General features: G+C 41.0%; 2 protein-coding genes across 16 annotated transcripts; one reads left to right on the top strand and one right to left on the bottom strand.

The window, feature by feature from the left end:
• Positions 1-10,703: 10,703 nt before the first annotated feature.
• NR1D2 (nuclear receptor subfamily 1 group D member 2) lies at positions 10,704-34,628 on the top strand. Of its 2 annotated transcripts, XM_056483681.1 has the most exons (8): positions 10,704-11,032; positions 14,384-14,644; positions 16,565-16,653; positions 17,578-17,722; positions 19,305-19,921; positions 23,127-23,312; positions 26,980-27,190; positions 31,572-34,628. In XM_056483681.1, the coding sequence occupies exons 1-8, from the start codon at positions 11,017-11,019 to the stop codon at positions 31,766-31,768; spliced, it is 1,722 nt and encodes a 573-aa protein (XP_056339656.1). In that variant the 5' UTR covers positions 10,704-11,016; the 3' UTR covers positions 31,769-34,628. The 2 variants fall into 2 exon arrangements, with proteins under 2 accessions (XP_056339656.1, XP_056339655.1); XM_056483680.1 differs by lacking the exon at positions 10,704-11,032 and having other exon boundaries at positions 14,158-14,644.
• A 30,272-nt stretch (positions 34,629-64,900) lies between these two features.
• On the bottom strand, positions 64,901-218,218 carry THRB (thyroid hormone receptor beta). 14 transcript variants are annotated; one of them, XM_056484669.1, is made up of 11 exons: positions 217,992-218,217; positions 202,339-202,481; positions 188,466-188,495; positions 171,330-171,438; positions 113,211-113,275; positions 83,634-83,734; positions 79,850-79,997; positions 78,691-78,896; positions 75,787-75,933; positions 71,535-71,793; positions 64,901-70,118 (listed from the first exon to the last, which is right to left on the bottom strand). In XM_056484669.1, the coding sequence occupies exons 5-11, from the start codon at positions 113,215-113,217 to the stop codon at positions 69,877-69,879; spliced, it is 1,110 nt and encodes a 369-aa protein (XP_056340644.1). In that variant the 5' UTR covers positions 113,218-113,275; positions 171,330-171,438; positions 188,466-188,495; positions 202,339-202,481; positions 217,992-218,217; the 3' UTR covers positions 64,901-69,876. The 14 variants fall into 14 exon arrangements, with proteins under 14 accessions (XP_056340644.1, XP_056340643.1, XP_056340641.1 ...); XM_056484668.1 differs by lacking the exon at positions 217,992-218,217 and adding an exon at positions 217,756-217,904; XM_056484666.1 differs by lacking the exon at positions 202,339-202,481.
• Between the last annotated feature and the right edge of the window lie 17,282 nt (positions 218,219-235,500).

Below are 235,500 nucleotides of genomic sequence, written 5' to 3'. Positions count from 1 at the left end.
AGTTCTCGACTGGTGCTGTGGAATAAATGTCCTGTGTCCTCAAGCCCTCCATGTCCCAGGCCTTGTCACCAGGCTGTGTGTCAATAGAGCAGCAGGCAGAAACCAAGACCCTGTTAACTCTGCACTGTGTTCACGAGTGTAGCTGAGTTGTCATCCCCTGAGAGCTCATCCACCAAGCAGAGGAAGTAGCTCATTAGTCCAGTGTTCACTCATTCATTTATTCATACAGTTTTCTTGCAGCATTGTTTTTCTGTGACTAACAAGCAATTATTTGAACCCTTTCCTTGTATGAGAATCACAGCACTTCAACTCATCTGCTGTTATGATCCACCTGCCTCTCTCACGGGTTTCATGATTAGTCAGGTAAGTTTAGATAGCAAGTTATGCAACCTTTATAAATTATGTGTTTTGAGCTTTGTGTTTTCAGTTCTTTCAGAGCAGTATATAAAAATAATGTTTCATAAGTTGCTTTGTTTGCAATTATTTGGAAAGCAGTTTTGCCAAGGCACAGTTAAACAAAGTCCTAATGAATCTTTTGAGCAAAACAGAAAGTTTTGTATTATTTTCACTTTGCAAGTTACTGCTACAGGTGTTGTTGGAGAACATCTGCTTTAGATCTTTTTTACAGAAAAAGACACAGTAAGATTCAGCTACGTAGGAAAAGTCAGTGTGCAAGTAAAAGGACCTTTCTTGAGGTTTGGGGTTTTTTAATAGAATTCTAGAAAATGCTTGATTCAATTGGTTCTGGTGAATCTGTAGGATCGAGTCCCCAGTCTTAATCTAAGTAGTTTTATTAACTGAAAGATGCCTGGTAGTCCTTTCTTAAGAGGCAGAGAGTAAACTCATCTGAGCTAATAGTAAGGTACTAAGTTTTTCATTTTAGACCAATGATTTGTGTTGGGAAGGTGATTGCTATCCATTTGAAACAGCAGTTTTAAAGCAAAAGTTATACCATATCGATGGGAAACACAAAATAAGTTCATTACTCCAAGTTACACTGAAAACCCAACTCTTAGATTTAGGATTTATGTTGCCAAGAAGGAAAACAGAAGTTAAAACACTGTGAAAAACTGAATCAACTGTTCTGACTCCTGAGGCTAAATGAAAACCTCCAGTACAGTTATTACTTTCATTGGCTAGTTTAATAAAAAACACGAGAACCATAAAACTATGTAAAGCATATGCCATACATGAGTTCTATTTTCTCCAGTGATGGGCCCATCTGTTTAGATCTGAAAACTTCAAAATGGCTCTCTAGCAAACAATCTCACCTCCTAGTAGGTGCTATTCTGACAACATTCTGAAATTTTAACCTATTTTAAGAAAAAAAATAATTTAAAATAAGAAAAGTTTTGAGCATGAATAATTCTGTTAGCCAAATTATGGCAGTGTTAATGTGAACCATGGATATGAAACTTGATGGTTTTTACAGTTTCTGCAAATTGTCCTGAAATCACAATTGCATTACAGCTTGAGCATTGAATTGTATGGTTCTTTCATAGGAAGTTTGTAATAGCAGTAAAGGCTGAAGCAATTTTGTCCTGTGCAGGGAGTCAGACAGAGAACCAGGGAAGTGACTGCCTTCCAACTTCCCCCACTTTGGCCCACCCTGAAGTGGTAACCCTGGACCAGCTCTTTCAGCACCCACCAGCCAACCCAAGCTGACCCATCTCGTTTCTCCTGGGTTTATTTACAGCCCTGTGCAACAGGCTACTGCTTGCTGCTGACTTGGTTCTTTTTGTTGTTGTTGTTATTCAGTAGGAGTGAGATTGCCAAAGTTGTAGTTGTTTGGTTTGTAAAAGGTGTGCTGCTCAGCTTCTTGTGCCAGTTCTGCTGTCACAAGAGCTGATTCTGTCTGTCTGTCAGGCACAGCAGGGAGGAGCAGAGGTGGGAGAGCAGTGGGTCTGAGCTGGCCAGCTCTGAGGTGGGAGACTTCCTAATTCCAAGATAGACACAGTGTAATGTGTCCTGCTGGGATCTGTGACCCAGCACTGAATTAAAACTTGGCATTGCCTCAAAGGGAAATAAAACAAGAGAAAAATGTGAATGGCCATGCAGGGCCAGCCCCAAAGGTCTAATGGGCACAGTGCCTGCTTTTGACAAGGACCAGCAATGGGCATTTGGAGAAAGGCTGGTGAGTGTGGAGCAAGCCCAGCCCCACATGTAGCATCTCCAGTTCTCTGAAGAGCAGGGTAAGGATTTCCTCACACTTGTGGTTGCCCTTGTGCCAGCAGCCACCCAGGACAGCTGCAAGCTGTGACATCCAGCACTGGCTGGGAACTCCCACAGGGCTTCTGGCTCAGCAGGTGCATGGGCTGGATCCGTATGCAGGATGGCATCTGAAGGCAGATAAAGAGAAAATTACTGCCTTGACTCATAAGTGCCTCCTGTAATTTGAAATGGGAAGTGGAAATACAACCTGTTTTGATGGTCTGCTCCTGGAAGCTCACTGAACCAGAGACTTTCCAGATGACTCAGAGCAAGATGGTTGTTTGCTGAGAACTGCTGTATCAAGGATTTGGCAGGATTATATAACAAGCAGTTGTCCTTCACCCCGATAATGTCTTCTCTGCAAGACTGATACTTACAATTCACCAGTGTTGAGGAACAGCAATAAAACAAAATGGCAAGTGCCTGGAGGCATCTTCAGGATGCAGTTGAGCTCCTGCCTGGAACAGGTCTATTATTTGCTTCTAGACATTGCACTTCAGTTCAGGAAACCACGATAAAATTTCACTGCTAGTTTCATGATGCCACCCATTCCTTTGCAGTGGTACTGTTTAGGTTGTGTTTGCCAGTGTACCTTGCTCTGTTTAGCAGGAGCACTACAACTAGTTGTGGAGAATGTACCTCTTTCTTTGCTAAGGCTCAGAGAGTGAAACCTTTGGGAACTAGAGCAAGGCTGGCTTATTTTGTGTACTTGAATTTTGCTGTGTCTCTTTAAGAGCCGCTCCTGGGAAAGATTGCACTGGATTGAGCTTTGGTGAAAATCGTCAGTGTTTGTGGAAGAAGGTTAAGAAGATCCTTTCTAGGATGCATTCTCCCAATTCAGGGAAAAGAACCAACAAACACCCCCACACAAGAAAACTCCGCAAAAGAAACAAACAAAACAAACAAAAAAGAAAACCCAGAAGAAACAGGAATGGTCCTTTTTGTCAGTGTCTGATATCAACTTTTGAAGAAGATAATTGATTGTGTCAGGGAATTCCAAGAGTATTTTCAGTCCTTGGAACTGTGTTTGAAACTAATTAACTTTGTTCTAGCCAAAACCAGCACAAGACCCAAGCTGGGAATTGCGTTTATTTGCTGATGTTCATGTAACAAGAGATGAAGTGACCATGATGATTTTATTAAAACTGCAAGCGCCTCACCGGGAGGTTTTGTTGGTTTGCCTGTGAGCACTAGAAGGAATGAGAGAATTGGCTTCCTTCCCTCTTATTTGTAATGGTTCAGAGCAGAAAGTTCTTGCTCTGACTTAATGCAGAGAGCCAGTTTTGCTGCATGTGGAGCTGGTAGCTGAATCTGACTAAATGCACGTCTGCCTTTATTGACAAGGCTGATAATATCCAGCTCTGTTTCCATCCCATCAAATACGAATGGTCCCTTAATAGGAATATTGTTGTGTCAGGAGTAATCTGGGCAAGTCGCTGAGGCATAACACAGCCAGACCCAAGATTCAGGACAGCCAGAGAGGTCAGCATTTCCACTGCTTGTACAAGTGCCAGAACTGCAAGTGCAGATTAGTTTGGATACACAGCAATGTTTGTACCCAGAGATATCCCACCAACATATTTCTAAGGCCCTACAAATATAATTTGGATCTCATGCTGGTGCCTTGGAGTTACACCCTTCTGCTTTCAATAGAGTTATTCCAGATTTATCTGGAATCTGAGTTATTTTAAGAAGTGTTGTGTACTTGCAAATGCCTCAGGTTTGTTTCTAGTAAGCTTTCACTCTTGCTACCAATGCCTTGCAAAGGGTTTTATGAGAGAAACTCCATTTGTTTTAACAGTTAAGTTTTTATAGCTGGAAGCAATTTTCTTTAGTGTAACATTTCAGGATTCCTTTATGGCTAGCGATATTTCATTGAATACCTGAAGATTGAGACCTACTGCATGACTTTATCATGTATAAAGCTTATTATCTGAGATAATTTGGTGCATAGCAGGCTTATTTATTTAAAAGGTCACACAATCATATTTCACCCCTGGTAATGGCATTTTTATCCATTTAATAGGTTTATCCTAAAGCATATTTATTCCTAATGCATTTTATTCAGAAGCCAGTTAATAACTTTAACTCTTTAGGCTCTTAGCAGAATACAGAAGCCAGCTTTTCAGAACAAGAGTTTGGCCAGCTGGGCCTAATCCAGTAGCACACAAGGTCCAATACAGAGTTCCATGCATCATCTCTTGATTCAACTCAGCACCTCGAAGGTGTAAGTCATCTTTTGGGCCTCCAAGTTAGCCAGGGTGAGACAACAGTCAGGGGAAAAAACACTGTGCTGTGTAGAGCCTGGAGCTGTCTTGGCCCTTGAGCTGCCAGCTATCCTTTGGGTAGTTACAGGTGGTAAGTAAGTCTCAGGGCCAAAATGTGTTTTGGTGTATTTCCCAGAGAATTTTTTCAGATTTGACTATAGTTGCCTTTGTTTTGTCAGGATGTAAAAGGCAGTTCTCACTCTCTGGGCCGATGCACAGGGATCAATGGCACCTGTAATGAAAGCTGTTCATTTTCTACAAACTTGTGCTATTTAAGGCCCAGACGCAAATTGTATTTGCCTCTGTTGGTGACTGAGCAGTGTTCTCTGGAATTTTCCTCGTAAAATACACCAGTAATCACAGTAAGCTTGTGCTGCTGCAGAGGAGAGAAGAAAGGCTGATACATAAAACCTTACAGGAGCTGGGGCTATAATTTCTGTCTGTGTGTCCCCTTCATACAACCTCCAGAATTTCCCCAAAACAAGCAGAAGATATCATTTGAGTCTCTGCTCTGCCCTGGATGAGCTTTATGTTTGTGTTACACTACATCTCTCCAAGAATGAACATAACTTGCAAAGAGAAAATTCAAACTGGGTTTATGGTTTGGTGGCCTGGAGGTTTCAGAAGGGGAATGGTGGAGCTGAGCTATGAGAAGACTTCTGAAGCAATAGTTTTGATCTGGTGACAACAGTGACACCACATCAGGGATGTCCTGGCTAGCACCATGTCACACAGTGCCAACGTGATTGCTGCCAGCCTGCAGCTCAGCTAACTTCCTAGAGAGCACTGGTGCTTTGAAATAAGGTGCTCTTCAGGACACTGTGATATAAAAGAGTTGGAAAAAGGCAGAGGAAAATACAAAAATCCAGACTTAGAAGGGTACATATTACAAAAGACACCAGAGTGGGAAATGCAGTTTCCCCTGGAGAGGCTTGGGTGGTGGGGAGAAGGGACTGGCAGCTGTCAGAGCACAAGGCAGCAGTCATGTGCTGACTGTGCCTTCAATACAATGCTGCTGATGCCTTCTCTGGGACAGCACAATGTGTCAGAAATCACCTGAAATCGTGTGAGTCTTTTTCAGGGAAGGCAAAGCGTAGCTCCTTGTACATCCTTTGCACTATCCATTCTGCTTCTCTCCCAAAAATCACATTTGGCCCAATCAAGCAGTATATATTCTCATCTTTGTCCCATCAGCTGATGCTTTTATTTCTGGATAAATAGATGATATACTGGCAGATTAAGGAATTGATAGCTCAAAAAGGAAAAGGTGGACAGTGATACTACTGCCATATAAGATAGACTTAATTAACATAGAATTAATGCTTTGTCTTTCTAGACTAAAAGCCCAAGTCATCTTCCATGGGGCAGATGAGGCTAGTGGTAATGCATCACTATTGCATGAGGTTATTTCCCATCAATTTGACCAGCCCAGGCAATCAGTTGTATTACCAAAGTATGTGAAGAAAAAGCATGCTTGCAATAATGCTGGGTAAGAGAAAAAAGTGGCAGGGTTATGTGCTTCAGGCTATAAACTGACTGCTGAGGACTTTAATCAGGAAGAGAGTTACCCTATGGGCAAGTTGGTATATGACTGTCTATTATGAGCTTTTATATCTTCCTCTAAGGCTCTGATACCGAGAGACAGGATGTGAGTGCAAGGGGATGGTTTGTGAGCCACATCCTCTGCTTGGTTATACTTAGCTCTGTGACTGCACCACTCCCAGTACCTAAGCTAGCTGCATTTGTGTCATGTAGGCATGCCCTTAATGGGCAGCTTTAAATTATTCTATATTTAGCATTTGCTTCTTCCTAAAGCATTCTGCACACATTCAGCCTATGAAGGGATGTGATGATAAGCTGAAGACCTCTGGGACCTCCTTATCAGGATTTCTCTTTGACAGAGAGAAAAAAGTGCACCAACTGAAAGAGTCAGAGATATATATGTTAAATAGGAATGGAGAAAAAGTAGGGCAGGGGGTCAGAAAACATTCTGTAGGGCTTGACCCAAGCTGACTCTGATCAATAGAAAAATTTCCACTGGCTTCCAGAGGCTAAGATTAGTTAGATGAGTTATGGCTATTTATATCATTTACTGTACGAAAGAAAGTCACAGTTACAGCTATCTTTATAAAGACTTTTAGAGGGCAGTATTTAAGGTAGTAACTGTAGATAGCAAGTGAATCTTTGCTTCAAAGAAACTGGAAATGCAGGCATGGCTTTGGTATCAGTTACCTCACCTAAGTGTACTTGTATGAACTAGTTCCATCTGTGGTTGTGGAGCACAAATTATTCAGGACAGACACATTACTGAGGGTTTCAGGGGGATCTTATCACACCGATTGACCAGAGAGAAAAAGAGTGACAAAGAATTTTATATGGGGGAAAATAACTTATTATGTTTAAACCATTGCATGCTGTAAACAACCAGGGAAGAGAACTTGGGCTTACTGTAGATCTGTGCAAATGTCAGCACTGTTCTGAGCATCAGTCAAAAAGACAAATAAGAGGTTAGGAATTTTTTCCTGAGGTAATAAAGAAATAAAGAAATAGAAAACTTCAGGAGCTGTTGCGGCATGAAAAAATGCTGCTCCTTGGCACTCTTCACGTAAACAGTTTTTTTTTCTCTTTGCAAAGTTTATGTTTTGGGATCAAACTATTATTATTGTAAATGTGCCAGGCACTGAAGAAATCCAACTCGTCCGAAAGCACAAATGCCTGCTGATGGAAACTCACGGCGTTCCTGGCTGATGTGTGGATGTTTACTAGGATTAGGAGGGCCTCTCCACGGGGACAGAAAGGTGCAGGCATTCAGTTCCAACCTGAGGAACCACCAGCATTTTAGGCCTGAGGACAAAGAGTCATCAGCCTCTACATTCCTCTGCTGAGGTAGCCAAAGTGCATCCTGTCCCACCATCCAGCTATCAGCTGCACTTAACATTTAAGTCAGCATTAGTTGGTGCAACAACATTGTGCCATCTCCCACCCAGAGGTAGCACAGAAGGGAATCACTCTGCAACCTCTGGAATTTAAACATGCAGCTTGAGCTGCTCCATGTGTGTGGGCTGGGAGGAAAGAGGGATAAATGTTTGTGTTCCTTTCTAGGGGTGGGAAAGGGTTTGAAGAAGCTTTTTGTCCCACCTTCTGTGCTTTTTCCCTTCTTCTGCCCCTTCGTGCTTCAATGCCTCACTTCAGTGTGTTCCCAGAACCACAAGTCTTCTGCAGACAGCAGCAGTAAACAGAGGCTGAGGGATTCTCAGGACTGACCAAACACACGAATTCCCAGTCACTCTTCCACTGATCATTCAAGTGCCTGCCCAGCCGTCAGGTTGGAGAGGTGCCATGCCACTGTGAATGCCAGCAGTACACCATAATGCCAGGGTTTGTTTTGCCCTTCATGGAAAGCTGGATCACAGTCCCTGTGGGGACCAGGAACATCCACCGAGTATCACATCTTTAAGGGAATGTTATTTGCAGCTCAGCAAGTAACACTAGAGCTTTAGCAGCCAAGCTAGAGTCAAAGACAAGCCCGTCAAGAAGAAGCCCAGGCACCATGACTTGGCCAGCACTCAAAGCCACAAGTTACTATGCCAGGTGTTTGCTTGTGCGGGTTTGGAAGAGGTAGGCAGAAAGAGGCTCCAAGAAAAACTTGACCCTCTTATTACATTGGCAGAGTGGAGTCTTCTTCCAGGTTAGAGGTCAAGATTAAAAACCTTGATGTCCTCTAAGACAGTTTTCTTCTCCAAACATTGAAGTTGCTCTCGTCGTCTACCGTGGCAGTCCACAGCTTTGTGCTAAACAGCAGAACTAGAGCATAGGAACAGACAGGGTCATTTCTGAGACCCCATTTAGAACCTCCAGGACAGGCTCCACACTGTTTGCATCCCGTGGCTACCCACAGCCAGCTCTGCCTTGCTGGACCTTCTCAGGAAACATCTCTTTGGCTGCCCTTGATGTGGACGAGGATCCTGTGTGAGGCTGGGTGGTGGGCCCATTATTTGCTTCTTGCCATACTCTATCCCTAAGAGAAGTGCTTGGCTCTTGCAAACTGTGTATGAGCCACCTCAGGGAAGGAACCAAAAAGGATGTAGTTTGGGAGCACAGAGAGCACTCTAGGTCTGGATGGGTTGTTCTGAGATAGGAAAGAGAAGCAAAATAAATATATGTTCTTGTAGATAGTTGGGGGGTTGCTTTAGGACTGCCAAGTGTAGCACCAGAGGCAAGAGGAGGCTGAAACTGCTATAATGATCCCTGAGAGTCTCAAAAGTAGATGGTAAAAGATATTAGAGGCTGGAATCTCTCTGGGAGTGACAAAATCATGCTGTGGCAGTAAATAGGATAGAACTGAGATTGGGAGCAATAATGTGATGGCCTCTCCCTATGGCATCCTACGAACCTGCGAACATTGCCTTTCCCATTTGTCCCGCCAGGCAGGAGCAGCAGCATTTATCCTTGCCCACAAAGGAAGTGAACAAGCAGTCCTTCCCTCTATTGACCACTCTCAGGAATGGAGTCCATGCACCTGAAAAACCTGGAGCCTCCCTTGAGCACCACAAACGGCCTGCAGGCCAGGTGGACCTTTGGTCTGAGTGCCAGTGCCTCCCTGCTGGCATGTTGAAGCCTTATCCAAAAGCAAGAGCTCTGTAGGGGTTTTTAGCAGTGAACATCTGGGGTTGATGACCCACCAGTTAATAAACATTACTCAAACATATGTTTTGTTAAAATCCAAATACAACACTAGAAATCCCAGAGACACAGAATACACAGACAGAAAGGACTTGCTCTGCTGATATCCAAGCTAGTTTTCTAACAGCACTTGATGTATTCACTACCTTCTCCTTTGAGTCTGTAGGCCAGTTTAATCTGTTGAGGAGTTTGAGAAGCTGTGGTAAGCTAATATCAAATACATCTTATTTGTGCTCTGTCCACAGGGACCAGGTGGAGGAGCAGGACAGAGCCCTGAGCACAGAAAGGGAGGGTGGGCCATCACACCTTGTACCTGACCATGCCCAGGGCAGCCAGGCAGGCAGGCAGGGACTATGCAAGAGCCAGAGAACAGCATGGCAGGCCTTAGGAAATGCAGTTTAATGTTGGTATCAGGAGGAGATCATGGAATACGAGGAGCTTTTTCTATAGGAAATCGGGGCTGGGGAGTGAAGGGTCTGGAGATAGTGGTGGATATTGAGTGTGGACCAAGAAGAAAGCTGTATGCCTCCCAATTGCTGACCACGCAGAGAAAAACGGGAAAACTCACCCTCTTACCTTATTCGAGAAGTAATGAAGCTCACACAAACTGACCTGTTTACCTCATTTGAGAGGAGAGGAATCTCACCCAAATTAGGAGGCAGTAAACTACATTTAGCTACGTTTAGCTCTACTTGTTGACCTCATTTAACTTCACTGCCTTGCTCCCAGTCTGGAGGTCAATATAATCCATGAAGCCTCGCATTTGCCTCTGAAACCCGGGGTCAGGGAGGGACAGAGCTTCATTTTGGGCTCTGTATTCGCTTAATGGAGAGTCTTCCCCAGGTTTCTGGTCCCGTTTTTGTCATGGTGCATTTTCTTCGTGGGTTTCCTTCTGGGAGCGGGAGTCTGGGGACCCCGGTGGGGACACCCCTGCTTTGGGTTCTCGGGGGGTGCATCCCTCCCCCGCTGCGGGAGGTTTATGCTCAGAGATATCACTGCATGGTATAAGGTATGAGAGGCTGGAATCGCTCTGGGAGTGACAAAAATCATGTCCTGACAGAAAACAGGAGGGATGGAGGTTGAGATCAACCGTGTGATGGCCTCTCCCTACGGCTGCAGAGGCAGAGACGATGGCTGCAGCGGTGTGTGTGCGCTGCCGAGAGGGCTCTCTCCCGGATATTCCCTTTCCCGGCCGCGAGAAAACACGCGGCCAGGAGGGCACGGAGCGCTGACAGTCGGAACTGGGAGCTGTCAGATGCTCGTGTCGGGATAGGAGCGAGCCCGTCAGCTGCGGCAGTCACAGCGGTGGCATTTCCTGCCGGCGCCCGGCGGAGCAGCAGCCGACAGCCGCGGCGGGCAGCGCCGGTGCCCCCGGGGGGCTGCCCCGAGCGGAGGGGCGGGGGCCCGGCCCGGTGCGCGGCCCCGCCGCAGTGCCCCGCTCTCCCGCACGCTCCCGCCGCACGTGAGCGGGGCGGCCGGCGCGGAAAGTGTGTCACTGGGTGAGGGGGGCGGCCGGGCCGGGGCGGGGCGGCCGGGCGGGGCGGGCCGGAGGCGGGGCGGGGCGGGCGGCCGTGCCGCACTCGCTCTGCGCGGCTCCCCGAGAGCGCTTTTGTTGTAAAGGGGAGGGCGCCGCGGCGGGGACGCGCACCCGCTGCTCTGACAGGAGACAGCGCGGCCGCCTCCCTCCCTCCCTCCCTGCCTGGCTGCCTCCCGCCGGCTGCATGTAGCGCTGCGGCGGGGACACGGAGCTGGGAAGACAAGGACCGAGCGGAGCCGCGCCGCGCCGACCGGAGCCGAGCCGGCCCCGGCGGAACCCAGCGCGGCGCCGCCCGTGCCCCTGCGGGAGGAGGCCGCCATGGAAGTCAGCGCGGGTAAGCGGGGTCGGCCGCGGCGGGAGGCGGGGGGCGGCCGTGCGGGGGGTCCCGCGGGGCCGGGCGGGCGCGGGGGCGCGGGCGGGGGGCGGCCGGGGCGCGGCGGGGCGGGGGGAGCGCGGCGGGCGGCGGCGCTGCCCGGCCGCGGCCCCGCTGGTGGCCGGGACGGCCCCGCGCCGCCTCACATGGACCCGCCGGGCGAGCCATGTGCGCGCTGTGTTTACGTTCCGCGCGGCGCGCCCGCTCATTGGCCGCGCGGGGCGGTGACGCGCGCATTGCATAATAGCGGCGGGGCGGCGGCGCGGGGCGGCGAGCGGCGCGGACACGTGAGGCGCGCGGGCGGGCGGGCGGCCGCTGTTTTGGTGACCTACATTCGGGGCGGCGGCGGCGGCGGGGGCGCGCCGGGGACACGTGGGGCCGCGCCGCTGCTGCTGCGGCGCCGGGCGGCCCCGCCCCCGCGGCTCCCGCGGCCCCGCCCCCGCCGCGGCGGAGCGCGGGGGGCGGGGGGAGCCCGGCGGCGCGGCGCGGCGCGGGGGAGCGCGCGGGGTCGCGGCGGGACACGCGGTGCGGCCGTGTGCGGCGGCGGCGGCACGCGGCCCGGCGCGGAGCGCGGGGGCGGTGTTGTGTAACGGGGAGGGGGCGGCCCGGGGGCAGCGCGGGGCGGGCCCCGCTCTCCCAGCCCCGGCGCCGCGTGACCGCGGCAGGGAAACGCCGCAGCCCCGGTGCGGCGGAATGGGGTGAGGCGGGAGGGCGGCTGCGGGCACGGCGGCCGCGCTCCCCGCTCCCTTCCCGCTTTGTCAGCCGGGGAGATCGGGGGTGCCGCCGGGAGCCCCCGCTGCCGCAGCGTCCCGGGGGCCGGTTTGATCGCCCCGCCGGCTCCCTGCCCCTGCGGCGGTACCGCTTCCCGGATCTCCGTGTTAATGAAATAGCAGCTCGCTGCCGTGCCCCCCGCCCCCTCCCCAGCGTGAGTCCCGCCTGGCAGAGCCCGAAGGGTCCGTGTCACTCAGCCGGGGGTGCCGCCGCCGCAGCGGCCGTGGCGCGGCTCCGCGTAGCCCAGATGACTCATGTCACCACCCTCCGGCAGGTGGGTTCCCTGAGAAAATCCCTGGCAGTTCCCGGATCCGGGGCTGCCTTCACCGGGCGCCCCGGTACCCCCTTTCTGCCGTGCCAGCAGCCGTGTGCGCGCGTACGTGCTCCGTGTCTGTGCTCTTTGTTCCGAGATGTCACCCTGTGCTCTGTGAGAGAGTCAACTTCTGACTGCTGACCAAACAAAACCAGGGTTCACGGGGAAGTGCAGCTTCTAAAATAACAGAAAAATACGAGGAATCGCGGCTGTGACGCTGGCGAGACTGCCAAGCTCTCTGGGGTGCCAGAGCAGCCCAGCTACCTGGCGCTCCGCCAGCCCTAAGGAGAAGAGGGGTGAAACTCCCCCACAGGCACACGCTTTCCGTGCTCCCTCCTCTGTGACATTGGCCTTACCCTTGAGGGAAAAGAGCATCTCTTTTACGAGCAGGGTTTAAAGATAATGGGGCGCGGTGGCAGCGTGGAGAAACGTGGAGTTGGCTGCAGGGGCTGTGCTGGCGTGTCCCGATCTGCCCCTTGCCGATAAGGATGGCGCCTGCTGAGAAGCCTGGTGCCTCCCTGGGCCAGGTGAACAGTGAGCTTTGACCTGGCACCTGGCAGAGGCGCGTGCGGCGCTGGGGGATGGCACAGGCTTTGTCAAACAGGTGGTGTCTTAGCCCCGCACGGGTGGCTTGTGATGCCTTGTTTCTCAAGCCACGGCTGAACCCGTGACCCCTCCCTTGCCAATCCTCCTTTCTCTGAAAACCTGATCCAGAATGCGTGTTGTGCTGTGTGGAGGATTTCTGGGGAAAAAAAAAAAAAAAAAAAAATCAGTGCGGGTACACCCCCAGTGGCAGGGTGCAGGGACATGGGTGTCTGGGAACGTGAGCAGCAGTCCGTGTGTCCTGCACGTGTCACATGTCCCCTCGGTCTGACTTCTGCTCCTGGGCTGCGTGCTCTTCAGGGAACCCTCCTGCCAAGGGTTTCCTTGGTAGGAAAACATGAAATGCTGAAGAGGAAGTGGGCCAGATTTGCTGCTGCAGAGGTGCTAAGAGGACCGTTATAAAAGTATTGAGAATTTGTAAGGCAGAATTGTTCCCTGCAAGCAGCGGTGTTTCCAGGATTGTATAAGACCACTGCTTTTATCTGTGAGGAGGGTATGGCTGATGTAAGATGCTACAGCCTCTGCCTGCTGTGCCAATTCAGTTGATCAAGGACTCTACAGACACCAGTGCCTTTTTCCTCCAAAGGCAGGCTGTGCATGGCCCTTCTAAAGTTTTGAGTTCTTACTGGTGTGTGGAGTTCCTTGCTGCAATGTCCTGAGTCATCAGTGAAGGGAGTCCACTGAGCAATAGAGGCATAAAATGTAGGACATACTGAGTGTAATTTATTTAAACAGTTTCGTGGCTATGGCTTTTGAAATTCTTGTGTGAAATATCAAATGTTTTTATATTGACCTTTTGAAATGCTGAGTCTTGGAGACAAACTCATAGAAGTGCAAACAATTTCTCTTGCTTACGAGCAAGAAGAAGGAGCCTGTGAAAAGCCAGAACTGCTCCCAGGTCTGCCTGAGGACAAAAAGCTGTTTCATCTGAGGGACTCTCAAGTGTGTCAGATTGCAAGACGCGGCAGGACAGAGGCTGTTTGCAAATAGCAGCCTGGCATTGGAGTTTAGCTGCTGCTAGAAACGCTACAAAGGCTTGCAGTGGGACAAATGGCGTTCAGTAGGCTAACCAGACTGCAGTGCTATTTCCTTGCTTTTCCCCCTTCCCTTCTGCATCGTGAGCACCTCCCAGCCCTTCCTTTCTGTGCCTCTGGCGCGTAGCCTGCATGAAGTCTTTCTCTCTGCCCTATTTCTGTCCCTAACCTAGCTTGTTTGCATTCTGGCTCCGCAGCGCTCTGAGATGCTGTCTTTGCTGTGGCTCCAGATGAGCTGTGCTCAGAGGTGGCCAGGGAAGCCCTCTGCGGGTCACTCCATGCCCGGTCCCTGCCACCCCATCCTTCCAGCTCCATGGCTTGTTGCTCCGTCTTTAGGTTATGCCATTTCATCTCAGCCTGGGCCAGAGGAGGTTGATACGATGGGAGAAGGGGATGGGGCAGACTGGGAGATCAGCCTGAGAAAACGCATGAGGCAAACAAGCTTGAGGGAGAGAGGGAGGGAGGGAGAGGAGTGCTCCCAGGAGCACGTAATGGCTGATCTGGTGGTGCTGGGTCACGGTGTGGCTCACATGGCAGCGGTGCATGTCTGCTGGTTATGTCACTACGTGCTGCCTTTTTTTCTTGCCTTAGGGGGTGTGATAGCTTACATCAGCTCTTCGAGCTCGGCATCTAGCCCAGCCTCATGTCACAGCGAGAGCTCAGACAGCGGTTTCCAGTCGTCCTCTTCGCCCGTGCCATCCCCTCCAAACAGCTCCTCCTCGGACGGCGGATGCAATGGCCGGAGCAGTGAAGGCTCTGACGGGGCGCCCCGGAGCGATCGGCTGGAGGAGACTGTTAAAACAAACCAGCCGAGTGTTGCTGGTTTGACAAAAGGCCATAATGGAGTCACAAGTATGTTTGGTGCCAGTTCCTGAAAACACCGTCTTCCCCTTGCGTATCACAGCCCTGTGTGTTACAGCCAGGTCTCCCTTTGCCTTGTGGTGTAGGTGCATAGCAAAGCCTCCATTTGTAGCTTTTGGCATTGTGTGTGTGGTAATGCATATGGTATTGCCATACAAATGCTAATACAATCGGGGTCCCATTGCTGCCAACTTCAAACAGTCCATAAATACAGTCCAGCTTTACTTCCAATCTTCACTAGTGAAAACTGATCTTAGTAAAATCAAAGTCTTGGTTAAAAAGAAGTGAAGAAGTAAAGGTAATACAATCAGAAGTTGCCTTCGAGAGTATTTATGGAGCTGTCTTGGAAATCTAGTTTCTCTGTTCTTTCATACTCTGTGCCCTGCCCCTTCACCTTCCCTCCCCCCCAGCTGTGAGGAACAAAATAAATTAATTACCCAAGCATAATACTTTTATAGTTGTGGGTGGAACAGTTATCTTTTTGATTCCAAGATATAATTATGTGGATGTGAAAAATAAAATACTTGTAAACTGGAACTAAAGGATCACCTTTTGAAATACATATAACAATCTATCTCCACGTATTTACTTCACACTTATTTTGATAATCAGAAAAGATCAGTGGTAGAGAAGTATATTTGAACAGTTTTGGAAGGGCAGGTTCAAATAAGTACTGGAATGAGTGATTCAGCAAACAGCTGGAATTTAGTCTTTTGGAGGCTCAATTCTTTTACTGGCAGAATTGTTTTATCATTTTGGATTGTTATGAAGCTAGAGTAGGGGTCTAGTAGTTCTACCTCAAGTAGTGTTTTCTTGTTGGTTTGTTGTTGGGGTTTTTTTTTAAGTGTTCCTACCCTAAGCTCTTAGTAAGAATCTTTACTTAAAAATCCTCTAGTAACTGTGTTCTTGATATCAGGGCAGAGGTTCCTAAAATGAAACCTGTTGTAAATTGTTCAGATAGGTAACTTCTTTAGCTCAGTGCTAAATGTTGAAAAAAAGGGAAAAAGTAGTGGTTTGGTTCTTTTTCTTTTTGAAAACCTTAAAAAAATGTTTTAGTTCCTTTTTACAAATGAAACCCAAATGTCAAATAAGTTACTTTTCTGGTAGAATATGTTTCTGTGAGAGTATTTCCAGCTGTCTCTAAGGTAACTTTGTGGTTACTGAACTCACTGGTAAAATTCCCATTGGCTTCAGTGAAACCAATGTTAGACAGCACTTAGGACTTGCAAAAAAATTTATTGACAAGCTGAAATTAAATAGATGGGGGAAAAACTTTAAAAACCCAAACCATGAGCATTTTTACAGGATTGAGAAGGTATTTTCAAGTTGAAGTGTGCAAGCCATTCTGGATATGCACTCAAATGAGTCGTCTCTACATATGTAGGTATGGCTGAGTTACCAGTCCTAAATTGTTACCAAATAGTTACAGTGTATGGCTAATGTTGAATATATTATAGTGTCCTTTAGTATTTCTGGTTTTTAAGAAAAAGCGTTTATTCTCTGTTGGGGAAAGTCTTTCATAGGCTTTCTTGTCCTGATGGAAAAAACAGATTGAGCCTGAACTTTGGTGGCCTAGTTAACTGAATGGTCCTTTTAAAAGTGCTTAAATGTAAGCAGACTTTCTTTTTCTGCTGCTGAGTGCAATGCTACTCTGTTTGAAAGCCCAGTGAATATGTGCTTTCTCCCTGTTTGTTTGAGTGCTTCGTGTTTGTCCTCTTTTCCCCCCACCCTTGCACTGGTACCTTCTGAACTGTTCAGGGCATTTGTACGTTCATGTTGTCTGTTCTGTATTTTTTCATGTGTTGAACTGACCTGACATATTTCGATTTAAGTCCAGGTTTTAAAAGCTGGAAACATACTCCTGCAGTCGTCATTGGTTTCTATATCCTTGACTTTTTTGTTTGATTCTAGAATTTAATGGCATGGTTCTTCTTTGCAAAGTCTGTGGAGATGTCGCTTCAGGATTTCATTATGGTGTTCATGCCTGTGAGGGCTGCAAGGTGAGCTATATTTCTGCTCACCTTTCTGCTGGTGAAATGCTCAAGTTCTCCCCGTAGGGGAAAAGGGGTGATACTGCCAAAAAAAAAAAAAAAAATTCGATATAATTGTCTGTTAAATATGAGAAATTTGAGAAGCTGTAGGGAACAGGCAAACCACTTAGCAATACACAGCATTTTCCAAACTCTGCAGTACTTTCTGTTCCCACCCCTTGTCCAATGCTGCCTGACTTGGAGCGCACAGCAGAGAGCACAAACTGGAAGCTGAGGTGGTAAGGACCATGTCACGCAAGACATGTGCATGTTAATTGCATTAAGAGATAGTGGGTGTGAGTTGTCACCTAGGTTGGGACACAGAGCAAAACAGCTTTGGCAGAGCAATTCTTTACACAGGGAAAGCCAGAACTAGATAGGTATTTTCTTAATCTGTAATATTGCAAATGTTATATCCTGTGAAGGAGCTTTATAGCATAAAGTGTTATGTGAAAAAATCACCTTTGAAGGTCACGTGGTGCAGCAGGATGGTTTTGTTGCCAAACTGCAGAGATGGAAGTCAAAAGATATTATTTTGATTCCCCTCTTTGCACTTGATGTCATAGGTGTTTGAGTTCTTAGGAGCTGTTGGTACAGTGATAGAAGTAATATTGGAGATACTTTGGTCTTGGATGCTGACTATGCAGGAAACAACTGGGCATCTTCTGTAGTTAGAAATCATAACTAGTTCACATTACATACAGATCACACACAAAGGGGAAGTAAGTCATGAAGAGTGCCAAGTTCTTTAAAATCTCCTGGGTCTGATGGCTCTGAAGCAGCTGATGTGATGCAGTAAGGTTAACTGTCTCTGCTCGCAGAGAGATGAGTCTTGGTGGAAGGATTTGACATGTGCTGTAATGATAGTTGTGGGGTTTTTTTGCTTGTTTACAGGGATTTTTCAGAAGAAGCATTCAGCAAAACATCCAGTATAAGAAGTGCTTGAAGAATAACAACTGCTCTATAATGAGAATGAATAGGAACAGATGCCAGCAGTGTCGTTTCAAAAAATGCCTGTCTGTTGGGATGTCAAGAGATGGTACGTTCCTGTACTGAGCAGGGATCCTCTGAGAGGGAATCTGCTGCCCACCTCAAAAACAATTGCTGAGGGTCTTAATGGCAGATGATGCAGCCAAGCCAATTGTCAAGGAGAGGTTCCCAGTCTGAGAGCATTTAGTTCAGCTTGCCTTCTTGCTCCATGAGTGTCCTGGGCAGCTGCAGAGCTGTCCTCCTGCCTGTGGAGCTGGTGCAGTGGGATGTGCTGCAGTGGCCTGCTAGGGGGATGGTTATAACAAGTGTCTCAATTTTGGTTTAATGTTAAGACTTACAGCTGTATCCTACCTGAATATGAAAAAGACTCATATTTTTCTTTTTTTTTTCTTTGTTTTTTCTGTTTTCTTTTGTTACTATTGCTTTTTCAATGAAAGGGAATTATGCCCAACCTGATAGCTTTAGAGTAGTCACCACAGAGTCTAAAGAGTTAGCTTTGGGTGCATAGGATGAGCATGTGTCTTGCTCCTTTTTTTTTTCCCCCTTTTTTCTTTTTGTAGAGGGAGAGGAAAGGCAAGGAGGAAATGGTGATGTTGGTCAGTGTCTCTGACCACCTTGCTGGCTGTCCACTCCTTGTGACATTTTAATAAATAATGCTGAAAGTGTAGTTCATTTCTGCTACAGCTTACTGCCACAGCCAGAACTCCTCCTTCTGTTTCACTTTTTAATTTTCTCTGGGTGTTTATTTCACAAGAAGTAGGAATCTCGGGCTGTTAACAATTTAGTGGGTGGAGTGTTAGAACTTATTTTAAATAATTGTTCTGAGTTCTTGTCGTGCATAGGAGTTATTTCATCCCCTAGGCGCTTGTTTGTGCACAAGGTTGCACCTGCTTTAATGAAAGAGACTTAGTTACATTAATGATGGACTACTGCACGAGCATAATTACATCAGTCGAAACTGGTTATAAGCCCTTGTGCAGCTGTGGTTGGACAGGGTGGGAGAGGCAGTTGTAGATTCCCTAGGACAGGGTCAAAAGTGCTGCAGCCACAATGATGCCCATCCCCTTGCCAGCAGAAAATGTCCTTGTCAAGGCAAAGTAATCAAGAAAGTTTTCCCAAGGTAAGCTTTGTTCAGCATTGATTCTCTTGTTTTGGTAAGTTACGTAATTGGTCCGTGAGGACCTGCCTTGTAGGACTTTCATGCAAAGATGATATGAGCTGTGTTTACATTCAGCTAATTGTCAGCTGATGATGTTGTGCTGATTTAATAGATCCAATCTTAAAGCCTGACACTTTGTCAGTTAACACCACTGTGTGTGTACTGCATAGCCAGGTTTGAGGCAAAAGGGGAAAAGGTATTGCAGGCTGTGCTTTAGAGCTGCCTTCTCCCTGTGTGCAAACAACAGCATACATTTGTGTTCATACCAGTCCTATGCCTATGCTCTTTGGCTTTACTGGCAATACCCCTGCTGTAGCATTGGTGAGAGCAGTTAAAATCTTGCCTTAAGAGGCAGGATTTTTTGTTGGGGTGTGTATTTTATGTGTTCCTGCTAACACTTTCAGGACTGACTTTTTTTCTTTTTTTTTCCCTCCTCCCCTTTCCACCACTGTCCATTTCTCCACCTCGGTAGCTGTTCGATTTGGCCGCATTCCCAAACGTGAAAAGCAGAGGATGTTGATTGAAATGCAGAGTGCCATGAAAACCATGATGAACAGTCAGTTCAGTGGTCACTTGCCCAATGAAGCATTAACAGAACATCAAGACCAAGCACCTCAAGAAGATCTTTCCTCCAAGCCCAAACAAGAGCGGGAAACCATCAAGAGCGCTTCTCCCCCTCCTAGTGCTGACATGGCTAAGGAGGAGGTGATTGGCATGGTCACTAGGGCCCACAAAGACACTTTCCTCTACAACCAAGAACAGTCCCAAAACCCAGCAGAGATGATGCAGCCCCAGAGTGGGGAGAGGGTGTCAAAGAGCACCGAGCAGTACATCTTGAGCAGTGAGCACTGTGTTGGTGGCCTTGGTGGCCCCCAGTACCCTGAAAGGGAGCAGCACCTTGGTGGACAGTACAAGGGGAGAAGCACAGTGCACTACCCCAGCGGGCACGCCGTGTGCTTCACAAACAGCCCCTGCATGAACTTCACCAGTGGGTATGCTCAGAGAATGTGTGAGAGGATCCCAGAGGATGGCTTTTCTCCAAACAAGAATACCACTTACTCTTGCAGCACTGGAGGAAGAATGCATCTGGTATGTTGACATCAGTTGTTTGGTTTGACTTACTTGTTGGTGGGTGTGATCCAGCTGTGTCTCAGTAGTTGGTGAAGCTGCAGGCTGTTGGCACAACTGCAGAAACTTTAAAGGGGGACACAAGTTTGGTAGTGCAAATTGTGATGAAGGACAAAATTAGCTCAAGGTGTGAAGGATTTGAAATCATACAGGTGATGCGGTTTCTTGGCTTGATTTTTAGCTAACTGAAAGTAAAATAATGTCAAAGAGTATTGGTTGAAAAAAAAGTCATGGGTTTTTATGTGTCTTGAATTCAAAATTAAAGTAGGAGTTTATTTTTACTCAGTCCTTTTGAAGATTTCACTTTCAAATAATCTATATAGTCAGATGTACTGTATTTTCTTTAGGGGTATTCGGAGCAAATTTCTGGGGTAAAACCCCAGGCCTAGGATTTTAAGCCAGTCTGCAGGCCTTAGTATGGGTTCTGAAATCTGTTGCAGGGTAGGCAGGATGGTTTTTTTGGTGATGCGGATCTTTTGATTTGTTTTGTTTCGATGAGGTCCACAGGCTACGCATCCTTTTCACAGTAGAACATCTTCAGATCTGAACAGAGGCAGGAGGAAGATGCACAGCTGAACCATTAGAGAGAAGTTCAGGGTCTTTTCTGTAGTACTTATGCAAGTGAGGTTCTGCACACGCTTCTGGGTACCTCAGATGACATTGCTGGAGTATTTTCTCACTGAATTCCTAACAAGGATGCTTCCTGGTTTTTTGCATATGGTTGTTGGTTTGGTTTGGTTGGAGTTTTTTTTTTTTTTTTGCCTTTGCTTAACAGGTCCCTCTCATTTGCCTTGCACCTGCTGTTTCTCTGCCATTCAGGCAAGCAGTTCTGTAAGCCCCTTAAAATAGATTGTCCTTCTCTTTATCACTGGAGCTGCCTGGGATGAGAGAACATAACATCCTCGTTCTCATCCTGCGCTCCTGGTGCGCAGCGCGAGCCCCTGACCTTTCTGAAGTACTTCAGCTGCCGGTGCTTTTCTTCCTCCTACTTTGTGAAGATCTTTCACAGGTTCTTGGAGACCCCCAAAGGTCTCCACAGTGAAGGTGTTTATTTTGATGCTGCATTTCCGTGGGGACTTTTTTGTTGCTGGTTTTTTTTTTTTTTTTAAACCCTTCTTTGTCTACTGCATATATAGACCATGCCATCCCTAGCAGGGTCTGACCTTAATTGCAGACTCCAGGCACTGCATCGTGGCAAATAACAATTCCCAGCCTTTCTTCCTTGCAGGGAAAGTATGTGGTGTCACTGCAGCATTCTTGGCGCTCCTGAGAAGCAGAGGTTAAACCTGTCAGTATGGGTGGGCAGGGAGTGGTGCTGCTCTGCCTTGCAGAGCCCCAACCAGTCAGTTTGACCTGTGCATGGCAGCTGCAGGCAGGAGTTAGTCAGTGATGAGGAGACAAAACCAAATCCAGCAGAGCACTGCAGCTCCCCCTCCCCGCCCCACATCCCTGATACGGGTGAGGGTTTTGCCCAAGAACTCAAAGAGTTCAGGATCTCACCAAAATGAGTCAGCAGCAGTAAGGGCAAGTAGTTAGGCTCTGAACCAGTATGGAGGCAGATGTTCAGGAGTTTGGTGGTTTTTACTCAATACCCCTGTAATCAGAAAAGCAGAACAGGTCATTCCTGAAAAGGTTCCTCTGAAGAGAACTGGTGACTGTACAAGCTGACAGCTTCTTCCATAGGAAGTTCCATAGGAACTGTCAGAGTTCAGGGAGTGCCTGGATGGCACTCTTAGGAATATGGTTTAGTTTTAGGTGGTTCTGCAAGGAGCACAGAGTTGGACTCAATCCTTATGGGGCTCTTCTGATTTGAGATGCTCTGATTCTTGGGCAGAGGTCTGTCAGGAGACCACAGACGCAGTGCACTGGGTGTGGAGGTGGTAGTTTGCCCTTGGGACTGAGTGCCTTTGGGTAAGGCTGTGCTGTTGTACAGTGAGAAGTTAAGGTGATTTTTGTATCCATTGCAGAGCAGGGTACTGAATCAGAGATTTCTTATTTTCAGTGCTGTATTTATAACAATACCTATGTGAACCATTGCAATACCACAGGCAAAGCAGTGGTTGGCATCTGCTGCCCTTCTGGTTGTGTGCCTAGACCTTTCCTTTTGCCAAAATATTATAGTCTTGTAATCTTAGGACTTCCCACGCAAAGAATTGCTAGGCAATTACCATATTTAAGATGCCCTGCAAAAACAGCACAGCTCTGAGGAATTGCTAATCTATTTCACTGTTTTTTCTTTGTTTTGCTGACATTATGTAGGATTACACAGACCATTTAGTACACTTGTGAGGAATACTTAAAAGGAATTTTTGTCCTTGATGATGGCAGGTGAAATGAATACTAAAAGGTTTAAGCTTCATTAAAAGATGTAAATTTTAGAAGCTAGAACTGAAAATATCGCAGAGCTTCTGGTTGGCTCTTGCAGAGGGAATTTATTGGCAGTCAGCCCCAACTGATACATCTGATCTCAATGTAATGGATTCAGCTTTCCGACAAAAATTGCTGTATGTTTGTATAAAAGAAAGAGCACTTTGTCATCTTGTGACTGAGAAATACTGGAATACCAGTTCCTCCTTCAGTGATACAAGTAAAAGCAAACTTGCAGAAGAGGGTTATCCTTGTAATGAAGGTGTAGACGTGTGAGTCAGGAAACCAAGGCTTGCTTTCTTGCTCTGGTATTGACATCTTTGTCACCTTGACTGAAGCACTTCAGTTGCCTGCAAAACAAGAAAGGTGGGAGAATGAATGTCATTGTGACTGTGAGATTGCAACTGATTGATTGTGAAATCACAGTTTACTGTGAAATTACAGGGATAATACAAGTAAAGAGAAATTCAGATGTCAGACCAGATCAGTTGAGGTCAGGGAAGAATAGCATAACCTTGGTTCTGCCAGGTCTTTTGCAGTATACAGTGTTGTAGGTTCTGAAGTTAGTAGGTTTATAAACAGATTGCTAACAATCCCATGGATTTTTTTCTTGTTTGTTTTAAAGCAAGAGAAAGAAATCCAGTTTCTTTGGGAATTGATTGTGGAATACTGTTTTTTTTTTTTTCTGTATCGTTATTGCAAAGTTTTGTTGAATAATAAACGTTTCTTTTAAGTATTTGTCAGCATTTGGAATTGCACCTTTAAAAGTTGTTCTCTGTCTGTGTTTTGCAAACATCAGGTCTGCCCAATGAGTAAGACTCCCCATGTGGACCCAAACAAGTCTGGCCATGAAATCTGGGAAGAGTTTTCCCTGAGTTTTACTCCTGCAGTGAAGGAAGTGGTGGAGTTCGCCAAGCGCATCCCAGGTTTCCGAGATCTCTCCCAGCATGACCAGGTCAATCTTCTGAAGGCTGGAACTTTTGAGGTGAGACCACTGTGTGTGTATTGCAAACCTGACAAGCTGTGCATCAGTCTGACCCTGTAAGAACAGAACCAAATGGAGCTGGGTTACATCAGGTGAAGCCAGCTTGTTCATGGATGCTCTGAGTGTTGTTCTCTGAGGGATTGATGTCCAAGGGATCTGTGACAGGTCAGACCTTGGTGACCTGTCCCTCTTCTTCACCTGGGCATTAATAAATGCATAATTAGGGGTTTCTAGCTTACTCTGGGGAGCTGTACTGCATCTGAAGGGTGGATGGGTTAGAAAGCTGTCTACTGACTTAAAAGTTTTGTCGAGGAATGTGTTTACTGCTCTGCATGTCCTTCCTTGTGCCACTCTGCTTCCTGCAAAAGCCAGAGTATCCAATCCTGACCAGTCACCACTTTGGTGGCAACTTGGGAGTGTCTGACGCTTCCATGTCCAATGCAGTAACAATGGTAACTATTTGTGCTGCTGCAGCTCTGTAGATACTGTGTGCCAGCTGCAGCCTGACTTACTCTAGACTAATCCCACTAGGTCCTCGTGGTTAATTGCATCCACTTGTGGTCATGACGTATATGTGAATTAGTGGTATTAATTTGGAAATGATACCACTGAGCTTGGTGCTGTTTTATAATTAGTGACCTTCACTAGATGACCTTTACATCATGTTTTAGTTGTCCTTCCAGACCCTTGTGTCTACTGGAGACCGTATGCATTTCATGAATATTCAAATGTGAAATTTGAATAGAGAGAGTCAGAGGAGCTGAAGTCCCAAGTATTTGATGTTACTGTGCTTTTCTGGGAAGTGTAGCATTGGTGATGCCTTTGCTCTTGTTTACATGATTTATTCATTCAAAGAGAGATGCTGGATTTTATGTTTACCTGGGATGATGACATTTCTCATGTGATGTGTTGGGTCTTCTGTCTGCATTTATACAGCCCAGTTCTAAAATGGGTAATTGTTGGGTTGGAAGGTACAAGTTATACAGGAAGACTTTTGCCTGGAGTCTATTAGTTTTCTTGTTTCCTTCATTTTACTGTCGTATATTTCTTTTCTGTTGTACTTATTCTTGACCTTTTAATATTCATCTACAACTCCTGTAGTGAAGGGGCTGTATTTTTATTTTTCATTACTTTAACCCTACACAAAAACATTGGTTCCTTCCTCTGCAAAGGAGGAGAAGAGTGAAAAATTTGGCTTAAACTGTCCCTATAATGTCAAGTAAAAACATTTTGTCTTGGCCTTGCTTCACCTGAAGCTTTTCTCAGGCCTCACTCATATGCATTTACAAGCACTGCTGATATGGAGGTTTCTATATCCAGGGGAATTAATAATTATGTATAGCTGCATGCTTGTCACTATTCATTTATTTATAAGAAACATTTATGATTCCTGTTAGTGAGCTACAACTTGTAGTTAAAGGCCTATGTGGCATCTTAGCAAGGGGGGGGGGGAAAAATAGGGCTGCCAAACAGTGGCAAAAAATCCACAACAAGATTAATGAAGCCATTGCGATAGAGGCAAAAGCATCTTGAAAGCCTGGTGCATCCAAGGTCATTTCTGTCTTCTGGGTAACTGAACCAGGATGTTCCAATGTCTGCATGTTGGTGGAAGAACCTGAGTGAAAGTGCTGCCTCAGAGTCTGGTGTGGCTGCTTAGCAGCTCGTGTTCGAGGAGTGCCTGTTCCTCTGAGGATAAGAGGACACATGGAGACAGCGTTGGTGCAGGAGCTGCACAGCTATTTATATTCACACACACATAACCTGAAAAGGTCTCTTAGAACTGGGAGTACTGGGGAGCTCAGCATTTGCAGAGCTTCTTAGGAGAGCCAGCTCAGAAACGGCAGTGAGCCTAAAATAAGGAACTCGACTGCTTTTGAGTGGGCCCTGCTCCACCTCCCCTCCAAATGTAGCTGGTGGTAGAGCTAACAAAGCCCTTGGATCCCTTTGAGTAGTGACTCAGATTTGGCTGCAGCTGGTGGGGAAGTGATCAAGTAACCTCCAAGAGTGGAGGTTTTTATGTGACCTGCTCTGGTCAGGTGATAGGATTGATCAGGTGTGTCCTCAGTGTGTGCAGGTATGAGCCTGGTTTGAAGTGAAATGGGATGAATCAATCCTGTGCTATGCCATAGTGCAAAATGTTCTTCCTTATTTAGAATGGTGGCATTGAAATAGGTGAGGTCTTTGCCAAGGAATAAGTCAGCACAACTTCATGGGCTTCAGTTTTGAATACCAGCATTAATCCTGGTTGCCTGTTATTTAAAGATGTTTTTAAAGCCCAGTTCTATAGGGAGAGTACCATTTTGAACTGAAAGGTTGCTGGATACCTGGTGGGTCTGTGCTAATGCACAAGTTCAGCTTTGTCTGCCTGCCCTTTGCCTGTTTTTGTTGTATTCTGATGGCTTCTGCATCTGTTGTATTCTGATGGGTTTCTGCACTCTGTAGTTAATGTCATCAAAGGACAGATAGCTTAGCTGACACAAGTGAATAGTATGTAGTGCTCTTGTATCCATCAAGGTTGCTGCATGTTGTTTGGCTCATAAAATTTCGGAGCAAGTCGTGTAATGTGCATGAACAGTGTTTGAATTCTCAAACATTTTCATTTGTTTTGAGCACTCGTTCCTTTAAGCTTGTCAAAGGCACTAGTCTTTGCAAACCTGGTTCTCCTCTCACCTGTAGTAAACATTTGAATTAATGCAGTTAATAGGGTAAATGAGAAGAGATAACTGTCACACCAAGAGATGACAACAAGTCTGAAGTTTTAACCAATGCCAGTTAGTTTGTTTTCTTCAAATAAGAAGGTTGTTCTGTGCAACTTAAACCTTGAAAATGTAAGTAAGGTTGTTGAACATGAGCAAATGAAAGTTTACAAGCCATTCCAGAGGGAAACATTTCACAGTACAACTGAGAAACCACAAGAGAAATTTCAGCCCAAAGGGGTAAGTTTAGCACACCTCAACTGCTCCAGCCCAGGTGCTTGTACCAAAGGGGTATTCCCAGCTGCTGCAGACCAGGTGCCATCTCAAGCTGTGCTTCCCCAGCCTTTTAAAACTCTCCATGTGGCTCCTTTCTAGCAGAGCTTGTTAACATTCCTGTGGGTACAGTGATGTGGCATGGTACTTTTCCAAAGAATGCCTGGGGGCCCGATCATCAGGTGGTGTAAATCAGCATTGTTTCCATAGAGCTGCTCCACTTTACCCCGAGTGAGAATCTGGTTCAGTACCTTCATTTTGCTCCTCATGAGTGTGGCCAGGAAAGCATTTCTTTTAATGATCTCTATTTCTTTGAATGCTCTGTATGCCTTTGGCTGTTGTGTGGCTCAAGCAAGTTGTCCTACTCGCATATTTATAAATTACATGATCTGTGTGGCTCAGGCTGTCTGAGGCTTAAATTTTAATTTTCCTGCCTTTCATATGCTTTAGCCCCTCCCCTGCATCCACTCCCTAATTTTGTCATTTGTTTGTTTCTCTCAGGTCATGGGGCCAGAGCTTGCACTGTGTTTTGCAGCTCAGTAGCATGCTGACAGATTGTGTATAGAATGCTTTTAGAATGGTTAAAGAGACACTTTGAATGATGTTAGAAAGTTTAATTTTTTCTTTGGCTTTTCTAGAAATGCACCTACATTTATCTGGTTTTGTTGTTCTTGTTTTCTTCCTTTTTCTTTCACCAGGTTTTAATGGTACGATTTGCATCTTTGTTTGATGCAAAGGAACGTACTGTCACCTTCCTGAGTGGCAAGAAGTACAGTGTGGATGACTTGCATTCAATGGGAGCTGGTGACCTGCTCAACTCAATGTTTGAATTTAGTGAGAAACTAAATGCCCTGCAACTTAGTGATGAGGAGATGAGTTTGTTTACAGCAGTTGTCCTGGTATCTGCTGGTAAGGAGAGAAAGTTAACTTCCACCTTTGCCAAAAATTGAATGTGATTCTCTGTTAAAAGTTTTCTGTAAAATGTATACCCTGTTATTTCATGTTTAAGTGCAGTTGAGTAGGTTTTAAGGTAGTAGCAGCCTGTAACCTACTTTTTAACATACCTAGTCTTTCTAATACTGTCTTTTAAAAAAAGGTGACAATGGGTTTATGTTTTCCTACTGCTTTGTGTGTAAAGCAAAAACAAATAGCTGCCCCATGGCCATTTAGATGCTATTTGTCTGACTCCTCTAAGTTTTACAGGACAGCATCACTGAAATTACTCCTGACTTGCACAGCACAGGTCATTGGATGAGGTGGTATTTTTGCTTCCAAGTATTGTCGTTTAAGTCTCTTGCGTATTTTGCTTAAGTCCAAATCCAACAGTTTGATCTCTGCCTATGTCAGCAAGAAAGCCCAATCATCTGCATCGTGACTTCTTACCACTAAAGGCTGCCAATCCACTGCCATCTTCACCAGCCTCCTATCTTGTTTCAGTCCCTGGATAGACAAAGCACCCTGGCCCAGATTCAAAGAAGGATTAAGCACCTACTTCTGTAGTATTATCTCAAGCCTCAAATTAGGCACATTAGCTCTGCATATAATGCCTGGAATGCAAGATGCAGAATCCCTGCTTGCTGGGTAAGAAGCTCTCTAAAGGTAGGTAGCAGGAATGCTCACAGCACCCACTTAGACAGCGAGCCAGCAGCTGGGGAGCACTGAACTCCTTCAACAAGTGCATCCCTTTCACATGAGCAATTTAGACCCACGTGTCATCAAGGAGGGGCACCCAGGCATGGTGCTGTAGGCACATAAGGCCTCTGTAACAAGGCAGGACAGTTCAGTCTAATAGCTTTATGCATGGCTGAACTGAAATGTCAGAGCACAGGACGGGGCAGCTGTCGCCTCTTCGGTTTGTAAGCCGTGATAATGAGCAGAGGGTGGCACAGAGTTAGCAAGCTTCAAAAGCCAGAACAAATGGCAGAGTGAAGGAAGCATGGCACTATAATCTGAAGGGAGCATGGCATCTGTTAATGAAAATGATCAGGTAGCAGGGGGAAACCTGAGGTTTTAGTTGCCTTTCCACTCTGGAAATTCTTGACAAGAACTGGAGGCAGCCATTAAAATATGGACTGACCACCAGGTCTCTCCCCTTCTTGTGCCCTCTAACTAGGCTTACAGCCATTCTTCTTGCTTGCTCAGCTCCTGGGTCCTAGAATATCTCATTCTCTGTGCCACCTGTTTTCAATCTAAGTGGCTGTATCTGTTCTGTTAAATGTGATTCTAGCACAGTGCCATCTCCCCAGCCTTTAAAGCACTGTGCTGATTGCCAGCTCCCAGCAGGGATCAGCTTAGGGATGGCATGTAATATGTACAGCATGCAGTGTCAGCCATGCAGCAGGACAGAAAATGAAGGTATTTGGTATTCAGGCTTCTTGCAGTTGCTGGGGATTTTTCAGATCATACTTTGGATATTATTGTTGCCTATCTTAGCTACCTCGTGATCTGCTCTGTAGGCTGATCACAGCCTTCCTGGACATCTTCACAAAATTTTAGAGGATTTTATAAAGTACAGCTTTATTAGTCAATATTGGGGCTGTATTCCAGACACAGAGCTAATCCTGACGATCACTGAGTTCAAAAATTTTCAGAGCAACTTTACTCTGTTATATGAGACTGGATTGAAATGCTGCAGTTGTTTGCACAAGTGAGTAAACAAGCAGGCTTCACGCTCAGGCAGGTACTGAGGAACAGAAGTGGCCTCAGCAGAATTCCTGGGGAAGATGCTCACAGTGCAAGGGATTGCCAGGAGGAGAAGGTGCCCCTAGAACTGAAGGATTGTGGGCATGTGTTGATTAAACAGATCTTGAAAGACAAATCCCTGCATACCACTCTTGGAGGAGTACTGTAACCAAAAAAGTAATTTCCTGTAAGGGGAGGTGACACTTCATTAGAGATGAAGAGTTGAAGAACAGGATCAGAGAGAATGACATGGAGATGCAGGCAAAGGAAAAAATGCCGTAAATGTAAGAAGAGCTGAAGTTGGAAGAAAAAGGCCATTATGACTTTTTCATCTCAGAATGAAAGTTATTCAAGAGAAGACTGAAAGGAAGATAATAGTCAAGATTTATATTGGTTACAAAAGCAGAAAGAAGTGTGACTGTTGAATACTAATTAAGGGGTCCACAGTATAAAGTTCCGTGCTGCACTAATTCAAGATCCCATAAAAGACTTTTAGCTGATTAAAACTAAGAAAAAACCAAAACCCACCAATGGAAATTAAGTCTCTAAATACTGCTAGATGAAAGAACACTTGTCAGAAACATCTCCACTTAACACTGGATGCATAACCACTTGCAGGAGGAGTATTTAGAACATGCTGAAGAAGCAGGGGTAGTAGCAAGAACTGTGTGTAACTCTGTGCATCCTCTCGTTCCCATGTCGTATGACAAAGAAATAAAAAGCAGGATCACACTTGGGTGGGGCTGAGGAATTATCTGGGTACCATTCCAGAATTAAAAGAATGCTTTACCTCTGGCATCAGTTAGCTGGATGTGTTGAAGAAGGAGGAGAGGTGGCAAGGTGGATCATGGCCACTGAAGGAGGAGAAAGCAAGGCGGAAGCAAAGCTGAAGGAATGTGGTTTGTGCAGGTCTAGAGACCAGATAATCCCTTAACTAAGGGTCTTGCTTTGTCGTAGAAGAATATAAAGTACACACCCTCTATTACTCTCCCTTACTATCATAATACTAACACAATCATCTGCTGGCCACTGGGAGCAACTGGAAGTAGACTGAGAGGGAAAAAGACTTGGAGTAATTGAAGCGAGGAGGTTACAGTAACTCAGCCAAGGTTTCCAGAAAAGGCTGGGCTGCATTCTTCCACCTTCAGAGGCAAGGCAGTGCTATTCTACTGTACAGAGCTCTTGTGCAACTCTGTTGGGCGTGTTCTGTGCAAATGTCGTTGTACCTGCTCAGAATAGAGCAAAGCTTTTGCAGAGCAGGGGGGTAAACAGGAGAGATCCTTTAATAAATAAAGGCAATGAGATGTCTCCTCTCACATTCTCTTGGACAGCAGCAGCTGTCAAACCTAATGGACAGTTTTCACAGAAGAGTCCAATGTGTGCTAACAAAAGTTGTTTGATAGTAATCAGAGCTCCTAATTGTAGAAGACTCTGGAACAATCTTCCTAAAGGAACAAAACACATGCTGCTTCAAGATGCATACTTAAGTGGATTATGTAATAATTTTTCCTGTGGCAGTAGGGAACTGCACTGAGTAGTCCAGGAGGACTTCCTAGACTGTTCACCTGAGCAATCTGATTGGATTGACACTGACAGCATAAGGAAGGGATTCCCACTCTGGCTGTAGGATCTGACTCAGTGTTACTCCAGAAAGCTGTTGTCATTCCATGTCCCAGTTCTGCAAAGTGCTTAAGTACGTGTACACATCAAAGCACATTTCTGTTTGTGCCAGTCACTTGGCTGTGTATGTGCCCTGCTGAATTTACATAGTGTTTTAAGAAAAGAAGCTACAGCTTGGGGGAAAAAACAGCTACTGTGCATGGTTATGAGGTGAGATGTTTTACTTAAAAATTCATCCTTTCAAGCTGCTTGCTTAGGTTCCATCTAGTGATACCAGGTGTGTTCTTAAATACAGCTCTCTTGAAAAAAATGCTTCAGGCATGGTGGGAGTGCAGTATGTGAGAGCATAATATATGTCTTGGTGTTGACATTCTTCTTTTCCTCAGCTGGGAATTTTTGGGTGATCATGTTTCATTTTGTAAGTGCTTCAGAACACGCTCAGAAATAGTGCCCAGTCACAGGAATGCTTGTACTCCTTTGCCCCTGAGAATCCCATTGTGCAGATAACAATTGTGGCTTGTCCTGAGTGGGTTTTCCTCCTCAAACCTTCAGTTCAAGTTTAGGTTTCTATATCTAGCCTTAAGAAATGTTTGAAATTTTTACTTTCATGTGCCCTGTCTTTCTTCTTGAGTTGGAAGTTGTGATTCAGCAACATATTTAAACATTTGCTTCAATCTGTCCTTCTCTGGAAACGTGGGTTAGGGATCACAGAAATAGTGATTGAATGCTGCCAGTTTGGCATGAACTTAGTACTTTGAAAAGTTAATGCTAGATAACCTTTGAAAGACTTTTGGTGTGTGATTTAAAACTTCTGGCATAAGTGTCTGATTCTTCTTGTGCTTGTTAATTTAGTAAGGGATTCTTACTGCCCTGGTTTTATGTTGCAGGCTACGTCTGTTCAGTCAATTTTTTTTTTTTCCCCCCCTACCCTCCTATTTTTTAATTTCTCTCTCTCCCTCTCTCCCTCTCACCCTGCCCTTTTGTTTAGATCGCTCCGGAATAGAAAATGTCAACTCTGTGGAGGCACTTCAGGAAACACTAATCCGTGCATTAAGGACCTTAATTATGAAAAATCACCCAAATGAAGCCTCTATTTTCACAAAACTTCTTTTGAAATTACCCGACTTGCGTTCCTTAAACAACATGCACTCTGAAGAACTGCTGGCCTTTAAAGTTCACCCATAGGCCTTTAGGTCTCCTTTGTACTTGGACTTGCCTCGTGTTAAACTGTTTTGTGCTGAAATATGTATTTATACAGTTGTACCACTTGTTGGAGAGAGTTCACAGACTGTGAGCAGTTGATAGCTGTCCCATAACCATGCAATAAAGCTTTGGCAGGTGCTTTCAGCTGATGGCGGCGCAGCCTTCGGGATCCTCCGTGGCATCCTGGCCCAGCTGTGCCCAGCTGTGCTGCACTCCTGCAGAAGAGGCTGCCGTGAGCCCCAGTGAATATGGACTCTCCTTTCATGTAGGAAACAGAACCACCACTGCCCTCTCATGTAAACTGAATGCAGAATAGCTGTGTATGTGCTTATGGAGCATGGAATGGGGTGGGAACAATCCTGTGCTAATAGGAAAATGGAAGAGCTGATTTAATTGGTCTTTCACTTATCTAATAGATGTGTGTCCGTGTCTCTTGATAACTCACTCATGGTTTCACTGTTGTTGTTCCATTAAACCCGATGGAATGGTTTCAGCCTGCACCAACTCTTCACTGAGCGTGTGTTCATGCCATGTGTATATAATATAAATAGTTAAGTAGTGAGTGTTTATGGCTATATAAAGTACAGAGTTGTGTGTATATATGTGTATGTATATAAATAGTTCTATACATAAAGTATACATATAATTTCTTCACAATATTTTAAACTGTGAAGGAATTTAAACTTAAAACAGAAGGTGATCTATGGAAAGAACCAAATAGATGCACTTTGCATATTGCTGAACTAATTATCTGAGCATTTTTTAGAAAACATCAAATTTGCATTAATATGCTGTGTTTGTTAATTTAAAAAAAAAAAACAACAACCAAGAGTGGCACTAAAGAGGCAGAGTCAGATTCAACTTCCAAAAGGGTTTTGTAGAGAATCTCAAGCATATATGGTTGGTTGTGGCACTAATGAGATGGATTGTCCATTGCCACTGAGGTTCTTGTGTTCTGATATAGGTTAAATAAGCACTAGATGCTCTTCAAAAACTTCAGCACAGCCAGAAAGAAACTATCAGATGAATAGCAAAGTTTATCAGAAAAAGAAAAAAATGGGAAAAATGTATCCATGGTTGCATTTGGATGTATGTGTGTTCTGTGACTGTTTATTTCTTGCAGTACATCATTTCGCTGCTTTGTTGCTAAATGAGAATTGAAATCAGAAATGTGAGATTCCCCAGTCTTTTCACCGTTTGGGCTTTGTGGTTCCCATGCCTGTTCTCCTGGAGCTCTCCATTGGTGCGTGTGCATGTGAGCGTGTGTGATGTGCAGAGAAGGTGCATTCGATGGTCTGGATTTTTTTTTTTTATTTTTTCCTTAAAAAAACACCACAAAAACCAACCAAACAAATGGGACTTTTTCTTGTTGTTTATGCCAGTAGCAAATTGCAAAGCAGATCCACAAGGCTTAAGATTCTGCTGCTTTTCCATCTAGGAAAAGCAGCTCTCTGTGGGGGTTTTTTCCATTTGTAGCAGGACCTGGCACCAGAAAAGAGAGATGAAAAGAAGTCAAAGCAGTTGTGTTAATTAGTTACGTTTATGTTTTGCTAATGTGGGAAGAAGGTGCTCCATCACCCTGGTTCAGTTACCTTGCCTTAGAGGCAGCCCTCTGGGTCTCTAGTGTTGGCTAAAGCTGCTTTTGGGAGGGAATCTGCTCCTGGTAGTCAGGGCCAGGACCCAGGAAGCCTCCAGCTTGTAGAGCTCCTGCCTGCACCACGGTGGGGAGAGAGGAGCCTCCTGCCCCTGGTGGAGCTGCAGCAGAAGCAGAGCATCAGGATCTGGGATGGGAAGAGGGAGGGCTTGCACCCTGCCACGCTCCCCTGGCCTGTGGGATTCTGCCTCAGAGAGGAGGAAGGGGCTGAGAGCAGACAGGGCAGTGCTTGGAGAGGTGGGGAAAATTCAGCCTTGGCTAAGGAGCAGCAGAGCCCACCCTTTCCCCCTCTGCAGCTGCTGCAGGCAGGGCTGTCCTGCTTCAACCTGCCCTAACCTCTGGGTAATGGCCCCTTCCTGCATCCAGTTCTGCTACCCAAATGTGCTATCGGGGCATATTGTCCTAATTTCTGTTAACAGTCTGCATCCTGCCAGTATTATTTGTTTGAGAGCTTCACTGAATTATGCATCGAGCCATTCAGACTTTAGAGAGGACACAGTCACACGGTTTTTATTACTTAGTTGCTGAAATTACTTCTTTGTAGACCCCATTTCAGACATGGAAAGTACAGTTAGCCCTTGGTTGTTTCGGGAGGGAAGAAGGCTTCTTACAGAGATTGCCACCCTACAGCTGTGTTTTGTTGTGTTTTGTTTTATTTTTTTTTTCTTCTTAAAACTGTATTATTAAGCCTTTAGGAATGTATAACCAGGACTGAGTAATTACTGCTTATTAAATTTTTTTTAGTTAGATTGACCATGTATGCCTATAGATAGATACTCTAACTTGTGCAATTTCATTTGAAATAATCTTCCTGTACATAATGGAAAAACTCACATAACAGAAAAAAAAAAAAAGCCCCAAACAGATTGACTGAACAAAAAGCTGATTAAAGTATGGTTCAGAAGTGACCCATGTATTACAAACCCTAGCTGGACTCTTAGAAGAAAATCTAAACTCATTGTGTTAGCTGTGTATTGTGAGCTCTTCTTTTACTGTGTCACTGGTTATACACTTGTTAAATGCTGAGATAATAGACTTCATGCCAGGCATTTGAGTACTGTAGATTGGGTCATTGCTGAAAGATTAATGTACTGTATGAACTTAAATGAAATTTCTATTATTGATTTTATTCTTGATTTTGTTCTTGTTTTAAAAGATTAAATATGGGCATTATGTCAGCAAGCTAAACTTATGTGTCTGTGTTCTTTGTGGGGAGGACAGCACGCTGGGATGAACAAAGCAGGAGAGATTCTCTTCTGGATGAGAACATCAGCTGCTGAGAGGTCACGGGGCTGAGCTGGGGCACAGCAGCAGGGAGAGCCAGCACCTCCCTGTCTGTGCTACTGCTCTGTCTTCCCAGGTGTTTGGATGGGGTTTTCTGGTGCACTTCATTTGCTATAGTTACAGGGATGTTTTTTGGGGTAGGTTATGAAAATTATTATTTTAAACACTTCATTAATATGGAGATTATAACTTGTAACTGAGAAAAGGATAAAACACCAAAGAATAAAACTGAAAAAAACCCCATTCTGTTTGGTTAAGACAAGTCTTTGGGTTATAAGAGAGGTAGAGAAAAAACAGAACAGGAGGGGCAAAGATCTGTTATTTTTCCAGCTTGGTTTCCTAGTTTAGCATGTGCAGTCTTTTAGGAGATAAGAGAAGCTTCTCCAGGAAATGTATCTAATGTTTTCTTTTTTTTAAAAAAGGCATGCACCAAAAAAAGTTGAACAAAATTATGACTGCCAACATTAGAAAAAATAACAGCACAAAAATGCTTTTTTTTGGGTGGGGGCATGTTTTCTCTGGTGACAGGTTTGCACATGGCTTTCCTTGTTGCCACAAAGTCTGAGCCCCTGTGAATTGTGCCACAAGGCACGGAGGTTCCAGGACCTGGGAGGTCCTTGGGAAGAGCTTTTCCCAACTCTTGCTGAATTGGGCCACAAGTAATTCTTCCCTGTTTGGCTGCAAGAGCCTTACCACAGCAGATGGCAGGGCCAGGAAAGGCATTTCCCAGCAAAAACATGATTCTGCTCCCCTCACTCTCCCAACTCCAGGATGCTCAGGATGGGAGCATGGAGCTCCTGTGCTTGTTCCTGGGAATGTGCTGGGCTCTGGGAGCCAGTGTGCCCATAGCACTGGGCTGTCCTCACTGCACCAGGAAATGTGACTGTCACAAGGAAAACAGAGGTGTGAGTGTTCTGTGTGAAAGTGTAAACTGATGAGGGTGTGGGCAGCCACTGCCTCCTGCTCTGGCTCAGGACCCAGGGGCTGTGCTGGGTGCAGGGAATTGATCCAGCTCTGCCACAGAGTGCTTTGATTACAGAGACAGTTCCTACAAGGAAGCAATTGGCACTTCCCCTTTGATGAACACAGCCAGCAGCTGCAGGAGCCTTCATCACTGAATACCACCTTTCCCCCCCTTTTAATTTACTTTTTTTTATTTCAAGGTGGAGTTTGGAGTGGGGAGGAAGAACACCCAGGTATGAGGAGAGCCTGGAGGCAGCTGACTGAGCTGCAATGGGCAGCTTGAGGAAAGCACTGTGCTTGCTGGGCAGGAAAGTTGGTCAAGGAAACAGACCCATCACCAGCAGGACAGGAGCTGAACAGATGTGTATGGAGGCTGAGAGGCTTCACATTCCTGGTTATTTGGAACAAAAATGCCCATTCACACCAAAAAAAAAAAACTCCTCCGTGCAGACACTGCTCTGCCACACCAGGTTCCTTCACAGAGCAGTTTATACCTGCTGTAAATGCACACCCTAATTGTGAATGCACAGCTTGCACTGCTGTGGGGCTGAGCTGTTCTGGCCTGAATTCCCACAGCAGGGTTTGTTCCCCTGCACTGAGCCCCAGGACTGCCTTTGCCTCTGGCTGGAGGGGGATCCTCAGGGCATTACTTGTGAAGTTACATGCTTAAAACTTGTTGGGGGGGTTCTCTTCTCCAAGAGCCCCTCTATCTGCCCCCTCACCTCTAGTTTAAAAAGATTGTAACTCATTATTCCATGCAACAGCATGGAACACTACTTGTTAGATGGTACAAGGCAGAGGAAAAGGAAAGTGTGGCACAAGCCCATCAGGCCCAGAAGCTGCAGCTGAAAGTGAAGCACAGCTAGAGAGGCATGCTGCTGGATTGCTGCTGTACAGCAGCTCTTCTCCATCCTGTGTGATGCTCCATGCAGGCAGCCCTGGGTTAGCTGCCCTGGTAATGCTGTGTAAAATGAGGCTGATGCTAATGCCCTCTTGTATGCCACTTTGGCAGGTTCAGTCCCCAGCACACAGCTGCAGATTGTCTCTGACCTAGGCTGGACTTTGCTCTTGCATAGTCACAGAATATGGGAGGAGCTCAAGAAGAACCTCAAATATCCTTTGGTCCCCTTCCCTCTGCTCCAGCAGAAGCCTGAGGAAGCAGCCCAGAGCTGTGCACATCCTGATGGCTGACTTCTCTTCTGCACAACACTTTGGGACAGAGAAAACACAGGGGTGAACGGTCAACCTAACATGCAACCTAAACAACCTAAACCTGGTTTCTCAGTGGAGGCAAAAATTATTTAACTCTTTAAAATTGCCTTTCCCCAGTGTCTAAACTAGCACCCCTCAGGCTGGCTTGTGGTGCAATGCTGCATGAAGGATTTTTTCTTTTCACCTTCTTATCCTTGCCCAAGAGGAACCTCTCCAGCCTTGTCTCATGCTGCTTAGCATGTGTGTGGCTTGGCAGCCCTGTTTGCTACTGTGCAGTGTGCCTTTGCCCTCTGTGTGCCATGCACAGGCTCCCCCTTGTTGAGAGCTTGACATGGGGCCAAGCTGACCCCCTGCACACACACCTGCAGGGCAACATCTGCCCTGTTAGTGCCTTTATGAGAGCATGAGCAAAACTGCCAGGTTAATGCATCACAAAATGAATGCTGGCTCTTACACTGCACAAGGAGAATTCAGTCATGTTTTCCATAATTTGTGGAATTCATGGAAAGCTGCCAGGTGGAAAATGTCCTGGGGGGGCAGGGGGTGGTTGGCAGCCATCTGAACACAAGACTGCAGTGTGCCCAGGTGGCCAAGCAGGCCCATGGCATCCTGGCCTGGATCAGCAGTGGTGTGGCCAGCAGGACCAGGGCAGTGACTGTCCCCCTGTGCTTAGCACTGCTGAGGACACACCTCAAACCCTGTGCTCAGTTTTGGGGGGCTGGAGTGGGTCCAGAGAATGGCAATAAAGCTGGTGATAGGTGTGGAGCACAGATCTGATGAGGAGCAGCTGGGGGTGTTCAGCCCAGAGAAAAGGAGGATCCAAAGGGGGACCTTATTGCTCTCTGCAGATACCTGACACAAAGGTGTAGCCAGGTAAGGGTTGGTCCTCCCCCCCAAATAACAAAAATACCCAAGGAAAGGACAAGAAGAAATAGCCTCAAGTTGTTTAGATTGGATATTAGGAAAAAAATATTCTCTAAAAGGAAGAAGTGGTGAAATCATCATTTCTGAAAGTGAAAACATGTAGATGTGGAACAGAGGAACATGTTTCAGTGCTGGACTTGGCAGTTCTGGACTTGATGATCTTGGAGGTCTTTTCCAACACAAATGACTCTTTGATTCTATGATTCTATAATTATTTACAATCATTTGCCCTGTGCCTCACAGTAGTCTGTGCTACAATGCCCACATATCAGGAAGTCCAGGGCTATAATCTGTGGCTGCTTGCTTTTAATACATCTGCACACAGCAAATGCTGTGATAATCCTGGGGACTAAAGAACCTTTTTTCATATAGATGCTTCACCAATGGGGAGGTCCTTCCACTGATTTCTGAGGCAAACTGATGTGCCATTTTTTAACTTCACACATCATTTTCAACTTCACCATAAAAAAAGCCTTTCTTGGTAGCTAAGTCCCTGTAAGTTCCTGCACAGGGTTGTTCTTGCACAGGATCCTCACTTGAGCATAGGTGGGCTGAATTAAAGCACTGCTGTGAATAGCTGGGGGATTGCCTGCCAGCAATACCAGGAATTAACTTACACCTGCAGCCAAAATTCCTTGGCATGAAGGAGCAGGCTGTGGGCTCAGCCTTTGCTGCTTTGTGGGTGTCAGCCTCCCCTGGCTGCCCCAGGCACCACAGCTTCTGATCCACGCTCAGACTGAAATTCTGGCTCTGCAAAACCTCCTAATGCACTGAAGCCAAGGCAAGAGTGGGGGGTTGGAGGAGATGAGGAGATGACAAACATGGGATGGGCCAGGATAATAAGTCTTGGTGACTACATTCACAGCTAATAATTACCTTCAAACCATGGAGAAGGTCCCTGTGTTTGGTCCTTCCCACCCACCAGGTGTCTGCAGGTCTGTAACCAGGTCAGGATCTTTAAAAATAGTTCTGAGCCTGAAAGGCAAAGTGCTTGCAGGCTCTGATGTCCACACTGTGCTTGTCTCTGGTGAGGATTTCCAGTTGTGGCTTGGCCTTCAAACACTCTTAGCACAAACCCAGGATGGCTGCTTTGCCTCTTCACCCATCTTAGCCCCTAAAATGGCCAGAAACAGTTATGACAGAGCTAAGTTTGCCTTAGTGATATGAGTTTCCTTGTTTAGTCCTATCATTTCATTAGAACTAAGAGAAATAAAACTGTAAGATCCTCAGAACAGTGACACAGCTTTGTGTTCTTACGCACATATGTCTGTCTGCAGATGTGCATATGTACCCTTGATGTGGTGTAGTTACTGATCACAGGATCATAGAATGGTTTGGGTGGGAAGGGACATTAAAGGTCAGCTCACTGCATGGATAGAGACACCTTCCACTAAAACAGGTTTCCACAGAGGAGAGATCAGCCTCAGCCTTGTCCTGCTGGGGTGCAGCCATATTTCTGTGCCAGTACTCTCCCAGCACAGCACAGGTGCATTCCTGCATGCTCAGGCTCAGTGCTGCTGAGGCTGGATCAGGGGCAGGATGCTGCCCTCAGTCAGGACTGTGCATCCCTTGGGACAGTGCATCCCTTGGGACTGTGCATCCCTCGGGACAGTGCATCCCTTGGGACAGTGCAACCCTCAGGACTGTGCATCCCTCAGTCAGGTCTGTGCATCCCTTGGGACTGTGCATCCCTCGGGACTGTGCATCCCTCAGGACAGTGCATCCCTCAGGACTGTGCATCCCTCAGTCAGGACTGTGCATCCCCACCTAATGGAGCAGCATCAGTGCCTCAGTGCCCGTCTCTCTGTCCTCTCTCTGTCCTTTGCTCACAGTGTGCTCTTGGACACAGTGTCCCCTTGCTCTGCCCCAGCTTCCCCAGCTGCAGGGCACAGTGCTTGCCCTGTGAGAATACCATGGGCATTCTAAAATGTTAGCTGACTGCTGGGACAGCCTGACAGGAGCCTGTGTCTTTCCCAAAGTGCTGAGGAGCTGCCATGGATTAGCAAGGCACCTTCCTGCCCTGGAACTTGCACAGCTACCAGGGTTGGTTTTGTCTTCTTTGCAGTGTCTTAAAAGATACAAGAAAGAGCAAGACTCCAGTGGCTTGTTAATACAGGAGGACTTTATTGAAATCTAAAAGGAATGCCTTGAAAGAAAATGATGTTTCTTATATTAATAAAGTTTAATAGCAATAAGAAGAGTATTTGAGAAGGATTGCATAATGCTGTTACATTTACCTTAAACCTGGTGTTACAGTTTCCAATGAGCCATATGTGTTCATTCCTCCCTCCAGTATGTTTCCTTCACATTTCCTCTTGATGGAGGTATAACCAAAGCCTCCTCTGTGCAGAGAATAGTTTTAACATGAAGGTGTGTCTTAGTCTCTGTGTTCCAGCTTCAGATGGACAAATGTTTTCAACACAAGCACTTCAGAGAGACCTGAATACACAGAGCCACTGGGGCATGAACTCACAGTTCAAACCACAGCTCATGGTCTCAGTCATTTTCTTGCTACAGAAAACAAACCATTTGTCAGGACCTTTCTTTAGAGAGTGGTGACAAGGTAAGCACTATTCAGCCCCCCAAAAAGGCAGGTTAATAAAATATCACATTCCTCTGTTCCACTCACCTCTCCACCCAGCAGTATCCACCCTGTGTCTCCCCCAGAAACACTGGGATGCAATGGCTGGCTGTGCCACTCCACCTCTGCACAAAGGCCAACAGCTCCCTCAAAGCCCATCTCCATCAATCCCCTTTAAATGCCTCCCAGATTTTGCTCCACTGTCCAGAGTCCAGAGACAAGGCCCCTGAACCCTTCCATTCATGCCACCCTGCTGATGGAAAAGGTGTAAGAATCACAGACCCATAGAGTCATTAAGGTTGGAAAAGGCCTTTCAGGTTATCAGGTTCCACCACTGAACTGCCATTAACCCTGCCTGGTCCACCACTAAACCATGTCCCCAAGTGCTATATCTGCAGTTTTGTGAACACATCTGGGATGCTGACTACCACTTCCCTGGGCTTCCTGTTCCATTGCCAGTAAAGGAATTCTTTCCTAGTATCCAATCTAAACCTCCCCTGGTGCAACTTGTGGCCACTCCCTCTTGTTCTTGGGACAAGAGACTAATTCCCACCTGTCTACAGCTTCCTTTCAGGTGATAAAGTCCCCCCTGAGCCTCTTTGTCTCCAGTGATGCTGCAAGAGGGGCTGTTCCCTCCATAAGTGACTGGACTGGCCAGCTGGGAGCAGTGTTTAACCACAGAGTGAAATTTTTTAAAAGTGTCTGCCAAAGCCCAAAGCCCAAAGCCTTGGCCAAACAAACTGCCTGCTTGGGGTGGAATCAGCCACTGCAGAGGGAAGAAGTGCTGTCCTGCAGGAGAGCCAGCTCCTCCTGCACAACCTGAGCACACAGCAGAACTCTGTCACTCTGTCCCCAGCCCACCAATGCTGCAGACTCTGCCTCTGAGCTCTTGGCTGGAAGGATCAAAACACAAACTTGAAAGAGACAAAAAGAAGCACTTAAAGGAGAGAGTGAAGTGAAAAATCCAGTGGATAAAGGGTTTTCCCTCAATCTAGGAATATACTCAAAAAATTCTCTTCCTTACACATCATTTGCAGCAGCATCCTTTTGGTTAGTCTCATCTAAGTACCTGGACATTAACCTGTGGCTAGACCCTGAGCTGCAGAGTCCTGCCTGGCTGTGCTTCTGCCCCTGCAGGGAGCTGTGTTATTGCTCAGTGTTTCTGGAAGGGGGCACTCTGGCTCCAGGATTGCAGCTCTCTGCTGCTGGTTACTGCTCAGCCCAAAAGGGAAACTGTTAGGAAAAAATAAACAGTTCATATCCAGCTTTGAGACAGAGACATTAGAAAGAGAGGGATAAACTGCTGCTCTAGGGACAAAGATAATATAGAAGTGAATTTATTGAAATGTCAGGGCAAATGGGAATGACATAACCAAATAATCAAAAGGGAGAAAGAAAAGAAAGTATCTGAGATGATAAAAAATTAAAATGGCAAACACAGCACGACAAGGAGCAATTACCCTGGGCTGGAAGCAAAGAAAATGTACAGCACAGAGATGTACAGAGAGTAGTGGTAGAGCACAGCTCTAAATGAAAACAATAAAACAAAAATATAATTAAGAACAATTCAAGCCACCCAGATGCATTTGCAGCTCAGCTTCATGCATCTGGATGCCAAATTCAGTTAATAACTGCTTCCAGCTGCTCAGCAATGCACAGCCATTTCTCACTGCAGCCTCTGCACCAGAGCTGGGCACAGCATCAGCCCCACAAACAGGCACTGGCCCCAGGACACAGCCAGGAGGGAATTAGGGGATGGGAAGAGCCCTAAACGGCTGCTGAGAATAATTGGGATGCAAGGCTGTGTACTGAGCTCCTCTGGGTGGTGGGAATTTGGTGAGGGGAGAGGGGATGTGTTGCAGCATTGGAGCTGGAGCATCAAAGTGATGTCCCTGCAGGGTCTCTGCCTTTGCCCATGGCTCCTGCCCCACATCTCCCCTCTCAGCTACTCTTTCTTCTGCTGAAATAAAGATGAGGGAATGGGCCTTGTGAGCAAGCAGCCCTTTACAGAACAGGACTCAGCACCAGCCTCCGTGCTTCCTCTGGGGCCTGGAAATAATAATAGCAGGTACCTTTAACTTTCCTCCTTTCAGTTATTGATTTTTTAAAAAAATTGTGTATTGGGAGTCACCTTTTCCTGATTTTCTTTTCTTTTTTCTCTTCCCAAACCCAGGAAGCCTCACTTCTCCTTTTTAAACACAGAGATTCCACCTGGCCAGCCACTGAGTGCTCATAGGCACACAGACACACACACAAATACAAACACTCATGTGTGCACATGCACACACAAACACAGTTCAGCTCCTGGGGCTGGATGGGGACCATCAACTGCAGGCATGCAGGCATCTCCTAAGCTTCCCAGGGGATGATGTTTTGTCCTGTAAGACAAAACAGTCCTCATGTAATCAAATAACCTTTAAATCACTTCTGGGAGGCAGGACATGGAGACTGCCAGGAAAACTGAGAACAAAATAAAGACAGAGAAGAGCAAAACATTTTTGTCCCTCTCCATCCCCTTTTTTTAATTACCACCAAGCCTAGTCTGTGATGCTTAAAATGGTCTGTGTTTGTTAATCACAGCTCATTTGGTTGTGTAGGAAGGTATAAATAGAGTTTCATGTATGACTGATGGGAGCTGTGAGCCATCCCCTTGGGTTGTTTGCACTGCTCCCATGAATAGCAGCTCCTAATGTGTTTATATGCCAGGCCCCAGCTCCAGAGGATTCTGCTGGAGTCTGCTGTGGTTGGATTTCAGCTGAGAAAGGAACCCAGCTCTGCTGTGCCTCTTCTCAAGCCCCATCTCCAGCAATACCTCCTGCCCTTGCCAGATGAGGTCACATCAAGGTTTGCCACTTGCCAAAGAGGAGCAGAGCCCCCTGCCCTGACCCTCTAGCACCCCCAGCCATGCTTATCATCTCCTTTCCTGAGACCTTCCTCACCTCTGGCAGGAGTGCAGCCAGCTTCACCTGTCCCACATCCTGCTGTGTCCTGCCTGCCTTTTCTGGCTGCCCTCTTCAGTCCAGGCTGCCTGACCCAGGGCTGCTGGAGCTTCCTTGCTCCCACTGACAATTCCTTGCTTGTTTCTGACCCCCTCCCCTTCCCCTCCACAATGGAAGTGTTCCCTTGCAGCCTCTCCCACCCCACCACCCCATGACACCCTCAAGAACTGGCCACAAAGACAACCTGAGAGCCTGATTTGTGCCTGGGAAGCCCAGCAGCAATCAATTTTATTATGTCTTTTATTAAAGACATGGTGATGAAGGAGGGGAAAAGAATCAAGGGGTGATTTGCCCTAAGACCAGGAAAATTGTTACCAAGCACTGAACAGCACAGGGCTGGGATTCAGCAATGCCACAGACACAGCTGCCAACCATTTGAAGTATTTTGGTTTCTCTACCTATTGACTCAACACCAGGCTACTGTACCAGAGATCTCAACAATTATCTGTTCAGGTGGGAGGGCAGGAACCCAGTTCTGCTCCATTTAACTCCTGCCAAGGGAGCAGCTCTAATGATGGCAGGCTTTTAGAGAAAGGTTGTAAGTGCATTTTCAGGACCAGTCTTGCATTTAAAATCTTCAAACTACATTGATCTTTAGCTGTGGGGAAACCCATTTCATTTTCTTCCTTGTTTACATATAACCCTAGTTCAGCTTTGAGGTGAGCAGTAGGTGCATAGGAAAGCCAGAAACTCTCTGTCCCTGCTCAGCCATTTGCTGCTGGTGGTGAGTGAGCCATGATGATGACATTTCCATCATTTCCATCATCTAAAGATGGAGAAGGAACTGAATAAACCCTGGCTGCTAATTTCTATTTCTCTTTCACTGTCACATCTGAGCCCACTAGAAAAACGTTTGGCTACAACCACTGAAGGACAGACAGGTTATGAATTTACTGACACACAAGGCTGAGAACTTTGCTGGTTGCCACCAAGGGTTTGGAGCTCACAGGTTCTCCACCTGGACTGTGCTGATTCACAGTATCATACCCTAATCCTGTGCCTGACAGAGACTTGACATCAACAGGAAGGATTTTTTCTCCATCATGCCAAAACTATTGTGGACTACCTCAGACATTTCAACGCCCTCAGTGATAAATGTCCAAGTTAAGGAGATGCTCAGCTATTTAGCAACATGTGTATGTGGCAATAAAGTTGTACAAGGCTAAGAATTATGCAGTCAATCAAGCCTAATAGTGATTATGCATCTAATTTTTGTTCAGCCAAAACAACATCAAGGACAAGTTTTTCAAGAGCCCTTGACTATGGCAAAGTGCTAGCTCCTCTTTTTTTTTTTTTTTTTTTTTTGGCTGCCACTCTCATTAATTAACATGATTTCTGCTTCCATTGTGATGAGAAGCACTTCAGAAAGATGCCAAATATAAATATAAAAATTAACAGCAAAGTGAGATCAAACTAGAAGACACTGGTTGAGAGAGACACAGATAAGTTTTCCCACACCATCACTTTCTTGTATTTCTTTATTTAGTTGACCCTTCTCTAGGAAATCATAAATCCCTCAGAGAAGAGGAAGCCTTACAGCTGAGGCTGCTATTGGGCATGAAGATTGCTGAATTATCCCCCAGCCTCCTTCCTTATCTGTGGAGTATGTACAACATTTTGAGGGCTGGGGTAAATTATGAAAAAAAGAAAATACACCTGACAGTTTGGTTTCAAGCCTCTTCAAAGGTAATCTGTTTCTCTGATCTTTCTGAAACAATAGAATTGTGCAGGAATGATATTAAGACATTAATATTCAATGGTTCCAAAGCCTCCAAATCCCTCTTCAGACTCCAAAGGCCTCCTCAGGCTTCCACTTGCATGCCACACATCCCTGAAAACCACTGCATAGCTGCACAGGATCACATGCCTCTTGGCATACCCTGCAGCTCACAGTTTGAACCTTTGGAGCTGTAGTTCATCCATGAAGCCTCCTTTTTTCTAAGCCTTCCTGGCAGCTCTTCTGTGTGGCACCCCTGAGTAATGTAAACAACCCTTATCAAGAAAGAACATATATAAAAAATTTTAATATGTGGCCTAAAGTATTAAAATGGCTTGTTAATCTCCTTTTCCTATTCTCATTCTCTTGCCCCTCAGAAGCTCATATCTTCATCTTTTCAGCCCAGCATCCTTAGAATAGTTGTGTACATTTTTTCAGACCTTATTCATTGCTGCTAAAGAGCATATTTCATGTTTGATCATGAGAATGTAACATGAGATGCAAAAAGTGTGGAGCATGTTGATAATAATTAGCTGTGACTCCATGTAACCTTGAAGTGATGCACTTCCACAATGTGGGCATTCATTGCTTTCTCCCTTTTTTCTCTCCATCCCACATGGAACCCTTTCTGTTGAACAAGCACTAAGTTTGTTTTTTGCCATATTAGAGGAACAGAACCTCTTCTTTAACCTGAGGCCTCTTAACCAGCATTCTTGAGATTTCAGAAAACACCAAGAATCAAAACTTACTGATGAGAGGGAAGGGTAAAATTGATGGGGTACATAAAAACAGAGAGAGAGAATGAAAACAGAATTACAGGCATCTTAACAAACTGGCATTTTAAAAAATAGTTCCTGTGTGTCTCCTTGTCCTTCTTCATTCATTCATGATGCCTCCTTCATATCCCTGGTGTTTTCAGATAATTAATTTTGCTGTCCTTTTGTGGACACCAGTAGAAATCAGAGAATGGCTCTGGGCTGACACACACTCACAATTCCCATCAACACTCAACCTGTCACATTTTTGCCTTCCACCAACTCCCTGTGTTGTGTCTCACACCAGGCATGAAGATGCCAGTCTCTTAAGGAGGCTCATCTTTTCCTGAGGTAAAACCTGTGACCACAGTTTACCCAGGCTCCTGAATGGTTGAATAATAAACCCATTCTTGGACTGAACTGTAGAGTTTATCCTGCCAGCACTCTCAGACATCAATTACTGCAATGAGAAGTACATCCTGCACTGACAACCCATAAGCATTTCTTCCTCACTGTTAATTCATATCCATTAATGCAACAGCCAAAGAAATCACAGCAAAAATATCAGTGGAATTTATGTTAGTTGACCTATGGAAGAAAACACCAAGTGCAGAAGAGCAGGAGAAAGCTTTCTGTTCCACATGGCTCAAGTCCATGTCCTACATGCCAGGAGGATACTGAGAAGGCAGAATTGGAGGGGTTCAAGACACTTCTGTCCACTGCAGACTTTAAAAAGTGAATGGAGAATGAGAACCAGGCTGCTCTCTGTCTGGAAACCAGCAGCTTTTTTACTCCATTGCTTCTGTTTCTCTGTCAGAACAGCACACCTACTTGCAAAATACCTGTGCTTGCCAGAAGGAAAGGTCTTGCCCTCCCTGGAATTCTTTTCATTCTGTTCAAATAATTTTATTAACACCCTATAGACTCAGTCCTCAGGACTTCAGGTAAAAATGTTTCATCATTGCAAGTGTTTCACAATAAGAGCCACGCAAAACCTACCAGTGCTGTGTGTATGCTGCTATTAATTACCCTGTCAGAAAGCCTAGGGAGGCTTGATAAAATGAACTGCATTAAATCCACCATCCAGAGGCATCTGTTCAAACAGGCAAAGCTGACTCAGGCATTGCCAACAGTGCTGTATGCAAAGGGTGACATTCAATGTGACATGCATGGAAGAGATCAGGCTGTCCTACACTGCTCTGAAAGGTGTAAATATGACTCTTATTACTGTTCTATTTCTGTATCATCAGTGCTCTAGGAAGGCACTTATGTTATTTGCTTTTTGCAGACTGTTTAGCTTAAGTCCCATGCCCAAGATCACACAAAGGATCCTGGACTAAGGTGGGAATGTTCTTTGCACCTCCTGAGTTTCAGTTCCATCCTCATCAACCCCTTTCTTGCCTCATTCTCAGTGGTGAGCAGGGTCTATACCCAAATGGCAACCACATAATCCAAGCCAGAACTCAAAACAAGGTGAGAGACAAGTGGGTAAGAGGTGACACAGGCTTTAGCCCTGAGTGTGCCTCCAGAACTGCAGGCAGAGAAGCTGGAGCTCTGGGAACAGGATTCACTTGGGCTAATAAACCCCTATTCAAGGAACCTCCCACTGAAGTACATCCCTAGATTCCCATTCACAAGCCATATATTTGAGACAGAACCAATATCCCTGTCCTCCCCTTTCAGTGCTCATTTTGTGACAAGAAGGAAAGCAGGGCAATGAGCAGTATCAGCTCTGGAAATGCAGAGCTGTGAGGAGAATACAGGATACAGGATGCTGCAATGAACATGTACTAAGGACACAATGTGCTGTAAGACCCAAGTGCTCAGCTGATATTCAAGATCTTTGTGGTCTCTGTATTTTCATAACTCTCTACTACTAAAAAGTACTAGAGAGATCCAAAAAATGGCATGGGAAAAAAATCCCTATTTAATCTAGCAAACCTTGTGAAATCAGGAGGATAAATATGAAGTAATTTCTGAAACCTGTTCACCATATAGTTTGGTAAGCTCCTTAACCTGGGGTTTGGAGTAATTTAGATTAGCTTGAGCCCTGAATATCCAAAGAAAACAACATAAAAACTGTATGAGCTTCTCAGAGCATTTCTGGAGTCCTCAAAGGGACAGCAGCAGGTTTCATCCTACAGCCCCTGCCTGCAGACTGTCATTTTTCTCCCTATTACATCTTGGCTGAGCAACAAGAAATTTTCCAAGATGAGTCAGTAAAATACACACAGCATTTGGAAGCAGGGCAATCAATCTGCTAAGAAGAATGTACCCAACACTTGTGTCATGAATAGTGATGTTGGGCTGACAGGGAGATGCTGATACCATCAGTCCTGGAACAGATACCAACATGGTGATGACGGGAGGCTCATTTTGTCCATCCTGGGTGTTCTCCTGCTGGCTGGATGCACACTGGGCCTCCTGGCTCTGGAAACAAGTTAGACATGCGTGGTGTGATCCCAAAGGCTTGGCTAATTGTCCTGCTGCAGGCTGTAGTGATAAAGGGCAGGTACCCATGGACAGCTGTGCTTACGTCATTGTCACCTATTAGGCATTTTCCCATGTTTCAATCCTCCTTTCTCCACCCTAGTCTCCTCCCAAATAAACAAGAAAACCCTAATTACTTTTTCCTTTTCAATCATAATCTGGCTGGATCTGTATCCAAATGATGTACTTCTGATAATGATATGTAGATATTCTCAACCTTGTTTGTCTCACCTTGAGCCGTGCGTGCAGTTTTGGGCATTGCATCATAAAAAACAGATATTAAGCTATTAGAGAACATACAAAGATGGTGAAGGGCCTGGGGAGTTGGTCTTATGAGGAGTGGCTGAGGCCACTTGGTTGGTTCAGTCTGGAGAAGAAGAGACTGAGGGGAGACCTCATTGTGGTTTTCAGCATCCTTGTGTTGGGAAGCAAGGGGCAGGCACAGATCTCTTCACTCCCTGGTAGCCTCTCGTGTCTGGCCATTGCTCAGTGATTTCTGATGACCTGCTCAGTCACTTCAAAGGCAGGTGAGGGCACAGTCATCTGCCTGCATGTTTAAAAAACACTACATGATTTTCAGGCAGCCCATGATGTCCACACCAGCTGTGTGCCACAAGAAACATGGACCAGTATGGAAAAAATCTGAACAGAATGGGACTGATATCACCCTGGACCTACAGAAGTTCTGACAGGAGACCAGATGTGTTAGGACTCATAGCCAGGCTGTATTTCAGAGCAGGGAGACTTTAGATGATACATGATTCCCCATATCAATGTATTGCTATGTCTGTCACAAAATGTCTGTCTGTATGTCTGTTTGTGCTGCAGAGGTGCACAAAAACACTCACAGCACAATGACCTGACCATTTCATGGAGAAGAACACTCTGAATGATGGAGGTGCAAATGTCCTGCCCTACAGCTGCCATGGTGTGAACAAGCACTCAGCCTTCTAGCCACAAATCACAGCTTGTGTCAAGGGAAAAGTCAGGCTTCCCAAATATCTACACTTCTACTTCCTTTGCCTTTTTTGTAAAAGTGACAGACAAAGAACACGTATTTTTGCAAGTGCATTAGTTTTATAGTAGGATGGATCCAGGGAAGACAACAACTTGTTGGTGCAAGTCCAGAGAAGGGCCACCAAGATGATTATAGGGGTGGAGCACCTCTGCATTGAGCACCATCTAAATCTCTTTTGAAGCTCACTTAAAGAAAAAAAAAAAAGTATTCTTTACTTTATCAGTAAATCAGGGGAATTGCAAAACTAGTCCTGTAGTAGCCCTTTAAAAGTGCAGTACTGCAGTTGCTGGCTCGTGAAAACAATTCTGAAACCTGGTCCAGCCTCTTCTCCTGACCCAGACACCTATCTGGTCTTGACATCTCCTGGTTCAAATCTTTATTACCTACTACTTTCCCATGAAAAAAGAAAACACAAGGAATATTGTTAGCCTCTTTTAAAGCTGAAAACACTGTCATCATGCCCAGTTCAGGAAACAGCACACTCATGGGAATAATGGAGTGTAGGTGCATTTAACTGCCAAGGCCAGAGGCAAATCTGATCAGATCAGCACAGCTAGAAATGTGACAAGCTATCATTAACATCAGGTGATTGCCTGGTTTCACTACTGATTTATTGAACAGAACTTGAAATAAAAATGAAATTAAGAAGAATCCCACCCTCCCTTTGGACTCCATGTGTCCTTTTGCTCTGGTTCAGAGCAGCAGCCAAGCCCTGGAGCTGCAGCACAGCTCCAGCAGCTCCAGGCTCTCAGGGCTGCTCAAGACGTGGGGATTTCACCACGGGCATTCCCAGCCTGATGTGTTCCCTTGATTTCAGCACAGGGCAGCCTGGGAGTTGAAGCCATCCTTGGCTCCCAAAGTGATCTGCCCCAGAGGACCTTTGATTTAAGGGCAATGAGGAAAGCCTGGGGGATGCCAGCCACTCCTGGCCAAGCCACCAGTGGGTCACTAGCTGTCATTAGCTCCAGTCACTCTTCTGTCTGCCCTTCAAAATGTCCCAAGTCTCACAACACTTGCTGATGTCCCAGTTTGCCCTCAAGGTCAGCAGAGTTAAGTCTGGGTTAGGACTAAAATCTGATATCCACAATCCATGTGCAGGCTGTAGTTCTTTCCCCACACTTTTGCCATCCATTTCAAGTACCTTTTTGCTGCACAGTGGTGTGGCAGACTTGCTCTGACACATTCTGGAAGCCCCTGCAGACATCCTTATGCTATTTTTAAAAAAACCACATACTTTACTGCCACAAATGAAAGCTGAAAATGTCCCAGCCAGAGCACTGGAATTTGTGGGAGCAGAATTATTTCTTCACATCCAGTAAACAAGTTTTTACACATCAGATTAATTCCTTGTCCCAGAGCTGGTCCTTGGTGCAAACCCAGCAGAGGCTTTGGCAAGGCTTCCCCACACGGGTGTCTGAACTGGAGTGCTCCAAGGGATTCCATTTAAAGCACAGCAGGGATTTCACTCGGGCTTTCCCTCTGCCTCCTCACATTCAGCTCCTGCCTTTGAAGGCAGCTCCTCTTCCCACAGGCCACTGTGGGAACTGGCCAAGAAATTTGGATCTTCCAGGCAGGAGTGAAAGAACTGGAGAATAATTCAAAATTGCAAAGGAATATGGGAACAGAGATAACATCTGAATGAGGAAACCTTTTCCAGTAGGTAGTACACCATGAAACACATTTGGCAATTCAGGAAGTCTTTTTCTACTTGAACTCTCTTGTATTGCCCTTACCAATCATTCTGTACAGGTTTTAATTAAGAATATATTTTTCACATATAAATACCTCTTCTTCCAAGACTGCATTTAAAGATAGCCTGATGCACTTAATTTTCAGCTTAATTTCACTAAGTAGCTTTCTTTCAATACTTGAGAGATGGCAAGTGCACATTCCACATTGCTGCTGGCTCTCCACTTTCTGGGCCACTTATGTGCATTCACCGTGCTGCAATGATAAAGTACTTTTGACAACACCAGAAAGTGGCTCAGAAGTTTCCCCCATTTAAAACCACAAGGTATGATGGATCATTACACACTCAGGATGATTCAGGCCAACAAGGATCTGAAGAGGCTATGTCTGTGAAGGTGCCAGACAGGAACTCCCAGCTGTGTGCCACAGAGGCAACTTTCAATTAAGATTAAATAAACATTTAACACTCTTGAGATCAGCCAATCTGTCCTTCCAGTTGCTTCATCCTGGAGATATCTTGGGAAAATACTGGAATTATATTCCCTACAGTGCACTTCTCTAGCCTTTCAAGTCAAATTGCCCCCCCAATTTACACAACTCTCCCATTGAATCTGCTGTCTCTTAATGGTCCAAGCCACACACACCCAGAGCATCCTGAGTCCAGTGATCCCTTAAACAGTGATGCCCAGTGGACATATTTTTTGGTAACATACTGTAAAATGGCCTCTCTTCACTCAAAAAAAAAAAATTATCTCTTAGCTCTGGCACAATTTTGTCCGGACAAGAACTTGCTGCACATCCTTATAAATGAAAACAAGCCATTAAAAAAAAAAAAAAGAAAGAAAGAAAAAAGAGTTTTGATCATATTTGGAATCTGTAAACAACTAGAGTATCAGGATCTTTCTAGAAAGACTTGGATGGGCCAACATGTAGGTACCAAATAATCTCTGTTTAAAGACATCCTCCAGAAAGAAACTCAGAAATGTACTACTGATTGAGAATTCCTCCAAACTACTGCAGTTTGGGAATTTTAGCTGCAGGCCACATCTGTTTTTCTAAATAGGTTTTCTAAATCTTTTACTTTGTAACAGCTGTTGATTACATAAATACTAATTGCACCACTGAACAATAGCTGTCTCTATTGTACTGCTCAGTAGATAATGAAAACAGACTGCAGATATAAGAAAGCCCATCTTCAAATTCTTCTGTTCTGCTAGGCATCTCCATCCAAGAGGTCTATCCTTTACTGACATTAATGCACCCTTTTTATGATAATAAGTGAAAATTGCTTCACCATTACTTCAAAAGCAGTAATTATGTTGTAGAAACAATGCCTAATTTCTACTTACATTTGTTTACTTTTGTCTGGAGCCATTTTCATTATGGAAACAGCATTGTCAGACTGCTGGCAGAGCTTGGAAGTAAAATGAGAAGGCTCATTTCTGTTGCTATCAACCTTGGATTTCACATCCAAGTGTTTCACCATCTTCAGCAGCACATTGTGGAAATTCTCCAAGGAAAAAAGGTATAATTTAATGAATAACAACATTTTTAGGGCAGCAAACAAGTTGTGCTGCAACCAGAAGGATAAGTGTACTGTGCAGAATTTTCAAATATAAATACAGGTTAATAAAAGGTACTTACACAGAACATGGGAACACAGAATAAAAGAATGGTTTGGGTTGCAAGGGGCCTTCAAAGATCACCTAGTCCCAGTCTCTGCTGTGGGCAGGGACATATTTCAAACTACAGAAGCCTCTCCTGCACTGAGAATGGAAACAACAATCATTTATGTGTACCCAGTCCTTAGAAAGTTCTGTTTCTTTTTACTTCAGCTCAAAATCACTGGTTTTGTCTGCATAGCTTTTGCAATGGTGTAAATTAATTTATTTTGTTCAACTTATTCTTAATTTACATCAAAAAAGTTGGGATTCACCTTCCTTCTGGCAAGTAAGTTTCTGTGGGAACATATTTCATTAATCCAGCATAAAGATCCCCCTTTGAAATACATGATGATACCATACAGAGTGGCAATCTCTTAGTCTTCAATATGAAAAATTATGAGCAAATCAATTAAAGCCTTTGCTTTAGTTCCTAAAGCCACAGAAAGCCAAACCACCGTTTCAGTTTCTCTTCTTTCCCCCACTCTCCTTTCTGTCCCCCTGTTCATTCTTCCTAGCTCCTCCAAACATCTGCCAGCCTCCTCCTAAGCACAAAAACCCCACAAGCTTGGGGAAAAGTGGGATTCCACTGGATGTAATGGAACAAGTGCCCAACACAGTAATGGTTTTATGACCCTGTATAATTACCTTCATCCTGTCACCTCCCAAACCTTCCACTGCTTTTTACCCCAGCAGCTGGGCATATTCCCCCAAGTAATCAACACTTCTAGCTCAAGTGGCTCTCTACTGTAAGCTGATGGTTCTCTCTATGAGAGAGAGTTTAGTGCAAATAGGTAAGTAAAAGATGAATAAACCTTCTCATCTATTTATGGAGGAAATTCAAAATAAGAAAATACATGCAGGGGTTATTATACAGATGAGAAACTTTTTTCTTTTACTACAGGCAAAATTTATTATCATTATTAAATTAATTATTATTAATACTTTAGCATATGCTGGCCTAAGTTCAGAAAAAAGCTAGAATGCCACAGATATATCCTTATCACATAGCACTGTTAATATATAGATAGATAGCTATAGATAGATATAGATATAGATATAGGTATAGATATAGATATAGATATAGATATAGATATAGATATAGATATAGATATAGATATATGGATGTGGTGAAGAGAGTAACATAGACAACGAAATGTATATTTGCACCTCACTTTTCTGAACTCCTCTATGGAATGTATATCTTTAAATTATCCATTATGGATGCACACAGAACCCTGGATGCTGGTGGCACAGTGCAGTGCAACAAAGGCCAGGAATATCAGTGACAATGCTCTGTGTCCACATTGGCATCACATGAGTTAAAGGAAATCATACAGTCTAAAACTGCTGGAGTTGAAAGTTCTCCACTGACAATTTGATGCACTGGCTGATTGTGTGACCTGGTCCCAGATTTTCATTATTTCAGCTGCAGGTGCAGACCAGCAATCACCACAATGGTCACTTGGTGGAGCCAGATTTCTCTGCAAATGGAAAACGCCCTCCCAGTGGAAAAGCTCTCCAATTCAGGATTTTTAAACAACAGATTGGAGAAAGAAAGATGGGAATCAGAGGACTTAAATGCTTTGAGAAATCAAACTTTTTACAATTTTGCTCTTAGCTACTCTCTCACAGCCTTGCCAGCTGAGGAAACAGTCACTACCATGCATTGAAATAGGACAGAAATGAAGTTGAGGTACATTTGGGAATTTGTATGCAATCATGTAAGATGCAACCAAAAGCTGTCACTTTTTGGTTTTGCATAGTTTAAACAAGTTCAGAATGCTGATGCTAAACTGTTGCTAAACTGATGTTGAACTGATGAAATCCTGCTACTTATGACAGGTTTTTTAAATACACCTGCCATTTTTTCCCTGTTTTTCTCTAAATTTCTCTTAATACAAGTAAGAAAGGACAGAAGGTATTTATAGTATAAGACAGAACATCCTAAGAGGGAAAAATGAGAGGATGCTAAACTGTAAACACCTTCTCTACACTCATATTAGCATGTTTCTTCTATATACCTGACCACATGTATTTTAATTAGAGAAGTGTGATTAAGTAAAAGCTTCTCTGGCTTCTGACTTTGTGTTATATTTATTATAACTTCTGTAACAGAGCTCAGGGAACTTGCATTACTCTCTGCCATCTTGATCTTCAATGATCAGGATTCATAATTTCACAGATCATAAATTCACAGGATGGCCTGGGTTGAATGGGTCCTCCAGGATCCAAACCCTTGTTTTCACTAGACCAGGATGCTCAGAGCCTCATCCAACCTAGCCTTGAACACTTCCAAGGGTGGGGCAGCCACAAGTTCTTTGGGCAAACTGTTCCAGAGTATGTGTCCTCTCTAGTACATTTGTATCTTGCCATTACATAATTTTTCTCTGCACTGAATTGCTCCAAACCAGTGAGATAAGGACAGATGACAGGTGTACTTCTGTGGACTAGTTCTGACTGGCATATAAACAAAGTCTTACCTGTTTTTCCATACCTTTTTCAGACCTGTCAGATCCACACATTGGGAACAGACTATCAGCTGGCTCCAGCCTGCTGTTCTCCTTCAAAATATATTGGAAGAATAAGATAGCTCTGGGTAAGTGACCTTAGCTGGCAGAAAAGGCTGGCTCAGTCTTCACTCTGGGTGTATCTTGCAAGGAAGAGAAGAGAGAAGAGAAGAGAAGAGAAGAGAAGAGAAGAGAAGAGAAGAGAAGAGAAGAGAAGAGAAGAGAAGAGAAGAGAAGAGAAGAGAAGAGAAGAGAAGAGAAGAGAAGAGAAGAGAAGAGAAGAGAAGAGAAGAGAAGAGAAGAGAAGAGAAGAGAAGAGAAGAGAAGAGAAGAGAAGAGGAGAGGAGAGGAGAGGAGAGGAGAGAAGAGGAGAGGAGAGAAGAGGAGAGGAGAGGAGAGGAGAGGAGAGGAGAGGAGAGGAGAGGAGAGGAGAGGAGAGGAGAGGAGAGGAGAGGAGAGGAGAGGAGAGGAGAGGAGAGGAGAGGAGAGGAGAGGAGAGGAGAGGAGAGGAGAGGAGAGGAGAGGAGAGGAGAGGAGAGGAGAGGAGAGGAGAGGAGAGGAGAGGAGAGGAGAGGAGAGGAGAGGAGAGGAGAGGAGAGGAGAGGAGAGGAGAGGAGAGGAGAGGAGAGGAGAGGAGAGGAGAGGAGAGGAGAGGAGAGGAGAGGAGAGGAGAGGAGAGGAGAGGAGAGGAGAGGAGAGGAGAGGAGAGGAGAGGAGAGGAGATGATGGCCATTATTTTCAGATTCTCAAGACACTGGGACACAGTCTAGTTGTAACAGGTGCTATTCTATCCTACAGAAAGGTGAGAAAGAACAAGAACTGCTTGTGTTACAGATTTTATATACAAAGTTCAAGTACACAAGCATATTGGACATTATTAAGTCCTACCTTTGCTTTCCTAGGTGATTAGTTTACTCAATTATTTCTGTGTAAGTCCCACTCTTTCAAGGTGGATGATCACATGGTCATAAAAGCGAATTATATGTCATGAGCAATTTAATTTATTACTATGGGCAGCAACAGAATTAAAAATTACTGTGTTATCTTTACCAAGGAAAGCAAATAGAACAAGTGAAAATTAAACAACACATCACATTTTACAGCAAAGCAGAATTAAGTTAGAGATGAAAATCAGCAAAGATCAAACAGAAAAAATGGGACTATGTGAAAAAAGGAGTGATTTTTCTATGTACAGAAGGACAGCATTGTCTCTCTTAATGCTGGAAGTCTGGGTAGAGGCAAGATGAAAATGGATCATTGGTTCTGCATACCTGGAACAGCTGGAAAGGTGCCCTGTCATGGCACAAGCCGGGTAGGAATCAGTGTTCTCAACCAGCAAGTTGATGTCCTTACTCTCCCATCACGGGTGGCTGGAGCTGGCAGCAGGGCTGGGATCTGTGCCCTGGATAGGAGGAACAGTCCCACAATGGCCATGGAGGCCAGGGAGGCTCCCAGGGCTGCTGTACATGCTGGAGAGGTCTCCTGTTTGTGCTAGGCCTGTCTGGGCTCCCCCACAGCTTGGGTCTGTGTCTTGGTGGCAGCTTCTTGGTTTGTTGAAGGGGGAATTGATGAACAGTATTCCTGTGGGGTCCCACGGAGCTGAACACTCCAGGATCTGGTGCAGGAACTGCAGAGTGTCTGTCTCTTAGGTGCAGTGATGGAATGGGGTCAGGCCATGCAGCATCTCGAGTCTGGGATTCAGGTGGGCTCCTCTGTTGGACTTGATGATCTTGGAGGCCTTTTCCAACCTCAGGACTCTGTGATCCTATGACACTCTCTTTCCCAGCTAACAAGCTACAGGACAATGGGAGATGGCTTTGAGTTCCAGTAGGGGAGGTTTGGATGGGACATTAGGGAAAATTTCTTCACTGAGGAGTGGTCAGGCACTGGAACAAGCTGCCCAGGAAAGCAGTGGAAGCACCATTCTTGTGACCAAAAGACATGTAGATATGGCATTTTGGGATTTGGTTTAATGATGGTCTTGGCAGTGCAGGGTTAAGAGCTGGACTTGATGGTCTTAGAGGTCTTTTGCAACCTAAATGATTGTAAGATCAAAGAGCTGGACACCTAGGAATAGTTGTGTGTCCCAGTCTTCACCTGACTTTGGAAGGTTTCTAAAACCCAGAAAACAGTGAAGTGTGGCAGTCACTCCTTTCCCACCTGTCCTGCTGCTCCTGCTGCTCCTGCTGCTCCTTGCTCTTGACCAAGCTGGCCAAGTGCAAACATTCTTGGCCACAGGAAGGGGATGAAGGTGCTGCTCCCAGTCAGTGCAGTGCCAGATCCTTGCCTCCAGGCTGTGCAAGAGCTTGGTAGGAGCCTTTGTTCCTGCAAACCAGAGCCACAGGCAGCCTGCAGCTGAGCAGCCAGGAGGGGCTGGTGAAGAGCTCAGGGCTGCCCAGCACAAACTCCAGCCCCAGCTTGGCCTGAGGCATGAACAGGGAGGAGGCAGCAAAGATCGAGGCTGTGACAGGTGCCTGAAGTCTATTCCCATGCTTGGACAGTCTGTTTAATATTCAAAAGAAAGTAAATGGGCATTTTCTGGCCTTTTGGGAATGACTTTACCATTCCTTTTCAAGCTTTAGATGCCACTTTAAACTCGGTATTCAGTGGAGCTCCTTAGCTTGTGAAGCCTTAAACACTTTCCCTAGGGTTTTTGCATAGTTATATAATTTTAGATTTCCCCTCCCAAAGTGCAAAATAAGTTTTTTAGCTGGACTACTTCTCCTCTTTTCTTTTTGTTCTTTCTTTAAATGGATCTCACATCCTCCTTTCTGAACATTCATCATTCTTATTGCCCTCAAGTCAATATTTAGCATTTTCCAATCAGTGACTGCTCTTTAAACTGAACATTCAGGATTCCTGTGGTGTAGAAGCTTCCTGTTTTTCACTTTAGGCTCTCTGGTACTTTTTGCTACTGGTTTGGGCAAAGCTCATGTATTTAATCTACAATCTCCCCAGCAAAACTTGTGAAATCAAATGACTGAGGGGAGGAGGCAGGAGGGTAAATTCAAGTCAGTAATTGGTGTAACCTGTCCACCAGTCTGGCAAGCTCCTTGACTGGAGGTTTGCTGTAGTTTAGATTAGCTGGATTTTTCTCCTTTCTTTAACTTTTGCAGTTTTGGCAAAGTATTTTGGGAAAGAAAGTAATTGTAAGGGAAGCATTCAATTGCTCTCCCAAAGCTGATCAGCAATGGCAGAGATGCTTTCTGTCAGCACATGGCATGGATTCCATGTGTCCCCATTCTGCTGCAGGAGAGGGGTCTGTGGAGTTTGGAGCTCATTGCACAGCTTCTGGAATGGTGCACAGAGGCCAGGTGATAAGGAATGAGAGAGGCAGCCTGGCTAGGGAGATAAGCTTTGGAGGATCCTACAGGCTGGGATGTTTCCAAAGCCACTTTTGCTTTGTTCCAGCTGAAGGTGTTAGCTTCTGGGGTTTCACACCCATGCTGCAGTCCCAGGATCAACTGCAATGCTGTATCTGAAAAAGAATACCTGCAGAATCAAGGAAGTTGATGGGAAGAAGAATGCCTCTTTTTTTTTTTTTTTTTTTTTTTTTTTTTAAGTTGGAAAATCAGCTTTCTTTCTAAACCAGTTTGAAATGCAGTCTTCCATACAGCCCAGTGTACATTCACAAGTGAAGATCCAAAGGAAACAACTACCTGTGCTTTCAATGCACTTCTCTGCCCAGTTACAAGGAATATAACTGATGTTTGTGTTGTGAATAGGATATGATTTGCAGGGAGCAAAAACTCCTCCCTCCCTCATGCATGTCCTCACCAGCTGTGTGCTGTAAGAACCATGGAGCAGTTCAAAGAAGACTCTGAGAATCAGACCAAAACCACCCTGGTGCTTACAAAGGCTCTGACAGGAACCCTGGTCCCTCCAGACTGACAGCCAGGGGATATTTCTCAGCAGAGACATTTTAGATGATACATAGCTCCCTGAATCTATTCATCAGCGTGTCTGTCACACAAGCTACCACTTATTGTCTAGCTGCAAAACCAACATTGACAGCATAATGCACCACCTTTTCCATGTGGGAAGAGTCCTGACATTTTCAACAACAAAGGTGCCAACACTCTGCCCTGCTTTACAGCTGGCAGGGCTTGACCAGACACTCAGAGTGCTAGGCTGCTGTCACAAAATCAGGGCTCAGAAAAACCACTTTATTTTGTAGCTTCATTTATGTATGTGCATTGAACCTATGGTTGGAACATGGTGTTTCAAACTGGGTCAGCTAGGAAGTTGGCTTTCCAACCAAATGAGACATTCTGCAAAGCCCAGTTCCTCTGGGGCTTTTCCCCCTTACACAGGCTCTGTGCAGAGTAAAACTGGTGAAAAAACCCAAAGTTCTCTCACTTGTTGTTACACAAGTACATCACTTAATGCTGTTATCTCCACTTTAGGAAAAAAAAAAAAATAGATGTTTTATTCAGAAAGATTCCTACTAAAATGTATTTTGGGGATCACTGACTTACATGCAAGTAGGATTTTTTTTCTATATCCACTTGATTTCTGAACAACTTTAACAGCTTTTATGCCTGAACCCAAACACATCATCATCAGTTAGATCAGCTCCTTAAGTAAAACAAACCTTAAGCTATCCTTTTTCTCTCTGTTTACTTGTGTAGGTTATAGCTGTCATCTGTCAATGGTTACCTCTATTTGCACTTAAAAATCATTAAAATACTGATAGTTCAATGTAGAAGCAGTAGGAAATATTTCTGTATTAGATAAGGCACAGAGATTTACACAGTGATTTATACAGAGAAGAGAAATGGAGGTTTTTTTCAACATCTGTTTTCAAGAAGTGGAATTTCAAAAGCAGCTTCAAGTCTTGGGTCTTATTATTAGTCATCAGTTAGTTTGCATTGTGCAAAAATGATTTCATCCAGTGGGCCTGAAGTGACAGAGTAAAAAAATAAAGGGAAAACTTGGTACAGACCAGTCAGCACCCATTTCAGGAGCATGATGGATACTTAGAGTGAAGGCAACAGATTTATTATACAATGATATCAGGTCAACTTCTAAACTAAGTGCCAAGTGAATTAAAGCTCAGAATATGTTCTTATGGTCAGCACTAGACTCCAAATCTGGTCCAAGAATAATGCAGTCCTGAGCTAACTTACAGCTTGCAAAAGGAAAGAACAGCAAAGTTTTCATAACTGATCCTTAACTCATGCAACAGGAAAAATCTGCACCCTCTCACAAAGAGAATAAGCTTTTGCAGTACTTTGAGTATTTCCAGTCTAGGGGGAGAACTGTCATGGACCCAGAACAACTCTTCTTACAAGCCCTTGGCACCTGACCTCTGACCCAAGGGCAGCAGTGAGTGTGGCATGCTGGAAAGGAAAATGCCCAGGAGTCACTGGGAGCATATGGGTGACACGTAGGAACAAAGGTCAAATGGCCAGTGCAGACAAGTACTCCCTCTTCTTGAGCAACCTCTCTACCTAAAATATACTTTTTGAATAGGAAAAGAACTTCATCTGCAGCAGAGACAAATGTCAACAGCTGAGAGGTGTTCACCTGACTTTGAAGAAGTCAAGCATCTTGGCTCTGAGGAAAGCAAACATCTCCTAAGTTTTTTATGAAGCCCAGAAGAAGGGAAAAAAGTCTTACTTCCTTGATGAAATGAAAATATTAATGGGGTCAATCTCCTGGAGCTGTGGATGGATAAAAATGCAGCACCACAGGATATAAAAATGATTTTGAAACCTGTCTTATTAGTCCAGCTTCTTCTCTTGGACTAGACACCTATCTGGTCTTGACATCTCCTGGTTAAAACTCTTATAAACACCTTATTTTCCACCATAAAGAAAGGAATGGATATTGTGAGGTTTATTTTGAAGTTGAAATACTGTCATCATGCCCAGTTCAGGAAAAAACATGTGTGGTAATAATGGAGTGTAGGTGCATTTAACTGCCAAGGCCAGAGGCAAATCTGATCAGATCAGCACAGCTAGAAATGTGACAAGCTATCATTAACATCAGGTGATTGCCTGGTTTCACTACTGATTTATTGAACAGAACTTGAAATAAAAATGAAATTAAGAAGAATCCCACCCTCCCACCCCAGGTGGACTCCATGTGTCCTCCATGTGTCCTTTCTGCCTGGTTCAGAGCAGCAGCCAAGCCCTGGAGCTGCAGCACAGCTCCAGCAGCTCCAGGCTCTCAGGGCTGCTCAAGGCACATGGGGATTTCACCACAGGCATTCCCAGCCTGATGTGTTCCCTTGATTTCAGCACAGGGCAGCCTGGGAGTTGAAGCCATCCTTGGCTCCCAAAGTGATCTGCCCCAGAGGACTTCTGATTTAAGGGCAATCAGCACCTCCTTTTCAGGACAGGATTTTAGGGATATAGCCTGGAAATGGCTTGGCCCAGTTTGGATTTTTAGCCCTGTGTTGAGTGCAAAGTTGTGCATGTGCAGAATCTGCAGGGAGCTCAGTCCCCTCTCATCTCATTTCTGGATGGATCAGCTTCCTTCCTCCATAACCTCTCAGTTCCCTCTTGGGCTTTGGCAGCAGTACAAACTCCGGTGACAGGATACTTCTGAGGAGAACAAACAAGTGAATGTTGGGATTCTAGAACCAACAGATGCCTGTTTTATCACTACACAGTTCTGATGAAGAACACTCTGCTCCTGAGCTTTGCAACAGGTTTTGGAGGCCACAGACCTGTCCCTGTTGTCACCACCCTTTTCCTCCAGGCAGACCTTTGTGGCCACCACTCCATCTCTGTAGTTCCTGACCTACAGAGTCTGTTCTGGTGCCCTTCATCCCATCCATGGTGTAGCAGGGCTTCCAGGGGAGGCTCATGCCTCTGGGGTACATTCCTTCTCCATACATGCCTCTCTGGAACGCCAGATGGATGTCAGGACCCGCCTTCACAGGCCATTAGTGGGAGCTCTGGAAAGAACTCTCTGCTCTCTCTGGAAGAGAACAGTGTCTAGAACTCAGGTGATCAACACATGACAGACAAAGCAGGCACTGACTGAATGGAAAAGTGCCTAGCTCAATGCTCAGGCAGCCACAAAGATGGGCTTCACCTATAAGAGACCCCGCTGAGCCAGCGCAGAGCCTGCTCAGCTCTTCCATTCCATGGGGGAGTCTCATGGCTAGAGCCAGGATTGTGGGCACAGAGAGCAAGGAGCTCACTTTGGTAAGAGGGAGAGGTCAGCAGTTTTGGTGTGTGCCCTGGCATTCAGGAGGAAAACCAACCTTCCTTCCTTCCTTCCTTCCTTCCTTCCTTCCTTCCTTCCTTCCTTCCTTCCTTCCTTCCTTCCTTCCTTCCTTCCTTCCTTCCTTCCTTCCTTCCTTCCTTCCTTCCTTCCTTCCTTCCTTCCTTCCTTCCTTCCTCCCTTCCTTCCCTTCCTTCCCTTCCTCTCATTTCCATTTTAAAATTTACATCAGGCAGTGAATCTTGCTGCCTCTATGGTTATTCCCCTTTTTGTTCCTATCTCTGGGCAAGGAGATACCAAAGACCTTGCAGCCACATATAACACGTTTTTTTTTTTTTCCTCTTTAAATACAGATTTTGTTTGAATCTTGCAAAACTGCTTTGATTTCTTGTAACTAGAACATTTCTGTTTCAGAGAAACACTGCTTGAAGCTAGCCTCATACCCACTCAAACAGCCTCTTGAAAATTCAAATTCCAATGAAATTCGGAAAATGACTCATTCTGGGTATTGCTTTTGATTCACTGACGTCTTCCTGTACTTTTTTACACTGTATTTTCCAAGTACAACCCACTAAGAACTGTCTTGTTTTCCCTGTAGGTTCCACCCTGGTTCTGCACAGCAGGGTACAGAGCTCAGACCACTTTTCCAAGTTTGTGCCAATTTTTCAAAGCACTACAAGGTCAGGATGACCCAGGAGACATTTTATTTCTTCCTCTGGGGCCTCTGACGTAAAGATCCCACAAACCTTTCAGTATTCCTTGACCTCAGAAGTCTCAAAGCTCTCCCAAATGATATAAAGGAGATACCTCAGGTTTTTTTTCTAATTTTTCTAGGAGACTTCAGGCATATCACTCTGTGTACCAAGGCAGCTTGTGGCAGTACCTGCAGGGTCAGTGCTTCCACCAGGCATAGGCATGAGAGGAGAGGAAGATGCTCTGTGACTCTGTCTGGAAAGGAGTCCTCTCTACGTGGTAAATGGTAATATGATAAACAGAACAGAATGTATTTTGGACATGCCCTTCACTTATTTCAAAGGTGATGAGTTTGCAGACACATTTCATATGCAAGTTTTCATTTTGGAACTACTGATGCTGTGGGGAATACCACACAGCACATGTGACCATGAGTATGACACACATTTGTTTGTTGTTAGACTCCCAAATTCACAGAGAAAATCCTTCAGACGTGGCTCAGTTTTCAAGGACAGAAAACCCTCATGCACTGTCACCAAGTGGGCAAACAAATGGCACTTGTGTTCACCAACAGGCTCAGGGTGCAAGAGGCAGCCCACAACAGGTCAAGAACAAACTCCTGCCTTAGTGCCAGAGCTCCGGGGGAAGAGTTACCATCTCTTATGTCCTCACAAATTCATGTGGCTCTCAGAATCCACAGGTATCACACTACTTTTTGAAAAACAGATTTCACCACTACAAATGAAGCCTGGAAATGCTATACCCAAAGCACTGGCATCTGTGGAAGAAGAACTATTTCTTCACATCCAGTAAACAAGTTTTTACACACCAAATTAATTCCTTGCTCCAGAGCTGGTCCTGGGGGACCAAAGCAGCCCACATTGCTGCTTGCTCAGTGCAAACCCAGCAGAGGCTTTGGCAAGGCTTCCCCACACGGGTGTCTGAACTGGAGTGCTCCAAGGGATTCCATTTAAGGCACAGCAGGGATTTCACTCGGGCTTTCCCTCTGGCTCCTCACATTCAGCTCCTGCCTTTGAAGGCAGCTCCTCTTCCCACAGTGGGAATAAACCCTGGAGCTGCTGCCAGAGCACTCCCAGGGACATGAAGCCCGTTGTGCCAGACAGAGGGAGCTCAGCATCCCTCAGAAGGCTCCCAGCATCTCCTGTGGAAGGGGACCAGGAGCAGGAGCTGGCAGCCAGCCAGGAAATGCCTGTGGAAATCACCCTGAAACAGCAGCCCAAAATAGGTTTGCAGTCTGGGACAGGCCAAGAAATTAGTTTGGATCCAGGCAATAGGCCTGGCTTTTCTTCCAGGCAGGAGTGAAAGAACTGGAGGAGAAATAAGAACTGTAAAGGAAAGTAAGAATAGAGAAATTATCTGAACATGAAGATCTTCTCCAATAAGGAGGAGACAAAAAGATGGGAAACTTATTGCTTCTGTCACATCATCCCTGTTTAGACTGGGAGTGGAGAAGGAAAGAGAAAAAAATTAAAAAATGTAATTGAGTGAGACATAAATCAAGAGTCAGTTCACAGGAGTAAATTAAGGTTGGCTGCTGTGAAGAGTGAGGAAGTGAAAACCTTTGGTTGGCTGCCCAAGGGAAGGGAGGAGAGGAGATAAGATATGAGGTAGGTGATGAAAGGGATGCAGAAGCACAGAAATGTGAACAGGTTAGAGCTGATAAAACATTGTGCTCTAGGTCCTACTTTTCCCTTCCCAGTGGCTTGGAAGTGTGAGACAGAGCTGACAAAAGGGCCTGCAACAAAGAGACAAAGACACCAGGACCACTTTTCAGTTATAAGCTTTTCTTTTTTAGAATTCAAGCTTACACAGTTATCTATGCCCACTATATTCATAATTACATTTTAATATCTGCATACAAAAGCTATGTAAAAATTATTTTCTTCCCCAAATATACAAATTTTCTCTTTAGATAGTTTAAAACATTTGTGATCACAGATTTTTTAATATATTTTAGGCTGAAAAAATATTACCAATCTAGCATAACTCTTAACACTGTTTGCAAAAAAATACATCATCCAAGGTACTTTGTTTTTTTACTGTACGGTGTAATGTTTGTCTTACCCTCAGGGCATGAAACTGATATAAAAAAATAAAACAAATAAGCAAAACCCACAAACCTCATAGACGAAGTAGCAAGTCCTCCCAATCAACTTCATAAAAACAAATAAAAAACCCAAGCCACCCTCCTCTTTTAAAAAATGATGAATGACTAATTTGATGTATTTATGAGCAAACTGAAACTGTAGAGTGCTAAGGAAGTAGGAAAAGAGAAAAAGAAATTACAGTATGTCAGCTAGTTCATGCCCTGATACTATCTTTACCAACATTAAATGTGTAATTAAATAAAGTGTCTTTTAATGTTTTACATTGTGCTCAGTAATTTACATAAATTTAATCCACACCGGGGTGCTGATGTAGATTTACATTTGATTGTCTTGTGCATAAACAAGGTTAGCTTTTAAAGAAGGTAAACTGTGCAATGGACAGTCACAAACAACTTATTACCTGCACAATATTGCTTTTTGAAGGCGACATCAGTCAATGTGGATACACACAAATAATGCATACTCTTTGCGTTTGCTAACATCTATACTAAAACTTTGTGATAAGGCCAAACCTTTTTTTTTTTTGTTTTGTTTTAAATTTTAAAGCAAAAATATACCATAGTAAAAAAAAAAAAACAAAACCAAAAACGTGCTTACACCGTTTTGAGTCTTTAAGTGGAAAATAAATCTCTATCACACTAGAATAAAATTCTCTCTATAAAATTTAAATACAGATCACTTCATTACTATATCAAAAGGAAACGTCTGGCAATCATTTCCAGATGATCACAATAACAAGACACATTAAGAGGTTCTGTTGCCTCTTCCTTTGTGAAAAGATAAATGTTGAACACTTTCAATTGCTCTCACAGTGAGAGGAAAACGTTCCTTGGTTGTGGATTTTGATTCTGTCAATGAAAAAGGTTTAGCCTTAGGAATGCTGGCTACATCTCAAAACCATAAGACTGATTTTTAAAATTTATGATTCATGCAGCAAGAAGTCAATATGACACATACAGATTAGAGTTCCATAGCATAAAAATACATCACTAGCAATGACATGCTCTGCTTGTGATTAACAGCCCTCTCTTGGCAGATTTCTGATATAAATGGTCTTTCTGGACAGTTTTTTCCTCTTTCTGATACCTGCCTCTGAAGAAGCAAGCAGTCTGCTCAAGGATGATTTTGGACCTGGGAGGTTTAACTCTAACGTCTACATTTTGGCAGAATGTAAACAAAAAATCATTAGCACGCACTATATATGTTATAATAAATATCACAACTTAACTGAGAGTACACATGAAATGAGTATCTATATGCACATGTTACTCAGGGCAATACCATGAATGGTGACAATCAGGTTTGACAGGAAAAACCTTTTGTGTAAGACCCACATGTAGACCACAGAGCAAACATGAGAGCCATGTGGCACCAGCAGAACAAGACTCTGGACTGCACCGGAAAGCACAAGTTTGTTATTTCACTCAGAAGGCCAGTTACTACAAAGGGTGCTGACTGTGGCACTAGTGTCTGCCACCGAGGTGGTCAGTCCAGGGGTTCAATCTCACAATGGCTTGAGACCACTGATATTCAGAAATACATCTTTGCAGAGCTAAGGTCAGTTAGTTTTGCTCTCACAATCACATAAATCAGCAGTTGTACTGAGGAAGTAAAGGAAATGACACAAAGTAAGACTGGTAGGACATCAGAGGCCATTAGATGTCAGTACATCAAATCTGTCCAACTATGAGCTTGGCTTTAGTTTTCAGTCTGTCAATTAGTGCCAGACTCCAACTTAACCTGAAAAGCTAAAAAACATGTTGATGTATGTCCTTTCTCCTTAGAGCACTGCCAGAACTGTCTAACTCAGTTGCCCAATTGTAGGCACTTCAGTCATTCTGCAATCACCTAAGGAAGGTGGCCTGATTTTCTGAACCCTGACTAAGCACAGCTCCAAACTGCTTTGGTATTTTGGAACAAGAAGAGATATGATGATGCTTTTCCTGGGTCTCGCCTGCAGCACAGTCAAAAGCTTGAATGCCTACTCAAGCTCACATTAAGCAAACAGGTGAGGTACTTGCACTGGCTTCAGGAGGAATTCCATGCTCAGATTCATGGCAGAACAGGGCTTCAAAAGACACGCACATTTCTCTTTTCTTTGCAAGCCACTGTGGGCATAGGCACTGATGCCTAAGCTTTTCATATATTTGTCATGTATTTGTAACATTTTAGATTTCTGATACATTGCTGTAGTTTCCAGTACTTTTCCTACCCCTTTTCCCCTACATTTTAGACCAATAAGATGACCTTCTAAGACATACTATGCTACATTCCTGAAATATTTTTTAGTTCTGCCTCTTTAACCAAGGACATATTATTTCCTTTTACCATGTATCCTAGACATAATAAATATTGGGCTAGAAACTCAGGAGGGGTTCCAAATGGGCAGAACCAAAAGGGGAGATTACTTAACTAAGTGCTCTTCTAATTGGACACTATTGTTAAATATCCTAATTTGTTAAACTTAGAAAATTGTAGAAGTCCTGTATCACGTGTGCATTTTGCCACATTGCACCTGTCCACAAGACAGTGCTCTACAAGGAATTTAGATAAAGATATTGTTTAGACACACACTTTAACATGGAGCAATCAGAGCCAGCAAAAGAGGTTCTACACGAAATATTTAAGAATTAATCTCCAATTGTGTGTTTTCACTGACACCTGCAAAAAACTCCTAAACAACCAAATGTGCTTCATGTTCTGATAAAAAAACCCCTTAGTGCTCATAGCTCATCAGAGGTGCATATGGTATCAAACAACACAGAGAACAAGACTCCACATCCCTAAGAACATGCTGATAGCACTCCAAATGCTTTATCAATGATGTAGGGAAAGGAGGGTAGAAAGAATTTAACTCCTGACACACATATATCATGTTCCATCTGTAAGTTTTCCTGAGTATCCTGTTTTCTTGAGGGGATAAGCACATAACATATGGGTTCAGATATGGGCCATGAACTTTCAAAGTCAATACATCCACTCTAACACAACTTGCTGGACAAATGGGTCAATAAATAGCAGAGAAAGAAACTAGTACAAATCAATGCACAACATGAAAGAATGTGAGAACAACATGAAAGAAGGTGTGAGGCAGTGCACAAAACATGAACAGAGTCTCTGGTTCCCAGGAAGAACAGAAAGATGTTTTAGATGTGTCACACAAATTCAGAGGATGGTTTAATATCAAGTTTATAAAACCCAGGGACAACATCCCTGAATGGAGATGGTGACAGAGAGGAACCTCTACCTACAATGTCCTCACCACTGGCCTCTGAACATTCCAGGACTGTGAGTACTGGCTTGCAGACTTCGGCAGCAGGACATCTTGTCATTGCCCAGTTTGGTTCCTGCTAGTGCAGTTAGTGGAAATAAATTAACAGAATCAAGAGAGAATTTAGCTTAAGGAAACACATACAGACACACCTGTAGGGAGGGAGAACTCAGGTGATCCACACGTGTGCACACACACACATAGGACAGAGTCAGAGAGAAGATAAAAATATGGATTTATGTTTAAGACATCTGCTGAAGATTTGCAATTATATATATAAAATTATATATATATGTGCATATAAACTTTATATATATATATATATATATCAAACGAAGAATTACTGCCGAGCAACACTATTTGTATTACTGGGATAAAGCTCTACAGTCTTGAGTGTTGTTAATAACACAGTTGGTTTCTGTTCCATCTGAAGGTCACCCCGTATGTTTCATTCTGCTTGTCCTCATTCTATGAGCCATCATGTCCCTGAATAACTCTGAGACACTGCCTGCTATCCTGACAGAGAGCCTTCTCCCTCAGAGTGATGGATTTTCCACACACCTCAGAAAAAACAGACCCCTCCACTATCAGGAAAAGCATCTCAGAGGATCAAATTTCCCTCCTCACTCCAACAAACCTTCCAGTGAAGTTACCTGGAGTCTAAATTTAGTAACTGAAGATCTTAATATCTTATACACATGGAAAAAAAATACTCAATCCCTTCTAACACTCTGCATTATTTTAAGTAGTTGATTTATGGGGCACAGTTAAACTGCATCTGCTGGAAAAAACCTCAGAGAACGATGGGATCATGATGGTGATGATGATGAAGATCCTAGATCACAGTGGTAATTGTTACAATAGAAACAATCACAAAGACCAGAAATTTCATATTATGAATTGGTCAGTTGTACCCTGCAAAAGGAGATAATACAAGACAGAATTGTCAGGATCAAATTAGCAATAGCTGTTTTAACTTGAAGGCCAATTTGTTTTTCTGCCACTTTAATCTCTCTCTCCTGTTTTCCAGGCAGTGATGGGTGTGAGCTGGTGACCACGCAAATGCTGGTGAATGAAATTGGTCTGTTCATATTTTCACTGTTAAGCTGTCAAAGCATTCACATCAAAGGACTGAAGAACAAATTGCAATAGTCACAAGTACCCGCATTAAAGGGATGTTTTCATCCATGTGTATATAACTGCCCCCCAGCAACCCCAAAAGAAAACCCAAACAAAACCCCAGCCCCATCTCAAGAAACAGAAGACCACGAAAGAAGAACAAACAGGTGAGAAGAGCTGGGCAACGGGATGAAATGACAGCCAGTAGTGCGACAGGGGTGTGGAGAGCCACCTCAGTGTCTCTAATCCTCAAACACTTCCAGGAACAAAGGAGGGAACAGTTCTGTGGGGCACTCCACCTTCATGTGCAGGAAGCGGCTGGCATGGCAGGCTCCGATCATTCGCAGGTCTGTCACTTTCATCAGCAGTTTTGGCCAAAAGTGTGCAACATGGTGTTTTCTGTAATTAATGTAGTGTTCAAATGCCAGGAGGAAACCCTCTTGACACTTTTCTATCCTCTCCACACAAACAAGGCCTGGGCGATCTGTAGATACAAAGCATCAGAATTATCATTCTTATTTATTTGCTTTAATAAATGCCTGATCATAAATCATGAAAAATAGGATGATTCTGATGCTAGGAAAGAAAGGAGAGGGACTGGGGACATTTGTGGCTCTGCCACAAACTTCTTTCACTCTGGCCAACTCACTTGTTAGTACTATCACTGTTAAAAGAAGAAGATAATCCTTACTTTCTTCATCCTTTGCCAACTTTGTTCACTTAGAGTGAGCTGTTTGGGAAATATTTCCTTACAGTGACTAGAGCATCAGATCCCTGATTTCAGCTAAGACTTCTATCTACATTTTTCTGTAAAACAACTAACAGACAAAAAAATTCCTTGTCAGATACCTAAATTACAGTTCCTTTCTATCTGTTTTTCTACAATCTGACCAATGGTTTATCATTTGATCCTAGGTGAGCTGTTATAGAGCATCAAGGAACAACAAAGGCCAAAAATCTGGCTGTCTCAACTGGCACCCAGACAGGGACTGGGAAAGCCCCTTTGACAAGTCACTTCTCAGGAGAGACTTCTGGGAAAGGAGATCCTTTTTTAATTGCCTTCTAAAAGTCCTGCTCCTGTATCACTGTGTAGGGACCCAAAAAGAAATCAAAACATTTTGATGGGGAAGATGAAGTGCTATGTTGTGATTAATGTGGAAACCTTTTTATCTCAGATGCAGTTCATGCTTGTAAATCACTGATTGTATATTGTTATTCAGTGCCCAATCTTCAAAGCCATCTTAAAATAAAATCGTGCCAAATCTGCCACTGCCCAAGAATGGAATTTCCTCTTTGGGCTGGCACAATCACTGGAAGCATATTTGAAAACATACTCAAATTTAGAAGGCTAGAAACTCTTTGGAAAACATAGGAAGTTGTCTGTACTGCTTTTGTATCATAACCAGTTGCAAACAGTCCAAGTGCAGGGAAGCAGCACAGCAGTGGTGCTGTTAATTAGGAAAACAATAGGGCAAGTCAAACTAAACATATGAGACTGGTGGAAATGCGTATGAACGCCCAATGCATGACATTACTCAAGGGAAGAGGGAACTTACCATAAGGACCAGTGCTGCTAAATTATCAATTTTTCACTTAAGGCAAACTAGCTCAGAATCAGAACTGATTTCTTCTTGATGATCATCCCTGGCTCAATCCTAAGTTCCAAACTGAGCAAGGTGTGTTACCAAAACCACTTTTATGTCCATCTCTCTGAACACCCTGAATTTTTTTCCTAGTGATCACCAAAATAATTCACTGGGGTTTCGAGGGAAAATTTCTCCCACATTACTCTAGTCAGCACTGTAAGTTCTAGCCTATCTTATTTCTTTTACAAAGGGGCTTGTGACAAAGACCAAAGATTTTCAAAATTGTTTGGATCCCAATATATTTCTGTTCTCACCTGATGACATGAGCAGAACAGCCTGAAGAAGGGCAACCTCGGTGTCATCCAGGTTAAATGAAGAAAGAGACATGCCCAGGTCAAAAATGGCATCAGACACTACGCCAAGACCCCCATTTTTCAGCTGGCCCCTTGTCACTGCCATCTCCCCATTCAGCGTTAAAGTCTCACTCTCGGGGTCATAGCGAACTGCTGCTCGGAGGGACATGATCTCCATACAGCAGCCTTTCAGAAGGATGATCTGGTCTTCACATGGCAGCTGCAGAAATTATAAATGACAAAGAAAAATTCCTGTTTGTCAAACTGAGTAGCTTTTGCAACTACAATAAGTCCACAAGTACAAAGGTGCAGTTCACTCTGCACAAACCCCCAGGATCTGTGTTCCTGCCCTTCAGGAACTGCCTGCAGGTTAACATCCCCTGGTTAGCATCCTCACACACTCTCAAAAAATCTAGCAATAACACAGGAGTTGGCTCCCTCAGCTTACAACTTATCACAGCAGAATAAACTATAACTGGTGCAGGTGCAGACCTCAGCCATCCCAGTTAAATTCACTACCAGCCATACTTACTTCTTACCCAACCAGAGGAAAAGAAAAACATTTGGGAGGGTCTGTAAGAGTGGACTGTATTTTAAATAAAAGGAATTAAATAAATGTTTATATCTAGAGGATATACCTCAATCAGTGGAGAAGTAATTCTCACTGCCCATTTTTAACAACAGAAAATTTATTCATCTATACTTAATCTAGTAAGGCTGTTTTCCCTGAGCTCCCTACATTATTACTGGACAGAAAGTCTTGCTGGTGCATAAGCTGTGATCTTCAGAGCACGTGTCTTTTCCATGCCATTAACAAAGGCAAGCTGTCCAAATTGTTAGATGTAGGTTCTGTATTTACAGAGTATTACCAGGATGCTGACACATGAGCAGAACATGTTCTGTAAAGCATGTCTTTATGTTTTCATAGGTTATTCAACAATAACAAAACCCACAAGACAATTTTGAGGCTGTTCACGTACACGAATAGCAAGGGTCCCACATATGAAAGAGCAACACACTTCTACTTGGCTTGAAAGGATCCAAAAAGCCATTTCTTTTTGATTTATATAAAATCATTGTATTTACCTGTTTTTCAATTCAAAATGAAACCCCCATGAAAGATAGGTTTACATGGCAACGTCTACTTCCAAAGCAAGAGAACTGATTTGGTGTGAAATGATGCAGAGCTACCTAATGCAAGTGGAAAGCAGTTCCCTGTTAGAGAGGAGGTTTAAGCACAAAGCTAGCCATGGTCAGGAAAATGAGTTGAGTCATGCAGTTACTTTTCCAGCAATGCCAGCTTCAGGCGTGAAGTGTTTAATACACAAGAAAATTGACTCATCCTGTTCAGGGCAAATCAGTTTCCCTACAGATGACCCTCAGCTCAGCAGCAGTGGGGGGAAGACTGCACAGGCACAGCAGCAGTCTTGCTACCCAATGACAATTCCACTGTTTGGCAGCAGAGACTGAAGAGAGGAAAGAAGCAGAGTTAAAAAAATTAAAACGAGAATAGATATGTGAGAGGAACCATGAAGAGATACTGGAATAAGCAATGGCAGTGAAAAAAAAAGACACGAAAGAGAAGAAGAGACAAGGGACAAGAAAAGAGAAACGAAAAAAACACCAAGCCTCTAAACAGAAGGAAGAATAGTGGAAAAGAAACAGACAACAGCAGAGAAGACATTTTGTGATACTTCAGATATTTTATTAGTGAGCCATGAAACTAATGAGGATTTCTCTTTCTACTTGATCCTTCTTAAAACTTCTTTATGATAGTGGTGGTCTGACTATACCTATCCTTCACCTGCTTTCCTAATTCTCAAGAATATATGGGGTACCTGTTTCACAGATGCCTCAGGTCTTATCTGCCAGTAGCAGGAGTTACCACAGACGGGAGGCTTGAACATCAGTTTTACTCCTAACGGTGCAGATTTTAATGCTATCTACACTCATTACTTGAGTGGTGCTAACAGAGCATCTTTCAGTTCAGGATCAACAAATGTGACTGAAACTCTGCTGTGGGTTGTCCTTTCCTCTCCTTGTAGGGAGAGAGGAACCTGAGGTGCTCACTTCTGCAGGGCAGATGTGCAATGCAGTACCATGAAACTGAGCTGAGCAACCTCAAAGAGTATTTACACAGCTTCACCCACTGTGGAACCACTGATGCCTTGACATTTAAAACTCACACCAAACTTATGACATTTTCCTCAATCTTCATTTCTTAAGCAGAAAGCAGGACAGGAACAACAGAAGGAATGCTGAGAAGCAAAAGAAGCTTTCCTTATACTTTGATTACTATGGGATTGGATACTTTTTTTCAGGCAGGGGCCAGTGGAGGCACACAAACTAAGCTGGGCACTCACAGTGCTTTGCTGGCTTTTACATATGTCCAAAGACATGAAAAAGAAGGAAAAGTAGCCATGAAAATGTAAGTGGCCATGGATGTTCCCTGTCATGTTTCTCTTTCATAGAGATTTACTACGTTCTCAGACAGCTTCTGGAATTACCAACTGAGTTAATATTTAAATGCTCTGCAGGTCCTATGGAAAAATGGAGTGTTTTTTCTCGTAAAAATCTACAGCCCATGCAGCGCTGCTTCTAAGAAAAGTATATGGCTTAAAAATCAGAATGTAAACAAAGTTACCAGGAGGGTTCCCCTTCAACAATGAGCAAACATTTGTAATTTTCTTCATGCTACAGCAAGTGCTATACGTCAACATGGAGGACAGCTGTCCTACTCCTTTGTGTTCATGAGGAGCTGTCCCTTACCCTGCCATCAGATCTTGCTGTATATGGGCAGGTGTCAGGTTTACACAGTGGCTCAGCTGTAAACAAAGCCTGTCCAGCTGAGCCACATAACATACAGAGGTCATGCTCAATGATGCCTTGACTTCTTCATCCATGCTTCCTGCTGAGCTCTGACACAAGTGGGCCCATGGAAGCCAGGAGGGGTAGGAGATGTCAGATGAGCACTGAAGTCTGTGTGACTGGCAGAGCTTTCTAAATTAAAAAGACTACCTTGGTATGTCACTGCAATTTCCCACCAACAAATGCCAGATCAGAGGAGACAGATTCCTTCAGATGCTAAATGCTGCAGGGGCCTCGTGATCTATGGACGTATTCCTCATATTTTAAAGTCTTCATGCTTGGCTACTATTTCATGCTTCCTTGACTGATGGCGCCAATGCAGAGACTGGCCAGGGTGAGATATTTACACTATGACAACTATTGATATTTACCTCTTCTTGTTCTGTACTTGCCAGAGGACATATATAGCTCTCCCTGACTGACTTTTCTTTAAAAGCTGCTAGCCACAATACAGTAAAATCTAATGGCTGCCTTACCCTTCCTTCCTGGCAGGGTGTTGACCTCAAAGGGTGCAATGGAAGGTGCTCCTGCCGATGGCAGGGGGATTGGAAACGGATGATCTTTAAGGTCCCTTCCAACACGAACCATTCTATGATTCTATGCAAACTATTCAGATTATTAAGACAGATATATTATTTCAGGCTGCAGTTCTGATACCATTTATTAAATTTGAGAAAAAGAAAATATAATCAGCCATTGCATCCGGTCCTTCAATAAAAATGATACTTTTGTACAAATAAGATCAGCGTAAGGCCTCTGTGTTCCTAATGTGCAACCAAGCCTTTGAGTCCATTACCTGTATATTTTACATGTGAGTATATACCTGGAACGACAATCCATTACTTTCACAAACTCTTTCATGCACAACCTCCCCATTCAGTAAAACCAAGCCTAGGGAACCCAATAAGGCAAGTGCCACTCCTAGACCGGGGTGCTTTCCTGAATTTGAATAATTTTTTACTGCATAGACCCAACTCTACAATACTGTACCTGCCAAGGAACCAGAAGATACAAAGGGAACCATGTGCTGGAAGGTTTTATCAAACATATTCACGGTGCTTCTAGACAGTCTATTTTTGTTCTTTGCTTTGTTCAAGGCCATATCTAAAGACATATCTGAGTTCCTAATGAACCACAATGACTTCCAGATTAACAAACTCAGGATTTTAGCAATCACAGGAAAAAGAAAATTCACAGAAATCCAGCTTATTCTAGTCACATAGATTTTGAGTGTCTTTAATTTTTTAGTTTTAGACACATTGAATTTTTAAGTTCCATGCCAGAATATTTTGAGTAGTTTATAACAACAGGCATATAAATGAGGAAAGCAAGAAAGTCTTCTTACCTCACAAAACATAGGCAACTTTTTGGCAAAATCCACCACTCTTGTAATCGCTGGTGTGATAATTTTTGTAAACTGGCTGAAGGCTTCTAAATCCACTTTCCCACCTTCTGGGGCATTAACTATTGGTGCCTGCCCAATATCTTCTGGCTAAGGATATAAACAAAGATATTTAACGGAGTGGTCTGTCTTAGAGCAACTATTTTATACTCCAAAAAGTCCTGCTTTGTGATGGAAGATATGCTAAAATAAAAAGCAACACTATTTGCTTTATAAGTAAAGTCCATTTACATTACAAAATGCGAATTTATTTGTAAGGCATTTGTGAAAGAGGTGACTGCACAGAGAAATGGTGGCTGGTATGCTTCTACCCATTCTTTGTGGACAGCTGGACTGCTGTGTGCAGTTTCTTCCTTGTGTCTGTATCTATGTATTTCATGGGTGCAGCACATGCAGCTTTTGCTTTAAAACACAGGCACGTTTTTCCTAACAGGAGCTGAAAACTCTCAAGTTTCTCTAAAAGCAAAGACAGTTGAGGAGACATGTTACCCCTTAGACAATGCTGCAAGATTTGCAGGATTAGGTTCTTTCACCTATTCAAAGTTTGGAAAGTCCCCCCAGAACAGATTGCCAGGTATCACAGGGCCATTCCAGACAATTGCCAAGGCCAGCCTCCAAAAGGCTAAAACAACTTATCTGCAAAGCTAAAACAACTTATGAGCAAGCACAGAGTGCCCTTGGGATAAAGAATTTTAACTCATCTGGGGAAAATCTTGGTTGAAAATCGCCTGTTGCATGATTTCAGCTCAAGGCTTCTCCAAATGAGAAACAAACCATATTTTGAGGATTTCAATAGGGATATACAATGAAATAGTTTCAAGCAGAATCTGTAATGAGTGTTTTTTTATTCCAACTGCACTTGAACTTGGTTTTTATGCAGCTGGTCAATGTGACCATGTATTTTAAAAACAACCACATCAAAGCTGTTTTGTTTGTTAAGTGTGGCTTTGCAATTACAAAACACTTACCAAAAACCATGCAGAGATTTCATTCTGTTCACATTAAGGTCAAAAACTAGATAAAATCCAGAAGTAGACCTTTAAGACCAATGGTCCCCATGACATTTATATAAGACACTTTAAAAGGGAGGTGCTGAAAGTGCTGTCTGTAACAAAAGCTTGTGTTCAACAACTTTTTAAAAGAAACACATCATAAAAGATCGTTCTACAGCTCTGTAACCAATCTGAATCCAAATCTATCTTTTTACAAGAAAAAACTCAGCAATGTGTTAATAAAGCAAGCACCAATTATAAAGGAACAATGAAAACGACTGGGCTCAATTATCTGATGGTTTCTACTAAAAAATTCAAATAAACTCATTTCTAGGCTCTCTCCCTCCCTGAATCCTGGGTAACTAAATCACATTGTCTGTGTGCTCACGATAAACAACCTTCATCAATTCCAAGCAAGAAGACCAAATGCTAAACCCATGCAAACCATTGTTATGGAGAAAGAGCCCAGCATTTTCTTGGGAAAGGCAAAGCAAGTCAGGAGAGCCAGCAAAACCTAACACACAGGAGGGGAGTCCTTTCCACCTATCTGAAGAGCAGAAGAGGTGAGCACCTCAATGAAGTCCCTGATGTCAAAGAACTAGCCTCAGCCACGTAAGGACAGATCCATAGCTCCTGGGGCAGACTGTCAGCCCCTCCTGCTCTTGCACAGTTCATTCCCACCCCCAACCTCGAGTTTTATCCCAAACCAGCTGATACTTGAAGAACAGCATTCCTGTCTAAGCAACCAAAAGTACTACTGCAGCTGCTTCTTGATCTGCTCACACATTGCTCTGCAACACCCCTGGAAAGGGCTCTCTTGCTTCTTGCCAGTGACGACTGGCTGTGGTTTCCTGACTGTAGAGTACTATGAACACAAGCCATTCATATAGAAATTTAGATGGTGTCACTGGAATTAAAAAAACCCCAACATTGTAAAAGAGATCAGCTGCTTTGAATACATAATTTCTCTTAGCAATTCAACAGTGAGCTGAAATTCCCATGATGAATTATGCAGGAGGAGCCTAGGCTTGCAAAAAGATGAGTGTGCTCTGTCTGATTTGGTATACACTGACTGTTAAAGACCCCTGTGCATTTCTGAAACGCAGTCTCTAATCCCTCTATTGTGCTGTACAAGCATTCTGCACTTATTTCCCTTAAAAACTGATTTAAAAAAAGAACCAAATAATTCTTTTTAAGGTTGAGCATCAAAAATCACCATTTATTTTTTGACCCTTAGTTATAGTATGAAAACCTAAGTTTTTTGTAGGCTACAATCCCAATGGTATAATGTATGCATCATTCTGTTCTCAATGAAATTAATTTTCTTTGCCTGATTTATTTTCATTAATGTATCCACCATTAACCAAAAGAGGCAAAACCCCTGAGTTATTAACAAAAATTACCAGCTTTCATCTAGAACACTATATTGTTTTAACACTTTCAATATATTTTATGATAGTCCCTAATAAAGACAACTACCCTTAGACAGAATATATTTTTAAAATGCAATATGCTTTACAGACTGCTTCTGTTCTCAATCAGAAATGAAACAATTTTTCTACTTTTTCTTACCATAGCAGAATAAAAGTGTGCACACTTGAGTGTACAGCTGAGTGTTACAGTTGAGTAAGCCTTAACATAATAACACATTGTTTATCTTTCGAAATACATGGTCTGATCAAACACTGAGGTTCAGGCACAAAAAATGAAGTAATAACTATGCAAAATCATCCTTTTTTCACAAACATCAGTACACTGGCAAAATAATCTCTTTGGGGTTGCAAGCTAGGAAGGCACTGCAGAAGAAAGAACAGAACCTGGCTCTAAGTGAAGTGTACAAGGCTGCAGCCCTTACCAGAAATTTCCTTTTCTGCTTCCAGTGGCTTCCTTGTGCATTGGTGGCCACATGTGCTTCAGTAACAATTTTGATGAGTTCCCATTCCTCATCTGTTGGCTCTGGTTTGTGCCCAATAGTTTTCTGCAGCTCTTCCCGACGTCTCTTCTCTCGATTTTCTTCTATCAGCTTCCTCTTTGCCAACCTCTTGCTGTCATCCAACACCACTAGCAGGGGAAATAAACATACAAAAATGGCAGGAAGCTCTTATGACTGTCAGAACTTTGGTCTTTTCTGTGCCTGAGGTACCAGTTGGTTACAAACACATTAACTAATCAATAAGGAAATACCTCAGCAAGACCCACAGTTGAGACAGTTCTCTTATTTCTCCCTTCAAACATCATTTTCTCAGAAGAAAATGTCTCCTTTATTCTATTTCATTATCTCCTTTATTCTATTTCTCTCTAGACGGGGGCACTGCTGTGCATTACATTAACAACAAAAATACTAACTTAGACTAATTTTCTGTTGTTTACTGTGCCTCTTTTCCTGTTAGTTCTTCTGCAAAGGATTACACTGACAACAACCATGAAGGCACAAGGGGATTTATATGACTTCTGGGGGTTTACGTGACTTCCTCCCATTTACGGTAATTGAAGTTATTGGTGTAAATCCCTGTGCAACGGCAGGAAAAGAAGACCCCTAAGGGTTAATCTTACAGCCATATTTTCTAGTTCTTTAGAATGAGAGTCGAAATCTTTGCAGCAGATAACTTCTTCAGGGCTAAAAATAAAACAAACAACTGCAGGATGACTCATACAATGACATTCAATTTCACATCCTCCAGAATTTTCTAAACAAGATGTTTTTATCTCAAGCAAAGTGTCCATCCAGATGCATCTCTCCCTCCTCTCCTCCAAAGAGTGAACATTCCTATTGTTACTCAGCTTGGTAAGGCCAGGAGAAGTTGCAGCCTGATGAAGGATAAACAAAAAATTACAGGCCTGTGAAAGTGGCTTAATGCAATGAGTGCAATTCCCTGGTATTATTAAAACCAGAAAAGGGCTGTCAGTTCTACTTTACTTTACTTTAACTAGCTTTATCAATCAACATACTTTAAGCAAACACAGACACTGAAAAAAATAAAATAAAATAAAGAAAACCAGGAAAATATACTTACAATCTGTTGCCATGCCAACAAAGATACATTTTTTGAAGCGACATTCCTGGCACTGATTTCTTGTTACTTTGTCTATCACACATTTTCCTTCATATTTACAGGAATAGGTTGGATGGAGGTTCTTCTGAATGGTTCTTCTAAAAAAACCCTAGGAGCAAGAATTAAATACATTGGAAAGCATTAGCACTGAGCAATTTTTAAAATTTGGGATCTGCTTGGTTTGTTAGGCATGTACCTAAGTATGTAAGATAACACACTTCATTCCCTGAAATTCTCAAAGCTCAAAGTTTTATAGTGTACAGCATTTCTTTTGATTTTCCTCAACAATTAAAAACATATATACATCTTAGATTTGTAAAGGTGCAAGTCATGCTGTCTTGAGGCACAAATACTGTGTACATATCTCCTTGTAGTCTTATGTTTTACTATGTTAATTTTTTTTAATGAAGTATTTTATTTTGAGCCCCTTTTCATACTCTGTAATAATTTTGAAGGATATTAAAAGGCATACACATAGCTTTAATTAAAAAGCAGCTTCTGCAAAAAGTAAGAATGATGGTGTGTTTGTGCTATTCAAAGATTGAGGACAAACAGGTCCACTCCTTTCTTTCCATAAAAGCCAACCAACCAACCAATGAACCAACCAAATCTGGGCAAGTCAAAGATTTTGCAAACACAGTCTACACAGTCTTTGAGTTTAGTTCTATACACAAAGGATCCCTAATTTATAAATTATTTGTATTTCTGAAAAGAAGATTTAATTTGTATTTACCACAGAATTTCAAAAACCCATCACCACCACAGATCTATCTATCTATCTATCTATCTATCTATCTATCTATCTATCTATCTATCTATCTATCTGTCTGTCTATCTATCTACCTACCTACCTACCTATCTACCTATCTTATCAGAACACAGATATACCTGGCAAATTTAAACATATCCTAAGACCATATGAACTAATGTAATCCTACTGAATTTTCTTATTTAAACACCCCATAAAACCTTGCTGTAGGTAATGAAATCAGATAAAATTTATTTCTCATCATTATGGACATAATCCTGGAACTAATTTCAACATGACTTTTCTCACTGACTTTTGCAAAGGCAAGATAAACTTCCCAGGACTACAAGATATGAACACGATAGGCTGTAAAGCAGGAAATTTAGACTTCACTTTAATTTTGAGTTTCACCATTATTTGAGACAGTTTACATTCAGCAGTGCAGCTTGGGATCACCTTGACACTGACACCCTGGTCCTGCTTGACTGAGGCTGCTCAGAATGGCTTTGGTTTCAGTCAAAACAATGGCAAAAATTCTAGTGAGATTTTACCTTATGAATAATCTCTTCAGCTGGGATTTTGTCTAATGAATAGTCTCTTCACTTCAGTAGGTGAAAGGTCTGTTTTTACATCATGTTAACTAACACCCAGTAAAATCTTAGAGCAGTGCACAATTTCTTTTAACATAGAAAGTTGAATTAACATGTACAGATAAGTCTGTATTTCAGCTTGTACTCCTAACTCCTGTGAAGACAACAAAGAGACTTGTCCTCATTAGAGTTTTATCTTACGAGGTTCAGCTTGAGCTAAGAATACAACTCTCTCTTAATTATGTTAAGACCTGAAATATTAATTAAACTGAGTGGCATAAAGCTTGTGTGTGAGCCTTTGCAAGACTGGGACCAGTTGCGCTGAGATAAAATGCAGGAAATCACAGGCAAGATATCCTTATGTGGGGTTTGGAGTAAGTCTCAAACTCTCATCTACTGAACAGCCAGTTTTGGTTCTGCTCTCAACCCTCTGATGAATTCCTAGAGACAGGATCTGCTCCTCCCCTTCCTGAAGACCTAAGATGGCTGTGGACAACCAGGGTCACAGGATTATCAAGAGTTACAGCAAGAAATGGAAAAATAATGAATCTCAGTGAGTGAGCTTCTGTTTTCCAAACCTTTCATGGGATTTAATGTAGCTGTAGCTTTATGATGGCAAGGGTCTCCATCACCTCTGCTGGGACAGCCCATTTCACCTTCTCATTTCTTTGCATTTCTCAGAACAATTTTGTAAAAACCATTCTTTGTTCATCTCTAGATACATGTTATAGAAACTACTCTCTATATCTGTCTAAACACTTCACCACAGAAGTGTTACTCTCATCAATAAAAGAAAGCACATTGTATTGTAGGCAGTAACTCTTCCTAGACTCTTTTACTATGCACCTATATAGCAGTAGATGCAATGGGTAAAGTCTGGAAAAACTTTTCAGTGATGTCAGAACTCAATGTTCTTTGAATTTCTCATAATTTACTCTTTAGAAATCATGTAAGAAGATGCGTTGTTCATGAAAGCACTTGCCAAAGCAAATCTTTGGCTGTCAGCCCTGATTATGCTTGTTACAAAACTAAAGTGACTTTGAGTGGAAGCAATTAGTAAACATCAAATTAATTGAAAATTGATTATATACATTGTACATTGATAAAACATATAACTTTGTTGATATATCATACAACTCCAAGAAATTAATTACTTTTTGCAAATTGTCATCTCAGATCCTTGTGCACATAAGCATTACTTCAAATTGTACATCAGACAGAAGAACTGTATGTGAAGATAAAAGCACATTTGTGTGCTATGTCTCAGTGCTGTTATCATCCTGTATTCAGGATGCAAATGTGTAAGAATCACTTGTGCAGTTCTACAGTTCTTTTTAGATGTAAGTACTTTTTTCACACATTATATGTAAGTATATGTATGAAAACATTATGATTATTACCATGAATCTACTATACACAGGGTATTTAGGTCTCTGTGCATTTCATAAATGTAACTCAGGGCAATGATGTACAACCAAAGGAACTACTTCAACACAAGAGTTACTGCAATGAGGAGCTCTAAAGCCAACCCAAACACAAAAATCTCAGATCCAAATGTTCCAGACTTTGTGGATGAACAGAATGAGACTTCTGTGGCTTAGTCTCATGACACTAGTCCAAGACATGTGTGGTCCCATTTGTTTAGAAAAACAGTATTTTTTTTATTTTCTGCAGGAAAGAATAGCTTTCTTACAGAATCTCAAGCTATTCAGGCAAATTCATGGCAGTGAAATCATGTAAGATGTGCCTGATTCTGTTACTCAATTTTTTTATTTTCTTGCTCAAAGCAATCTCTTTTTAAATTTAATTTTGTGTGTTGTCCTGGAGATGGATTTTAGGGCTGAAAGCACATTTCAATATGCTTAGGTTAAAGAAGTCAAAGCGTTTTTGAAACTATTTTAATTGGGTGTCAATTCTTCCCAAACTGATGGATATTACCATAGTATGAGCATGTGGAAAGGATTTTGATTTTTGCTTCTTCACAGAGATGGTGAGAGGCACTGGAACACAGCTAATCGCAACAGACACTCCATGGCCATAAGCGGAACCTCAGCTATTGCATAAACAGCTTCAGTGGAGTAGCTGGGAACATGTGATGTACTCTGGCTGAGAACATGGCTAAAGAAACATTAAAAAATGGAAATTCAAAAGCTAACTGTTAAACAGCAGCAACAACAATCTAAATTTCTTGTTTTCTTTTCAGAAGCAAACATGGCAAAAATCAACTATACTCCTTATGCATATGAAGAGCAGCAGCATGGCCAGATACGGCTTATCATCAGTACGGGATGTTCTTATTAGCTTCTAATCTGTCTTTATTTGATTTGACAGCACAGTTCAGGAAGTCTGTATAATGGAGGAGCTAGAGAGCTATTTCTGATTCCCACTTTCCCACCGTGCCATTTACCTTGCAACCTTCGCAAGTGATGCAGCGATAATGGTATCCGGTGGCTTTGTCCCCGCATACTACACATAGCTCATCCTTGTCTAAGTAACTGGGTATATACCCTGCAAAGAAAAAGAGGATGTGGCATGTAAACTCCATACAAAATAATATGATACATTTGATATAAAAATATTGTATTAAAATCCACCACAGATCTTGTTTACCAGTGCCATACTTATGAACTCCCTGAATTTCCTGAATAAAAGTTTGTACTATGCTATAGACTTAATCAAACAGTCTGGAAGTTTTTCTATTCTTCAAACTGATTAAGTGTCTAGTGGTCAAGAGGGAAAAGTTGGAACAGGATTTCTCTTTCCCAACTGAAATACTACATCAGAAAATATTCATTACTTCAAAAGATTTGATGTGAAAATAGCAGTGAAGGCATACAATATATTTCTGTTCTATATATCAATATACTTGTACACTGCAGATGAGACTCCAGGTTTCAGTGTGTCTGGGGGACTTGGTAACAAGAAATATTTACTGAGAGATGGTTTGTTTTAAAGCAGAGAGGTACTAGCAACATATAGCCCAAGCTATATTGATCATGTATGACCTGGACATGTTCCACAGGAATATGTAACATATCCTGAATTTAAAGCAAAATACATGGACATTCAAACATATGCGTGTGTGTGTGCATGTATGTGCTAGAATGAAATTTTCTCTTCTGAGGTGGTTTACCAGATCCAGCCAGTGAAAATATTCCTGTTGTGAAAAAAATTGGCAATGCTTAGTTCTTTTCCCACAATGACATTTGTTTTGAAAACACAAACATATTTTCAATTTGAGCAAAACAACCAAAACAATTCTGATGGCAAGCAAAAAGTAATTGTAACCACAGGCAACTTTTAAACAGGGTAAAACACAAACCTTTCAAAATCAATGTTTTCATGACTCATAACTGATGGAGTTAGGGTTCGTAACTTTACCTTCTGAAAAATCTCACTGTAAAGATGTAACACAGACATCTCAGATTCCCTTTGAGGGGAGAGAGGAAAGTGCACCTACATGTATAACTGTGTAAGATTAGTGGAGTGTAGTAAACATTTCACAGAATCCCATGACGGCTGATGTTGGAAGTCACTTCTGGAGGTTAACTGCTCCGACCTCCCAGCTCAACACAGGGCCACCTACAGCCAGCTGTCCAGGCCCATGCCCAGACAGCTTTTGAGTATCTCCAAGGATGGAAACTCCACAACTTTTCTGGGCAATCTGTGCAAGTGCTCTGCTCTGTCACCTTCATAGTGAAAAGAAAATACTATTTTATTATTCTCAGAAGGAATTCCCTGTACTTCTATTTGTGCTCATTGCCTCTTGTTCTGTCACCGGGAACTGAGAGGAGTCTGGCCCTGTCTTCTGCAGTTTGGGGGATCAGGTATTTACACACATTGATATGCCCCCTTGAGCCTTTCTCTGCTCCAAGCTGAAGAGTCCCAGCTTTCTCAGTTAGTCCTCATAGAAGAGATTCTCCAGTTCATCATCTCTGTTGTCCTTTGCTGGGCTTACTTCAGGACATCTGTGTCTTTCTTCTACTGGGGAGCCCAGAACTGGACCCAACACTGCAGATGTGTTTCACTGGAGCTGAAAAAAGGGAAGGATCACATCCCTCAAGATGCTGGTGATAATTTTCCTACAGCAGAGCAGATGCCATTTACCCCCCTTGCTTCAAGGATACACTGCTGGCCTATATGCAACTAGCTGACCATCAGGAACCCCCAAGTACTTAAAAGCAGCTTTCTGCCAGTAGGGCCTGCACTACTGTGTTTATTATTCCTCCACCTGTGCATAACTTGGTGCTTTCCCTTTGATGAACTTCAAGAGATTCCTCTCATCCCATTTTTCTAGCCTATCTAGGTTGCTCTGAATGGCAAGCACACCCATCTGGTGTTCCAGCCACTCCTCTTAGTTTTGCATCAACTTCCAGCTGTCTGAGTGGAATTTCTGAGTGCAATGAAGGAGAGACCTTTGGATGCAGCTGCCTATAACACTATCCCTTACCACTGGCTTGCTGAATCCATCTGTAGCACCACACATAAGGCCAGACATGAAGCCTGCTGTCTTTATGCAGCCTTCACAGCAGTATGGGTTGGTACAGCTTGGGAACTTGGGACACCAGTCACTTGGAGGGCAATCAGCAGCAAGACTCAGGGCAGCAGAAGGCTGCAAGAGGGGTGGCCATCATCTTCCTGCAACTAACATGCCAGAGGGTCAGCTCAGTAACAGACAATTTAAATTCAAGTGCCTTCCTAAAGCTATGCTTCCAAAGGTTCTACAGAAAGGAAAGCCCAAATTAGACAAAACACTTAAAGTTAACTGAGCTTAAAATGCTTAAACTTTATGGAGGCTGGTGAATACATCTGGATAAAGTAAAGAAGGCAAGAAGAATTTGTATGGCCTAATTTGAGTATAATTATGAGAACCTCAAATTATAGAGGAGCACATATCCCTCTTCTCTAAAACAAGGAAGCAGTAGCACTTGAAAGCCATTCCTGTATACAGGCATCTTGGTCTGCCAATATTCCTACTGACATCTGAAAGGGGAGTGGGAGAACGAGCTGAGATCTTGATATTGTATCAAGCCTGTCTACAAGTCAGCAAAAGACCAGATTTATATTCAGGCTACATTTCTCCATGAAGAACAAGTTATGCTTGGATAGACTGGTGGCCATGTGACATTGAGGGATGAGAGACAGCAGGGTCTCAACTCTAATTACATCACAGACTCCTAATAGACACTGTGCCAGTGGGGGATTAGCGGAGGCTATTATCTCCATCCTGCCCCCACTCTGCTCACACCTGCCTCTGCACATGCACAACATACACAACGTAGAGCTGACAAAGTGGGCAGAAGATGCTGCAAAGGGATGCTGAATTTTCCCCTAAATTTATAATGAAGATCAATGGCTTCTTATTGCTGGTTACTGCTATTCATGGAAAACAGCATAAACTACATCCTCAAAAATTCAGTATCCCTGGTTAGCTTCCTCCAGAATTGCTTCTGAATTAAATGCCTCGATATTTCAGCAATTATACAAGTTGGTTAGTGCTGCTCATCTAATAGCAACTTGTTCTGCTGGAGGAGAAGGAGACCACTTGTCCAAACCTCTTCCTTAAATATATATAGTAGGTCATACATGTGACCACTGCTGTCCATCTCCTTCCTGGAGTTTTGTGACTTTATCCAATATAAAATAACAGTTTCCAATTTGGCAGAAAATCTCCTAGGGGCACTCCTAGTCAGAAATTAAAAATGGTGTCCTCACATGTAACCACTATGCCAGTTTTCTTGCATTAGAAGCATTAAGGACCACTTACTTAAGCTACCTAAGCATTATGTTCAGTACTTCTGCAGACTGAATCCATGTCACAATGAAAGTACACACCTAGAACTCTCCTAGTGATTCAACAGGAAACACATACAGAAAAATTTTATTCCAAGAAATCAATGGCAACAGAAGTGTGCAATACACATCTTTTCTTTCTATTACAGTTTTCTATATTTTTAACACTTCTTCCAACAGCTAATGGGGTAAGAAACAGCTAAAGTGGGAAGACTGGACTTTCAGTACTATTTTTAAAAGATACAATTCAGATAGAAATCACTGATAAAGGAGTGAGTGGATTTACATTCAGTTCTTATAACCACTAATGTCCATTCTAAGTAATTTCTAAGTTGCAAATATCCTGTATGACCTCTTTATAAATTCAATACAATTGCATTTGAAAGACGTGCAGATAAACAGACTAGTACATTTTTAATTCTTCTCATAGTTATTAGAAACAGCATTCCCAGAAATTCAACATTGTTTTCCTAAACATGGTACCAGCATGGAAGAAATGAATAGTGCAGTGGAGATTCTTGGGCAAGCCATGGAGGGCAGCAGAGCTGTCTGTTAGATGTTTTGAGGAAGGGGAAGGGCAACAGACTTGTCTCACTCTTTGCACCACTATTAGTACCTTGTCTCTCACATCAACAAGTTTTTTTTTAAATTTGTTTCATGTATGTGTAATAACACTAAAGCAAAGATAAAAATGCCTATGTGGAAAAGCAGACACTGGCTGGATAGAGTAACACTGGTGCTCTCTTACTAAAGAAGAATGTCTGATAAATCTCATGGGAACATCAGGTAGGTTCCGATTTCAGGTGGTTCTAATTTATCTTTTATTTCTTTTGCTCAAAACCTTTTAAAGTAAATAGCTAAGAGGAACTGTTCAAGAGCAAGACCAACCTCACTGAATTGTAGAAAAACAACCAATATTGTTCCTTGTTGTTTCAAGTCTCTGTCTGCTGTATTCAGCATCCTCATGGACTGTCATTTGTTGCATCCCGTATGATCCTCCAAGTTAATTATCTGTCAAGTATGATCTGACATTGTTTATCCCAATGCCCAACTTGGATCTTTGTTTTGAGTGGAGAACAATAGTGAGTGACCTCGATCTGCCATGTCTGGTGTTTCCCCTGTAGCCTAAAATAACACCTATGGTCCCCAGACTCCCACCTGCCAGCCTGCCTAATCTTACTGTCTTGGCAAGGCTCAGCACACAGCAGGACCAGTTGCCCCTCTCTAGAAGAATATGCCATATAATCCACTATAGCCAATCTTGAGAGCAATTTAAATCACAACTGTAGCTTTGTAGAGGCATGTCATGAAACAATTCCCTTCAACAGGAAAATGCACAGTGAGTCTGCCCCAAACAGCCATAAGGACAGAAGGAGATCTGATAACCTATGCAGCCATCTGAGGTACTCCTCCATTAACACTACACATGCACTCTTGAATTACCATTTGCAGGAATGATGCCTTAAAGCACCATATATGACCCTGCACAGTGCAACGGGCTGGAGAGACACAAATGAGACACTCAGTGGCTATTCTTCCATGCACCAAGGTAAAGAAAAATTATCTCAATTATAAAAAATTCTGAAAAATTAGAGTGCTTCTTTTTCCCCTGTACCTGGTAACAACAACAACAACAATGACAAGCAGCATATTTTTAGACAAGTAAAGAACAGATTTCAGCTTTGTTAAAGTATCATTGCACATACTTTATATCTCCAGATTGGTACAGATAATATGATATCTGCCTAGGGAATTAATTCACACCTTGAAAAAATGGTAGAACCAAATAGTATTTGACTACCAAACAGGGATATTAGAACACCAACGCAAGCAAATTATGCCTGTCTGCCAGATGTTCATTATTAGCTTGTTCCTAATCCACCACAGATTTATAGCTTGCAGGCAGAAAATGCCATTTTTTTGCTACTGCAGATGGACAGTTACATTTCAAGACCATTATTCAGTATTTTAATTTTCACTGTATGCTGGCAGAGTCATGTAATGAATATATTCCCTAAAATCTTTCTTTCCCCCATGTGGTATGGTTTGCATGACTAGAGACCACTCCCTAAAATGAGGAGCTATGACTTACCAGTAAGCTGGTATTCACTCACTAGACGTTGCAGTATGAAAATGAAAAAGATGAAATTAATTACTACCTTGAGAATCCTCAACTGTATTAAAACTGAAATATAAATTTGTACTGCTGTTCTACTGCTTTCATAGTCACCTTGAACTCTTTAGAAATTATAAAAAATTACAAGGACCAGCCATGCATCATCCTTGAGATACTTGTGCAGAAAAAGCTTAAATGGAGTGTTTTTTGGTGAAAGCATAGAGCCAACAGAGAAAAAGCATACTCCATTCTTGTGCTATTATCAACATTGATCTGAAAGGCTGGGCAGACACACTGATCCTTGTTTCCCACTTTCTTTAAATTACTCCCACTGAGAAAAATGGCTTATTTCTCCTTCAAGCTTGGAAGCACTGAGAATGTTGCTGAGCAGATTCACACTTTCCTTGTTAGCTAACTGGCTTGCATGTCCTCAATTTTTATCTTTGTTGACATTCTTCGATTTATGAAATTACTAAAATTTGGGAAAAGATTCTGCAAAGATTGAATTTGAAACATTTTATAGTCCCTTTTCTCTCAATGACTTTTCAGTGCATTAGTTCCTTAGGTTGAGTCAGAAACCTTATCAGCAACAATTCTCTCCTTTTGCAGAGAATGTGCTGAGAACATTTTAGCCCAAACTGTGCTGTCACTTAAACTTAAGCAATCAGTACTGCACCTGCAGCCATTGCCAGTTACAGATACAAAATACCTCACTTTAAGGGTCAGATCATGTAATTTCCCCACCCCTTAAATTATTTAAATGTTTTTATAGACAATATCTGCAAGAAAGTTATTTGTTTGGAAATCTAAACCTCACTGAACAAAGCAAAGTATAACTTACTTCACTTTCTCATCCTTCATCTGGTTGTGGAAAGGTTACAGTAAAGGAGATGAAAACACATTATTTCCATTGACTTTTGTTATGAAAGAAACATAACTTCAAATGCATAATGATTTATGTAATGGATTATGCAATTTTTCTTAGTGCTATTTCCTTAGATGGGTGGTCAACAGCAAAATTGATATTTTTAAGTCTTGAATAATCGTTAACATATTGGGAGCTGCTCTACTGCAAAGGCCAGGATGACAAATTCTCAGTGTTTCTGTAAATTGATTATATCCACACACACTCCTTGCATTGATGAGATGATGTTTTGGCATAAGCTTCACGTTACTTTTTCTTAGCTTTTTAAAACGTACACTAATGTTCTCACACTGCTGAGAACTCAGTTTGGGCTAATTCAGTTGCATACTCTAGCACTCACACACTATGTATTCTCAGCTGCACATTAATTGCCTGAGAAAAATATAAAGAGAAATAATTATGGCAAATACAATTATAAAAATAACAACAGTAATAACAACTTTCAGAGCCCCATTCTCCCACCATACCAGGAGCCCTCGAAAACATGGCATTAACCTCACCAGTATCTGGGAAGCAAAGGGAGCTGCAGGGATGAGAAGCCAGCTCTGCTACAGCCTAAACCCAAGTATTCCCCCCGGAAAACCCTTGGTTTGGGAGGCAGCCTCTGCTTACTGCTCTCTGCCCCACAGAATCTGCAGTTAAAGCCCAACCTCACAGACATCTGTGGACATCCTTCATTAACACTGTCCAAGAAACTACCACGCAAAGGAAAGTGAAAATCAACTCTCATCCCAGTTTTAACTTTGCAGACATTTCTCCCGTGTTGTCCAAATGATCAAAATACTGTGCAGACACCAAGTGCTGGGAGACTGAGGTTTCTGAACTCCTGTACATATTTCTTTTGTGTCTTCCTGACTGCATTATGTCCTCCCTGTCACTGGGTACTTCTCACAGCATACGTGGTGTGAGGAGACCCGGGGACATTTCTGCCTGTTTGCTCAGCCTCTGCACAGGGGTAGAGGGGCACAGGCTCCCCCTGAGCATCAGCCATCCAGCAAGCACTGCTGCAAGCTCACCATGACTGGCAGCACTGGATGAAGGGAAAAATACTCCCGTTTAAGCTCTCTGGGACAAAACTGAGAATAGCACCTCGTTCTCACCATGATGAGCTCTGTTCTCCTTATCAGATTTCACAGCATTATGCAGAAAACAAAGTGTATCTGGCTGCCTGTTTCCTAGGGCAGGATCAGGTCCAAAAGGGCTTCCTTAATAAACCAGTAAGCTCTTGCACAAATGTTGTGCTGTCACCTTTTAACAGCGCACACCAGAGCACAAAAGGTAATGGAGCAATAAGTAAATGCAAAGCTAAACCCACATCTCCACCTCTTGATTTTCTGGACTACAATTCTTTTCTTTAAAAGTTAATTCTTTCATCAGAATTTCTGACAGATAGTCAGGAAATAATAGTTTTTAATGTACTGTAATAACTGAAGCAGCTTTCTGATATTTAGAATAACTGGTTATGCTTTAAAAATGCTTATTTTTTTTCCCTTAGTGACATTGCTGTGGTCTTTGGTTGTTGTTTTTCAAGTTATTTTCTGAATTCTTTGAAAGTGACATAAAAACAGAAAAGTAATTAAATACCCGTTCACAAATTATAAGCTTTTCAACATGTAAAATGTTGATTTTTTTTTTTTTTTCTTCCCAGAGGGAAAACAAGACTTTAACCATTTAGTAACTAGCAAAAGTTCTGATAGGAAATGAGTCCATGTGCTACTGTAAAGTACAATCTAATTTGAACAGCATATTCTTGAGGTTATGACAAATTTCAGGGGACTAACAAAAATACTAACTGCAACAATCAAGACTCCTCACGAACACCTGTTTCGGGACTTAATTTTGCTTTAATGGGCTATTACCAAGGCTTCTCTAACAAACTCACTCGCTCCCCCAATCAATTCTGGATCAATACAGACACACATGCCCTGTGAAAAGCCTTCTGTTCTTAGGACAGGATTAAAAGATTCGTTAGTTTTATGATAGCTTGCTTAAAAGATGGAAATTAAAAAAAAAAAAAAAAGAAAAGAGAAGATGCACATGTTCCACGCAGTTTAGATCTCTTCTGCCTAACAAACTCAACATTTGTAAAGGTTTGACAGAAGGGAGGCCACTTTTTATTGATTATCACAATAATAAGGCACTAAAGAATCCCAAAACACGTTGCTTAGTCTTTGTGAATGATCAATTAAAAGCCTGCTTGAAAGCCGGCTTCCACAGAAATTCAGCACCATTTCTTAGTGAAACTGAGCTGGTAGAAAATAAGGGCATACAAGCTGTTTTTAAAAACAACTCTATTCTTTCAAACAGACAAGTTCAAAAACTTTACACAGTGCAGATGTCGGGTGTCTGAGTACTGAAATAATTTAAAGCTCTGATCTAGGTGTACTATGTATTAATTATAACCTTTAACACGATGAAAAATGTATTCCTTCAGGGACTTTGCAATAGCAAGTCTTTATTTTTTCTAAGCTAATCCTGAGATAAACTTTTTCTTTAACCAAAAATAAGACATGGGAAAAGCTATGAATTTGTTAATTAAAACCCAGCAACAGATAAATAGCCTTAAAAAGCATTTAAAATGTTGCACAACACAAAAACATGCATTATCCACAACTACATTTATTTACAACTACAATTTGATCATGTTGTTACAGCTTCCAAGAAGGATTTTAAAAATAATTTTCTTTATTATGAAATATGATGCTGTTTAATGTATAAAATTAAGACATTTTTCTATCAGTCATAGAGATTTATTGCATCAAGAGTTAATGAACATTTTCTGCCCAAAGGAAAATATTTCAGTTTCCCATGCAGTTAATAAAAATAAACAGTCTACTTTTCACTACAAATATACTTCAAAAGCAATAAATGGTGTTTTCTTTATTTCTCTAGTTACATCAGATTCATCTGGATTTTGGAAAATTGCAAAAGAAAATCCGATCAGAAAAGGACAGTATTTTGGTGTAACAGTTTCTTTTTCTTCTTTAATAATGTGATTTTAAAGAAACACAGAGAAAGTATACTTTGTATGCCTCAGTTGGGTTACCGAGTTCAAAACAAACAAAACTGAAAAGGGTTTGTTAGTATTTTGGGCTCTATTTAAATCTCCTTTGCTTACTTGAAAGCAAAAGAATAAATTCTAAAAACCGGCAATGATTTAACCCCTGGGGAGCAGACATTGCACTTGTCTCACAAACATATTGATTAGATCAACCTTTTGGATACAAAGTCATCTTTCTTGCATGTATACAGTCTTGAATTTTCAGTCTTTTTTGCTCTGCATAATCAGAAACTCATGGTTTTCACTTAGAAGACAGTAACTCAAACACAATCATTTCTCCATACATATTTACAGTCCTATTTTCAAAATCTTATGCCTGAGTTGCTGAGCAAACAGAGTTCACATTTCCTGAAAGCACAGACTTACACAGTTTGTATGTAACCAGAAACATAGCTTTAAGATGCTGAATATATCATGACGACATTTCAGGAGAGAAACTTTCTTATCGAGCTCACTGGTGAACAGCAAAGGAACTTAACAGCCCAGGAAAGCAGAAAAAAAAGCAATATACTTGCAAATGTCTCTTATAGATTAAGAAAAAGTGTTTGGAAATCCTCATCGCTCACCAAAAACCTTACAATCACCTAGCAACCTATGTTACGGCTGCTTTCAATTTTGAACAGGCAGCCTTCACATTCAAAGATGCATCTGAGCCAACTGATGCAACTGTAAGTTTAAAGCAAAACAAAAACAAAAACAGAGATTATTTTTTTTTTGTATTTAAATAAAATTCCCCTACCTTTCTTCTGAGAGTACGATGGCGACTGCACTTGAGAAAAAGTAGGTTTTTCTTCTGTGAAAAATTCAGGTTGGTTGTACTGATTCAGGGCCATGTCCATGTCAGAGTACTCGCTTTTAAACACGTTTCCAGGGTAACTACAGGTATAAGGCTGATTCACCGCCCAGGCCTGTTCCATATATATGTTGTTACTGTGCAGGACCTGAGCATCACAACTGCTGTAACCCTGATTATCTTCGATATATGTGCAATAATCAGTGGACTGCATGTAGCAATTGCTACCAGCAGCTGGGTGCACTTCATATATTTCTTGCATACAGTAGTTCATTTTGTTAGCCTATCTCAGCTTCTACTTTACGTACACACACACATGCATACACACGCAGGCATGCATACACATGGATCGGGAGAGGAGCAATGAATATACACCAACAAAGTCGACTGCAAAACAGCCCGTTTTACTTCAGAGCAGCACCTGATGTGCTAAAATCCTATTTATATTGGGACGGCTTGTGAACTCCCCTGCCAGTCAAACATATTGGGAAGCAGATTTATGACAGTCAAAGGTCTTAATCTGTGACTGTAAGTTAATTCCAAGGGAAGATGGCAGTCAGGTAGCAATGACCACCAGACAAAGAAGCGACATCCTGACAACCCTCCTGTTCCCCTGTTTGTCTGGAATAATAATTTTATAAACCATTTCCAGCCTTTTCCAATATGATTAGAAAACGATTACTAAGGCAAGGACACCGTTATGTCACTGTAGTTGTCAACTTAAGTGTGAAGAATTATAAAGACTGCTTAAGAACTCCCAGAGGGGATACGCTGAAAATCCTAAAATCAATAATCCTGTTTTTCAGCATTAAACCATAGAAAATCCAATAGTACTGTGCTGATGACCCAAACAGTAGTCTACTTTTACAAAATTTAGCAACTTAATCTGTCATCAGCTTTATTGATTTTGTTTTACAGAATTACATGCATGAATCTCCCCAGCCTTCCACACATACACAATCCTCCCCACTGCCTGGTAATGAATTTACGGGAAAGCAGCTTTTCTAAACTTCAGTGATTTCAAGAAGTAATTTCTATTGAGTTCAACAGGTGGGAAACTTCAATATAATATAATCAGCAAAAAGAACACTGCTTAAATATTATCAATAAGCTAATTGCTTTGCTATTCTGCTTGGTTATCTTTTCTGTTTCAGTAATGAAGTACTTTTAGAAGAGCTTTTCTTTCTGAAAACAGAGCGAAGAAAAGGAAGGAACATTTTTTGCTCATTTCAGCTCACTTATGAACTATGAACGTGACAATGCCACTACAACAAAAACTGTATGATATTTTGATTGCTTAATGCACCCCAAACTTTTGTATGGAAAACACATCTTCTTTAATCAACCAAATTTTTTTTTTTACCTAAACAAATTATTTTACTTGTAACTTTTATTAGCTGTTATTTGTTTTTTTACTAGGAAAAATGTGTTTTTTCTTTACAGCTATGATACAGTAAAACTTGTGAAGTCAGCAACAAACTGGTATCCCTTTCTAATATCTGTTCTTATTATTAGGAAGCTGAGTTATTACTGATTTGATAATGAGCACTTTCTTATTTTACTATTTTAAACTAAAGGATTGTGAACATTACTGTGTAACTTGGCCCCTTTTTCTTCTAGGATCTTAAGCATACATCTAACAATCTTGATGAACATACTATTAAACAGTCCTCAGAAGTTCAGTGCAATAGGTAAGAACTGGGTATGACATATCCATATTTTTCCCCTATCTGATATTGCTAAATATATCAGACTAATAAAAACAGCCAACAGAGAAACATTTTCCTTTCCAACATACAACTATAACTAACCTATCTAAATAAGCAGCATTTCCAGTTAGTGTCTAATTAACTACTGATTAACTACTAAATCCAGGACAAGTCTTTCAAATTATCAGAGAAGTTAAAATTCATACTTGGAGTTCTTCTTCCCCCACTAACTATAAAAGAAGCATTTTTGACATGCATTTCTTATTGACTTGCTCATGAAATAATAATGCATTTGGTAAGTAAGACTGAACTCTGTAGAGATAAGTGCTACTGAAATCAATGAAGATGCCTCCAAAATGAACTTGTTCTCCTAAAACTCTAATAATTTAAATATTTTATTTCATTAAAATCACAAACACTTACTGAAATCCAACAACAAACCCTAATGAACCCTCATTAATTTACCACTGTCTAACTCATCAAATACCACTGTAAAATACAGTGTGAAAAAGCACACAACAGAAGTTAATTTTCATTTTAGATCAGGCCCATCATCTAGATTTTACAAACAGTGAGTTTCTCTGTGATAAAAAGCATGTCTCATGAAGGATCTGATTTTTCAATAATGGATGCTCAGCACTTCATAAAAAACGCCTGTGTTTCATTCAAGTAATTCTGCAACAGCCATTTATACCGAAACCCCCAAACCATTCCCACTGAGGTGATGGGTTGGTAATACTCCAGTGTATGAAACACATACAGCTTGCCGAGTTTACTTCTCCACACTCCCAATAAAACATTCACAAGTACAGTACCCGGGTTGTTCATTACCGTGGTACTGCCAACAGGAATTTATGTAGAGCTCCCACAGACATGAGACTGTTTTACAGGTTAGCAGAGCACAATACCTAGATATTTTTACACCACCCAGAAAAGCTTCGGGGATCTGGGCTTTAAATTCTTAGTGAGAATTTCTCCTGTGTGGATTTGCTTTGCCAGAAAAGTCAAAATTTCCACAAATCTTTTATTCTCTTGTTTGTTCCCCCTCTGATTGGATTTAGGTTTGCTACTGAAAAACTAAACAGAATTGAAACCTTGCATAGACAGAGCTGTTCCAGCCAGGATGGCACCTGAGGAAATGGTATTTCAACATCACACAGCCTGTGACTTACTTTCAGTTCCAAAATAAGTTCCTCAAATATTTATTATTTTCTATTGCTATACCAATAATGCTTAGAAATGTGTCACAGGTACTGTTTTTGTCAAGAGTTCGTTAAATACCACAAGGAAATTAAATTACATGAAACTGTGAAGGATGGGGAGAAAACAAAAAATTATTGTAAGACTTTTCCAACAACAACAAAAAAAGATGAACACTGCCGGGGATCGTGGGTTCCCTACCTGTGATATGCTAATATTAAAGAGATTCATAGCTCTGCAGATTGTTGTTCCCTTGGAAACAAATCAGTTCAAAGATTTTAAAGTGCAAAGATTTTAAAAACTTAAATATTCCTAAAATATTTTCATTTTAATATTTTAGAGTCCAATCCTGTAGGTTTGTTTCATGTACGCCTTTGAATTAAATTGTCTAACACAAGACAGTCAGACAGTGTCTTTATCAAAAGTCTGAAAGCGGAGTAGAATAATATTAACAGTTTTTCTTTGTTTTGTATTCTGATTTGAATATTTGTGTCTTTACATCAAGTCATGTTGAGCTTTTGCTGCCTCCAGCAATGTTATATTACACTTGAATTTTTATTAGTTCACACGTGTCTGTGAACACATGGAAGTTAATCACCATAAGAATAAACAATTCAAGCAACAGGCCAGGGATAAAACGGAAATTTTGATACTGCAATGGCAGAGGATCCAAAGCGCAAACCTCTCACAGTCTAAGGTGTTAGTCCATCATACTAAAAAAGGCAGGAATTACTTGTTAAACATGTGCCTGGAATTATCCAAAGTTTTTATAAACTGACCCTGGTGTAAATCAGAAATCTAGCATAGTCAGTGATATTAACTGGGTAGGCAGAAATCAGGCTGAGAATGCCTGAAAAGGGGAGTGTAAAGAACAGACCACCTTAAACTACACTATTCAGCTCTTCATTAACTACTGTTTTACAAATTATGACTGCGACTTTTAATTACAAACAATGAAATACCTTCATTAAGATGCACTTACTTCTTCGTATGAATGAGCTCAGTTTAAAAACCCACCAGAATGAACCCACAGAAATGTTAAGGAAAGACAAAAAACCCTCTGGACGCTACAGCCCAACCAACAGAGGTCCCTGACACAGAAAAAAGAAGTATCACGCAGTGCAATTCAATCTGCTGTGGCATATTACCTGCAAGAGTCCTATTCTCCTGACTTTTTCCAAACTGTGCACCCCTGGTCTAGAGTCCTGGGTATTGCAATGCTGCAGATAGGGCCCCTGCATACTGTTGTAAAAGATTCAGCTGTGTCGGTACGTGGGAGGTATTGCAGAGCATTCAAATCACTCAGGGCAGAGTGCCACTTCTGAAGGACCAAGTGGAAGGATCTTATGTTGGTTGCTTTTCAGACTTCATGCATAAAGATGAATAAAAATCCAGGTTTTAGTAAAATAATTTTGCGCATTTAAACATGTACTTGCAAAGATTAAACATACCATTCTGAAGCCCTCACAGTTTTGTATGCTTGTATTATCAGTTCCCAGTTTTGTAAAACAAAATTTTACACATTAAAAAATAACTGTTTTATTTCCTGTTTATTGATTTTATTGTTGCCTGAATTGTCTCAGCCACCTCTGATGGTTTTGGGGAAAAAAATATTAGATCACTGCTTTTTTGAGTAAACACAGATCTTCACTGTCATAACATGGGCTAGATCCTAGATCTTCTCACATCAAAAGGAAACTATACTGAAAACTGCAACAGCTTTTGAGCAAACTACTAACATAGCTTTTACAACACCCATAAGTTGTCAAATACAACTATCTCAGTGCCCACACAATGAGTTACCATCTCTCTTTAATGTATGCATTTGCACCACCTTATTTATTCACTTTGTGCGCTACGATCAAAGAGTCAGAATGGTCCCTCAGAAGTATGACTATGCAAAATTACTGTTAGAGATTAAGCTAAGAAAACCTCAAACATCAGAATCCAAGATAACCACAAACATTTACAAGAACAGAAAATTAACTCTTCATGGTGTTTATCTTAAAATCTCTACTTGTGACTAAATCATAAGGTAGGTAGGATTATGGAATTCTAGTGCTGAAAAGTCTCAACATTCACAATTTTTGGAGTATGTCTCAGTGGAAGATAAGACATTAAAAAAATCATCATATTGTCTATGCTACATTTATAATAGCAGTTGAAGGAAAAAAGCTAAATCTTTCTGACACAAAATGATTTCCTTGGGATTGCAACAGATGCAGGAAGATATAAACTAGCTGCCCTGTGGTACAAATCAGAGGAAAATCTTAGACAACAGCACACTCTTTTCTCCAAGTGTACCAAGTCAGTTATTTCTCTGTTCCTCTCACAAGATCCACTCTACCTCAGTTATGACATGACACTAAATTTGTCTGTGACTCATAAAATGCCAGTGTGATGTGCTTTTTATTGAAACACTTCAGACTCATTAGTCTGCTTGAATGACAACGAATGTCATAGTTTATATTTAAATGTTCAGATTCACTACAATTCCAGCTATCCCTCAAAATATTTTTGACACCTTAATAAATTTGGTAAAAAGAGAATGGAGCTTGCTCTTTTCAGATCAGGACTCCTCCAGGGTTTGTGCTTGCTTTTTCTTGCACTATTCACGACATGGATGGGTAGCCCACAGTCTCGTCAAAAAGCAATTGCTTCTTGAGCTGTTGGCCAACAATGGGCAAACAAAATTCTCGAATAGTTTTGACAACTTTTAAGATGGTCCCTGAACAAATATTACTAAGAGTCATTATAGATCTGTGACCCAGACAAACCAGTTTGTTAAGCCTCCCCATATATCATAATTGGAAGACTCTGTTAGCAGACATCAGTTAATTACAGAGCTTATCTCTTGAGAAAGTAATGGCCAATACTTAAAAAATGTACCTTTTTTGAGTCATTCCCTACCTCAACTTTGCATGAAAACATCAAGGTAAAAAGTTTCATTTGTTCAAAAATAAAACCAAGCAGAAAACAGGCTAATTTAGCTTGACATAACATAATTAACAGACTCCTGGATGGGACTGTCTGGGTTTGGGAGCCTCCTGACAGCCCTTAGTAAGACGTTAAAGCGATCAACACCTGACATCTGTTAGCAGAGAGGCATTCTGAGGTAAAGCACAACTAAATCTAAAGAAATCAGGTACTTAGACCAGTTTAACTTTTTCATGAGGTGATATCCTGCCTGACACTGTAATCTTTCTTCCTGGAGTGACGCAAGACTTAAGTAAAAGAAAACAACTTGTAATCTCCCCTCCCAATATCCAGTAATTATTTTTTAGGTGAAAAGCAATGAAGAACTATTTATCCAAGTGTAAAGAGGAATAAGAATAACTTAACCACTACATTTATGCTAATATCTTAGCAACTGTGATTCTTAAAAGGAATTCCTTCAATACTATGCTGATGTGAATAAAACAACCTACCTCAGAGAAAATGCTTTATTCTCCTGACTAGTGAGGCAGACAATATTCCTAACAAGAAGTCCCACTTGAGCTCTGTACATGTACTTATTGAGACTTTGGGTATGGTTAATAACACGAAAAGAAGGTAAACAACACAGTCATAGGTGAGAGCTGAACACCCTGAAAGTAGAAAAGAATGCCTTCTTTTGTCTTTTCATTTTTAATGTATCAAAGATATGCTTTATTTAAAAAGGCCAGGTTCAGAAAAGATTTTTGATCAGCTTATAAAGATCATAAAGAGAGAGACAAATACTTTTTAAAGGCTCTAAAATAAGAGGTATTTTTTCATATTAGGTATCACACAGAAAACCCCAGTAAGTACTCATCACATCATAAGGGCTCTTTACAAAGCTATTAAATTTAATAGAAGAGAAAACTAGAAACCACAATTACCACTGATGAAAAAAAAAAATATTTAAAAGGTTGGTAGCAAGAAAACATCCCCACATAATAATGCTTCCACCAATGGCCAAACCCCTGACAGTAAACAAAGACATAACCTGGTTTTGCTTTGCTTTGTTTTCTTCTAAACACAGCATTTTCTGTGCTCTGCATGACAATGTCAGTTACCTTTACACTTTTTTTCTTCTTTTTCGTATTCCTGTGCACTTGACATGATTTGAAAGTTTGCTTTTGTATGGCCTGGCTGTAAAATTGTACTAGTCCAAGTTGAAGCATGTAGGCATTGCGGAAGCTGCTGTCCATTCCTCTGGATATCATCATTTTGGAAGTGTCTTTTCCTACAGAAATGATTTTCTGTTATGCCCACTACATTCCATTTCTGATTTCTGTCAGGAAGGTCAATCAGTCTGTCCCATAACAGGAGGCCACGTCCTGGATGTTTGGCAAATACTGCAGGGCTACAAACTGCTGGCTTTGCCAAAATCTTGCTCAGGTGTGGAGTTTTGGAAAGCAAGTGGTTTCCAGGCTCTCCTGATGCTGTGGTATTCCCATGCATCTCCACTGGACTGCACTGATACGATGCAGAACCTTTCAGCCATGCCCATTCAGCCACCATAGTTCCCCTTCGGTAAAAGTGAATATAAAATTTTCCTGTCTGAGAATCCTGAAAAAGCAGGCAGATCTCTGTGGACAGGCTAACGCTAGATGTAACTTTCACAACATCACAACTACAACATGGGCCCCAGGGCAAGTTACCACCGATTTATTGCCTTGCTCATATGATCATTTGAGGTCTTGTAGGTCGAGGCTGGTCGTGAACAATTTTCAGATACTTAAAACACAAAACATCAAGGATTCAGCCTTGTTTGACTTTGCTCTTATCGTAGGCTGACCTGAGGGACACTCTGTTACCTAAGTGTGACATTCTTATGTGGGCATGCTTAGCAGTTCCGCTTTTGCTACCTACTGCCTTTCTCCGCCTGTGGTCACAGTGAAGAATCAGAGATGCTAATTTTATCACAGGAGCACAGACACTTAGCTCCAATGTAGATAATGAAAAATACCAAAGCTGCATGATTTTATCTAATTGGTCATTTCTTATTCTTTGGTGTAGAGGAAGCTGAGATACCACTAAATGAAAAATTTGTAAAACTAAATATAGCCCATTTTCTATTTCTGGGCAGCAAAACTAAATTCAGTAGAAATGACCCATCAAAGATCACATTCTGTATTTAAAGATATCACCTTATTTTATATTATATGTAACAAAATTCAAACACAAAACAGCTATTTAACTTGCATAAAGAAAATAGCAAATTCCAGACATTTGATGACTGATAGCCACGGTAGTTTTAATCATAGTAAGATTTTGCTGTTCTAATCAATCTAAGAGTTAATTTTACATACCACTCAGTAAAGTACATATTAGTAAGTAAGCGCATGCTAAGTCATTAATTTCCAGAAAAAAAAAGATTCATAGTAAATTGGGATTTCAGTTACCAGATCTAACATAACATTGCTGGTTCTGAATCCTTTGTCTAAGGACTCCTCTTAAACGGAATATTGTTAGTACGGGACAAAGTCAGAAAACTCAATCATAGTTAGTTTTAAATACTGTTATCCTATGTTAATTCCTGTATGTACATACAGCTTTCCTCAATATGTTATTTAATTTTAGGTGTAAACACCCTTTTTCTGCTAGGAATACAAGCTCACCTGACATTTGCAGCTACAAGTCCATTTGTTCTACTCACTGTATCTGAGCTTGACATTAATAATATAAATTTGAGAAAGTACCTGACATCACGGACTTCAACACAAAGGGCAGGTAAGTTACCTATATAATTTGCCCTTATCTACTTACTTCTAGCTTTATAGATCTGCTCTTAGTTCAGACTTGATTTTCTAAGTAAAATTAAAAACTAATTCTAAACGCAGGTAATATGGAAAGAGAATATCACTTGTAGGAGGATAATCAGTTTAAAATAGAATAGTGAAAGTAACCCAGAAATACTAGGCAATTAAAAAAAAAACAAAAAACAACAGAATATAAAACTTTTTTTCATAATTTGAACACTCTGATATTTTCTTGACTTCATAAATTTAAACTCAGAAGGAGAATAGGATTTCCCTGATAAGACCCTCTGGGAGCTGAGAATTTCCCTCTAAGACCTGAACTTAGACACTTCATTTTCTGCAGCACAAAGAGGAACTGTGCACTGCAACCCAACCCTCCTCTAGACTTTGCATAACCTTGAACAGCATACCTGATTCAGAAGAAAGCTACTCCCCCTTGAGTTCCTTCTCACTCTAATTATCTCCCTGCATGGACGATATTGCATCTTCACAAAATGCTAGAGTCAGACATGTGCAATATATATATTAAAAAAACAGGCATTTCTATAATATACTTATAAATAAATCCATGATTTGTGAGCTCCTTGAGCAGGCCACTGAATGCAACATAATTATTGAACTTGTTTAGAAAAGTCAGTTATATCCTCAGTTACTCAGGTCTTGCTATTAATCCTCAAGATCAGTAATTAATAATCCAGGCTGTTCAATCTCATTAGGCAAAAATTTCTATATCCTTTCCCCAAATTTATCTTTGATATTAAAGGCCATCTTTGCTTATGCGGATTTGTGTTACCTTTGAGTTTAATTAAAACCCGTACATTCATGACTGTGGTAAAAATTCTGTTCCCCAAGGATTCAGAGAGGGTGCCACACAAGGCTTATAGATTTTTACCTTCAACAAGGAACTCCAAAACCCTCTGCAACTCAAAAAGTAAAATCAAAACATATTTTCCAACTTCTTTGTTTGCAAAGCATCTGTGGGACTTTGAAATATTATTATACACACCTTTAAACTAGGAGGAGAAATTGATTTTATTATAGTTGCCATCATTTGAAATTTACCCAGGAGGAATTTACCAAGGCTAGCCAAACATCAGGAAACTATGTCCTCTCTTTACCTTTTAGTTCCCTCTGAAATTTGTCTCACTATTTTGCCTGCCATGTTAGCTACAGTTCATTTAATTTTACAAGTTTCCACTTTATTTCACAAACTTTCCTCAGTCACCAGGGACATTTCACATTCAAGTTTTGCTAGTCAAAGATTAAGTTGCAAGGAACTACAACTGAGGGCATTTATATTTTGTCTCCTCTTCTTATACTTCATATACTGTGCCACAGCGGATGTTTATGTCTTAAATTACCATTCATCTTATTATAATGTTAAATTAGTTTCATGAGAGGAGTACATTATTTATTCTACTCCATTGGTTCTAATATATACTGCCTGAATTTCTTAAAGGCTTCTTCAAACACAGTTGAAATCTCCTGCATCTGCTCTTCGTCTTGTCAAACCAAAATCTTTGATAAAGGATAATAATGTAATTTTGTCTCCACTTCTTACTTGTAAGAGAAGCATCTCCCTCTAGCTACTGTTAAAATGGCTATAACCAAGGCAGGAAGCAGTACAGCCTACTGGAATGAAGCATGACTAAAACCACAGGCCCTGTTTCAGAGTTAAGAGGGACCAACGAGCAGGGCCAGATCTTTTCTCATCAAGGAATTGTCAAGCAATTTCAAAATGCACATTGTACCAATAAGTGCTATCTCAGCACCCAACAGGTCAAAAGGCTTCCTCAAATTCCCAGCAGAAGGTTTTTTTTAAAGGGAATTTTGTTTTTATAGAAGGAGAAAAGTTTTATCAGATGAAGTGCCCATTAAGCTTAACTAAAAGGTTAGGCAAGGGGAATCCCTCAGCATTCTTTTATTACAGGCCAAAGCAAATATTCCTTAATGGGTAATTGTAAAGGTTGGCCTTTACAGTGTTACCTGAATGCCAGTATATAAGAGCTACAAAAAATATGGAACAACTAATTTGTTTTCATCTCAGTTATGTCAGTGGTTTGTTTTTCCCAGTTCTCTACTAGTATCTGCCTATAGCAGTCAAAGAAGCAACACACAAAAAGCTCTCCCATTTTTAGTACAACTCAAGTGAAGACAGGCATTAAGTTGTTTCCCCAGAAAGACGGAAGGTGGTAGCCAGCCAGTCAGGAGGAGAGTGTTTCCTCCTGGAATGAGCTGTATACCAACCCTGAACTTTGATCCTGATGAAAACTCAAGAGTGAACAAAACAGGACCAAAAACCACACTGAAAGAGTGCCCACGCTCACAACAACCTTAGAGGCACTGCATTAAATTCCCTCTGCTGTGCCCTGAGAGCGACACTAATTTTCCTTGCTTGGGCTCTGCTCTGTTGCAATCAAGGCTGGATTTACATTACCATTATTACTATTACTGCTTTATACCACAGTAGCTCCAGTTGACAGCTAGATCCATTGGTGATGAAAGCTGCCGTGACCACACAGGCAATCAGTCCCAGCTCCTCACAAACTGACTACATTGCTCACACTTTTTGGGAGAGTGCAAACATTTATTTTTCACCCTCAGCAACAGGCTGTCACTTAGGCAAAAGGAAAATTAACAGTTCTGGGATGTCAGAGGATTGCTGTTTTCCCAGTTACAAAGATACTTCCTCTAACAATAAGAAGTTATTTTACATTCCAAAGCTGCTCACAGCAGAATTTCCACTGAAAATTCTCTCTATACAGTATTTAAATTTGCAGGTGATCAAAAGAGTGGCAAGTAGGAAAACAACTTAGCGATCTCTGAATTGTCATTAACTTACTTGATTGCAAAATGTACATAGTAAAGTTTTGCCTTTCTGGATATTTTAGGTTTACTGAAAAAAGAGCAGCAAAGAAAACATCACTTCATTGGTTTGTTTTGGGGTTTTTTTTTTTGCCATTGAAGTATGCAAGCATATAAGGACACTGAAGTGGGTTGGCTTCAGAGAGATCAACTAAGGCAAATGTAATCAGGATTAGGACTGAGGGGTGCACAGTAGGTTGATGAAGCAGCCTAGCTTTGTATGGACCCAGTCCAATAACACTAGAGGATTTTTACTTGATGACTTGAGAGAAAAAAAAAGAAAAATAAAGCAACAAAGCTACAATTAAAGGATATGTCCTCAGTAAAGTTAAAACCTGATTCATACTTTGGCTCCAGCATTTTACACCTTACAAACTAACTATAAAAAAAAGCACGTAAAGTTTTCATGCCTGTTTGTGCTGGGAAAGACAAAACCATCTGTGCTAGACAAGGCTAAGGCTTCACTTCTTCTCATTAATCTTGCTGCCAGTTCACAGCATCTTATTTTCTCTCATCTATTTTGCTTCTTCTCTCCTCTTCCTCTTTTCTCTCCCATCCTTCCATTTTCTCCCAAAAAACTATAGCATTTTCTCCTTATGCTTCCTTATAAAAGGAAACACTTCACAATTGAGTTTCACAACTTTTAAACTAGGCTCATAGGATAAATGAATAAGCAGAAGGATGGAGCCGAGCTCACACAGACTAGCCAGACTCCACTTTTTAAATATGCAAATTCTGCCTCTGTAAATGTGCTAAATAAAACCTTTGAGAACATGTGACTTCTTTCCTAAATTTTGAAAATATAAAAATTACAGTGAAAAAAAATCGTAGAGTGAAAGGAACTGTAGCAGGTAGAACTAGCAATGTCTGCCTGAAACTATTAGGTGGTTTTCAATATTTCAGAAACATATGCATATGTGGATGCTTGTGGAAGTAAACAGCCAGGGTTATTTAATCCAGGACTGCTACTTGCTTTAGCACTGGCAAGATTATAAAATATTTAAATATTACATTTTAGAATATGGATTTCAAGATAAAATTTCAATTTTTCCAACCTTTTGGACAAGTATTAGATCACCATGAAAGACGAGCGCACAGATAATTACAATAAACTTTGTAAACAGTTTCTAATGTGCAAGAAAAGGCAATATTAGGAAACTTGTAATGAACAGTGTAATAGCTTTATCCTTGTTCTTGATGTATCTTAATGAGCTCCTCTGTGAATCAGTGAAATCACATTTTAAAAACACACTAAATTTCCATTAACTTTTAAAGTAATACTACATAACTACATATACTTATTTCATGAAGACCTGGGGTTGACATTATGCTCAAATTTCTAAACATAAGAAAGAATTAATCAGAGAAAAAGTATACCCAGAAGAACAAGACAGTTCATCTGTAAGTTAACCAGAGGCAGGTTCTGAGCACAGAGAAGCAAATGATTCAGGGCTCAGGGTTTTGGTATGTAAAGAGCTCTCTGAAAACCTGCCCTTTGAGAAATGAACAGGAATAGTGTAGACCAATATGGAATCTTGTAGCATCTACAGATAAAACAAACTTACCAAAGGAATGAATGACCAAAGCTATATGGGAAAAAGCAGTAAAATACCGGGACACACCATGGAATTAGAATATGGGTTCTAACCAATACAGGCCACATAGATGCTAAACACATCCTTCCCTCTCATTGTTCTGCACAACACATGGGAGCGAGTTTTTCTGAGGAGCTATACTTGAACCACAGGGCTCACCTGGCTGCTGTTCTCCAAAGGGAGTCATAAGTGGGTACCCAGGGAAGAGTAAGAACAAAATAAGCACATGCAAGAGTTCCCCCAAGAGTCTCTCAATCCCCAGCTACTCCTCAGCCCAAGGGACTGCCTGAGCGCTCATGGCCTTTCTAAAATGCAGCAATATTCAATGGATCTCTCTCTGAATTACAGCCAGTCTAATCTTGTGTACATTTCTTGTATTCACAATCCCCTCTGGCAAGGAATCCCAGGGTCTGTCTCTTCATGAGCAGAACCATCTCCCTCTGTGTGTTTTAAAACAATGTTGATTTAATTCCCCACAGACAGCAATCCACCTCTCCAGGGCTCATTTTGCAGACTACTGTTTGTGTGAATATGGGAATGCTAATGGTTGTTTACTCTCTTCATGTTGTGTTAGATAATTGTTGTAATGCCTGGGAACCTACTAAAATAAAGGTGAGAAGACAAAACACCATTTTCAGAATATGGCTCAAAAATACATAAAACAGATCTTTAGAAACAAGTAAGTTACAGTGAAACCATTTAGGAGATCACTCAAATCACTTTCATAAATCACTTAGATCACTTCCATCTTTTTCTAAAATGCTGATTCTGTGTATTAATTTCCTCATGAGGTTTCAAATCAATTCACATGATCTTTCCACAATCTCTCATTAGACCTTCCACTTCTTCCCACCGGGGAGTGGACTGTATATTTGGCTGCTGCTTGCTAACAAAATCCTGGGGATACATGCACAGATCTTTCTTTTTCAAGCTGGTGAAACAGTTCAAGTTATTTTGGTTCTAAAACTGCTTAAAGAGATAGCCAACATCTTGAAATAACATTTCCTGTTGAAGGACTGAGGTTTGAGTAAGGTAGGTAAAACAAACAAAGGTACTAAAACTAGCAGTCTTGACAAATATGTAATTTGTTAAGGACAAAAAAAAAGGTAAATAAACAAATAAAATTTGCCCTAACAATGCAGTCAAAGTTTCTTCAGTAAGAAAGACAAACTTGGATGTGAGGAGAGAATTCTTTTAACTTCAAATAAACTCAAGCTTGGTACAGGTCTAAACCATTTTCAGAAACACAACAAAGCAATAGTGAAAGGCCTTTGTGTATGGCAACATTTACACATTTCCTTACACACTTGTCTTCTTTTACAATAAGCACTGTAGTAAATCTGATGCTCTTAAAGAACATAATGAGAAGTGCACTTAGTGAATGTAGAAAATACCTTATATGAAAATAACTAGAAAGTGCCCGATTGGATTGATCCTACAGTTTACCAACAGCTTTACAACCGGCACAAAAAACGATTACAGTCCTCTCTACATACAGGGATCAAGACCAAGGACAAGTGTTTTAAGTTCATTGCTCTGACATACAGTTTCCAGAAGAACTAAACAAGCAGCTGTGGCCAGGCTTTTGAAAATCATAAAATGGCAGGCTGCAACTCCTGTGGCAAGTACAGCAAAGTGCTTTATTTTATTGGAGAAGACTTAGAAAAAACAGAAGGACATTTTACTCCTTTTAAATAACTACTCCAAAAGCTTCTTGTCTGCAAAATGAACAAGTACATTTTATACCGACAACACTTTGCAGTTTTACTAACCTGATGCCAGCAGTGAAACACAGCTATGCAGTCTAAGAATTACACTCAAAATTTCAAACACAACAGTCTGCTCCCATTGTAAATAAATTTCAGAAAAATGAGTTAACAAAAGAAACAGCTCTAGCTTATATTAAACTACTGTAGAAAGAGACTAAATATACTGATACATCATTAAAAAAATAGAAAAAACATATCAGCATTAATATAATGAAATGTACTTAAAATGACTAGCAAATGCTACAAAACAGAAAAAAATACTGCTACTACAAAAAAAAAGTTTGTTCTCTTTGTTCTTTGTGAAATCTAATCAAATCCCCCTCCTCCTTTTTTTTTTAAAGTGTGATCTTTGTGGAAAAAACTGCAAGTAAGTTGGAAAGAAAACACAACATATTAAAGAGCTGCATAAAATTTGAAACAAAATGTTACAAAATTACAAAATGTTTCCCAGACAATTTGGCTTTTGTATTTATATAACACTTTAACAAAGCACTTTTAAAAATAATAAATTTTGAACAAAAAAAAAAAATTGACCCAGAATGTCTGTAACCTAAAACTTAGCAAGTGTGATATTTTTAACTGCATATTCAGAAATACGCTTCTAAGTAATAAGAGCCATCATGGAGTGATTCATAGCTTCATGCAAAAACATCCCACAATATAAATCTTGTTAACCTTTTGAAAATCCCCAAAAGCTCATTACAAAGCTGTTGAATCCTGGCGTAACAAAACCTTATATTAAAGTATTTACCATCCTCCTAAAAAGTCCATTACTTAAAAGGAATAATACACTTGAGTTAGTCGGATTTTATCATGGTCTGGCAGGCAAAGAAGTGTCTGACAGTGATGTATGTCAAATTAAATTATCCTAGGAAAATCATTATAGAAATGCGGTAGAAATAATTTCTCAGCTGATGTTAAACAATAAACTGTTCTCTGCCTGAATTAATGTCAAGTTTACAGGGTAATGAGCATTACAGTGAAAAGACTCATGAAGAAAATGTGGTACCTTTCCTATTCTATTACTTTTCCCAGTTCTTGGAAACTACGTGCAACACCCTTGGAGACACTGGTTTTCAAATGGATTTGTTGCACAAAAGTTGATTAATTTTCTTCTCCAAATGAGGGACCTGTTTCAAGAAATGTTGCATATTAAATACTACTTACTGAAAATATGCATTTATGACATTTAAATTATATTCCCCAATGTAAGCACTTAATTTTATTATAATTCCTATCTTGATCTACCTTTACAGTCATTACCAAATAGAACAGTGTGGATATTTGAATAGAAACACAATGACTGAGTTGATTTTGAAGCTCCCATGTAAAAGCAGAGTAAAACCTCAGCATTACTGAAATCAGTGAAAAAACTGCTGCAGTTTTTACTGGAACCACTTTTACACTCTTTACATTCTCTCTTCATCTGCCATGATGGCAAAAATTATGAGATTTACTGTATTCTACAAACACTGCCTTCTAGGTTTAAGAACCCCTTCTTGAATTTCTTCTTCAGTTTTCACTCTAGTAAATAAAGTAAGATGAAAATATGTATCAAGGTTGTCCTGCATTTCGGGAGAAAATGTAGAGAAGGGAACCTTCAGTGATAGCTATGGCCAGTGAATAGTGATGCTAAACCAGAAGCTTCATTACAGTGTTAAAATAGAAATAACTTTTAAAATTATTTTACATATTTATTTGAAAGTACTATTTTCTCAGTGAGAAAATAATACCTCCCAACTTTTTTACTATTCTATTGTGCAAATGAATGCACACGAAAGAACTTGCTCTTATTACTAAGATAGTACTAATTTTATAATGCTGATACAGTTTTTTTTCCTCAGACATTACTCTGTGGGTGGCAGTTGTTGGTGTCAACTGTAAAACTGAGAATGAACACTGTTGTTGCAGCCCAGAAAACCAATCACACCATGGGCTGCATCCAAAGCAGTGTGGCCACCAGAACAAGGAAGGAGATTCTGCCCCTCCATTCCCTTTTCATGAGCTGGAGCACTGCATCCAGCTCTGGGGTCCTCACAACAGGAAGGTCATAAACCTGTAAGCCTGAGAGAAGGGCCACCCAGATGATCACAGGAATCAAACACCTCTCCTATAATGAAAACTTGAAAAATGTGAAACTGTTCAGCCTTCAAGAGGGAAAGCTCTGGGGAGATGGGCCTGTAAGAAAGCTGGGGACAAATTTTTTTAGCATGCAAATGTACTAAAGCCTGGTTTTACTGTCAAGGTCAAATTCTACAACCTCCTGTCAGAAAAACTTCTCTGGATTGCATTAGAACCTGAAGGCTTTTAGGCAGTGCCTGCAAGTGGAAAATACATACTGCAGTAGAAACATAACATATGGCAAGAAAAATTATCAAAAATACAGAACAATACAGCCTGTTATTTTAGCCAGTTGGTTTGGTTTCATATGAGATTCTGCTCCCATATTCCAGTGAGTCAGTAACAGAATCTAAACTTCCATTATCATTCATTAGAAAAGGACTCTTGTCTCGCTATGGATCATGGTATTTATGAAGTTTTTATACAGTTTGAAAGACTTTCATTTCATCCATGCTTCTCTTCACATTTACGCTCATGTAGGGAGTGTCATTCCCATAATCAGAAACAGAAAATATGAACTGCTCATAATGAAAAGTGCTGGACATCTACAGCTGTACAGTCATCTCCATTGCAACTTTTTGTTTTTTTGCTTGATGATAATTTTTTTTGCACATAATTGTTCTGCTGACTTCTGTCAGAAGAAATGCAGAAAATACTAGTCCTTCCAATTAGACTTTGTGTTTCTCTGAGCTTAGCAGAGCTGCCCTTGCCAGGGGCAAGTCCAGGGAGACAGGACTGATTAGAGTGCTAGCGAAAAATCTCCACAACCCCACCCTCCACAGGAAGCCACAGATCCAAAAGAGAAGGTGACGATAAAGTGGGTACACTGCATTTCCTTCCTCATCTCTTGCCATGACACAGCAGAAGCTATTAACTGCTCCCTCCAAAACCACAGCAATGCCAAGCCCTGTAGTAAAATGCCATGAAATACAGTTTAGCGTGAGACAGGGGAGTGTACAACAGAGAGTTGGAACTGACCAAGTTTCATGTCAGTATTTTAAATTCTTCCAAAACTGGTATTTGCCAAATGACACCACCATGTCCAGAATGGCTTCAGGACAAAGCAATACCACTCTAGCAGGGCCTGCCTGCCAATGCTGCGTAAGGACACTAACTCCTTCCCAATCCTCATGCGCAGTGGTGCCAAGTCAGAGCCTGACACACCAACCAAGGGTCAGTATTCCACTTCATACCATAAAATGCCTCAACACTCTCTGCTTCCTTCTTATATTTGTCTCTGCTTCAATGGGCAGCAAAGAAACCATAAAAAGACAGACCTTCTCATATTATCAAATAATACGGTGTACTAAGAATGTATTTACGTAATACTCTGCTTCTTCCAATAAATTTTACCTTCTACCTTTTATCTTAAACTTGAACTTAAATTCAGAAGACCATCTTTGTTGGTGAATGCACCTGTTACTCCTTGCTGGTCAGTATAAATGGATGGCAGCCTTCTACAGAAAAGGAAAAGAAAATTGATCTGAATAGTCAAGTTAAAATAAACTGACTCTTGGGCAGAACACCAGGAATACAGTATTGTTAGTGATGATTTTTACTATGTAGCATATGCTGTACTTTGCAGGTTTTTAAAAGGTCCCATTTATGCATTTGACCCTTGAAATACAGGGCAAACAGTATCAGTATAACATTTTCTTAGGCAGATTGATGAATACTGAAACAAATTCTGGAAGTCTGAAATTCTCTGGCCTTCTATATGATCTCCACATGATCAGCACATCTTTTTAGATACCCTGTTTTGGGATTAGACACATGGGGGTTCTGACACAGCTAATTTATGTGTAACCTTCAGATGCTTTGCAACTGGGAGGGATAACATGGTTAAGCAGGCTTAAAATGGTTAATGGTCATGTCAACTCTGGATCTTCAACCCACCTGTAGACCTAGTCCATAATTCTCTGAAGTGTACTTGGCAATCTATATAAAATAAATTTGACTGTCTCACTTTGAAGCTCAGGGGATATGCCCATGGTACAAAATAACAGGATACTCAGCAGAAACTGTTACTGTGCTGGCAGCTTCAGCAGGAATGCTGAAGTTGGAATGTGCATTTAGAACAAAACACAACTAGGTTCTGGAAGGTAAACCAAGGACAATGAAAGTTTAAAAATGTTGAGCAAGATTACCGTGTGTCCCAAATCTCCATGCTCTGGATGGAGGAAAGATTTCCATTCCCAACACCAATGAATTCAGAAATTGTTAAAGAATCATTTTTTCAATAAATATTTAGCAATAATAGTTCCAGAAAGGCATGAAATATTGCACAGATGTCCTTATTAAGTATGATTACCTGACATACTGCTGGGAGTTATGGATATGTAATCATTCTTGTCCTTCTTCCGTCACCAATGTCACCTGCAAAAAAAAAGGAAAAACCCTCATATAATATGTTCATAAATGCTCATCTGCAGAATACCATTAACATTTAACCAAGATGGAACTTTCTGGATCTTGAATGCCATGGTTCATGTCTGATGGCTTAACACATTAAATTCAAAGCACTTTGCTAAGCTACATGAGGTAACAAATGTAGATCAGGCCCAAAACATGGTGGACTGGAGGAGCCGTGGTTAATAGGGATTTGGAAGTAACGTCGAAAAGCTTATGCCTACCGATGCTGAAAAAAAAAGTGCTTCTTCCCACTTCATGGAATACTTGTCATTATTTTTTTTTGCAGAAGTTCCTCCAAGTCTCGTATGTGACTTTAGAAGCTAACTAGTTTCTATTTTACAGTTTCTAATGATATATTCCCAATACTCTCAGTTCAGTAAAAACAGAGGATTCAAAGGAATCAGAAATTCTCTGTCAAAGTTATATCGATTCTTACTCAGTCAACTGAAACCAAAAGTCTACTGACTTTTACAAAGTTCTGAGATGTAAATAGTAATTTTACTCATATGGTAGAAAACTAATTTACATGTATTTAACTATTGAACAATGACATCTTCTATTTTATTAACAAGACATCTGCAGTTGTGAAGAACTGAATCTGACATTTAAATCTTGTTTTTGATATTCAGATTGTGCCCCCCTTTCATATGTCCATACACACATATGCACACACACACTGAAATTCTAACTATACTCTTTTTCTGTTTGGTAGCAAAGATTGAAGCCCTGCAAGCTAATTTAGTGCCAGGAGAGAAAGTCATGGATATCAGTTACGACAACAGCCTTCAGCCATGTCAGTATTTATACCAGCCCTCACATTTTTCACATGGAGACATCACAGGCAGCATGCCTTTGTTCTGCCATCCCTGCCCAAAACACAGTGCCCAGCTGGATGATCCCAGCCTGCTCCCTAGTTTAAGCACCAACAATCCAGCCCAAGCAGAGACAATCCTAAAGGCATTACTTCAGAATAGCGACAAGATCTCATTAGAATTTTAAATTAAGAAATCCCGGACCCCAATAATGTCTGTGGAAAACTAGCCTGAGAACACAGTCACACTTTCTGGAACTCAGCATTGGTGAGGCCACACCTCAAACACTGTGTTCAGTTTTGGGTGGGTTTTACTTCACTTTAAAAAGAGCACTGAGGTGCTGCAGCATGTCCAGAGAAGGGCAACAAGGCTCGTGGAGATATCCTGCGAGGAAGGGCTTGAGGGAGCTGGAGCTGTTTAGCCTGGATGAGGATCAGGGGGAAACTCAAACGGCCTTCAGCTGAGACAGGGGAGACGCAGATTAGATATAACATACAAGTTTTCACTGTTAGGGCAGTCTGGTATTGGAATAGGTAGCCCAGAGAGGTTGTGGAGTCACCATCCTTGGAGGGGTTTAAGAGGCATATGGATCTGGTGCTGGATCATGTGGTTTAGGGGTTACTGTGGTAGTTCTGCATTGATGCTTTGACTGGATGATCTAAAAGGCCTCTTCCAACCTTGCTGATTCTGTGATTCAGAAAATACCTCTCTTTTAATGTTAGTGAGAAAGTGACATTTCAGAGAGGAAGTAGAACCTCTCTTAAATTGTGCTGATCATAATTTTATGGTAAGAAAGTGGTCTTTGTTAACAGAATTGTGGATTTTATTTCTCCCCATCCATTCAATGCCACAGCCCTGTCTCTCTTTCTTCTTGGCCACCGTTTCCTCACACAGGGAGCCTTTCCCTTGAAATAAAAACCCTGCCCTAGCAGCGGCCTGAACATCGAGCACATCTGCTGTGTTCAGGCAAGGGTGAGGAGAGAGCAGGCGAGCCGCAGCACCGGGTAATTAACGCAGCCGGGACGCGGCCCCGCCGCTTCACCTCAGCCCATCGCCTCCGGGGCGCTCCCACACCCGAGGCCGTGCTCAGGCACACGCCGTGTGGGCGGGACGCCCCGAGCCCGGGGCGCCGCTTCAGCCCCGCCGCTCCAGACAGGGTGTGAGGCACGGCCATGCCCCGCGCCCTCCGAGAGCCGCCTAAGGCCCGGGAGGGACAGGGCAGGGCAGGGGCGCCGGGAGGAGCCGCAGGGAAGGGGTACAGGGCAGGGAAGGGGTGCCGGGCGGAGCCGCAGGGACGGGACGCAGGGCAGGGAAGCGGCGCCGGGAGGAGCCGCAGGGAAGGGGTACAGGGCAGGGAAGGGGCGCCGGGAGGAGCCGCCACCTCGCCGCCCTCCCTCAGGCAGAAGCCGCCCGCGGCCCGGCAGCGCCCCCTGGCGGCCCGGCGCAGCCCGCGGCGCCATTGCCGGGCTTTTCCATCGCTCCGTGCTTCCTTGCCTTAAGCGGGCAGGTCTGCGTATAGCTTTAAATTAAATTAACTGCTACTCCAAAGGTCGGAATTGTTCATGGTTAAAACAAGCAAACAAAAAAAATTAAATAATAAAGAGCCAAAAAAACCCTCAGCAAACAACAACACACAAAACACAAGACACAACTACACATACATACCCTCTCCCAAACAAAAAAGTAGGAAAAAACCCAAACAAGCCCATAATCATAGAATATCAGGAGCTGGAAGGGACCCACAAGGATCGCCGAAGTCCAGCTCCTGGCTGTGCACAGGACAACTCCCGGGATCAGGAATGTGATCCTGATGTGTCCCTTCCAACCCAGCAATCATTCGATGGTGCTGTGATTGTGCGGATGGCTCCACGTGCCTGGGAGCATTGCCTCGGGCTCCTGCAGCTCTGCTGGGCTTGGGACCATGACCATTCCCCGAGGAGACAATTTATTTTGTCCTTTCTAATTTCCTAGTAATCGGAAATGATTTCTCCCTGTAGAATATTATATTGAATGGAAATATATCCTGATTTCAGGATATAGTGCTCCTTCTATTTGCAAAGCAAGCACAATGCAAAACTTAACTGAAGTTTTACAGAAGAAACTTCTTTAGGTGCAGGATCCAGAGCACTGGAACATTCAGAGCTGCCGTGAGAAGTCCTGAAGTCCCTCTCTGGAGACATTTAAAACACACCTGGACACTTTCCTGTGTCACCTCTAACCTGCTCCGGGTGACCCTGCCTTGGCAGGGGGATTGGACTGGATAATCTCCAGAAGTCCCTTCCAACCCTAACAAGTCCATGAACTGGTAAAAAAACCTCCAGCATACGTGTGACAATGTGTTTTTTCCTCATCTTTTCTCCCAAGCAAGCCATCCAAGACTTCATCTGGGCTCCTAGAAAAGATGGAATCTCTTTAATCTTACAAGAGAAGAGCAAATACTCTGCTTGATATTTGCCATGTACAAACCAGACAACCAGAGGCGACAATGCAATGTCTTTCTTTTTGCTGCTGACATCTTGTGGAACTTCAAAATCCTTCACAGTTTGTCAATACAGATTTGAGAGGGTACAAATTTAGATCAGTCCTCCAATTAAAATCAGACTCTGACCCATCCCACCACATCACGGGTTCACAAAGTGAACCTCAACAATAAGTAATTTCCCAGAATTTAATTGTGGTTTGGTGACTCAGTGACACACAAGCATACTTGAAGCAAACAATTGAGTGTTTTAAACAAAAATTCTGCCCCTCCTGTATACAATTACTTACTAAACCTTAAATTATTGGTTTTGCACCAATCTATTTAAAAGCACGATTAAAAAAAAAGGATAAATACAATGTTCTTCAATGAATTCTGTATAAAGAGAAAAATTTTAGTTATCCTGGGAGTTTTGCCATTTTCCCTGATGAGACTAGGACTTGGCATAAAAGCAGCTGTCACTTATGTAAAAAAACTAATTATGAAATAACTGTAAAAAAAGATGGTCTTTTGTTTTGAAGCATTACACTAATATATCTATCTTTGACAGTCTTTTTGTGTGCCACAGTTTAAAATGGAGAGTGTGCATCCTCTTTTTCTCCTCATACCTGCCTAGAGATAAAGTTTCCTGGAGCAGGTCTTGATGTTGCTGTAAATGTACAGCATTTCCCCCATCTGGCATCTCCACTAGATCAATTTAGCAACTGCCAAAAGATACACAGTAACTGAGCCCATTTGTAATACCTGCTTTGTGATGATGGTTTTAATAATGATTTTGATGATTAGTTAAACCATTAACTAAAATTATAATAAATAATATTTGAAATCATAGTGGTAATTAAAATATTTTCTGATTTTAATAATCTTCCCAAATGTCTTGGGATATTTTTTTAAAGGATGCTTGAATACCGCATTTTATATGCCAGAAAAAATTTCCTGTTTTTCTTTCCAAGGAATGTGGCCCATAGATGGAAACATTGTGGAAATACAGAACTATTTATCCATTCTGGAACATACATAGCACAGTCTTCTGGAGGCACAACACAGCTTCTACTTCACACGAGTAAAAATATTAAGTGGTGCCCACATTAATTGAAGCCAGTTCCTCTTGAAGGCATAGTTGTGTAAGACATTGAGGGAAATCTGTTCTTTTTAAGAGTCTACAGTTAAAAAGTTCGTGAGCAAGCACAAATGGGAAGGATGTGGATGAGTCACAGAGTCTCCACTACATCAGGCTAGTAGTGTCTGGGGGTCTTTATGGACACTGCAGAGTAAGATTCTTTCTTGCCAGAAGTGACACAATTTTTATGGCCAAGCTTTGCTAACATCACAGGGAGCAGGCATTGTTAGATTATCTTTTCAGTGTTGAGCACTTACTTGCCCACAAAAGAGCTACCCAAGGTCTCCTGGCTGTGAGTCACAGTCCCTGAGCACCCAGGATTCAGCGGCTGCTATCTCACATCCCTCATGACCTCCTTGCTAGAGAGCAGCAGACTGGGCACTATGCTTCTCTTCCGTCACTGGCATTATATCCTGCTTTTTCTTGTTTTTTTTTTTAAACAAGGTAGTCTTCATGATCCTAGCAGCAAAATGCATACTGCACCCTGATACGGAGTATTGTTTCCAATCTACAGCCCTGCACCAGGAAAATAATATTCCCATACTGCCCCTAAATAAACTTTTAAAAAAGAGATATCCTTGGAATCTCCAGCTCCTCTGGCCTGAATAGGGGGTATTTGGAATTAATTCTCAATCTCTGGTCTCCAAGACAGAAGCACTGTCTAGCCATATTGCCAGTTACTGAACATCCTTACTTTTTCCATAATGAAGGGTGATTAACCAATTAGCATTAATCAGTGTAGTTAGGTGTTTTCCCACTTTCACCAAGTGCCTCCTCCTTCACATGAATGCATCAGATTAACCAGTGACTATCTAACAGGAGTTTGCTGCTCAGGGGATGAGGGTGTTTTTGACCATATTCTGCTGCTTCAGATTTAAATGGTGACTGCCAGTCTCCTCTAGGCCAGGGCCAGGGTAATTTTGTGGTTTGAATCCTGGTTCCTGTCCATACCATGAACCACACACCTTCTGGAAGGCCTTAGGCTTCTTTTCCAACTCATCAAGCAGCTGCACAGGGTGGACAAGCACTGCTGCCTCCTGTCTCTTCTCAAGGCAGGTGGGAAAAGTGATTTTGCACCTTTCAGAAGCACTGACAAGCTTCCCAGCTCTTTGCTGGACTGCTCTTTGACATCCCCTTTTAAAGCCAGAGGAAGGGCCATGGGGCAACCTGGCTCATTTGCACAAATCCCTCCTGTAACCCTACCTGCAATTCTCGATGTCTCTGCCTTATCCCTGGCACTCTTACACAAGGCTTGCCAGGAGCTGGGCTGCCTCCTGGCAGGCTGAGAAGAGGGGTGGGCTGCTGGCAGACCCGGGGATGGGGGAAGCCTGCCCAGGTCCTGGGAGCTGACGGGGGCACTGAGCAGGATAGCAGAGCATGCAGGTTTTGGAACCGGGCACAGGGGGAAAGCTCCCTTACAGTCACAGCCAGAGCCCCAGGACACCAGCCCCTCATGTCTTCCATTCCACAAGTTACGGCACTTTTTTTTCTTGGGGACTGTCTTTGCTTGGGGGTGATGAATTATGGGATGTATTATCTGAATATTTTGTTCTGTAAACTCCCTCTGTTCGTCTGTAGTGAAAAATCCAGAGTAGCAACTCCAGATCAGGAAAAATTACAAGGTAGCCCATCGGCTGTATTGATGCCTAACTGAATTTTAAAATTTGTTTCAATATTTAATATTTCAATATTTAACAGCAAAAGTGAATTAGTATTTTGGAGCAAGTTATACAGAGGATTTTGCAAGTTATACATATTCAGTTTAAAATGTACTGGACCATGGGTTATGGTACATGATACATTTATCATGAGCCAGCAAAACACATCGTCCCTTGCGAAACATAATGAACAACTGTGCATTGCATGAGAAATAAAAATCTATCTGGTTTTCCAAATATGTTTAATGAAAAGCACCCATAAGAACTAGCTTGTAGGCACAAGCTCAGAAGTGGGCTTTGACTCATGCTTTTTATTACTAGTATAGCTCAGCTCACGAGGACACAAAAACACGCAATAAGGCATAAAATCAAAACCACAGTGCACTATCTGTATAAACATTTGCAGTCTATCCCGAAACATAAGAACAAAAAGGCAAAGAGCTGTTAAGCTTTTTAACAGGAATGTCCAGTAATTCTGTGTAATGTCCCTCTCACACAGACTCAACTCATGCTCAGCTCTCTGCAGGCATCAGCAGATTTTTTACAGCACAAAAGCCAGAAAATTATTACATGCAGACAATAACTCATAAAAGATAATGGTAACTTCACTGCTTAACAGGTTTTTGAAAGCTCTTGTGTCTCAATAAGCCGATCTGCAGGATAAACACTACTGAATTAGACAGAAAAACTAATTCTTTCTATAGTCTCATTGTAGCAAGGCTTTGGATCTGACATATGGTTTGCAGGACAGCCTGAATGATAGAGCTGTTGATTTGAACATAGCTACAAGAAAAAAAAAACACCAAAAACAACAAAAACAACTCAGCACTGCAAAATAAAGTAATGCAAGACAAAAGCAAGATAGAAGTTGTTTTTATGATTTCATCAAAACTTAATGGCTTACTGTACTGGGGTAAATATATCTTTTTATAAGTGGGAAATATAATAATGAATTATTATGCATGGAAAATATTATAATGCATTTCTTCATAGGCAAAAAGAAACAGAATTTTAGTGTGTCTGTTGGTCTCCCAGTAGCCTAAACGGATTAGAAAAGCAGTTTCATAAGTATCATTGAAAGAACACAGAGGGAGACTGTAATATTACCTTTAAACCACCTGGGCATCAAGCAGAAAATGGAATATGTAATTCTCCTCTTGCCCTGTACTTGCAGAAATGAGTAATGTTATCTCATTTCCAGAGTATCTCAAATCACTTATTATCACGATCTAGAGCTGCTGACTGCCTGTAAGATGTAAAGGCTCTAAGAAATCTACTTAAATTCAGTTTAACACTAGGTCAGCATAATAGGCTGCAGCCTTCTCTTTGCTTTACTTCATCCCCTAGCAGAAATGTCAGCTCTCCAGCACTCTGCTTTAACCTACTACATGTGTACACATGAGGGCATGAGAGGAGCACAGAACTGGAGACAGCCCTGTTTAGCCACTGTTCTGATAACCAGGGCTCTACTGCCTGTGAGTGATTTCCTTAACTTCAAGTGTTACTGCGTGAGCTGGCCAGAGTATTTGCCAAAGAGTAGCTGATCTGTAACTGTGAATTAAGTGATGTTTATATCATTAAACATCTAAGCCTTAATTCACAAAGACATCTACCAAATTGAATAAATATCCAGTTGAGCAAGGATCCTGGAGGGCCAAGAATGATAGAAAAGCAATGGGGGGGGGGTGGGGTGGTGCTATACAAAAGATCTCTAATTTGAGTGATAATTTTGTGGTTTTTTGAGATACTTCATGGCTTTTGTGTTCTCCAGTACACGGGTTTTCAACAACAGCTTTGACGTAAAACTTTCCTTGTTTGTCTGTTTTGTTCTCTCAACTTAGGAAACATTAGATCTCCCCGAAATTTCAACAAGGGACAGTTTATCTTCGATATTAATTTCTCGTATTACTCACTTATAAGTATATATTAGACAAAGGCTGTCTTGAATTACCTACGTACTCTGCAACTGACTAATGTTAGTTAATCCCAAAGATAATAAATTTCAAACACTTTCCTCGAAACTGGTGAATTTCCCCCCTTATGATGGAATAGATAAGGAAAAAGAATATTTTCTAAACGTCAAGAGGGGAGGTACCTGAATGAATCTTGTTAACATGAATGCATTTTGTCAACACATCTTATATATGCTGTGCCTAAAAATCAGTGAAGCAGAAATGAGTATGTTCTAATCTACAAATGTCACTCTGAATAGGGATAAGTATTACTCTAAAGATTGGTACTGGCATTTGTTTGAGCTATTTTCAGGGATTCAGATATGAACAGCAGAATTAATTCAGCTTTAGGCTTTCTGCTTTTCTTACCAGAGCTTCAGAAAGTCACCACTTAGTTGAAAAAATAAATTCTAAAATGAAAAAAAAAAATCTAAATGAAAAATTGTTATCTGTATTGCAGGCTTTGAGTTACAGTGTGCAAATATATAGAACTTTGCAGAAAACCTTGCAAAACAAAGCAAGAGATGCTTTTACAGCTATGGAAAAAAAACCCTGGGTTTTGTCTATTGTGTGACTTGATGAGTTTCCAAATTTGATTCTGTTTTTCCTAAAAACTGATAGCTGAATTGCCAAACCACTGAATTCTGAAATGTCTTATACAGATTCCAGGCCTGAAATATATGGCTTAAACTCAATTATAATCGGGAAAAAATTTTGAAGGAGTTGATTTTCAGTGAAATCAAAGTAACCCAACAGAACAAGAAATTAGTTGTTTTCTGAAATCTATATCCCTAGCTAGCAAGAGCTATGGTGGGTGCATAAAGTTTAGCTAGAATCTGTGCAAGATCCTTTGCACAAGTCAAACTGGCAGACCTGGAGCTTTTGCCTGCCACTGCAGAAGTGGCTCAAGGGAAAAGGGCATCAGAGGGTCGATGGCAGTGTGACACACACCAAAAGAGGACAGTGCACCTCTGGATGTAAAGATTTAGGCTTTATATCAAGCAGCAAAGCAGAAAACAACCCTGAAGGCACATTGAAAGCACACCAGAGACACAAAAAAGTATGACTAATAGAAAGGAAGGGACAAATATGTAAAGTTAAATGATATGGGGCTGGACTGGCAGATATCTGTTGAGAGTTAACTATGGCTTAGTGACAAGGAAGCGAACACAGGAAGGCATGGTCAAAAGAGAGCAAAGAATGATGGAAGAATGTGACTGCTATGGGAAATTTGGTCAAATTATGCTAATGGTTACTGGTGGATATGTAATTAGGTTAGCAGGCAGTTATATTTAAAAAGAAAAAATCATGCCTGGTTTTAATTGATATTTTGAAATGGAAAACTTCATATTGCTATTTCTGAGGTTCACCCAAAAGCTTATTTTTCAAAAGAAAAAATTCAATGACTTCAGTAAAAATCAGGCTCAAATTGGAGAAAGGTTTCTGCAAGCATTCTCTCTGAAATTTCAAAATACAAACCACATGTTTCATAGATACCTAAATACATTTATAATTATTATAAATAAATAAAGAGTTTCAAGTTACCAGCAATAAGCTAGTGGTCATAAAATATGACTGTATTAAAACTATCTAAATGCCCATTTGCTTCTGGTTTCGGGCAGACAAAAGTCATGGAGAGAAGGAATAATACTTGTGAAAATTAAGTAGAAGCTCTAATTTCATTCTTTTTTTTAAAAAAAGAAAATTGCTTGTACCCTCTATAATGGCTTTGTCTGTATTACCAGCACTTCGTGTAGCTAACTGGATTTCAGCTGAGGATTTTCACAGCTCAGAAGTTACTGTATTCAAAGTCCTATTCCTTTTTAACTTCTTTTGGAGAGCAAACACATGGCATATTACCAACTAAATAACTCACTGATTTAATCTTTAAGGCAGGCAGAGTTTCCTAAGAAGTGTACTCTAATCTTTAACACGTCTTATACCCTTTCTCCTGACCTCACTGGGGGCCCAGTGCAGAGAGGAGAGGACAACTACTTCTTCTCAGAAGATGTCTATATACTGATATTAAGTACAAACATCATAGATGTGTGCCTGCTTTTGTGTGCAGACTGGAAATAAATCACATAGCCTAAGTGTAAACAATGGCCTTTCAGTATGTCTGATAAAACAGTGATTTCTTCTTATTTCTTTAGCCCTCTCTTCTTGTTTGCTGCCTCATTTACAGCTAACAATAATAGAATTAAGCCCAGAAATTAAAAGAAAAAGTTTAATCGCTGATAATTTCGCTATCTCTCCCAAGCAAACAACAAAAGTCCACAACCTTTTAACCTTTTCCATCCTATTTGCTAATTACTTATTTTCTAATTAACCCATTATGCATCTGTCAGTGTGTTTTAAATTAAATCACTTTAATTGCTAGTAAGTAGGGTTTATTTAGTTCCTGGTACGGCTCTACGGGGTCATGAGTGGGGAGCTGTTGAACCACTCTGAGTTACAGGTGGCTCTGCAAAACTGCTGAAGTTGCTGAAGATAAAGAGGACTTAAGCTGCTTTCCTTAGGTGATTTGATTTTAATGTCTAGTGGCGTATTTCTAATGGATGAAAGTTTACTGCAAATACAGGAGGGCAGTTTTTATTCCTAGTATGTAGATCACATTGGGCATTAATTAGTTGCTTGAAATAATTTTTAATAAAGGAATAATAGGTCTAGAAAATGACAATACCACAATGCTTACTTTGCTGTATAGCACGACTCTTTGAAATGCAACATAACTATATATTAACAGCTGAATTTCAAAATAAAGACAATAAAGAAGGCCTAACACATGGGACAGAGGGAGTTTTAAGTACGAGGCTAACAGTCAACCCATTAAAAATCTTCAAGCAAAACACTATAAAAACTGGTGATAACTTTAAGATAGACATAATGTTTAATGAGAACAGACATAAAGGATTTTTTTCTCTGTAGCGTAGCCCCCTTCTACCCCTTGCTTGACCTGACTCGCTTCACTGACCCTGCAGAAAACACCCACTTTTTGCTGGGTTAGTTTTGTGCTGGGTTAGTGAGTTGAATTATCCCTGTGAGGTGACTGGTGACCACCACAGCTGGCACCAAGTGGCAGGAGACCACAGCTGCTCGGAGGCAAGGGGAGGGAGATGAGGATCACCCTGTCTCAGATCAGCGCGCCAGAGGAACGCAGGATGGGTTGATGTCTTTTGTAATAAACTAGGGCACTGGAATTACTTTTTAATTGTTAAATTATTTCTGAAGCTTTCTGAAGCACCTTTGAAGATTGTATGTCTGGCATTGTGAAAAAAAAAAAACCCTAAAGACAACACAATTCATTATAACTCTTTTTGTGTTTAGATCCTTTTACACTGAAGGAAGGCACTAAGAAGTGCTAGCTGCATCTTCTGAAAAATGACAGTATGAATTAGTAAGGTCAGTCTAAGTAAAGCCATGAATCCAGTATTACTGAGACAGGAGAATAAATTTCCAGCAAGAACCCAAGTCCACACCTAAGTTACCTAAAGGTAACAGTGGGCCAAATAAATAATAAAGACCACACACAGGAAAGACTTAGCTAACAGAGTAAGCCAGCTAACTTGCCACATGAACTTTGTCCTGAAAATTTGTTAACAACGCTGAAGTCCAAGATCAGCCTAGACGTTAAATGTTTCTACCAGAAAAAAAGTACGTGTATGAAATCAGGAGTAAAATGAATAAAATAAATAAAGTAGCTTATGGAGCACACCTGAATCAGACCCACACTAACTCATCCAAAAGACAATCTTTCTGAGCAGTGAGGAAGCTGCAATTGACCTCTTCAGCTTGCTGTGTTATCTATGTATTTTGCCTTCAGCTACAGGCTGCCAAGACATGGCTGAAGATTCTGGTGCAGCATTTTGTTGCTGCCAGATTTCTACTACTGCATGCACCCTGATGCCCTCCTCACTGATCTCAGCAGCTCCACACCTCCACAGACAACATGCCTGGGAGGCTCACCTGGCCACCCCCAACTCCTTGTGCCACTCCTCAGCAGAACACCCCATCCCTGCATCCCTGTGGTAGCACTTCCACTGTGAGACAGCTCACAGGTGCAGAGGAGGAACATGAGGGGCTGCAGAATGATGTAAACGAGAACGGGAGACTTTTAATTTTTTAACAAGGAGTTTTTGGACTGCCTTCAGGGACAACAAAGCATGTAAAGAAGCCATGAAAAGCTCCACAAATAGATGTACCTGCTGTACAGAGAGTGAGAATACAATCAGAAAGCCTACATTTGCTTATAAAAGGTAAAGAATCAAAGATTCTTTAAAGCAATAGAAGTGCAGTAAGACTCAGAAAGATATTTCTAACAGCTGATTCTGAACATGCTTTAATATTATATAACCCATCATAAAATGACCCATATTGACCTATCCTGAGATGATGAAGCTTTGGGCAGGTGTTCTAGAAGCTTAGATTGATAGAGAAAGCCAAACCACTGAAAGAAACGACAGCTTTAAGGGTGGCCTGCTTGTAGGTGCATAGAGGCTGGAGACAACACACAAGGAGCCCAAGACTTTGGAAGGAAAACATGGAAAAATCGAGCAGGGGAAATTCAGTTGTAAGGCCCTGTTCAGCACCATCTACTTCCCCTGAATTGTGAGTTGCACATCTGAAGCTGTTTAGCTTTCCTTGGTTTGCCAGTAGTTGGCTCAAATCTTTCCAGTTTCACTACACCCTGCATTCAGCCCCTATTTATGACTTAAGAGTATGTATTTATGAAAGCAGTAAAATTGGGGTCTTGAAAGGGCAGAAGGAGGCCAGTATGGAAGGAGCATCCTCCGAGTATCTGAAGCAAAACCCTCGTTTGAGCAAATACACTTTCCTCAGAAAGCACACCAAAAATCACATGCAGAAATCTTATCCATCCCTTTTATTAAGTTCATTAAAGTCTCAATACTATAGTGTTTCATGATGGCTATGTGACTGAGGTAACACCAAGGTATCAGTCCAAATTTCTTTGCTCTCCTGAGATAGTGGGATGAGCCAGGCTTTTCTTTGAATATGTAATTCTCTCCTTTCTCCTCCTTTCCAATTTTCCAATTAATCTCTCCTTCTGTTCTCATTTCACATCTTGTTTGTGTAAATGTACAATAGGAAATCTGGATGTTGCTTTTCATTTCTGAGGGGCTCCACTACCAAATGCGAAAGCCATGGCCCTGATGGCTCCATCTCTGTCTGCTGCTCCTGTGCATCTGCTGCCTGACAAACAAACAGATCCTTGAAGAACACAGCTGCAAGCAGGGGCAATCACCATTCAAGGAAAACTTTGTTTTAAGAAACCCTGCAGAGATTACTTCAAAGGTTAGCAGGAAGATGCTGAATCCCACCTGGTATGGAGCGCCAGGGGCAAGACAGTGATAAAGCAGGGAGTGCTCCCCCAGCTGCAGCATGCTGAACAGTTACAAGGAACTGAAGAGTTTTCTGGTTAAAGCTCCATGTAAACACACTACAGTGGTAAGGGATGAAAATACAAATGTGGGGATTACCCGAGCCAAGTTACCAGATGAATTTTCGCTGCTCGTCTCAGGAAAGATTGCCCTGAAAATAAAGACAGTAAGGAAGCCAAAGAGAGCCAAGGGAGAAGCCACAACCAAAAGGAGTTCCATACACAAGACAAGATGGAAACCGCTGCTTTTTCAGTAGATTTCAGTCCTCCATTTAGCACCATTTCTATTTAACTAATATGCAGTTTGACTTTAGCCAGACACTCAGAGACAGTTTTTATGCCACTCGCATCAATCAGGAGAAGCAGAATGAGAAATCATCCTTGTACTGCTGATACTGAAGCTTCCCATTATTTATCTCAGCAGCATCACATGGATATTAAAAAGGACAGTGAAAATACATGATCTTAGAAGTGATATTCCACATACTTCCCACCAGGCTTATCTGGAAACATGCTAAAATAAGCATCAGAGAGATTCTTTTCCTGTTGCTTTTCATAGTGTCTCAAGCAGAAAAGTATTAAGGGTGAAAAGCACCGCACCAGTCTAAATTAAGGATGTGGGCACTTTCCCATCCAGTGATGGGAAGGAGCTAATCTATCACAACAATTCTAGAATTAATAAGTTTCATAAGTATTAATAGATGGATCTAATCTACATTCAATGTTATCCAAATTGCCTTGTGCTGAAAGAACAAGTTCTGTATAATGAAGAGAAACAAATGAAGCTCACAGAAAAATAATTAAAGTTGAGGAGTTGCAATGGGAATTGGAGTCAGCACTGCCTCATCTTTCCGTGTTGAAAATTTATTCTTACGGTTACCCAGCTTCCTCATCCATAAGGTGGAGATGATAATACTCACTTCAGTTCCAAAAGTATGCCAGTAAGATCTACAGATAAGCCATCAGAACTGCTATTATTAATATCATATATGCTTGGCATGCATTTCTTACTTCAAAACAGTTTTACAGAATGCATTTCTAGTCTACTCTCAGTGTTTACTATTTTAGACTTCAGAAAAGTTATTCTCAATTTATTTACAACACTTGGGCATATTCTTTGCCACTGACTTTAATTCTATTTTACAGCTTATTAGTTTTATGGGATTCTGCTCTCTGTACGATGTGAGAACACAGGAGAGGAATGATTCAACTAACATCAGTTTTACCAACCAGCCAGATTTAACAGGCTATTTCTTGTTGTATCCTATAAACACAGTGAGCAGCCAATCTGATAGTTAATGATGCAAACCATAAGCAGAGGTAGTGCTTTGTGCCAAGATACAATATGTGGAGATTGCAAAAGCTCATAGAGAAATTTCTGTGGAAAAAAAAATACAGCATGGAGGATTCTGTTATTTTGTGTAATTCAAAACCGAGTATCTCTATTATGAAAAACAGATAGATTAATTAAAAAAACCCCAAAGATATTGACAGAATGAAAGAGCACCTTGTATTGTTTGTGGAAGGTATCTGCAATCAGCTGTGGGAAAGCTTAATCAGAACAGGATACCCAGGTTTATTTTCATGCTCTGCCATCCACCAGAAGACTTTGGTCTAAATGACAAAGCAGTTTGCTTATATGGGAAGCACAAAATGTACTAGCTTCTAGAGAGGGCTTATTTTTTAGTATCTGTGAAGTTGTTGGAGAATCTTACATAAGAAGTTATTTATAATGACTTTAAAATAGAATTTTCTTTGAGGTATCCTATCCAAATTAGAGGGGAAAAAAAGACTTAAGAAACAGGATGAGATGTGTTTTTAAACCAGGGTTTTTAAAAAAATAAAAATCTTTGTAGATCTCTCAGAAGGGAGACTGGCATACTATAAGCAATTTCTGAGCTGACACAGAAACTATAGGGGATAATGGACTATAACATGCTGTCCTTGATTACATGCATAAATTAAAAAAAAAAAAAAGCCTTACAAATTCAGAATGAAATAACAGAGTTAGCACTAATGACCTGATTCACAGTTCCTGAGTGCTGGAATCTGACAGTACTGGATCATTAGAAATGCATTAATAACACAGACATTTCTCCTGAACAAACTGAATCACTACAATCCACAAATTTGCTGGAATTTCATAACAACAGTAGACTTTATTTCTCAGGTATTGTGGTCAACAGCTATAGCCAAAATATGTGTCTCTCTTCCAGTTATCTTTTATTCAAGCATATATCATTTTGCTACATTTTACAAGTATTTCTTCATTTTGATTTTATTCATTCTTGCACTTTTCTGTAGAATAATGGGCTATAACTCATGAAAAAATCTGCTCAGTTGTAGAAATAAGTATTCTGTTCGATCCTTTACAACAGATTTAAGATGTCATTGTCAGCTTTAGGATATCTGCCTGTATTAGTCATCCTGCCAGCATTAAGATAGTTAAGAGAAAAGATAAGGGTCTGCTTGGAAGGCCCATGAAGGCAAGGGAGTCTTTCTACTGACATCAACTATTGTGTACCATGTTCCTCTAGCAAGGGATTAGGACACAAAGAAAAGCTTCTCATGCCAAATTCTGTACTTCTTCATTTGCACTCATTCCCATTGAGCAGGCTCAATGAAGTCTACTGGAACTGTCACTCCTGCATCCTTTATACAGGTTTCAGTGATTTCACTGATGGGTGAAGGGGAGCTTGGCAAGAATGCCACAGACTGGGAAAGGGAAGGGCAGAGGACACGCTGGGGCACACAGCCACACAGGGCCATCAGGACCAATCCTGTCACCCGAGGCCAGGTTTACAAGGTTGAGATGGATGTGGAAAAATGAGATCAAAATGGGAAAAAAGAAATTAAAGATGGAGGAGACTGGAGTGAAGAAAAGAGGTAAGAGGGCAGCAAAAAGAAGGGTCAAGAAATGGCAGAAGTAGTACCAGCAGATGCAAATGATGTTGACCAGGGCTGAGGTGGGGGTGCACTTGAGTACTGCAGCCTGTTGTCCCAGATTGGAACAGCCAACCAAGCCTGTTGTTCTGAGCACACCATGTGTGCTGACCTGCTGGCACACTCGGGAGCACTGAGTGGGATGGGCACAGGGGAACATCCAAGGCAGATGGATCGAGCATTCCGTGTTGTCGTGCTGGTGCATGTACCAAGCCTGACAGCATCAGCCTCTTCCTGACCTTCTCCTCACATGCACACCAGCAGAAGGAAACCCTCTCCCACCAACACTGCGTCATCTCCCCAAAATGGCATCAGCTAAATTGATAAAGGCGGTGGCACTTTTCCATTGGCATAGCTTCGTATGTATTAGGGGCTTTGCCAGGATAATTTCACCAGCTAGGAGGGGATGATTATTTTTAGATGTCTCTACACAACATATGCATGCTGGAAAAAATCATCTGAAGTCATTTCACTGCTTGCCTAGTCCCAAAGAAGGAGTTAATGTTTTCAAATTCAGTAAGTGGAAGAGCAGGTAATGAAACTGAATTGCCCATTTCTTCGCAAAAATGCTACATTAAATTATTGCATTCTTACATTGAAAGCATTATTTTGGGGACAATAGGGACTTAGCTAGAAAACTAGGCAAAAGTCTCTTCCTCCCAAATTGTTTTTTTCCCTGGTGCTTTTGTAAAATAACCCTTAAGTCTTTTTTCAGTATGTTTCATACCGACAAAATTTTCCTGTAAGTATTACTGCCTTTAGATATTGCACAAATTATCCTTAAAAGGAGTATATAGTGTATTATCCTCAGAGATCTCAAATCCACATACCCTCACTCAGAGTGTAAACTACTGATGTTGAAATAACTAAGGCTTAGTTTTCCAGGAGACAGATGTTCTGTCTTTGGGTGTCAGCTGTGCTTCTGAAGTTTAGTTCAAATTCTGAAGTGAGATGCCACAGAGCAAAAAGAAATCATATATGAGTATTATTATCCTCAAAAACAAAAGGGAGTTCTACAGCTTTCAAACAGAGCTAGACAAAAAGAAGAAAAATGGGCTGGTTCTTTAAGGAGAAGACTTAATAAAATTCAGAGACCAACCTGCAGAAAGAAATCTGATTGCCTCCACACCAAGACACCTACTGTAGATACAAACCCAGATACATCACTAAATATACTAACTCTTATTAATTACAAGGGGTTTTTTTATTAAAATCTGTTCAATTTTTCAGAGACAATGACTGAATGTCTACTGAATAACCACTGAAAAATGTCCACTTGCACTCACAGCACATTTACAACTGAGCAAATGCACTGTTCAATGCTACCAAATGCAAACAATTGCACAAAGAGCAGCATAATACTGGAGAATCCAGGCACTCCTAGGAGGAATCTGAGACTTGGGATGTTAGTCATTGCCAGCATATTTCTTGCTTGGTTTAGCTACTAGAATATTTAACAGTACCATACATTCTTTATTAATGTTCTCTCAGGAAGACCAGTATTTTATACACAGAGTGCTTGTGAACAAGAAGATTTTAAGCTGCTAAACAAAAAGTTCTATTTTTTAGGATTTGTTCATCACTGAAATAGCCAAGAGTTTGGAAGATCAACCTACATGCAGTGTCAAAAATCACATTTACAAGGTAAGTAACAAAATAACCTGTATACCTTTTTTGTTGTTACTGCTCAGTGGGGAAAACATCTGATGTGCAAGTAGAACTTTTTTTTTTTTCTTAATTACAAGCTATTGAAATTCCCAACAAATTTTAAAATAATTAAATCAGATGAAAAGAACCTGCACTTATTTTATTTTTTAAAAATCATGATGAATATATGGGTAGATAGCTTTCCATAATTCTAGGGCAGTGGTAATCACAGTTCTCCTGGTCTTTGACATAACACTGAGATTTTATTTGAGGCTCAGATTTGACAGCTGTACACAAGAATGATCTCAAGTGAAGCCCTCTTTACAATGATCGTCAGTTCCCTGCTTCAGGTGGTAAAATAAAGATGACATTCACCTGAAATACTTCGACTTTGCAAAACCAAAAAAAACAACAAGCAGTCTGATCCTGATCCTGTTCTCATTTCACTCGAGAGAATTTTTCTCTACCCACTGCTTATATTCTTTCATGGAAAAGCAGAGTTAGCTCAAGGCAGCAGGCAAGGTAGGCAGCAGCCTGGAGCAGAAAGCTGCCTACACCACCCAGGAGAAGAGGAGCACAGTGCTCATTTGCAATTCCACAGCCTCACTGGTGCACTGTCTCACAACTCAGATGCACTGCCTGAGATCAAGGATTTCAGATGAAATTTCACCAGTTCATGAGTACCCACTGTTTACAAGCATCAGCTGCTCTGGAGCTGGACAGCCGACTTCTGAAATATTCTTCTGTCATACAAAATTTGTACTACCATGTAAATCATCTGAAGAAATTAACATTTTTACATCCTCACCAAATGAACCCTCACTTTATGCTGGGCAGTGCTTGCTTCTCTCAGTACTTTTTCACAGCTGGTGGATATTTTGTTTTGTCTTGTTTTGTTTTCTAAATCCATGTAAAACAACTCCAGACTGATTTCAGTTCCATGCTGCACAGATTTCTCCCAGAAAAGACTGATAATTTTCTTTCTGTGTTTTCAGGGAATATTTAAATATTTTATACAAAAAGAGAAACAGCTTCAGCAGGGATGCTGAGAGACTCACACTTTAGCTAATTCTACCTAGCTACCAAGGAAGCTGACAGTCAGAGATCAAATCAGACAAGATGAGAGACAGAAATAGGAAAGCCTCAGTGCTGCCAACCTTCTCTCTTTTCCTCCTGGTTTCGGGATACAGGGAGGGATACAAGTTGCCTGGCTCCAGAACTGAGCACTGTCAGCCCAGCTCACCAGCTTAGGGGTAAGACTTTGCTTCCATTCCTCTCCAAAGCATCTCTCATTATGGGCAGCCAGCAGGGGTTCGTGTATAAGTGCAATAAGGAATACCAAGAATTAAGCCTGAAATAACCTTCAGACTCTGAGAAATAGGTGTCACAAATCAAAACCTTCATGTATTTACCTACATAGGAATCCTGTACTGCATTTAGCTTTTTGATCTTAAATGAAGTCTCTCGTCTCTCCAGTGTGCAGGTGCTCATCTCCTTGAAGGAAGGTAGGTTAAAGCACATACTCAATTTGTTAGTCTTCTTTCATCCCACTTCATACAGCCTCCTAACATTTCATCTTTCTGGTCTTCCTTAATAGTCAGGAAATATAAGAAATCAGTGGGTGTTTTTAAGCACTTTAGATGCCAAATTATGAGTTGAATGGTTATGTGATTTCAATTCAAACTAGTCTCTCTGTGTCCTGACACTCTCAAGATTACCCAAAAGATTATACTTCCTTACAGCTGTCTGTATCACAAAATCAGAAACTTCAGATGAAAATCAGGTATTTGCAAAGTCTTGGTAAGAAACTATTGCAAGTGTCATTAGCTTTCCAAACTAAAGCATTTTAAAAACGATTTCACCAGTACAGAGAAAACCTTAGCAGGAATCTATTGATTAGAAAAGATCAGAATTAGTATTACTTAATTCAGGGGGCTTATGTGGTAATGTTTTCTTGTTAAAATGAGAGAGGTTGTTAAAGATGTCAGAAAATTACTGACTTCAACAAAGAAAAAATACCCTTCGGTGTTGCCAAGAGAACTGGGAAGAGTTTTGGAGAGGAGTGTATTCTGATCTGTTTTCCTATATGGGAATATTTTCCCCAAACCAGGTAAATGACAGATTCCCCCTTTAGGGCTTCAGTCTGATAACAACAATCAGTCCCCAGCCATCTGCACGAATCCTGATTTGCAAATAGAAACCTGAAGGTTTTTTCACATCTATTCCCACGGCTGGTTGCACAGGGTTTTCCTATCAGTACAAAGGTACATTGCAGCCTGTGCTACTGCTCTGACTCCTTGTCTATGCTGCTAGGACAAGGCAGTGTGCTGGTAAGGAAACCTGGGCTTGTTAATCTTGCCAATACTCTGCACTGTGTCATGCGCTGCTCATTAGGAGCCACAGGCACCCAGACTGTCTCAAACCATCAGCTGCACAAGTTACAGGAGCCTTTCCCATCTTGCTGGTGGTAATAAAGACATGAAGTCTGCCACTATCACAATTGTCTTCAGAAGAAGAAAAGCAGCAAGTGCTAATTAGAGGAGGTGCCACAGTAGGCTGTACATTAAACGTCATTCAGAATGAACACTGGAGTGTGAAGGATGGAAAGCTTGCTTCCTTTTATCAAGACACATAGCTGAAAGTTAAGTACTGAATGACCTCTCTGAAACAGTACAATCTACATCTATTTTCCCAGCTTCTTTATAGTAATGAAACATCCTTAAGCCATGCATTAAAAAATTAACTGCAGCGTTCAACAGGCTTTTAGTATTTCAGCAAGTTTAACGTTTGTTCTTTCAATGCAGGATCAGTTCCAGTCCAGCAGAGGATTTACTTCATCTGTCCATACAGACTCACTGCTGTAATTTGGATTTGCATAAGTACAGGGTAAAGTAGTGAAGGACAGCAACAATCAAAAGGGGTTTCATCTTATAGAGGTTTAAATAAATTCTGGTATATTAGAGTGTCCTGCTAGATCCACAAGCAATTCTGGCTCTTCTTCACAACTAACTTAAATCCATTTCAAGAGAACTGTTATCATGGTTTTCCCAATCACCAATCACAAAACTAAGCAGCTGTGCTTTGCTAAAACCTTACTTAGAACTCAAGCTTCCCATGCCTTTGCTATTTCTTGATACTCCTGTCTAGACTGTCTCCTGTTGCTCACTCCCTCTCCTATAATATAAACTGGAGTAGGTGCTCCACCTGGGATCTCAGCAGGTCAAAGTAATTATGCACATATTTTGCAGTCATTACTTAGGGCAATCTACACATTAACTACTCCATATTATTCTCCCTGAAGTAAATCTGCTTTCAGTTTATATTAAACTGTGCAGCAATCACACTGGAAGAGAAAGAAAAGTGTTTGTTTATGTAGCTCACCTGGAGTAGCTGCTCTGTCTCGAGTTTTGAGGTGACATTTTTCCAAATTATTATCATCAGCATATGCACACATGCAAATGTATACATTCCCCCATTTCAGACCTAATGTCTACATCCATCCTGCATAGACTGTTAAACTTTTAACAGTTCTGCACTTTACTGAGAGCTACCAAAGACAGAAAATGTCAGTGCACATTTCTGCAAACAAAACTTAGCTTTGTAAGATCATCTTTTTCAGCTATCTGGAAGCAAACTAGATTTATTTTATTATTGTAATGGACATTTTTTATTACTGCAATAGAGTAGATGTTGTTATTGTTCACCAAACAATATATTTAAATGAAATCTTAAGACATTCTTTTACGGGACTTATTAACACATCACAGCATCAATTTTCATTTACAGTGCAGAAAAGGTCAGTATGCAAATTGCAATATGCTAAAAATGGAACTGCTCTGAGTAATGCCCAATCAAGTTAGTGAAACTACATCCTGAAGACAAAGTTTGGCTTTTTGTTTTACCTCTGATATTTTGAATCTGTTCTACAGACTAATGCGGGATTCAAAATGTCAGGGAGAAAAATGAGAAATTAAGCAATGTAGAAATAACATTTTCTGTCATTATGCAGAATCTATTTATACAGTTGCATGACTTTTTCTATGAAAAAACACATTTGATTATCCATTGGGTTTTCTGCTTTTAATTTTAACATTTTTCTATTTAAATTTGTGTTAATTTTAAAATTACTTATTACTTCTATATACATATTAGATGAACCTTAGAACAATGTCAGCATATTTTTTTTTTCTTTTTAGGTAGGGAAGCAAGGATAATAATCTTCTAAGCTGTTTGAATACACCTATATAATTCTGAAGAGAAGTCTGGTCAGTATGATCTCAAGCCTTTTGTAGGTGACAAAGAATTTTGTAAATTTTTTTTTGTCAGAAATTGTAAAATTTTAACATCATATAAAACCACAAGACAAATGATACAAAGAACCAATGACTTTCATGAATGCATGATTAGAATATTTTTCTTCTTTTTAATATCTGAGATCTTCAGATGGATGGGGAGGGAAAAGTATATATTATTATGTGCAGTATACATCCCATACTTCATGTGCAAGTTGGTAACCAAGAGAACAACTGAACTAATACAAACTACGTAGCAGTTACTGTATCTGGAAAGTACCTGGAAAACTGGTTAATTTTGCATATTTATGGCCACAATACTGATGCTTAGTACCTAACAGGCATAAGTTTTGCTGGGTAAAATTCCTCTGGAATAAATAGAGGTATAAATTGATAGGTACAGCAGTTATATGTACATACATCTGAATCCACATATTCAAAAAGTCCTTTGGGACTAACCCATTCTGGAATAGAACATTATGGAAGACAGTCTTGTTACAGCAAACTCCCCAGATGAACTATCTTTATTTATTAAGGAGGGCTTCTGTTCAGCATAAAGCTGTTTACATTTCTAATTTTTCCCAGCCTGAAATTTCATACAGGCTTCACTCCTTCTATTTTTCAGATATGCTCTCATTGTTTTCCTTTCTTAATTACCAGTAAGAAACTGCTAGATGCTTCAACATTGGTAGGCATTAGTCTATCTTCACTTGTTCTTTGTATTATAGGGTTTTTAGATCATGTAAGAAAAGATGCATCTGAGGATGGAAAATACTCTGCTGTTATACATGTTTTAACACTACAGACGTGAAAATCTGGCAGGTCAGAAGTAAGACCACATTACTTGGATGCAGTCCTATGTAGAGTGAAACATGGAGAATATGACATTTTTCTCTGTCCCCTTCCTAAAAATTCCCAGTGTTTGCTTTTGACCTATGCTGGATGTTCAGCTGTTACACTTATAAAAAATCTATTAGGCACCAGCACTTTTTTCCTAAGTGGCCGTAAGTCCACTGTGATTGCAATTCTTCTCATTTAAAAAATATTAACTTTTATTGTGACTGAACTTCCTCTGCCATCGTATTGCTCAGTCACACTCAATACTGTCAAATCCTTGTACAATTCTTCCCAGCTGACTCAAGCTTTATTACTTCAATATTAACCCCTTTTTCCTTATGCTGGATTGATGCCTTACAGGATTCCCCCATTATAAAACTCGATGATTTACTCCCTATTGCTTCCTAACTTTCAACCTGCTATTAATTCACTACAAGAGTTTCCCTTTCAGTGCACAGCAGCTTTAATTCTCCATAAGCCTCCAGGAAATAACCCTATTAATAACTTCTGGAAATTCAAGTAGATTATAACCGGATCATAATTTTAACCCAAATCATTGCCTCCCCTGAAGAACTGGGTAGACCTGTGAATTTTGATCTCTTTCTGTTGAGCCAGGCTGTTTACCCTGCATGATGAACAACACAATCCCAAACTATAATTGACTCCCTGTTCCCATCCTTTTCATGCTGAAGCACTAAACTGTAGCTGTGGTTTCAGAGCACTCATCCTGATCAGCTCTCTATGCACATGTGACAGTCTGGCTGTCAGAAAATGAAAAGTTCTGAATTATTGAATTTTTTTTTTACAAGACTGTTATTAACCACATCCGATTTTTATTTTCTTTTATTTCTCTAATGCAACAAAAATGAATGGAGCTGTGGGAGAGAGGAGAAAGCTCTTGAAAAGGAGAAGGTAGCTTTCCTAGACTTCATTGCAAAGGAAACCAACAAGCCTAATACCAGTGGAGCAGCCCAAATTGAGGGCTTCCTAGCTCAGATGGGACCTCAAAGTTTCAGGAGACAGAGGAGAAAGATGTCTCCAATGGAGGTCCCTAAGCAAACAGGTGATTTCACTTGGTGCTCCAGCATAGTGATAAAGCAGTATTGTCACAGCATACCTGATACTGGAGCAGTAGGTATGGGCTGATGATTTAATATGAGCTTTTACTGCCATGTCTAAAGAATTTTGTCTGTCTGGTAAAGTGGATAGCAGACACAGGCCAAAGTACAGTTATTCACACCCAGTTTTATGGTTTGTTTTTTCTCATGATATGACATGAGTCACAAAAAACAGAGCACAAAGGTTTCTGTCTGCTTGAACTGACAAATGTAGAATTCCTAACACAGAAGAAAAATCCATGATGATATTACCATAAGTATTCCAGTGCTTATCTTTCGAGATAACTGTTCAAATATATTCATAGATACAGTATGTACATATACTGAAAAAAACCAGAAAAAGTTTATGTTTCACTCTAGATAACAATTACAATATAGTCAAAATGGCTCACTTGCAACATCCTATATGGAACTATATCCTTTTAAGTGATTACTTTCTTACAGATTCATATTCATACAAATAAATTATAAACAAATATGCTAGTGTGCTAGAAGGGGTATTTTTTCTTGGTTTTGTAACTATCATTTTACCATATAATTCTTATGGCTCAGTCTTGGTAAAAACACTTGAAGGCAGGAATATAAAAGCCACAGCCACCTTTCCTAGAGATGTTTTCCAAGCAAATTCCAGGTTCCTGTTCTCTGGATTCTAAAGTTGGCAGGCAGCTGCTTTTCCTGTAACAGTGTGAGCAAGATCCCAAATCTGCAAAAATAACAAGCTCTAAGAATATTCAGGTCTAGAAATGCATGTTCCATGAGAGCTTCGAACTAACCTTAAATTGTATATACATTTTTAAAGAAAGTAAAAGCAAGGTCTGAGCAAATCAAAGCACAAAATTGGAAGTAGAGAGGGAAGGAAAAAGCTTCCACAAATTAAACTGTTATGCACTACAGAATTTTGCACAGAAGCCACAAATAGGTAGGTTAGAAAACAAAAGAACATGAAAGAGTTGAAAAGTGAAACAATATAGGTTTAAAGAGCCAAGATTAATCATCTCTCTTTCCTTTGAAAATGAGCATTCCAAAAAGGCATCACCAAAATGCAAGTAAAATGCCACAATAAAAAGAATTATTATGTACCAACAAATACTTAGTGTTTGAAGAGACATCACAAAAACTGCATCACAGCCTTGAAACAGATATTTAATTCCACAGCCAATCCTTAGTTTAAATGAGTACAAAGAAAAGTGGTTTAGATGTCATTTTCTCTGTTTAACTCACAAAAATAGGCATTTGTTTTAAATTTCTTTTCCTGTGGTAACAAATCCAGAAGAAATAGGGTTATGCATTTTTTGTACATCAATGCATACCTTTGTTACATTAACCTGAAAGAATTTTTTGTCCTAGATCTTTGAACTGCATACACAAATATCAGAGAGGCAAATATCACAGATAAAAAAGAACCTGGTTTAGAAACAGAATTTCTGCCATGACGTACCACAAGGAGAGTTAACTTTTTACTTTCCAAATAAAAAAAAATTAAATACTGAAACAATCTTTGAAATGTTAATATTTAATTCTTTAATAGCATCCTCAGAGACTTTCCAACTCTCACCTAATTTGAGGGTAATAGGTTACAGCAATTTTTATTGCTGCACTGGACATAATTCTTTTTTTGTGTGCTTTTATGTTACGCCAAAATTGCCTGAGTGCATATGAGTGAGTTTAGGTAGAGGGAGGGGGTTGGTTGTTGGTTTGGTATTTTTTTTAAGAACGTGTACACATTTGAAGAAATGCTTTTGCTTTCTGGTTTAGTTTTTAACAAGCAACATTTCTGACTATGAACCATCTCACTATTGTTTCTCTCTGCACCCGCTGCATCTGCTCTGCAGAACTTCCCAATTTTACTTTTTTTCCTGTAAATCACATTGTATTTTGCATGCAAGCCTTACACAGAACTGAAAAGAATTTAATGAAATGCCCTCCCATCCCAGAGCCCTGATCTGCATGTGAGAAGGTGGCAGTGATCTGACCCTGTCTGGGCTCTGCGTTCGCCTCTCCCTGCGCTGTTCTGGCAGAGGAGAGCCCAGCAGAAAACTGCTGGCTTCCTTCAAAAAACTCTCTAAATGCCACATCTTGAAAAGCATAAAAAGGAAACTTATGCACTTAGAAACCCATTTACCAACTGTGACAGAGCCTGAAAAGCAGCAACAGAGAAAAGGCAAAGAGAGGACTCACCAAGATACATCCTGATGTAGGGGGAAGAGTTTTGGTAGCAACCATCAATAGTTTCTGCTTCTCTCCTCTTTTCCCTCCTCAGTCCCCCCCACTCCTAATTTCCCCATTTAAGGGAGAAAATAACAAGGCAGAAGAAGCCAAAAGACTTTCATGACATAAACAATAAGGCCTTCCTGTGCCAATATTTCCTTTAAAAACACTTGCCAATAAAGCTCCTGGAGGCCAGCAAGAGAAAGAAACGCCGAAACAGCCATGACATGAACTTGGCATATTTTCTGACTCACTCACTTCCCTTGAGACAATTCCTCCAAGAGAATGTTGAAGGATAATGGGAAAAGAAAATTTCTTCCAGCGAAAAGGACTTCAGCTGCCCGTGCATACAAGAAAACTGCCAATTAACTTTATTTCTGTTTACCTACAGCCTTGCTCACACAGCCACCTCCACTGACATGTTTCCTGACTCACACACTCATGTTTGTACATTCATCTTGTTAGCCTGGTGTCTGAGACAGGAGACAAGGAAATTTAAAAAAAATAATCTGAGAATCCTTGACTCCAAATAATTTCTGAACAGCAGAGAGAATGATCAATAAATGATAAAGGGTAGCCAAATACTTGGCTGCTTCACATATTAAATCCATATTTCCCTCTTCTTTATTCCTGCTATTTATACTTCTTTTATAATTTCTCAGAGCCAGACACGCTAGTCTATAAAACATTAAGAATGCTCATATTCCTTCAGATAGCTGTAATAAAAGATTGTCAAGATTACTGTGTCTCATCAACCTATCTCATTTTGAGTAATACCGTGTTTTCAAAAATAAATGGCACGTTAAGAACCAGGAATTAACATCTCCTTAGAAATCAGCCCCTTACACGCACACACATGCACTCAGCCAGTCGCTCACTCGTTCCTGGGGTGCACAGACCCCGCCTGTGTCTCACGGGCAGGCACGCAGGGCTTTGCTGGCTCCTCTCACTCTCGCCTCTCTGCCACCTCCAGCACAGAGGACCTTCCCCAGGAGGCTGGAGCCCAGCTCAGGGGCAGCACAGGAGGCAGACCAGCACTGTACTGATGGCAGGGGCAATGTGAGGTCTCCACCGTGGGGAGAATTGCAGTGGCTCCCACTCTTCCAAAGGCAGCGGCAGGCTGGCAAAACGTGTCTGTGGCCAGGCTCTGCTCCAGGGCTGCCACCCCACTGCACTCCCCTCTAATGCCACACCAGGCAGAAACCCCCACCTCAAGCCAGACCAAGCAGAAATTGTTGTTTCTTTGTGGGGGCTGTTTGATTAGCAGTCCCAGTATTGCCATGTGGGGACACCAGCTCTTCCTTCCAGGTGTACCTGACCCAGGGGACACGCCGGGAGCCACCCGTCGGTGCCCCTCCAGGAACCTTGCACCCTGTCACCGTGTGAGCTCGTGTCACTCTGTTTCTAGCAAGGCAGAGGGAACTGCCAAGTGCTCCTTGCTGGGCTAAGGGCTCTCATTGTCGCTGGGGTTTCTTTGGTTTCGCATTCAACTCCTCAGATTAGCATCAGAGTCTCACATATCAAAATAACCACCAGTGAGGATTTGCTGGCCTGCTCAGAAGAGAGGGTTCACCATACCTACAGCTGCATAATTTTGCTGTAATGTAGTCTGATATCATACACCCCTGGTTTGTACTCTCATAATCTGCTTGCTGCTTTAGCACTTGGGCTTGGACTTGAGTCCCCAGACTCTCCTCTAATAGTCCCCCTACCCCTGAAGACACTCAGCAATCACAGCTAAACCAGTGCCACCATACTGGTCTTATGTGGTTTTTTTCTAATTTTAGTAATTTTGGGAGCATTCCTAGCTAGTGTGCTCTGCTGGTGAAATGTATAAATGGTATGGGATACTCTAATGGACACAATCTACATTAGGAGTTCCCTACTAGCTCACCTTTGCTCCACCATGACTGCTGGGCACCCTGTCAAGTCACACACTCACATGCACACACCCCCATATGATTCTTTTTTTTCTTATGCATCTTTTTCTGCCCACTTACAAAGCTAACACTGGTTTGTTTTCAGCAAAACCTGAGAATGTATGTAATTTTTTTGTAACACCACCGGGGCAAGCCATCTGTGGTTGGCTGGCAAACTCTGAAATTTAGGGCTGGGGCAGAAATATTTAAGAGTCAAAAAAAGCTGACTTGCTCAAGAAATTAAAGCCCTTCTGACAATCTTCCAGAGAGCCCCTGAGGAAAAGGGAGGGAACCAGAGAGAGACTCAAGGAAAATGGATGGGAGCCCAGCGTTGAGATTCACGCCAGAATGGTTCCTGGCCAAGAAGGAAGGTTGGCAAGTAGACAAATACAGGCTTTCATAGGCAGCATTGTAAACAAGACATTAAAAATATTAATCCATTTAGATTTCAAGCACTGAGATGAGATTTACTTAAGAAGCAGAATTATGCTGGTAATGGCTCCTCAAACATTTCAGCTGAATGTCAAAATTTTTGCTCAACTGTATCAAGTGAAAATACAAGGAGCTGTTGACACTACAATATTCAAACTTTCAATCGTACGGCCGGGCTGGAAAAACACAGAGAAAAGCAAAGGAATGCAGAAACTCAAGCCCTCTCAAGGAAACTGCATTCACAAATTATTTTTACCATCATTTCTACACCAAAATAATAAATGGAAGGGGTGAAATAATTTTTTTAAACCAAACTTCCTTTCACAAATCTCTGCAAATCAAACATAAATTACTTCCACCAACATACTTTGTTTCCAGGTAGACACAGTCATGTGGAACAGAATGTCCTTCGTGTGAAAGAAAGTTTAAGTAAACTTTGAACACCTAGAGTTTAAAAAAAGTTTCTTCTTTCCTGCAGGAAATCAGCATGTCTCCCCTTTTCCCCTTAGAGAATATACACCTATTCTAAATGATGGAATATTTTCATTTTCTATTTAAATGTATTGGATAAGTAATTTCTCACCAAAGCAAACAGGTACTCAGGAAAACTGAAGTACAGAAATACACATTTCTGGTACACATGGGAAGTGCCATATCACCTTAAGCCTGCCACACCAGGAGATTCACAAATCTTCTTCTACAGACTGGTGAGCAGGGGCAAGCATGTCAGGGGAGGCCCACAGGGAAGATCAAGTGCCTTAAACAATGAGAAAATACATGCTGGAATTACTATATCGGATTCAGTAACTCAGTCAGGAATGAGAAGATGCCCATATTGGGTTAGAGAAAAGACTAGTATTTGTTGAATTAATGAGGTTGATCCTGCACACAAGTCCACGTGCACAGCCTGTGCTCAGGAGATTTTTTCCCCCTCTCAGTTGCACCAGCAATCATTGTAAAATGCCAGGCACAAAGGAACTGAGGTATCTCCATTCAAAGCACTAAGATTATTCTAAGGAAAAGGTTACTATTCTCTATTACCTTTGGTCACTTAAAAAAAACACCCACATTAACTTAGTGAAAAGGACAGGACAGAAAGCATCCCACCTCTTGCAAGGATATACGTATCAGAGTTATATTTCTTATAAGGGTCTTTAAAAAAAGAGAAAAAAAAGTTTAAAAGAATCCAAACCAAACCACACAATCAAAAAGCCAAACAACCACCCCCCCCCCAAAAAAAAACCAAACAAACAAAAAAAACCACACGCACCAAAAAAACCCTAACAAAAAACCCACAACAAAATTTAAAAAAACAAAAAACAAAACAAAACAAAACAAAACAAAAAACAAAACCAACCTCTAAGCTCTTTCTTGCTTATATGCATAGCCACTCATAAAATTATCTTAAGTGCTCCACAGTATCTGAAATGGAAGATCTGAGCAAAGGAAAACCTCAAAGTAGAGTTAAACAAGGAACTACCTCCTTCTGCTTAAGAGTGAAAAAAAAATAGATTAAAGTTTAAAGAATCTTCAATTTTGTAACAGTTTAAACATTTAAATGCAAATTAAAGTAGCAACACATGAATTATAGAAATTCTGTAGCACTCCTATATTATGAATCATACTATGAAATTTGCCTTCTGCACTCTCAATGGAAACAGAATGAAATACTGGCATCTCAGGGATTTTGAAATTATATACAAGCAGCACACTTAATAGCACCAATTTTAATAAGTTAGCATTCTATATCAGATGCATATTCCAAAATGTTCTAGCTGAAGGTATTCTTATGCAAGCTATTTGCCTATTACACACCACAACTGGTGTAACTTCACCGTCCAGGGAGGCATTTTCACCCCGTGGAAGGAGAAGCCATTAGGAAAACGCTGCTTGGCAAACAGTAGCTCACACACTGGAGCTGCAACATTATCCTGGCTTTCCTACATATTAAGCATAGGACTATGTTCAAAGTAAACATGCGGTCATAATTAAATAATAATTATGACTAACATTTGTGTAACACCATTCATCCAAATAGTTTAAAGCATTAGGTAAATCTGTAAACAAAAGGTCTAATCCTGCACCCTTTACTCACATAATGCCATGCATCAAACGGGCTGTGTAGATCTTGTCTGCGCACAGACCTAATTGCTCTCAATTACCTCCATGTGTCAACACCTATCCCAGTGCGTCGTGTTCCTGTTTAGCTTAATTCTCTCACTGCTTACTGCAGGTGAACGTACTGTTTCTTGATTTAATATCACTTCCACGGACACTTTCCTACATGGATCCCACAGGGCTTTTAGAATATTCATGCAGCCTCACTTCTCCTACACACTTCTAATAGAACAAATATTCTGTTACAGATTAAGAAGTTCACTTGTTGGTACTACACTTCAGGGACTGACCGTCACATTTGACTTGCAACTGTAAACCTAAGACCTACAGTTGCTATTCTCATATGTTAATCACACAAATAGCCTTCTTCATCCATCATGCGCCAGAGTAAAACCACAGGAAATGGTAAGAACAGGGGAAAATTCTGCAGTTTCTAAAAATAAAATATATTCACAAGCAGACATGCTCAAACCACTTTCATGCATCTGTAGTACAAACATTGTCTGCGCAGAGAACCAAAGTTTCTAACTGCTGAACAAAAAAATCAGGAACAACCTGCAGACTATTTTGTGTCAGTCTGCCTTGACAGTCAAGCAACTGGAGAACAAGGAGAGAGATCAGGAATACTTGAGTCAGATTTCATTTTGGCTCTGCTATGGACAGTACTTAAGTTCTTTGCTTCGGCAGCATTATCTACAAGTCAAGCCAAATCACCTCTTTCACTTATGGATCTTTTGAAATTCATGAAAATCCCTATGGCTCTTTGAAGACAAATACTGTTTACCAGCACCAGCTGTTACTTAGCTTTTAGCATTTCTCATCTTTTATCTTAAATTTTGCATAGAAGAAAGTCACTCCACAATCCACTCACACTGCAATTTAGTGTATTTTCCTTCCAATTTTAATTCTCCTTTGCAAGACTCAATTTTAGCTCTTATATGTATTCCATGTAACTTAGGCATAAATCAGAAAATACTTTTTTAGCACCAAACAAAAGCACTGTAAAACATCATCAACTGTTGAACTGTCAATAGAGCTCACACTAGCCTGGCAGTAAAATAGGATTTTCCCTTTCTAATTTTCAGACGAGTTTAGGCATTTCTCCAATGTCTCCAATTCTCCATTTTTAGGCTTTCATTCAAAAAATATCCAACAAAACAATAATTGTCTCATCTAAGCACAATGTGGTTGAACCTGAAAAGAATCTAGTGTCACAACAGCAATCCCTACTAGAAAAAACAATCCTGATCTGTAGAAGGATTTCTCATTAATTCAGAAAATGCTGCACAATAGTTAGCTAGTAAAGACACAGTTCTCCTACAGCTATGCACTCTGAATTCCATATACAGATAGCATTTGTGGACCCCATATGAGTGAAAATGTGAATATTAATGGTTTAATCCATAATGTACAAACAGATTTGTTTTAATAAGCAGTGAAAAGGACATGCTTATATTAAACTGCATTGTCTTCCTGTGCAAGGGTGGGGATGGAAAGGTTTGCTTCTGCCATCAATTATCCAGGCAGCATTTGTCAGCAGCACAAATGAGCAGCAGGCAGATGAGTTCTCTCAACCTGCCCAGCCAAGAAAGCAGTAGAGGTGCTGTGCTGTCTCCTGCCAGGACACCCAGGGCAGTGCTTCTGCTCAACAGCACTTCCTCATTTATTTCTGCAGTGCCTAGGACAGGACTGCAGCACTGTGAGCCAAGCAGTCTCTCCCTTCCCATGGATCAGATCTTGACAGCTGTGCAGAGACCAAGGCTAAACACTGAGCCAAGGCAGAGAAACCAAGAGCAACTCCATTCAAAACTGGGCTGCAGCCTCTTCTACTCCTTATCTGTTGCCCTTCTTCTGAGGTCAAGCCAAAATGAGCCCATAACCCTGCTGGCAAGAGCACCTCTGGCACTGCTCCACATCTTCATTTACAGCAGGGGCAGACAGCACAGAGCCCAGACAGGGAAAGGATCCTGAGGGAAAATGAGTGTCATGCTGCTGGGCACCACAGGGCTGCCTATAAATACAGACTCCCAACACCACCTCTCAGCAAATCTGTAATCCTGCAGAATTTGTTCACAGTAAGCTAAAAATCACATGCAGGGTACAATTCACTGGTGCACCACTAAGCACAGCACTGGGACAATTTGAGCAAGGCTTTGGTAGAGTCTTGTGGCACTGAATTTCAGCCAGGAGGGCTAGGAAACTATCTGAAGTGAAAATGAGTGGTGCATTAAAGAAAAGCACACAGGACAAACAGGCTTGGTAGTTTGGATTTCCAGAGCTGCTTATGTGTGAAAACCAATTATCAGATTTGACACAATGGCAGGCTAGCCCATGCTTTCAATTCCCTTGCAGTGGTAACTGCCATTTGCTGGGAAAGCTCTTACGTTTTATGCTAGAAGTGCAAAACCAACTCTGCCTGAGATACAAGGTATGATAGTCTAGTCAAAATAGACAAAAAAGTTGTAGTTAACACTGTGGTAGGTTATAAACTGTAGTATCTCAGGATTGTTCCTGTTAGGAAAAGCAGCAGCTCCAGAGGATAATAACCATCTCAGGCATCTTTGCTGAATGCCCATGGGTCACTAGTGGCTATAAGCGCATCTAGAGAAGACAATAAAAAATGTTTGGGGCAGAAAGTAAGTCGAAACCTTTTCCAAATCTAATTAGGACAAATGAAAGTACAAACTTTTATTTCCCCTTAGTTTTTAAAACAGTCACTTCTTGTTGCTGTAACTGACTCACTATCACTTCCATCATTTATTTATCACATGACTCACAAACACACACTGGTACTATCCAGGTTTATCATAACACTGATTTTAAAATTTCATACACTGCTGTTTTGGGGCTCTTGCATCCCAGAAGATGTAATACTCCAAATCTCTGCAAGCACAACATAAACATGCCCATGGTAGATCTTTCTGAGATGGAAGTAAATACAACACACAGTAAATATGCAAATTTAATACCAAAACAGTTCTTCAGACCTGACCAAAGCACTGCTTGCATTTAACATCAAACAGGCAGAAGCCATTCTTTTAAGAGAGATGACATTTCTGAGTGAAAACACGGAGCAGCTACAGTGGAGATCCATTTTTTTAGTCTAATTTCACGGGATAAATTTTCTCTGGGCTGTATGGAAAATGACTACAGTGATTTCTTCAGGTCTCACATCTGAGCATATCATGTTCTATATTCTTCTCAAAGTAAACTTTGAAGAAGAATTTTATTCTGGGGTGCAGCAATCAAGAAAAAAATCCACCAGCATCCTCAGGAGGTTCCTCCATCATTAGGGTGCAGCAGAGGCCATTGTCCATAAGGGAGTGGCAATTCTTGGCTATTTGTCTTTGAAATGCTGCACACCATGACACCTCAAACCTTCACACTGAAAACCTTCATGAAGGACAATCTGATCAGACTTTTTTATTGGATGAGTATACTTCAGTTTGAAGCTAATAATTAGCTTACCTTCCATTGAGATATCCCTTTCTTTACAAAAATGTATGTAATCTAAAAAGGAAGCCTGAAAACTAGCCTAAATTTTAAAATAAAATATAAAATGTGATTTCCTACCTTATACCTTCATCACCTTCTAATAAATGCAGCTGTGGGAGGGCATTTTCAGAAGGGAGGAAAGTCATAGGAAACAAAATGCTTTTAGTAGAATTCTGAATGGTTTCATTGAGTATTTTTAGCCTGGCCTCTTCAGAAGCTCTGCAAACATTTGCAAAACTCTAAAACAGAGCCAGGGTTATGTCACTATCTTTGGTACAAATAATTTGTTAGGAACTATTTTGTTCTGGCACAAGGATATATCAAGAGAGGATGCGTGAACTGGCTTGTTTTCTTTTGGATTAATGTTGTTTGTCAACTGAAGGCTGTCTTTATGTGGAAAGAGCAAGGTGCCAAGAAACACATTTCACCATGCCAAAATTAAAGGGAGGAGCTCAGAAACAGTCTTTTATTACCTAATTAGTTTTATCAAATGACACAGATCAACTAACAGGAGATAACTAATAGGAAAAAGGGGGTCTAATGAAAAAGCAAGTTATCAGCTGGATGCTGTCCAGAAAACAATTATCTCCCTAGGTAAACAAGTACTACTGTTGGGAGGTCAGACACAAAACACAAGGAATGGAGGTCTTCTCAGGATACCAGCCCTTGGTGGAGTTGAAATAGGTGAAAAAAGTAGTGGGATAAACTATACTGAGAAGAAGGGATGACTTGTTATTAAAGAAGCAAATATCTCCAGATAAAATTATTCCTATCTGGCCTACACATATCCCACCAGGTTTGTTTTGTGGTTTTTTTTTTTGAAACACGAATCAAGTACAGCCTGCCAGACTAATATCCTTATTGAAAATGAAAATTAGTACTACACTAAGAACAGCCACGTTCACCTACTCATGAACAAATTACCAGAATAAGGTTTTCACAGCCAACAGGGAAAATGGCAGTTCACAGATCTTATTTTATCTTGATTGCCCCCGAAGAATGGAAAGGATTATCACAAAAAGAAATATACAATTTTAAATTATATTCTGCTTTACCCATAATAACCAAATGTACCACACAAATTTCCTTTCCATTATTTTCCCAATTGCATGAACTAAATTAGCCAAACAATTCAAGCTCTTGTGGCTCCCACTCAGATTACATCAACTTTTAATTCCTAATGTGAACCATACTTTCATGTTTCCCATTATTTGCTAATATAGACCTAAAACATGCAAAATTTATCTGATTATTTTAGCTAGAAAAGTAACACCAGGCACACTTAACAGCACAAAGACATTTAAGAAGCCTTGCTAAAAAAAAAAAATCTAAAAATGAGAATTTAATTGATTAAAGACTTGTGCCCCCCAGCAGCTTGAAGAGAAGCAACATTGGTTTTTATGAACATTCCTTGAGAATTTTACGTGATGCAACGGGGGAGTTTTATTATGCTATTCTTTCTCTTCCTCTTCCCCCTCATCCATCACCAGTTAATTTGAAAACAGACAGGGCAAAGAATTTATGGGAAAATGCTCTGTCTCTTGGGATCTCCAGTTCTACCTTTACTGCAGAGCTCTGGGGACCACAGAAGAGTTTCATATATACTTACTGTGTGCTTTAGCAAGGACTGCTAGATGCAGAACTATGAAAGGAACCTAAAAATCAGTCCCTCTAAATAGAAATACCAACCACTGCCATCCCAGAACTATGCCAAGAGCGGGCAAAAGATGTTAATGAGGACTTGGCACGTCCTGGAGAGAGCTGAGCAGCACTGCTGGGAAAGAGCAGTCCTGTTAGCATGCCTTTCCCTGCCCGGAAACACTGAGTTACAGAACAAGCCTCAGCTCACACAGAACAGCCTGATGACCCTGCATGCAGCTGAGAGCACCTGCAGGGACACAGCCTTCAGCCTAGACTTGTATTGCTGATCCAGACTGCCATGACCCTTTCCAAGGTCATTCCCATCAGCTGCACACGGGATGGGTATCACCATGCCTCTGTGTCTCAATGCATTTAGTAGGGTGCTGGATTTTGGGGACTTTACAGTAAGATAGCCCAAAAAAATAAAAGAAAAGAGAAAGAGAACATTATAGGAATGCAAATCAGTGAGCTCATGCAGGTACAAATAGAAAGCAGATTTAGTTGAGGAATAAAATAGCCAATAAATGAACCTATTTCATCTGCCATCCACCTTTAAAGCCCTGCAAAGAAAAGGCTCTAAGATTCCCAGCCTTTGCAAGATTCCAAGTGACTCCACAAAGAGTGGGGACTCTCTGCCAAAACCAGCCAGTCTTCACTTTCCTCCAGAGTCAGTCCTTGGCTGGCAAACCCTAACCACTGTGATATCCAGGCCTGCACATGGATGAGGTCACTGACCATGACCAGCACATGAGCATGTGTGTGGCAGATCTCCACATATATATGAGCCAGCTTTCCCCTAACGTGTGATCCTTCATTCCCACAGAACAGGGCAGTACCACTGTACTCTTTTTTTTTCTCTCCCTGCCCGACTACTGCTGCCTTCTTATTACATTTTCCATTATTTCCATTTACTGACTGCAAGGCATGGTGCCACTGTAAAATCCTCCTGGGCTCTGCCCACCTTGAAAAGACTGACAGAGGAGGAAAAACTGGCCAAGCCATGACAGTGAGCAGAACCAGGAAAGTGACCACTGCCACCCTCACCATTAGCACCTGGAGATTCAGTCAGTCACCTTCTTCCAAAAGAACTTGCCTGAACAACAAATTACTATTTTAATTGCACATTCCTTCTCTCACAAAAGGTTTCTAGCAGACTTTGATCATAATGTCTCATGCAAAGATACTGGATTTCCAAATTCTTTGCTTACTTTTATTCTTCTAACCCTTTCTCCCCTAAGTGCCTTGAACAACAAGTATCTATCTACCAGAGAACTACGCAGCAGAGATTCTTGGACTCAAATTCCTAACTCAAACTATTTAATGCTGGGCAATGATTTTCTGGGTTCATTTAGGCCACTTAAATTTATACAGTTCTACCTACAACATTGTGAGATGACTCCTCCCACAAATGGGTGTACATTCCTGAGATCATTCCTCCACACCTACAGCATTCCTGCAGGCAGCTTCTCTGAAAATTACAAGCTTTAAGGCAATGTCCTCTGCACACCACCTTCCTTCTCCATGTCTCCCTGGCAAGTTTCAGCCTTCCTGCCCCAGCATCCCTCCCATCAGACTTGTTCTGGTGGCACAATCCGAACCCATGGAGACAAACAAGCTGAAGGAAAGGTGTTCATGCTTGCTGCTGTTCTTCCATAGCACACTGGCACTTTCCATCTGCTCCTAGGAGTACTCAGCCTGGATGCACTGCATTGCCAGCCTGCAGTCACAGTAAATACTGAGACTTCACACAGAGCTGGTTTGGGAAGCACAGTTGAATATAGGAAAAAAATTATTATAAGGAGTGTGGGTAAGACAGGCCATCCAAACAAAAAAGCCTCACTTGACCAGATGACTGACCTTGCCTAGGAATGCAGGTACTGCACACAGGAAGAAAGTTTCCTGTGCTACTCAAGCTGCAGCTAACACCCAGATTTGTAAGCTGTTTTCCACAAGGAGAAGCTGTGTGTAAGGTCAGAAGGCAATAAATCACGCTGCATTATGGAGCAGCTTATTGTTTAGGACACACACATGCAGAAATATCAAAGGCTTTTTGAAATTAACAGTGAGTGATTATGTGAGGCAAATGTAATAAAAACACAACAGAGTCTCTTAGCTAGGGGTAGAGAATATTCAGCCAAAGGCTTCCTCTGACTCCCACTGTGAACAACATAGTATGGAAATAAAATTATGTATTAGGAGAATGAAGACTCAAGGCTTTGCACTAACTTATTGTTTTTCTGAACCATTAATTGCTAGACAGATTTCTGTGTCACAATAGCATTTCAATTACTGAGCTTTTACATTAAAAATTTACTGTATGTTTTTGAGGATGGACAAAAATGTTATAATTATTAAAACATGTCTAACAGGAACAATTATAAAGGATAACTGAGCATTTGGTCCTCCATTTGCTGTTGCAAAATGCAATCTATGCAAACAGATGATAAGCAATTAACAGGTTTAACAACACATGGGATTAGCTGCAGTCATATTTAGACAGAGTGATTCTTATGGATGTTAAGTGGATTATTGTCCTGGTTTAGGGCAAAATTTGGGAGGAAACCATCGAATGAGATCCCTCTAGAAAGCAGATTCAAGTGGCCCCTCACCCAACTGGTTCAGGAAAAGATTTCCTTGGAGAAAAGTGGAAAAAAATCTGTTTGTTCAACAAGCAAAGCACTCCCAAACACAAAAAAAAGAATAATATTAAACAATTATTTATTTAAGTGATATGCATTTCAGCAGAATACAGTGGATGAGAGCATGTGCAAGGTGCATGCATGTTGAAAAAAAAAGTGATCTTGTGAATTTAATACACACAGGTGGGAGCTGTGACACGGACAGTTACTAAGGATTATCCAATTCTTCCTATAAATCTGATTTACACTTTTTGCCAGACTAATTGTTTGGGCTAAAACTTTCCATGTTGGATGCGTGGTTCAGGCTATTTCTTTCTTACATTAACCAAAATGGTTCAATTATTTCCAAGATAGAAGCCAGGGAAAAAATAAAGAGACACTGTTTTGCAATGAGAAAATATTACCTTCAAGAATTCAAATATCCCTCTTGTTTTAAACAGCAGAGAGTATATTTTATTCAGGGAAGTAGCTCTTGCCAGGCCAGTTAAAATCAGTTCAGATGTGATGACACTCCAAATGTCTGCACACTTATGAGAGGTGCTAGATACTGGGTTTAATGCTGGGTTCCACTGAAGGGCATTATCATCATGCAAAGAGAGAAAGGTGAAATGCCTTTGCTGCCATTGCTGCTGCCTGTGCCACAGCCCAGGATGGAGGTCAGGCAGCACAGAGAGTGGGACCAGGCTGACCCCCACTCCAGCAGGGAAAAACTGCTGGAAAGGGGAGGAGAAATAAGGTGTATCTGGTCCATACAGACCATGTATGCAGAAGAAAAGAGTAGGATCCCCTAAAGAAGAGATTAAAAAGAAGATTTAGTTGACTGATAATGAGTTTATGACGAAAGGAAACAGAGGGGATCATTGGTGGGGTACAGCAATTGACTTTGCAAACTCTGTTTGTTGTGTGTGTGCAACAGTTCTTAAGCAAGAATCAAATACATTAAAAGGAGATAATAATTTCATAAGTCAGAAATGCACAACTCAAAGTTCTCAGATACTGACTAAAACATGCTGCTCCTAAATATTTAGGTCACTCCACACAGGTATCCTATACTGAGACTTGAAACATCCCCAAAACTGTGGTCTGTTTATCAGGAAAAGATCCCTCTTTTTAACCCCCTGTTTCCATGATTAGAAATGTACATATGAAAAATGAGAAACACAGTCTGAGGTACTTCTTACAGCAATCAGGTAGATAGTTTTACAGAGTTTTTTAAGGAAATATACCTTTGAAAATCTTCCCTGCTTCCTCACAAATCCAGCTACGTACAACTTCATTTCACCAGTCCTGTGGAGAGTACTCAGGAGCTACTCATCACAAGGGAACCAAACATTAAACAAAACCCTTGGGAAGGTCAAACTGTGTGTTTATTTTGTAGCTGCTGTGCAGCCTGGCACACACCACCTTTTACCCAGCTGTAGTAGCAGCAGAGAATCCAGGTGGGCAAAACCCCCCTGTGCCTCTGCCTTTGGAGGAGTCACAGCTTGGACCCTGCCCTGCTGAGTTTGCTCCAGCACAGCTGCACCTTGCCAGCACATCCAGGGCCAGGACAGGGCAGCCCTGAACTGCTGTCCTCTGTGAGCAGAGAGTGGGATGGGGTGGGTAATCTGCCTCAGCACGGGAGAATTTGGGATGGTTTTCACTGGTAGCCAAGTGTTGGTTAATTATTGACCTTTCTTGTGTTGGTTGTGTTGGTTGCTCAACAGAGAGCATTGCACATTGCATGTGCAACTGCATCACAGCCTGGAGCTGAAATGGAACAAAGTAAGGCAGAAAACTTCCTGTGACTGGGGGTTCAAGGTTGTACCCAGTGATCAGTCTTTGAAATGTACACAGGATTTTTTTTTTTTTCAATTTTCAGCTAATTTTCTATCTCATTCACTTGTTCTCCTTTCAACAGTGAATTCTACTTTGCACAAGTAGTTGGTTATGTGATGAATTAGTCCTAAAGGCAGAAGATGGAGAGGAATGCTGGCTGGGCAGTAGCACCCTGCTTTTCTTCCTACCCCCTACAGCATCATTTATTCCCAAAGATAGGAACTTCAATATCCATTTATGACCACACTATTTTCATGGATTACATGCTTATCAATGCCAACTTTCCTTCAGCAAGGAAAATCACCTTCTCCCAAGAGAGATGATTTGCAATTTCATAGCAAGTGTGGCATCACTTAGGTAGTTCTAATTTTAACAGGACAAAGTACATCTTGTTTTATAAGGACAGTGGAACCATTACACAGAACACCACTACAACCTTTTCAGAATGCAAGCATTTCCTCAGAAGAAAAACAGATCTTATTCTCTGTGAATTATTATTTTCTTATTATGTAAGAACTGAGACATACTGGGACTTGGCATACCATGCATTTAAGACAAATTCATACAAGCAAGAGATTCTGAAAAGTTACAACTTTGAATTACTTTCTTCCATCCTTTTAATACAAACTATTAGATAACATTTGAAGAATTTTAATGGTAAAAAGGAACACAACTGAAAATTCACTGGGGAGGTATTTGTCAAAGACAGATCATCTACTCTCCAGTCCTTTTTCTCCATTGCATAAGACTATTTCCTTTAGTGCTGGCTGATGTGGCATATGCTCCCAATAACACAGCAGAAAAATGGCCTTGGTGGACACATAACTTCTCCTCCCCTCCAATTCTGCATGTGTTCAGTCTTAATACTTGTCTCTGTGGTTACTCCTTCCCTACAAAATTAACTCTAGACATGTCAGAGGAATTAAAATATAACATATACAGCAATTTCTTGATTTATATTTGATCAAATTGCTAAACAGTGTACTAGAGACTTGCTAGATCTGGCCCCAAAATTACCATCAACAAACTATGACAAAATGTGTGTTGGTGCCCATAAAGAGAAAAGAATTGCCTCAGAAAAGCAACACAAAGCACCAAGTGAATTGGAAAGAGTCTGTGAAAGGCAGAGGGCATGCACTGTAGTTCTTTCATGCTCTGGTTGGTTTTTGTGAGCTTGATTTATGTATAATTAACCATTTTTTCCCCTGCAAACAATTTCATTCGAAGCCGTGCTATCATTTTTACCCCCCATTCTCCTGCCACAGCCACATAAAACAGTCCAGCTTAACATGATGACAACTGAAACACACTGCCACAGCAAGAGTCCAAACTTCTGTGTTTGCATAAAACCCCACTCTCGTCTCCCTCCTGCTCATCCTATCATCACAAGAATGAAAGAAATTCATAAACTGTAACTCTCATCTCTAATAGAGCCTTGGCCAAAATTCAAGCTTGATAATTAATTGCATTCTGTCTCTCCAAATTCCCACACTAGGCTGACTAAGAGAAATAACTCTTCTCTTTCCCGCCTAGACAACAATGTTTTATATGGCTAATGGACAGAGTGTTTCACCTCTGAGAGTGCTGGGAAGTTAACTCAGAAAAACAAGAGATACTTATAACACTTGGATAAGACAACAGCAGTAGATGAAAGAGTACTGTAGGAAGTTTTTACTATATGTCAAACCAAAAGCTAAATCATTGTTCTCTAATTACACTTTCTGTCAGAGAATAAAAGCACAGATGATGATACAGGACAGGCAGCTGTGAGGAAGGTGTCTGAGTGACTATAACACAAGCTGAGTGATTTGGGATAGGAGGGTATTTAAGACAATCAGATATGGATATGAAAAGCTGATAAATCAGTAAGGTAAAATACATTTATGTATAGCTCTAGACCTCAGTAAAACAGAGAAGGCATCCAAACCATTTCAGTCTGAAGAATATGAAGCATTAACACTATACCATGATCTCAGACAGCCATAAAACAAATCACTACCTCATGCCACTATTCAGCAAATTACCAATATATCAAGAGAAGAAAACTATTATGATACCTGTACTGCACACATAACATAAAAACACTCATTGCATGCGGACTGTAATTGGACTTTTCTTCTGAGCTTGACATATGAACACTATAACCTTAAGCAGAATTCTTAAAAGATTTTATTTACTGCATATTTCACATGTATTTGTAAAGGACTTAATTAACTTCTTTCCCTTCTGGTACAAAAGGGTGTGCATCACCATTGAAAAAAATCACAAGGCAAGGCTGGCATGAACGATCTTGCTGGTATTGTGTGTACTTCACACTGACAAAAACCAGTGCAATTCTTTCTGAGTACTGGAGGTATCATCAGTAAAACCTGCATTGTTCTTGCTTAGTCTGTCTCATATTTCCTGTCCACTTCCAATCACTGCTTTAAAGATAATATGTAACTTTGCGACTGCATCCACGAAAGAACAAAACATTACTATAAGCTATAAAGTACTTTTGCATTTATCATATTACTATAGAGAATATGTGCAGTGGATGAGCCAAAAGCATAGGACTGTTCTCTGTTCTTGTTAGCAGATGATAAATCTAGACCCTGATTCTGTTTAGTAATGGTTTCTAAAAACTTTTCTAGTTCTAAACCAGAAGCAGAGTAATTTCAATCCAGTTAGACTTGAAAGCTGGTTTTGGAATAAGGAATTCAACTCCCATCCAATTCTTCATTCATTCCACTCCTATTCCATCTGTAGGGCATAAACCTTCCAATATGCTTATATAGATAATGGCCAAGACACTAACAACTGTGACAATATTCTGATGCACCCTGTGCACGCTCCTGAGATGAAGAGGCTCATGAGGCTCATCTCTCCTCTCTGCTAAGCAGCAACAAGACCCAAAGGAATGGCCTGAAGTTGTGTCAGGGGAGGTTTAGGTTGGATATTAGGAAAAGGTTCCACCCAGAGGGTGTGGTCACAGAGCTCAAGAAGCTTTGAACAGTGCTCTCAGGCACATGGATGACTCTTGGGGATGGTCCTGCACAGGGCCAAGAGTTGGACCTTGTGGATCTCTCCCAGCTCAGCATATTCTGTGACTTTGTGAGATTTACTGCAAGCAGTTCAGGCACCTAAGCCTTGGAACCCTACCCCCACATCACCACCAATGTATTGGACAGAGATATAAGAAAATAGCTCAGGTAGAATAATTAGTATCTTTAATTTTGCACAAATCAATCTTGCTCAGCAGCAGAAATGCTGGATCATTACATACTGGCTGAGAGAGGCAATAAAAACTCAAATCTTTCTGAGCACAGAAATGGTAAGCAGAATGTTTGTGTGAGTGTTTCATTTATTTTTATGTGTTGACTTGGCAGTAAGCATAGAGTTTAACATTAGTTCTTAAAAAAAAAAATCAAGAGTTGTAGAGTTGTATATCTTGGAACTTTAGATTTCACATACACACACACACACACACACACACACACAGAGACACACACAAACACACACACAAACACAAACACAAAACAAAAATCCTCACACCAAGAAATCTACAGAAACTTGTACATCGCTATTTGATTTAGAATGGATTATCACACAACACTCTTATAAGCATGGTCATCAATATTATGGTGATCTTGCTCTCTCCATATTACTTTTATGTAGGGGAGATTTGCAGCACACAATACAAGAGCTCCAATACGATTTTCAGTGTCAAAACTAAAGGAAAGCATCACAAATCTCAACACTGTAAATCACACTTCCTTCCTCCATTTGGTCACAAAACACAATTGCAGGTTAATCTAAGCACAACACAAATTTTTCTCACAGTCTTTTGCATGGACATCAAGCCTTCCATCTACAGATCCTAACTCTCCTTAGATACTTGAATGTAGGTCTGAAGACACCCCAAAATACTTAGCTAAGAGACCCAGATTAACTGACTATCATTTCATCAGGAGATACAAAAGAAGTTCTTTACTTGAAATTATATTCCTAGCTTGAAGAGGATTCACATACCTGCTTTTTCAGGCAATGAACAGCTCTCTCACTCGTACCTGGCAGCTCAGAGAGATCCTAAAGGGAATTAGTGCTCCTAAACTCATGATAATGGAAATAGCCTCAAAATAAAGTGCAAAAGCTGTTAATTCACCAAGCTACCCTTAGCTCTAGCTGGATATCCCAAGCAGGAGGAAGGGAGGCAACAGGAGCAATATATTCACTTCCCTGAACAAAGGCATTTTGGATAAGTCTCCTCAGGATCAGACCTATTCTCTGTGCAAAGAAAAAAACACCTTAAAGAGGGGAAAAGAGTTGTTACAACCCCATTTATCAGCTCTCATCCAGGTGACCTCTTAAGAATGCTGGAATTTTATAGAGCATTTAAAGGAATGAGGGATTTGGCTATCATTCCTTTATTGGACTATCATTTGACAAGTTATGGAGGCCACATCCTTTAAGTAATCAACTCATACATAGATCCTGAATGTACAGATACAATATATGTACACTCTACAGGTACAGTTACACCACACAGATACTCATCTACCGATCCTGACTGACTGATCCTCAGATTCAGCACACATCCCAAATCACTGCAGAATCCAGGGCTTTCTTTAGTAGTTCTCCCTGCCTCTCTGAAATTTGTCACAGCTCCTAGTTCTTCCCAGAGCTGGAGGCAGCCCTTGAAATCCTTCACACACTTGAGGAACGAAGACCAGGCTACAGCATATCCTCGGGGTCTTAGAAGAACTTTTGCTAACCAGCAAATGCAATATAACTGCATCCTTGCAATGCTTCCTTTGTTTAATTCAGTAGCAGTAATCATGGAGGTTGTAGCCTTTGAGCCTAATTTTTTTTAGCTGTTTATGAGCTTTATAAAACATTGAAGATCCTCTGTGTTTCTCTGAAAGTCATGGGACTCCACATGAATATGGTGATAATTGGGTCAATGCATTAATCTGAGGACTGAGACTTCAAAGCTTTGGAAGGAAATGTATAAAAAGAGCCCAAAACATCTTAGTGGTAATGATGGCATTCATTACAGTAAAATCGCCAGTCTGCTTTTCTAATATTTCCAGACTATCTGAGATATTGCTGAATCTTAGCAACTTAATTAGCAACAGCCTGATGTAAGTGATATGTGCAGGATTAAAAAGATTTTTTGGTTTCAAAGAATAGACTGGAACATCACCTGGAAAAGTGACTCTTTGGTAATACAAGCCTACTGATGATTTTCATTTACTACATATATTTTTAATGTGTATGATTCAGTTCTCCACTTCCTCATTAATTTTACATCCTTTGTCATGGACTGGCTGGTACCACGGTAAAGCAAGAAGAGAATCAGTTTTGCAGATTATAACTGAGATGCAGCTAGTAATAAAATAAAATACAAGAACATCTGGATCAAGAACATCTTGAACAGAAATTTTAAAATGGCTCACATAATGGAGCCATTAAATTACAGAATTACTGAACATTACATTCATTACAGAAATGTTGCTTTACTGACATGGTAAATTACCAGCCTTGTTCACTGTAACACACACTTTTCAATTATCAGTTCAGATTTATCAGCATAACAGGATTTATTACACACATGTAGACACCTGTTTGAGAAAACCAACCAACTGTGCCAAAACGACCATGCTGGAATCCTCTGGATCTCATCCAAGAAGAAATGCTTTGAAAGCGTAACTGAACTGCCCTAAGGACCCTTCAGTTTTATAATGAGGATATCAGCAGCCAAAGTAAAAAAAAATTATGATTTGTTAATCTCCACATCAAAAAGATTAGAGAAAAAATGCTATATTTTTATCACTTGGCCATTATCACACATCATGAAGACCAAGACTAACAATTCTTTCCTTGTGAGAAGTGGCTGTTATCTTTGCTGTCAATCTAGTCCTCTTCTACAGAAACATGTAAATTTTATTAATAACATGAAAAATTTATAAATTATATAAATTCCTATAAATATATATAAATATATATATATAACATTTTTATTTATAAGAGGAAAAAGTGAAAGGCAAAAGGATGAAAATGGAAAAAAAATCCCAAATCCTCATAATTATTCAAATAAAACAAGACTCTCCTGACAGAAGGGCTTTTTTTCCAACTGGCTATTCCCAAGTACCATCCCAACATTATGGGGTATCTCCCACAGAGATAGCCTTCCTTGTAGGGCCACTGCTGGAGGCCAAGGGGGACACCCTGTGTGACATCTCAAGTATCACTGCTCATCAGCCTGTTGGCAGCTGAACCCAGGCATTAATTACATTCCCAAACAAGAGGCTGCAATCAATCAAAGGCACGCTTCATGATTCACATTTGGTGTTGAAAAACCTCTGTCAGGAGTCTCATGGGAGTAGTTAATGACAGCAACCCCTGGGGGATTCCACACATGCCACACCACCAGATTAAAGGATGCTTCCAAAAGGTTTCTGTGACTCTGCCTACTCAGATGTTTGTCTTGATCACTGCCCACTTTGGTGCAGTTGTAAATGGGCTGGCCAGGATTTTTCCAAGTGCAGCAGTCCAATAAAATTAACCAAAGTTCAAAAACTACATTCAGTTGGCTTTTACTTGTTCTGAAACCCTTCTGACAGGTAAAGTTTTGATCCAGGTCATCTCTGTGGTGTACAGATGACAAAGTTCAGTTACTCCAGCTCTACAGCCAAGCTCTCACATTAACCCAGAAATTCCTTTAAGAAATTTTCAGTGATTAAGAAGGGTGTGTACATGCAAAACAGTTAAGAGTGGTGTCTCCTGGACAAGCTAGTTAAAACAGCCCCTCTTCACATATGTAATTTAAATATTTCACTCATATAGTACCATCACCTGTTCCAAGTCAGAATTGTTCAGATAGAGAAAAGCAGGGAAATACAGCCTTATTATAGTGTGGTGCATTGGCTTTAACACATATTCCAAATTCTTCCAGTAATGTCAAAAAAGGATGCTAAGCATCCAGAAATTGTGTCAACAATGCTGTTACACTGAAGACCGAGCAAATGGATTTCTCTGTAGAAGTTCATGAGCATGGAAATACATTTCCATTCCTATTAAATACGAAGATGCTTTGTTTACTTAGTGCTGAGCTGAACAATGGACCAATTCAGTCTCAGAGCAAGACTGATTTCCAGAGGTCTTGAGAAAAAACACTTCAGTGGGCAAGGATTTTGAGGTCTCTGTGTATGGGTGGAATAACCCCAAGCCCAGCAGAAGTTTGGAAGGAAGTGATGACACCCTTGGGGTTTAGTTATTGCAGACTGAGAAAAAATGAGAGAAGCGGAAAAGATGTTTTTGGATAAAGTATTGTTGAAAGCACGTGTAAGAAATCTCCTCTTAATAGTCCTAAAATAGGTTTCGTGGTAGTGCTTTTTTTAAAAATTCCACCACATTAAGAAAATAAACCTCTCCTCCTCTTCTTTCCTCAACATTTGTGAAGATCTTACAGAGCAAATTTTGATACAAATAAACTGACCACTAATGAATGTTACATATTAACCACTGAATAATCCAGATAACAGTAACATATATCTAATAACGATATGCTTCAACCTTAGGCAAATAATTCCAGATTTCCTTTTTTTTTTTTTTTTTTTTTTACAGTGCTCAGAGAGGAAATCATTACTGATCCAGATAAATATTTCAAAGTTCAGTTCAGTTAGGAGATTTACTTCAATTTTAAACTTCAATTTGCTTTGATGCTAATTTATCTTATTTCCCTCCATTCTCTTCCCTAGCAAGGCTGTATACTAAAATTTCATGTCCTTTTTTAAGAAAGAAAAAGAAAAAGAAAAAGAAAAAGAAAAAAGAAAAAGAAAAAGAAAAAAGAAAAAGAAAAAGAAAAAGAGAAAAGAAAAAGAGAAAGAAAAAGAAAAAGAAAAAGAAAAAGAGAAAGAAAAAGAAAAAGAGAAAGAGAAAGAGAAAGAGAAAGAAAAAGAAAAAGAAAAAGAAAAAGAAAAAGAAAAAAAAAAAAGAAAAAGAAAAAGAAAAAGAAAAAGAAAAAGAAAAAGAAAAAGAAAAAGAAAAAGAAAAAGAAAAAGAAAAAGAAAAAGAAAAAGAAAAAGAAAAAGAAAAAGAAAAAGAAAAAGAGAAAAAGAAAAAGAAAAAGAAAAAGAAAAAGAAAAAGAAAAAGAAAAAGAAAAAAAGAAAAAGGAGACGGCTACGGTGGTAAAAGAGAAAATATGAGCAGGCTGCCTTTCACTGCAGAAATTGCCTTGCAAAGCTACCATACAAGAATGAAAAAGTACCATTATTAATAAATAAATTATTAATTAATAAATTATCATTATCTGGTTGTGCTTGAGCTAACAAGTAGGAGTACAAAACATCTTGTTTTTGAATGGCAGTGCCAAACAATTTAAAGAAAATATTTTCACGTGGCTCTTCCTTTTAAGAGTTTTGTGGAAACTGGAAATGGGAGGATTTTCTTATCAAGACTTTTCTTCTGCTATTTACACATAGTAACTACACTTCTGTAGTTCTGCTGAAGAGTTTCAGACCTGGTATTTGCTATAAAACTTCCACAGCAAATCTGTGAACTTTTCAAAACAAAAAAAGAAATAAGAAAACTGAAATCAGATACTTAGCAACTCCAAGGAGACCTTTTCCTACCCCAACAACTGCACCTTACATGTCACCATAGTCAAAATATAATTATTGCTCATTTTGCACTTTTACACATGGGGGACTATGTCAGAAGCCAATACCCCTCATTCACTGTTTCCTAACTCATAATCTTTACAACCAATGTAAGATCCTAGGGCTTCCTCAAACATAGCATAGTAAAAATACCTATTAAACTAGGAAACTAAGTTCTAGTCATAACAAAGGTTTTAACATTTTCATAGAAATTTATGTATTTTCATAGAAAACAGATTTTTTAAATAAAACTGTCAAAAGTTCACTGACAACAGAATTCTGATAACACTGACAACAGGGTTTTTTTTCCCTTTCATTGAAAAAAATCTTTTACAGTAAATAACAAGATAACACTGTATTAATCTGCATTACTCATTTAATTTACTAAGGGCTATTCAGCTATTTGCTGTGCAATCAATCTGCTTCTTCATGGCTATCCAAGAGTCATGCACAATCTTGACACCTAGTAACAGTGAATTCACTCTCCAAGAAACTGGAGAAAACAGCAAGATGTGCCACAATTCCAATACCATCAGAGAAAGTTAATGTAATCATAGCAAGGTCAAATACACTCATGGTTCAAGTCTAAATCAAACCTGCAATTTAAACAGCACTAATCTAGATGTGTGGAAAAGGTAAGAAGTAAACACTGCTGCCTTTAACTGCTTAGGGCAAAAAGTATTACTGCATTCTCATTTAATCTCATTTGTAAATAAATCAGTCTCCAAAAAATTATCTCCGTTTCAGCAAACTCAATTTGATTATCTTCCCAATAACAGTGAAAGCATTTTTGTCAGCTGCAAATGAAATGGCTAAAATCCAAATACTAAAAACTACAGTAAAAATTCAGATTTCATATTCAATTACCTGGCAAGTATCTCAAGAGCAATAGTAGTCTGTTCCTAGCTATAGGATGCAAAAAATGTAGATCAACACAACACTATACAAAATCACACGTGTATAATTATTACTATATCTATGTGCCTTTCAGATCACTGTAAATTTTTAATGAAGTAATGAAATTGCTTGTAGAAGTACCAATAGATGACATAATGTAACATTACTCTACTGGTGTATAATTTGAATGCTGTGCAACCAAAAGAAGTCTGTCATAACAACCCCACACAATAGAGAATAGTCAAATGCTTTATTCTTCCTGTCAGACAATTAACTCCTTCTTTTTTATTTCTGAAAGTGAGCATATAAATATTATGCAAACTTGCAATAGAATGACCTGGAATTCAAATTTATAATGGAGTTCAAAATTCATAGCTAACATTCATAACAAAATTCAAAACAATCTTCTTCTGTAAAATATAAAGATTAATTGGGGGAAAAAATTAAAAAGCTCACGCCCAAATAGAGGACAGAGTCTCTGTAATGCTTTCATTGGATTTATTTTAGTTTTGTTTGCCTTGCATGAAACAGCACAGTTTCAAAAGAAAACACCAGGGAACCTCTGAGCTTCAAGGACAAAAGCTGCAATCAAAAGTAAAAACGAAAGCAGTATTTTAGTTTCAGATGTGCTTTTCAATAACTGAGCTTGCTCTGTGTTTTCCTTACAAGCTGCTGACCATGGGAACACAGTTATTTTCACTTCTACTACAGCAGCAAACAGCTCTGGTGATTCCCTCTGAGGTGCTGCTGCCACACTGGCGTGGTCTCTCCATTTCCCCAAAAGCCATCCCTGGCACACCATCCTCATCTTCCCAGTGGTGGCACAGGTTGCCTCCTCTCAGTGCAGCCACCAGAGCTGCCTGTGAGCTTTGTGGGACTCCTTGACATGGAAGAGCAGGAGGATTCCAGCACCCCCTGCTCCCCAGCCAGCCTCCCCAGGGATGAACTTCCCAGCAGCTCTGTGCACCAGGCACAGGAAGATCACACAAGGATGCTCCACTTTGGGACAAAGACCTGGAGCACAACATGCCTTGGCTTCACCCTGACCACCCAGGTGTACAGGAGACAAATCCAAGCCATATTATAGCACCTAAGTCTAAAACACCCTGGTCATGGTCCAACCACAAAATGTAATCACCTTGCTGTGGAGGATAATCACCTCTTAACATAGGGACCTCATAGAAGTTACACAGTGGAGACAATAATAATTTCATTAAAAAAATAAGAATATGGATGAACTTAAAATTAACTTGACTCTGAACACTAAAGAAATGCTGAGGTTTTGTTATTCCTTTCCTTAAACAAACTGGCAATGTACACAAAGGACCCCCACTATCAAGACAAAGCATGTCTTATATGATCACGAGCAACAAAACTCTCTTGGCAGTATTTAACCAATTCTAATCAGAAGACAGAGTTTTAAAAAACTCACAAATCCAAAAGACAACTCACTAAAAATAAAATTAAAAACCTACCTCAGGACCAAGAGGAAGTAGTACCGTCCCACTCAAGTTCATGGTTACAACTTTTAACTCAACTATGAACTTTCCCAATTATTCCCAGCACTGAGCAACATCCTTGTGGTTCCCTGCTGCAGTGCTGTTTTCTAGCAGAGAGGGAATCTTCAAATCGGAAGTGTAGCCCATACACAAAGCAGACTTCAAACAAAGGACCATTGTCACAACGAGGAGCCTGCCATGAATAATCTCGTTACTGCAGCCACGAATGATCTGACTCACGGAGCGTCTGCAGCGATGGTTCAGGCTACAATCACCTGCTTCTCCACAAAGCACACCTGGCTGTTTCACACCCCTCCAGCAAACAGATGCTTAGCAATGCTATTTGGTTTTATAAAAAGCCTGGAGACAGTACCGCCAGAGTGAGGAGGAAAGGAATTCTGCTATCATTATGTGTTTCTCTTTTTCTTTGGGAGAGGGGAATACTGCAACTCCCACCTGTCCGAGCACAGCACTGGGACACAGCCACTCACACAGGGAGAGGCTGCACCATGCCAAGGCATCTCACAGGCCCTCCAAACAGTCCTGCTTAAAAAAAGGCTGGAGACACAGCGCTGCACAGGTACAGAGCTGGATGAACCCTGCTGGGGTAACACCAGTTTTCAGGGTTCTACCAGCTTTAGAGGGAAAACCACCATTCTCAAGCCACTGAGGATTAATACTAGAAAATAAACATCCAGTTACATAAATATTCACAGAAGGGGGAAAAAAAAATGGTGCAAGGAAGTCAAGTTACATCCTTTATAAACAAGAAACCAACTCAATTTAACTGCAGAACTCAACTTACCAAACCTTGCCAGCCCCAGGCAGCCTGGGCAGGCAGGAGTCCAAAATGTGATAAAATTATTATTAAAAAAAAATAAAATTGAAACTTATAAGAATACACAAGTGTTTCTTAATAAGGCAAATTAAGTTTCTTTATGAGGATATTCCCAAGCTGAACACACATTTTAACTTGAAATAGAGGGAATGTTTTGTTAAAGCATTATGTAGATGTGAAGCTGCTTTTATGTAACTCAATTTATCAGAGAAACATGTTGTATCATGTTGTTAAAATATTATGGAGATAAAAGGATAATAATTGAAATATTTGCATACGATGTAGTACAAAGAAATAATGTATGTGAACAGACTATTTGTTGTCACATTAGCTTCAAGCAAATAAGGAAATAAGGGTTGATTTATTACTGTGTGTCTGGGGCTGTAGGGTGGTAAGATTTTACTGATTGTAGTTTAAATAAAGGTCTAGAAAAGTAATGGAAAAAATCCTATCACTAATTCAGGACAAATTAATGGTATAACATGAGGTCTTTACATTTATTGAAATAATTAATGGATTTATCTTGTTTATTCATAGTATTTAAAGGACTTACTTCTAACTGGGATTTCTTACATCTGCACTTTAAAGAACTGTTGACATGTTGAGGGTTGCATACCGTACCCTTCATAAATAACAAACCAATTGGATCTGCTGTTCTGCAAAACTTGGCAGCACCTCTGCCTCAGGAGCCTGGGCACCCAGCCTGGGTCCTGCTGCTGCACCCAGCCAGTCTCCTGGTGCTTTTCAGTGACTTTTGATCCCACTGTTATCACTGTGACCCTCTCCAGAACCTGACAACTCTGATCATTATCACCCAACCTCTACTTTAATGAACTGAAGATGAGTTTGTAGACTCTCCCATTGCAATGCTGGTCAGCTAAAACAGTTTTCTTCTCTGTCTGGTGCCTCACTGCAGCAGGCAAGGTGAGCAAAGAGGAGGGGAGGAGAAAGGGGAAAATAAACTTCAGCATACACACACACACATGTGTTTGCACACACATGCATACTTGGGTATATAAACACATACTTAAGTGTATGCAGTATACCTAAAATAAGGTTTACAAATATGGGATGCATATATAACTAGAAAATAAAGGTGGAGCCCTGAATCCACAGTCTCATCACTGCTTTGGCTAATGACTCCAAGTTTTGTTCCCTTTTTACTGAAGCTCCCTGGTCAATCAAATCCAACAGCTGAGGTTTGATTCATGGGGTTGGTCACACCAGAAGAAAGTCTTGTGACAATTCTCTCCCTAGCACCCAATGCCCACCAGGGGAGGCAGGAAGGGCTGTGCCCACACCACTGCTGGGGTCACTGCCAGGCAGCAAATGAAACAATATGGAAAAAATCATCATATTCCCTTAGGCACATGCATAGTAGGATCACATTTGAGAGCACTTAAGAGATTTAAGAAATCACTTTTAAAATAGTTTCGGCTTTTTTTTTTTTTTTCTCCCCCACAGAGGGCAAGTAGATTAAAAGAGTGTTTATTTCAAGTGGTATAGTAAGGGTCTACAATTCCATGTATAGATATCTCCTAGGGAAAAAATTTCCTTCTGGAGTTGAAACCAATGTACTGTAAACAGATCAGATTAAACCAAAATGAGATATTCTCAATGCAGTATTAGACTGTCAGCATATTCCTTCATAATTCCACAGGTATTTTGGAATGGTACAGACCAACCACAGATAAATAAAAGAAAAAGCAATTCTCAACTATGCATTTGTAACTATTTTCTCATTCCCTCCCAATAAAAATCTTCCATAAATGTCATGGAATTACAGCATTTTAGACTTCTTAAAAATAACAGAGGTATTTCTGGGAAATTATAATACTTGTGGAAGTATTAGCAGGCCATTGTTCCATTCACGCTAAACTTGAAAAATTTCAAATTTTAAAACTTGTAAAAACTTTGGTCTAAAGTTTCTTAATGTCATGCTACCAAGAAAAAATCTGTACCCCCCAAAAAAATTGCTGACATAGCTGTAAATCCCAAAAAGCAGTGAAAAATCCTGAACCTAGACTAAATAATACATTTTCTAAAAATAATAATGAGATTTCCTAACCTAAGTCATTATTTGTTCTAAAATTTGCAGTGTGTTATGGTTATTAAACAGAACACAATTTTATCTGAGTATAAAAGTTTGGGACTTTCCTCATATGACCTTCCTGGCATACTGCCAAGGCTCAGCTCTTGATGACATTTAATCTGAACATAATCCCTGAAATCTCTGTGCCATTACTGGGTTGCATGGGAATGATTCCCTGACAACATACACGGAATTGTGCTGTTAATTTTATTTTCAGCTCATGGCTGCTCCCCTTCCTTACCAGCTGATACAAATTATTCATTTGAATCAAGCTAAATAATCCATACCTTTTATTTGCTGTAGAACCACGTAATACCTAAAATAGAAAACAAGTCCAACACTTCTCGTTTCAGTTGTTTTTCTACTGATGGTTGCCATATTTTTAAGGGAGCAAACTCCAGAAAACAGATGAAGTTCAGCAGCTGATGAGAAGCCTGGGTAATGAGCTGCAGTGGCTCAAACAACCCAGCTGACTCTAAACAGGAGCAAGACCACACTGCAGAAGAGGGTGCTCACACTTGACTGTGGCCTGAATGAGCAGCTGCCTTTACAAAGGAAGAACACACTTAAAAGAGCTTTTCTCATACTCAAAGATGCCTCTGATCTCTGGAGCCAACTGTCGTTTTGTCATGAATGCTGTGAAAAATCACAGTGTCCAAGATTTCCACATCTGTGATTTTTGGCACTTGTGCAGGGGTAGGAACTGAATAACTGGTGTCTGAACAACACCAATGAAAATGAGGCAACACAGCAATTTGTCCCACAGGAAAGTGTAGAAAAGCCTCAAAAAGATAAATGTGGATCTCTCTTTGTTTTCTATGTGCTCTGGATTTCACAAGTATTTTTCCCCTGCATTCCCTGCAGGAAGGAGCTAGGTAGGCAAAGCAGCACTAACTTCAATCTTACTAATGCAGGTCCTAAAAGCAGTGAATCATTCAGCAGTAAGAGCTCCAGTATGGGAAGCAGAGACCTACCCATTGACCTGCATACTTAGTTCAGCAACAATCCAGGTGTCATTACAGTTCATGGGAGCTCACACCAGCCTGCCTACATTTGCTGTGGTCCAATTGCTGCCTGAAGCAAACATTGGCTCTTATTGAGGCTTCTTGTTTACTGAGTGATCCCAACATTCCTCCTTTCCTATGAAAAGCAAGTAAGTAAGATGAACATGAAAATTAATTATTCTCTGAAAAAAAAAATCATAAAATTATAACAGATAAAGTAGTTTCATGGTTTTTTTAGTCTTAATTTCCAGCAGAAAGCTTGCTTTGTTCAGTGGGCTTTTCTCCCTGTACATTAACCCTTTCCCAGAAATATCTTTCCTACACAGAGTTGACCAAGTCACCAAGCACCATAATTCTGTGGGGAAAGAGAAAGTTCTCTAAAGCACATATAAAGGTTTATTTCATTACCTCTAAGTTACTTCTAATGCTAATATCTTTATACATGTAAAAAAGTATCCTATTTCAAGGTACTCCTTCAGGTTGGGGTGCAGAGGACCTCTCAGTTCTCCTCTTTAAGAAAGCTAAACTCCAAGGTAAAATAGGAACTACTCCTCCAGTCCTTTGTTTCCTCCAACAGAGTGGGCTTGATCCAGTCAAGAGCCACTGAAATCAAAGGGGAGCTGTTAATGTTTGGTTTAGGCCATGTAAGAGTGAGAAACTGAGAAACATGTTTTCAGCTGGCCTTCAGCCAGGCACAATGCCACCTCTAATGAACAGCTGCTATAACGAGACCTTTTGAAAGGGTCATATGTGGGATGAACTACACACAATGCAGACCTCACATCCATCTCAAAGAGTGGCAAAAAAACCACTGCAGTTTATCAGAAATATGTTGAGGTGCTCTGATGCCAGCCTACTGCAAAAGGAATCCACGGGCAGGGAAGGGCAAGGTCTGTTTGCAGTGCAGTCCTCCCCTGGGAGATGCATTTCAGGGCTCCCAGCCAAAGCCTCCAAACGCCTCCAGGGCAGCAGTTGGGCTGGAGCTGCCCCATCACGCCCTTCCACTGCAGCCGGATTTGCCTCTTTCTGCAGCTGGCACCACCAAAGGCTACAGAAACTTGTAGTCAGCACAATCTCTTCCAAACTGGCTTTTCAGTCTCTTCAGCTAATGAATACTGAGAAGAGTGCACAGACTGGCAACAACTGCAAACAGAGTTTACACAGGAGACCCTGCACCTCTCGCAGCCTTTCTTTTTCCTAACAGCTTCTGTCTGAATCTTTCCATCATGGCTCTCATGGCTCTCCCTAGCCTCAAACCTGCCCACCACACCAGTTTGTAAAAGCACCATTTCATCTAGCACTAACACAACAAAATCCCTTTTGCTCAGCGTTTCTAATCCCCCTGATAACCATGCTGTACACGGATTGTCACGATGAAGAAACCTACCCTAGTTAGTCCAATGACTCAGCAGTGGTTTCTTCCTTTGCTGCTCCAGTGGCACCAAGAACAGGCTCAAAAGCTTAAATCTTGATGATAGATACAGGCTCACTATACAGCTAATCCTATCTTTTTCAGAACAAAAACCCAAGTCTGTGCAGCCTGTAGCTACTGTTGATGTACATGCTGCAAACATCACACTATGTACTACGTAAATAAACAAATATTTGCAGCAGTGAGGAAGACTATATTTTAATACCATAACATTAGATGTTTTAATAACATCTCCATTTGCAACTGAAAACTCAGACACTAAAAAATGAAGACAGAAAGAGAGCAATCAAGGTTTATAAAGAATATTTCATATAGAGGTGCATCTTACACAAACAATTTTTGGAAAAACACATTCAGCCAAAGCATCAGCAGTGCTCTGGAATTCCATGATCCTGTACACATAAGAGAACTGCAGAGGGCTTTACAAACTAGAAATCCTACTAGGAAAGTAAACATTCCCTATGTCATGTAAAGTGCAACAAATAAAGTGTGAATAATGAATTACAGGTGTGAAATTAAAAAAAAATCCATGTGTGCAACCAAATGTACAATCTGTATGGGCAATCATCATGACCCTGTGTGATAAGCAAATCCATACATACCAGAACAGCAATTACTTATCTAGCTTGCTGTTGTGGGCCTGTGACAACACTGGCTTTGTGAGCTACTGCTGAACCTCTGTGTGCAAATATGCTGCATGATGGAAGACCACTCTCTGGAAAGCTCACTCGGGTTCAGAGGGGTTGGTTTTGTCATGAACTAGCTTGATGTAAAACTTGAGTTGTGCCCCTAACCTGACTCTCATTCAAAGATAAAAGATCTTATCACTATGGAAGTGTTGCTGTAAGCCTGAGCAGATGGCCCAAAGGGAGAAGGAGGAGGTGGCTTGATGTTTTTGTGGATAACAGCACCTAGCGATGCAATGAGGAAGCAGAAGTTTGTATTTCAGTATCTTTTGCAAATGCTAAGATTAGGAGAGACTCGTCCCAGTGTATAAAGCACATCAGAATCCAGAGGCTTGGGGGGAAAGGCAAAGCCAGTTCCAATCCACATCTTTACACCATCTTCCCCTGCAAAACGTGGTTACCTCGTCAATAATGCCTGTTGAGAACAGTCTCTCTCCCACGCCATCCTGCCACAGCTGTCATCTGGGAGTGTGCTAGTTGGCACGGACCAAAATCATGCCATGGAATGTGCTAGAAATTAAACAATATGGACAATCATAAGATACAAGTCCTGGCCCTGATTAATTTACCCATGCAGATAAAGCAGTGGTGAAGCAAAGTGGAAGTGGAATCTTTTAAGCCCATCGCTGCAGTTAAAATACAGGCATCAGAAACAGGGTGGCACAGCAGGACCAAAGATTAAGACTCCCAAGTTTAGCCCTGTAGCCACAACATGATCTTGTTAGTGCCATAAAAAAGCAGGAAGCACAAATAACTTCTAAACACAAAGTCAAACTTTTCTCTGAAAATAAAGAGGCCAGAAGATGAGTGCTACAATAGATATCAGGGCGCTGGCAAAGGCAAAGTGTGAAATGGATCCTTTCCAGTATTCAGTTTAGGAAGACAAACATTGTTTCACAAATTCACTGTAGCCCTGCTTATTTTCCAAGCTCCTTAACTCATGCCAAAGGGCCTGGACTTTCTGAACATCCTGTTCTGTTTCCTCCACTTCTAGTCTTAGTCCTCAGTACTAAATGTCTTTATTTCAGGGCCCCCTTTTCTATCATTTTATTCCAAACTCCTCCCTCTGTATTTTGTATTTTACCTCTGGGTAAGAGTAAAGACAAGCAGATTAATGAGAAGTCTGTACAGCACATTAAGTTACACCTATTTTAAGAGCCCTTCTCCATAGGCATCCCAAGGCGCTGCATAAAAATAAAACTAACTCGATCACATTTAAAACTAACAAGAAGCGTGCAGATGCTGGCATGCCTCAAGGCATAAAGATTGATGTTAAATGAGTCCATGATTCCCCAGAGTCTCAGAGCCCCACAAGCACAGACCAATTTATCTGTCATAGGCTGGATGCAACAGCAATCTGCGTGGATGTAAAGTTAAGGAATCTTCATGATGGCCTGTCAACAGAAAAAAATATTCCTGCCTGATAAGGACAGGGAAACAGTTTTAATCCATGAGTAGTAGCTGGCCATTTTGGGGATTTCCTATCTGACAAGCAGCAATGCCTCCTCTGCCTCTCAAAGATGACAGAACACAGCTCCTGTCTTTGCTCCAGCACTGCAAGAATTCCAAGGTACAAGTGGTGTCATGGCAATGACTACAGCAGCACAGGCTTGGGCAGAGACAGGAATCACCTCTCACTCCATCTCAACCCAGATCTGCTGCTCTTGGGACTCCAGTAACACCACAAGAAATGGTACCCAACACCCTGACACGTCTGAGGTGCACCCTGCCCATACAGACACATCTCCTGGCTGCTGGCAAATGACACTGCAGAAGGCATTTCTCTTGGCACAAGAGGGACCCACTGCTGCCTCAGAAGTGACAGGAAGCCTTTTGCTGCTGGTGATATAGGCACAAAACTTGACCACTTGTCCTTCTTTGCCACAAGAATTCCTATCTTGCTGCCTTCCTGTTCCTTCCCACAGCAGTGTTTCAGGCTGACACCAAAGCATGCAGAGTTAGAAGGAACCAACCGTGATCTTATTTGCCTTAAACAACTGCATTTCATTTTGAGCAGTGCACAGATAATCAGCCAGTCCTTACAGACACTTTCTTCACTCTCTTCAGACAGTTCAGGAAAAAAGAACCATGTGATGCCCTTGCAGCCTCTTCAAACAAGAAGTGTTGGAAGACAACTGTGGCCTGCAAACCCTAACAAACAGTAATGTGGCTTATACTACATTCAACCCTACTTTAAATTATGTATCTATTAACACACACACAAAGGGGGGAAAGGATGTAGTAACACAAATTAAAAGTGCACAGGAAGCTGCAGTTTCAACAGTGAAGTCAAAGCTAAGGCTTAAGGCCATCAAAGCTTAAAGCTATTCCTATTACCTTGTGTGCAGCTGAGGTGATCACCAACATATCAATATCGTAAAACTAATTAGATTAGAATTAAAAAAGAAACTGTTCTGGCTGCCAACACAACGACTTTTGTGAAGAGTATGGACTTTAGTAAGTTAGCAAAAACAGAGCTACCAACAGCATTGATGTAAGAAGAACAGGAGGTCCTGAACAATGCTGGAATCACATTTTGAAACCAGCTCAGGAATATGTACGTGAAATCAGCCGAACAGACGAAGCTGATGCCATCAGTGAAGAAGTTCTGAACAGACAACACTTCAGGCTCACACTGCTCAAATAAGTAACACTTCCCTTACCATCTGGCTTAGAAATCACTTGGATTCCACAGTGGCCATATAATGGCCAACAGGAAAGCAGGGAAACTATTTTAAGTAAGCATCACTAAAAATAAAATGGGAGATGCAATGAAAGGAGGAAAAAAAAGTAGTCAGTGATAAATATAGGATAGAGATTTTTCTATTTATAGTTTTAAAGCTATTTATATTTGAAAGTTTTCATTTAAAGACGCAGAGGGCTTCCACATTCATCAGTCTGGTATTCATTCAACTACACAATATTTATAGAAATATGTAAAGGGCAACAAAAATAATAAGAATGACATTAAAATTATTTTATGTCACAATTTGGGGTTATCAATTCACATTCAGTCAAACATAAACAAAACATTAATATTACACTGACATGCATTTTGAATGCTCTCCATGAAATCCTGCTCCAGCAACAGGGGAAACTGAGAAAAAAATAGTTCAACATTTTGACACAGTCTGACACAACTTAAGGCTCCCTGGAGACAAGCTCCTTCAGGTGAACTTGCTGTGTGGGCTTGATGTCCCATACAGCTGACTCAGGAAAGCAGAACACAACCTGTGATGGCAGGCCCATGGAGAACATATACAACATCAAGCCTCAACAGAGAAAATCTAAAGGGCAGAACTGGAGAAGGCTCTGGTGATGCCTTAGAACATCTTCCAGCACTTAGAGGGGGCCTACAGGAGACCTGGAGAGGGACTTTTTACACTGACATGCAGTGTAAGCACAAGTGATGGCTTTAAACTGAAAAAAGGTGGGTTTACTTTAGGAAGAAATTCTTTACTGTAAGGGTGCTGAGACACTGGAACAGGTTACCCTGAGAAGCTATGGAAGCCCCATCCCTGGAACTGTTCAAGGGCAGGTTGGATGAGGTTATCAGCAGCCCTGTCTAGTGAAAGACCCAACCCAAACCATTCTATGAGTCTATAATTCTATAACTGAAGAGGAAAGGATCCACGAGTGTAGGATGACTGCTGAAAGATGATGATATGCTGGAGGAGAACTGCCAAATACCCTGCACAGCCCTTTCCAAAAACGATGCATTTTGCTCTTCATAAGCCAAAGCATTCAAAAGGAAAGTGCAAATCCTCCTGCTGATCTCTGAAGCTCCTCACAAAACTGATGTTGCACCTGGTTAAGAACAGGTCACGTTCATGAACCCATTTAAAAAATGCCAGCTGAGATGCATGCTGCTTGCAGTAACATGGATGATCTAGCTTTAGTTTCAGAGTCCATTGACTGCTTTCTGCCCCTTATTAACCAGCTGTCCTCTGTACCAGCCCTTTCCCTCTGTATTTATCAAAGAACTATTTTATCATGCTCTGGGTTTCACTTTGCTAGCCTGTTCTGCTAAGAAAAAGGCTCACAGCAATGCTTTTCTTGCTGTTCCTGTTTTAGTTTGAATCATTCCTGAATTCAAAATCCAGAACAACACATGAAATTTCATTTTACTCATTTTTCTACACTGACTGCAAAGTTTCCATGCCTCCATTACCTTCACATTACACCTATTCCATTTTAGATCCATATTTATCTTATCTGTTTAGGTCTGGAGATTTGCCTTGTTTTTACACAAGTTTCAGGAACTTTTAAAAATATTTTCTCTACTTTTAAATGTTTGGGCTTTTTAGTCCAGCCAGCTGAATTACCTACCAACCCCACGACCTTGTTTCCTTAATTTCACAGCCTGTCCTTCTGTGAGACGGAGTGTTATCTATGACCTGTGTTTGCTTATGCTCGTGGAACATTTCAATGGAAATAAGTAAATTCATGCTTCATGCAAACTTACTCTGTATAACCAACTCTTCTACAATGCCATCATGCTCCATGAAAACAAAATCTGAGAGCACATCAACATCTCAGTTCAGCAACATTTTAAAGCAGAAATCATATTCGCTGCCTGTCGCAGCTTGCATCAAAGGCTGTCGATGTCCTAAGTTTCTAAGGGATTGCATCTACTGAGCCATTTACAGATCTATTTCTACAAGCAAAATAAACATGTCCAAGAACATTGAGGCCAACTGGCACAGAAAGGTGCCATGCTAATAAAGTCTATCACCCTCCAAAACAGGGTGGTTGCTTTCAAACTGCCTACCGGGAACAATCCCAAGACAACTTTCAAACCTTACCTGGGAATACTTCAGGTGAGTTCCCGTAAGTACACACCAAAACTAGGCCAGGGACAGTCAACAGTAGATACATTTCATTTCCAGGGCCAGGGACTGCTTCTAGACTCCATTTAATTTGCTAGTACTGACATATTCAATTGCATGGAGACCTCTTCATGCCTGCATGACCCTGGGTTCTTCATGGTACATCTTCCTTAGCTTGTCATTCACCTACCTTCCTTCTCAGAGACCAAGATAATTCTACTAAAACCACACCAGCCATAGATTATAGGAGAGTTTTCTCTGGCTGGATATATTAATCTGTGTTTTGTTCCAAAAGGGATTCTGAGATCTTTGTCTCAAAGATCTTTTTTCTCCAGGACTGTTTGCAGTTTTGTCTTTCCATGGTGCTTCTTTGGTTTTGGAAAAACAAGCACTGCTCTTTCCCCAGATAAACTCTGCTGACAGATGTGCCTTTCCACCTAAAGGAAATGAGTCTTCAGACTCACACACTTGCATCTTTCTCATGCCACTAGGACAAGATTTTCATGGGGTTTAGGGTTTTATTTCCATTTTTCCCTGGTGCTGCCTAATTACCTTACATTTGCTGTCCTCAGTCCTTTAATCACATCCCTTTTCCTTCTCAGGGCCAAACCTCTACTTATCACTACCTTATCCTCCTTTTTTTCTGGTGCCACTCTTCTTTCAGTCATCTGTTTCTCACTTTTTCCTCCCGAGTTCTCCATCATAACACATCTTTCACCTGATTTCTCCCCTACCAATTAGTGCCAGATTCTGTGCTGTGATTATAAAATAACCACATGCAGAACGTGGTCAGCTTCCTCAAAGACCTCTCCCTTCCAACTACTATTTTTATATACAGCTGTGCATTCAGATCACCTCAACTGCTTCTTCTACTCCCTCGTGGCTTTAGCTCCCTGCCTCTAGCTGCATCTAAACTACTTGGGTATTCTCTCTCCTGACTTCTGTCAGGTGACATTTTCTTATAAAAATAGATCCTATCAGGTAACACTGAAGAAAATAAATCTCCTTCTTTTCCTGCATCCAGTCCTGGTGTCTCCTCTGCTATTCTTCATTCAGTGCTGCATCACTGCACATCCTTCCTCATCTCTGCCTTCAAGGAAAAATAAACAGCCCAGACAAAATGCATCCAGACTCTAAATTTTCATTAAATGCTGGCTTCCTCTGGCCACTGACTGAAAGGCAGTTATCTGCCTGAACTAAGCTCTCTTAGGTGGAAAGTTCTAGTTGTGATCAAAGGCAGAAAAACTCCCCCATCGTCTTCAGCTGCAAGTTAAATCCACAGAAAACTGCAAATGGGTCTTGCAAACACCAGAAAAAAAAAATAAAAGAAAAGAGAAAGAGTAATTACAATGTAAGGCAGGGATTCTTGTACATGAAGTTTTCCTAGAACTTGAAGAAAAATGGATGCCTACCTAAATGGAAGAAAATGAAAGAAGTAGTGGGAAGAATTTCATGTCAGAGATCACAAATCTGGTTTGAGCAATCTTAATTTTCTGAGATGAGGCTAGGAATTAACAAATGACTCCTCATGCTTGTGAAATAGGAAAAATAAGTTTACATGAACCTCATACAGAATATAGTATTTTGAACATAATATTCTGCAAAACTGGAAATTATTGCAGAAGCATGTGGCTAAAGAGCAAATAGAGTTCAAGGATTTGACAAGGGTATCTTTCTGCTAATCAAAGTACAGACTCCAACCCTTGATTATTCCAATCACAGTATGAAATAACATTAAGGAATCAAACATTCTAAAATACCCTTTATTGTTATTGTTTAAAATACCCTTTAAACAACATAGATTTTATAGGACAAATATTAAGAACAGAGCTTCAAAGAACATGTGGATGTGTAGGAACAGAGTACCAAGCCAAGTGTCATCTCAAGTTTTTTACTATATAATAAAAATAGCACTTTGTTTTGAGAACTGGAAGCTTATCAGTCTCACTTTCAGTGCAAGTCTTTCCTGCATATCCAGGCATGCAAGAAAGGACAAGCAATGAACAGCAGGTAAACCTTGTGCCCTTAATGCTTTGGTTTATATCAAGAACTTAAAATCCAGCAATGCTACTAAACAAATACTGAGACACAAACACAAAGAGTATGCCAATTGCTTTCATGTAAACAAGGTAAAGAGGCATCAAATTTAATTGTCTATAAGTGGGAGGATTTTCAAAGATGCAAATGGACAGTAAATGCAGAGTTCAAAAGGTATTCAGGGTTGGCCTAAATGATCTAATTGCTGCTGTAAATCTACAGTTCCTGGAAACTATTAAGTCTGCTGCACTGTTGTTAAAGATTTTAACATGTATCCACTATAAACACTATGCTAATTACAATTAATTACATTAATTTTCACTTATAATTTACACAGAGATTCTCCAAAAATGAAGCAGGCCAAGAACACATCCAAAGAGGTATTTCCTCTGCTAGGGCACAAAAGCATGCTGTGGTATCTGGCCTCCTGATCCTGGATCTTGCATAAAACCTATTAAAACCTTTCTGGCAGATCACAGTTATCTGTGGTCTCCATTACAAAATACAATGCAGAGTCTGATCCATGGACACTGGGAAAATAAATAAACAAACAAATAAACAAAACTCCACCCCCAAACCAAGTAAACAAGCAAACAAACAAACCACCACCCCTGAAATATTTTAGCTGGCTTTAAATTAGGGCAATTTTTACATTAATGATGCAGGCAAAAGTGCAGTCTCTGACCAGAGCTGCCATAAATACTTTTAGAAAGATATATTAGAGTAAAACAAACAAGATGTATCAGAGTAAAAGTCTACAACATTAATTCCACACTTGACATAAAATGTATGGAGCTAAAACAAAGCACAAGCCTTTCACAGCTCCTTCTAAAACTTCAGAAATCTTCCTCCAAATTCCCAGTGTTGCTTTGACTTGCTTTGAAGACCAATTCTTTGCCAGAGGGGCTGTATAATTGTTTATGTCTCATCTAACCTGAAGTGGAAGCTGAGATTCAACAAATAAATATGCAAATATCTCCTAGTGATTTGTACTTGCTAAATATAATCCAAATGTTTATTGAGATCCTGTTTAATAATTTCCCAATGGATGCATTTCTTGCAAGAGATTAAATGACAACAGGATCAGAAAGCCAATTGAATAGGGCTAGGAAACAAAGATAAGTCATTCTGTTATGAAAAATGTTGGAAATACTATGCTTAGCAGGGAAATGTGACTGACTGGCTCCATATTCAACTACTTGCCACACATTTACATCAAGGAAAAGCATTTTTCCCACCAGTGGAAGAATTTAATTACATGGAGTACAGGGAAAAGAAAAGAAAATCCATTGTGAAAGTCCTCTTTCACTGCTTTAGTCAAAGTAGCTATATTAGACTATGTCAGCTGGACAAACTGAAAATACAAAAATAAGATTAAAGATAGTGTATCTTCACCTAGCAATCGGTAACTATGTGTTCCAGCCAGAGAAAACACTGGGAAAGCTACTGGAGGAGTTTTCCTTTGGCTCAGGGAACAGATGAGCAAGAGTTCTCCTAAGGCATTACATACAAAGCCAAAAGCTGTTAAATTCAGCGGCGGCTAAAGCAAGTTTCAACACAGTCTGCTCCAGACTGTGTGGACAGAGCCAAGCTGCAGGATAATAACATTTAGGGGAAAAAGGGAGCAGGCAGAGAAAACATACCTTATGGTTTTATCCCAAGCCTGAATGAGATTCGTGGAGCTCTCTCAAGCAAGTCAGAATATGGATGTAGAAAAGGTTTTCTGCTTGAAAAGTGTTCACCCACAGAAGCACAGGTTCTACACTAGTATTTTCTAGTCTTTATTCAACCAAGTTTTCAGTCCCCAAATAAGACAGGCACTTTCTCTGGAAGACTATGGCACTTGCTGTCGTCACGGAAGACTTTTCCAGTCCAATAAATCACATCTTTCCTGTCATGCATTCTTTCTCAATTAATCAAATTTTTTCTCTATGTCACTTTACCATCCCAAACATTTTGATCAAACCATTCTTACAGAACTGCTTTCTCTATGCCCCATTCCAATGTGAAATCTCTCACTTCATCTGTCCTTCCACATTTCTCCATGTCCACGGTTCATTTTCCTTTATTTTCTCAGAACTTCAGTTAAACCACATAAAATGGTGCATAAAGACTAGAGGGAAGTTTACAAAGCCACTGAAGTGAAAAAAAAAGGCTGGAATTCTGAATTAAGGACTGTTTCTTGGTCAGCTGTGCAGTTCTAGCTCATTACATAATAATGAGTGTAAAATCATTCCACAGCTTCAAATAACTCCTATTTGTGTAATTTCCACTCCATTTAAGAATTAGTTGGAGCAACTGTACTGACAATTTAAGGAAGGCAGAAGTTGTTAACAGGATCTAAAAGGTTTAGACACAATGACTGCAATATTATCAGAACCAGGATTTAGGAACCTGGTTAGGATTTTTTTCTGTGAGGGTGGTGGGGCTCTGGAACAGGTTGCCCAGAGAAGCTGTGGGTATCCAAACCCTAGAAGTGTTGAAGGCCAGGTTGGATGGGGTGGTCAAGTGGAAGGTGTCTATATTTCAGGCAGGGGGATTGGAACCAGATAACCTCTAAGGTCCCTTCCAACCCGTTCTATGATTTTATGATCCTGTAAGAACAAGAAATTACTTTTTTCTCTTCTGCTATTATTTTATGTCCCTCTAATTATTTTATTACAAGGAAGCAAGGAATAATCAAATTTAAACATAATTACAAATGCTAGTACGTTTTTGCAGCAATCTCATGTTTAACCTCTGTCTCTTTCCATATGTGAAAGCTGCAATGACAACCAACTTTGGGAACAAAGTACATCAAATCCTCCCACACAGAGTTGGAACACACCAGGGTCAGCTGCCATTTTCCCACTGAAGACAGAACTTGTAGGAAGAAGTGAGCACTCCCTGTCACTTTCACTTAGCTTTTGCTGCCAGAAAAGAAGGAGCTCCTCCTATAAATCTAAGTCTTTTCCAATCAATTTGTTTTCAGAAATGGAATTTCATGCCAGAAAAAGCACAGCATCCTGTATCTCAAGAAAAACAGAGCTGGTGAACACCTGCACTGTGGCTACTTACCTGGAAATCTTGATGGGTCAGTACTGCCACTGTATTTTAAAGCAGCTCTACACTGAAAATTTTACTATCCTGTATGTCTTAGCATTTTACAAAACTACTCTTTATCAGAAAACTTAAAGCTCTCTGAATCAGCCCCAATCAGGGGGAGAGACTAATAGTGTCTATGGTCAGCACCTTTAAATATAAAGGGTCAAAACTTGTCATAACAGCTCAATAGTATTGTCTCTCTGTACTATATATCTACTACTACTAAAGGACTGTGACAAATTTTAACTTGACATCCTCAGAGTCAGCAAAAATTCAGTACTACTCTTCCTTGGTGACAGACATGGCAGGGAATACTTCCCCTAATTTCTGGGTGAACATTAGAGAAACCTGCTGCCTTTGTGTGAGGTGCACATGCATTCAAGTTTCAGTTCAGAATACACAGTTTCCCTCCTGAAATTGTATTATTTTACCTTTACCTCTGTTTGTTCTTTTCTGGGATTATTAAATCAAAGAAGGGCTGATTGATTTTTAAATTAATTTGTGAAAGGACAATGAAAGATGCTGATGGCTAGAAGGATAAGAATGAGTTTCTACCAGAGAGAGCATGAATGAGCAGATGTGTTCTGAAAGATTTTGTTAAATGCAAGCATCATGAGTGTCTCAAGACTGATCAATTACAAACAGAGGTCTGCCCATCATGGTACCAGGGAAGAGCTCTTACTGACTCTTGAGCAGAAAGAAAACAGCAGAAGGAGCCTCACTTAGTGGTTCACATTGGAAGAAAAACATCAAGTGGGCTCCATTTAGTCCTTGCTCCGTCTGCAGACACAGGAGGAGCACAGAATTCAAGTGCTTGTCTCCCATTCTCCTGTCTGATGAAGATCAAGGGAGCTAGAGCTTTTGCAGGAAGCCCCCAGAGAGCTCATGTCCTCCAAGGGCCAAACTCTGCTGCTGTGGTAAGAAACACTCCCTGCACACAACATTCTTTTGTACTTCAAAGTGAAGCCCCTGAATAAAGAGCCCAGTAGATGACATAAGATGAAAGACTTAGAAACTAATCAGTAAGTGCAGCTCTGTGGAGTCCCTAGACTGCTCCCTTCAGTCACTGAGTTGGGCTGGCATGGTTGAGGCAGCTTTGTGACTGTAAACAAAGCATTTCAGGCTGCCTTTCTTATTTTTTTTCTTTTTTTCAATGTAATTATAACTCATCTAGTGCATCATACAACTCAAACCAATCAAACACAGATTCTTTTTGGGTTCTTTTCCTTTTTTGGGATAGGTACTTTTTAACTTTGAGATAAAGTGTTCTCTGTCAGGAACCAAATCAGCCATCAAGCCTGCCTGGCTGGACCTAAAATCCATTAAAAAAATCTCTAGGATATACATGCATTTTATTTTGAACTTCCTGCAAGATTCCATTTGGGCTTACTTGAATAAAAAGCTGGAACTTATCTCCCTGCTTGAGGGAACCAAAAACATTGCCACTGATTAAATATTTATTTTGTAGCAACATGAAATCTATCATGCTATAAAAAATTGTTCTGAATGATACCTCTTGAGCAAGAGTGTGACTTACAGCTTTTCTTTTTACTAAGCTAAACATTCAAAAAAAATACAGCTGGTCCAAGAAAACTCTGTTTTGCCTTGGCAAAGCATCAGACAGCACCTTCTGGTTTGCCAACACAGGCAGAATCTTATCTAACTGTGGGATGTGCTTGGATTTACTATCTATTAGCAAAACTCTTAAGAAGCACTGAACGGTTCCAGCCCCTTTTACATATTCTCAGTCAAATCTCATTAGCTTCATGCTCTCAGTTTGCACACAAAAATATAGCAGTCTTTTCTCATTTCTTAGGGAAAATTTAATAGGAGAGTGTTAAATCTCATGTTACAAGGACTTGATTACTGCTACAAGCTATACTAAATAATTAAATGCACTTGTCAAATAACTGATGAGAGAAGATTTTGTGCCTTGGTGCATGTTTTTACTGTCTGTTTACCTCAAAATAAAATCATTCACAGGGTCTCCTGCACAGAAGATGAGCCCTTAAACTTGGAGTGAGGAAGAGCTGTGAGACAATTCTATGTAGGATGTGATTAAAGAAAGAGAACTGGATTAAAGCCACAGATGGGGAAACTGAAACAATAGAACCAAAGTTTGCTCTGAGGATGGTGCTGAATGAGAATGACCTACAAGCAAATCTAGCTAGCACTGTCTAGATCTCTAGCAGCTTCTAAACAGGCTTTTGACCCTTAAAGTGAGCACAAAGGCAGAGAATACACATTGCTTAGAGAGATCAGGACTAATATTATTCAGCCAACATGGACTTTTCTAACCTTTATTTTCTTATCCATATTTTCACAGTAATATATTGGAGGGTTGGGGAAACTTTGACTAATGCTAGCAGCAGGGTGCAGCCATGTAAAATATTCTGTGGTAAACCCATCTATTCTGTAAATGCAGGATCCCTCAGGTCTGAAATAGAGGGGCTATGTGCAAAAGGGCCAAGGTCAAACAATTAGACAAGCAGCCTACCCCTCCACCACATCCATAGAGCTGTAATGTCAAAGATGAAGAGAATTCCTGGCACAGTGCACGTTGTCCTACCTGCCTCTCTTCCCCACAGGGAGGTCTCTGGAGCCCATTCCCTCCAGTAAGACGATCCACACAGTCCAATGAAGCAGATGCTGTCAAATGAACAGCTGTCTCTCCTGCTGATGGGAATTAATCTGTTTGGCCATCCTGGCAATTTTTGGGATGCACTCTTCTAAAGGTTACTCAAAACCAAAAATGGTGCAGCTGTGAATCCCTTTTGGTAGCAGCTGGACATATGCTGTACCAGCCTGCTGCTACCAGAGCCTCATCCAGTCTCAGGATCTGCTGGCCTGAACATCACTATGATGTTCAAGTTGGACTCTGTCAATGAGCACATGCACGCAATCTGCTGTTTTTTAAATGCACTAGTTACCAAAAGCCACATTTCCATTAAGTGGGAGAGAACATTCCTGATGCTCACGGCATTCCTGTTCTCTCACGGCAGCAGAATTCCCCTGAATCGACACTTTTTGCAGAGTTCTGTAACTGAGCACTCTCATCTGAGCAGACATTGTGAGCACAGTGTAAGCACCAGGTACTTCTTTACACCAGCTTGTGCCCCAACCTAGCATGTGGATTTAAAAAAAATTTAAAACAGTATATTTCTCTCTTACCCAGCAAGTTCCCCAGGCAAAATCATGGACTCTTGTATAGGGGTTACTAAGTAAACAAAGTGCAGGAAACAAGACTGAATAGCTTTCAAATGCAGTAAAACTGAGCTTTTAAAGCAAGTGCAGTTCTTAGACACAAGCAATGAATTTTGGACTAGCAGTGCACTGGAGATGTGCCAAAGGAGCTCCCCAGACCTCAACACAACTGCTCTTTTCTGTCATGTGGAAAGCTTTTACAGCATTAATTGCCTGAACAGAAAGAAATGCCAAGGAAACCCTCAGTGATAACCAAAGTCAATTTTGCAGGCTTGTGTGCCACTGTCCAGTAGAGGCACTTCTTCTGTTGTATAAAAGACTGTTTTCCTTTATATTAAATGACTTGGCCATGAGCTTTCACATGGAAGGAAATAGCAGCAATATGATGTCTCAAATAATGGAGAGGGCAATTTTCTTCCATGGCACTGTCTCCTCCATTCCTTTTCAGAACTGAAGTATCCATTAAGAGTGACTCACTGGTTGCAAAAACATGTGAAAAAGAGACATCCTGAAGTTTGTTTTTAAATCCTCTCCACAGTCAGTATTATGGCTATCAGGAATTTTTGAAAACCATAGGCACGTAATATGTTTTCAAGAGACGTGGTGCAGAAGAAACCTCATGCTAAAAAATCACAACTATTATTGCATAGCAACCAAGCAAACATCTTTGATTCCTGATCAACCAAAGTCTTCTCTCCTTTCACCACAGCCATGAATCCCTAACCTACTAGCAAAGATAATTATCCTTTTATCTTTCTCCAGTGTCTTGTCCTCTTTCTTGGATGTCCATGAAAGCAGGTGGAGTCTCCACATGGAGAGACACAAACTTATTTACCTCAACCTCCTCACTTTGGTTTATCAAACACAATGGTATCTCTCTTCTCTACTTTAGCTCTACTATTGTTTTAGTCCAATATTTTTTCCAATTCAAGTCTAGGTTCCTATGTGTAAACCATAAGTACACATTGGTTGAGGGAGGGGGAGCAGTAGGGATGATCAGGTACCAAGTGCAAACCACCTGCTGTCAGGCTGGGTATCAGGTATTCCGGGGAAAAAAAAATCTTCTAATATTTCTGGGCTCACTCTTGAATTTACCCTGGATAATTTTTCAGAAAATATTTTTCATAGGTCTTTCTACAGAGCGAGAATTACATGAAAACTTTCCTGAATAAGTTCTTATCCGCACATGCGGCCAGGACAACTCTTAGCTGTTCTTCCTGTCATGCTGCTGTGGAATTACACTGAACATTCCTGTAACAAAAGCTGTGCAACCTAAGTACAGTAGGGTGACATAATTCTGAGCTCAAGTTGGTGGATTTTTCCATTTGCAAGATTTCGCACAGTAATTCCTGATTAATTCTGAATGTTGAAATTAATGAGCTTATCAAAGTAACAAGAAGGAGCCAGGACTATTCTTGTTCACCACAGTGTTTTGTGTTTCTTCTAGTATAAAATTAACTTTTTGATCTATTTTAATGTCTTTTCTATTAAAAGGATCTGCTGTCTCTTACCCAGTAAGACAAGAATACACTTTCCTGTAGCTGAAGAGAACTAAAAGATGAGTATCCTCTACTCTCATTGTTCCATGCAGGTCCCAGAGCAAACATACAAGTTACTACTTTTTCAGTTTTGTGGAAAGCAGATTATTTTATCCTAGGAATTCTACATAATCTCCTAAAAATGTCCCCTGCCCTTTCTACTCATAGGGGTATTAGAAGTGGCTATAGAGGATCCTGTGTTAAAGACAATGGAATTATGTTCACTGAGTAACTGAAGAAAATTCTGAACTCATTCAGGACTTTACTTGTATCACAGAAGGGATTCAACAAGTATCACAGAATAATTATTATTTCTCACTGAACTCAATAAAAATGCAACCTGCAAGGCTGATCAGACAAGGGCAGAAAGTGGCTCAGTATTGGTGCAGGGGACTGAAGCACACAGAGTGTACGAGCTCAGCAGCACTGAGTACCCACCAGCGCGTCTCTGCAAGGATCTGCTCAAAGACTTTTTAACCTTTCACCACTGAAACAAGAGTGACCTGCTTCACCTCAGGTTTTGGAAATTCTGTGGCAGCCTGTACCACATAAGAGCCTTTGTTGGTGGAGATGTGGATTTAAAAGGCCTGGAGGAACTCTTATGGTAATCTGGTCTGACTTCCTGCCTGGCACAGCCTGTAATACCTCATGCAGCAATTTCTTTACAAAGCACAAGAACTTGTAACTCTACTAGAAGATATTTCAGAAGCAGATCTAATCTTGATTTAATTACTCCAAGTGATCTACCACATTCCTTTCTAACCATTTCCAATGGTTAATTACACCCACGGTATCATAATTCCAATGTGAACTCCTCTTCCTTATCTTGCCATGTTTTTGTCTGTTGGAGCCCTATCCCATCTCCCTACACTGATATTTTTAGATACTAACCACATCACACCTCAAAATTCTCTTACCTGAGATAAATAGCTTGCCTGCTTGGCAAACCAAGACAGGGATTCCTGAGCCAATTGCACAGCATCTGTGGTGGTGTATTAGAGATAGCTTTTGACTAAAGAGACTAAAAGAGAAAAGTCCATTCAAATGCAAGGGGTAGGCACTGAACATCATCACTAACAAGCTTTTCCAGCTCCCATAGCACTCATTGTTGACCTAGAAATTTGGGATGAACAGCACTGCAACCTGCATAGCTTCATTTTTAACCTAACTGATATATTCTAGCTCAAACTGGATCAGTAGTTACTAAACACTACAGTTGACTTAGAAAGAAAAAGATGGCTGGTGGCAGGTGGTTTTCTCCTGCCCATATGTCAAAGCACATAAAAATGACCTGGTACTTCTGCAGGAGCTGCCAAGGCAGAAATCCAGGAGTGAGCAATGTATACCCTAAAATACTTCCAGCTGTGACTCTGGTAAACAAAATAAGTAAATTTCCACCACTGCTGTCATGCTATATTATTTAGGCACATTACTTAGGTATTTGTATTACTGTAGCATTCAGAGTCTCCACATAAGGCTCCCTTGTGTTAGGTGATCAACTACAGACACAGCAAGTTTAATTCGTTTTTGCAGCGTTTGCCCAGTGCTTGTATGGCTGAATCTTGGTGAAGAGACAGAAGGAGGACTTGTGCTCTTCCTGGATCATGGATGCTGATGAGATCAGTGTACAAAGACTGCTCAGAACTAGAATTTCTTCTGGCATTTACTAAATCCCTGCACTACCCATGTGGTTCTCAACACATTATAAAGTTCCTTAGCTTCATCAGCCCTGTTCCAGAAGGGTTTTCAGTCCTTCTCACTGATTGGGTGAAGAACAGCAGGATTTTGCTGTCTCAGAGATGTATTATATAATCATACACCTTTGTAGCTGCAAATAGATGCACATACTCTCCATGCACCAATACAAAGTAAGAATTACAAAGATAGTCTGCTATTTACAACATCATTTGTTATGACACCTCATTACTTTTTCACAACACTACTGTTTTTTCCATTAATTCTTCACATTTCTACTCACTTGTGGTTTCTAGCAGTTTATATTTTGCATAGCTTAAATGTCTTTTCTTTTTAAGCCTCCCTCTTCCCTATTCCAAGAATGCCCCTCTGCAAACCAGGAACACAGTTTATGCAGACATATCAACTTTTACTGATGTCAACAGCTTTTAAAAAAATTCTTTTGAACACTCTTCCATTTGGAAGCCATTTGACTTGAAAGAAGTGTACAAAATCCAGCTAACAACTCTGCAAAATTTTACTTTTGCACTTGGTAGTGTCTTGAAAGACCTTCTTCTGCCTTTTGCCCATCTAGCAGATGATGCAGAATCCATTTTCAGAATGCAGCTGAATTATGTTATATTTAAGGGGAAATATTCCCTCCCAGAAGAGTTCACCCCTCCTTTATTTATTTAACTATGTAACTTATGAACTCCCACCACCACAAACAAAAATCAAAAAACAAAAATATGTGACCAAGCTATTTATTTAATCAGCATATCCTCTAATACTTCATTTTCAAACTGGAAAAAAATGAAGATTTTCATTGACCGCATAATGAAAACTATAGCATCTGCTGAAAAATAATTACCTGTAAATTCCTTACAGGCTAAAAGAATTTTCCAAATCTATGAAGGCATCTTATTTTGATTAAAGACCAAATAGTGGTTCAGTAACAACAACAAAAGTTAAATGTTGTTAGACTCATTCTGCAATATTGTACTCTATCTTTTTTGTGCTTTGACATACTGACCCAAACTGGGATCTATTAGTGAAATACTGAAATCTACTGGTCCAGGATCTAGACTAAAATGCTGAATATATTTGTTAAAATTATCTCAAATTAACTTGAGTATCTTACTGAAGTGGAATTTAAAAAAAAAAATCTTACCTTATTAGAGCTTCATTTTCTGTTCTTTCACTGAAAAGAGTAAAGAAATCTGTATTAAAGATCCATTTGGTAAAAAGAACCTTCTGAAGAAACTATTTTAGTTTCACTTCAATTAACACCAAATCTGAAAGGTTCTTTTTACATAACTGTAGTAAGTCTCTGTTATTTTGCAAGGTTAATCATTCTCAACACTCTGGAGTGGAGGTCTTTATTTATTTACCATCTTAATTAGCTGTTCTGAACAAACATTTCAAATGCTTCGGAAATATCAATACAAACAGCTGATCTCATCAATTCACCACCAAACTAAAGGCTGATTACACACATTCAGTAGGTTTATTTGCACTTCAAGCTGCATCCCATGAACAGTGTTTGTGTTGCCATTATTTTTATTGGACATTTGATATTTTCTAATATAAGATGGGTTTGCATTGCAGTATGCCCATTCAAAGAGTTTCTCAGCCTGGAAGTTTTTTCTTTTTTTAAGTAGCTATTTTCAGATAGGGTCAGTGGCAATTTAGAAGAATGAAAAAAAGTATTAGGCCATTTCAATAAACACCTACTTCAACTCAGCCACTCTGTATGACACATTTGTCAATAATTTACCAACACACATCACAAAATCAAAAAACTAAAAAGCTTTAAGAGTATTCTAAGAAAGTTCAGGCATAACTCAGAATGAATGTTGAGGCCTGCTAAAATATTAATTAACCTTTCATTTCTTCATGAGCTTTTTTCAGTCCTTTACAACTGGGGAGAACTATCTGCAAACATCAGCATTATAACTGGGACGTGGATTCTGGCAACTCTGAAGTAAATGGGTGTTTTTTGTCACCAATGCATGCAATAACAAAATCACACCTTTTCTTACTTCATTTTCTAAATTAGCATAATATACAGCATGAAATTGAAAACAAGAAGCCAAGTCTAACAAAGTCTGACAATTATTAGCAGTATTTGTTGAAAAGCAGAGAAAAACATGCTGAGTCACAGGCACAGCATCTCAACCTCTAGCACTTTCCGTACACTTCATTAGCCATCAGTCAGTATGGTTAGAGATTTACAGATGAAGAGAAAACAAGGAGAGACCTTGTTCATCTTTGCCAAGGACAAATTCGAAGCTTGGCCTCAAAGCATGCAACCAATGCAATGCTTGAAGAGGTGAATTCTTTGCTCTACAGTGAAAATATTGTGATTTGGGGGACAGCAGGGTTAAAACAGAGCCTTCCAGGAATGAATCTGTCAATCTGAGAGGAAAAAAATCTTAACAGAATAGTAGAAGTGCCTCTTCCCTTCATTTGGGATATGGTCACCTGATATTTTTGAGAGACCTATAAAATGAAACTGTTTCACAAATGGAACAGGTAAACTTAAAGAGAGACATTCCTGGAGTGCAGTTAATCATTGGATTAACCACCTCTTTTGAGAAAAGCCATGAGATCTCATTTTTATGAGTCAGCTCATGACAGCTGACATTTACAAAGCCTGATTTCCCACAGCAGAGTACCTGCACATGTGTGCCTTTAAAGCAAGAGTAACTCTAAGGTCATTTAATTACTTAGTCAAACATAACATCCTCATAGGTCTAATTTTTCTACAGCTCCCCCTGATAATCAGCTATTAAAAACATTCATAGTACCAGAGTAGTTCACATTTACCTGTCTGGCTTCAGGTGTGGGTCACCCACAAAAGGTAATTTAAGAAAGATTTTGCATGCAGGAATCAAGGGACAGAACCAGTAAGTATTTTATCACTGGATGCTATGCAGGGTTTCAATAGGATTGAGTGGGATTTATTACAGCACGAGCCAAATCCTTCTTACTTTTCTCATGCAAAACGCCCATTGAAGCTAGCCAGAGTGCAACTGAGGACATATTGCATCCCTGATTCTCTGTTACTCACCTGTCACAATACTACTGTGGTCCACAGCACAAAATTTCTGGGACCAGAATGGTTCTTTCTGGGAAGGGATAGGAGTACCTTAAGGTTAGCCTCTTTTAACCATAAAGTAGGTACAGCAGCAAGTCTGAAGAAGACTAAAAGTCATCCTGGATTTATGACAAAATCTACAGTTTTAAAAGAAAGTATTTCTATGCTAGAAACACTCACAGCACAAGCTGCTTTGAAGCATATTTAACGCATCCTACATACTTTTAAAAGAAGAATGAAAGCTTACTTTGGCAGGGTTTATGACTCCCAGAAAAAAACAAAACCAAACCACCCTAGCATGCTTAAAAAACCAATTTGCATAAGTTTTCCTTATCTGATCTAGCTGTTGATAACAGGACAGGCTATAATGAGGGCCATGAGCACCTCCTATCCCAGGTTCTCATGAGCCCTGCTGCCTGCCTAGCCCGATGGTCTCAGCAGACATTTGCTCAAGAGGACCCACTGCTATCTCCATCAGCTAGCAGGAAGTTTCTAGCCTCAGAAGATCTGGGTTTTATCCAAGTGGAGATAACCTCCACTCCAGTGTGCCCAAAACAACACTGGGTAAGTGAGGTTCAAGCATCCAATAGTCCCTGCAAAAGACTTATCAGGTTTCCTGCCTTATCTGCCTCAGACACCTTGGCAAAGAATTTAAAATTAAAATATATCTCCTGTTCACTGCTTGCACTGCCTTCATGCTTAATGCCTACTGCTTAGATGGAGGGGGAGAGCACTAGCGAAAAAAAAAAGTAAAAAAGTGAGGACATTTACATTGCAATATTCAGATGTGTCATTCTGCTAAGCATATGCCTCTTTACAGTAAAAACTATACTTGTTTCCAGTCACCAAATGTGTTAACTTTGGGCAGACTCTACGAGGATTTTATCAGACTGCCTCAAAGGCACATCAGTACCACTAAATTAAACTAAGTAGACAACTGTCCACACTCAGTGACAAAGCTCTGTAAATTCAACAGGGTATTTACAATTATCCTTTCAATCCAGGTACAAAAAAAAAAACCAACAAAACAAAACAAAACAAACAAACAAAAACAAAAAAAGCCCCCAAAAAAACCCTGTAAATCATTTTTCAAGTTCCATCTTTTTCTAAACAACTTATGAACCCTCTCAGTTTTATAAATACTATAATTAACACTAAAAAAACCTACTGACAGAGACTGTTAAAACAATGTATTTTGCTACCATGCTTTTTCTTAAGGAAGACTCACCTCTGACTTGTTGAACCACAAGAAATCAATACTGCTAAAATGATCAGACAGCAGAATAGATGGAGATGAAAATTTCCTACTTTAACACACAGAAAATTCCTGACTGCATGGAGTTGTACAAATAAAAAATGTTCCTTTTTGTTTCAGTCATTATTATTTCACCTTATTTGCTGTATGCTGTTTAGGAGAAACTGAAAACCTGAAGATAACTTATCATTAACTAAAATATTGGTTTGATCCCTAAAAGGAATACACCAAATTAGCTAAAACAACTCATTTCCATATGATCCAACACTTATCCATTACACAACAGGAGAAAAGACATCCAGGTGCTCTTCAGAAAATTTAGATATAAAGCACATATTCTGCCTAAGTCTTTGAATAGATATCAGATTAGGGATGAGAGCAGTACTTTTCTTCTTATACTTTCCTCCTTATCCATCAAATCCCATTCATCCTATTAAAACTTACTTTCAAGCTCCTCACACCCATCACAGACATCTTCATTTAGAGAAAAACAAAGTTACCAAAAGATGGAAATCTATTCAGTCCTCTAGACAGATTCACCCAAGATTTTTTTTCAGTTTACTTTTTTAGTCCCTGCAGGATGCTCTGGTGTTCAGAGGTCCACAAAGAGACTGACTGAACAAAGTTACTACAATTTCCTTTTTCACAAAAGATCCCAGACAGCCTACCGGGCCTGAAAAAGCCAGAGAGCTCTCATTCCATCAGAGCCAAGGAAGGAAAAAGAAAGGGGTGGGGGATGAGCAACCCTGACCAGGAGATAAATTCGTTCTTAAAGCTGCTCCAGTAAGTCTGGCTTTCAGTTCTTCAGCTTAGCAGCTCCCTGTCGGAATTAAAAGCATGTCAGTGGAGGTGGAGTAAAAAAGAACAAAAAACGTAGGGGAAAGAAAAAGACAGCAGGGAAAAATCTCACTGACCTCCCTCAGCAAAGCTCTTCCTCAAGAAGCAAGGAACTCTGCTGGCACAGAAAGTTAATTTAATTCTTCCTGCCCCACCAGTCTTGACTCAAGGCCATTTGATTTCACAGTTCCAGTATGTGCAGTAGTTAGCAAGTTGTGCCATGCACTCTGCAGAGTGAAAAGCCACGACTGCAGCATGCCAAAGCCTAATCTGTGACAGCCATTCCCAGTTCTGGAGCTCTACGCAGCGTGCCTTGGATTGCTGGGTGCTGTGAGGCAGCAGGCAGGCTGGTGTGCACAGTCTGAACTCTGGGACCTAGGGATGCATCCTGAGAGTGTTTACCACCAGGACAATGCTAATCATCAGCAGCATGCAGGTGTGGGCTCTCTGCAGGATAAAAGGGCCGAAGAAAGCTTGTGTTTAGATTGGGCAGTAAGAACAAGATCATAGCTGGGAGGCAGAAAACCCATAAAACAGCTCCATTTAAAGCGTACATACAAATTAAAAATTAACCGCTGTTGCCAAAAAGCTGCACATAACCCCACCCTCAGCTATAACTGCCTGTGTAGGGACTGCCAAATGCAAGTGTAATATGTGCTTTGCTGCCCCTCCAGCATGACCAGCCAAGAGCCTCTCACATCTGTCCTGCTCCCCAAGAAAGTGCCCCAAGAAGGAATTTATTATTGCTCTTGACGACAAGCTGTCGTAGAAATCAGTGACTTCAATGATTTTTTCTGGAAGCTAGTCGTCCTCCTGGGTCTAAGAAGTCTTTAACATCAGCCCAGTAGCTTGACCCAACTGTTCAGAGATGGAATAATGTGGAAACAAAAATCACCATTGGTACTGCTGTATACTTGTTGGGACCATGCTAAAGAGCTCAAAGCTGCTTTACAGAAAATGCAACAAAATGCTGTCAAGAAGCTGTTATCCTCTCCTGTAAATGATGACTGCACAGACAGTAATGTCTGCAGTCCTGTTTTGCCAGCATTTCCATTACAATTCTCTGCTTTAATGAAGAATTAACAAGATTAAATACGCTTTAGCTAGTAGACCTTTAAGTTCTATTACATTACATCTAGTACATTGTATTTACATTAGAAATGTTAATGTCACAATTCTTCTTGACTTTGAAAAGTACGATAAATTAATTTACCTTTAAAATAAAAACCATACAAAAAATAACTTTAAAATAAAAACCACACCAATAATAACTTTAAAATCTTCAAACTTGTACTACTCTTTATAGAAAGAGTACGTTATTTATGCTATTAAAAAGAAAAGCTAATGCATTTTTGTAATGTAAGAATTAATTAAATTCTAGAGAGCTAAGCAGATCCCAGAAAAGGGCAGCTACTCTCCCTGTACATAACATAATCATATGCCCTAATTCCAATTATTTTCTTCCTCTGAAAGGTATTTAAGGATGTCATCTCCGTAGGGTCTGGCCCAGTGCCACAGAAAGCACAACAATGCACACTGCAGCTGATGAGAAACCTTGCATTCCCCTTAGGCTTGAAAACCTTGTGTAGGACCAAAGACTCGAGTGTGAAAAGCATCAGGATGTTGAAAAGAAGTCTTCATATGTATTTTTTAATTATTCATATTCATCAAAACTTCAAAAAACCAACCAGCTAATAGTCAAATCCAAGGGGAACCTTCAAGCTTTATATGCAACATATGACAGTGGTGGTATGGGAAGTTTTGGGAACTCAGGGTATTCATCCCAAGTGTGTTTAACCATACACTGCCACTATCAGTGCAAGTCACCACTTCTGAGATTGATGGGACAACCAGCACCCTGGAATTTTCTCCCCTCCTCCTCCAACTCACTGAAGAGGATCCCAGGAAGATAAGCTCAGACAGCCAAAACATAGTTTCTTCTGCCATTCAATCATCCTTAGATTCAGATTGCTTTACACTAGATGCCTGATTTTAATCATTGTCCATATGTCTGAGTAAGCATAAAAATGTACTGCAGAGGCATGACTTGGACCTTCACACTTTTTCTCAGGAAGCATACACTTTTCTGCTTATAATCAACCCACTGACAAGTGAATGATTATGATTTTCTTAATTGTCCCTGGTTTATCTTCTGTGAGATGGCTGAATTAAATAAGCTAATATCTTGAAGGACAAATATACAGTAGGTATTGCTGCATAATATCCCCAGCCAGTAAGTTCATTATTGAGTCCTAGAATAAAACATGACAGACTTTGTTATGTTCTCTTTTCCAGGGTGTCACTACCAACCCAACACATGCTAGAACTTAATAAAGCCTGGCAGCCTCCAACTCATGATACATCCAGAATATGTATTTTTTTCCCCCATGCTTTTTCTAATAACTGGTGCTGTTCTGTTTTTCTTGGGATGGTGGATGACAACCATCACACCTGCACACTGGAATGCAGCTGTCAGGGTAATTCCATCCAAAATTAAGTTCCATGAAAGCAAAGGTTTAATGGGGGGAAAAATGGTGAACTGGTCTGTAGCACACTAATGGCTTTGAGTTTAGGATCTTTTATTTGTTACATTTTTTTTACTTTTTTTTCTACCTGTATGGCATGTGCTTTCATTTAAGTCCTATGTACAGCATGTGTCCCAGTAAACTGTCCCAATGCAGGTCAGAACTGTGGCACAGACTGCATGATTTGAGCAAGAAATGGCCTTAAGCTCTGCATACTGCAGAGTGAGAGCTGTGAAAAGTACCCAAAGAATAAATAACATGGAAATCTGACATTTGAAAGTCAGTGAAAGCAAGCTTAAAGAGAAGGGTTCTTTCTTTCTATTTATGGTACTCTAAAGATTTTAAGGTGTAATGTACAACAACTGTTGTACAGCTGTATAATCATCAGGCCCACAATTCTGCTGGGAAGTGTTTCTCAAATGGTAGATTTGGTTGCCAATATAAGAAACAGACAGTGAAACAGAAACAGGTATTTCTAAAAAAGGACTTTGGAAAATGTCTCCCTGTGCCCAGTATATAGAGAAAATATAACTCTTCACTTAAAGTGAGTTATATTTCATTAGTGTCTGCAGCTGCCTAACTTCTCTTCATCTTCTGTGGAGAGGCAGTGGAAAACATTGTTAGTGACATTGACATCATTTGCTAATGATAACCAACTACGAATAAATTCAAAATCTTGTTGAATCAAGGTTTACTGGCTAAGCTCACAGGATAAAAGCCTTAAGAAACTATATGTACTTTATTTTCTGGAGCTAAGGTCAAGTATGCTGAAGCTTCAGGATTTTTTTTTTATTTTGAAAGGTGGAGTAGGGCTAAACTCCAATTAAGAGACAAACAGACTGAGTAAGATATTTGTTTAGGAGCTATGTAGTAATGTATCAAAGCCAATCCACTGGAATTGCCCTTTATGTTTTATTTCTACAAAATGAAAAAAGAACAAAAAAAAAATCTGTCAAGGTATTCAATTCAAAACTGGATTCATGCACATTGAAAACTTTTCAATGCACAACTAGCAGGCAAGAGGAAAGTGTTATTACCCTCAATTTGGAAGCTCCATTAAAAAAAGCTTCATTTACACTTCTGTATTTTTAGAAATATGGTGGTATTTGCTTGTTTCTTCCAGTATATCACAGATAATCCTTAGCTGCTGGGTTTATGGGGTGCTTGCAATTTTAACTCAACAGACAAATCCTTTGTTATAAAGAGAGAACAAATAATGGGGATTTACAAAGCTGTAATTATATCAAGAGGGTTTATATGTAAGGATATATTAAAGGAAATACTATAGGCAAAATAACTTCTTTTAAAAGGAATCCTCTAAGCATTATCACTGCTTATAGTAAGGGCTCTAATACCATAACAGCATAAGCAAAGATGACTTCAAGTGTCCCACTGTCTGAATTAAAGATTATGTTAAATTTCACTTCAATATATTCCATGAGCATAATGTAGATGAGGAATTACTTTACTATATGATGCACATTTTTTTTTTATTTAGTAATGTTCACCACAGTTTCTACTGTTGTTAACTCACAATGATTTCTATGTCTCCTCACAGTAAAACACTGAGCTGGGAATCACAAAATCAAAACATTTTGTATAAATTTATTCTGAGATTGTTTTGACCTTACTCACTTATTGGTAAATTAAAATGGGAGAATCTGACACTTGTTCAAGAAAATTCAGCAAATAAAATTGGAATTACTTTCCCAAACCTCTTCTCTAAGATCAGGGATTCATTTCCCTAGTCCAGATTTTTTAAATAACTGATTATTGCTATCAGTAACATACAATTCTGTATTGGACTTTAAGGTCCTGAACACATTGAAAAGGTTGCCAGTACAATGCATGACCAAAAAAATCCACTACTTTATTATTAATTGCTTTTATGGAGACAGGCACTATGATTAATTAGATTAATTCAAGGGAATTACAGATCCATGCAAAAAACATCAGTTGCACTGTTTCCCCAAGTATAACCTTTTTTTTTTTAAATATACTAATTACAATGTTTTGACTTCTGGCACGGATCCCTGGACCAGTCAGGGCTGAAGGAAAGCAGTGTGACAGAAATGCACAAGGAGGAATAAAGTGGTAGGAGGCACTTGGAGCAAACCCAAGGCATGAGGGTGGTCTCAGTTGGGAGGGAGGAATGGGCAGCATCACCTCTGCTATCCTTCCACATCAGCACAGAGCTGGTGGTGATAGGCGGTGCTCAAAGCCTGCTGCAGAGGAGAGGGACAGGGAAAATAGGGGACAGAGGTTCACAGTCTTCCAACCTGATCCCTCTGATGCAGGATTCCATATCCATAGGCAACATCAGGACACAAAAAGACTTTCTCTTTCTCCCACTTAATTGAGAAAAGGTTTTCATAATTGTTTACTTTCTTGTTTAAAAGGAAGGAGTTAAGAAGTGTTTGAACAATGTTTTCAGGCACATGGTGTGATTCTTGGGGCTGTCCTGTACAGGGCAAGGAGTTGGACTCCATGATCCTTGTGGGTCCCTTCCAGCTCAGGATATTCTGTGATTCTGTGACAAAGCAAGTGAATTTAACAGCTAAGATACAATGGATTAGAAAGCCACATTTCCAGTTGTACAAACCAGAAGAGTTTTAGCTACATATAATATTTCCACTTTGGTGTTTGATCCTGAAATTTAAAAAGAAAACCAACAAAACAAAACCAAACAATCCATGATTTTTGTATTTGGGATCAGTCACATGGACTATGTAATGGAAAAGCTCTATAATTTATCTGAATCATTATTTTATTTTGTTCTCTCGTGGTTCCAATTGTTCATTGTTAATTAGATCCAGCCACAACAACTCATTGTGCAAAAGGCATACTCTGTTTTAATCAAAATCTTGGACGGCATTTTGGATGGCATCTTTAAAAACTTGGACAGAACACTCTGTGGTTTCCTCACCGATGAAGAATCAAAATGATTAACTATGAACACATCTTCCACTGGATGCTGACACTTATTATCAAGTTGTTTGATGAGCAGCCCCTTGTTTCATGGAATTTTTTTAGATTTCCTTCTGTTTTGTACCTGCTTTCTTCACTCAGAACAGTAATATACAGAAAACTTGACCCATAGGACACATCCATGGTGAACTCTTAAATAATTTTTTAATTTCCATTTTATGCTGTGCTGAAAACGATGCTGCAAACACAAAGTATGACTGTGACACTCTCATCTATTTGAAATCAGATCTTTTTTTATGATGTTCAAACTATTTTCCCGATTGTTTTAGCACTTAAGAGAAATGGCCAGTGTTTGGGAATGAAACACATCAACAAGCTCATGCTTATGGACAGCCTTCATATATGCATTCTGGGGACAATGTACTGTTTCAGATTATCCTCACAGGTAGTTACTGGTGACAAAAAACTGAATGTTTCCTTGACAGAAATAAACGTAGCACAACACTTCTATCTATCAATATATAATTGTTATTCAACGAAACTTTTGATTTTTGGTGCTGCTGTTTTAAGAATCTTTTCTAGGTTTTACATTTTGCTCCATAAGATTTAGTTTTTTCTTTTATGTCAAGCTGCTTAGCAACTTCCAGTTAGAGTGAGTCCAGAGGAGGCCATGAAGACGGTAAGAGGGCTGGAGAACCTCTCTGATGATGACAGGCTGAGAGAGTTGAGGTTGTTCAGTCTGGGATGACCTTGGAGCACCTTCCAGCACCTAAAGGGAGCCTACAAGAGAGCTGGAGAGGGACTTTTTACAAGGACATGCAGTGACAGGATAAGGCAGAATGGCTTTAAACTGAAATAGAGGACTAGATAAGATATTAGGAGGAAATTCTTTACTATGAGGATGATGAGGCACTGGAACAGGTTTTCCAGAGAAGTTCTGGATTCTTGGATATATTCAATTTCAGCAGCCTGAACAAGTGGAAGACATCCCTGCCCATGGCAGGTCCCTTCCAACCTATGATTCTGTGATTCCATGAAATAGCCACAAGATCAGTGTTGTAAGGCTGTAAAGAGAAAATTACAGGGGATTCTATACTGCAGTATAGAAAATAGCAGCACCTAACATGCTGTCTAGCCGTCAGTTATTCCTGCTTGCCTTGCCCTTGCATTAATACAGGCAATAATAACACAATTGTTTTATAATAAATGACATTATATCATAAATTATACTATCATCACACTGTATTATGTAATTACAAAGAGACGTAAAAATCTGTTTGATTTTAATCTTCTAACTTTTTCAAACTATTTAAAGCTTTCAAACACAATCTGGAAGGAAATCTAATAAGCTCAGTTTGCACATATAAGTGGTGATTTTGGATGCCTGGACATTTCTCTGACTGACTAAAATGTCTTTAATAGAATCTTGTTTTCAGTAAGAACTGAATACCATCTTTCAGATGTTTTAGGTTACGCACTCTAAAATGGCCTTATGCCAAATCATGACTCACTTTTCAAAATTTAAGATCCTGTATCTAGTCTCAAAACCCAGCAAAAAATAAACTCCTTAACTATTATCAGAGCAGCACCATAATTTGGAGAAAATGAAAGATCTCTTTGGCTAGTTTCTTTCCTAAAGCAAAATAAAACACAACAGCCAAGGTTTTCAACTGGACAGTTAAAAACAAACAAATAAACAAACACAAAATAAGCTTCTTTCTTACATGAAGAAAATAACATTTTAGATTGCTCACAAATTAAACAACCTCTGCCTGTGTTTCAGAAGAAAAATCACAATAGCAATAACAAAAGCTTGTCTCCTTTTTTGACATGGTACGTAATGTTACATCAGCCCATTTCAAGCACTGTGCTCTAAAAGTTTAAACTAAACATATCATATTTCAACCACTGAATATAAATGCTAAGGATCAAAATTCCCCAAAATTCACCTAGCAAAATTAGCATAAGTAGCAGTCTGCCTGCACAACACTTGAAGAATTGACATTCCAAAACTCTTAAAATTCTGCTTTGCCCTGAGCAAAGCCACTGAAAAGCAGAGACTGATGAAGCAGCATCCTGCTTCCTTGTCACACAACTTTTATATCCCTAATTCCAAGCAAGTTCTGCAAAGTGACTGACAGACAGAGTTTCAGGGAAAAAAAAAAAATCAACATAGCTGAAATTGTGTTGGTTGAATGCTACAGCACGGCAGACAGCAGCTCTATATGCCAGCACAGCAGGAAAAAAACTCAATTGCTTTTAATAGACAGGCATTTAGTGCAACTAGTATAATCTGGAGTGACATTTTCCCCTGTCTATTATGTAAGCTGAAAGCTAAACTGGTGCTTTTATACTTTATATTGCCTATTTTCAACACACTGCCTTATCAGCTTTCTCTCAATTTTAAGGTATTTTAGTAGCAAAGAAGGGGGGACTTATAACATCTTTGAGATTCCTTTTTAATGTCCTATTTTCTTCCAGTCTGTGTTCACGTTGCCACACAGGCTTCAATAGGAACTGTTCTTTGTTCAGTTAGCACTATTCATATTTTGTTTAAAAACCTCTCTGAGAACTTTGACTCGCCCCAGAAAATAATTTAAAAGGTAAAGAAAAATCCAGGAAATTTGAAGGAAAGAAGAAATCAAAAGACAAAAGAAAAGATGGACTTTAAAAACTCAAGGGCAGTCAATCCATATTACCAGCATCATTCCCTAACACCTTTTTCGAAATTTCAGGAAAAGAAGAGAAAAAGTTAGACACATCACCATTTTTATATCCCAGGCATCTTCCAGAATGTGTAAATATCTACCTTCACAACAGCAATTGTCCTTGGCAAGATTTTCAAAATGGCACTCAGCAGCAGCCTTAGAGAGATCAGAACTTCCCACAGAAAGAGCAAAGCAGATAATGACAGACTTGTTCTGCTAAAACAGGAGTTTATGACTCCAAGATACTTAAATTAATAATGCTTTTCCAATCTTTCTGTCCATCTATCTACTGCTGCTCACCTCTGTGCTGCCCCTGGATAAAGCTGATAACTTAACCAGTAACCCTTTCAAGATAGCCAGCTCTGATAGACTGACTTGTCTTTAATGTATTTTGATAGACAAATAAAGCTGTCTAAGTGCCAAGGAGTCTGCATATTTAAGATTCAGTTCTCAAAGAAGCAAGTGATTAAAATCTAGTGATTTTGCAAGACAAGTTCATAAGGGCTATAAATACAAACACATAGCATCAAAAGACCTCACCAGCCAGACATCTGAATGCCAGAAGGAGACATAAGGCATAAAAGAAATCAAACCTGCAGAAACAGCGTACCAAATTGATTAGGCAACACTGCAAGAATGAGTCTTACAGGAGACACTTAATTGTGTATATGTGCCAAACATGTTTATGACTTCTCTTAAAAGACCTATCTTGCATTATCCTGGTAGGACTTCAGGAGATCATGTCCCACCTGTATTCACTGTGTATCCCACAATAAACAACACTTCTCCATTAGAAGAATGTCCTTTCCAGGTACATATCACTTCCTGAAAAGTTACTAAAAATGTCCTGCCCCAGTGCTTTCAGAGCTGCATCATGAGCAGGAACCTCTGACTTTCCCAACCTGGAGCAGAAGCATTCAGCATATATGCACAGACAGCACTGCAGAGCTTGTTGGACTACCTGTGGGTGCAAGAGAGGTGCTGACCACTCACCCAGCTCTGCAGACCATGATGCAGTCTGCACATCTCCCCCTGTCTCTCAGAACTGCAGGTCTGCTGAACCATGCACTGATCCCTGTGCATTGGACAGGAAGCCTCCTCCACGTGAGCCTCCTGCCAGGAGCACCAAAGGGGATGCAAGGCAGCTCATGGAACACCCAGGGGTGCCATGCCCAGGGGTACCAATGCCCAGCTCTCCCCTGACACAAAACCTTCCCATGGACAGAGCAGAGTCATCCAGACACAGGATCAGAAAAAAAAAAAAAGTTTGAAAAAGCCTTACAAAAGGACAGAAATCTATAAAACTGCTAACAGATTTACTCAGAAACCTCAATGCTCATGCAAGGAGCAGTGACTGGAATTTCAAATATGAATTATACCACCTACCCTATACCAGACAATGCTCTTCAGTTTCCATTGAAATTTAGTACAGGGGCTGAGAAGATTTCCTATGCCAACAAGCTGGAGAGGGCTGTGAAACCAGCAATGGCCCATGCTCTGCCCTTTTTCAGAGAACTGATGCTGAATGAGACAACCAATGGGAAAAAAATAACCTTAAGTTCAGCACAAAGGTATTTTTTTCCTCATTACAGCACAAAAGGCACATGGCAGGGTCCCATTTCCATTTAGCTTTCTTTGTGTCTTTTATATCAGGTGTTGAGCTGGTGAGGCTGACAGCCAACCTCATTTACCTGGCAGACCCCAGCTGCAGGTAAGGTCTTCACATCACGACAGTGCTGCTAACATCTTCCCTCTAATTATTTTTGCTCAGTATTCTGTTCTCCAGATCCAAAAGGAAGGAAGAGCTTCAAACACTTGGAAGAGGTGCCTCCTCCTAAAGAGAATTATCCAGAAAAACTGCAATTCAGAATTAATAAAGCCTCACATCTTTTCTACATATTTTTTAAGTTCTATATGCAGAGGAGAGTTTTTCATTTATCAGGCAGCAGAAAGGGAAGGGCTTTCTACCAGGTGATTTTGAAATTCTTGGTCAAAGGTTAACTTGGTTTTTAACTTCAAAGTACAGAAAAACAGGGAGGTTGAAAGAATACAGTAAAACTTCAGAGGGATATTACCAACCTGAAACCAAGCTATGAAGGCACATAAAGCTGCCTTCTGTGCTCCACCTTTCCTTGCTCTAAGGAGGGAAAAGGCAAAGTCCATTTGGGAAAGTTTACAATATAATCAGATTTTTCTGGCTGGCAGCACCAAAGGTGGAAAGGCAGTTTCACTAATTAAGATCTGAACTTCTGCTTCAACTTCAATTTTTCCTAATGGTACTAGATATTTTAAAATACGGTGCTCATTCACTGCAGGGTGCAGCACCCGCAGGGCAGTGAGTAATGGTTTTACTCTTGCTTCAGTACTGGCAGCAGCATGTTGGGCTGGAAAATGAACCTCTATTTCCTATCTATTTTTATAATCAGTTTATCTACCATCTCCTTAATTCTTACCCCCATATGCACACTAGAAACAAAACATTCAGATCTCAGCACTACGCTGGGATGCACTCACGACGCTGCCACTGACAGCTCACCGGCGACACTGACTTGTAACTGAGGACAGCACTTGGCCCCAACCAGTACATCTGTAGTCTGTATGAAAAATTCATGAGCTAAATCTTTTCACTTCTTTTATAAATAGGAGACAAAACGAGCGAGTCATCACTTAGTCAGCCAGGGAATGATTCAAAATCTAAGCCGAGGATATCATGTTAAGGAAAGGAACTGGTAATAGATACAAAGTATATTTTCTTCCCACAGCAGGAAAAAGGACAAGATTAAGTTATTCTATTTTATGCCATTTTTCTGTTGTTTCCATTAATTGAAAATGCATACAATACTAACTAAACATAGCAGTAAGATACCAGACACGAAACAGAAAACTGTAGGATTATATGACCAGATATATTTTGCTGCAACCCTGAAATCATACATGTTACTGAGTTCTGGTTTATTTGCAAGCTTTCCTGCTTCTCAAAACACAAACATCACTTTGCATTTTGTGACTAGCTCTATATTATGACGTGATATTAGCTGAGGAGTTGACAGCTGGCAGGGACTTTCAAAGGGTCTCTTTCCAAATGATACACACAGAGCTCTATATTAGCTCTCACAAGATGCACTTTGTGTTTACTAAAGATGATTACCCACGAGTAAATAATGAGTCACGATATCCTCAAAAAAAGCAAACACACAGAGTTCAAGAACAATTTCTAACACGGGTAACCAGACAGCACCGAAAATGGAATCACTTCGGTGTGTTTGTCCTAATTAAGTGTTAAAAACCAGAAAAGCTATAGAAAATAGCCATAATTACATAAAAATATGCTGGAAGATCTTGAAAAGACTGTATCTCTTTTCATATGACTGCAGAGCACCATTTACAAATGCGTAACATACAAATAGGTAAATGCAGTCTTAAACACATGCAGGTACAAACACAAAAGGGATTTTTATTTGGACAACACAACACAAACAAACCATGGTAATTTTGTCATTCTTGATGGATTACTACTCCATCCTTACAAACAATTCAGACCAAACATATTGGAATTCAGGTAAGAAAGCTGCACAAATTTAACACCATAATTATAACAGGGATACAAACTATTCATTTTTATTATATGTTATCAGATGGCTTCACAGCACTTTGGGAATTTAGCATCAGGAAATTCATCTCCAGACGATCACCAGCAGTGATGAAATACTCTCTCCTTTCTTACTGCCACTTCCATAAGCATGTTATTTCTAATGCTACCTTATACATTTCTAAAACTACCACCAGGCTCCAAAAGTTCCTCAGGGGAGTACAATGACAGAATGAAGATTATGAAAAATAGGCTTACATCCACTATTCACCTGTAAGGATTTTGCCTAAAACAGTTTGCTCCCAGCCATTCTGCAGAACCATCCAGACACCTGTGAAGCTCATCAGCAGTTTTAGAAGACAAATTGAATGGAATCTAGTAATCCTTATGACTCTGCAGCAGCTGAGAGTGGTGGCTGTGGAGTAACAACAGGAGTTGAAGACCATAAACATACTCTATGGAACTGTGACTTTTCATTTAATCTTCCAAAATGTTTCCTTGTAAGGACTATTCCAGAACAAGCTGGATTCTTAAAAACAACAATTAAAAATTAAGAACAATAAGGAATTATGTGAATATATTAAAAACCAAGCACCTATCCTGCTTTCTTTGTGAACACCGCTTTATTAGAAAAATATCCAGTTGAAATGGATGTTGTCCAAATGTTAGAACTATTGCTCTTTCCTTGAAAATTTCCTGAGGATGAAAGAGTCCCATTAGATTTCTTTGCACCAAAAAGCACTGAAGTTCTACAATGACACTTCTGTTCAAGCCCAGGTATGACCACCCCATTTTGGGGAGTGCTGCCCAGCTGGGGTACTAAGCAACTAGAGAAACAAAAGCTGGTAATTCTGGCATGGAGACAGGGGTGCTTTTCCCCCTTTCTTCCCTGTGTACTTCTCTTAGCATTGGTCTTGAAATGTAATCTCTTGGGTTTTGACCAACCTACAATCTTCATACACCTAGTCAGGGTTCGGATTTTTTGAGATTATGTGATTTTTAAATCACAATTTCACGAAAGCTGTTTTAACATTTTAAACAGCTTTTTTTTTCTTTCTTTTCTGAGAAGAACCAGCCAGCCAGTGAGATGGCAAAACCACAGCATAGATCTCACAACCTGCCCTGCAAGTTTTCTAAATTACAGACACACTTCTGAATTCGGGTCGCATATAACCTGCAATTCTGCGAGGTCCTCCTCCTTTTCTGGCTGACTGGTGATAGTTAAGATCACTGAACAGGCACTGAGGAGCTTTAGCTGCCAATGTTCCTAATAAGAGACACACTTCTTCCCTGACAATCCACAAATCTTAAAATACTACCAAAAAGAAAAGGAAAATGATTAAAAGATCAGTGCAATCAGAGCACTTCAACTAGAATAAAGACTCCTTTAGGGCACTTTAACTTCCAGTCTGAAGCTTAAAGGGAAAATTAAATAAAATCTAAAATGTCACACAGTACTTACAAGATTGCATATGCTTACTTTAGGCAAATACCACTGAATCCTACTTTTGCTGTATCTTGCTTTATATATTATTACACATGTTTAACTAAGGAAAAATACTAAAATAAGGAAATACTTCAATGTATTTCCCTTTCTCCTTTCCATGATGTAAATGCCCCATATTCTCAATGTTGTTACACTAGAGTTAAATCAGGGCAAAGGCATTTAGTGTACAAAACCAGGACGTGCCACTGATACCAAAAATGCTCCTACAAGAGAGGACTTCAGTAGCTGCCTACTCCTCATTCTGCCAAAGTTTTATCATTCTATAATACACAGCTGCTGGTGCTTTAAACAACTTAATTCATATCGAGCACTTCCAGGCTGGTAATACCATCACACACAGAAAAAGTCTAGTAAGTAAATCCCCTTGTTAAATTTTTTAAAACCCTCACTTTTTGCAGTAACCTTTTACCAACACTTTCAGTCAATACAGACAAGGTCACTAATAGATTTATACAGACACTTTGCAGTCTTTTCTGGTTTAATTCTCGTTTCAAACTCTTTATTATTTTTCCAAATCCTGCCTGGATTCTTTCCCGCTTAATCTCTTCTGGTTAGGAAAAAAGAATAAATAAGGAGCAGTACACAAAAAGGAATGTGGTGTTCTAGGACTGGCCTTGTATGAGCTACAGGAAAATGGTACAAAACTGAGAAGAGCTGGGATAGGTGTAGCATGACATCATGACCTCTGCTTACAGCCACAAATTACATCAGCAAAGTGACAGTGTTCTGCATGACCCTGCACTGTTAATTTTCTCTCTTTTTTTTTTTTTTTTTTTTTTTACCATTACTGTGCTTGTCTTCACTTTACCAATTCTAGTTACTTGCTCCAATTTGATAACAGTCTAACCAAACACATACTTCTACACGTCCAAGCAGAAGACCCAATTTTACTGTCAACACAGCCAGATCAAAGCAGCTAACCTGTTATGGAAACAGCAAGGCCAACACCCTAATAATGCCCCAATTTCTTCTGTTAACCAAAGAGATAAAATTATTCTTAATTAGCAATGCGTAATTCAGCAGAATCATAACTTGAACAGAAGTGCTGAAAGAAAGTGAAATTCATTAACTCAAAAATACAATGCATTTACTCCCAGAAATTCAGCTACTGATCTACAAAATGTTCAGAAGATACAAAAATACGTGCTATGCTGCACATCCAGAGATAGCAGAACAGTACAGTATCTTAATTCAGTAGGTTTTGGTCTATTTGTTGAATTATATAATGTTGATTAGAGGACACTAGCTTGGATTACAAAGGGAAGAGCATTAATTGCATTCAGTATCACTACCACTGGCTAACTGACATATAAGAGTATAAGGAGCCTTAAGTTTTCACAAACTTTCATCAAGTTTTTCATAAAGATATCAGTAAACAAGAGATGCAACAATATTCTATGAGATTCCACATTATAACAGTAAAATAAAAAAAAGAAACAAAACCAAAACCTAAGATAAGGGTCTGAAGAAAAACACATCAGAGCATGGTATAAATTTAATCCCCAAATCAAGATATTAGACTTGCCATATACACAGATGCAGATGGCTGGGTAAACTGATTCCAAATGTAGCACTGAAGATAAAATTACTTCCATCTTAAAAACACCCTGTAAGCAGATCATTTGCTCACAAAACTGTTGAGCTTTGGAAAACAGCAAGCTTGTATCACCTACCTTTATTTTTGCCTTTCTCGATTCTCCAGCTGTAATAGCCATTGAAGACAATCTCATTAAGTTTCTTTTTGGAGTCCTGACCCCAATTTCAAACATTGCAGGAAGATGTGCATTTATTAAACATAAGTAATGTGGACCGAATTTCAAAAATCATTGTTGGGATCATAGCTTTTTCCTCCTGACATAACACTTCTGGGCACTACTTAAGGTCATAATCTGTTTGTAATACTCACTTTTTCACATGGAAATGAGGCAGTAATTCCACCCCTTTGATATTATTAAAAAGGCAGTTTGTTCACCACTAGGAACAACATTGCAGAAAACACATCCAAATAAATTAACAGTATAGTACCACAAAAACTGCTGGCATCTGCTGGCTTTAACTTAGTAGCTCAGATTTGCTATGCTGAGACAGAATATAAAAGGTGTTACACCAGACATCATTTTTTCTGACTCAAAATGCATCCACCAAAAAATGCAAAAAGCATGCAACAAACACGAATCCCCGAAGATTATCCTCAGTACAGATAAGTTCAGCAAAAGTTAAGTGATTAAACTCTAACTTCTGATCTGTCCATCTGCTTTCCCCACTTTGTCCTGCTCTCCATATGGAAAAACAGGTGAGGTCTTGAATTACTCATCTGTAGCTCTGTAGTTTTGCCCACACCCTTCTTCCTGTTACACCATCACCCAAGTGTTGTGAAATCTGGAGCTCCTAACAGAGATTGCAGATCTTAACTTCACACAGCAATAGGTAAAGCTCAGTTCTATTCTATCACATGCCTTGCAACATCTGCCAGGTTCAACCTCTCCAATTCTTCCTGCCTAATGCTCTTTCTGGGTTCAAATATTTCTTCCCTAAAGAATTAAAAAAAAAAAACCAACAAAATGACATTGAGGTTTCCACAATCCTAATTTGCAAATTGTTTCAAGCCCTTTTAGATTAGATTACCTTCCAAAGCAAACAGAGTTATGCCATACTACTCCTATGCCCCAAACACAGACTGTCTTAAGACTGTGCAGGGCTCACAATGCCTTTCCTTCTTTCAGCTGCCCATGTTCCCACAAACGGCTTTCACTGACTCCAGGAGATCTTTGAAAAAGTATGGGATGTTCCACTCACGCAGAGCTATTTAAAGGAGCAAGACTTAAAGAAATATTGACAAGATTAGGCATGATGTATAAGGAAACACTTAGCAAGAAAACATTAGAAAAGAAAATCAGACTGTAGATTTGATCTTGTAGATCTGGGCTTCAGTGGTAAAGGTGTCCCTTTACATATCTTTCTTGCACCATCAAATAATTAATTCAGCTGCAGACTTGTAATCATCAAAACAGACTACAGCTATATTTATACAGACATGTTTTGAAAGAGGCTGAGGTTAAGTTAATTTGGATTGGAGTTGAACCTCACAAAGAGGAGTCCAAGCTTTTTGTCTTATTGCACACTATGTGTAGCCAGCAAGCAATATCCTATCAGCAATCCAATTCCCCTTTTCATTCTAAGTCCACTATAAATTGCTGATAAACTTTCCTGCTAGTCCTAAAATGAGGAAATAAAGCATGTTAAAAATACTGAGAAATAATTTCTTCTTCAGGAAATAGGCAGCCTGCACTTTTGCTGTAAAACACAGGTCAAACTAATGTGAACTTATAATATAGGCATGAATTTCTAGCTGCCATTTGTGGATGAGCTCTATCTATGAGCAAAGGTAAAGAGATGCCTGGTACACACTTGGCTGCCAGCCAGTGTCCACACTGGTCCCCACAGGACTGCCTCATGAGTAGGTGTAGCAGTAATGGGAGAGGGAAGGTTGAGTTCAGGTTTTGTGGCTGCAATTCTGCAACTTTCTTGGTTTCAGAACTTTGGTTTCTTTTCTAGAGAGACAGGTAACCCGAGAAAGAGACTTCTGAAAATGCACTGGGAGCCAAACTGGACAGCAAAGGTCGAGGGAGAGGGGAGGGCAAAGGTTCACAGAGTAGTCTGCTTATGCAAATTTGGCTCTTGGCATTTACATTCCTGTGAACAAAGTGTAATCAGAAAATTACTACTAAACAGCAGGCAAGTCCTGGCTCCTGTTTAAGCCTATGATTCTTTCTATGGGATCAAAGGCAATGATCCTGAGAATTGGCCTCCTATGTGCAAAGGTGAGAGCATGAAATCTCTTTCTAAGTTTTAAGTAAGCTCATAATTCTGATCTGTGCATGGAAAATGCATTTAGAGCCCCTTTTAAAGTTACAGAGATGCTTCAGTTGTTTGTGTAGACACAAGGAATATGATTTGCTCTGCTAATTTGGTATAAATTAATAATGTGGTTTTTTTTAATCTCCTGAATTTATTACGGGCAAGGCTGGCAGACCGGCTTAATTTGAAAGTATGCTCCACACTTTTCACTGAATGAATCTACCTTAAATTATTTTGTATTTCACTCAGCTCTATGAAAGTCAACTGCATTTCTCTTTCAAAAGCTTTTCAGAAACTTTCAGTCAAGGAATGCCTGAGGCTGGAGAGGATCTCTGCAGACTGTCCAGTCCACCACTCTGCTCAAGCAAGCAGGGAAGCCTGGAGCAAGTTGCCCTGGACCATGCCCACCTGTTTTTTTAGTATCTCCGAGGATGGAGACATCACAATGTCTCTGGGCAACCTGTACAAAGAGTCTTGCTGTTTCTGCAGAAGTAGCAAAGGAAATATTTGAGTTTGGGCTTTTTTCTATATGCAGAATTTTAAATTATTTTTCTTTCAACTACTTGAATTCTATTCCTTGGAAGAGAACTTGTAACTTGGCAAGAAAGGACCTTACCACAGGGATGAATACTGCTGTCCCTATGAAAATAAAATCTAGTCAAAAAGGGAAAGTGGGGGAGAGGGGCTTGCCTAAGTTTATTTGTGCTTTACAAACACTAATTGTAGTACTTGGGAAAAAAACATGTTTCATCCAGATTCTTGAATTTACAAGATGTCAGGTACTTCAGAAGATGTGAAGACATCTGAAAACAGAAGGGAGCACACTCCATATACATATGGCTTTCCACATACACAGTTCCATGCAAGGAAAGTGGCACTGAAGAGATGCCACTGCAGAGCCAAAGCAAGGAGACTTATCCATGTCACTGCAAGTAGGATGGAGAAATGAGGATGGCTAGCTCAGGGAACTGCCCTATAGAGACAGTATGACCAGAGCCCTTCTTCCCTCGGGAATTATGGAATCAAGTACTTTCCTTTCCCCGGGTCATACTATTCCCACTCGTGCCTAACCTCCAAACACAGAAAGAACTTCCCAAAACTAAGAGAGTGCTTTGATATGAGGTTTCTTGAAGAGATAACAGTAGAAGATCTTTCTGCCTTGCAAAACACACTCCCACCATCCACCCACTGGAAAGTCATGGCCAGAATGGCTGCAAGCACATTCCCCGCATCCTACCGTGAGAGTGGCAGCGGGTGAGATTCATCTTCCCTGGGCACAGGATGAAAGCAAACAGGCTTCCTAGGAGGCCCCAGTATCAGAGCAGTCTCTGGGTTCTCCCAGAGTTCAATGCAAATGAAGACAGCTGCCATCAAGATGGTATCTTGCACAACCTACCCGGCAGGAAAGAAGGCTTCTTGCATTTTGGAGGCTGCAGAGGCCATCACCATTTTTGTCCAAGTCTCACAGCGCCTGTCAGTGCTCACACACACAGCCAGCAGAACTGCCAGGTAGGGGAGCCAGGGAGGGACATGCCAAATGGCAGTGGGACAGGGAACTACAAAAAAACCCAAGTAACTCAATACTCAGTAATGCAAAAAGCCAAAAAGGCAAAGGTTCTGGCCAACACAATGGCAAGTGGGACTCCTGTCATTGGCTTATCCCTTCTGACAGCAAGAAGAAAGAAAGAACCAGGTGTATGGCAGCTGCCTTCAACATCAGCTGGATTCAGAACTGGAGCAACTAACAGGACAGTCTAAGGGGAAAGAAGGTCAAGGATGCTATCTCCATGCATAAGACTCTTCAGAAAAATGAAATGTTTCTAGCAACTCTCTCCCGTTTCTGGCAAAGGAGAAAAGTGTGAAGTGTCTGAAGCATGGGACTGGGGGCAGGTGAAACAGGAGGCAAGAGAAATGAAGAGAGCTAAACAGTTTGCAACAATTAAATACAAAGTTGGGTAATCAGGTTAGGTACCTTCAAGGTGCAGAGGTGATTTTCAACTCAAAATTCACAACCAGTGAAAAATTACTGTTACACATGTATAACACACAGGCAAGGACCACATGCTCACAATATTCTGCATAACCAACTGCATTCCCTGTGATCTGATCCCAAGTTTCCTGGTTTCAAATAAAGTTAAGAAGAAGTGTAGTTTTCAAGGATGACAATTATTACACAGGGCTAAACATCCTGAAAAGTGAAGCAATACCATCCACAGACTCTACACCTTAGTTTACCTGCATATATTCAAAGACACCTGATATAAGGCTCCATATCAAACCCTAATTCTGGTATTTCTTCTCTTTTCTTTAACTTTAATAATCAGCAACTTCCATGTTTAAACAGTGGTTCCAAATGCTCTGGCCTAAGCTGTTTTATTCTGGTCACATAAAGAATTTCAATAAACTAAATCACTTCAGTAAGTCACATCAGTGAACTGGGCACAGCACAAATGTCATGCAGTTCAGCACTACATAGGAAGTACTCTGTGTTCCAGGCACAATTTTCTCTGTATTTTTAGAAATAAAATTATACTTTAATATTTAATTGAAGTAATTATTTTGCTTTAAAAATTAAATTTGTCACAAATACTCTGCAGGGGAATATTCTTTCACTGCATATGTGCGTGGTCATGTATATTCTGGAATTACACGGATACAACTCCATATAGACTTTTTCCCTGTTTATTTAACTGGATAATGCATTTCACTTTATCTTTTTTTAATGAGAAAAAAAATGCAGACACCTAACTTATAAAAGAAGGCTCAAGATAAACCCTTCAATTTCCTGAAGGAAGGAATACAGTTATGTTAAGCCTTATTATGCTACACTCATAATTATATTTGTGTGCACTTTGCACACATACATGCCACATTTTTTTAAAAGATGGATGAAATATTAAAAATAAAACAGAGCCAGGGACAAGTTAATAAATCATGGGAATAAAACTATTTTAATGTAAAGCTAGAAATCAGTACAAAGTCATGTGAAGGTGCTCCAACCTGTCAAAAGTTGCAAGAAGGCAAATAGACCAGAAATGATTTTGTGCTAAAGGTCAGAAGAAAAAAACAATGCTAAAGAAGAAATAGCTTCAATTTATTAGTGCTCAGTGTTTCCACTGGTAGGAAACCAAGCAGCAGCAGCACTCCACACCTGCTGAAGTACAGCTGGGCTGGAGCACATGGCAAGGAGCTGGCATAGCAGCATCAAGAGAAACAATGGAAAGTCATGAGCAAGAGGTGTGGAGGTAACAGGATTCTAAAGGGGATCAAGGTGCAGACCAAGTTAGTGGGAGAAAGAGGTGAAGGTCTACAAATTAAAACATAAGAAAAGGCCCATAGCTCAAGAACCTTTTACAGATGTAGATAATGACAGCAAACACGACACAGGACTCAAGGAAGCCAACTTGCAATGGTGATGAAAACAGCTCTTCTTACCCACAGTATATTTTTCTTGTGAATGTTTTGAAAATGGTTCATCCATATGCATGTCACTAAGTTATCAGTTAGCGAGCAATTGCTCAGGGATCCAACTACTTACGTATTTGACAGATACTTCTAATTTTCTTCAAAGAGCTCCTTTATTTTCTTACACCACAGCTGTCGCAAAGCACATCTCACTGTCAAGCAACATTGGTGCTGTATCTGTGGCATGCAGTTCATGCCAACCAACTCCCATGGAGTATTCAAGAAGACACTCAAATATCAGCATCAAAATAGGCAAAAAAAAAAAATTCGCATGTGAGCAGAATGAACTTCTGCCCAAGATAAAATAGTAATCACTGTGTATGCAAACATACAAGTGATCTGGTTCTACTTGTACCAACTTCACTCCACCCAGCAGAAGAAAGACTTGTATTTGGTTTGACTCTAAATTCACTTGATTGATCTTATTGCTCTGTTTTCTACCTTACTATTAGCAGCTTGACAATTAGTCCTTTTATTTCATCCAATGGAAAAACAGAACCCTAATTTATTGGGTTAGGGTCACCAGAGGACACAGAACAGTTCTGTAGTCTACAATGATCACACTGCTTTCATGCGCATAATCTAATTATAACATAAGAGTATTTGCCCTTTTAGTTCATCAGTAAAAATTATTACAGCTTCTCTATATTTAAGACATTTGAGGATATAAAGTATTTTTTAAACTGTGGTTTAATTCTTTATTCTTCCATTAGTTCACTAGTTTCACAGGTACTTAATTTCTAATAAATTAAGATGGGTTAGAGTAAAATGTGGATTTTTAGGACCAAAAGCTTTCAAAATGGAATACTCAAGTTAACTTTTTTATTTACAAAAAAACCCCAATATTTTATTTGCTTTCAATTTATGCCTCTCTAGTTGCAGGCTTACATGCACTTTGGCAGTGTGACCATACACTGAAAATGTTAACAACAGAAACAACTTTTCCAACCAGTCTTTTTACTTGCATTGTCCCCCGACCATGACCATATTTAAATTAAGTAGTTGTGATGAATAATGGAAACAATCTCATTCACGTGTTGTGAATTAAATGAGAGAAACAACTTATGCAAGACTTAATTACTTTATTCAAAATGTCCTCTTGGACCACATACAACTGATGGAATAATACAGAATTAAAGGAATACAATTCTTTAATCTTTACACAGAAATTTATAGTCTGACCTTGGTTTTAATGACGAAGGTTCTCATAACACATGCATTGTTTGTTTAGTTACCCCTGTACTATACATAAAATCCTAGCTCATCCCTGAGAAGGGAGATTATTGCTCCACTGCACCATTAATAAAAAGTTTAAAAAATGCCAGCAGCAGTACTGTCACACTAGTGGCCACGTGAATTATTCTGGGAACTTTTTTGACGGGCTAAATTAAGCCAAGGAGTTCCCTAGACTAAGAGGAATGCCACCCAGAGGCATTCCTTCAGTTAGGCAGATAGAAGGAAAGCACCTTGGTGACTTGGCAGAATTCTGCTGTCATACACCTGAAGAGCTACTGAACAGCTTTTATTTATTTACTTAAATGGGGCCATGCAGGAGAGAATCTATAATTACATACATAGCAATTTCTAATATTTGGAAAGAAGGGAACAAAGACAAACTGTGGAAATATTAGGAAAATCTTTCCTGAGAGATCCTCTGACCATTTCTGACAGAGAATTCACACATTAAGATCCTGGCCATAATCTCTGCAATCCCGTGGCATGGATGTGCTGCCTCAGCCCCTGCAGACAGGTGCAGAGTGCCCCAGTACTATCTCCACCTTTCCTCCAGAGACCAGATTCTCATGTGTTTTGGAAATCCCACAGGAAAAATGACAAGATGGAGAAGAGATGCAGCTCTGTACTGCTACCCTGCACCTTGCATTACAGCTCTGCTTTCTGCCATGACAGCCATCTCTCATTTCATTAATTTGGCTGGGAAAATTGGCAATTCACAGTAATTGTGCTTCTCCTGCATTCCCTCATCTCAGCCTATTCACCTGAGCTTCTTTCACATGCATGCCTCTTTTGCCTTCTTCAACTTTTAGTAACAAGCAAACCCCAAATCAGTAAACCAGAATATGATGGTGGAGAGATAATGAGCTCCAGAATTTCCTTTTCCAAGGAGCCAAAATTCCTGGTCTCACCCTTCCGGTGGCAAATGAGATTCTTGCTGGAGGACGTCCTGCCTCAAATCAGGTGGGTTTTTTTGAGGTTTCATCCCTTGACTCCCTTCCAAATGGAATCAAATTTCAAGCCAGGCTACACTAGACAATAAATTCTGACAAACTTCCATGATTTAAGTTTAGCAATCCTTCTCCTCCCTACTTTCTCTTGGCTGAGTTTTTGCATATAGCCAAGAGGAAAAATCCCGCTCATCATCAACAACAGGGAAGCCAGGAGAAGATATATGCCTACCACAGGTATGTGTTATTCTGCAAGCTTCTCCACAGAACACCAGTATCTGTTATCATTAACAATTTTCTCCCCTTCACATTTGTAATAAAAAAACCCAAACAAATGAAAGGCAGCAAACAACCATATACTGGACAAGGGAAGTACAACACAGACATCAGAGAAAGCATGTCTTGGGACTTCAGATGTCCCACTACTGCAAGCTCATTGAAAAATACCTGAAGAAATCTGTCTTCAGTGTAAGCAGCCTTCAATAAAAGTACTTTCACTTTTTCCAAAATCACCCATGTTATTCTCACATAATAGGAAATGATCAGATAATAAAATTAATCCTGTAGCATATAAGAATGTGAATAAAAACACTACCAGTTTCTAATAAGCAAAAGAACATTCTCACAAAGAAACAGCACACAAAAAAAATTGACTTTACATAATGACTTTGATATGCAAAGAATTTCGAAAGGACTGAACAATTTGGAGTAGCCATGATGTGCTCAACACCAGCTCATACACGGCTTTATCCAAAACCAGTAAAAATCAATGGCAGATTTTCCATCAACTCTAACAGACTTTGGTTTGAGCTCTTTCAGTTCTGGAAACCAGAGTCCATGGAGTTAAAAGCAGATAAAAACCACAGCTAAATCCTGCCTTTTCCAACATGGAGCCATAAGACATTTGAATTTCCATCCAGAAGCAGCGCCCTCGGTTTCACAACTGGTACGTCAGGACTAGATTATTCCATCATTAGCAAGTAACAATGGAACACACCAGCTCATCCAAAGGTCACCAATTCAAATAAACTGGAAGAAGGCTGAGACTAATTTAAGGGTCCTGGGACTAATATGAAGGGTGATTTCATGCCAGTTAGCAGAAAACAAAAAAAAAGTCAGGAAGGAAGTAGGCATACACAGTTTCACAAAACTTTTGCTGTTATTGTGCCTTAAACAGCTGTTCTATGAGAAAGTGAAAGGTTATACTTTCCAGTGATTTACTCCAGCCTCTTCTCTTTAAAAATGGCTATACATTCATACAGCTGTGTTATTTAGAGTTCAAAGTAAAGGAGAGAACTCAAGCCTCTCTGTGAGGCAATGCAACTAACCAGTGCAACTGCACTGATTATGGCAAAGTCTCCTGAAAATTACCTTGTTAATATGGAAATTTCTTAGAAAAGAGCAAACCTTTTGCTCTGTTGTTTTGGTTTTTCTTCTTATTCAGAAGGGAAAACAGGAACCATAAAATCTAGAAAACTGTCTCAACACACAAGCAGTACTGAACTGTAAAAGGAAAACAAACCATTTTTTATAAAAATATCCAGTCTATCAATTATGCAAGCATATATTTACGACAGACTAAGTTTTGTAAATAAACGCTAAATATGTTACTATAACTAGCAGATGGCTCAGTTGGAATGCACGAATTTTGTGTTAAAATACTGAAGGGAACACGGCTTCTACTGTGGAAAAAAATGTCCCGTTTGCCTTCCTGGTCAGACCTGGTATTTATGACAGCATTTTTAACCTGTGTTTCGCTTTCCTCCATCCGGATCACAGGAGGGTGTACAAGGTTTCAGAGCACCACGGGGCTATGGGGCTCCTACCACTGACCAGAACAGGTGCGATTCTTCCTTCCTACCCGCACCTGGCTTCATGGGGCTGACAATTCTGAATTTCCTTTTCTCTCGTACACTGCCTGATCAATCCACCCACTACAGCTTCCATGCCCTCCTCGTCTATATTTAGTTAACGATTAACACATTTGGCTTTTTAACTTCGCGGATTTCTGCAGTTGTTGTCGATGCTGTCGCCGTCGCTTTAGAAAGTCAAATAGGAAAACTTCAACGGATAAACTCTTAACGGGGAAATACCACCTATGCTGCGAACATAAATAAATCAGGAAGCGCCGGCAGCCGCGCACGCCGCCGCTCGCCCCGCGGTGATGAATACCGGCGGTGGTGAACACCGGCGGTGCGGCGGCTCCGTCCCTGCCCTCCCCGCCGGGCCGCGCCGCCGCTCGCCCCCCGCCGCCCCCGGATGCTGCTGCCGCCGCTGCGGGCGGCGCCCCGACGGAGCCCTGTCCCCGGCAGCGGCTGCGCGCCGCTCTCCCCGCCGCTGACGGCTAAATATAGTGAGCGGCCGGGGAGCGCGGCTCGGCTCCGCCGCGCTCGCCCCGCAGTGCCCCGGGGGCGCTCCGGGACGCCAACCTGCGGAGCCGGCACCCCCTGCTCGCCCACGCCCGCGGCCGGGCGCGCTGCCCGCCCGGGCGACTCGCGGCACTTACCGGCGGAGCGCAGTGCGCGCCTGCCCCGCGCCGCTCGCCGCCCAGCCCGGGCGCGCTGCGGTGCGGTGCCTCCGGCCGCGTCCCTCCCGCCAGCCGCCGTCTGGCTGCGGACGTGACCTGGATTCCCCCCGCCTGCGCCGCCGCCTCCCGCGGGGCCGCGCACACGCCGCGCCGCGCTGCGCCCCCCCGGCCCGGCCCGGCCCGGCCCCGCCCGCCCCGCTGCCGCCGCCGCTCACCTCCGGCCGCCGCGACCCGACCCGCCTCGCCGCGCCGCGCCTCCCCGAGCGACGCGCAGCGGAGCGGAGCCCAGCGCCGCGTTACGCAACGCGCCCCGCGGCCCCTCCGCGCCGCGGAGAGGGTCGCCGGTAGGCGGGCCGGGGCGGAGGGAAACCGCGGCGGAGCCCGAGCCGAACCGCCCCCGGCGGCCACTTGTAGCGCCGCTGGGGCCGGGATCCCCCCGGCTGCGGCGCGGCCCCGCGGGCGGTGCCCTCAGGGCGGGCCCGAGCGCCGCCGGTGACCGCTTGGCCCGGGGGTCGGGCTGAGGGAGAGGTGCGGGCGCGGCCAGCGGCTGCGGGCAGCGGCGCTTTTCTGCTCCGGGTAATGAAATCCCGTGGCCGCGGGTCGTCCTGCCAGAGGGACACGGGCACGGGAAGGGAGGAGGATTCCCCGTGGTCTGGGGAATAACAACTGTGCCGTGCCTGAGCTCCGGAGCGGGGCAGCCGGGGCAGCCGCGGTCTGCGCAAACACAGTTAAAGGGCTTGTTGATGGCACGTCCTGCATCCGGCTGGGCTGTCCCGCTGTTGACTCGCGTGCTTTTCCCATGGGCTCTGACAGGCACACCCTGCTGCCAGGCCTCTGTCCCGAGGGTGCGGGCAGCCTCGGTGGCTGCTGGCGGCTGGCGGTCCCCTCTGTGCAGGGATGCCCAGTCAGCGCTCTCCCCTTGCCCCACATCTCTGAGCTTGGGGATCCAAGGGGTCAGGGTGCGGGGGTAGCTGGGCTGCCCAGCTGCCCTGCTGACAGCTGATCCATGCAGCAGTCGGCAGGAATGAGAGAGAGGGCTGTGACCAGCACACCAGCTCTGACAGGAAAATGAAGACTGATGGGCCTCTGGGCTACAAAACCGGGGTAAATTGGGTCTCAGAAACATGATCACCTCACCCCAGGCCAGCACAAATGTTCTCCTTGCTCCTAGCAAGGCAAACAGGTCTGAGAGGCTGTAGGTTTCCTGGCCTTCAGTCACGCTCAGAAGAATATCCTCAGAAAAAGATGACAGTACATCCCCACCACCCATCTCTAATTCATGAGGCCGGGAAAGCAAGGAAGAAGTACCCAGAGTCTCATTAAGAGCTATCAGCTTGAGCGAGTAAGATGGCGTCTGAAGTAACAGGCGTGAAAGCAATAGCTACTTGAAAGAATAAGATCAGTTTGTTTTTCCTTAAGGAATTACAGGAATATTAAAGCCATCTTGCAGTTATAAATCATTTAATGCAAATCATTTAATCCAAACAGAATTTTTACAGGCTCATGAGGCTCACTCAGTTTGCCAAGAGTGAGTCATGTACAAATAAAATGAAACCAACAAAGAAAAGAGCTCTCATACCATGTGTATGTGGGTGATCCTTTGAAAAACTTGTAATTATTTTTTAACTCTGCCACAGCCAGGAAGACAGGTTTGTAAAGCAAGAGCAAACCTTGATAGCTGTAGCCCATCCACATGTACTTTTTCATTCACCCAGAAAGTGACACAACAGGTCCCTTGTCAGGTTAACGACAGCAGTGGCCATCTAATGTATCAGCAGTCACTCAAACACCATGATTTCAAACCCAGTTGTGTGCTGACATACTAAGGCAGCGAATGACTTTTTGAAAAAATGAAAATCATGTTAAGTGATTAATGCTTAGTAAAAGATTGCAGTAGGCAGTTAATCCCTCACTTATGGGTTAGCTAAGGACTTGAGTTAGACTTCATTCTTCACTCCCCGTGTCATAAATATGTGCTGCTAAACACAGAGCACAGCATGAGCCAGTGGGGTGGTGATGCACTGCTCTGAAATGACTAAAATGCAGGGACACAAAGCCGTGTGACGGTGAGAATGGAAGCCTTAAAATGTGTTATCATCCCCATTGAATGATACTGACACAGAACACCGTTCACTGATGGCAACATCAAATATTTGTGGATACTGTAGAGTCATGGCTTCCTCCTGTATTCTGGTGCCAATTCCCTGCATCTTTTGCAATAGGTATGCCAAAGTATCTCAAATTGTTCCTCTAGCCACTTACTTTGCATGAGGACAGATGCTCCTGGGTCCTCACATGACCACAGTTTCCCTTCCATCTGTTTAGGCAGAAGAAGATACTTGCATATGAACTGTAAGTGCCCAGATTTGGGAAATCCAGGACCCTAAGCCCTCTGCAACTTTCATTGTCAATGGCCCCCACCAGTGCCTGAAACACCACTCCTGTCTGGCAAAAAGAAAGGTCCTGTTGCTCTCTTTGAGTTTCAGGGTTTGCTGTGACTACCACGTGTTCACATAAATGCTTTTCTTAGCAGCTATGAAACGAGGGTTCAGTACAATGCAGGACTTGTCAAAGAGCCTCTGAAATCCCACAGTATCTGTGCTGCCTGACCAGGAGCAGGCACTAAAGAGGGAGGGAGGAGCAGAGGGAGGGAGCACTTGTACCAGGACAGTAATGACAGCATTTTCCTCCTCTCTGAGAAGCAAAGTTCAGGTCATGTACAGGCACAATTTCCCACTGCATCGGTTATGCACAGCCCGTGACTTTGTTCACAAATGCAGGAGTCAGAAACTTCCCTTCAATCAAAAAGCAACCTAACTCTGACCTCATGAACTGATGACTGGAGCAGGAGTGCCTAGGATGTAATCCAACTCTGAGATGAGCTGGAACAGAATCTTTCAGGGCATAAGGCTCTTGTCAATGAAACTGTATTCTTTCTTTTGCATTTTAACACAACAACTTGGTACCTTGGTGGATTTTAGCTTTTTATCCTTTGTTGCTCTCAATTTACTTTTCCTCCTAAGTATTTTTTGTCTGGCTTTCACACCTCAGGGCTGGACAGGCAGGGGAGAGCTTTAGCTTCTTTGGGCTGTCTAATGGCGATGGACATCATGCACCTGACACCAGCTGCCAGATTTCCTTGTTACTGGTTAGTTTGTTTTGCTCTACAGATCTTTGATTTTAGAGTGGTTGTTTGGCACATCAGTTCTGATACAAATGGCTTCATGTTTCTCTCAGAAGTACTACACATCTCACCTGTTCCATTTTTAATTTGTTTGTACACAAGCAGGCAGAGAGCACAGGCAATGAAACATGAGCTAAGCTAAATCACTTGAACACCTAGCACTCATTATCTGGTGGACAGGGGACCCTCTAATCACTTTCTGAAGGAAGGTCTTACAAGACATACAGGTTTTATTTGCAGTTTCCCAGGCCTCTTACTTCCTGAGTACTACAGTGCATGAGGACACGGTGATTAAAGATGAAAACAATCATGGTAAAGCAGCAGTTTAATAATTATTCCAGTCTGCTGATTAAATGAAAACTTCACCTTTTGGCAGACAAAGAGAATCCAAAACATTTTGTCTTTAAAATGTTAAAAAGAATGTGAAAATCAGCAAGCATACCCCTTTTCATTTTTAGACAACCAGGAGTGAGTCAGCACAGCAGGAAAGCATCCTGTTTGAGTCCCTCTTTAAACGGTGGATAAGCAGTGCTTAGACACACAACAAAACTGATGGACAGTACGTGACTGCAATGACTTTAGATTAATTTCCATTTATTATTAATGCTAGCTGAGGCCAATCTTCTCTAAATGCCATGAAACACTTCAAGGTATTTGGCCAACATTCTCTAGTCTTTGTCTGGGGCAAATATTCATTTCCCAGAGAAAAACACAAAGGAAAATAAACCAGTAGTACTATGTACTGTTTCTTTTCCTCCTCATTTTCGGTTTTCCAATACAGTGTAATATATGTCTGCTTCAAGATTTCTGGGGAATATAAAAATAACCTAATGTAATAATCATTTGCTTTTGTACATAGATCCAGTTCCATCCTACCACCAGAATTCAAGCGGAATCAGAGCGGATGTGTGAGAACAGAAGAGAAAATGAATGAAAATTGAGCCAAATAGGAAAGAAAAATAAATAACAAGAAGGAAAGCAAAAGAGAGAGAAACAAATCTGGAGGCACATTCTAACCTCCAACACACAGTTCATATCCATTTTTGATCTGTCATGAAAAAACACAGCAGGGAGTTTTTTCAAGTTATGCAGGGTTGCACATGACACAGGAAATTAGTGCTCAGTCCACAAAACCAAATGAACACAGGCAAAAAAATCTGAACTGAAAGAAAACAGTAAGATTAAATTATTATCAAAAATTATTTTTAAGGTCTATGTTTCTAAATTGCAGCAAGAAAGTATTGGAAAAAACAGGTCTCAGCTCTCCTAGACAGAAGCCAGCTTCCAGACTAAACAGGAATTTGTGTATGTTCTCCTTTTTATTGCAAAAGCTATTTTACTAAAAAAGACTATTTGGACTGTTATCAGAGGATGATGTGGAGGTTCAAGAAAGTTCAAAACAGATCAGACAATTTATGGTCGACACATCCATCAATGGCCAATAAACATGATGATGCAATCCAGTGAAATTTCTGGTTTAGGAAATTCCCATGTCCTCTGACTGCCAGAAGTTAGGAAATTCTACACTTGTTCTATTTCTTCCAGCCTTTCTGCAATCATCCTCTACTCATCAGCCATGGGCAACTGGGCTAGATGGGCTACTGGAGTGAACAAAACCAGTAGTTTATTTTCCTTATTCTCTAAATAGATCACCAAGACCATTCTTGTCCTAGTGCCATCTGTGATGATTTTTTTAATGAGTCATGGCTCCAAATTTCGTGATAGTGAGCCTAGTTTGGACTTTCCAAAAATACATATCAGAAGAAACTTCACATTAATAAATTAATATTAATGGAAAAAGTAGGTGACAAATGAGAGGCTTCAGTAGCTCAGATCTGAGGCTTTTCCTTCATACCAAATGGGATGGTCAAGGAGCACACTAGTAAGCAACAGCCCACCAGGCAAGAAGAAATAGCTCTTAACTGGCCTGCAGAAAAGCCTCTGGTTTGAAGTGGTTGTGGCAGCACCAAAGGCTAGCCACATAGTTCCCTTTCAGCAGTGGACAAGGGACATCTCTTTTGAGAAGAATCAAATGAAGAGTGAAGCTGGGAGAGAAGGTGGAGTGGGAAGATGTGTAGAGGTCCTATTGAAACCAGATCCCTCGTCCCAAACCGCAGTGAGTGGTTTCACTTAAAAGATTAGGGCTTGGAAAGGCTCTTTCAGTTGGAATAATTATAACTGGGTTACTCTGAGGCAAAGCTAAAACATGCGGGAGACTCTTGATTTTGGAGGCCTGACAGAAGCAAGAGCTTTGCAAGTTCTCTCATTCCTAATCCAAGAGCATATGGAGCTCAACCACCAGGTGGGTGGGTGTATTAATTGAGGGATCGTGCAGCTCGCCCTATTCTAAATCAACTTCATAAGCAATCATTACTGTGGAAAAGAGAGCAGGAAACACAGACATGCTGGGAAACAACCTCCACCTTAGAGTAAAAATAACAAAATCTATGAATTGAGATTCCACCTTTCTACTAAGTTCAGAACAGAGGGTAGAAGCCTGCTATCTCTACTCTGGAGAAGATGAGGTCATTTACTCTTTTCAGTAAGTAAAAACATAAAATAATGCTCTATAATCTTCCATTCATCCTCCACTCTTTAGCAGTATTTTGCTAACCTTTATTTTAGCAGGCCTAACACATGCAACAAATGAGATCACTTTACCATCTTCATCCTGAATCCATTCACAGCTGAATTTCTGGAAGATTTTGGAGATATGCACAGATTTTTAATGGAAGTATTTTGGTTCCTAAATTCTCTTGAGAGAACTGGAACAGAAACATTACCCTGGTGCTAGCAGAAATGCTCTTATGGATAGGGCTATAATTCTTCTATTAGTTCAGAATGGGTTGCCATTTTTTGCCCCAAGTGTAGTATATATACCTGCTCAGTATGAGATGTAGTCTGGTAGGTTTCCAATAGTCATTCCTCAGTAAATGCCAGATTAAACTCAATTTGCCTGACATACAAGAGGAAAGTGTCCTCCGAGTGTGATTATGGGCTTCAAGTTGTAATATTTATGCTAATAGTGTCTGCAAAAGAAGCAGTTCCTTCCCCTAGAAAACCTGATCTGTCAGGAATCCCAGAAAGTACTTTGGATGCCAGCTTGAAAAATCTCTCTGTAGGAAGGAAGAAGAAGGAAGAAGAGTCCTACTTCAGTCAAAACTCTAGCTTTTCAAGTGACCTTCAAGCACTGCAGCAGTCTGGCAGTGTTACCTGGTGTGCATAAAGCTTTGCAGAGGGAAGTGCCTCAGTAAAAGCTCTTGCTTGACTTATAAAGAGTAAGTATAGCAACTCATGGCATAACTATGCACAGCATAGCATAGCATAGCAGGGCTACACTTTTTTTAGATACCTGGTCAGCTGAAACCCAGTAACATTAAGATTAAAAACTTACTTCTGACCCAAATGCAATAACAAGTAGTATGGAAACACCAACAGGTCCTTCCTGATGTGCTCAGACCCACAGCTATGAACTCCTGGAACAAATTAGAAACTGGCAGTACTGTAATAGCTGGGTATCTCATTTCTTTAGGATACATCTGAATGAGCAAAACATGAACAAACAAGCAATGGATGAGACAGATAAGTTGCTAATTCCAACATGCAGGAACCTCCTGCTTATTAACTTATCCACCCTAGTCAGTCCTCTGTAGAAAAAACAATCCAAATCTATACTTGTGTACCAAGGAAATAAACAAATTATAAATGCACAGAGACAGGCTGAACCACTTGCATGTTGTTTTTAAATTATCTTTATGAAAACGAGAACTTGGGGAGGAGCTGGGATGATTAGAAACTGATGATGGCATACACTACCGGCTTTTACTTCCTCCAAAAATATCACTTCATTCTTTAAATTCACTAGGTCTTCTGACACACCAAGAGCAGTTACTTATTCTTTCTAAAGACTTTTAGAAAGCTGCTACTTAAACTTCAAGCACTGTGAAAAGAAAATAAACTTTTCAGGAAATCTTACCTGTTTAAACCACTTTTTAATAGTCTAATGATTTTTTAAAAACAACAATTTGAATTTTGCCAAAAGTATCACTACAAACCAGAATTAAAGTGCTTCCCCACCCTGATTATAAAATTCCTGAAATAACATAATAATAACCTGAAGGGAGGAAATTCCCTCCAAAAAAAAATGCATTTACTGTTCACTGTAGCACCGTTTTTCATCATTCAACACTGAAAATGTCCATTTATAAAATAGAATTCATTGGTTTTATAACAATCCTGGTGCAAAATATTTTTGAAACTCTAACTGATCCTCCAAATGAGCTTTATTAATCATTGATGGAAAACTGGCAAAATCCTACCCCGTACTTTGGCAACCTTTCAAAATGTCCAATTAGGTCAAATCAAGAAAGTCCCAGAAACCAATTACAGCAGCACTTCTAAGCCAAAAAATCTCATTGTACTCTGAAACAACTACAACATTATAGAAAAAAAAAAAAACAAAAAAACAAAAACCAAAACCCCTCACTGTTGCTGTGGTTATGCACCTGAATTACCACCTCCATAGAAACGTGCCAAACAGCCACTCCCTGAACTACATCAATTAATGATATTTGCTCACAAATTTTATTTATCAGTGCCATAAATGTCACCAAGAAGTTCACCACAAGGAACAGTGCCAGCCAGCTCCTTAATCTGTCAAGCGAGCACGTGCTCCCCTTCAGCGTTTTTATGTACGTCTCATCAATGCTCTAATTGCACGTGCCTACAACGTCTCCACCTTTTTTATGAGTTTCATGTGTTCTGTATCTCACCTGCATGTTTGTACATTAACAACTATGTTGACAATGTGATAAAAATAATCTTGGCGGCAAGAACAATAGCGACCTTTATCTAACTTCTCAAGAATGTGATCTTTGCTTCGGCAGAACTTCTGCACGTACAGCCCTATGGTGCTGGTGGGCTGTTTGAGGTGTGTTTTGCTGCCAATCCTAATCCCACCACCCACAGCTAAGAATTAATTAGGACTTGAAGATGCCAGAGGGAGGCAAAACAAACAAAAATAGCATTTTAATTAACTGCAAACAATACTTAAGATTTTGCATTGTGTTTAGCATCTGTATATTTCTGGACTTACTGCAGTGACTCTGAACCTAATGAGATCGTCCATCTAAATCCCAAAGGACTGGACAGACCTCAGATCCTAAGTACATCTCCTATAATATCTCAAAACAGTAAATAACTCATTCATCCTTACTGTGAAGACCAGTAATTAAAATTTTTTAAAAGCATCACTGTAGATGAACTTAAATCCATATAACCTGGCCAGACTAAAGGAGAACAAAATGTGCACACATACAGTAAATAGAGTCTGAGTTTCCAGTTCCAGATGTATACTTGTTCCCTACTTTACTATACTTAGTTATTTAGTTGGTTAATTTTATTCATTTATTTATTTACTTACTTATTTACAGTCTCCTTTTACTTTTTTATTAACCTGTCATTATCCCAACAAAATTAGGAAAGTGGTGTTATATGACATATTTTTGCCAAAGTCATAAAAGTTATTTGCAACATTTTCCACTCCAATGCTCTTTCATTACAATGCTGAGATTCAGAACCCTCTAAAAGTCCTCGTATGTATATTAGTTACTCAGTTTTCTTTGTCATTTGATCTTCAGCTGGCTAGTTTTACAAACAGGATCTCAGCAGTTTTATCTCAACACCAAGTATTACATTCCCTCGACTCATGCCTGATGCAGTTACCTGTCATTCAGAAATCAAACCTCTTAACAAAAAAATCCTTACCTTCACCAGGAGGACAGCTAAAATTCCTGCAGTTTTACTTTACCATGGTTTTGATCAAGGTTAACCATCAGGACCTAGTCATACAGAAGAGTCAAGGGTTTCTCTTCGCCTGTCTCTAGAAACCTTAAAGGAAAACACCTCTCTGAAGTAACCACGTGGCATTTGTGTTCTGTTGTTTTCCAAAAACAGCTAGACCAAACCTCTTAACAGATATGAACTATGGCTAAAACCTTAATTCACCAAGGAAGAGGACAGAACTCATAGTACCATTTATATAATGCAGCCTCAATATCTCATTTGAATTACAGCCACTACATGTCAGACAGGTGCATCATTTCAGCTAATATGTTGAAAGCTTTGTGTGGATCCTTTTCTTCCTCCCATTATTGGTTGATTAATCCATTAATATAAAAACCAGGGAATGTTAGGAAGATCCTGCATATCTCTATCTGTCTTTCAGCTTAAGTTCCATAGGTTCCTCAGATTTCATAGGCTCCATGTGTTCTCCTTTACGTTTTGCTAAATTTATAGGGACAGAACTGATTAGGAATGATATTATTGTTTTCCCCTCCACAGCACATTTTAAAAATGCAAATGGAATAACTGTAATGGAAGTATTAAGAACTTCATAAAAGCAGTAAAAACAAATTGGTCTGTATTCAGGAAGCCAAGGTCTGACTTAAGTGTAAAGTTTGTGTCAGGATGTGTCCTAATGGAAGACATCTTTTGTTAGAATGACTGCCATCATTTATGACTGATTGCAAATGGGGCTGAATTGCTTTGTTGACCTGGAAAGGTCAGGAATTTTACTATTTTTTTTCTCTAATTTTATTTATGCAATGCCTTTTCTTTAGCTGTCTATATTCTACATTGTTACATTTGTCCTTCTACAAAAGCTTTCCTTCCTTTTTATTCATGGTTTGGTTTGGGTGTTTTTTTCTGTTACGGTGTCAAACACCCCATTAAAATTGCTGTTTCCTTTGGGTAGATGAAGAAATTAGTTGCCCCCTTTCTTTACATAAAATGCTGCTCTGTCATGGCCTAGAAAGCCCAGCTTGGTACAGGATAGCTATTAGGCTGTTCCTGGTCTGCAGGACATCCTGTAACACAACATATCTCATAGCTGTGCATGTGCTGCTGTACAACAGTGGCTGAACCTCAGCTCTTATCACAGTTGCCCCTTCTACTTTCCAGGAAATCACCTCACAATCTTTTGTCTTTCTTTCAGGTGTATATAAAATCTGTATTTTCTGAAAGTACCTTTGGTTTCCAATGCCCCATAAGGGAGTTTCGGGTCTTGCTCCTTAAATTTCTTGGCCTTGTTTCTGACATCCCCCTGTCATGTCAGATACATCATCCTATATCTGCTGTTTTCCTGCTTAGCCCTTTCTCTGGAAGTGCAGCCCATAGCACATTCAAGAATTTCTCGGGTTTCTCCAGAGTATCTTCATGTGCCAAGAAAATAAAACAGTGTCTCAGAGTCTGGAGTTCTAGCTTTATCTGCCATCCACGGAGCAAAATGAGCAGTGTGGAATCCTTCTCTCTCATACAAAAGTCTCCAGAAATGCCTGTAGCAGTTCAGCTCTCTACTTATGCTCTGTTTCCCGCTCTCTATTCCTAATCCTTTTCCACAATTTTTCTGCAAGCTACCTCTCTTTTTTGTGTATTACTCGGGTTGATCTCCAGATGGTGACAATTTGTGTGATGAATATTAATATAATTTATCTCCTGCATTTCAGCTTCTTTCTGAGTAATACTATCCCATGCCCTTTTTGTTTGTTTCTCTTAAGCTAGTTAACTTACTCAAATATTACTTTCTGAAAATGTTTGTGTTCCCTGGAGCACTTCAATTTCTTTTTAACAGGACATTTCCATCATTATCAAAGACATTTATTTTAACTTTTTTCCCTGGTCCTTTCTTTCTAAAAACATATTCATTGCTGCTTTTTTCATTAAAAGAAAGTATTGTTGTCTTAGCAGGTTCCCTTTCTTTCTTTCTGCTAGGCCTCATTTTTAAAGAGATTACCTTTTTAAATCTGAGACAATATGTCTTTCTTCATTTCCCTAATAAATCCTGATACCGTTTCCCAAGCCTTTTTTCCTAACAATGCCTCCTCATTTATTCTGTTCAAATTTTATCTCAACTGCTCAGTATAAATTTATATTAGAATCTGTCTATTTTCAGTTTATGTTTATTGATTCAATGAGGAAGGCCAAGACCTTCAACTTTTGTAGCCAAGCATGCTGTTGTGCTTTAAATTCTTAAGCAAGCCTTACCTCTTTTGGCAACTTTGCCTGCATAAATTGACTGTATTAACTTTTTTTTTAATGATACACAGTATCTCTCTGTTTTCCTTTGCCACTGGTTTAGTGCCTCAGTACCCCGCAGTATTTTCTTTCGGGTGTACTTTCTGGGGGGGAAAGAAAAATTTTTAACGGGTGGAAAGAACTGTGATTTGATTATCGTGTGTGTTCTGTAAGTGCCTGCTTTTTGCTGAGGCTCTTTCTGCTTCTCACCGCCTCCTGATTGCCCCAGGGCACAACTGCTCCGTGCTGCATGACCCAGCAGAGCATCCTCCTGCGACAGCAGTGCTCCTTTCGCCACGTTTTGCCGCTGTTTTGGTGGGACAAAGCCCTACCCCTAATGGACGAAGATTGTGCTATGACAGAGATGCAAGACAGAGAGCCAGGACATGCATTCTCTTCTCCTCTACTCTGCCACCTGTTACCGCAGGACTTAAGTTACTCCATATTCCATTATGTGTTAGTTTGTTTACATCACACCCGCAGAAGCATCTCACAGAACACCCTATGCAACTCTATGTTGTTTTTTTTTTTCATGACGGATATTGACTTCACTCGAGTAGGATGTCAGTAGCACCCATTAAAAACAAAACAAAACAAAATAAAACTGGTTCATGATCCTTTGTAGTCGCAAGTACGGTTAACAAACAGCCTTCCTACATTCGCGGAGAGGTTCTTACAACTTGTTTCAATTTGTCAGCTGGTCACGGAGCGCAGTCTGGAAAGATAACACGCTGCTGCTGCCATCTGTGACCCGAGCTCCCCAGGGTTTCCCTGCTATCTCCCATGCTGCCGTCCCAGCTGAGCTCAGCGCTCCCGCACCGCCGCGCAGGGAAAGCGCCTGAATTCCCCACGGAGCAGCCCGGCCCCTCCTGCGAGGTCTGAGCAGCTCCCAGGGGTGGAATGAACTCTGCAGAAGCAGCAAACACGGCGTAGCCCTTCCTGGAGCTTATTTTCTTCCCGTGTAGCCAGTCAATACGCCTGGCAAAGCGCAGGACCGGGGGACGCTCAGACGCGCTGCCCTCGCAGCTGCAGCGCGCTCCGGGCCGTGGGGAGCCCCGGCAGGGCTGGCGAGGGCAGGGAGCGGATTGCGGGGCGGGACACACCGGGGCCTCCCGTTGGCGGCGGCAGCCGGGCCCGAGCCGCGGGGGCGGCCGGCGGCGCTCCCGCCCGGCGCCTCCGCATCCCCGCCGGAGCGCGGCCGGCCCGGCCCAGCCCGCATCCCCGCCCGCTTCCCGGCCGGCGGAACCCCCGCCCGGGCCGCCCTCCCCACACGCCGGCCCGGGGAGAGCAGCGGGGCGGCCCCCGGAGGAACGGGAGGGACGCGGCGGGTCTCACCTGCCACAGGCGAGCGCCGAGCGGGAGGCGCCGCGGCGGCTGCGGCGCTTCCTGCGGCGGGAGGCGGGCGCTGTCCCCGGGTGACCCCGCGGGGGGGCGGCTGCGGGACGCGGGGCCGGGGGGGCGGGCAGGCGGCTCTCCCTGCGGAGGGAGACGGCCGGGAGAGGGAGAGGGAGAGGGAGAGGGAGAGGGAGAGGGAGAGGGAGAGGGAGAGGAGAGGAGAGCGCCGCGGAGCTGCGCGCCGAGATGGCGCGGAGCGCTGGGCACGGCTGCGGGGACAGCGCAGGGTCCCGGAGCGCCTCACGCCCCTCCCGAGCGCTTCTGCCGGCTTGGCCGGGGACGGGACCCGCAGCGTCCCTGTCGCTCAGCGGAGAGAGGCCCCACCGCGGCAGCTCTCCGCGGAATGCCCCCTTTCTGCACGCTTTCCGCACCGTGCGGGCCCCGGCGCTGTGCGGCGGTGCTGCGGGTAGCGGAGGGAGCCGAGCAGCGCCCGGGGCCATCGGCGCTCGGCCGGCGCCCAGCGCCGCTCCGCAGAGCCGCCCGCGGGCAGCAGCGCTTGCGTAAGAGCGGCCGCCGCGCCCGGGCTCCTGGAGGTGGTTTCGCGAGCACCTCCTGGACACTGGGCACCGCCTGTCTTACAGACTACAAAGAAGTTTGTGGGTTTTAAAAATTAATTCATATTTAGTTTTAGTTTTTTTTTTTCCTTCGCACCAGTGGCCAGGTGTGGAGGATGACCTACGGAGCTGCTAAAATAGACATCCTCTTCATTTACAGATTTTCAATGTCTTCTTTTTTTTTTTTTTCTTTTTTTCTTTTTTTTTTTTTTTCACATCTCTACCCGCAATTTGTGATAAGGTATAAAAGGAAAGAAAATGACACAAAGATGTAGTTTAGGTATCACAGTGCTGTCTGCATTATAAAAATAGAATAAGAGGAGCACCTACATGACTCCTAATAGAGGATGCAATTAATTTGACTAGACAGCCTCATAATATCCCAGCTGAGACAGGAGAGCGGTTCAAAGGCAGTAACAGGATTAAAGCTCCATCCTAGTTAGTATTTAAGCTTCTAGAACACAGTTACTCTCTAACGTGAATCTGCCCTGAAAATGGGATAGCACGTGCTGACTGTGTATCAGTGCTTTCTACATCATGTTTCTGATCAGCTTATATGTAGACGATGTTACCAGCGAATTACAATCCTGCAAAGCCAGTTGGGATTTTCTTTTCAAGTAATAGAATAACTATTTAATTTCAGTGCACTGAAATACATTAAAATATAACTTCTATACACAGTTCAGTGTATTCAAGTCTTTACAAAAGAAGAAGTATACTTTTTACTCCAAAAAGGTATAAATTCTCGTGATCCAAGGAAAATGTGCTGTATATTTAAAAAAAACCCATGAATTTAGTCCTGAGTCCTGGCAGCACACTGCAAGAGGGTCTACCCATATCATGTTTGTGGATCTATCAAATTCAGAACCCACTCTCAACCCTCTAGAAAAGTGTCAACATATTCAGGAGATCTAAAGAAGGATAATTCTTACTCTAGAGAAAAAAAATGTACTTTAAAATATCTAGGGCTGATGGACTGGATTACCTTTATTCATTTTTATACGAACTTAAAGATTTTCAGCTGGCAACGATTCATAAGGTGTCCTATAAATCCAGTTGCTCTATATAGGAGGAGGTCTGTAGGCTAGGACTGTAATAAGCCAACAAAAGATGCTGTTCCAATGAGAGAAGGTGAGGAGAGTGATGACAATAAAATCAAAAAATTACAAAGGAGCAAAGTGAAGACAAGTCAGGACATAAGTGTCACCTTAACATAGCAGGTCAAAGGAAGCAAGCTGGATGTTTGATAGGGGTGTTGTAGGCAGGAGCACAAGGAGAGACAGTGACCATCAGGAAAGAAGAGTGTCTTCAAGACCTTTCCTGAGATACATGTTAAGTTCCAGGGTTTTTTATGTGGAATTTCTACAGTTCCATCCAGCAGCAAAAGAATGGATCTAAACTATACAGGATTTTACTATTGATGTGGTTTTATTTTTCTCTTTGCCAAAGGACCAGATAGGAAGACACAACTGGCTGGAGCTGAGAAGAACTGGGAAGCATGTTAGATAGACAAGGCCCAGTGTAATGAAGAACAGTGTCTGGAGCAGGGTCTCCAATTTTGCTATTAATGCTTCCTACTAGACTATCACACTATTTTTTTTTTTCAAGAATACAAATAAAAATTACTAGAATTGTCTTTCTGTATTTGCATACCAAAAAATGATATCTTCTCCTGCAGATTTTGCCCTTAAAATTTTGAGTAAGGTGAATCTACTGAAAAATCTCCCAAGCAGACAGTGCAACCAGATGAAGCAGCTGCTTGATACACACAGGCATTGTTTATCTGAGCCATGGCAGTGTTTTGCCCTTCCATCCAGCACACAGGGGCACCTGCTTTGCTGCATCATACAAACTCAGAGGAATTCACAAATACCCTCAGATTTCATGGCTTGAATTTCATGGAAGCCCATGACTTTCTGAGATGGTGGCTGTTCCTCAGTTTGGATGCAGCCCCCCAGGGCTTCCTCCTGCTCTGGGAGCCCTTGCTGGGGAGGGGGGCCAGGGGAGGCTGGCCAGAGCTGTCCTTGGTGGGGGCCACCAGGAGCCAGGTGGGCTCCACACAGAGCAACTTTTATGATCTTCATGGTGGGGAGTCCTTCAGAGTGCTCAGGACAAGGTGTCCTTTTAACTGTCCCTTTTTTCTTACTCTTCTGTATGGACTTTTACACAGTGCATTCTTCATGTTTATTACCAACACATAGCACAGATACAGGTATCTTTTTGTTTTTGTTGTTAATATCTGATAATACATACTGTTAAATTTTGTAAAATTTGTTAGAAATTTACTTACTTTAAGAATTACTATTTTTCTAAGTTTAAGTTCTCTGAGTGTTTTATCAGACTTCTTAGATGAGTGCCTATACTTCTGGTAGATTTCCAGCTTTCCCATCCATCTGTTCAGTTGAAAATAACATGAATTGAATATTCAGCTTGTTCTTTAAGTTGTAGATTTTCAAGGACTGAATCTTCTTTAAGCAGATAAATGCAGCTGCTGCCTTGCCAATTTGTGACATGATTTCATTCTGGATATCCCCACTGGCTTGCATATTAGTGCCAAGGTATTGAGACTGACTCATCTCTTGCACTCCTTTGCATTCTAAAGCAATGCTTGAATTTTAGGTTTCTTGTTGAAATTATTTTTTGCATATTATTGTTGTTAACTCTATGTTTACTGTCATGCTCAGTAGTCTTTAAACTCACCTTTCCAGATGGTTTTACATGTCTGAGTGGATACTGAAGAGCTAAGTCACTAGTTGAATGAAATTTCAGTATATTGCTCTTGAGCCATTTAATGTATAGTAGTCTGGCTGCCTAAACTTTTCTAATAGTGAATCAGTAGCAACCCCAAAGCATTTACTACTTTGCACTGTCATTTTTTGTTGATATGCATTCATATAAAAAACTCTGGCATCTCTTTGTTCAATACAACCTTATTCAATGCTAAGCATCAAGCAGAATATTTTATCTCATTTCACTTATGCTTTATCTGTGCATGCTGCACCTGGGTATAAAGATGTGTTGATATTAATTTCTTTCCTTGATAGAAAACATTTCATCAATATACAACAAAATATATCAGAACAGAGAATATCAAATGCTTTTGTGAAATGTGTGTGGTTTATATTAGTATTTTTTTGCTATTCAGTTTTCATCTGATGATTGCTTTTAGAGTGTGCTGATACACACTCTGGAAAAGTAATGTAACAACAAATGGCAGAAAAATTATGCATGACAGAAGAAATTATGCATGAACAAGGTCAAGTGCCCCTTTTCTACACTAGCAAAAAAATTAAGCCAGTGTTTATATGGAAAAAGATGCACTCTAGCTTGCTGAGGTCATGTGCTGACCAGTCACAGGTGAGATCACCACACAATGTATACTGGAGCTAAGAGTAAACTAGTTATCTCTAAGCCAGCAGTGATCCTGTGAGGAAAATATCTAATAAAGTTCACCTGGACCAAAGTTTCTGCCATGAGCTTTGCCTCAGCCTACTCACCATGTGAAAAGATTTATCCACCAAGAAGAAATAAAGGAGCAGACAAATTTTGTGCAGGTTGCTTAATGGACTTTTCTGGTATTGTTACTGAAAGAACATAGGCTTAAGAATTGAAAAAATTTGGAAAGGGAAAAGACCTCAGCTGTGCAGTGGCTCTCATCCAGTAAACGTGGGCTGCCTGGACAGCTCCTGTCCTGACACAGCTCTGCCTTGGCCATTGCTTCTGTCTTCAGCCTAACAAGCCTCCCTCTCAGCTTCCTAGTTACCTCTTTCTCTTCATGTGATCCCAAATGAAATCTGCAAGAGGTGATATTAAGAGACTAACTAAACCCCTAAGTGATCTGGTTTGTTGCACCTGACTTCAGATAGTAAAGAAATGGGGGTTTGTGACATTTCCAGTTGGAGCATATAAAGCAATTTCATTACTTCTTTCTGATCCAAAGCACACTGAAAATTTCCATTGCTATCATTCTGTTAGGGGGCCTCATCGGTTTAAAATCAATATTAGGCATGTGGTTGTTGAAATGGTAATTTTATTCAAGAATTCTTCTGTAGTAATATTCTGTCATACATGTTCTGAGTGCCCACATGGCAGAAGTCCATATGGCATCCCCTTTTAAGCAAAATATATATAGATATATTTCTTCTTATAAAACCCTGCAGGAACAGTAAGGAGGAAAGCCTTTCAGCAGAAACTAATTCTAAGCTCCACTGTTTTGCTAGTGGGTAAGGAATCAGTTTCCCTTAAGAGAAGACATTGTTTGTTCATTCACACTGGGACCCAGTAGGGAACAGAGTCCTCTCTAATGGGAAGACAGAGGCAAAGCACAGCCACTCCTTGTGTTTGATTCTATTTTCTGCCCATGTTAAGTGACCCATTTAATGAGTGAAGAATTGTTTAAATAGAGTAGTACAGAAACAGGTTAGGTCAATAACTACTGATAGCTGGTGGTCTGAATTGGTGATGAACAAAATTGGTGCTGTCATTTCATAACTTTTTTAAAATCATTGCAACCACAAA

The sequence above is a fragment of the Oenanthe melanoleuca genome, chromosome 2, assembly GCF_029582105.1.
Source record: "Oenanthe melanoleuca isolate GR-GAL-2019-014 chromosome 2, OMel1.0, whole genome shotgun sequence".
Taxonomy (NCBI): Eukaryota; Metazoa; Chordata; class Aves; order Passeriformes; family Muscicapidae; genus Oenanthe; species Oenanthe melanoleuca.
Note: the sequence above shows the minus strand (reverse complement) of the source record. Positions and strands in the feature narration are given on the sequence as shown.

What these genes read in the sequence shown, in the direction of transcription:
- NR1D2 (XM_056483680.1), top strand. Translation starts at nt 14,173, where the DNA reads ATGGGAGAAGGGGATGGGGCAGACTGGGAGATCAGCCTGAGAAAACGC. An exon ending in AGGCCATAATGGAGTCACAA is followed by an intron (nt 14,645 to 16,564) that starts GTATGTTTGGTG and finishes GTTTGATTCTAG; the next exon opens with AATTTAATGGCATGGTTCTT. An exon ending in AGTTGTCCTGGTATCTGCTG is followed by an intron (nt 27,191 to 31,571) that starts GTAAGGAGAGAA and finishes CCTTTTGTTTAG; the next exon opens with ATCGCTCCGGAATAGAAAAT.
- THRB (XM_056484662.1), bottom strand. Translation starts at nt 101,308, where the DNA reads ATGGTGGCTGAATGGGCATGGCTGAAAGGTTCTGCATCGTATCAGTGC. An exon ending in TGTTGGCATGGCAACAGATT is followed by an intron (nt 78,897 to 79,849) that starts GTAAGTATATTT and finishes TTCCCCTGCTAG; the next exon opens with TGGTGTTGGATGACAGCAAG. An exon ending in AGTTGCCTATGTTTTGTGAG is followed by an intron (nt 71,794 to 75,786) that starts GTAAGAAGACTT and finishes TAATTTCTGCAG; the next exon opens with CTGCCATGTGAAGACCAGAT.